Here is a 279,101-nt window from a genome sequence, read left to right on the forward strand (position 1 = left end):
CGCCCTTTGGGGCTCCCAATCACGGCTGGTTGATGCCTCTAGAACTGAGATGCAGTGCCTTAGACCACTGTGCCACTTGGAAGCCCAGACAATACAGTGTAAACAACTTAGATTTTATGAAGATGATTTAAGAGACATTGGATTGTGTTGACTGAGCAGACTGCTTTTAAACGGTGAGTCATCTCCAGTGAATGCAGAAAACACTGAAGTCTTGTATCTACTGAGTCCCCAATTGGTTCTTGGTAATAGGACCCAGGGGAACTGAGTCCCCCACCAAGAAACACATAACTGCAACAAGTGTTGCATAAGGGACCTGCACTGTATGGACTGTCACTTGTGACAGTCAGTGTGACAGTGTTTTGTTTCTGTTTTTCATGCCATGACGCAGGTTGGTCTTTCAATATGGCTCAGGCTGTATATACAATACATACAGGGCAAAATAATCAACGGTTTATGCCAATTCTTTCATTCTATTATAGGCTGTAAAGACTATATGCATCTTCATAGAAATTGCCTGTCTGTTCAACAGCAGATGCCTGAATATCTTCAATCTGTCAAACAGAATGTCAGAAGCAGAAGCACTTCAGAAGAGATATCCAAATAAATATGTGTGAGGAAGCGGGTAGGGGTGGGAGTGTGCGCACTGCCAAGTGTTCCCACAGGATGTCTCTAATTGGCCCACTAGCATCACAGAGTATCAGACATATGTGACAGTGCAGGTTGGACAGCTGCCTTCCTGAGTTGTAATACTAATAGACCTAGGATCCCGTTCACAGGCAGGCAGTCGTACAGGAATGGATCATCTCCTCAACCCTATTACTCAGAAATGAAATGTGTGCCACCACCATGCAGCTGAACATGCTGCATAGACGGCTCTCAACTCTCAGTCAATTCTGAGTGGCTCTGAGACATTGACATGTGATTGAGGTGGAGAGGAGCCCAAACGTCACTGTAGGATATAAGCAAGACAATAAGAACCTGTCAGGAGAAACTCCTGATTAAAAATCCACCTCTTACCAAATATGCACTATTTATTCAACTCTACCTCTTGACTCCGAAGTAACACTTTTTTGATAAATGTTTCTTACAGTGAACTGAATTGAAAAAGCTGGGGAGAGCGCAGAGGCACGTGTCAGGCACTTGGACATCTCTGCAGAGACGTGATTACTGTAATCACACTAATTACCATGCCTCACTAACCACCAATTACACCCAATCAGCATTCAACAGGACTCTCATTGTTCAGTGGGAAGAGTCAAAAAAATCTTTGAAAGTCCACTCACACAACAACAAGGCATACCATCAGTGTACTGCATGTGCCTAACAAATGTATTTCTGGACTTATCATTGCCCTCCTCAGGAGGAAGCTGTACACAAAGCACAAAGTTATCCGACCACAGTCAGGAAGATGTGAATTATGCAAGAAACATTGTTCTAGAAATCCCTTCCAGGTGTGAGAGATTCAAGATTCCCTCGATTGTATTATTCAAGTTGTAAATGTCACAGGCAAATTAAAACAAAAAGCAGATGACATTGATGCCTCGTTTGGGGACTGGGGAAAAAATATCAAACGTCTCCCCTAATCAATGCAGCACATCTGGTGAAATCTGTCTCCATTCTTCCTCATTGATCTGAGACATAATTAAGATGTTTCATGGTCCTTTCTGGGCTAAAAGGAGGATTGGATATCAAGGCCCCTTCTGCTTCATTCTACTGGAATGCCAGCAGCTCCATCAAAGCTAAAATAGACTATGAAAAACAATTCAATTGAGAAGTCAATGCCCACATCCTAAGATGCAACGGTTTCCCCGAACAGTTCAGAAAGTAGGTGTAGTAAATGGATCAGAAAGACAGTGTAATTTTGCTATTCTCTCTGTAGTATTGCCATTTATGCCCTCAAGGAGTCTGAATGGGACTAAATTGCTGCATTAGTCAGTAAGAGATGTGCTCCAAACACAATGTGTACAGATGACCCATGTCTCTGCTTCCTCGCTGTAAAGTGTGTGTGTGTATGCCAGATACCGATAACATCACAGTTCATGGCATTTCAAACGTGTTTCCTTCAGCTGCAATTGCAAACATCACTACTTCGATAGGACTACAAACGAGAATGTTCAGATTGAGCTGCAAGCTGTCACTGGATGTGCTACTTGAGCGCAACCTGCCAAATATCATGTCTTCTCATTAGTGCTAATTACACTGCTAGTCTGTGGGTCTGTATTAAAGACTTACATGCTTCCCTGTGCCAGTCAGAATACAATACATAATTGATTAATTGATTGGAGTCATGATGTAGCAGCTTTAATTGAGTCAAACTCCACCCCACAACATAGAGGCGTACTCTGGGGATCATGTCTACAGCTGCTAGGGAACGAGACTCTGAAGACTGTCAGTGAAACAGCAGCATAAGCCAGTAGTCGCGATGAGCACAAGTTTGATCTAGAAGATGCAATATGAATCACACCTTTCGTCACATACTGTGCAGCCTACAGTCTTCAAAGGAAAGATCTCATCAGCATAAAATGAAAACAGAGCTGTATGGGGCAGGGTGGGAGGTGTTTTGTGGTGCGTGTTCCTTCAACCACTGGTGGTGAGTTAAGTGAGAAATTACCAGCACCTTCCTTTTCCCTAGGAAAAACAATTGAATAACTGGCTCCTTGGTTAGATAGTAAGGTAAATTGGGGGGAGAGAACATTTAGCATATTCTGACAGGCTGTACCGCCGCACTGTGCATTTATTGTCATGAAATATTTATTTTGAGGAACCAATCAGATGCAAAAGTAGATAATGGGAATTGATGGGAAATGATGTACAATATATCACTAGCCACTTTAAACAATGCTACCTAATATGTTTACATACCCTACATTATTCATCTCATATGTATATACTGTACTCTATCTACTGCATCATTATGTAATACATGTATCACTAGCCACTTTAACTATGCCACTTTGTTTACATACTCATCTCTTATGTATATACTGCACTCAATACCAACTACTGTATCTTGCCTATGCCGCTCTGTACCATCACTCATTCATATCTTTATGTACATATTCTTTATCCCCTTACACTTGTCTATAAGGTAGTAGTTTTGGAATTGTTAGCTAGATTACTTTGTTGGTTATTACTGCATTGTCGAAACTAGAAGCACAAGCATTTCGCTACACTCGCATTAACATCTGCTAACCATGTGTATGTGACAAATAAGATTTGATTTAGATGTTTAATAAAGAAGCCACAGTAGCACTGTGACTTCCACTGGCCTGGTTAGGTCCTACAACTTCACAGCATTCCTTTCAGAGCTATGTACACGCATCAATTATACAGTTACCACCTTACAAATACTAGAATAACATTTACCAAGTGTAAATTATGACCTACTTAACACATAATTCCCCTCACCTCTACTAAGCAGACAGTATCCAATAACCACCTCTACATGTTAACATCAGTTCAAACAATGACAGGCTAACTGAATGAACAACAAAGACAAAATGAAAGTATGAACGTTTATTAAAATAGTTTGGGAAGGGGCGATGATCCTCCGAGCCAGATGCTATGAGGTTCCGATGACAGGCCTTCAGCTGCTTTGCGGTGGGGAGGGTCGGCGGTGTATCTTTTGCTGCGAGTCAAGTGGGGGGGAAAGAGTAAACCTTCATTTAAATGCAGTACATCACAAGATGTATTCCCATTACCGAGAAGAGAGCAAGATGATTATTGCCTAGGTGAGCCCATAGGTTGTTTAGCAAACGTGATAAAGGTGTATTATTTAGCTGTGCCCATTGGCCATAATAGGTGACTGGCATTCTGCACAAGGTTAATTGGTAGTAAAGGAAGGGCGACATATTTTTCTGTTGATGAGAACATATCAGATATAAATTCCATCTGCGCCCATAGAGAGGAAACTACGTGAATATGATATGCTTACGGGATGAAGTTAAAAGAGCAAGCCATTCAGACCACCTCGCTGATTGAACGCATGTTATCAACTACATTTTGTGATGAATGGAAATTGATTCCATCTCCTGGGAGTCCCTGGGATACCTGACACCAAATGCAATGGGATGATGTTAACATCAAAGGATCGAACAGAGAAACGTAATGTCTCTACTGCGGGCCTTGACACTTTTCATCCCTTGTTTGACTCCGTTTGTGTATAAATCTGCCAGGAACATAAAATATGTATCTTTGAAAATAGTGCAGATAGAAGTCTCTTTACTGGGGGGTATTGCAGTTGAGTTAGGCCACAACGTTCTAGACTCAGCCAAACCCAACAGTGACTGTAGACAAAAGCAGCTCTTGTTTTTCTTAACATGGTTTTGTCACGGTAACAGGGCGACTTCTGTAAACACTGAGTAGTTTTACAGCACATCGTGGCCCTTCCTGCACAAGCAGTAGTTTATTGGGTTTCCCGACACTACTTACCTCATGGATAAGCAGTAGGAAGGTGTGGCGCGCGGAGGTCCTCTGTAATTGTTTCTGGTACCCAAGTGGGTGGTGATTGCGCATCATGCATTGTTTTTCTTATTATTGAGAAAACAAAAAGGAAAAGCTATAATCTGAACCTCCTGTATGAAGATGAGTTTAAAACACCAGATATTATGAAACAAAGCCTGGACACAGACGGTAAGGGTTTGTTATGTTGCATTATCTGAGCACCTTCACAATGGTTTGAAACACAAATAAACCAACAGGTTTGTTACTTTCAAACCTTTACAAAAACAGATTTTATTTCCCAGACATGATATCCATGCTTCTACATCTGCATTGCTTGGAGTTTTAGGCTGGGTTTCCGTATAAGCACTTTGTGGCATCTGCTGATTTTAAAATGGCTTTATAAATACATTTGATTGATATACTGCCCAGTGTGAAATCAATGGCATTAGATTCCCATAATACTTCTACACTGAATATTAATGTGGATTTAAATCTTTGACTTATTTTCCTTCTACATGCATTACAGCAGAAGACATAGATTAGCTGAGAAGTGAGAACTAAGGGATGAATGGGATTATAATAGGCTACATACATTACTCATGGAGATCCTATAGTATGATATAGATACACTGGGCCAGTAATGCTTAGCAAAGAGAGGGAGGGCTGAGTGACGGCTTGACAGAAACACAGAAAGCTCAAACAGAACATCAGAAAAAGGTTAGCTCTTACTTACACCTTGTTGTTTATAGGCAGAAATGTCCTCCCCCTTGTCTTGGAAGGTGAGTGAATCCTTGGAAATATAACTCTCAGGGAAAACCCTCAACATATCTGTGTCTGAGCTCTGTCTACCTCTCTCTGCCACTTGGGCTGAACAGGCTCTGAGTGACACCTGGCATACCTGAGTCTGTGTAAAGTAGGGACTCCCCCTCCTGGTGAAGACACACCACCGCAGGTCTGTGCTGATGTTGCCTGATTTAAACTCATCTATAGTTGTAGGAAACAAAGGCAGAGTTCCAAAAGTCAACAATGAGATACAATCACCAGTTAAACAACCGCAGGAATGGATGTTTGAAGTAAACAATATAATGCTTTTAGTCTACTCCGTTTTTATTCATTTATGAGGGTGTTGCCCTACAGCCTGCAGAAGAAGGCATTGATGCATGCATCTGATGAGCAAGACAGAGTAATAATGAGCTGGGTGTGTAGAAAGAGGGGCAAATCAGTGATCTGAATTATCAGCACTATAATTAATTATGACAATGCCCTCAGTGTGTCACAGCCTCACCCCAGTTCAGGCCAAGTGTGCACTCAAGGGTTGAGAAGTGGAAACGACTTCCAGTAATTGCTTTGACAAAATAAGAAAAAGGTGGCAGTCTATAAAGGCCCATTGCAGTTAGAACGTGATTTTACTGTGTTATTTATGTGTTTTATGTTTCCACACTGTTGGAATAATTCTGTGAAATTGTGAAAATGATAATGCCCTTTAAGTGTAAGAGCTTTTTGAAAAGACCGTCTGAAATTTCTGCCTGTTTTGGGGGGATGGAGTTTTGGACCGCCTGGTGACATCACCAGGAGTTCCAAACCTCTGCCAATAACAGCCTCCCCACTCAGACCACTCCCAGACAGTCCAAGCTAAATTCTTGCTTGAGGAATTGGTCTTTGTAAGAATCAAGTTTTGTTCATTTTTGACAATTTTAATTGAAAACAATCACAATAAGGTACTTTACTTATTTACCAGAAATGATTTGATATTGAAATAAAAATGGCTGCATTGGACCGGATGTGTGCCCATTGGGTGATGGTAATGAGATAAAGCGTTGTCACCCTTCCTTTCCTAATTGGCCTGCTACTGTTTCCCAGGGCATTACCTTGTGCCCAAACATGGGAGCAGGGCTTTGACAATGCACTGTCCCTGGTTATTAAGCCAAAACAGTTCTCTCCGTCTACAGCTGCCAAATCCTACTAGAATCCATCTAATTCCAGGCAGATTAAGCCAAGAGAATCCAGTTCCCATGTTGAACATTGTTAGGAACAGTCAAAATGACAGGGAGTAGAAAAACAAGAGCCACACTTAGAGCAGATCACAATCACAGCGTCAGCAGCGCCGCTTGGCCCTTTCAAACAGAGCAGTCAGAACTAGGGACTAAGACTTTAAAAAAAAGGTGAGCTCTGCCTCGATAGCGGTGGAAAAGATAAACACTGCCAGACACACAGTAGAAATACCCTAAATAGAATCTAACCGAAATAAAGCTAAACCAATCAGACTGCCTAAAAAACTCCCCAGAAAAATTGCCATTGACAATAGAGAAAGGTTGCTCCTATATAATAATTAGTTATTCTCATTTTCATACAGAACACTGGACAGATAATCTCTTACCTGTAGATGAAAACACCACACATGCATTTTCCTTTGGGATGATCTTGGCAGAAAACCTAAAAAGTAAAGCTCCATTGTCCTCGTAAAACTTTGCCTACCAGCTATCTACAACAAAACATTCAGTGGTTACCCAAGGACAATACACTAGTGACTAGTCTGAGTGTGATGGTGTGTGCGCGCCAGGTCAACATTACACCCACCTTCCACACTCTCACACAGGTCAGATCACATTACACCTTAAATGACCAATTTAAGACCTAGTTAAGTGTTTTGATATCTTTGGTGCAGAAATCTACATTATTCACTGATATTGTAACAGGGCTGAATAAAAGCTCACAAATGACATATCAGATGCAATCAACTACATAGTGACTCAATGGCTGCTATGGGGTCCATCAGATGTGAAGTCTTGCTGCCCTCCTGTGGCACTCCAAGATAGATTTACATTTGTGGTCAGGTAAAATGATCTTTACTTGAAAATGGAAAAACAAAATTCATATGTTCTGCTAATTGTTGTTGAACAAGTCAATTAAACACAAACAATAAGCAAACTCTTCTAATCGATCATTCGTCATATCAAAGGATATCGAGACGCTCTTCGTGGACTGCAGGCCGCTTCACAGCTGTCGCTTGACTATCCAAGCGACAACAACAAGCAGAATCAATTAGTCATGAAATGCACAGCACCATTTCAGAGTAGCTCAGCAACAATCAAAAACACAAGACCCCTTCATTCATCCTTTCACCTCTCCATCAAACACAGGCACAAAACAAACAGCAGCCTATGGTCTGAAAATAAGGCAATCCAGCATCTGGGCTTTATCACAAAACAGGTTTAATTTAATATCTCTTTATTTTTTAAAATAATTAAACATTTGTATTTCTCCAACCCTTTTTTTTCTTCATTTTAATCATATATCTTGGCCATCCTAAAGCACACGTTAATTCTGTCAACAATGGGGTCAACAATGCTGAACTTACTGTAAATTTGAACAGGATATCAACTGCTCCATGCCTTCCCTCTCTCTGCCCTGCCCTCACACTCACTCCACAACTAAAAAATAAGATCTGATGGTCAAAGAAGCTTAATCAAAAAATCCAAAATGAGAGCTAAAAACCAAGAAGGAAACAAAAAGAGAAAAAAGAAAGAGGGGAAAACACTATCATAAATACCAGTAAGTCTTACCTCTTATAATACCTCTTATATACTGGATACTCCTCGACTGTTCCGAAGCAAAAATATATGCTAAATTACTACAAGATACAAGATATCAGTGTACTGCATATAATAACAATATACAATTTTGTAATACTGTGAAGAGTACACCCGGGACGGATGCTCCTTTTCACAATAGGAGAGTTTGGCGCTTCTCTACAGCTCGCAATCGTTTTACATTTTTCGTATTTGCTGTGTGGCTGGAGGGTACCAGTGCCAGACTGATACCAGGCTGCCTGGTACTGCAGCGTCAAAGTCCACAAACCCAAAGAGAGACAACTGAACTGACAGATACCAATCAATCATTGGGGAGCCAGATGCACACAGATAAGTGAACAGAAACAAAATGTGGAAGTGGGGAGAAAATGGTGCGAGAGGGTGGATGTAAGTGTGTGTATGAAGACCTTCCCTTTACCGTTTCTTTTAACTCCCTGTACATACAGGCCCTTAACATGTTTGTCTCTTGGAGGAAGGGTCGAGAAAGACGGGGGGGTTCAATTCATTTCCTCATGGCTAATGGGTCCATAATACTAGCTTAGCTTGAGCATGGAGAGAGGCAGGTCAGGAGGGGTCAGAGGCTGGTCCTTACGGAGGGAAGGGGTGTCCTCTTGGTCAGGGCGGAGCCTCCCAAGTATCTCACTCAGTCAGGACGTCCCACACAGGGAGAGGTACAGAAGCACCACAGGAGACAGAGTGGAAGAGAGAAAGAGCATGGGTTTGTAGAGATGGAAAACGGGTTTGTATTCAGGGAAGTGGGGTTCTCAAAGGGCAAGGTTAAAACAATCTTTTCTTTCGCTGTAGATTTTTTTCCAAGAAGAGTTCATTTCAAGTCCTACTGTCCAATGTCTTTTTTCCCCACACAAGTTCTTTTTCTTGTTTTTTCTTCCTTTTTTTTTTAATAATTTTTTTCGCAGTAATATCAGTTTAAGGGAAAAAGAAAAAGTTATTTACAGTGATGTTGAAATAATGAAACAGACGTGTGAATCTACCGTAAAGTAAGTCGCACAATACAGAAAAGGAGAAAAAAATGAAAAAACACGGTTGCTCCATGTCGTTCCAGAGGGCGCGGCTCTGGTGGACATGGATGGGAGGGGAGTGTGGCGCTTCGTTAAGTGGGAATGATCCCGTCGCTCCTAAGGCCCCTCTTCAGCTCCAGGTCCCCCAGCTTCTTCCAAAGCTCCTCCCTCTCCTTCTCTTTCTTCTTCTCACTGCAGACAGTACAGATCACACAGGGGGGGGGAGGGGGGACTAGCTGCAGATTACTGAGAGATTACTACTGGGTTTACCACCACAACAACAACTCTTGGCCAAGTACCACCCAATCAAAATGTCTTATGATGCCAGAGTTAAGAATCACAATATTACACACACACAGTATATGAGAGAAAGTGAGATTCTGTATATAAATAACTGTAAATGTTTGGTATGAACCTGTGTAGTGAGCATGGCCTATACGAGTGAGTGGGTGTTAAAAAAAAAAAACTACAACAGTGCTCTGACCACACCACATACGATCCTTTAGTGATGCTGCATATCTTACCGCTGGCGGTCTGACTTGTACGTAGCTGTGAGTTCATCAAACAAGGTACTGTTCATCTCCATGAAGGCTTTTAGTACGTTGTACACCAACGCCACTATCGCCCTGCAAGAAAAATGTAAAACATGCCAACATGAACTCTTTTACACTTTATTTTTTCTATATTGAGCCAAGAGTCTAAACAAATACAATAGAATATACAACCAAATACAAGAAGATAAATCAAGTTTTCTGATTGGATAAATCTGTGTGAGGGGTGTGCTGAGGTGGACTCACGGGTTCCAGTGCTCTTTGGAGATCCTGTAGAGGCTGGCGAACATGATGGGCAGGATGACGCTGGAGTTCTCCTCGATCAGACTCATTATGTACTCATTGTTCCAGTAGTACAGGGCCCTCTCCGCCACCTGCCAGGGACAGAAACACACACAGAGATCGAATACAAACAGCCATTGAAAGATGGTTGCAATTTCAGTTTAATCCATCAGAAAAGACAGATCAAATAATACAAACAAATATTGTGGTTCAACTCAAATATACTAAATGATAAACATTATATAAAATTTATTTAAAAAAACATATTTTCAAAGTATAATATTTGTAAATGATCTCATGAATAGGACTGGTGGGGTTGTCACATATGCAGCTAAAGACCAAAATTGGTTAAAGAAACTTGGGATAAATAAAAAAGTATACCAGTTACCAAAAAACGTACCTGTGCATTATAGATTGAAAAATAGTTGGGAAGAGATTTGAGATGTACCATGGCACATGGTTTATGAACTGATATGCAAAACAACGCTGGATTCAACAATGGAATTTTTCCATTTAAATTATACCTTTGTGTCTGGATATCAATCCAGACAATACCGCATAATGACAATGCAAAAACTGTTTTTTAGAAATATTTGTACATTCATCATTTAAAAAAGACAAATCATTTATTTATATAGGTATTCAGACCCTTTTCTATAAAAGCTCAGGTGCATCCTGTCTCCATCGATCATCCTTGAGATATTTCTACAACTTGATTGTAGTCCAACTGTGGTAAATTCAAATTGATTGGACATGATTTGGAAAGGCACACACCTGTCTATATAAGGTCCCACAGTTGATAGTGCATGTCAGAGCAAAAAACAAGCCATGAGGTCGAAGGAATTGTCCGTAGAGCTCCGAGACATGGTTGTGTCAAGGCACAGATCTGGGGATGGGTAACAAAACATTTCTGCAGCATTGAAGGTCCCCAAGAACACTGTGGCCTCCATCATTCTTAAATGGAAGAAGTTTAAAACGAACAAGACTCTTCCTAAAGCTGGCCGCCCAGCCAAACTGAGCAATCGGGGGAGAAGGGCCTTGGTTAGAGGTGACCAAGAACCCAATGGTCACTCTCACAGAGCTCTAGAGATGGGAAAACCTTCCAGAAGGACAACCATCTCTGCAGCACTCCACCAATTAGGCCCTTATGTTAGAGTGGTCAGACGGAAGCCCCTCAGTAAAAGGCACAGGACCGCCCTCTTTGAGTTTGCCAAAAGTCACCTAAAGGACTCTGACCATGAAAAACAAGACTCCCTGGTCTGATGACACCAAGATTGGCCTGAAAGCCAAGTGTCACATCTGGAGGAAACCTGGCATCATCCCTACGGTGAAGGATAATGGTGGTAGCATCATGTTGTAGGGATGTTTTTCAGCGGCAGGGACTGGGAGACTAGACAGGATCGGGGGAAAGATGAACGGTGCAAAGTATAGAGATCCTTGATGAAAACCTGCTCAGGACCTCAGACTGGGTTGAAGGTTCGCCTTCCTATATATAGGACAATGACCCTAAGCACACAGCCAAGACAACGCGGGAGTGGCTTGGGGACACGTCTCTGAATGTCCTTGAGTGCCAGAGCCCGGACTTGAACCCGATCTAACATCTCTGGAGAGACCTGAAAATAGCTGTGCAGCATGGCTCCCAATCCAACCTGACAGGCTGTAATCGCTGCCAAAGGTGCTTCAAAAAAGTACTGAGTAAAGGGCCTGAATACCTATGTAAATGTGATCGTTTTTTCATTTTTAAAGAATTTGGTAAAAATGTTTCTAAATGTGTTTTTGCTTTGTCATTGTGGGGTATTGTGTGTAGATTTAGGTGGAAAAAACTACTTAATACATTTTAGAATAAGTCTAATGTAACAAAATGTGGAAAAGGGAAGGGGTCTGAATATTTCCCAATGCACTGTATATGGGGGATACAACCATCCCAGCTCTGCAGATTTTGCTGCGAAGAGACAGAATCATTATATCATTTGTTTTGGTACTGTCCATATGTAGCTTATTTTTGGTCACAGTTCCAGGAATGGCTGAAGAATTACAACATGTACCTCGAGCAAACTCTGCAGATAGCGCTACTAATGCAGCAGACATTTTTTGGTACCCTTCCCCAGATCTGTGCCTCGACACAATTCTGCCTCGGAACTCTACGAACAACTCCTTTGACCTCATGACTTGGTTTTTGCTCTGACATGCACTGTCAAGTGTGGGACCTTATATAGACAGGTGTGTGCCTTTCCAAATCATGTCCAATCAATTGAATTTACCACAGGTGGACTAATATCGAAGTTGTAGAAACATATCAAGGATGATCGATGGAAACACGATGCACCGGAGATACATTTTGAGTCTCATAGCAAAGGGTATGAATACTTAGTCAAGTACATAAGTATTTGGACAGTGACACAATATGCAGCATTTTGGCTCTGTACGCCACCACAATGGATTTGAAAGGAAACAATCAAGATGTGCTTTAAGCGTCGACTTTGATCTTTAATTTATGGGTTTTGTCAATTATTATATGAACCGTGTAGAAATTAAAACCATTTTTATACATAGCCCCCCAATTTAAGGGGTTCAAAAGTAATTGGACAAACTAACATATTCCTAAATTAAAATGGTGAGTTTTAATACTTGGCTGCAAATCCTTTGCAGTCAATGACTGTCTGAAGTCTGGAACCCATAGACATCACCAGATGCTGCGTTTCTTCCCTGGTGATGCTCTGCCAGGCCTTTACTGCAGCTGTCTTCAATTCCTGCTTGTTCATGGGGCATTTTGCCTTCAGCAAGTGAAATGCATGCTTAACTGGATTCAGGTCAGGTGACTGACTTGACCATTACAGAACATTCCACTCCTTTGCCTTAAAAGTATTGGGTTGCTTTCGCAGTACGCTTCGGGTCATTGTTCATCTGCATTGTGAAGCGCCATCCATTGAGTTTTGAAGCATTTGGCTGAGTCGGAGCAGAAAATATAGCTATAAAAACACTTCAGAATTCATCCTGCTGCTTTTGTCAGCAGTCACGTCATCAATAAATACAAGGGAATCAGTTCCACTGGCAGCCATACATTCCCACTCTTCACAGGTGAGGTGGTATGCTTCGGATCATGATCATAGGATGTTGTTCTAGAACTGTACAGGCTTTTTTAGATGTTATTTGGAACCTCTAATCTGGTCTTCCTGTTTTTGAGGCATACCAATGGTTTACATCTGGCCAACTGTTGTGAAGGGGTTTTTCTTCACCAGGGAAAGAATACTGTCCACGACAGTTGTTTTCCGTGGTCTTCTGGGCCTTGTGGTGTTCCTGGCTCACCAGTGTGTTTTTTCTTTTTAAGAATGTACCAAATAGTTGATTTGGCCACACCAAATGTTTTTGCTATCTCTGATGGGTTTTGTTTGGATTTTTCAGCCTAATGATCGCTTGCTTCACTGGCAGATCTTTGGACTTCATATTGAGGGTTAACAGCAACAGATTCCAAATGCAAATGCTGCACTTGAAATCAACTCTAGACCTTGTATCTGCCTAATTGTAAATTAACTAATGAGGGAATAACACACCTGGCCATGGAACAGCTGAGTAGCCAATTGTCCAATTACTTTTGGTCCCTTAAAAATAGGGGGACCACAAATAAAAAATGTAATTCCTACACCGTTCACCCGATTTGGATGTAAATACCCTCAAATTAAAGCTGTAAGTCTGCACTTCCAGCTCATATTCATTATTTCATTTCAAGTCCAATATGCTGTGGTAGACAGCTAAAATAATAATAACTTGGTCAATGTCCAAATATTTATGGACCTGACTATGGTAAAGGTAAAAAAAATATTTATGCATTTGCAAAAATGTCTAAAAATCTGTTTTATGGGGCATTGTGTGTAGATTGATGGGGAAAGAAGTCAACTCTTCACTGTTGACTTTGAGATTGGTGTTTTGCGGGTACTATTAAATGAAGCTGCCAGTTGAGGACTTTTGAGGCGTCTTTCTCAAACTAGACATTCTAAGGTACTCGTCGTCTTGCTCAGTTGTGCACCGGGGCCTCCCATTCCTCTTTCTATTCTGGTTAGAGCCAGTTTGCGCTGTTCTGTGAAGGGAGTAGTACACAGCGTTGTACGAGATCTTCAGTTTCTTGGCGATTTCTCGCATGGAATAGCCTTCATTTCTTAGAACAGAAATAGACTGATGAATTATAGAAGAAAGTTCTTTGTTTCCGGCCATTTTGCGAATCCACAAATGTTGATGCTCCAGATGCACAGCTAGTCTAAAGGCCAGTTGTATTGCTTATTTAAATCAGGACAACAGTTTACAGCTGTGCTAACATAATTGCAAAAGTGTTTTCTTATGATCAATTAGCCTTTTGAAATTATAAACTTGGGTGTGTGTGTGTGTGTGTGTACAGTATCCGTCATTAGTTTGGACACACCTACTCATTCCAAGTTTTATTTTTAGTATTGTCTGAATTGTAGAATAATAGTGAAGACATCAACACTATGAAATTACATATGGAATCATGTAATAAACAAAAAACATATTATACACTGCTCAAAAAAATAAAGCCCTGTGCTCTTCACAGATGAAAGCAGGTTCACACTGAGCACGTGACAGACGTGACAGAGTCTGGAGATGCCGTGGAGAACGTTCTGCTGCCTGCAACATCCTCCAGCATGAACGGTTTGGCGGTGGGTCAGTCATGGTGTGGGGTGGCATTTCTTTGGGGGCCGCACAGCCCTCCATGTGCTCGCCAGAGGTAGCCTGACTGCCATTAGGTACAGAGATGAGATCCTCAGACCCCTTGTGAGACCATATGCTGGTGCGGTTGGCCCTGGGTTCCTCCTAATGCAAGACAATGCTAGACCTCATGTGGCTGGAGTGTGTCAGCAGTTCCTGCAAGAGGAAGGCATTGTTGCTATGGACTTGCCCCCCCCCCCCCCGTTCCCCAGACCTGAATCCAATTGAGCACATCTGGGACATCATGTCTCGCTCCTTCCACCAACGCCACGTTGTACCACAGACTGTCCAGGAGTTGGCGGATGCTTTAGTCCAGGTCTGGGAGGAGATCCCTCAGGAGACCATCTGACACCTCATCAGGAGCATGCCCAGGCGTTGTAGGGAGGTCGTGGAGGCCACACACACTACTGAGCCTCATTTTGACTTGTTTTAAGGACATTACATCAAAGTTGGATCAGCCTGTAATGTGGTTTTCCACTTTAATTTTGAGTGTGACTCCAAATCCAGACCTCCATGGGTTGATAAATTTGATTTCCATTGATAATTGTTGTGTGATTTTGTTGTCAGCACATTCAACTATGTAAAGAAAAAAGTATTTAATAAGAATATTTCATTCATTCAGATCTAGGATGTGTTATTTTAGTGTTCCCTTTATTTTTTTGAGCAGTGTATTATAAATATATTACATATATTTTATATTCTTCAAAGTAGCCACCGTTTGCTTTGATGACAGCTTTGCACACACTTGGCATTCTCTCAACCAGCTTCATGATGTAGTCCCCTCGTATGCATTTCAATTAACAGATGTGCCTTCTCAAAAGTTAATTTGTGGAATTTCTTTCCTTCTTAATGCATTTGAGCCAATCAGTTGTGCGGTAACAAGGTAGGGGTGGTATACAGAAGATAGCCCTATTTGGTAAAAGACCAAGTCCATATTATGGCAAGAACAGCTAAAATAAGCAAAGAAAAACAACAGTCCATCATTACTTTAAGACATGAAGGTCAGTCAATAGGGAACATTTCAAGAACTTTTGAAGTTTCTTCAAGTGCAGTCGCAAAAGCCATCAAGCGCTATGATGAAACTGGCTCTCATGAGGACCGCCACAGGAATGGAAGACCCAGAGATACCTCTGCTGCAGAGGATAAGTTCATTAGAGTTAACTGCACCTCCGATTAAAGCCCAAATAAAATGGGCCAAGAAACACGAGCAATGGACATTAGACCGGTGGAAATCTGCCCTTTGGTCTGATGAGTCCAAATTTGAGGTTTTTGGTTCCAACCGCCGTGTTTTTGTGAGACGCAGAGTAGGTGAACAGATAATCTCTGCATGTGTGGTTCCCACCGTATAGCATGGAGGTGGTGTGTGATGCTGTGGGGGTGCTTTGCTGGTGACACTGTCAGTGATTTATTTAGAATTCAAGGCACACTTAACCAGCAAGGCTACCACAGCATTCTGCAAATATACGCCATCCCATCTGGTTTGAGCTTAGTGGGACTATCATTTTTTTTCAACAGGACAATGACCCAAAACACACCTACAGACTGTGTAAGGGCTATTTGACAAAGAAGGAGAGTGATGGAGTGCTGCATCAGATGACCTGGCCTCCAAAATCACCCGACCTTCAACCCAATTGAGATGGACCGCAGAGTGAAGGAAAAGCAGCCAATAAGTGCTCAGCATATGTGGGAACTCCTTCAAGACGGTTGGAAAAGCATTCCTCATGAAGCTTGTTGAGAGAATGCCAAGTGTGAAAAGCTGTCATCAAGGCAACGGGTGGCTACTTTGAAGAATCTGAATATATTTAGATGTTTTAAACACTTTTTTGGTTACTACAAGATTCCATATGTGTTATTTAATCGTTTTGATGTCTTCACCATAATCAGTGTTGTGCTGTAGAGCAAACTCCTGGTCATTGTCATGACAAGATAACGATCATAGGAGTAGACTACACAGCAAACAGTCATAGATATACTGAGATTAACCCTAAAAAACTGACAAGGTGTGTTCTTCTGTGTAGACTGACTGACCTGGAAGTGTGGGCTGGACACACATCTGGATATCTGTTTGAAGAGCGGCTCCTGGATCTTGACGAACTGTGTCGGCTCGATCACGTCTAGGATCTCCTCTAGCTCCCCCAGGTACATCACCTGAGAACATACCCAGTTACAAACACACCCTAACCCAGGTACATCACCTGAGAACATACCCTAACCCAGGTACATCACCTGAGAACATACCCAGTTACAAACACACCCTAACCCAGGTACATCACCTGAGAACATACCCAGTTACAAACACACCCTAACCCAGGTACATCACCTGAGAACATACCCAGTTACAAACACACCCTAACCCAGGTACATCACCTGAGAACACACCCTAACCCAGGTACATCACCTGAGAACATACCCAGTTACAAACACACCCTAACCCAGGTACATCACCTGAGAACATACCCAGTTACATACACACATGAGTAGGACAACACACACACACACACATCCTTAATATCCAGGTACCACATCTAAACTCCCATTAACACTTCCAGCAGCAGCAGGTCACTGCTCCAGCCCCAGTTAGGGCAACGGCCAGGGCTCTTACCTCTTTTTGACTGCAGGTTTTTGGCCAGAACTTCAGTAATCCCCTGATGACCTGTGATGAGAGCGAGAGATGGGGGAAGTAGATGAATGAATGGAGACCGTGAGAAATCCTGATAATTCAAAGTTCCTTCTGATTAGAGGGTTGGTGTTACCATGGGGGGGCACTTACTGGTTCTGTTAACGCTGGGTCTTTCTCTAGAAACTGTACAATGCAATACGCCAACTGGAAATAGGTCACAATAAAGAAAAGAATGTAAACACATTGTCAATGTTATGGTTGGAAAATACTAATACTAATTGGGATCAACTCACTGGACAGAGAAGTACAGTATTTGGGAGACAGACTCAATCATGTAGAACATTACCAACACAATCATGATTTCACACCTGGACACACACACACACAAACACACACACACTACCTGTGCGTGGAAGAGGGACAGACTCCTGACAGTGTGGAGGGGGATCAACACCTTGACCAGGAACTGTTTATGCTCTGCTTTGAGCGGCAGGGCAAAACCATTGATTATGCTGCAAGAGAGAGAGGAGAAAGGCAGAGCTAAGCCAGTAGGGCAAATTATACATGTCCATACAAAGAGGCCAGAATATACTATTGAGTCGACTGGAGAATCAAATGTTAACAAGACAGAGGACAACATATATTAACGATCAATCGCTTTACATGGGCCAACAAATTACACAGGTACTGTAGCTACTTTATGCAAGGTAACCAACACGCCTTAGGCTTGACTACAGTACTACAGTGCCCAGGGAGGATGAAGAAGTAAAACATGTTTTACTCCATTAAGACAGCGCCAGAGAACAAAGGCGTCAGAACTAACCACAGGTCAAACCAGTGTCACATACCTTCCCAAGATCTCCAGCAACTCAGCAACCCCGTTGAAATGCTCAGTCTCATAAACAAAACTTTACGAGAGAGAGAGCGAGAGAATAAACCTTAGTGAAACATCCGTGAAAGTATCCTGTCAATATGAATATAGTGAGAATGAGGAGCGCCGGTCTTACCGTAGAAAAATATTATTGATCTGTTTTCGTATAAAAGCCCTCAGCCCCAGGAATTTCCCATAGATTCTGTGTAAGACTGTTTTCAGGTAGTCTCTCTCCCGAGGGTCCTCACTGTCAAAGAGTTCCAAGAGCTACAGAGAGCAAGAGAGAACGAGAGATTAAACAACTACAAACTACTCAAACTTGTACAACACTAGTCTACATTTTTGAAGTGCATCTCTACAGCATGTCCAATGTAAAAAATTTAAAAAAACATCACTCACCTGTAGAACGAATTTCTGGTCTATGTACTTTTTGGCAATGCTGGGCTGGAATTCCTGACTCTCCAAGAATCGTATGAAGAACTCATACACCAGCTATGACACAGAGAAAGCGAGAGAGCGGTGGAAGAGGTTAAGGGATGGAGTCTTCATAGTGCAAAGGTAAGGCTATGGAGAGACTGGAGCAGGACAGACTGGGAGGTCAAAGGTCAGAGGCACACCTTGGATAGGGTCCTTATTACCTTTAGTGGTAACCAGGGTTACAAGATGGCCAGGGGGAGGATGGCTTATGTTTGGGAGGGTTAATATATATATATATATATTTTTTAATTGGTCAAATTAATTTGGCTGTTTTTGGAAATGTTATAAACGATAAATACAATTAAAATGTTTTACCAGGAAGAATCATCTTGAGATCTAATTTCTAAAGGAGTCCTGGGAGGCACAGCAGCAGGTACACAGACAAGGGGGTGAGAGACAGAGCACCTGACACTAGACCTGTAGCCATACTAGGGACTGTCAGAGCCAGGACTTAAATGGGAACTCAACTCAAAAACTATATATTTTTTTATGTTTTATTAGTCCACTGTTGATACAGTCCCAAAATGTTATGGCATGTCAGCAGTCAAGTTATCAAGATATTGGACTTTCAAGAAGCAAAGTGTCACCGGCCACATCATCATGCATTAAAGATAAACATCAAGATACCAAGGATTCCAGGTAGGTTTTTACAGAGGGGAACGACACTCAGTCTCCAATAGAAGGCAGTACACACACACACCAATCAATTGTAGCCTCAGTGTTACCTGTAAGTGTGGCCATGAGGCCTCCAGTGTGGGTTCATCCTCCTCTGGGTCAAACTCATTACTGTCACTGGGTGGAAGGGTCCGGAATATGTTGTAAGACACCTGGGAGACAGGACAGAGAACAATACACAATCAACTGACTTCCCTGGAGATTAAGGCAGTGGACATGTGAGTGGGGTGAGTAATATGAAAATCAGTTTTATAGGCAACTCAGGCACTTCAACATGGATGTGAAACAGAAACGTTGATTGAGGTTCATTGTATTTATCATTTTTAATCGGCTGGAAGCAAGTATATTTATGGCATGAGTGCGTGTTCTGTTTAGTGTGTTGTAGCCTCACCATTTTGACCACCTCCGGGTAAGCCTGTTCTGTCAGGTAGCCCCTGCTGACGGTGACATAGTCCACCAGCTCGTTGAGCGTGGAGCGCTTGTACTCCTTCATCTTCAGGTCAGACAGCGTGTCCATGAAATCAAACACAGTACAGCACTGCTGCAGCTTCTTCAGGAACAGCTCCGGCTGCTCCGGTGCCGGCACGTCTACACGCAGGGAGAGAAAGAGATGTCAGGAGTGAGAGGCCTACTAGTATAGGGAGAGTTCTAGCAGAGAGGAAGAGGACAACATGGCAGAAACAGAGCAATCACATGAGAGGATATCTGAACAGAGCCCTGAAACCAATAATAAAAGAAAGCTGGAGGAGAGATGTCCTTTAACGAAGCATGTGACAAATAACATTTGATCATCTCTGTGCCCACACGCATGCACACACCACTTGACCCTACAGGTCACTCATCACTGCAGAATGTGGCTGTAGTCAACAAGTATGCGAGTAGCATCCACAGAAAACAGTGTAGCACAGGTAGAAGAACAAAGACCATACAGACCAGAGGAATGGGCATCTGTCCCAGAGATTGGGAAACTGATCAATAAAAATGTAATCATGTAAAGAGGTTTCCATCAGGGACCAGTTTGCCCAAGAGCTTCAACCGAGGCTATATGTACTAGTACTTATATCTAGGTAGTCTAGTCTTCTGAGTCTCCTACATAGTGCATTAGTATGTTCCTGTAGTTCAAACAGGCGGTATAAAACACACAGACAGTACTGTTAAAAGTGACCTTATCATGGACCATCGCTAAGACACCAACTATCTACCCGGTATTCCTCAGCCAAGCATCTGTCAACATGACATTACACAGGGCAATATCTCAGCCAGACAAAGAGGCATGGGTTAGACAGAGCACAGGAGAGGCCAGGGTTACAGAACAAGTCTACCAGGCCTGTAAAAGAATAGTAGCCTTGTAATCCTTCAGTGTGTTTACTGGATTTATATTTGGGATATCGTTTCCAACAGTAAAAGTAAAATTGCTGGAGGACATCTTTAAATTCCCAGTGGAGTCCAAATTCAGTTTTTGTGTTTTGTATCATATTGTACAACAGCTGATGAAACCAACACTGTAAAAGTGTGACTTACATTTTTTTTTGTTATTTCCTGATAGCTGATGGTTGAAAATATAAAATCTACACAGGACCTTCTAAAACAAATCAGCAGTTTTGCATGGGTGGGAGTGTCGGCTTTCAACGGTGACATAACCATACAGTAAAATGGTTAATAGACCAATAACAAAATAGTTCCAAACTGCTCTGCCAATAACAGCTAGTTTTCAGTTCTCTTACCACTCCCTTGACAGCCCGAGCAAAATCCTTGCTTGAGAAATAATTGTGGTAAAAAGCTAGTTTTGCCCATTTGAATGGAAATTTATTAAGGTACTTAACTGTTACCCAGATATTATTTGACATTGATATAAAAATGGCTGCATTGAACATTTGTAACCTTTATTTAACTAGGCAAGTCAGTTAAGAACAATTCTTATTTACAATGACGGCTTACTCCGGCAAACCTGGACGACGCTGGGCCAAACGTGCGCCGCTCTGTGACTCCCAATCTCGGTAGGATGTGATACAGCCTGGATTCGAACCAGGTACTATAGTGACGCCTCTTGCACTGAGATGCAGTGCCTTAGACCGCTGTTCTACTAAGGAGTCCATTTAAAAGGACAAAAAAAAAACTATGCACATTAATGTTATAAACTTATCGTTAGGGCATCAATTCAGGCAATTGATCTGGAAATGGATATTTGTCCATATCGCCCAGCGTTACATATCCAAACAGGTGTCTGACTTGGACTCTAGTCTCTCTTGACAGACAGGTTGCCTCTGACAATGTACCAATGCACCAGCTTACATGTCTGTAGAAGTTCCGGTGTCAGTTGGGATAGAGTACAAGTGGAAAATGGGACGCGTGTCACCGGTGACGTTACTGCCATATACGCTTGTTGCCCGAGCTAAACATGAGCAGAATGTCTGCCTGTATGCCTGCCTACCCAAAATCTGGATTTGCTGGGAAAGTTGGTCTGAAGGCGACCCTCCCTGGAACAATATTTTGTCCTCTTTCAAAATTTCCAAGAGAATCCGACATTACCCCCTGGCCTAATACTCTTGTTCCTATACCTATCCAAGTTTAAATCACAGATAGCTAGGACCATCAGGGTGAGTGCGTGGTTAATCAAGCACAATGTCTCTCCTGTTAGGCCTGCCCCACCGTGTGTGTGTGTGTGTGTCAGGGTCTGTGTAAGGGTCTGTGGCTGCTGCTGGTGCCTGTCCCGTTCCTGGTTGGTTCATATAATTAGTGCACCAGTACAGTCAGTGATGGTCTTCCATCCAACCCCTGGGTATATAGGAGAGGAGTAGCATGTGATTGGCCTTAAAAGGAAGCTATTAATAGAGCAGAGAGTCACACAGGAGAGAGAAATCCCTCCAGGGAGAAGGAGCGCCCGGCTGGGCCCAGCACACAAACGCTCGTGATGCCATTATTCCAGGTGTTGTTCATCAGTTGATGTGAGAAAGTCTCCTGGAAGAGCGATTTTGCAACTATTAACTTTGATATAAAAATCAGCAAAATGTATAGGATCTTGAAACTATGGAGAGTAAAAACCTGTCCATCTACAAGAAATGTACCCTGATTAAATATGTCAACTGCGATATTTCTAAATAATTATTCATTGCTCTACCAAATCCAGGAGAATCCTTTTTGAAATGCGAGAAAATAATATTTGGAATGGCAAACCAGATAAAGCTATGGGCACATTTAGATGCAATTGGAGAATACTCAGAACCCTTCCCTTTATCCACATTTTGTAACATTACATCCTGATTCTAAAATGGATCAAATGTTTTTTTTCATCATCCATGTACACACAATAACCCATAACGACAAAGTGAAAATACGTTTTTAGAATTTTTGCAAATGTATTAAAAATAACAGAAATACCTTATTTACCTAAATACCCGGTGCTTTCTGTTTCCATTGATCATCCTTGGTATATCCACCTGTGGTAAATTCAATTGATTGGACATAATTTGGAAAGGCACAGACCTGTCTATATAAAGGTCCCACAGTTGACAGTGCATGTCAGAGCAAAAACCAAGCCATGAGGTCGAAGGAGTTGTCCGTTGAGCTCGGAGACAGGATTGTGTCGAGGCACAGATCTTGGGAAGGGTGCCAAAAAATGTCTGCAGCATTGAAGGTCCCCAAGAACACTGTGGCCTCCATCATTCTTAAATGGAAGAAGTTTGGAACCACCAAGACTCTTTATAGAGCTGGCCGCCTGCCAAACGGAGCAATCGGTGGAGAAGGGCCATGGTCAGGAAGTTGACCAAGAACCCTTTGTCACTCTGACAGAACTCCAGAGTTCCTCTGAGAAGATGGAAGAACATTCCAGAAGGACAACCATCTCTGCAGCACTCCACCAATCAGTCCTTTATGGTAGAGTGGCTAGATGGAAGCCACTCCTCAGTAAAAGGCATATGACGACCCGCTTGGTGTGTGCCAAACGGCATCAAAAAGGACTCTCAGACCATGAGAAACCAGATTCTCTGGTATTATGAAACAAATATTGTACTCTTTGGCCTGAATGCCAAGCGTCACGTCTGGAGGAAACCTTGCACCATCCCTACGGTGAAACATGGTGCTGGCAGCATCATGCTGTGGGGATATTTTTCAGCAGCAGGGACTGGGAGACTAGTCAGGATCGAAGAGAAGATGAACGGAGCAAAGTACAGAGACATCCTTGATGAAAACCTGCTCCAGAGCACTCAGGACCTCAGACTGGGGGCAAAGGTTCACCTTCCAACAGGACAACAAAGCAAAGCACACAGTCAAGACAACGCAGGACTGGCTTCGGGTCGAGTGTCCTTGAGTGGCCCAGCCAGAGCACGGACTTGAACCCGATCTAGCATCTCTGGAGAGACCTGAAAATAGCTGTGCAGCGACTCCCCATCCAACCTGACAGAGCTTGAGAGGATATGCAGAGAATGGGAAAAACTATTAAAATACAGGTGTTCCAAGTTTGTGGCATTATACCCGAGAAGACTCAAGGCTGTAATCGCTGCCAAAGGTGCTTCAACAGAGTAAAGGGTCTGAATACTTATGTAAATGTCATTAGTCAGTTGTTTTCCCCCCAGAAATGTCTAAAACCCTGTTTTTACTTTGTCAGTATAGGCCATTGTGTGTAGATTGATGAGGGGCAAAAATGTTTTAATCCATTTTAGAATAAAGCTGAAATGTAACAAAATGTGGAAAAAGTCAAGGGGTCTGAATACTTTGCAGATGCACTGTATATAACAAAAATGGGTTTGGAGGGTTAGAACTTAAATATTAAGGCATTAAACCAACATTATATCCTAATCCAAACTAGTTTTCCAGCAGCCTACTACGAGAGGCCCATCCTGTTTAAGATTGTCAATCTTCAAAAAGGCAAAGAGCCCAAGGATCCCTGTTTGAAGTATCCTCCTTTTAAATGAAGCCATACAGAGTTGGCTACAATTTAAATTTCATCCTCCAGAAAAGGCAGATCAAATATTACAGCAAATAATATGGCTAAACTCCAATTTACTGAAAACATTTAAGGGTATAATATTCATGAAGGACATTGTAAACAAGTAACATTTTCAAAAAAGCAACTAAGAGGCAATTAATTCAAGAAGAAATTAAAGAATGAGTCTGTCTACTACACATTACCACTCGTTAAAAAACAGAAATGGCTTATACTTATTAGTATAAATCGAAGTCAAAAGGTTTGACCGCAGTGCCGCATAAAGTTCAAGTCCGTTGAGAAACAGGCCTCTGATGTACCAATACCTTGGCATCGGGTCTATGAACTGACATGTAAAACAACAATTGACATCAATCCGTTCATTTAAATTTAAGCTATTAGATAAACTTGCCACAAAAAAGCAATGCTCAACATATGGGGAATTAAACAGTCAGCCTTGTGCAGATTCTGCTATGAAGAAACAGACTCACTAGAGCATCTTTTCTGGTACTCAGTTTGAACCCTGATATGACATAAAACCACTATTCCTGGAACTGACTGCAAAAGCGAGCCACCGATGGACAGTAGCGGAAAAGATGCTCTAGTGAGTGTTTCTTCGTGGCAGAGTCTGCACAAAGCTGACTGTTCAATTCCCCATATGTTGAGCATTATTTTTGTAGCAACATTTTTATCTAATAGCTCGCTTTTGCAGTCAGGTCCAGGAATGGTTTTTATGTCATAATATTACGGTTTAGATGGACCTGCAAACTGTATTGTTTGGGGATCTGCAAAACCACGATCAGTCAATGGGAAATATCAATATGCTCCTGGGGTAAAGTACTTATCTTTGGGGCAATATCAGTAGAAATGTTACAAATAGGAAGGTTCAGGACCCTCGTAAGACATCACAGTAAAATGGAGGGATGTATTGTGAAAGGAAATAGCAAAATGGTAGTGTACTGGGAAAGATGAACCGGTCTGTGGACATCTGAGGGTTGCGGTTAAGATCAAAATAAATGGTGGATTGGCCAGTCGGTGAAAATCGAATTATTTAGTGTTGTTGTCAGTTTACTCCAATCAGGGAAGGGGTGAAAGGGGTGAAAATAATAATAATCCTAATAAATATTTTTTTCTGTTTAAAACAGTAGTGAACACGACAGCCCTATCCATAACAATACAGCATACAGTAACCAACCAGGAGTGAGCACACGGCTCAGTTGACCACAACAGACCATGACAGGGAGCATGTCCTAGAACGGCATGGAGCACCCAGTCTTGGACAACACAATTGAGATACCAGTTCATCACAATACCGAGTACATTTCTCTGCCCAGCCCCTGGCACACACCAACACAGTAAAGTCCACAATTCCAATGTGCAATAAAGTATGTATAGTTTAGAAAATAGGTGAGAGTCCAACCCATCCCTGTCAGACTACCCTAGCACAACCCTGGGCTGCTGGGTCCAGACTCACACCATTGAAGAAGCATTCAGCAGGTCTCAATCCCAATTGTCCCAAATAAACAACATAGGAAAGATCAGCATTCAGCACCATGTCATCTAGCCTGATTCACTAACAGTTACCTTAAAATCTAAAATAATGACATCTAAAATTCAGATGCTAAGCCCATACCAGCAGAACTGAGCACAGCAAACCACATCACCCTTCCCAGCCCCAGACTAGGTCAGCACTCTGCACAGAATAGTTCAGTCTAGCACACTCTGACAAGCCTCAGCTCAGGGATGGGAGCATCATCATAGCTCCCCTGGCAGACTAAATAAAGACTGCTGCTTAATTAATGTGGAGAAAGCTGAGCTTCTCAGAGAGAGAGAGAGAGAGAGAGAGAGTGTAGTTTAATGGCTCACCACAGGAAATGTTCAAAGTAAATTTCATAATCACTTAAAGCTGTTGAGCAGGGTGCAAGCAAGCCTCTCGTCATATCCACATAACCAGGGTCCTCTCATAGGACATCTACTGATGAGAGACTGGAGCCTCAGGAACATCACGTACTCTAAAAGCTCGCACACATTTCACCCAATGTGGATCCAGCGGTCGTCTGCCGATCGTTCAGCACACTGTATTTTAAGGACCACCCGAGGAAGACGTCTGACTGCCGACATTTTCCCACGATTCTAAATGTAAAATCGGTGCGCACTCGATTCACAAATGACATCCAGATGTGCCAAGTACTCTCGACCAGCAAACGCTGCTGGTGTCTCTGAGCCCTATGTGGAGACTTGGACTTGCTGTGCAATGCTGCTCTACCGCATGGTAATATGACATCAGTCATGATTGACACACCCACCTCAGCCCAATGTGTCGCAGTCCCCTTGTCCTGCCCAACAGTCACCTTTTTCACCTGACTGAAAAAGATGGGTTAAACAACGACACCTGCAGGCAGAGAAAATCCAATAGCAACGGCAGTAGCAAAATTTCTAAGTACCGTGCAGCGCACACGGCGGTACTGTAACCGTGCAGCGCACACGGCGGTACTGTAACCGTGCAGCGCACACGGCGGTACTGTAACCGTGCAGCGCACACGGCGGTACTGTAACCGTGCAGCGCACACGGCGGTACTGTAACCGTGCAGCGCACACGGCGGTACAGTAACCGTGCAGCGCACACGGCGGTACTGTAACCGTGCAGCGCACACGGCGGTACTGTAACCGTGCAGAGCACACGGCGGTACTGTAACCGTGCAGAGCACACGGAAGGACTAACCGTACAGAGCACACGGTAGTACTGTAACCGTACAGAGCACACGGTAGGACTGTAACCGTACAGAGCACACGGTAGGACTGTAACCGTACAGAGCACACGGTAGGACTGTAACCGTACAGAGCACACGGTAGGACTGTAACCGTACAGAGCACACGGTAATACTGTAACCGTACAGAGCACACGGCGGTACGGTAACCGTGCAGCGCACGCGGCGGTACTGTAACCGTGCAGCGCACGCGGCGGTACTGTAACCGTGCAGAGCACGCGGTAGTACTGTAACCGTACAGAGCACACGGTAATACTGTAACCGTACAGAGCACACGGCGGTACGGTAACCGTGCAGCGCACACGGCGGTACTGTAACCGTGCAGAGCACACGGTGGTACTGTAACCGTGCAGCGCACACGGTAGTACTGTAACCGTACAGAGCACACGGTAGTACTGTAACCGTACAGAGCACACGGTAGGACTGTAACCGTACAGAGCACACGGTAGGACTGTATCCGTAACCGGTAGGACAGTAACCGTACAGAGCACACGGTAGGACTGTAACCGTACAGAGCACACGGTAGGACTGTAACCGTACAGAGCACACGGTAGGACTGTAACCGTACAGAGCACACGGTAGGGCTGTAACCGTACAGAGCACACGGTAGGGCTATAACCGTACAGAGCACACGGTAGGACTGTAACCGTACAGAGCACACGGTAGGACAGTAACCGTACAGAGCACACGGTAGGACAGTAACCGTACAGAGCACACGGTAGGACTGTAACCGTACAGAGCACACGGCAGTACTGTAACCGTACAGAGCACACGGCGGTACTGTAACCGTGCAGCGCACACGGCGGTACTGTAACCGTGCAGAGCACACGGCGGTACTGTAACCGTGCAGAGCACACGGAAGGACTAACCGTACAGAGCACACGGTAGTACTGTAACCGTACAGAGCACACGGTAGGACTGTAACCGTACAGAGCACACGGTAGGACTGTAACCGTACAGAGCACACGGTAGGACTGTAACCGTACAGAGCACACGGTAGGACTGTAACCGTACAGAGCACACGGTAATACTGTAACCGTACAGAGCACACGGCGGTACGGTAACCGTGCAGCGCACGCGGCGGTACTGTAACCGTGCAGCGCACGCGGCGGTACTGTAACCGTGCAGAGCACGCGGTAGTACTGTAACCGTACAGAGCACACGGTAATACTGTAACCGTACAGAGCACACGGTAAGTACACGGCGGTACTGTAACCGTGCAGAGCACACGGTGGTACTGTAACCGTGCAGCGCACACGGTAGTACTGTAACCGTACAGAGCACACGGTAGTACTGTAACCGTACAGAGCACACGGTAGGACTGTAACCGTACAGAGCACACGGTAGGACTGTATCCGTACAGAGCACACGGTAGGACAGTAACCGTACAGAGCACACGGTAGGACTGTAACCGTACAGAGCACACGGTAGGACTGTAACCGTACAGAGCACACGGTAGGACTGTAACCGTACAGAGCACACGGTAGGGCTGTAACCGTACAGAGCACACGGTAGGGCTATAACCGTACAGAGCACACGGTAGGACTGTAACCGTACAGAGCACACGGTAGGACAGTAACCGTACAGAGCACACGGTAGGACAGTAACCGTACAGAGCACACGGTAGGACTGTAACCGTACAGAGCACACGGCAGTACTGTAACCGTACAGAGCACACGGCGGTACTGTAACCGTACAGAGCACACGGCGGTACTGTAACCGTACAGAGCACACGGCGGTACTGTAACCGTACAGAGCACACTGTAGGACTGTAACCGTACAGAGCACACGGTAGGACTGTAACCGTACAGAGCACACGGTAGTACTGTAACCGTACAAAGCACACGGTAGTACTGTAACCGTACAGAGCAGACGGTAGTACTGTAACCGTACAGAGCAGACGGTAGTACTGTAACCGTACAGAGCACACGGTAGTACTGTAACCGTACAGAGCACACGGTAGGACTGTAACCGTACAGAGCACACTGTAGGACTGTAACCGTACAGAGCAGACGGTAGTACTGTAACCGTACAGAGCACACGGTAGGACTGTAACCGTACAGAGCACACGGTAGGACTGTAACCGTACAGAGCACACGGTAATACTGTAACCGTACAGAGCACACGGTAAGGCTGTAACCGTACAGAGCACACGGTAGGGCTGTAACCGTACAGAGCACACGGTAGGACTGTAACCGTACAGAGCACACGGTAGGACTGTAACCGTACAGAGCACACGGTAGTACTGTAACCGTGCAGAGCACACGGTAGGACTGTAACCGTACAGAGCACACGGTAGTACTGTAACCGTGCAGAGCACACGGTAGGACTGTAACCGTACAGAGCACACGGTAGTACTGTAACCGTGCAGAGCACACGGTAGTACTGTAACCGTGCAGCGCACACAGTAGTACTGTAACCGTACAGAGCACACGGTAATACTGTACAAAGTACTCCGTAGTACTGTAACTGGGAGGCCTTCCCTGTAAATGAACGACCAGCAGTGTTAGTCATGTGATGCTAAAGCTAACGGACACTATGAGTTGAAATTCACATGGAAGTAACGCAAATGGACACTTTGCCAGGTCTTAAGACTCAAGTACTTTGCTTCAGGACTTAATAAAAACCCATCATCCATGGAGTTTACTCAGAACGTAGAAGGCTATTCTTAGTGGTCCCCGTTTTTAGATGGAAACACAAATCCAGGAAGTGAGTGTAGGTATAGAGTAACAATTACGTCCCTCAGAGCAGCCGACACACACACACACAGAAAGTCTGCCTGCTTGCTTGTCTAAGGGGAAAACCCCGGCCACACTATACACTCTGGCGGGCTTGGGTTACGGTTGCAGGAGAGAGTGAGCGGTTCCAACAGATGGGCTCAGCAGGTGACCGGGCCAACACTGTCAGAGACTGAAGGTCAATATGTATGATATGTACTGTATGTATACACGGGGAGGCAGACCATCACATCAACACTGTGTCAGAGATGGAGAACCACACACACACCGTTTGCATCGTCTCTGAGCTGAAGATTAGACAACAAACCAGGTAATGGTTGGTCGGAGTATGGTCTGGCAGAAACGCAACCAACTCTGGACCATAGGGATTCAATTCCCACCTGAGCCCTTCCTGTTTGTGTGCCCATCTTTGTATCCATCTCATCATTCAGACATTTCTATAATGAAAACATTATTTTCTGTTCTCTATGTGTTCTCATATGGCAGCATCAAGAAGCCTCATTATGAACTACACTGCCATGTACTGTCAATGATTGACGGATGTAATCACACTGTGCTAACTTTGCTCTCCACTATAGTAACAAGGCAGACGGAGTTCATACAAGTCATTTTAACTTTGAACATCGAAAGCCTCCTAGGCATTGTACAGCTACGGTCACCTCTTGGTAGCAGAGAACAGAGTCTCTCTCTGTGTGCCTCCTTTCAAAGGCAGTGTGGGTAATCTGGGGCTGTCAACACAAAGGCACTCTTCACACACAAGGTCAGGTGAGAGGGCCAGCAGCAGTGTGCGCAGGTGAATCACATAGCAAGCATTCCACCAGCCATAGCCACCACACCCTTAACAAGCATAACTCTGAAAACCCCTGCAATCAGTGGCACTGACCATGACAACACAGTCAATATGCTACCTGCTGTAACACCTACCTGGCTACCACAACATCCTCTGGCAGACAGAAAGCCAACAGAACGAAGGCTGCTGTATGGCGAAGCTACTGCACTGCTCATCCACAGTACTACACAGCAGCACTCCTTAGAGATGATTGCTGCACAGGCCACTCCACCCTTATCCTACATCTGACTTCAAAAGCTCAGTCATACCCTCTTTCCATGTCCCCCTGCCATTACCACTCCATTTATATACTCTCCACTCAGCCCCACAGACAGACATACCAACACAGCCTGCCAAGCCTTCGAGAGGGCCCTTAGTAGGTTAACTAGAACACTCCTCCACCCCCAGCAGAATCACGGACACTCACTCTCAGGTTTCCGTTCCTCTGTAGAGTCCACCAGCCCAAAATATTATCTGTTGGGGCAAAATTATTCAAATACTGATGGTGTGAAAAATAGTAGTTTGTTGTAGTGGGCACACACTCCCCCCTATGCTGCTTGTTAGGAGCGAGTGGGACTGGAAATCTATAACGAGACAACTGGTGGATCAGGTTACCCCTGAGGGGAGGGCGTAGGGGGGAGAGGGACCAAACAGAGACCAGGAACCACCAGACAGAGGGGCTGGCGGAAGCTCTACGGCCAGTGCTGTTCCCCTAACTCCCCTTTCACCGTCTTCATTCTATTTCTACTCCCCTTATTTTTTTTTAAATTTGGCTCACGAGGTCAGAGAGAGCGATCTGTTTTCCGTACTACACAGAGAGGTGGTCCTAAAAAACAAGCATCTCGCCAGCGCACATCCTTAACGTAGGCATCACTCCACCTCGAAGATTCTGGTAAACAGAGGAAGTCTCCACTCCACCTAGTAGATGTGGAAGGAGGGGAAAGGGTTTGCCATGACCTGGCCAAGCATTGGAAAATCCTCTTCGTCCTCCTCTTCCTCCATCCCTCTGCCATGAAGCATTAGGACATTAATTCTTTCTTCAGGCTCCACGCCAGACTCATCACCACTCCCTCGTTCTCTCGGTCACTCTCACCATCCCTCTAACTTCCTGTGAAGGCTCTTAAAGAGCTACCACAACAACTCTTGACTTGCACACTGAGGGAGACATCCACGCAGGCCTGGAACAACTACCCGATACAACATTTAGGAATAAAAAGTATCCCTTGTTGAGACCATGGGCTCTGCAGCCTAGCAAAATATGAATGCTTATTTCTACTGTCTTTGTTGACATGGGGTGAAAATCTGTCCCCTTTCCACCTTCAAGAAATAGCAAAAGAATTTAAACAAACTGAATCAACATAGGAGGCTCAGATCTAGTTACAGGAAAACCATTTTTCCCTGGCTGTGACTAGCAGGTAAAGTCTGAAAGGCCACCCTCACAGTCTCTTCACTCTCACTGACTGCGTACATAGAGTGCTCCTCCTTAGAGGTCAAAGGTCAGTCAGTCGATGATAGATGAGGGCGTGTGTTGGTGCCGCACGGAGGGTTGAGGCATCGCCAGTCGCCACCACATGGTTGGATAGAATAAGTGCAGCTCACCTAACACCAGGCAACTACACACACCTCAGTCAGCCAACAGCTACTTCCTCCTGTTGTCTACATGGTCCCAGACCCGACTACAATCGTTTGAAAATGCATCCTTCCTCTACTCCTTGTAAGTATTCCCAAGTGTGCAAAGATCCAACACAAATTGAGAGGTGAAATCAGAGGGTTTCACAAAGCTTTCATCAATCCAGTCATGTCAGATCTGTGATCACGTCACAGGATGGTAGATACCATTTCAATGTATTAAGGTTCTGCGTTTCACTGTGGTGATGTGCTCGTTAGAGCAATGAACCCGGGCATGAATTTAAGCCCGAACACCTACCCATGTCCACAATGTTCAGGCCTGATTGCTTCTGCCAAATTTAAGGCCCCGCCCTGCTCGAAACCAGAAATAACTTCCTCTGTTAGTAAATCTATTTGCTGTTGCTCCTCGGTCACTCGCTCCCTGTGTTCTGCTCATGGCGGTTCTGAGTATCCATAGCAACGGCTCCGCTTGGGCTGCTCTGCTCAATGAAAAGACATGAGAGAGCAGTTAGCTGTTAGCTACTTTTCGTCACGCTAGACTCTGACAAAACTCAAGGAGCATTCTTATTTTTTTGTGAAATAATCTCTCTGGTCGTGAGGTTGAATCACTTCTGACGCCATGTTATGATCTTAAACAGATATGACTGTACTGCGCAGCACATCACACGCTAATGGCTGAGCTTCAAAATGTTAGTGTACCCGTGCCCTGCCCGTACTGTTGTTATTGATGAAAGAAAACAGGCCCTGCCTGGCCCTAGCATGATGTCGGGGTCCGTCGGGCTCAGGGAGGGGAGCAGAGCTCTAGTGCTCGTCCCCTGAATTAAAGAGGAGATTACAGGGAACAAGCTATCACGAAAATGGAATCACATTTTAAACAGGCACTTACAAAGACAACAATTACTTAGGTTTAACCATTTAAAATGGTGTCCAATATGATGAGGAAATCATAGTATGTCAGATCAGATTTGCACCTGTTATTATGCAGGTGCAGAGCAACTACTGCACCCTACTCACCCAGAGCTCTGCTGTGTTCTGCTCTGCAGAGGCACTGGCTGGTAATGGTGAAAGTGTGACTCACTCACGGCCAGGCAAACAAACTAAAGAGTGGCCCTGAGTGGAGAAGAGAGAGGACAGTGAAGTGATGCCACCCACGCCCAATAGGTCACTGGCGTGGCAGACAGACCTCCAGGAGGGAGGGACACACCCTGGCTGAGACTCTGGTTCCTGTCAGGCTGCATTCCGTCCGTCACTCTAGTCTCAACCTCTCTGTATAGAGCCAGGCAGGCAGGAGAGGACTGACCCCACCTGTGAATCAGCAGCAGGCTGCCTCCCCGTCTGGGCATGCAGTTCACGTACCAGCAGCAGAATGCACACACACTGGGGTATACGACACACGAGCATGGAGCAGAGGTGCAAACTGGTGACGGTCCAAAAAGGCTTCTTTTTTTTGCATACAATTTGCATATTCTCAGAGAGTATCAAGTGCATAATACATAGTGGAATACTGTCAATACTCCTAACCTGTCAAACCACAATAGACAGAGAAAATAGTGTCCTGGGGTAGAAAAGGGGGTTGGGTTCTTTGGTCTTGGTTTATGGGTTATCATGTCATGATAAATCTCAGTCTCCCCAGACAGAGTGAGGATTTGATTATTTTCTTGGGGACATACATTTTCCAGTGGGTTTAATGAAGCACTACAAGGTGAAGGTCGAGGACTAGACCCATCTGCTAAATTAATTCTTAGCCAACATTAAGCACAACTCAGTCTCCTCTTTGTAGAATTTGACCTGTCAGTATAACTCACACACACAACTCATTTTTAAGAAGATTATTTTATTTTGAAGCTCAAAATAAACAGTAACAGGTTATCACTCACATCTAGCCTACACCCACCTACAATCCACATTTTGGCTTCCTTCCTTTTAGCTTCGACTAAAAATGATTTGGCTATTTTTCTTTGTTTAGCTGTGTCCTCAGTCTGGCCTGCTTCTCCTCCTCCACTGCAGTCTTCCTGGTCTGCTGGGCACTGGATGTTGGCTGGCAACCATATCCCTCCCTCTTCATCAGGTTCTCCTGTCTCTGAGCTTTATCCTTCCTTCCTGCAGTGCGGATGTACTTAGAGTCCCTTGCTCAACTTGACATCATGTCTCTGGAACATCTGTAAGGCAGTCAGACTCCTGGACCTGTGGATATATTTGGTGGTCTGAATTTCATTGAATGTAGCCATGTTCATGCTCTTTTGAGCTGTGATGTCTCCCATCACATTAAACGAAGACTCCACAATAGGACCATGGAAGATTGAGGGAGACACTAGTAAAATCTGGTTCAGGCCCCACCACTTGACCATGTTGTCCTCACCATCCTTGTAAGGGGGAAGGGTAGAATCCACATTAAACTTCACAACTTTCAGTGGAAGCTGATATTCGGGTGGAACTGGGTGGTCCATCATCCTAGCAAGCCGCTTCAACAGGATGCCAGTCTGTGAATGGCCTCTCACCACTGGGTCGCGTGCAGAGAGCAATTGCAGGGTCATGCTGTCCAGGGGCATTTTCTTCTGCATGTAGGCTGCAGTTGTCATGTATGCAGTCTTCACCACGTTAAGAAACTTTTGCACAATCTGGAAAACATTGACAAAATAGATTGTAAATGAAAACATCTTACCCAGCAAAAAAAGTGTTTTAAGTTTAATTTCTCATTATTATTATTATTTACTAACAGGGTGTCCTGGATGTTCTGCCTTAGGTTTCTCAGACACTGATCCATCATACAATTCTCTGGAAGGCAGCATCTTGTCAATGAAGTTCATCTCCATGAGCTTCTTGGGTGTGGTGATGCTCAGCCTTGAGAAAGCATGCCATGAAAGTGGTGATCACTTCAAGCTGCTTGTGGACAATTGGCTGCCCTGTGAATTAATTATGGCATGTTAAAGGAAAATTGTACTATTTTATGACCACACAGAGAGATGGTTTGCAGTTAAGGGCAAATACTCTGCTTATATGTCCATCCAACTGATGAGACCCAGAGAGTAGGCATAGTATATCATTTTTCTTATCCAATAAGAATTTAAAATTCACTTAAAATGTGAAGATACGCACCTGGGAAACCATAACGTACTCCTTCAACATGGGAAGCAGAGAGCAGTGCCGCTCTCCAACCAGATCTTCACCACGTTGCAATGAAACATGTGCCTACAAAACCACGTAAGCCCACTTACAGAGCGTTGGACCTGGTAGCCTGTCAACCTGTGATCCACCAAGTTTCTCAAAAACAACATGATACAGTACCTTTGCTGATATGTAAACTTAGGACCATGGGACAATCACCTGATTGTGCCCGGCTCACCAGCATTATGCCATTAGTCAACACTAACCTTACATGGCCTTTCAATAGATAAATCAAAACGCACTAGCAAAATCCTGACTTCCCCTACACTCCATACTATCTACCTCCATACTAGCACTGCTGCAGTGTGTCATCTCCTTCTTCCCACACACCAAAGTGACAGCTATCCCTGGCAGTGCATTAGTTTAGTGGGGCACATTGCGCACCACAAAATAAAATACAGACATACCAGTGGCATAGATACAGAAGTAAACACAGACACCCCACCACCCTCTTCAAACACACACCTGGCAGTTATTTGGGTTTTTGGGGATTAAGGTCAATATAAGGTCAGTAGCATACAGTGTACCCCCTCCCACACACAATCATACAAGCGCACATAACAGTTAAGAACAAATTCTTATTTTCAATGACGGCCTGGCTGGAATAATTCTTGCCATATTAAATTATTTTATATATGCTATTTTCCAGTGGATGTTCAGGGGCAGAATGACAGATTTGTACCTTGTCAGCTCGGGGATTTGAACTTGCAGCCTTTCCGTTACTAGTCCAACGCTCTAACCACTAGGCTACGCTGCCGCCCACAAATAGATTGAGTTGTTTTTAATCACCACCAGTCTGATGTAAAAGGGATGAGTAATTCCCCCAATTTGATGTGTTCAGAACATGAGCATGTGTAATGTAGTAACACACATCAAGGAAAATAGCATATATAAAATAGTTTAATGTGGCAAAAATGATTCCATATTTTAATTCAGGATGATTGTAAATTATGCACTCGCAAACTTTTACAATAATCACATATTTCTCACTACATTAGCATTTAAACTGCAAACATGTTCGTGTTTTGAAATGATGTATTTTGTGTATTTTGATGATCACATTATTGACATTTAGTTTAAATGGATTAGATTAGCCTGTGTTTTTCTTAATTTATTATTATCGTATAGCGTTCATTGTTTGTCGCGTCACCTAACACCCTACTGTTATGCACAATTTAACCAGGTGCTCTAGAAAGAGTTCCCATTGTGACAACGCAGCAGCCCGTGAATTATCCCTCCCTAAAAAAGAGCGGAACAGGCGGGAGCTTGAAAGCCCGCCGTTCCGCTCTGTGGACAACGAATCCCATTGTTAAGGGCGGAGACACAAGCATCCCATCACTATATCCAGTATCTCTGGTGGTGATCACACAGGGAGAAGATCAGTTCGCGCCTCTCTTTTGTAGTTCAGCCACCACAAAAGTTATTTTTATGGATCTACACGATTCACGTGGATTACCTATTTTGAGCTCAAAACGGCAAATATCGTCAAAAGTGACGAGTTTGCATCCCTGACACAGGGACTGTGATAAACATACACTCGCTCACATTGGCTCATGAAAAGAGTTGCAGAGAGAAGGGATGAAACAAGAATCGATGACATCTCTCTGCTCTCTTCCGACCATGCTGGTATCAGCATTCACTACTAAACACACTCCCACATCACACCACTCACAAGTTAGCATGAAGGTTAGTTGGAGGGTTATGGAAAGAGACTATGTGGGAAGATTTGAGGTATTCGAAATTAAACACTTACCCTTGAGCAGAGGCAGGGGCGTGAGCTCGATGGGTTTGCCCTGAGACCGGAATTGGGACGAACTCTGCGACCGCTTTTGCTTGGCCTTCCTGACAGACTTCCGTGAAAATCCGTCCACTTTGTCCACAGATGGAGGTGTGGTGGCTGCCGAGGACATAGCCCTGCTGTAGGAGGGGAGATAACAAGTTGTAAGTCTCTGCTTAACATGTAGCAACACATAAAAAACAAGACAGTGTTCATGTGCAAATACACTACCAAAAGTATGTGGACACATGCTCGTCAAACATCTCATTCCAAAATCATGGGCATTAATATGGAGTTGGTCCCCCCCTTTACTGCTGTAACAGCATCCAATCTTCTGGGAAGGCTTTCCACTAGATGTTGGAACATTTCTGCGGGGACTTGCTTCCATTCAGCCACAAGAGCATTAGTGAAGACGGGCACTGATGTTGGGCGATTATGCCTGGCTCGCAGTCGGCCTTCCAATTCACCCCAAAGGTGTTTGGGGTTGAGGTCAGGGCTCCGTGCAGGCCAGTCAAGTTCTTCCACACAGATTTCAACAAACCATTTCTGTATGGACCTCGCTTTGTGCACGGGAGCATTGTCATGCTGAAACAGGAATACACAGAATTGTCTAGAATGTCACTGTATGCTATAGCGTAAAGATTTCGCTTCACTGGAACTAAGGGGCCTAGCCTGAACCATGAAAAACAGCCCAGACCATTATTCCTCCTCCACCTAACTTTACAGTTGGCACTTTGCATTGGAGCAGGTCATGTTCTCCTGGCATCCACCAAACCCAGATTAATATGTAAGACTGCCAGATGGTGAAGCGTGATTCATCACTCCAGAGAATGCATTTCCACTGCTCCAGAGTCCAATGGAGGCAAACTTTACACGACTCCAACTGACGCTTGGTATTGCGCATGGTGATCTTAGGCTTGTGTGCGGCTGCTTGGCCACGGAAACCCATTTTATGAAGCTCCCGACAAACAGTTATTGTGCTGACGTTGCATCCAGAGGCAGTTTGGAACTCGGTAGTGAGTGTTTGTTTTTGTATTTATTATGGATCCCCATTAGCTGCTGACTTTTCCTGGGGGACAACAAAATTAAGGCAACTGAGGACAGACGATTTATACACACTACGTGCTTCAGCACTCAGCAGTCCTGTTCTGTGAGCTTGTTTGGCCTACCACTTCACAGCTGAGCCGCTGTTGCTCCTAGACGTTTCCACTTCACAATAACATCACTTCCAGTTGACCGGGTCATCTCTAGCAGGGCAGAAATTTGACAAACTGACTTGTTGGAAAGGTGGCATCCTATGACGGTGCCATGTTGAAAGTCACTGAGCTCTTCAGTAAGGCCATTCTACTGCCAATGCAACAATGCTGCTAGTGAGGTTGAAAGCTGTCATTTGAGTGCAGACACTCTTGTGCTGAGAGGAAGCTAAGGAAATGTCCAGTGTTGTGTGTGTTGCTGATTATGCCTCATAGCCATTGATTAGGAGCACCAGGAGGGGAAGCCAGAAAGACACTGTACACAACCACAACCAACAGCCTTTACTGCACTACAACAATTTGTTTTATTATTTAACCTTTATTTAACTAGGCAAGTCAGTTAAGAACAAATTCTTATTTACAATGACGGACTACACCAGCCAACCCCGGACGACGCTGGGCCAAACTGTGCGCCCGCCTATGAGACTCCCAATCACGGCCGATTGTGATACAGCCTAAACCAAAATGGCGCATATGCGCCGCCTTTAATCCACCAATTTAGGCAATTTATAATTGGATTACTACGGGTCTCAGACTCTGTGTGTGTAATAAGAAGAAACCCACAGCGTAGCGGAGTAAGGGACAGCATTGACAGAGACGGGGTGCAGCAGGGTTAACAAGAATCCATCCATCGGGTCAAATTCATCCAACGTCTAACACATTACCGGTCAAGGGACAGGCAGGGAGACAGAGAATAGCAAGCAAACTAAAGACACTCAGCCCTGAAACTAGACACACAATCATGTCATGTAGCCTGCCCTGAGAATATGGGTGGCATTGTTAGCTATGGCTTTATTAGCCTGTTTACTGACCCAAGGGTGAAATAGTTAATCAGATGGTTGTAACTCTCGTTCCTACTGCTTACCTGCATAGCCACGCAGGTCTGTTACCACAGAAAAACAAATCTAGAAAGCACAAACAAGTCCTTTTCCGCAGAAAAATATTGTGATAGTTTGCCATTGAAAACTGGACAGGCCTATTCAAATATTATACAAAGTGAGTCCCTGGAGCCAGAGAACATGCCACAAAAGCCTACAAAAAGCCATGCAAACACCACCTGCCACCATGCAGTGGAGACTTGGGCTACAGAAAATGTAAACCCAAGCACACAGCGGTGCATGCTATTCCACATTACAATCACCTGTGCACAGTGGCAATAGAGTCCACACATATCACCATCAGTCCTTAGTGCTCACTCACTGACCAAACAACAAGCCCTAATGGTTGAGGCATGGGTGCCGCTGCTGCTTCACAGCACAAAGCCCCCCCCCCATGCTTCTTACATAAGTGACCAGATGACATCCACACAGGCTGGGGGGGATTAAAGACAGAGGGAGAACACACAGAGAGCAACAGAGGGAGAGGGAGCAGGGAGAATGGGGAAGAAGAGCAACACTACAGGAAGTTAACAAATATCAGCAGGCCCAAGAAAGCTCCTCTTATTACCAGCCAGGGAGCTGCAGAAGAACAAATCACAAACACAGAAAAGAAACCGAAGGAGCTAAACACTTAACACACAGGAGCGAACGGATGGACAGAATTGATGAGGGGATCAAGCAGATGTGCCATACTGCAAAATCCCTATTAACCTCCTCCCCAGCATAGCTTCAGGTTTTATTTGTCACATGCACAAGTACAGTGCCAGCCCTTCTCAACAGTGCAGTATTCAAAAACAAAATAGTATAACAAAAACACAAGAAATAACACACAAGCAGAAGAAAAAAATGGGGAATGTGAGCAATATATAGGGTCAGTGGCAGTACCACATTTACAATGTACAGGGAATCTGATACTGGAGTAGTTGAGGTAAATATGTACATGTAGGCAGGGATTGGGAGAAAGTGATTGGTTGCAGGATAAAAAAATAAACAGTATGGCAGCAACATAAGTGGTGGGTGGTGCATGTATGTGAGTGTGTGTTCAAGTGTGTGTGCAAAAGTGTCAGTGTGATAGGTGGATATATATTGAACAGAAATATAAACACAACATGGTCTCATGATTCATGAGCTGAAATAAAATATCCCAGACATTTTCCAGAAGCACAAAAAGAAAAGCTTATTTCTCTCAAATGTGGTGCACAAATTTGATTACATCCGTTAGTGAGCATTTCTCCTTTTCTAAGAAAATCGATCCACCTGACAAACATGGCATATCAAGAACCTGATTAAACAGCACGATCACAATAAAAGGCCACTCTAAAGTGTGCAGTTTTGTCACAACAATGCCACAATGTCTCACGCTTTGAGGGAGCGTGCAATTGGCATGCTGACTGCAGGAATGTTCACCAGAGCTGTTGCCAGAGAATTTAATGTTAATTTCTCTACCATAAGCCACCTCCAATGTCATTTTATAGAATTTGGCAGTATGTCAAACCGGCCTCACACCCGCAGACCGTGTGTAACCATACCAAGCCTAGGAACTCCACATCCGGCTGCTTCACCTGCGGAATTGTATGAGACCAGCCACCGGGACAGCTGATGAAACTGAGGAATATTTCTGTCTGTAATAAAGCCCTTTTGTGGGGAAAAACTCATTCTGATTGGCTGGGCCTGGCTCCCCAGTGGGCCTATGCCCAGTCATGTGCAATCCATAGATTAGGGCCTAATGAGTTTATTTCAATTGACTGATTTCCTTATATGAACTGTAACTCAGTAAAATCTTTGAAATTGTTGCATGATGCATTTACATTTTTGTTCAGTGTACATGTAATCCGGTGCGCAAAGGACCTGAAAATAGGACCTGCTTACTATGGCTAAATAAAACTAAAATCTAGAAAGTTTCTGGGAAAGGGAAGTGGTATCATAATCACAATAGTTTAATCCTAATTCTGCATTTAAACTGAGGATAGGCGTTAGACAGTAGTCCGGACTTTTCCTAGTAACGAATGTATACTGAATCATGAGAACCGACAGCTGACATAAAATTATGACCCGGTCAGTTCCTGATAGTCTATAATGATTGCACAGAGCTCAGGCACATCATAAAACAAGGCAATCCCATAATGCACCAAGCCCACACTGACAGGCGCCCAGAGAAGGCTGATAAGGTGGGGGAACAATGACTAAGACTTGGGCTATATTACAGTCAGGCACATGGCATAGGCACTTACTCCCATCATAAATACAGGGGACTTTGGATGCTAAGTTATTTTGGCTGGGACATGATGTTTACCTTCCTCAATGTGACATTCAAAACCCTTCAGAATGACCCGGTGGGACACACGAAAATTGTGTGTACACACGCACGCTTACTCAAACACACACGAGACACAAACACTGGCACACACCTGTGGATGCTTAAATCACAATCATGTACACCTACAGTGTGAATAAATTGTTCAACATGATTCACTGGGTTTAAGCATTTTCTAAGAAAAACATGGTTTGCAGAAATAACAAAAAAAACACCCTTCAAATGAAATCTCAATTAAGCCACCCTTATCTGTATGCTTTCATAAACAAAATAAAGACCACACCAAATATGCCACTGGAGAACATCTGTCCAAGGACTCTAATAGTACAGACTGGTTGTCAAAATCTTCATTCCAAACGGCAAGGCTCAGAAATGTGACAGTATTCCTCAACCAAACAGGGACAATGTATGTATGATGATTACATTTCCTCTGAACCTGACCTTCTGGGCAAGCCTCCACAAGAACAAATGGATTAATGTTAACATTATGCACATCTAGGAAACCCTTGGTTAGTTAGCCTACAAACTTCTATTAAAACCGGGTTAACCACGATTGTTGATTCAAATGCACCGATAAATATTAAAATACGCAGAGGTAAAATTAAACGAACTATCTATAAAACAAATACATATTAAAAACCAATCTAGTTAAGAACATTTATTTGTTCACATGGACCAGCCAATTGCCCCATGCTTTCTTTGGTGGAACATGGTATGATAACAAATTCGATGAAGCACACCCTGACCACAACATAATGACTGCATTCGCCTGTCAGCTGGAAACCGAGTGTAAATTCTCTATCTCTAGTGAGAGCGTGAAAACATATGCTAATCCATATCCATCTCAAATATACCTAGCTAACGACCTTTGTTGAGACATTCCGTCAACACCAATGTAACGTAACGCAATGCAAGTGTTGACGGTTGTATTGCTATAATAATAACTAGTGGATAGCATAGGCTCAGCATCAACTCTACTTATCTTGAACAAACACGTATAGTAGCTAGCGAAGTCAAGATCACAGTAATTGGTGCTAACGTTAGCTAGTTAGCAACCTAGCCACCCGACATTTCCACCAAAAACAAGCGTCTTCTTCAGTGTTTTGTCGTTAGCTAGGTGTACTTACAATATACTGTTTTGGTCTTAACACAATATAATTTAATACTGGTAATATTGGTAGTAATATGAGCAAAATATAACATTATCGTTATTTAATGACTAGTAACGACAGAAAGTTAGCTAACGGTTAGCCAGCTGTGATGTTGGGTCGTTCGCTAGCTAACGTTACCTATCTAGCTAGCTAAATTCGTCAGCCAGTCATAGCTAGGTAGCTAACTAATGTTAGCGAGTTACATGAACGTTGTAGGAATGAGTACTGTGTGTGTTACATAACGTTGTATAGCTATCTAGCATTATTAAAACGATTTAATTTAACAAAAATATGTATTCTAATATGTGTCCTACTGACATCAAATTGTGAAAACGAGCTGAACATTAATCCCACACATCTCTCGATATGGAAACTAGCTAGCTTCTAATATGCTAACTAGAACCACACGTACCCGAAACAAGATAGCTGCAGACGAACGAGAATGAGTCGTATCGTACATTACCTTGATCCTCTGAGGCTCTGTGGTTCGAAACGAAGACGGTGGCAAGTAGTTATCCTGTATTAGACGATATTAAACTAAAATGCTTCCAATCCCGTACAAGTAGCCTCTCGCAAGTAGCGGAAAAAAACACCAGAAAAGGCTATCTTGGCCTTTATTAGACAGCCAAACCCACGAGCACCTTTTACCTTCTAACGAAATAATCCTCCGAGTCCCATTAATAACAAAATACGGATGTATAAAATATTAAGCTGAGTCAATCACATTCCCTAGTTATGAAGGAAATCACTTGTTTACACCACACCTCTGTACTTTAGGTTAATTTTCTTTAAACAGTGTTTTATTTGGGGTAATCTCTTTTCACCCTATTGTCAATATTACTGGGCTGAGTCCATGGCACACAAAACAGAGATACAACTAACCGTGATGCTCGGTTTGGATCTAAAGACGATGGTGATTGGTCGGTTTGAAAGACGTAATGGATGGGGTTGGATGTTCGACAACGTCCATCATTGCGCGAGTTGAGACGCTCATAGAGATGAATAAAAACAGGTAGGTTGAAGAGCATGGGACTAGGAAAGAGATTGGGCAGAAAACGAGATGGGAATCTCGAATCCTCCCCATATGGAATGAAGTTAAACCTGTCCAAGGCCCAACCAACCCTGATTTACCGTATCATCCGCACTGAAGGATGGTTTTGAACAGGCGAACACTAGCTACTTCTCTCAAATCAAATACAATTGTATTGGTCACATACACATATTTAGCAGATGTTATTTCGAGTGTAGCGAAATGCTTGCGTTCCTAGATCCAACAGTGCAGTGGTATCTAACTATTTACAACAATACACACAAATAGAAACGTAAAAGAATGGAATTAAGAAATACGTAAATATTAGGACGAGCAATGTCGGAGTGGCATTGACTAAAACACAGTAGAATAGAAAGCAGTATATTAAATGGGTAAAGCAGTATGTTAAAGTGACTTAACGTTCCATTATTAAAGTGACCAGTGATTCCATGTCTATGTAAATTCAGCAAAAAAATAAACGTCCCCTAACTGTCAACTGTGTTAATTTTCAGCAAACTTAACATGTGTAAATATTTGTGTGAACATAACAAGATTTAACAACTGAGACATATAATGAACAAGTTCCAGACACATGTGACTAACAGAAATGGAATAATGTGTCCCTGAACAAAGAGGGGGTCTAAATGTAACAGTCAGTATCTGGTGTGGCCACCAGCTGCATTAAGTACTGCAGTGCATCTCCTCCTCATGGACTGCACCAGATTTGACAGTTCTTGCTGTGAGGTGTTACCCCACTCTTCCACCAAGGCACCTGCACGTTCCTGGACATTTCTGGGGGGAATGGCCCTAGCCCTCACCCTCCGATCCAACAGGTCCCAGACATGCTCAATGGGATTGAGATCCGGGCTCTTCGTTGGCCATGGCAGAACACTGACATTCCTGTCTTGCAGGAAATCATGCACAGAACGAGCAGTATGGCTGGTGGCATTGTCATGCTAGAGGGTCATGTCAGGATGAGCCTGCAGGAAGGGTACCACATGAGGGAGGAAGATGTCTTCCCTGTAATGCACAGCGTTGAGATTGCCTGTGTCACCGATGGGAAATGGCTAGCTAGTTAGCGGTGGTGCGCGCTAATAGCGTTTCAATCAGTGACGTCACTCGCTCTGAGACCTTGAAGTACTGGTTCCCCTTGCTCTGCAAGGTCCACGGCTTTTGTGGAGCGATGGGTAACGATGCTTCGTGGGTGTTAGTTGTTGATGTGTGCAGAGGGTCCCTGGTTCGAGCCCAGGTCGGGGAGAGGGGATGGATGAAAGTTATATTGTTACACCTGCAATGACAACAAGATCAGTCCGATGATGCTATGACACACTGCCCCAGACCATGACAGACCCTCCACCTCCAAATCAATCCCGCTCCAGAGTACAGGCCTCGGTGTAACGCTAATTTCTTCGACAATAAACGCAAATCTGATCATCACCCCTGGTGAGACAAAACCGCGGCCCGTCAGTGAAGAGCACTTTTTGCCAGCTCTGTCTGGTCCAGTGACAGTTGGTTTGTGCCCATAGGCGACGTTGTTGCCGGTGATGTCTGGTGAGGACCTGCCTTACAATAGGCCTACAAGCACTCAGTCCAGTACTACTGTTGTGTCATCTGTAAACTTGATGATTGGGTTGGAGGCGTGCGTGGCCACGCAGTCATTGGTGAACAGGGAGTACAGGAGTGGGCTGAGCACGCAGTGTGCAGTGCGATGGCGATTGTATCATCTGTGGATCTATTGGGGCGGTATGCAAATTGAAGTGGGTCTAGAGTGTCAGTTAAGGTAGAGGTGATATGATCCTTAACTAGCCTCTCAAAGCACTTCATGATGACAGATGTGAGTGTTACGGGGCATTCATTTAGTTCAGTTACCTTTGCTTTCTTGAGTACAGGAACAATTGTGGACATCTTGAAGCGAGTGGGGACAGCAGACTGGGATAGGGAGAGATTGAATATGTCCGTAAACACTCCTTTCGGTTTCCCATTAATTATATTATTTAAATAGCACACACACACATTACGGATAGAAGGTGAGGATTTACAATAACAGTTTGCTCTATTTATCCACTGAGATTAAATTATATTTTTTCAGGAAATGCACCACCTCAACTGTTACATAATAAATACAGAAATAGTACTGATAAGAATAATACCTGAAAAACAGAATGGCAATTTGTGAAAATATTTTTAAGAATTACAACTCTGAAATGTAAAATATACAAGCATTTGTTATCGGGGTTGATTTTCAACAGTGACAATGTGCAGTAGCTATGGTATTTCATTAAACTATATACAGTGCATTCAGAAGGTCTTCAGGCCACTTCCCTTTTTCCACATTTTGTTACGTTACACCCTTATTCTAAAATTGATTCGATTTTTTTAAAATCCTCATCTACACATAATAATACCCCATAATGACAAAGCAAAAACAGGTTTAAATCTTTTTGTGCAAATGTATTAAAAATAAAAAACAGAAATACCTTATTTACATAAGTATTCAGACCTTTTGTTATGAGACTCGAAATTAAGATAAGATGCATCCTGTTTCCATTGATCATCCTTGAGATGTTTTTACAACTTGATTGGAGTCCCCCTGTGGTAAATTCAATTGATTGGACATGATTTGGAAAGGCACAGACCTGTCTATATAAGGTCCCATAGTTGACAGTGCATGTCAGAGCAAAAACCAAGCCATGAGGTTGAAGGAATTGTCCGTAGAGCTCCGAAACAGGATTGTGTCAAGGCACAGCTCTGGGGATGGGTACCAAAAAATGTCTGCAGCATTGAAAGTCCCCAAGAACACAGTGGCCTCCAAGGGTCTTTTCACAGTCCCCAGGTCCAGAACAAATTCAAAGAAACGTACAGTATTTTACAGAGCCATGAGTGCGTGGAACTCCCTTCCATCTTTTATAGTGTAAGTGAACAGAAAAACCTGGTTTAAAAAAACAAATGAAGCAACACCTTATGGCATAACGTCTCTCCCCCAAATGACCTACTTCTTGTGTGTATGTACTGACATGTCTGTGTAACTGATAGATGGACACACCCACACACACTACATGTTAATGTTTTTCAATGTACAGTATGTAAATTGTAAAGTATTTTGTCTGTAATGTCTTTTTCGTTGTGTGAGATCCCAGTTAGACTAGCTTTCGCCACTGGTGTTGGATTATGGGGATCCTAATAAAACGAATACATAAATAAATCCAGAGATCCTTACCTTTGCCTCGATTCGGCAGTTTCGTCCAGAACACAATGGTTTGTAGTTCTTTATGATAGCCACATTAGCAGCTATATAGCATTTCATTTTCTGCGGGTAAATACAGGCAAATATATTGATATGTTACCTTGTCCTAGAGATATTTACACAGTTATCAAATCGTCAAAGCGTACACGACACTCAATCTTTATTTTAAGAGTTTCTAAAGTTAATGGTAGAAAAACGATTGGAACAAACTCCCTGTTTGACTGCTATGTTTTATGGGTATTATGACTCATGGTATTCTAATGGGAATATTTTTTTTTTAAAGTGCATATTGTTAGACCAGAAGTTGCACCATTTTTTTCTTTCAGCTTTGGTCATCTTGAAACTATTCAGCCCCAAAATGATTTTTTTTTATAGTGAAATAATCAATATAGACAAGATCCAGCATAATTTAATCGTTGTTAAATAAAGTGTGTGTGTGTGTGTGTGTGTGTGTGTGTTGGGGGGGGGGGGGGGTGTCAGGTCGATCATAGTTGACTGCTAATCTAATTAAAATAGGATGCTTATGATGAAACTGATATTAGCTGACTGACTGATAAATACAATGCTACAAATATATTAGCATATAACAAAAAAAAATGTATTACCTTGATTTTCCAACTCATGTACAATGTACAAATAATGAAAAAGAGACATTTGCACACCACAGGAAGCAGCAGGCACAGTAAACCTAATGAATGGAAAGCTCATCTCTGCCTTGAAGACTTTGAAATTAAACCCACTAAACACTCAACTTGTCTCAGGACTGCATGTGAGGGAACATACAGTACATACACAGCAGAGTCCCTGCACAGCAACTGCCATGTTATTCCACTTTGTGCCATATGAGTGGAATGAAAACTACTCCTCTGAATATGAAGAAGTACCGAGTGCTTCTTCATGGTTCTGGTTCTGAACCCTGGCCTTTGTGACCACGGAGTATGTTAATTAGGTGACAGGAAGGTATGCTTTAGATCAGCGAGTATTAGTATTCTATATCTAAGAAATACCAGTTGGTTTTAGCTAAACAAATTACAAAACAAGTTGGGAGAAACACAGTAAAAAAATGTATATGGCGATTCAATCTCATTTTTAGACCAAGCGGTTAAAAATATGATGAATCCGTTCCTGGGATAATTATAATATTACTTTCTGCCCAACAAGCAAGAAAGTCCTATGTTTGACACAATGTTTTTTTTAAACTCTGTTTATTTGATTACATGAATCCAAACGAGTTCTCTTTTAGTGCAAGAGGAATATTGATGGAAGGAATTCAGACTGCAGTCCTGACTTTGATGACCCTTTATTGCGGCCGACTCACACTGAAGGGTGTGAAGGGCTCGTCTGCATCCAGCTGACCCATTTCCCACAGATGGAGGCCCTTTTCAAAGTCCTTTCCTGCCCCGCATATTGGACTGGCTGAGGAGCCCCAGTTACAGGTGGCTAGCTGGGCGTACTCCTCTGCAACCATGCTCAGGTAAAACACATTCACCAGGCCATCAGAGGAGCCAGGTGGTCCACATTCCGTCGGTGAAAGTGCACCTATGTGATGGCATCACTGTGGGACTCAGAGTACATTCCAAGATCCCCTCTTTCCTTCTCTTTGGCCATGCAGGTGTCCCAGAAAACCCAAGAAGCTGTCCTCTTCGTCCAGCTGCTCAATGCCTGCACACAGGACCACAGAGCTGCAGCTCACATCAAAGATGCAGAAGTGCTGGGAGGCGTCACTTTTCAACACCTGTGTTGCCTCTGACCCAGGGATAATGTTAGCGCAAAGATATGCTAGCTGTTCCCATAGATTTCCAGTCGTTGAGCCACCGACTATGCATTTAAAATCACATCTCGGAAGAAATATACTTTAAAAAATGTCCCACCTAAAAATGGACATAATATTCTTTGCAGCGGTGGCAAGTTAATATGAGAAACACTGGTCTGATGATGGTGAAATTAACACAATAAGGAGCCACAGGACATTACTGTTTCCATAGAGTTCACTGTAATTCGTGAGGCTTGTTGCACATACTCTGTGTACAAAAAAATACCCCAAAAATAACAAAGCCTAAGCTACAGTATTAGACAACTTACACCCATAGCGATGATAGCTATAGTATCTCTAAAGTTAGTAGCTTGCCACCCTGTGAAGGAAGCTGTTGATTAATTATATTTTGACAGCTGTTTTTATGCTTGTGAGTGTTTGAGCTCACTTGCTCACCAATGTTACCTGTTACCTTATGGTTAAAACACTAGCTAACTAACTGTGGCAATACTATCCATTATATGAGTAACCCATTCATAGAAGCTAACTACCTTTAGATATGAAAGTAGAGGGCTGCAATTGAAAATCAATTCACATTTAGATTTAGTATTTGTCAATTTGCCTCTGAACAGAACATGTACGATTCTTGTACTACAAGGGTGTTTTCACACTAGGTCCCTTTCAGACAATTTTTGTGAACTCAGTTCAGTTAAAAGGAAATCAGACCCCTCAAAAAAGCCCCAGAAGCGTACCGAACTGAGACCATCTGGAGAGATGGTCTTCGTTCGGTTAGTTTGAATTCCTAGGTCCGGTTCTCTTTTTAAGGGCATTGTGAAAACAAAGCTCCCCAGGTTCTCTTGTCATTATTCCCACACAACACACTAGAATACTGCAATACTGTTTCCCCTGCCATAACCCCTCACATTGGTGCTAGAAAGTAGAGAAGATGATGATGTGCAGGTTCTGCTGTGTTTGGATTTGATTAGATTTGAGTTTTTAGTCCAGATTATTTGTTAGCAATATGTGGTCTATAAAGATAACTTTATACACTTGTTTTATTAGCTTGTGGGGTTTGAATAGTTTGAGAAGACAACATATTTGGTGAAAATCACAACATAGGGTACAAAATCAATTATATCTCTGAAAGGGGCCGTAGCCTACATTGGGTACACCATTTTCACCAAATACCATTTATTTAATTGTAGTTATTCTTCTGCTATTTATTCTGTTAGCAATAATATTTATATGTTCATCTTCTGATTGCAATTATTATGTCTCATATTTTAACTAAATGCAATCTATTAGCTTCCAAAATGTAAGTGGGTACTGTATATACACAGTACCAGTAAAACACTTGGACACACCTACTCATTCCAGGGTTTTTCTTTATTTTTACTATTTTCTACATTCTACATTTTCTACATTGTAGTAGTGAAGACATAGTGAAGACATCAAAACTATGAAATAACACATATGGAACCATGTAGTAACCAAAAATGTGTTAAACAAATCAAAATGTAGTTTATATTTGAGATTCTTCAAAGTAGCCACCCTTTGCCTTGATGACAGATTTGAACACTTTAGGCATTCTCTCAACCAGCTTCATGAGGTAGTCACCTGGAATGCATTTCAATTAACAGGTATGCCTTGTTAACAGTTAATTTGTGGAATTTATTTCCTTCTTAATGTGTTTGAGCCAATCAGTTGTGCTGTAACAAGGTAAGGAAGATACAGAAGATAGCCCTATTTGGTAAAAGACCAAGTCCATATTATGGCAAGAACAGCTCAAATAAGCAAAGAGAAACAACAGTCCATCATTACTTGAAAACATGAAGGTCAGTCAATCCAAAACATTTCAAGAATTTTGAAAGTTTCTTCAAGTGCAGCCCCAAAACAATCAAGCGCTATGACGAAACTATCTCTCAGCACAGGAAAGGAAGACCCAGCGTTACCTCTGCTGCAGAGGATAAGTTCATTAGAGTTAACTGCGCCTCAGATTGCAGCCCAAGTAAATGCTTCACAGAGTTCAAGACACCTCTCAACATTAACTGTTCAGAGGAGACTGCGTGAATCAGGCCTTCATGGTCGAATTGCTGAAAAGAAACCAATGGGCCAAGAAACACGAGCAATGGACATTAGACCAGTGGAAATCTGTCCTTTGGTCTGATGAGTCCAAATTAGAAATGTTTGCTTCCAACCGTCTTTGTGAGATGCAGAGTAGGTGAACAGGTGATCTCCGCATGTGTGGTTCCTACTGTGAAGCATGGAGGAGGAGGTGTGATGCTGTGGGGGTGCTTTGCTGGTGACACTGTCTGTGATTTATTTAGAGTTCAAGGCACACTTAACCAGCATGGCTACCACAGCATTTTGAAGCGATATGCAATCCCATCTGGTTTGCATATAGTGGGACTGTCATTTGTTTTTCAACAGGACAATGACCCAACACACCTCCAGGCTGTGAAAGGACTATTTGACCAAGAAGGAAAGTGATGGAGTACTGCATCAGATGACCTGTCCTCCACAATCACCCTACCTCAACCCATTTGAGATGGTTTGGGATGAGTTGGACTGCCGAGTGAAGGAAAAGCAGCCAACAATTTCTCAGCAATGGCTTAAACTGTGGCTTTAAGCAATGGCTTAAACTGACGGAGAGCACATATTACACTGGTTTTAAGGTCTCTGTATTGGCTGCCTGTGAGTTTTACAATTAATTTAAAGATTCTTCTATTGGTTTTAAATCAATCCACGATTGTGCACCCCAATACATGTCAGACATGCTTTTAAGTTTTGTACCCTGTAAGTCTCTCAGGTCCTCTGGCACTGGCCTTTTAACAATCCCAAAGCCTAGGACCAAGAGGCATGGAGATGCAGCCTTTAGTTACTATGCCCCCAGCCTCTGGAATAGCCTGCCAGAGAACCTGAGGGGGCCGAAACTGTGGACATATTTAAAAGAGATCTTAAAACACAACTTCTTAGCTTTGATTTTACTTAGGGTGCTTTTTAGTCATTCATTTTATATTGTAATTCTTTTTATCCTCTTATGTTTGTTGTTTAGTAAATATTTCAGTTTCTATTTTCATCGTTTTATTAGTTTTTCCCTGTGAAACACATTGTCTGAAATGTGCTGTATAAATAAAGATTTATTTGATTTGTCCTGCACTTTGTAAAAACCCAGAGTGCATTTGGGTGGCAGGTAGCCTAGTGGTTAGAGCATTGGGTCAGTTACCAAAAGGATGCTGGATTGAATCCCCGAGCAAACAAGGTAAAAATCAGTCCTTCTGCCCCTGAACAAGGCAGTTAACCCACTACTCCCTGGATGGGGGAAAATAATTTGTAATTCTATATATTGGAATTTCTATACAAACCATAAAATGCCCATAATATATCAGTTCCAAGATGGTAAAAATACTTGTTTACTGTATATTACAGTGAACGTTTAGGAAAGCTAATTGGATTTTAGCACAGTAAAAATGAATGGTAAACATTTTGTCACATGTGCCACTAGTACATGTGCCACTAATTATGTTTGTTATGGCAAGCCTAAATAAGTTCAGGAGTAAAAATGTGCTTGACAAGTCACATAGCAAGTTGCATGGGCTCACTCTGTGTGCAGTAACAGTGTTTAACAGGATTTTTTTAAAATAACTACCTCATCTCTGTACCCCACACATGCAATTATATGTAAGGTCCCTCAGTTGAGCAGTGAAGTTCAAACACAGATTCAAACGGGGAGGTTTTTCCCAATGCCTCGCAAAGAAGGGCACCTATGGGTAAAAATATTGACATTGAATATTCCTTTGAGCATGAATATTCCTTTGAGCAAGTTATTAATTACACATTGAATGGTGTATCAATACACCCAGTCACTACAAAGATACAAGTGTCCTTCCTAACTTAGTTGCCGGAGAGTTACGAAACTGCTTAGGGATTTCACCATGAGGCTAATGGTGACTCTAAAAAAGTTAGAGTTTAATAGCTGTGATAGCAGAAAACAGTATGGATCAACAACATTGTAGTTACTCCACAATACTAACCTGACAGAGTGAAAAGAATAATAAAATATTTGAATAAAAATATTCAAAATCATGCATCCTGTTTGCAATAAGGTACTAAAGTAAAACTGCAAAAAATGTGGCAAAGAAATTAACTGTCTAGCAATGGGTGTCTAGCAATGATCAACAACCAACTTGACACAGCCTGAATAATTTAAAAAAAGAATAATATGCAAATATTGTACAATCCAGGTGTGCAAAGCTCTTAGAGACTTACCTAGAAAGACTCACAGTTTTAAGTAAAAATACTTTAAAGTACTACTTTAAAGTACTTAAGTCGTTTTTTGGGGGTATCTGTACTTTACTTTATTATTTATATTTTTGATTACTTTCATTTTTACTTCACTACATTCCTTAAGAAAGTAATGTACTTTTTAATCCATACATTTTTCCTGACACCCAAAAGTACTCATTATATTTGGAATCCTGAGCAGGACAGGAAAATGGTCCAATTCACACACTCATCAAGAGAACAACCCTGGTCATCCCTACTGCCTCTGATCTGGCCAACTCACTAAACACAAATGCTTTGTTTTTAAATTATGTCTGTGTTGGAATGTGCCCCTGGCTGTGCCCCTGGTTCACTTACTATAAGTCATTTGAAATGATTTCTACTTTTACTTTTGATACTTCAGTATATTTTTTCAATGACATTCACTTTTGATACTTAAGTAAATTTAAAACCAAATACTTTTAGACTTTTACTCAAGTAGTATTTTAATGGGTGACTTTCCCTTTTACTTCAGTCATTTTCTATTAAGGTATATTTACTTTTACTCAAGTATGACAATTGAGTACTTTTCCCTCCACCAGTACAACCCATAGGAATCCACACCCTGTTGACTACTTTGACTACTTTAAAGGCCGGGAAATTTCAGGATTTTGTCAATGAAGTCCTTTATCTACTTACCCAGCATCAGATGAACTTGTGGATACCATTTTGGTGTCTGTTTGCAGTTTGAAGGAAGTCACTAACTAGCATTAGCGCAATTGCTAACTAGTGTTAGCACAATGACTGGAAACTATGTAAACTGCTAGCATGTTAATAGATACCATAGAAAAAAGGGGGAAAAAAGTAGATACCATAGACTTCCAGTCATTGTGTTAATGCCCCGGTTGGTGTTTTTAAATCACTGATGAAGGATTTTGAGGCTGATTCCCTGACCTGTCAATGTTTTTAATTTGCTGTTTTATACTCTTGTTGTTTTATACTCCAGAGCTGGAGACTATATCCTCAGGCACCCCGTAGTGCCAGAAGACGTGTGTAAACAGGGCCTCCGCAGTTTGTATGGCCGTAGGGAGACCGGGCAGAGGGAGGAGACGACAGGACTTAGAGAAACGATCCACAACGACCAGGATCATGGTGTTTCCCTGTGAGGGAGGAAGATCCGTTGGAAAATCCACCGACAGGTGTGACCAAGGTCGTTGTGGAAAGGGCAAGGGATGTAGCTTACCTCTGGGCAGGTGTCTAGAAGCCTTACACTGGGCGCACACCGAGCAGGAGGAAACGTAAACCCTCACGTCCTTGGCCAAGGTAGGCCACCAGTACTTCCCAATCAGACAGCGCACCATCCGACCGATCCCTGGATGACCAGAGGAGGGTGACGTATGGGCCCAATAGATCAACTGGTCACGGACAGCAGACGGAACTTACATACGCCCGACGGGACACTGGGCACGGGCTCCCCCTGCTCAATGTCCGAGTCCAGCTCCCACACAACTGGCGCTACAAGGCAGGAGGCCGGGAGTATGGGAGTCTGATCCATGCACCGCTCCTCTGTCATACAGCTGGAACAGTGCGTCTGCCTTCACATTTTGGGAACCTGGTTTGTATGACAGGGTCAACACAAAACGGGTAAAAACATGGCCCACCTTGCCTGATGAGGGTTCAGTCTCCTCGCTGCCCGGATGTACTCCAGGTTGCGGTGGTCAGTCCAGATGAAGAAAGGGTGTTTAGCCCCCTCAAGCCAATGTCTCCACGCCTTCAAGGCCTTAACCACAGCAACAGTTCCCGGTCCACCACATCATAGTTCCGCTCCACTCACGCTTCGGTGGCGTGCCCGAGCGCTGAGAGAGCACGGCTCCTATCCCAGCCTCGGACGTGTCCACCTCCACTATGAACGACAAAGAGGGATCCAGATGGGCCCGCACGGGAGCCGAGGTAAACAGAGCTCTTAGCTGCCCAAAAGCCCTGTCCGCCTCAGCCGACCACTGCAACCGTAGAGGACCCCCTTCAGCAGTGAGGTAATGGGAGCAGCCACCTGGCCAAAACCCCGAATAAATCTCCGGTAGTAATTGGCAAACCCTAAAAACCGCTGCACCTCCTTTACCATGGTGGGAGTCGGCCAATTACTCACAGCTGAAACACGGTCACTCTCCATCTCCACCCCTGATATGGAAATGCGATACCCTACAGGTCATGCTCCAACAGTCATCCAAGTTCCCTGCGCACCAGGGACACACTCTCGGCGCGTGTAGCGGAGTATTTCAGAATGTCATCGATATACACCACTACACCCTGCCCGTGTAGGTCCCTGAAAATCTCATCTACAAAGGATTGGAAGACTGATGGAGCATTCATCAACCCGTACGGCATGACGAGGTACTTATAATGGCCTGAGGTAGTACTAAACGCCATCTTCCACTCATCTCCCTCCCGGATACGCACCAGGTTGTACGCACTCTTGCAACCACCCCTTGAGAGTCCTCTGTTGCCATGAAATGGTGGGGTTATGACGGGCCAACCAGGGAATGCCTAGTACTACGGGAAACGCAGGAGAATCAATGAGAAAGAGACTGATTCTCTCCTCGTGACCCCCCTGCGTCACCATAGCCAGGGAGATGGTGGCTTCCCTGATTAGCTAGGACCCTAATGGTCGACTATCCAGAGCGTGTACCGGGAAAGGTCTAACCACAGGAATAATGGGTATCCCTAAACTAAAGGCGAACGCACTGTCTATAAAATTCCCCGCTGCGCCTGAATCGATGAGCGCCTTATGCTGGGAATGCGGGGAAACTCGGGAAAACAAACATGTACAAACAAGTGAACAACAGAGGGCTCTGGATGAGAGTGGTGCAAACTCACCTGGGGTGACGCCAGAGTGCCCTGCCTGCTGCCTCGACTCCCAGAGGAACCAACCCGGCACCGACCTGCAGTGTGCCCTCTGCGGCCACAGATGGTGCACCTGAAGTCCCCTCCTCCAGCCTCCCTACGCGCAGCCCCTCCCAGCTCCATGGGTACCAGAGCGGGGGGGTTGGAAGATGGAACTGACAGAGCCCCTCTGGACGTCCGCGGGTGACCAACAAGTTATACAACCGAATGGACAGGTTCACCATTTGTTCGAAGGTAATGGTGGCATCCCTGCAGGCCAACTCAATAGATTAGGGCCTAATGAATTTATTTAAATTGACTGATTTCCTTATATGAACTATTACTCAGTAAAATCGTAGAAATTGTTGCATATTGCGTTTATATCTTTATACAGTATAGTTTTGAGTATAATTTAACATAATAAACGACTCCCTATTCACCGGATGTGTACCAAACTCACTAAAAGTGGCAGTAGTAAAGTCTCTCTTCAAAAATCCGAACCGTGACCCAGAAAATATAAAAAACTATTCAGCCTATGTCGAATCTCCCATTTTAGAAAAAGCTGTTGCTCAGCAACTCACTGCCTTCATGAAGACAAACAATGTATACGAAACGCTTCAGTCTGGTTTTAGACCCCATCATAGCACTGAGACTGCACTTGTGAAGGTGGTAAATGACCTTTTAATGGCGTCAGACCAAGGCTCTGCATCTGTCCTCGTGCTCGTAGACCTTAGTGCTGCTTTTGATACCATCGATCACCACATTCTTTTAGGGAGATTGGAAACCCAAATTGGTCTGCATTGACAAGTTCTAGCCTGGTTTAGATCTTATCTGTGGAAAAGATATCAGTTTGTCCTCTGACAAATCAACTGTAAATGTTGGTGTTCCTCAAGGCTTCGTTTTAGGACCACTTTTGTTTTCACTATATATTTTTCCTCTTGGTGATGTAATTCGGAAACATAATGTTAACTTTCACTGCTATATGGATGACACACAGCTGTACATTTTGACAAAACATGGTGAAGCCCCAAAATTGCCTTCCCTGGAAGCCTGTGTTTCAGACATAAGGAAGTGGATGGCAAAACAGAGATGCTAGTTCTAGGTCCAAGAAACAAAGAGATATTCTGTTGAGTCTTGATGGTTGCACAGTCGTCTCAAAAAAAAACTGAAGGACCTCAGCGTTACTCTGGACCCTGATCTCTTTTTTGACGAACATATCAAGACTGTTTCAAGGACAGCTTTTTTCCATCTATGTCACATTGCAAATATCAGAAACATTCTGCCCAAAAAAGATGCAGAAAAACTGATCCATGCTTTTGTCACTTCTAGATTAAATTACTCCAATGCTCTACTTTCCGGCTACCCGGAGTGCTAAACACTGCTGCTATCATCTTGACTAGAACCCCAAAATTTGATCATATTACTCCAGTGCTAGCCTCTCTACATTGGCTTCCTATTAAGGCTAGGGTTGATTTCAAGGTTTTACTGCTAACCTATAAAGTATTACATGGGCTTGCTCCTACCTATCTTTCTGATTTGTTCCTGCCGTACATACCTACACGTACCCTACGGTATACGTACCCCAAGACGCATGCCTCCTTACTGTCCCTATAATTTCTAAGCAAACAGCTGGAGGCAGGGCTTTCTCCTATAGAGCTCCATTTTTATGGAATGGTCTGCCTACCCATGAGAGAGACGCAGACTCGGTCTCAACCTTTTAAGTCTTTATTGAAGACTCATCTCTTCAGTAGGTCCTATGAATGAGTGTAGTCTGGCCCAGGAGTGTGAAGGTGAACGGAAAGGCACTGGAGCAACGAACCGCCCTTGCTGTCTCTGCCTGGCCGGTTCCCCTCTCTCCACTGGGATTCTCTGCCTCAAACCTTATTATGGCTGAGTCACTGGCTTACTGGTCCTCTTGTGGGTGGGGTTATATCCTGCCTGTTTGGCCCTGTCTTGGGGTATCGTCGGACGGGGCCACAGAGTCTCCCAACCCCTCCTGCCTTAGCCTCCAGTATTTATGCTGCAATAGTTTATGTGTCGGGGGCTAGGGTCTGTCTGTTATATCTGGAGTATTTCTCCCGTCTTATCCGGTGTCATGTGTGAATTTAAGTATGCTCTCTCTAATTCCCTCTCTCTCTTTCTCTTGCTCTCTTTCTCTCTCTTTCTCTCGGAGGACCTGAGCCCTAGGACCATGCCTCAGGACTACCTGGCCTGGAAGTTGGAAGTTGGTGGCACCTTAATTGGGGAAGGCGGGCACGTGGTAATGGCTGGAGCTGAATAGGTGGAAAGGTATCAACAACATCAAATACATGGTTTCCATGTAGCTTCATATAGGGGAGAGCTTTGAGCCTGGACCTTGATACATGTTTAGGCGGGAGTGTCAACCCCGAAGCACGATGGGTCGGAGGGTCGGAGCCAAGGTAAGTATAACTTTCTCTCAAAGCATCCGAAGCCGATACCGAAGCATACACTGAAATATTTTTTTGTTACCTTTTCTTGGAACATACTCTCTTATGTGAAAATCCATTATTTGCACACAAATGCACACATCAACCAAGAGGGTGGTCAGAGGTCAATGGCACTGCACCAGGAAGCAAGGAGCTACTGCTTTGGAAACAGACACCATACATCCCTCAGAGCAATACACCTGTCGGGGGTGGAGTATCAGGCAGCAGATCTCTCCAGAGGAGGCTCCACAGTAGTGGAGATGATCTGGGCGTGATTCGGAAGGGCCATTGCTGATCTGTTCGCATCGCAAGACAACCCATTTTCCTATGTGGTTCTCCATAAAGCGACACGCAGGCCCACTCAGGGTCAATGCCCTATCACACAGATGGCCAAGGGGGCTGCTGTGTGCATTGCCACCAATTCCCTTGCTGCTTCAGGACTTGAGGAAGATAACTCCCATGAGTGTGTCAGTTTCACTTGCTTCTCCACATTTGCCACAGCATGACTGGTTTTCAGACCTTGTACAGCTAACAACCTACCCAGCAATGGTCAATTCTCTGTTTGAGAGTATCGGAGATCACAGGCGAACGACAAGCTTTGGCACCCTAAGCCCAGTGTTATGACTGTCCTGATCAGGTCAGGTTACAGGAGACCACAACCCTACAGATTATCTCTCAACCCCAACAGAGGAGGAGAGATCTAGGGGTCTGAAGATGTGTTTTTTTTATGGCCCCTCACGCCCCTGGTAAATCTCAGGCCACAGACAAATTTCTTTGTCCTGTTACTATGGAGAACCAGCCTCAGAACATTAAACATGAACTAAAGGGACTTTGGAACAATGGTTTTCGTCAGCCACAATGGTGGTCATGACGATAGATGGAATGTGAAAATGTATGTCATTTTTGTTCTGTTATTAAAGGTTAATAGATGACGTTATTACAAAAACTGTGAAGGCTTTTTCGAGTATATGTTTGATGTTTATATATTGTACGTTGTATGGAAAATATCCAAATCAAAGAGAATGTTTTGGGGAAGATTAAATGTTAAGTTAGTTGTCTAAAATTGGATTTGAGTCAAATCTGGACCTTGCCTCATTAACTTGGTACGCCCAGGGAATTGCCCTAAAGGCCGCTACGCCCACTTCTGACCCAAGGGTATAAAACCTGTGAGTATAGAATTTACAGAAGGACTACATGACCCTAGCTGCAGCAAGGTCTAAAAAAGTAAACGAACCCAGAACGCAACTCAAGTTTGAAGACAAAGAAATCCTTTTCTACCCAAGCTACGGATGAGTAGTTGTGTCTAAGCGGGTGAATTCAAGTCGAACCACCTAGCCTCCATCTCCCATCATTTACATTACATTTAAGTCATTTAGCAGACGCTCTTATCCAGAGCGACTTACAAATTGGTGCGTTCACCTTAAGACATCCAGTGGAACAGCCACTTTACAATAGTGCATCTAAATCTTTTAAGGGGGTGAGAAGGATTACTTTATCCTATCCTAGGTATTCCTGAAAGAGGTGGGGTTTCAGGTGTCTCCGGAAGGTGGTGATTGACTCCGCTGTCCTGGCGTCGTGAGGGAGTTTGTTCCACCATTGGGGGGCCAGAGCAGCGAACAGTTTTGACTGGGCTGCGCGGGAACTGTACTTCCTCAGTGGTAGGGAGGCGAGCAGGCCAGAGGTGGATGAACGCAGTGCCCTTGTTTGGGTGTAGGGCCTGATCAGAGCCTGGAGGTACTGAGGTGCCGTTCCCCTCACAGCTCCGTAGGCAAGCACCATGGTCTTGTAGCGGATGCGAGCTTCAACTGGAAGCCAGTGGAGAGAGCGGAGGAGCGGGGTGACGTGAGAGAACTTGGGAAGGTTGAACACCAGACGGGCTGCGGCGTTCTGGATGAGTTGTAGGGGTTTAATGGCACAGGCAGGGAGCCCAGCCAACAGCAAGTTGCAGTAATCCAGACGGGAGATGACAAGTGCCTGGATTAGGACCTGCGCCGCTTCCTGTGTGAGGCAGGGTCGTACTCTGCGGATGTTGTAGAGCATGAACCTACAGGAACGGGCCACCGCCTTGATGTTAGTTGAGAACGACAGGGTGTTGTCCAGGATCACGCCAAGGTTCTTAGCGCTCTGGGAGGAGGACACAATGGAGTTGTCAACCGTGATGGCGAGATCATGGAACGGGCAGTCCTTCCCGGGAGGAAGAGCAGCTCCGTCTTGCCGAGGTTCAGCTTGAGGTGGTGATCCGTCATCCACACTGATATGTCTGCCAGACATGCAGAGATGCGATTCGCCACCTGGTCATCAGAAGAGGGAAAGGAGAAGATTAATTGTGTGTCGTCTGCATAGCAATGATAGGAGAGACCATGTGAGGTTATGACAGAGCCAAGTGACTTGGTGTATAGCGAGAATAGGAGAGGGCCTAGAACAGAGCCCTGGGGACGCCAGTGGTGAGAGCACGTGGTGAGGAGACAGATTCTCGCCACGCCACCTGGTAGGAGCGACCTGTCAGGTAGGACGCAATCCAAGCGTGGGCCGCGCCGGAGATGCCCAACTCGGAGAGGGTGGAGAGGAGGATCTGATGGTTCACAGTATCGAAGGCAGCCGATAGGTCTAGAAGGATGAGAGCAGAGGAGAGAGAGTTAGCTTTAGCAGTGCGGAGCGCCTCCGTGATACAGAGAAGAGCAGTCTCAGTTGAATGACTAGTCTTGAAACCTGACTGATTTGGATCAAGAAGGTCATTCTGAGAGAGATAGCGGGAGAGCTGGCCAAGGACGGCACGTTCAAGAGTTTTGGAGAGAAAAGAAAGAAGGGATACTGGTCTGTAGTTGTTGACATCGGAGGGATCGAGTGTAGGTTTTTTTCAGAAGGGGTGCAACTCTCGCTCTCTTGAAGACGGAAGGGACGTAGCCAGCGGTCAGGGATGAGTTGATGAGCGAGGTGAGGTAAGGGAGAAGGTCTCCGGAAATGGTCTGGAGAAGAGAGGAGGGGATAGGGTCAAGCGGGCAGGTTGTTGGGCGGCCGGCCGTCACAAGACGCGAGATTTCATCTGGAGAGAGAAGGGAGAAAGAGGTCAGAGCACAGGGTAGGGCAGTGTGAGCAGAACCAGCGGTGTCGTTTGACTTAGCAAACGAGGATCGGATGTCGTCGACCTTCTTTTCAAAATGGTTGACAAAGTCATCTGCAGAGAGGAGGAGGGGGGATTCAGGAGGGAGGAGAAGGTGGCAAAGAGCTTCCTAAGGTTAGAGGCAGATGCTTGGAATTTAGAGTGGTAGAAAGTGGCTTTAGCAGCAGAGACAGAAGAGGAAAATGTAGAGAGGAGGGAGTGAAAGGATGCCAGGTCCGCAGGGAGGCGAGTTTTCCTCCATTTCCGCTCGGCTGCCCGGAGCCCTGTTCTGTGAGCTCGCAATGAGTCGTCGAGCCACGGAGCGGGAGGGGAGGACCGAGCCGGCCTGGAGGATAGGGGACATAGAGAGTCAAAGGATGCAGAAAGGGAGGAGAGGAGGGTTGAGGAGGCAGAATCAGGAGATAGGTTGGAGAAGGTTTGAGCAGAGGGAAGAGATGATAGGATGGAAGAGGAGAGAGTAGCGGGGGGAGAGAGAGCGAAGGTTGGGACGGCGCGATACCATCCGAGTAGGGGCAGTGTGGGAAGTGTTGGATGAGAGCGAGAGGGAAAAGGATACAAGGTAGTGGTCGGAGACTTGGAGGGGAGTTGCAGTGAGGTTAGTGGAAGAACAGCATCTAGTAAAGATGAGGTCGAGCGTATTGCCTGCCTTGTGAGTAGGGGGAAGGTGAGAGGGTGAGGTCAAAAGAGGAGAGGAGTGGAAAGAAGGAGGCAGAGAGGAATGAGTCAAAGGTAGACGTGGGGAGGTTAAAGTCGCCCAGAACTGTGAGAGGTGAGCCGTCCTCAGGAAAGGAGCTTATCAAGGCATCAAGCTCATTGATGAACTCTCCGAGGGAACCTGGAGGGCGATAAATGATAAGGATGTTAAGCTTGAAAGGGCTGGTAACTGTGACAGCATGGAATTCAAAGGAGGCGATAGACAGATGGGTAAGGGGAGAAAAGAGAATGACCACTTGGGAGAGATGAGGATCCCGGTGCCACCACCCGCTGACCAGAAGCTCTCGGGGTGTGCGAGAACACGTGGGCGGACGAAGAGAGAGCAGTAGGAGTAGCAGTGTTATCTGTGGTGATCCATGTTTCCGTCAGTGCCAAGAAGTCGAGGGACTGGAGGGAGGCATAGGCTGAGATGAACTCTGCCTTGTTGGCCGCAGATCGGCAGTTCCAGAGGCTACCGGAGACCTGGAACTCCACGTGGGTCGTGCGCGCTGGGACCACCAGATTAGGGTGGCCGCGGCCACGCGGTGTGGAGCGTTTGTATGGTCTGTGCAGAGAGGAGAGAACAGGGATAGACAGACACATAGTTGACAGGCTACAGAAGAGGCTACGCTAATGCAAAGGAGATTGGAATGACAAGTGGACTACACGTCTCGAATGTTCAGAAAGTTAAGCTTACGTAGCAAGAATCTTATTGACTAAAGTGATTAAAATGATACAGTACTGCTGAAGTAGGCTAGCTGGCAGTGGCTGCGTTGTTGACTTTGTAGGCTAGCTGTCAGTGGCTGCGTTGTTGGCACTACACTAATCAAGTCGTTCCGTTGAGTGTGATAGTTTCAACAGTGCTGCTATTCGGGGCTAGCTGGCTAGCTAGCAGTGTTGATTACGTTACGTTGCGTTAAAGAACGACAATAGCTGGCTAGCTAACCTAGAAAATCGCTCTAGACTACACAATTATCTTTGATACAAAGACGGCTATGTAGCTAGCTATGTAGCTAGCTACGATCAAACAAATCAAACCGTTGTACTGTAATGAAATGAAATGAAAATGTGATACTACCTGTGGAGCGAATGCGACCGGGTTGTTGAGTGAGGAAGTTCTATTCGGTAGACGTTGGCTAGCTGTTGGCTAGCTAGCAGTGTCTCCTACGTTAAGGACGACAAATAGCTGGCTAGCTAACCTCGGTAAATTAAGATAATCACTCTAAGACTACACACTCTAAACTACACAATTATCTCGGATACGAAGACAGCAAAGACAACTATGTAGCTAGCTAACACTACACTAATCAAGTCGTTCAGTTGAGTGTAATAGTTTTTTACAGTGCTGGTATTCGGAAGACGGTGGACGTTTGCTAGCTGGCTAGCTGGCTAGCTGCTGGGCAGATAGCAGTGTAGACTACGTTAGGACGACGAAATACGATAATTACGCAATTATCTTTGATACAAAGACGGCTATGTAGCTAGCTAAGAAGAAATTGCTAAGATTAGACAAATCAAACCGTTGTACTATAATGAAATGTAATGAAATGTAATGAAAAGTTATACTACCTGCAGACCGAAGCGCTCGGATGCGACCGCTCGCTCCAACCCGGAAGTGGTATCTAAAGGGTTTCATTCCTATGCTGTGAGCTCTGAGCTACAGAGCTGTCTGTCCTCAGAAGACCCCTTCCAGAGAAAAGGGTGAGGGAACAGACTCCTACGCCAAAAAGGACACTGACATCGGGAGGACGAGCAGGGAGGTGCGCAGGAGAAGTGCGTCATCGAACAGCGGAACGGTCCACGCAGAGAATCCTCGGAGATCATCCCCACGTAATTACATCATTATATTCTGACCCATGAGAGCGGCAGTTTGGGGCAAGGCTAGGGTTAGAATAGCGTAGCTGACAAATTCACCCAACTGTATATTTATCGTGTACTTTCTTTTTCTCTCTCTTTTGAAATCCCCATTGTGGGTAACACACGCCATAATGTGTTGGCCCGTTATACTAAGTTCTAATCAATAGCCTATGTATTTTGTCTATGTGTATCTTTTATCATAATTCTAGCAAATAAATATTCAACTAAGATTGGTGTGGTACGAATTCATTAGTGAGACCCAGGTCCGTGCAGATTCACAGGCTATACGACGTTCAGAACGAGATTGGTAGAGGCAACTGGTTAATTAGCGGCTGTTGTAAAATCGATATTCTGATATTCTTTGAGTTAATTTGGGAAATAGAAACTCAATACAAACTAGTTTTCCCATGGTGCTCCAGGTTAACGAGTTAATAATTGCTTGATTCAGTTAATCACGTAATTAGAAACTTGTAATCATTCGATGAGCAACAGTCGTCACATTAACTAATACAACGTCACGACACCAGCATGCTGAAGTTGTGACGTGTTAAATTTGGACCCAGGTGCAGAGAAGACACCAGACGAGGAATCAGTGGTTTAGAATAAACATAATACTTTACTGAGAAACGGTAGCCACAGGATCACAGTACACTTGATAAAACAAACACTAAGTCACTCAGGAAACGACTGCACACGGTAAACAATTCAAGCTTCTGCAAAGGACCACAGAAAACACACCTCTTTTAACAGGGACACAATCGTGAAATAATAAGACACACCTGAGTCCAATAAAAGTCTCTAGTGCGGTCTCTGCCACCCTCTGGTGCCAGGAGGAACCTTGACAAAAGTTGTGGGTGTGGCCCCTGAACGTGACCGCCTTGTAGCTGCAGGGTTGCCCTCCTTGGTAATTGATACAATTCAGGCAGCAAGGGCATCCAATATGCAAAACCTATGTTCCTACAAGTGGAATGTGTTCAGGAAGTGGTGTGTCAAACATGCAGAATCGCCATCTTCCTGCCCAATTTCTGTCATTTTGACTTTCCAGGAGCTTATGGCTGCAGGGAAGTCCCCATCTACATTGAAAGTGTATATGGTAGCCATCTCTATGGGTCATGACCAGATTGCGGGTGCATCATCAGGGGCCCACCCTCTAGTATTCATGAAAAGTGCCTTCAGGCTACGGTCCCGCAAGGCTCCTTTAGTAAATGTTATCCTACGATCACTTATGAGTTCACCGTTTGATCCCGCCTTCACTTGAGCTATGTGAACACTCAGTCAAGACTGTCTTTCTATTGGCTATTGTTTCAGCCAAGTGTTTTGAAGAATTACATGCGCTTTCTACACATCCTTCATGCCTCACTTTAGCAGAAGATGGAACTAAGGCATTGCTTTCATAATCACATGCTAACCAGCCCTTAATCATAGTGGCATTTCACCCACCACCTCACTCCTCACAGGAAGTCATGAGTTGCAAACATTTTGCTTATCTTGCTGCAACAAGAACTGTTCATCAAACAGAACAGCTTTTTGTGTGTTATGGGGAGAACACCAAAGGCCGCGTTGCCATAAAGCAGAGACTGGCACATTGGAATACCAATGCAGTGTCAAAATCATATGCTGCAGCAGGTGGACCAACTCCAGACACCAAGGTATGGCCACTTCATGGGCGCTGTTCAGAGGGGCCCCCCTGGACTCTATCTGTGCTGCTGCAAGTTGGGCATCACCCATGATTTTCATAAGGTACTACAGACTCAATGTTATGTCTACACCATCAGTGGGGTTTGTGGTTCTGGACACGGCACACTGTCTCAATCGAGATAAGTGAGCATACCGTGAACCTTGTAAATACTTACACATCAACCATTAGTGAGATGGATGTTCTATACAGAGGCCTTCCACTCTTAGCGCTGTTGCACCTAATTGAAGCCTCATGTTATAAGTTCTAGCATTCAGCTTGCTTGTGTATACAGTTGTATACCACAGTTGAAACTCTGTGTCACCCTTCTGGGTAGATATATTCTGTTGCATCCTGTCAAGACGTGGCCCTTTCTGGGTATAGATAGTGGCTTCCCCTTCTCTCTCACTCTGTCCTACACCCAGGTTCTGTTATCTCAGGCCATACATTCCTGGCGGAGAATCTCTCCCCGTGGCCATGCAGAAAGGGAGACACAGAGAGAACAATGGATTTCACATGGCGAACAAAATGTCCACTTGTGATTTTTTGTTGTTGTGATTTTGTTGATTTTCTTTATTTGGATCTCTTTTAGTCCCCATTTGGACTAATCTTCCAAGAGTCCTTAAACATTCAAATACAATTTATAATACAAACACACTTTCACATATAACACACTATTACAAACATACATAATATACTAGCATAACGACCCAATAAATACCCAATCTAAAAAATATTGATTCTTCATCTACTATAGTCCCACAACATTTTCTATATACTAAATTTAAATTGTTTTAAAATAATGTTTAAATGTATATATTGAAAGGTTTCTAGTTTGCTCAGTTAATTTATTCCATTTCTTTATTGCTCTAAATCGAAATGTTCTTTTGCCTCTTTCTCCTTTCTGTCTGGATAACACATAGATGGTGGACAATCTATTCCTAGTATTCCTAGTATTTTCCATGTACTCCCACATTTGTCTACTCACAATACCCTCCAATATCTTACTGAGTGTAGGGAGTAGACTAATTGGTCGACTATTGGCAGGAGTAATGAGTTCTTTGCTGTCTTTCGGAATAGGACATAGTTTTGCATGCTTCCATACATTTGCAAACATCCCCTTTTCCAGTGACCAATTAAATATGTATCTCAGTGGAACTGCAATCTGGGGAGCAGCACAGCGAAGCAAAAAATTGTCCATAAGACCATAACCTGTAGATTTACCATCAGGTAATGACTTCAATAGGTTTAACACCTCCTCCACTGACACCGTTTGTAGACTAAAAGAGCAGATCTTATTGCTCATAATATGATCATCAATCCATTGGACAATAGCTTGTTTGGAAGAATGTATGTCTACATTGTTGCTCAGTAATTTAATTTTCTGTGTAAAAAAATCTGCTACATGATTGGCAACATCAACTGGTTTTGTTATTATTCTCCCGTCAAACTCCACACTAGATGGGCATGATGAGATAGATGTACCAAGTAAGCCCTTAACTGTGTTCCATACCTTTTTACAATCATTTTTACAATCAATAAAAGCATTGTTGTAAAATAACTTTTTTTTCTTTCGATTCAATTTAACTGCATAATTACGTAATGTTCTATAATTCTGTTCATCAATTTCTAAATTTGACTTGGCTGCTAAGACATATTTCTTTGAAGAAAATGCCTCACCCAGTTCATCATCAATACATGGAGATGGGCGGGCACCAACTGTACTCTTTCTTATAGGGGCATGATGGTCCATTACCTCCATGAGCAAATCAATAAAACATTCTGTAGCGTGATTTAAATCATCCTCTAGATAAACCAGCTCCCAGGGTACAGCAGCCAAATCATTTAGAAATAACTCATGATTAAATGTTTTTAAATGTATTTTGACCACAATCCTAGGGCTGTTTCTTTGGAACCTTGGTGTTTATGGTTATGGTCACAATATTATGGTCTGTCCAGCCCACTGGCATTGATCTGGCTTTTAAGCATTGCAATGGTATATTACAGAAAATCAGATCAATGCATGTGTCTGAATCATGACCCAACTTAATTGAAGATCTAGTAGTATCATTAACCATTTGTTTCAAACCACAGTTCTTAGCATATCTCTTCAATTTAGTCCTATTCGAATTATTGTGACCCTCCAATTTATATTAAAATCACCCAAGATAAATACATCTCTGTTGCTATCTGTGGCCTGGTCAAACCCAGTACATAAGTCATCCAGATAGGACACCGTAGAGCTAGGAGGTCTATACACACATATGGGTGCCTGGTGAGGCAGATGTACTTGAGCACATAGTGCCTCTATTTGACCTACATTAAGGTCATCCCTCCTCTTAAAAGGTATATGATTCTGAATGTACAGAGCTACACCCCCACCATTCCTGTTCCAGTCCCTTCTCAGTAGACTATATCCTTGAATGTTCATTTGCCCATCATTTACAGATGCATCTAAATGCGTTTTGGTCAAAGCCAAAATATGAATATTATTTATGTTGACCAAGTTAAAAACCTCATGTATTTTGTTAGGAAGGCTACATACATTAACCTGAGCTATATGCAGCCCTTTCCTTATAAAGTGGAGATCAATAGAGCATGTATTCGTTATAGTTGAAGTTGTCATGATACAGTACAACACACAAACTCAGTTTTAAACATTCAATTAAAATAACCAGGGAGTTACTCTAGAGTCCTGATACAATTGCCCGTTGACATAAAGTTTATCCATCACCACGGAGACTCGTTGATTCAGGCAACGCTTTTCCTTCATGATGGGATATATTCTCCTTTCATTGATCTCGGTGGGGAAGTGATCATTCATTCCAAAATCAGTGTTTCTGAGTTCTCTTCCCAAGTTCTTCGTCATTTCCTTTTGCTTAAATTTATCAAAACATGCAATAATTGTCACACCCTGACCATAGTTTGCTTTGTATGTTTCTATATTTTGGTTGGTCAGGGTGTGATCTGAGTGGGCACTCTATGTTACATGTCTAGTTTGTCTAGTTCTATGTTTGGCCTGATATGGTTCTCAATCAGAGGCAGGTGTTAGTCATTGTCTCTGATTGGGAACCATATTTAGGTAGCCTGGGTTTCACTGTGTGTTTGTGGGTGATTGTTCCTGTCTCTGTGTTTTGCACCAGATAGGACTGTTTTAGGTTTTCGCACGTTTGTTGTTTTGTTAGTTTATTCGTGTACAGTTTCGTTATTAAAGTACAATGAATAACAACCACGCTGCATTTTGGTCCGCCTCTACTTCACCTAAGGAAAACCCTTACAGAATCACCCACCACAACAGGACCAAGCGGCGTGGTAATGGGCAACAGCGGCGCAAAGAGGAATGGACATGGGACGATGTATTGGACGGCAAGGGTTGCTACACCTGGGAGGAGATCCTGGCGGGAAAGGATCGCCTTCCATGGGAACAGGTGGAGGCAGCTAGGAGAGCAGAGGCAGCCGGAGAGAGGAGCCGGCGATATGAGGGAACACGGCTGGCAAGGAAGCCCGAGAGGCAGCCCCAAAGATTTCTTGGGGGGGGCACACAGGAAGTGTGGCGAAGCCAGGTAGGAGACCTGCGCCAACTTCCTGTGCTTACCAGGGGGCTGGAGAGACCGGGCAGGCACCGTGTTATGCCGTGAAGCGCACGGTGTCCCCATTGTAGCCCGGTGCGGTACATTCCAGCTCCACGTATCGGCCGGGCTAGAGTGGGCATCGAGCCAAGTGCTATGAAGCCGGCTCTACGCATCTGGTCTCCAGTGCGTCTCCTTGCGCACGGTGTCCCCGGTTAGCCCGCACGGTCCGGTCTATCCGTCACCACCTCCACGCACCAGCCCTCCGGTGGCAGCCCCCAGCCTTCTTCCTCTCCAGCGCTGCCGGAGTCTCCCTTACAATAATAGCCCATGGCCTATTTCCAGAGGCCTTGCCTATTCTATGGACTCTGGAGAAAGTGGCATTACGCACATCGGAGGGCAGTTTTAGTTGAGTTGACATAAAGTCTCGGACTATGACCTCACAGCCTCTGCTGTTGTCATTCTCAGGTATCCCTGAGAATATTAGATTGTTCCGCATTGATCGACACTTTACATCAAGCAATGTTTCTTTATGTTGTTTGTTCTCCCTTTGCACCACCTCCACCTTGCTATGAATAGAGTCTACAGTACCTTTCAGCGCCGTGTTCTCTTTCCTTAGATCATCAACCCGATGTTGGGTGAATTCGAGACTAGCACATAATGCATTGATGTCCTCTCGTAATATATCCAAGATATCAAGTTTGGCAAGCCTTTCATTGAAGGATTTTAACAAGTCAACATCCATATCAGTAAACCTCTCCCCACTCAACACACACACCCTCTTACTAGGGGATGGTTTGGTTCCATCGTTGATACCTATTGGCCAACCTGGTTTTGTTTCGTTGATTTGGTTGGTTGTCCTTAACAATACTTGAATCCTCCGAAACCAGCGACATGTTTCTTTGAGTTCGTAAGTATCTCTCGCCAATGAATCGTTCAAGCTCTTCAATGGATTCTGAATCATCCAGCGTGTTTACAGACAGAGTTAAGCACACAAACAAACTGTTCAGCCGCAACAACGGCAGTGGCTATTATAAGTTAAAGTATATCACAGACCGATATCCTCGTCTCAGTTTGCAGGTACTGAAGAGGTTGACATTGTAAATGTCAGCAACACCTCCATCTTTGCGGGATGTGCAGGGGAAATGGTCACTGTGAGAAGGTGGGAATGGTCCGTGGACACTTAAGGGACGGGTATGACGATGTTTCATTTGGTGACCTCAGAGAGGACAGGAAACACACAACTAAACTCAGCAAAAAAAGAAACGTCCTCTCACAGTCAACTGCGTTTATTTTCAGCAAACTTAACATGTGTAAATATTTGTTTGAACATAAGATTCAACAACTGAGAAATAAACTGAACAAGTTCCACAGACATGTTACTAACAGAAATTGAATAATGTGTCCCTGAACAAAAGGGGGGGGGTCAAAATTACAAGTAACAGTCAGTGTCTGGTGCGGCCACCAGCTGCACTAAGTACTCCGGACATTTCTGGGGGGAATGGCCCTAGCCCTCACCCTCTGATCCAATACGTCCCAGACATGCTCAATGGGATTGACATCCGGGCTCTTCGCTGGCCATGGCAGAACACTGACATTCCTGTCTTGCAGGAAATCACGCACAGAACGAGCAGTATGGCTGGTGGAAATGTCATGCTGGAGAGTCATGTCAGGATGAGCCTGCAGGAAGGGTACCACATGAGGGAGAAGGATGTCTTCCCTGTAATGCACAGCATTGAGATTGCCTGCAATGACAACAAGCTCAGCCCTATGATGCTGTGACACACCGCCCCAGAACATGAAAGGACCCTCCACCTCCAAATCGTTCCCGCTCCAGAGTACAGGCCTCGGTGTAATGCTCATTCCTTCAACGATAAACGCAAATCCGACCATCACCTCTGGTGAGACCAAACAGCGACTCCTCAGTGAAGAGCACTTTTTGCCAGTTCTGTCTGGTCCAGCGACAGTGGGTTTGTGCCCATAGGCGACGTTGTTGCCGGTGATGTCTGGTGAGGACCTGCCTTACAATAGGCCTACAAGCCCTCAGTCCAGCCTCTGTCCGCAATAGGCTGAGAGTCTGAGCACTGATGGAGGGATTGTGCATTCCTGGTGTAACTCGGGCAGTTGTTGTTGCCACACACTGGGTGTAAATATATATTGATTTCAATTATTCCCGAATGGGTGAGCGTTCATGTGCAAAGGATACCATTTCAATTCATATAATTATCAACTGTGTAGTGATCCCTTTTTTCTTTCCCGCATGTTCTCAGTCCACACCCACTTACCTTTGTCCACCAAGCTGTCATATTGGCTTAGCCCACTAGGGAACCTCCCCTATCATTTCCATTTACCTTGTAACCATATCTACTGTTTGTTTATGTATTTCTGTGATTATTTAGTTAGTTAGTAAATAAATGATTAAGCCAATTGGTGTATGGATGATTCATAGTAAAGGTTGGGTTCGTGCAGATAACCAATAATTCACAACGTTTGGAATGAGACTGACGTGAGCTAAATAATAATTAGTTAATTTGAAGACTAATTGATCAGATATTAAAATATCTGAAGAGTTATATTAGGAAAATTATAACTTTGTAATCTGAAGATTTTCCTTGGTGTACCGACTTCCTAGTTAAATACATTTACATGATTAGTTTAATTATGTAATAATAATTACAGAGAATTGATTTGATAAAATAGCAGTCTTCACTTTTAATGATGCCAAAGACACGACAATCCTGTGGTGGATAAGAGGACGTCCCAGGGACTCATCTGGACTAAGTTAAAGGGGAATTTCACCATGGCTCTGCCACGGCATATACAATGTCATTAACAATGTTCCCACTACATGCACAGAAATATGAGCCCGTGCAGAGAACCATGAGATTGAACTTCAGTGAACTTTCTACAGTTTCCCCCTTCAGTTAACACTATCAACATTTCTCACTACTGTGGGAATTGTGACCGAATCAATGCAACACTATCCACTTTCAATATAATATACCAAAAACAAAACAAACTATGCAACATTTATTAAGCAAAACGAAGGCAGAGTGCATTGGAATAGGATTCTATTGCATTGACAAACACACTCAGGCCCATACTCTACACAAACCGGTGTGCCATAACCAATCAGAGCTGCAGCAGGCCCATATGCAAATAACCATTGCCATATATGGATCTGTGCCATTCACTTTGAACTGAACTGTTTTAGGCTACAGTATGAGTGGTCATGAGTAGATGTGCTTGTTTTGAGATCAAAGTGAGAGCTGCATGTAGCCACGTGTGCACAATTGTTCATATTCTTTGCTAGTTAGTGAGTTATTAGCCCAGTTATAGCAACACTGGGGGAGTGGTTTCCTCCAACAAGAGCCCAAAATGTTTGCCTTTCTAGCCATCTTTGAGAAGCGAGTCAGGTAAAAGAGCTTATTTATGTCTTAAAGGGGAAGTGTATTTTGAGATGGTCTCGAATAAGCAATCAATAGGCATATAAGTAGCCAATAGGCAGAGCATAGCATAATTTGTCTGATTCTCTGTAATAATGGTATGGAAATAATAATACATTTTATTTTGTGTGGTTTTAAGTGGTTTCTTGCATTTAACACAACATTTTCAGTCACCTCCTTGCCTGGAGGACAAGTGGATAAACAGGTTAATATCAACCCCTGCATGTTTTTTTTTTTAAAGTCTCATGGAATCTTTTTCACTAATGGTCATCATCATGCCAGTGTGTTGTTCTGTGCCTGGCTGTGCTAATTACAAACAAGCATGAAAAAAAAGTTCTACGTACCAGAGAATCCCCTCGATTCTGCCAGTGCCTCATGGCTATCAAAAATTATGCAATGATCAAAGATTATCAGAGGGATTATTTTCAGACTGAACTGAAGGGGAATCCATTTCGACAACAGCTGAGCAGTGACCATCGATTTATTTATTTATTTTTTCCTTCACAACAGAAGGGAATATTCTCAATTATAGGTAACTTAACGTTAGCTAGCTTGCTAGCCTAGCTGGACAAACTGGGTAAGTTAGCTAACTAGCTAACATTACAGTCCTGTATTGAACTCTGAAGCCATCAGTTAAATCATATACCTATCTTTTGGTATACACACTGTCAATCAATTTTGCTTATGCCATGTTAGTCATTTCTAGACTGGTAGTTATATTCAGCAGAGCAAACATGTTTGTTTGATCTATCTTTGACTGATGTTACGGATACAGGTATCCTGTGTGTGTATCCTGTGTTCTTTTCTCTCCTTCTCCCCTCACAGGTGAAAATCATCACTCCCCAATCAGTCAACAATCAATCATCAATCAGAAGACACACCTCCTCCTGTTTCCTACCCAATCACAGTTCCTTTCCCTTGGTTTAAAAACCCCATCAGTTGTTTGCTCTAGAGCTCAATCTCTCTGTAAATGCCATGTCTGCAGGTCTCTGTGGTTCACTCTCTCGTTGTGTATTAACCTCTCTTTTGTTTGAGCACCTCTATAGCATTTGGTCATCACCTGTGAGTATTGTTTTTGGTTATGGTGTTTGTGTTTGTTTGCTTGTGGGAAAAGGGGAAACTAAGACAAGTCGCCCATGGGCATACACTACCCGTAGGTAAACTTTGTTAAATACACTAGTTAGAACTGGGCGGACCACCCACTGTATTTTTGGTTAGTTAGTTAGCTGTTGTTAAAGTAGGCTAGTCTAGCTTAGGGGTGTTTTTGAATACTTATTGTTTCTTTCCTTGGGTCCAGCTCAGCCCCTTTTCCTGCCCCCCCCATTACCGTGTGTTTTACAATAAACCCTGAGTTTGACGGTAGATTTCTCACTTTTACTTTGTCACAATTATAATTTGCATGAGTTATGTTACGGGTCTCACTACCATCCCCCCTAGACTGTCGGGCCAAAAGGGATTCGTAACAACTGACGTTAGCTAAAGTAAGCTAGCTAATGTTACTCTTATTTGGTAGCCATCTATTCCACCCTTGTTTGCAAAACACTCCATTACTAAATATTGAATTGTTGATCTAGCAAACTCACTCTGTGTTGGTAGCATTTATGAATGTGTATAAATTGTCTATGGTTGGTTACTGTTAGCTGGGTTTTCGTGCATCGGCAAGTCTATTTGTCAATATTCTAATATTAAGGAAGTCTCAAGGTTTTTGCTCGCCTGAGGTAGAATATCTCATGATAAGCTGTAGACCACACTATTTACCATCTATATTTTCGTAGCTGCCTATTTACCACCACAAATCGATGCTGGCACTAAAATGGCACTCAACGAGCTGTATAAGGCCATAAACAAATAAGAAAATGCTCATCCAGCGGTGGCGCTCCTAGTGGCTGGGGACTTTAATGCATGGAAACTTACATCCATTTGACCTCATTCTATGTGCAGCCAGAGGGAAGAAAAAAAACCTCGACCACCTTTACTCCACACACAAAGATGGGTACTAAGCTCGCCCTCTATTTGGCAAATCTGACCATAATTATATCCTCCTGATTCCTGCTGACAAGCAAAAACTAAAGCAGAAAGTACCATTGACTCGCTCAATACGGAAGTGGTCAGATGACTCCGATGCATCAGTCACCGTCTTCATCAATAAGTGCATCAATGGTGTCGTCCCTACATTGCCAATACGTACATACCCCAACCAGAAGCCATGGATTACAGGGAACATCTGCGCAGAGCTAAAGGGTAGAGCTGCCGCTTTCAAGGAGCGGGACTCTAACCCGGACACTTACAAGAAATCCTGCTATGCCCTCGGACGAACCATCAAACAGGCAACGCCTCAATACAGGACTAAGATTGAATCCTACTACACCGGCTCCGACACTCATTGGATGTGGCAGGGCTTGCAAACTATTACAGACTACAAAGGGAAACCCAGCCGTGAACTGCCCAGTGACACGATGAGCTAAATGACTTCTATACGCACTTCCAGGCAAGCAACACTGAAGCATCCATGAGAGCACCAGCTGTTCTGGACGACTCTGTGATCACACTCTCCGTAGCCAATGTGAGTAAGGCCTTTAAACAGGTCAACATTCACAAGGCTGCAGGGCCAGACATATTACCAGGACGTGTACATCGAGCATATGCTGACAACTGGCAAGTGTCTTCACTGACATTTTCAACCTGTCCCTGATGGAGTCTGTAATACCTACATGTTTAAAGCAGACCACCATAGTCCCTGTGCCTGAATACCAAGGTAACCTGCCTAAATGACCACCGACCCACAGCACTCGCGTCTGTAGCCATGAAATGCTTTGAAAGGCTTGTCATGGCTCACATCAACACCCTCATCCCAGAAACCCTAGACACACTCCAATTTGCATACCGCCCCAACAGATCCACAGATGATGCAACCTGTATTGCACTGCCATTTCCCACCTGGACAAAGGAAACACCTATGTGAGAGTGATGTTTATTGACTACAGCTCAGCGTTCAACACCATAGCGCCCTCAAAGCTCATCACTAAGCTAAGGACCCTGGAACTAAACACCTTCTTCTGCAACTGGATCCTGGACTTCCTGATGGGCTGCCCCCAGGTGGTAAGGTTAGGCAACAACACATCTTCCACGCTTATCCTCAACACGAGGGCCCCTCATGGGTGTGTGCTTAGTCATAGCCTATTCTCCCTCAGGACATTTGGCATAGGTCCTCAGATCCTCAAAACGTTCTACAGCTGCACCATCGAGAGCATCCTGACTGGTTGCATCACCGCCTGGTATGGCAACTGCTCGGCCTCCGACTGCAAGGCGCTACAGAGGGTAGTGCGTACGGCTCAGTAAATCACTGGTGCCAAGATTCCTGCCATCCAGGACCTCTATACCAGGTGGTGTCAGAGGAAGGCCCTAAATATTGCCAAAGACTCCAGTAACCCTAGTCATAGACTGTTCTCTCTACTACCGCACAGGAAGCGGTACCGGAGTGCCAAGTCTAGGTCCAAAAGGCTTTTTAACGGCTTCTACCCCCAAGCCATAAGACTGCTGAACAGCTAATCAAATGGCTACCCAAACTGTTTGCATTGATCCCCCATGTTTTGTTGACGTTGCTGCTACTCACTAGTTTATTTAGTAAATATTTTCTTAACTGCATTGTTGGTTAAGGGCTTGTAAGTAAGCATTTCACGGTAAGGTCTTGCCTGATGTATTCGGCGCATGTGACAAATACAATTTTATTTTATTTAGTTGGTTCTCAGGCAGTCTCAGCTGGCTAGCAATCTTGCTACAAATTTAGTGACACTAGTTAGCTAACAGCAAGCTGACCATATTGAAATATTCTTGTTAGGTATGCTTACCTAGCCAGTCTAAGATTAGTGGGGAGGGTAAGCGTTTACTGCTGCTCTTTAATGATATTTTAATTTGATTTTTTAAACTTATTTTTACTTACCACGTATTTTTCTTAAAACTGCATTGTTGGTTAAGGGCTTGTAACTAAGCATTTCACTGTAAGGGCTCCCGAGTGGCGCAGCGGTCTAAGGCACTGCATCTCAGTGCAAGAGGTGTCACTCCAATCCCTGGTTTGAATCCAGGCTGAATTACATCCGGCTGTAATTGGGAGTCCCATAGGGCGGCGCACAACTGGCCCAAGGCCGTTATTGCAAATAAATATGTCCCATTCAGTTGATACCTTGACCAACAAAGGTGTGTTGCTCTATGTCCCTTTCACAAAAAGTGTAAAATGCTAACACCACAAACATGTCTTTCCAGGAGATGTGCAGTACCAGCATATATTCTGCAAGAGGATCAAACAATTGGTGGTGAAGAAGCCCTACACCACTTTTGGCAGAGTCTTATCCAGCTGGCCATTCACCGCGACAGGACAGCCCATTGCCATAAGCACAAAGAGTCTCAGCTTCCCCAGTCCACCATGCCAAACACAATTGCCAGTGTACCGAAGCCGGATAAAGGGCTGTGGCTGCGGTGAATGGCAAGGTGGATAAGACTTTTCCGAAAGTAGTGTAGGGCTTCTTAACCATCAACTGTTTGGTCCTCTTGCACTAATTAGTCTTTTGACCAATCAGATCAGTTCTGAAAAAGATCTGATGTAATTAAGACCATTAAGACCAAAAATATCAGAATGCCTGTGTAAACGCAGCCAGTGTGGCTCAGCATAAGACCATGGTCTCCAACGCTGTTCCTAGAGAGCAACCCTCCTGTAGGTTCTACAGGATGGTAGCTCTACGGGGACAGGGTTGGAGAGCCCTGATGTAAATATTGATAGAAAATATCCATCTTAAACATTTGTCTGCCCTTATGGATTTACATAAGATATTCATATAAGCTGTACAGGGTTCTTTAGCATCAAAGAGATGCTAGACATGCAGATATCCAAAGAATGTTTGTTTATTTGTCATATTCTGAAATGCAGGGGAGTGTACACTATTTAATGCTAACTCAAGAGAACTGGGTATTCAACAAGAACGTTATATGGTAAAAGTAACATACAAAAAAAATTGTATGAACTGTGTAGTACAGTTCAGCGTGTCGGAGTGTGTCTAAGGTGTAGACTCAAGTGCAGAGAATTGTAGCTGCAGATTATTACACCAGACAATGCGATTTACCAAAGATTTTTGCAGGCATCTTGTCTATTTCATGACTTCTCTCATTGATCGAGGCAGTGCTGCATGTCATGTGGACAGAGACCTGTCTCAAATCAATGAGTGAGAAGACTTGAAATAAACATGATGGCGGCGCACAAAAAAAGTATTTATTTTAATAACGGAGCATTTTCTAAGTTCAAACTGACCCCCTGCAACTGGACATGGACATTTTATGAGACTCCTGTTTCCCCCGAACCGAGGACGAAGAAAGCATCACCAAGGTTGGTCGAAAATTCTCTGTGCTACACCAAACAGTACCTATCCTGTAACTCCCAGTAATGAATACCAAAAGTCTTTGGTTAAATCACATTATGTGGTGTAACATTCTGTAGCTAAGAGAACTGGTGATCAGCAGATGGGAGGAGTGTTTTCACAATCAAACTGCCATTCAGCTCCTTGTGAGTCATCTGCTTGAAATACAGCATAATGTCTAATCCCTTGAGAGGGATACAGTTTACAGGATGCAATTTTGCTACAATGACACGTGTAGGCAAAGGTTTCTATTTCTGCATCTAGAATCCACCCCAGGAAGAAGCCCAGGCACCACACGTTATTGTCAGAAAGACAAACTAAACAAATTATAATATTGTACCGTTTGAACAGTTGAACCATGCCAGCATAATATCAACATTAGGGTAGACTAGTTGAACATGCATACATGTGCACAGACCCAGATTACATTTACAAAAATGTGTAGCCTAATAGAAGGAAATATGGCATAACTCTCAACCTTTGCAGTGACCAGATGAGTGCAAATGAGCCTAGGTAGGTAGGCAGACAGTATCAACATACATACATGTTGATCAGGCATGCTTAGGCAAATATTTGTATAGTTAAACCAGCTTCAGTTTTCGAGGTTAACAGTAAATTGTTGTATTATTGTTTCTCCTCCCTGATTGCTAGTAAACTTAGCTTGCTGGATATGGAATACTTAGGATTCCAAACAGATGTAAATAATATCTTGCATCATGCCTATTGTTTTTGTGGGATTAAAATGCATCCACAGTCATAATCATAACCAATGTCAACCCTCGTCAATTATGTTACATAGCTAGCTAGTAAACGTATTTGCAGTTGCTGATGTTACACGTTTGCTAACAAGTTACAAATGTAAGGCATGGAGCATGTTATGTACGCCTCTAGGAAGAAGGGACGCAACACCCTGCTACAATTCAGCTCCCCGTGGCGTGAAAAAGGTATGGGATTGTAGGTGCGAGTAAGGATGACAAAGGCAGAGAATTGACTGTTTACTGGGAATTTATTCCTTCACATGGTAAATTTGGGGAAAAGGGGCTGAAATGAACCAAAGTAAATGTCAAAGCCCCCTCTCCTACCTTACCTGCCTACCCACTATTTACCTAACTTAGCACCACCTGGCGAGCCAAAATACAGGGGGTGGTCCGCCCAGGTCTTACCTAGTGTGTATAGACAGTAAATACTACAGGTTATGTATTCCCACAGGCCTCTTGCCTAAGCACTCCCTAGGTGCCTTCCCCTTCCCCCGGGGAACAAATGAAACAGAATATTACAAACAATTTCACAAAAAAACTCAGAAACAACACAGGACATCAAATAAGCTCTATCTGACTGAGCAACAAACTAACACAGAACATAACCATCAGCTCTCTCAGCAACAACTAACATAGTACATACAAAATCTCTTTCTGAGAAACAACCAACATATGATATAACCCTCAGCTCTTCTCTCTGCAGCAACCAACATAGGACATACTAATAATTTCCCTCTCAGCAACAGAACACTGTTTTATATAGCTGGAGAAGGAGTCTAATGGGATACAGCTGTATCCTCTGACGAGAGGGCGGGGTCAGCTCCAATTAGCAATGGGGCTGACCAATCAGCTGCTTGGGGGAATTTCAGGAAGCCATCCTGAAACACACACATACAAACAAAATCACAACACAGAAACTGGGGAACAGTCCATAACAACTTAGCAGGCGCCAGGCTAACTAGTCAACTCCAGTCATGTGCTAACGTTTGCTGGTAAAGCTAGCTTTAGGTGGCATGTTATAACATTGTAGCTTGCTGTTTAGTAGCTAGCCATATCTATGACTAAACGAGAAATGTCAAAAAAAAATCTGTCTCCTGAGGGGGAATAGGTTTTGTCGTGCACTCTTCACGACTGTCTTGGTGTGCTTGGACCATGTTAGTTTGTTGTTGATGTGGACGCCAAGGAACTTGAAGCTCTCAACCTGCTCCACTACAGCCCCGTCGATGAGAATGGAGGCATGCTAGGTCCTCTTTTTCCTGTACTCCACAATTATCTTCTTTGTCTTGATCATGTTGAGGGAGAGGTTGTTGTCCTTGCACCACATGGTCAGGTCCCTGACCTCCTCCCTATAGGCTGTCTCATCATTGTCAGTGATCAGGCCTACCACTGTTGTGTCATCAGCAAACGTAATGATGGTGTTGGAGTTGTGCCTGGCCGTTCAGTCATGAGTGAACAGGGAGTACAGGAGGGGACTGAGCACACACCCCTGAGGGGCCCCCGTGTTGAGGATCAGCGTTGCGGATGTGTTGTTACCTACCCTTACCACCTGGGGCAGCCCGTCAGGAAGTCTAGGATCCAGTTGCAGAGGGAGCTGTTTAGTGATGAGTTTTGGAGGCACTATGGTGTTGAATTCTGAGCTGTAGTCAATGAATAGCATTCTCAAATACAGTTGAAGTTGGAAGTTTACATACACTTAGGTTGGAGTCATTAAAACTCATTTTTCAACCACTCCACAAATGTATTGTTAACAAACTATAGTTTTGGCAAGTCGGTTAGGACATCTACTTTGTGCATGACACAAGTTATTTTTACAATAATTGTTTACAGACAGTTTATTTCATTTATAATTCACTGTATCACAATTCCAGTGTGTCAGAAATGTACATACACAAAGTTGACTGTGCTTTTAAACAGCTTGGAAAATTCCATAAAATGATGTCATGGCTTTAGAAGCTTCTGATAGGCTAATTGACATACTTTGAGTCAATTGGAGGTGTACCTGTGGATGTATTTCAAGGCCTACCTTCAAACTAAGTGCCTCTATGCTTGACATCATGGCAAAATCAAAAGAAATCAGCCAAGACCTCAGAAGAAAAATTGTAGACCTCCACAAGTCTGGTTCATCCTTGGGAGCAATTTCCAAATACCTGCAGGTACCACGCTCATCTGTACAAACAATAGTACGCAAGTATAAACACCATGGGACCACGCAGCCGTCATACCGCACAGGAAGGAGACGCGTTCTGTCTCCTAGAGATGAACATACTTTGGTGTGAAAAGTGCAAATCAATTCCAGAACAACAGCAAAGGACCTTGTGAAGATGCTGGAGGAAACAGGTACAAAAGTATCTATATCCACAGCAAAAACATGTCCTATATCGACATAACCTGAAAGGCCGCTCAGCAAGGAAAAAGCCACTGCTCCTAAACCGCCATAAAAAAGCCAGACTGCGGTTTGTAACTGCACATGCGGACAAAGATCATACTTTTTGGAGAAATGTCCTCTGGTCTGATGAAACAAAAATAGAACTGTTTGGCCATAATGACCATCGTTATGTTTGGAGGAAAAAGGGGGAGTCTTGCAAGCTGAAGAACACCATCCCAACCGTGAAGCACGGGGGTGGCAGCATCATGTTCTGGGGGTGCTTTGCTGCAGGAAGGACTGGTGCACTTCACAAAATAGATGGCATCATGAGGGGAGAAAATTGTGGATATATTGAAGCAACATCTCAAGACATCAGTCAGGAAGTTAAAGCTTGGTCGCAAATGGGTCTTTCAAATGGACAATGACCCCAAGCATACTTCCAAAGTTGTGGCAAAATGGCTTAAGGACAACAAAGTCAATGTGTTGGAGTGGCCATCACAAAGCCCTGACCTCAATCCCATAGAAAATCTGTGGGCAGAACTGAAAAAGTGTGTGTGAGCAAGGAGGCCTACAAACCTGACTCAGTTACACCAGCTCTGTCAGGAGGAATGGGCCAAAATTCACCCAACTTATTAGGGGAAGCTGGTGAAGGCTACCTGAAACGTTTGACCCAAATACTAGTTCAGTATATGTAAACATCTGACCCACTGGGAATGTGATGAAAGAAAAAAAACTGAAATAAATAATTCTCTGTACTATTATTCTGACATTTCACATTTGTTAAAATAAAGTGGTGATCCTAACTGACCTAAGACAGGGAATTTGTACTAGGATTAAAAAACAGAATTTAAATGTATTTAGCTAAGGTGTATGTAAACTTCCGCCTTCAACTGTAGGTGTTCCTTTTATCCAGGAGGGAAAGGGCAGTGTGCAGTGCAATAGTGATGGCATCATCTGTGGATCTGTTGGTGCGGTATGCAATTTGGAGTGGGTCTAGGGTTACTGGGATAATAGTGTTGATGTGAAGCCATGACCAGCCTTTCAACGCATTTCATGGCTACAGACGTGAGTGCTATGGGTCGGTAGTCATTTAGGCAGGTTACCTTAGTGTTCTTAGGCACAGGGACTATGGTGGTCTGCTTGAAACATGTTGGTATTAAAGACTCAGACAGGGAGAGGTTGAAAATGTCAGTGAAGACACTTGCCAGTTGTCAGCGCATGCTCTGAGTACACGTCCTGGTAATCCGTCTGGCCCAGCGGCCTTGTGAATGTTGACCTGTTTAAAGGTCTTACTCACATCAACTGCGGAGAGTGTGATCACACAGTCATCCGGAACAGTTGATGCTCTCATGCATGTTTCAGTGTTACTTGCCTCAAAGCGAGCATAGAAGTTATTTGGCTCGTCTGGTAGGCTCGTGTCACTGGGCAGCTCTCGGCCGTGCTTCTCTTTGTAGTCTGTAATAGTTTGCAAGCCCTGCTACATCCGACGAGCGTTAGAGTCGGTGTAGTACGATTTGATCTTAGTCCTGAATTGACACTTTGCCTGTTTGATGGTTCGTCGAAGATTGGAGAGGGATCATTGCAGAGATATAAATTGGAGAGAGATCATTGCTGGGAGGTCATTGCAGAGAGATTGATTGTATATCCTGAGATGATTGCTGAGAGATGAGGCTGATGGCTGTGGGTTATTTACTGTGTTAGTTGTTGCTGGGAGCAGCTTTGGTATGTTCTATGTTAGTTTGTTGCTCAGTCAGACAGAGCCTATTTGATGTCCTGTGTTTCCCAGTGTGTTTGCAAAATTGTTAATAATATTCTGTTTCCTTTGTTCCCAGGGGGTAAGGGGAAGGCACCTAGGGAGTGCTTAGGCAAGAATGAGGCCCGCGGGCATACATCTACCCGTAGTATATTCACGGTCTAGGCACACTAGGTAAGACCTGGGTGGACCACCCCCTGTATTTTGGTTCGGGCACTAGGTGGTGCTAAATTAGGTAAGTAGTGATTAGGCAGGTAAGATAGGAGAGGGGGCTTTGATATTTACTTTCTTTGCTTTGGTTCCATCCAGCCCCTTTTCCCCATATTACCATGTGAAGGAATAAATTCCTAGTAAACGGTAAATTCTCTGCCTTTTGTCATCCTTCGCACCTACAGTGCATACCTCTTTCACTTCATGGAGAGTTGAGTTGTAGCAGGGTTTTGCGTTCCCTCTTCATAGAGGCATGCTTAACAATAGCGGAATTTCTTATAAGCTTCCGGGTTAGAGTCCCACTCCTTGAAAGCGGCAGCTCTACCCTTTAGCTCAGTGCGAACGTTGCCTGTAATCCATGGCTTCTGGTTGGGGTATGTACCTACGGTCACAGTGAGGACGACGTCCTCAATGAACTTATTGATAAAGCCAGTGAGTGATGTGGTGTACTCCTTAATGTGATCGGAAGAATCCCGGAACATGTTCCAGTCTGTGATAGCAAAACAGTCCTGTAGTTTAGCATCTGCTTCATCTGATCACTTTTTATAGACTGAGTCACTGGTGCTTCCTGCTTTAATTTTCGCTTGTAAGCAGGAATCAGGATAGAGTTATGGTTAAAAATGTAAATTAAATCTATAATCGGCTTCCTATTTCACAACAAAGCATGCTTCTTTCATGCTGCCAAACATACCCTCGTAAAACTGACCATCCTACCGATCCTCGACTTCAGCGATGTCATTTACAAAATAGCCTCCAACACTCTACTCAACAAACTGGATGCACTTTCACAGTGCCATCCGTTTTGTCATCAAAGCCCCATATGCTACCCACCACTGCGACCTGTACGCTCTCGTTGGCTGGCCCTCGCTTCATACTCACCGCCAAACCCACTGGCTCCAGGTAATCTACAAGTCTCTGCTAGGTAAAGTCCCGCCTTATCTCAGCTCACTGGTCACCATAGCAGTACCCACCCGTAGCATGCGCGCCAGCAGGTATATCTCACTGGTCACCCCCAAAGCCAATTCTTACTTTGGCCGCCTTTCCTTCCAGTTCTCTGCTGCCAATGACTGGAACGAACTGCAAAAATCACTGAAGCTGGAGACTCATATCTACCTCACTAGCTTTAAGCACCAGCTATCAGAGCAGCTCACAGATCACTGCACCTGTACATAGCCCATCTGTAAATTGCCCATCCAACTACCTCATCCTCATACTGTATTTATTTATTGATCTTGCTCCTTTGCACCCCATTATCTCTACTTGCACATTCATCTTCTGCACATCTACCATTCCAGTGTTTAATTGCTATATTACTTTGCCACCATGGCCTATTTATTGCCTTACCTCCTTATCCTACCTCATTTGCACACACGGTATATAGACTTTTTCTACTGTACTATTGACTGTATGTTTGTTTATTCCATGTGTAACACTGTGTTGTTGTATGTGTCGAACTGCTTTGCTTTATCTTGGCAAGGTCACAGTTGTAAATGAGAACTTGTTCTCAACTTGCCTACCTGGTTAAATAAAGGTGAAAAAAAAAATGTTAAAAAAATTGTCAGATTTGCCAAATGGAGGGCGAGGGAGAGCTTTGTACACATCTCTGTCTGTGGAGTAGAGGCGGTCTAGAATATTTTTTACCTCTAGTTGCACATTTAACATGTTGATAGAAATGAGGTAAAACTGATTTGAGTTTCCCTGCATTAAAGTCACTGGACACTAGGAACACCGCCACTGGAAGAGCGTCTTCCTGTTTGCTTATGGCAGAATACAGCTCATTTAGTGCGGTTTTAGTTCCACCCTTGCTCTCTGGTGGTAGATAGACAGCTTTGAAAAAAACTGATAAACTCTCTGGGTAAATAGTGAGGTCTGCAGCTTATCATAAGGCGAGCAAAACTTTGAGACTTCCTTAGATATCGTGCACCAACTGTTGTTTAAGTAAATGCTTTGCCCCCCATGTCTTACCAGAGGCTGCTGTTCTGTCTTGCCGATAGAGTATATAACACACCAGCTATATGTTCTTAATATCGTCGTTCATTCAGAAAACTAAAGAGAACGTTGGGTTACGGATGTAACCGTGGTTCTCAGAGTAGAGTAAAGGGTCCCCAAGCTTTCATGTTGCTCCTCCGCCTTCGTGGGGTTCAAGTAAAGTAATAGCCAGTATGTCACGCCACACCGCCTTTCATAGTGACAGGTCATGTGGGAACAGTAAGAGTGTGACGTGATTGTAAACATCTTTGATATTAAGCATCTCAATCACATCACATGAAGGGGAAGGAGTTCCCATAGGTCATTTGGAGAACCGTTACTTTACTCAGAGAACCATGTTTACATCCGTAACCCAATGTTAACGTTAGCTAGCTTGCAAGTGGAAAGTTGTTGAAGGGTTCACTCAGACAGTACAAATTATGTGGTTCACTTCTTGAAAGACCAAAATAAGTTCTTACATTTTATTTAACCATTATTTAACTAAGAAAGTCAGTTAAGAACAAATTCGTATTTACAATGACGACCTACCCCGGCCAAGCCCTCCCCCTAACCTGGACAACGCTGGGCCAATTGTGAGCTGCCCTATGGGACTCCCGATGACGGCCGGTGTGATCAAACCAGGATCTGTATTTACTCCTCTAGCACTGCCTTAGACCGCTGCGCCATTCTGGAGTAACATTTTAATTCAATGCCCAGTATGAACCACAAATACAAAAACCGGAAAATAATTTCTGTAACATCTGCACTCTTGTGGACGTCACAGGACACATACCCGGGGAAATCGGCTGGTTCTGATTTTCATGAGCACATTGTGACACGGTTTCGCCACAGATAGATATTTCACCGGATTTATAAATGTGAAGCATCCGGTTAGCTTTTTCAGTCCCTGAGAGGAGGGGAAACCCAGCGGCTGGCAGTGGGAGACGATGGTGTGAGATTTTATCAGACATTCTGCAAATTGTCTCATCGATTGAACATTTGATCTCCATACAGTTTTCTGTTTATAAAACTAGAATCTGTAACAAACAGAGTGGACGGCGTTTTGTAGACTTTACCCTTTGCCAAGTTTCAAAATATGGTGTTGTTTAGGAGCGCAAGGGCACATTTTGTTATTACACACGCGCACCTCACAGAGTAGCGAAAATATGCAAATAAATGCTAGAACACGCAAATAGGATCTCACTAGCTCGTGCTTGGCTCTGCCCTTCTCGTTATTTGGTCTGCACATTATGATTAATTTGCTGCCATTGGAAACGACAGGCTCTGGTCTATCTTGGTTTAGTTATAAAAATATGTTAGGGAACGCCTACTGTGTGAAGTGCGCGTGTCCAATAACTAAATTCGATATTGCACTCCATCTAAACAATGTGGTTTTTTACCATTTTGGCGAAAGGTAAAGTCTACAAAACGCAGTCCATTCGCTCCATCTTCTCCCACTGACATTTCTGGTGTGGCGATCTAGTGACAGGCTTAGGTGTGATCTTCATGGACTTGGCCACCAGGTGGGAGTAGACCCCTGCAATTTGGTTGCCTCTGCTGTTTACCAGTTTTGATGCAATCAACTCAACCAATGAATACTATTTCTGCTATACATCTTATTTGTACACGTTTATATACATTTAACAATACTTTTAAACTGTTCACAGACCTCCCCCCCCAACAAATGTTACAAAAATCTAGACAGGAAAAATGGATGGCTGAATGAATTAAGAGCTGCCACATGGGTGGAGTGCCCTACGAATCTTTAAGGGACAAGCAAGTGTGAGAGTCATACAGTGAGTCATACAGGCACACATAAACACACACAACACAATTGTAAGAGGTCATTTGGTGAGTAAGTTAATGTTTGTGTGTGGGAGAGAAAATTAGAGCCTTTTATCTGCATGGTTGTTCTTTGAGAGCCCTCATCTCTCCCACAGAGACAACATTATTGTATGGGATGCCCAGATGGTAGAAAGAGGCTGTGGATAGTGACATGGCTGTTATTGTCTTTTTCCTATTTAGGAAAATGTACATCCTTCGTCCTCTCTCCTCTGTGACTCGGAAACAGATAAGTGGTCGAGGAGTGTCCATTTGTGAGTAGGCAAACAGAAGAGTGGAATCCCCTTCTCGATAGCCACCTTTCATTGAGGATAGTCAGGTGTATCCTACCAGAGTCCTTTGCAGAAGAGTTTCGATAGGTGAGAGGGGCAGAGGAGAGGATGCAGCAGTTGAGCAAACCAAATAAGAAAAAAGGCCATTGTGAGGCACTTTTAGTGTCATTCCTCTAGCTGCCTGGTGAAATACAAACAGACGTGGTGTGTGTCAGTGGTGGATGGTGTCACTTTATAGTAATGGTTGGAAGATAATTAATGGATTGGTCTCAAACACATTAAACACCTGATTGTCCATGTGTTTGATACCATTCCATTCATTATGAGCCATCCTCCCCTCACTACAAGTCTAAGTAATGTGCAGTTCTGGATATCAGATGAGTGTTTCCCAATGTGGGGGACAAATTATATAACCTAGGTGCTATCCTAATGTCAATCTGTTTTGTGACCCCTGCCCTCCCTCCCTTGGTTGCGTGATCGCATACTGCTGGTGAACTGTGGACTGCAGTGAGGCTGTCTAGTAGCAGGTGGCCTAGCTGGCTGCTAGTGCAGTTTGAGTGTGTAAGCACTGCAGGCAAGGTACAGCAAGTGTTCCAAAACATTCAGCAAGGTTGACCAATGCTTCGCTTGCATCAACATGCCTCACTGCAGAAGAAAATATATTTTATCTTGGGCCAGTGGTTGCATGTTTTCACTGTTCCTGACAACCTTGGCAGCACAGATTGGAAACTTTGCTGAATGTCTTCAGTGCTTAGAAAAACACACCTCACCACGTCTACATAATATACAGAACCAACAGGGCTGAGGTAATGCAGAGAAAGGACACAAAAGAAAGTCCCTTCAACATGGTAAAAACTAGAGCCATTTCAAAGTGAAACCACACAGACACTAAGTGACCAAAAATTACATCTCTTTATTGAAATTGTTAAAAATGGACTGGAGTGGACAGTCAATTTGATTGTTTTAATTAGCTCACTAGATTCTTTTGATTAATTCACTCATACAGATCCGAGCCTCATAGAATGAACATCCTCATCATAGAATGAACATCCTCATCATAGATTGAACCCAACCATTAAAATGGACATACATTTTTTGGGGTTGTAAAAAAATTACCTACCATGTCAAAACTGCATAAAAATGGTCATTTCAAACAAATAACTGAATCAAGAGATTTTCAGGTGGACACAAAGAAATCTCAGTTTCACAAACATTTCTAATATTAAATACAGTTCAATATAAATATTTATTTGGTCTATAAAAAGATGATTCTGTAAAACAAGCAATTTGACATGGACATTTGTTGTAGCCATGTCAAAAATCATCACAAATACTGCATCTGTAAGATTTGTTCATGCAAATATATCTTATAAAATGCAGTTTGACAAATTAAGAACTAAGGACCAAATGCTTCAAATTAAAATGAGAAGCAAAAGGGAAACAAGTAACAGTGAAAACATGGATAACTGTTTCAAACATCTTCTGTTTGAACAAAGTACTAAAGTATTAATGACAATCAACCTAATCTGCAGTTACAAGTGCAAAGGCAAACGCACAGTTTTTAATATAATTAAAATGGAATTGAAATAGGTTGAACCCAACAACACTTTTACATGTCTCTCACCACTCTCCAATTCAATGGCTACAACAAACATGAAAGGTTACAACTCCTTCCTGAAACACAGTAAAGGCACTAGGGTAGTAAGAACAGAGTTCTACTTAAGCCACAGTACAGCTACATTACTGAACCCGTTTCATTTGGTAGAAAAGTTGAAAAGAAACAATGATCACATCACCATTTGAATGGAAAGTCATTAGGAATATCTTGGAAAACGTCACATCTTCATCTTGAAACTAAATGCTTTGAAATAAGACATAGATAACACAACCCAACAATTAACCATAGAATTTCTTACATTTATTTAAAATAGTTTCTGATTATTAAGATTCACTTCAGAATTCTGAGGCCTTCAGTATAGAAATAACTACTGTAATCAGCATCAGGAAGATGCCCCCCCCCAATACACACGTAAATATTGGACTATAAATGATGCCTTCCTATAGGATACTTATGCTAAAAAAAATAGACATACTCTACTGCTGTTAACTTTATGTTCGTAATCTTATATTTTCTTATTGTTGTTGCATTGTCGAGAAGGAACACACATGCAAGTAAGCATTTTGTTAGACGACGAATACCATGCGTATCCCGCACATACAACTAATAACACTTGAAACTTGAGTTATCTGCATCGATCTAATGAACTTATCATTCCTCAATCTGCAGGGAGGCTTCCTGGCCAAGACAAAACGGTAGTGCTAAATTAACTGACTGTCTAGGTCCAACCACACTGTTTATTAGAGGATCAGAATGATGTGCTCTATTTTAGTCCAAGTTTATTATCATATCAGAGCCCTGTACTGTCTTTTCACAATAACCACAAAAATGACCTTCCTTCTCACTGAAATGGAAGGAGACAAGCACAAATAAAACACAAACTCTCACACGCAAGACAAGGCCACAACACAGCTGTCTCCTGAGCGCTTCCGGTCAACAGTGGCCAGTAAAAGACAGACAGACCAGCAAATGGACAGGGCAACAACAACAGTGCATTGTGGAAACAGTGCATTCCCAGCTAGCTCATAAAATTCTGAGAACCCCTACGTTTCTTAGAGTTTGGTGAGAGCGTGGTTGTCCTATGATTATTTTGCATACAACCTTCCCACAACTTTCTGAGAATGGTGCTTCATAGTTGCTTGGCTTAGGAACATTCACATCACATTTAAATAAGTTGACAAAAAAAGTAATTCTCTTGGTATTTCATTACTTTAACAGAACGTTTCCTAAGAGTTCAAACATGGTTACATTTCAATTGAATGTTTATAATGTTCTAGGAATGTTCTCCAACTGGTTTGACATGGGGAATGTTCTGAAATAGTTCAGAGAACATTAAGAAACAACGTTCTTCAGTGGGAATTTCAGTACTTCAGCATAACCTTTTCTACAAGTTTCCTCATGGTTCTATTTAAAGTCACGTTCTCAAATTGTTCCGAGAACATTAAGAAAACTTTACATAAAAACCACAAGAAAACATTCAGAGAACGTTCTAAGAATGTTATTAAAAAAAACATACATTCCGTTTTCAGCATCAACAAAACTGCCTCTATCCTCCACCTTGTTAAGTTTGCTCAGGTGTGTTGGTCGCACCCACTAATTGGCCACACCTGATCTTAATGCTTGTTTCCTTTGAAATGGGGTCTGTTTGAATAGACTACAATTAATAGCTTTATATACAAAAGAAAAAGGCATACTAGCTCCATCCTGGTGGCGCAGTGGACTAAGTCCATGGATAGAGATCAGAATTTTATAGGTTTGAATCTCACTAATGTGGTCAAAATAAAACGTTTTTTACATGATTAATGCCTCAGGATATTCCTTTCCATGTGTCCTATCCATGCTTGGAGTTTAAAAAAAAGTTTACCCACTACAAGCTAGCATTGTTAAGGAAGTTATTAAAAAAACTCAAAATAGCATATCATTTCTGTTCTCAGAGCGTTAATGAAACCTCCCAGGAAAACATAAGGAACCAGAGTAAAATGTTTTCAGAACCTCCATGCAACCTAAAAATAAAAGTTCCCAGAACAGGCAAAACTTTCCCTTCTGTTCTCAGAATGTTTTTAAAAAAAAACTTCCGTTTTAACAGTCAGGAAACGCATAGCTTCGTTCCCAAAAACACACGTTCCCACCACTTACAAGGAACAAAATGTGCTAGCTGGGTTTCTATTAGAACAGTACTATAGACATCTATATATCATATTTATTCCATAATCACACTAGGATGTACAGTATAGCTTTCTTATCAAGCCTCTGCCCCTGTGGGCCAAGATACAGTTGTTATGACAGTTGGTCCAGGAACAATATTGTTTTTCCAATAATAGATATATCTACAGTATACCTATATCAGTGTGATCAGCACAGCAATGGGCTCCAGTCCTTTCAGTCTTTTCTCTGCTAGTGGGAAACTGCTGGCATTCTTCCGGTCAGTGCTATTCTTTTGTTAAAAACAATCAAAAACAAATCAATTAGCCAGACAAAATAACAATGCTATGATAGTATACCTATACTATATTATGTACCTCATTAAAGCAGTGAAAGCCTTGGTCACTTCTGGAAAGAGATATAGTAAGAACACTGAGGTAAGAGTAACTTTACACTCTTCAGTGCCTGTGGATCTAGTCCAGTCACTATGGACTTGGAACAAAGGAAGGATGCAAAGGAAGGTAGAGAGCGAGTACGGTTGGGGGGACACGACGAAGAGAGTGCTAGTCAAAGAAACAAGGGGATGAAACATACAGTGAGAGAAAAGAGTTGCCAGTGTTCATTAAAGTACAACTGGAAGATAAACTGTCTAGCTTAGTTACTGTTGAGGGGCTTTCCATGTGAAATCCCTCTGTGAATGCAAGTAATGTTTCTGAACGAAAGACGTCCAGAACCTGCATTTAAGCAGAATTTAGCTCCTATAGTTATTTACCCTTGGGGTTGGTGTTATCTCCTCTAATCCTCCCTTGGCCCCTCCAAACACGAGACCCGCAGGAAGTGATTCCGTGCAGTCAGGTGCATCCCCTCCTATAAAACAGGAAGTTCCTCACTGTGTGTCTGAGCCAAGTCCTCCTGACGCTCAAAACAATCCCACTTTTAACCCTCTGACTTATAGGGGCTAATGTCCTGTCCTCTATATATCCCACAGTGACACCACTGCATCATGTGCCTAGCCCCAGTCATGGCTTTTCTCTCATCAGTACAGAGTAAAAATCTATTTATTCAAACCTCAACAGATCATCTTCAATAATAATAGATAAAAAGAGCCCTTTAGAAAAATAGATAAGAGAACACAACGAGGACGCAGACTGAAATTATCGGATTAGAATTGAATCCTCATGTTCTCCCAAGTACAAAAAAGCAGGGAAAGTATTTTAAATAAATACTCAGGATAGACTATGTATATACGGTTGGGGAAGGGGTGACTAATAATAGAGAGAGAATTATTAGTCTAGTTGATCCATAACTTGCTCTGATGCCCAAAATCATTAGTGCGTTTTCTTTCAAATTGAGACCATAAAATGGGAAATTAAGATAAACAGAGGTCAAATTCTGATTGACAAAAAACAATTGAAGTAAGATAAAGCGAATAGGATTTAGTAATCAGTGCTGACATCCTGTCAAATCTGTCTATAGGAGTTCCCTGATAAGAGGTTTCTGTCATTAGAACTGGCAGGGACAAAGGTTAGTGGTATAGGAGGTGGATGTACAGGATATGTAAGGTGTGAATTTCCCATGTTCCTATGGGCTTGGTTTTAGATGAGCAGGGGTGAGGACAGGGGACTGGGGGATCCACAGGGCTCTCTCATCAGGACAGCTGCAGGTAGGTGAAGAGCTGGGGCACCAGGAAGAGGGTGCTGAAGCCCACCATGCTGTACACAATGTACCTGTAGGGCAGCTCCACCTCCATGTGCTGCCGGGCCTTTCTTACGTCTCCACTGGGGATGCCAAAGATACGGCAGGCCAGAGGGATGGTGATGGCCTTCATGAGGGCTCTGATGGCCAGCAGCACCAGGACGCCCAGACACATCCTCAGCATGGCTACGGCCAGCAGGGCAGCACTGAGAGCCGGGGGGGTTAGGGGCAGCTGGTCCAGCGGGGGGTCGGGCATCAGGCCAAGATAGTGGTTAAGGTGGGAGGCTAGGGCCACGCCAGCACCAGTGCCCAGGATTTGAGCGGTATCGCCCCGTGAGGTGCTCCAGGTGTCCAGGGTGAAGGAGAAGAGGCCCATGCCCAGGTGCAGGGAGATGATGATGAGGGGGGCGTAGCGGTATGTCAGGTTGAAGTTGTCAATCACGTCCAGTGCTGGCCGGAATACCACCAGGATCAGGAGGCTGTACAGGAAGCCAGCAATGACATCCTAGAAAAAAAACAACATGAAGAACTTAGCAAAGTATACACTATACAGACAGCACTCCTTAATAAATGCATATAATCTTAACAATGCTTTAAATCATGTGAGTAATGTATGACAGATTTTCAAGTCTTGCTTAACCTGAGTTTTTTTATTTGAAAATGACACAATAGAGGAAGACATGGGGTTGTCACAGCAACAAAGTCAGAAGGTCTGCTTATCCGACCAGATCAGTTGAGGGAGTGTGATGATGTCGGTTTGTGGGAAATGCCTCATTTTCTAAATGGCATATCTCGAGTTCAAGTTTGAGGACAAAATAACAATATAAATACATACAGGAACAAGAATTGCAAACGTCATTAAAATGTGCCACCAGAGACCCTGGGTTCGCGCCCAGGCTCTGTCGTAACCGGCTGCGACCGGGAGGTCCGTGGGGCGACGCACAATTGGCCTAGCATCGTCTGGGTTAGGGAGGGATTGGCCGGTAGGGATATACTTGTCTCATCGCGTACCAGCGACTCCTGTGGCGGGCCGGGAGCAGTGCGTGCTAATCAAGGTAGCCAGGTGCACGGTGTTTCCTCCGACACATTGGTGCGGCTGGCTTCCGGGTTGGATGCGCGCTGTGTTAAGAAGCAGTGCGGCTTGGTTGGGTTGTGTATCGGAGGACGCATGACCTTCAACCTTCGTCTCTCCCGAGCCCGTACGGGAGTTGTAGCGATGAGACAAGATAGTAGTTATTAAAACAATTGGATACCATGAAATTGGGGAGAAAAAGGGGTAAAATAAAAAAAATACAAATAAATAAACAAACCAAAAAAGTTAAGGAAGTTATTAAAAACCTCAAAATAACAATTTCTGTTTTCAGAGCATTAATAAAACCTCCCAGTAAAACTTCAGGAATCAGAGTAAAACATTCTCAGAAACTCCCTACAACCTAAAAATAAAACTTTTCAATTCCAAGATTTTTCGTCTTTTCACACCACTTCGAACCTAAATCCAATGACATGGCGACATTGTTGTTGTTGATTTCACATTTGCTGACAACTCAACCAAAATGAAATCAAAAATAGATGTCGAAATGTCGTCTGTGCCCACTGGGCATAGATCATCCTACCTCTACCCCGCTCTTCATGCTGTCAGTCATTAACCCACCCTGGCCTACACGTGTCGACCACAGTCATGTCAAAGTCATTCCACATTCACGTGTTGGCACTTGGCAGCCTCTCTGTGTGACCTCAAGTGGTAAAATCACTGCAAGGCCACATGTTACAATCAAAGGGACTTTCAGAGCTCCAGAGGCGAGATAGAGCTATTTCACTGTGTGCCTCTGGCCTAAGAAGCACTTTCAGACAAGCTTCTATTTCCACTACTGACAAGGTTTCTGTTAGGGAAATGTGGCAACGGACAACATGACTGGGAAGATTTTAATTTACCACCATTTGAGAAATTTACCAGACCCATATGCATTGGCTGCAAAACCCAGTAGGGTCCACCAGCGGTGCCCAAGAATTATAAATCACATTTAGAGAACGGTAATCCATCTTAACATCTAATGCGTCTTAATATAAAAATAAATTCCAACAATCTACTCTTCCATAATCACCAATCCTTGGTGTGAAAGAGCAATGGAAGTTATAGGCCTACTGCTGCATTGGCCTGTGGGCTATGAGTTCCATGCGCTCATTTCTTTAGCCGCCAATCATTAATTACCGTGTATCAATGTGTATATGGCAGATGCTGGTGATCTCTCATTATGTATCAATGTGTATATGGCAGATGCTGGTGATCTCTCATTATGTATCAATGTGTATATGGCAGATGCTGGTGATCTCTCATTATGTATCAATGTGTATATGGCAGATGCTGGTGATCTCTCATTATGTATCAATGTGTATATGGCAGATGCTGGTGATCTCTCATTATGTATCAATGTGTATATGGCAGATGCTGGTGATCTCTCATTATGTATCAATGTGTATATGGCAGATGCTGGTGATCTCTCATTATGTATCAATGTGTATATGGCAGATGCTGGTGATCTCTCATTATGTATCAATGTGTATATGGCAGATGCTGGTGATCTCTCATTATGTATCAATGTGTATATGGCAGATGCTGGTGATCTCTCATTATGTATCAATGTGTATATGGCAGATGCTGGTGATCTCTCATTATGTATCAATGTGTATATGGCAGATGCTGGTGATCTCTCATTATGTATCAATGTGTATATGGCAGATGCTGGTGATCTCTCATTATGTATCAATGTGTATATGGCAGATGCTGGTGATCTCTCATTATGTATCAATGTGTATATGGCAGATGCTGGTGATCTCTCATTATGTATCAATGTGTATATGGCAGATGCTGGTGATCTCTCATTATGTATCAATGTGTATATGGCAGATGCTGGTGATCTCTCATTATGTATCAATGTGTATATGGCAGATGCTGGTGATCTCTCATTAGTTGACATTTAGGTTATTATCATTTTCATTCAGATTTTTAGAGTAACCAGTTGACAATGATTTTGAGAAACAAAAGCGTTATTAATGAAGTTAAATTGTTCCACGAAAATGCGCATATGAAAATCATAACTGGCATGCAGAACATACTAATAGGTAGGATACATTGTTTGTTTCCCCAAACTTTAAACTCAAGTGCCGCCTATGAAGTCTTTATAAAATAATTGACTCCATGTTTCCATTGTGGGATTTTGCCTATAGGTTACTTTGAAGTGAGGTAAAACATGCCTCATAACATGAAATAGAACATTCAGGTTTCAAACCAGTAAGTAGCCTAAAAATGTATACTACCTCCAGCCTGCATTGTAAAGGAGTGGGTGATGTGCTAATAGCCTGTTGCCTACACTTGAATGGGAGATTACTTCAATTACATGTTGAGAAGGGGGAAAAATAGCTCTTTTTAATTGTGCACCAACCGTTTTTAACACACTATTACATTTAGAAGTGTTGTGCAATTAATGGTCTTATAAAAGCACATGTTTTACTCCAGCAGCAACCAGCTGAGGAGATGCAGGAGAATTCCAGCTCAAAATAGGCTCTGTATGTATGATAGTTGTGTTGGATAAATAAGAAACATGATGACTAATGAAAATACACACAGACCAATTTAATTCCACAAATTGCAAATGAACCTATAGTCCGATAAACATGACAGTGAAATTGATTTCCATTAATGAATAAAAAGCATTATTTTGGAATGGGATTTTTTTTCTTTCGGTCATTTTGGCCGGCAACGGTTTTATTTCTCGGCTTTTCTTTTGTTCGTTTTTTTGTCCCGGCAAACTGAAAACCTGTTACAGCCTCTCACAGTAACCTATGTACCCATAATTAGTATCAATACTTGTCCATAGAAGTTCAATATTTAATTTCAAATGCAGGGACTTAAAAAATAAATCACAATATCCTTCAATGTCGGCTTTACCAGGCATGCCTCATCAGTACCAGGAGAAAATGGTCTCTGGTCCAAAGTTTGACTGTTAACTGTGAAGTCCACGAAAAGAAAAGTAGCAGGAAATATTCCATAGATGGGGTCACTAGAGTTTATATCCTTATCAATGCCCTTGTAATGATTTATCACCTTCTGTCTTTTAATCATTAAGAATTAGTCTCTCATTGTGAATGCTATCACTAGTCTGTCCCAACCGTTGGTCTCCATTGGTCCAACTAGGCTAAACTCAGACACCCTGAAAATGTAGCTTGTGCTGACACTACACTAGCATTAATCTAGTGCTACTCAGTGCTCTCTCTAACTCCAGCCAAACCAGCACTCATAAAGCCTATAGAGAGAAATACCATGAACTGTGGCATACAACCCACAGAATCATTTATGACATAGGTCCTACATTGCCTACCATTACAGAAAGCCTGGGAGGAGGATAGAGAATAGACAACTCTTGGTCTCTTGTATTACCTCTTAGATCCTAAATGACTTAATAGGATCAGCTATCAAGCCTCATTAGTTCCAATGACCATATATTCCCAGCTTAATGAGAGACAGGCCTGGAGGACCAACCTTTGTTAGCCTCTCAGATGGTGGAGAAGATGCTGGCATATCTACAGTAATTCCTTTAGCTACATTTCAAACCATTCCTGTGTAGGAAAAGAGGGGGAAGCGTATTCATTGAGCGAGATAATATTTTAAGTTGATACAGAACCCATTAAGCAGTGAAGCCTGGCAGTGGTCAGAGACCACAAATGGATGTTCTACACTCCAGCAGACCCCAGAAAACAGTTTCTGATATAATGTCCCAACATTTAGCCCCATTAACAGCGTTAGCTCTGCCATTAAAGGCTTATATGAGCTGGAAACAAGCCCCCCCATGTCCTGTACAGAGAGACACAGATCAACAGTGTACATGAGGGGGTCAGTGAAGCTATAGAGAAGGAGGAGAGAGGCTACACAGGGTTACTGCCTTGGGCTGGGTAACTACTAACTCCCTTGCCTGTGCCTAGTTGACTGCACTGCATCAGTCCATCAGTCAACTCCCTGAGACATGATACAGGCATCACCAAAGCAACAGTTGCCCGTGCGACCGGCAGTCAAACGCAACATTGCAGCCAACCAGGTCAATGACATCATACCAGTAAGCGACGACAACATCACCCCTTGGGACTTAATTGGAGCTGTGGAAACAAACGCACACGTTTTGAAAAACACAGACACTGTCACACTCAAACAGCCAGCGAGTCAAACATGCACAGTTCTGTCTCTCTGGTGCTTAGATGTAGAAATGGAGGCCAACAGAGGCAGGTCCATATTAGGACAGACAGCATGCCTCATCGCTACTAGTCTCACTCTCCAGATGGGCCTTACTGCCTGCCTGCCACATCTGAGCTGTGTGTTCTATTACATAAGAGGAAAAAAAACATTTTGGGATAAAAAGGTTGGAGAAAATACTAAAAATGGCCTTTACTTTCTTCTTCAAAGAAAGTTTCAGGATAAATACTCATACCCTGATGACAGCATTGCCGCTTATAGGACAGATGGGTCTGCACTGTAGACCTTAAGGCACTACACAAAGGCAAATATAAATCTGTAATGTTCTCATTTCCCTAAAGCCCAGTGGCAGACTGAGACTAAACAGGTCTGCCAGGATGCCCATGGAGTTGTGTGGTAGACGACACAGAGTGGAGTAGTGTTTATAAACGGTGCCTGAATGCATCCCATAGTAAACCACTGTTTGAATCAAATGCATTTATTTTAGTATCTTTCTGTTGCTGGTACTAGTTATTTCTCCACTGGTTCCTGTTATGGGAGATTGGCGATAGTCCCTATGATCATAGAGGAGTAACCTAGAATTTGTTAAATTACCAACAAAAACCTCTCTCATGTTGTCCCAACTTCTAGCTGGAAGTAGTTGAGGGCCACCAGCACCAGCCTTTGTGGGTATGTGGTATAGAGAGACCACCTCCATAGACCAACATGTTGCCTGCCCTGTGGAGGTCAGAACCCCTCTTCCGGCTTACCAGACCACCAGCTTTGTATCTGATAAGCCCTCTCTTCCCTGAAATGCCTATAATCATTTGATCTACTGCAGAATCACTATGCTCTCCCGTCCCAAAGAAATCATCATTTTTTGCAGTGTTGTAAGTGTCCAATACAGGCCTCTACTGAGGTGTCTATAACCTACAGGCAGTCCGGGAGAAGACACTAGAGTAGAGCCAGCGCCTGACACAAAGCTCAGGACAAGGTGACTTTACAGTTTAGATACTGTTTCACATAGGTTAGGTATCAAATTCAAGTGCTTTCAAGACATGCCAGCAGTGAACAGTCCTGAATCAACTAGCTGAGTGGTTGACAGTAGAAGTCGACCGATTCTGATTTTTCAACGCCGATACTGATTATTGGATGACCAAAAAAAGCCGATACCGATGAAATCGGACCATTTTTTATATAGATATTTGTAATAATGACAATTACAACAATACTGAATAAACACTTATTGTAACTTAATATAATACATAAATAAAATGTATTTTGTCTGAATTAAATAATGAAACATGTTCAATTTGATTTAAATAATGCAAAAACACAGTGTAAAAAAGCTAACGTTTAAGTTCCTTGCTCAGAACATATGAAAACATATGGTGGTTCAATACTCCCAGTTCTTCAATATTCTCAGTTAAGAAGTTTTAGGTTGTAGTTATTATAGGAATTAAGACGCGTCGTCTATTTCTCTCTATACCATTTGTATTTCATATACCTTTGACTATTGGATGTTCTTATAGGCACTTTAGTATTGCCAGTCTAATCTCGGGAGTTGATAGGCTTGAAGTCATAGACAGCGCTGTGCTTCAAGCATTGCTAAGAGCTGCTGGCAAACGCAGTAAAGTGCTGTTTGAATGAATGTATACGAGCCTGGTGCTGCCTACCACCGCTCAGTCAGACTGCTCTATCAAATATCAAACCATAGACTTAATCATAATATAATAAACACAGAAATACGAGCCATTGGTCATTAATATGGTCAAATCCGGAAACTATAATTTTGAAAACAAAACGTTTATTCTTTGTGAAATTCGGAACCGTTACCTATTTTATCGAACGGGTCACAACCCTAAGTCTAAATATTGCTATTACATTGCACAACCTTCAATGTTTATGTCAAAATGATGTACAATTCTGGCAAATGAGTTCACAGTTCGCAACGAGCCAGGCGGCCCAAACTGTTGCATATACCCTGACTGTTTGCACTGAACGCAAGAGAAGTGACAATTTCCCTAGTTAATATCGCCTGCTAACATTAATTTCTTTTAACTAAATATGTAGGTTTAAAAAAATATACTTCTGTGTAACGATTTAAAAAAAGGCATTGATGTTTGTGGTTAGGTACATTTGTACAACGATTGTGCTTTTTTCGCGAATGCCCTTTTGTGAAATCATCACCCGTTTGGCGAAGTTGAAGTAGGCTGTGATTCAATGATAAATTAACAGGCAGCGCATTGATTATATGCAACGCAGGACAAGCTAGATAAACTAGTAATATCATCAACCATGTGTAGTTAACTAGTGATTATTTGAAGATTGATTGTTTTTTAATAAGATAAGTTTAATGCTAGCTAGCAACTTACAGCCACAAGGTCCTTTCGATACTGCACTCGCGTAACAGGTGGTCAGCCTGCTGCGCAGTTTCCTCGTGGATTGCAATGTAATCGGCCATAATCGGCATCCAAAAGGTCGATTACAGATTGTTATGAAAACTTAAAATCGGTCGACCTCTAGTTGACAGCCTGGTTGATATTAGTGTAAATGGCAGGTACCAGCACAAATATGTGAAGTAAGGTAGACTTACCAGGATGGAGTGCATACCCATGTAGATGCGGCTTATGCAGACCAGCACACACCAGCACATTGCCAGAGTGAACCCAAACATGAAGGGGTACTGTAGAGAGAGTAAGAGAGCGATGAGGATGGAGAAAGCATAGATGAAATTATACTTCAATAGAATACGTCAACCCCTGATCTATAGCAGGGGTGTCAAACGCATGGTTTTTGTTTTTCCCTTTGAATTAAAACCTAGACAACCAAGTGAGGGGAGTTCATTACTAATTAGTGAGTAAGTACAAGGGAGAAGCAAAAACCCATTCACTCAGCCCTCTGTGGAATGAGTTTAAAACGTGATATATAGGCATATATACACTTCTCAGCAATGCTCATTGAAATTGATTTGACAGACCTTTGGGATAGTACTCAAAAGAAGGGCGGCTAAACACACATCGTTTAGTCACACGAGGATTATGCATTTTTCTACACAGCATGCCACTTGAGTTATTTTCTTATCAGATGGAGTGCACTTGGTCCATAAAAAGAGAGAGATAAAGGGTGAGGACTGCTGAGGTTTGCACAGAATCCCTGTAACCTCCCCCGGTTGTCCTTACTCCCACTCATCTGGGACTGAAACCTTGAGGGGAAATCAAGATGACTTAATTAACCAGAGTGGAGCCTAAACTTGCTGCAACACACACATCATCATACTGGATTCACAGCACACTACTGGTTCCTCTGCAGAACTGAACACGCATATGGTTGGAGATTTCAGTGTCAAATGAAAAGTAATTAGTCCATCCAGTGAACAATGCCTCTCTGAAGGCTTTACACACAAGAGACTGAGAAACACTAGGGGAACAGAGAGCGAAAGAGGGAGAGAAAAAGCTAATTTGTGTGTGTAGTAGACACAAAGCCAGGCCACACACATAGCCTGCTGCCCTACTGCCTGCCCTCCTAAACTGTCCTGAGGACAGTGCGTGTGTGGGAGCAGAGAGCAGGGGGTTGATGAAATCACAAGCCTTGTGGCGGAAGACTGTCCAAACAGCCCTGTCAACACATTAACTATCTGTTGAGGGGCCCCACAGGGCCACATCCATGTTAACATGCTCATTTGGTTTGGAAGCCCACTGACAGACCTCTTATGCTCTGGTGTGTGGTCATACTGTAGCTAAGTCAGGCAAACATTTATGGAGGTGGTGTTTGTACAGCACTATGCTGTGTGCAGCTTGTGGTTCACTGGCCGCTTGTTATTGAGAAGGATCTCTGCTGAGCTTGTAGCTCTGTGATCACTTGGTGGTGGTGGATCCCTACATTACTCAGTTGAGATGCTGACAGAGACGGGACTGGATTTTCAGTGCAAAGTCTACAGCAGCTTTCTGTGTTATATCAACAGAGCCAAAATAAAAGGTCACATCTGTAAACATGGTTTGAATGGTTGTCCTCCCGACCAGGCCTGTAGCAGCCTATTGCCAGGGAAATGTTTTTCTCCATGTATTAGATCTGTCCCACAGAGGACCTTGGTTGCCTCTCCCTCTGGCTGTCCTCTTACTGCCAGCATCTTCATACAGAGAGACATCTGGCTCTAATTACTCGTGCAGGGCCGGAAAGACTGATGGGAGGGGGTCTGCAGCACATCCCAAATACTTGAACTGCTCAGGCAAGTCAGCGGCAGGCATTCCGCATGAAGACTACGGCATGCCAGAGCAAGTCAGAGAGAGAACTGTAAGGGCGATACAAAAACAGCCTAATGAAAGAGCATGATAGGCCTATCATGTTGAGAGGACTGTCTTTTTGAGTCAAATCTGAAACAACACAATGGCTGGGCCCGTGGCATAACTCTAGTGCTGAGGCAAAAGATGTGAATGGCTTATCTGATGACCTACAGGAGGCTTGGTTCCTCTCTTATCTCCAGGCAAACATATAGTGAGCAGTGCACATACATCAATCCCTCCCCTGCACTCATGGTATGATTCAAACAGCATCATCGTCGCCTCTGAAATGATTCTCCAGCAGAGCTCTTTAGAACTCGGCTGCCAGAAGGAGTAGGTCAAACTCGGCAACTCTTTTCCCAACGTTGCTGTAAGTAAGAGTTCTCTATCAGCTAACCTGGTAAATTAAAAGTTAATGAGTAATAATAAGAGTAGAGACCATATGGCCAGGTGTATATGTAGACCTTACAGACTATTATGTCAACATTTGCATACTGTACGAGGAAACAGGGAATGTATGGGAGGGATGTAGCCTACAGGCAGCGTAGGGGAAGAAGGCAGTGCACTGTCAAGGTAATGACAGTGGAGCCATGAAGCACTCCTTTCTTTCCTTTGGCTCTTTCATGCTTCGTGATGATTTGGTATGAGACAACGAGTAATAAGGCCAGGGGCTAACAAAAGACTATAAAAATGAGCACTGACTGTGGGAGTAATGCAATATCTTCTGCTACTGCACACTGAAAGGAATCATGTCTGAGACACTGTAGAACTCTCTGTTATAATTGTATAATTAACCCTTAGTCTAGCTAGGCTGCTTGGGGGAGATTGAAGTTCAATGTTTTGTCCCCCCCAAAAATTACACTTCACAAGTGACAATAACATCAATAAATAAATCCATAGAACAAGGGCTTCATATTTGCATGACTGTCAGCTGAAGCAGCCTTGAGGACATTTGACCCTTACAACTGTAACAAGTTGATGACGCCACTTACAGTGGGGTTACTAAGAGGAACTTGATGTTGAAACTTGATGTTTTCCTCAATAGCTGCCAGTTCCATGAAAACACTGCCAAGTGGGGAAGCAATTTGATCAAACTGTGCATTGATACTTCCTCCTAACTGAAAACAACACAGCAAAACTTTACCTCCCAACGGCCATAGGTCAGCAGTAACAGTGAGAAGGGAATGGCCGTGCCTGACATGGCGTGTGTAGAGGGCATACTGTACTCAGAGTTGTAGAACATCTCCACCTTGACCACGGGCGGTGAGGCTGGCCTGGACGATCGAATGACATCCTTAGTGCTCTGGCCAAGGTACATGACCCAAACCCAGATGGCGATCAGACGCCGGCTTACATAAGCGTCCACGTTCCATATGATAAACGGGAAGAAGGTGATGTAAAACAGCTCGTTGCCCAGCTCAGTTCCTAAGGTGAACAGGTAGTACAAAAACTTGTTCTCGATTAAAAACTCCTGGCCCACATCGCCTGTCAAGGAATTTTTGCGCAGCGGCTTGACAGTAGTCTTAGGACCGGGGTCCTCACTAAGCCGTTCATCAGGTGTCTCAGAGGTGCATTCCACCCTGGACCCGTTGACACCACTTGAGCCGTTTTCTTTGGGGTCCCGTACCCCGACATCACTGGATCTTGCGAGGCGGCAACCGCTCCCGATGTGCCCGGTCGTTTTCCCCGCAGGAGTTACCACTGACCCGTTCTGAGAAACATTGGCTACTCCTTCCTGTTTCAAACTGTTCCCCGGCGAGGTGACTTTTCTCTGCCGGAGACTCTTGGTTTTCTCCCCTTCTCCTCCGTTGACAGTACATTTCTCATTTTCACCCTGGAGATCGCTAATGCTGTTGTTGTGCAAGCGAGCTCGTTCCACTTCTTTGGTCTCTGCTGGGTTCCTTGAAAACGTCCCGCTCACACCGCAAATCTGCTGAAACCGTGCTACATGAATCGGGTCTTGGAGATAATTACAGAGTTGTCCAATTTGCGTTATAATATTGTGTGCCATGTTGATTCAATATAGAGCACTGTGTATTTACTATAAATGAACCGTTCCTATCTAGCTAACGTTAGCCATATAGCAAGCTTCCTATGCTTTCAAGCAGCAGCTCGTGCATCATGAGTTATTGCTCATTCCATATAGCTTATTCCCATAAAATAAACACGTGTATCACGTTTTCCTGTCGAAGGAAGCAACAAGGCCGGTTAAAAGATCAGGTGATACTTTAAAATGTTCGGCAAACACGTTTTAGATGACAGAGCCTTTTTCTCGTAGCTAGTCGTCCTGGAACCTCCGCTATCTGAAGTAGTATCCGGTTAATGATAGATCTATGAAGTGCTCGCGAACGCGCACGCATGGGTGACGCACTCACGATTTCAACGGGACTGTGCTTGTATTCAGGTTAGTGCTTATCGATTCCTTTGGACGTCCCTACTCTAAACCCTAACACGAATCCCTACCCATAACGCGTACGTAACCATAACCCATACAGTAACCATTTAAAACGTAAACTTCAATGCGGTTAGGGACGTCCCTAAGATAGTGAATTCCAAGGACTCTTCTGTTCGCGATTTCGCGGTGATGTGGACGCGCTTCACATTTTAAATAGGGCAAATCATGGGTATTGACCCAAGCTTTTAACTAATCGTTTTAGCTTGTCCCTTTAAATACATTTGCTTCCATAGAGTAGAAGATATACCTATGGATGAATGAAACATCATTATATCCCTGAATTGTCAGAGTCTCTCTTCTATCATAGTCTGACCAGTGGATGCTCTGTAGCTCATCAGAGTAACGTTACAAATAATCACTCCAACACGTAATGGCAGTGTCATCTTAAACACTTTATTTTATAGCATTAGCAATCACCTGAAAAAAGAAAGATTCATGGTGCTACTTAAGTCTTTTGGCAAAATAGCTTATCTTTAATAAGGAATAGGCCTATGTAAATTGTCTTCCAAATATACATTTCATACAGTAAAATATTGTGTTGAAAAGTAGCATTTAAAATTCTATTTTAGTCTGTAGTTTGTAAGATGTTTAACAATAATGGAAAAACAATCCTTACACTGAACACACTCAACTACCGATACTCAATTACAGAAAAAAATGGACAATAGCAAACGATATTCACATTGTTGCACAAATTTTAAAATAAAATAAAAACAAGATAATGAACAGTCAATCTATTCATAAATATGTTATTTACCTTAACATTGTTTGCCTGACACATAAAACTGAGAAATCTGCAGAAAAATATCAAAATTAGCTAGAAAATACAGGGAATTGTTTGACATCAAAGAAAGCAATGTGCCAATGTGCTCTTGCTGAATCAAGTTAGTGTATTCTTGGAGCATGAGTAACAAGCACTAAACAAGGTTATGTCTCTTTGAGAATGAAAATTATTTAATACATTAAAACTGGCACATTCAAGACGAGGCTGTGAAACGGCCTACTGTTCTGCTTTATTTTTCTTGGCCTGAATAGATTCCACCTCAAAACGGGATGCTTGAGCTACAGAGAGCTAATTTAAACAGACAAGAAAATATAAATATTGATGTCAGAATGATGCACAGTACTGAATAGCCAGCCCCAAAATTCACACACTCAACTTGACCACTGGAGGGCAGCAAAATGTTGTAGGAAAGAACACAGGAGGGGGAATTACATGCATCACTATTACACAGAAATGTGTAACAATTGATTCCTCCAGAGAGTTGACTTACACCAAAACCTCTATATCAAATGCATAATGCTTAATTTTTCAACAAATATGCCATCACGAGTTTCATTTGAATGAGTTTTTCCCATATGCATTTCAATCATCTTTTGCAAGCTTCTGATAAGTAGTCTATCATTTAACATTAGGGATATGTTTAGTGAAATGTAATATTTTTCAAATACACAACAGAGTAGTTTGATTGTGGTCACACAAGCATACTAGCAGACATCCAAACCTCCAAACACAAACCTTGTCTGTTTCTCTACACTCTTAGAAAAAAGGGTTCCAAAAGGGTTCTTCGGCTGTCCCCATAGGATAACCCTTTCTGGTTCCAGGTAGAACCCTCAGGTTTTACCTGGAACCGAAAAGTGTTCTACTTGGAATCCCCAAAAATATTTCAAAGGGTTCTCCTATGGGGACAGCTGAAGAACCATTTAAGGTTCTAGATAGCAACTTTTTTCCTTAGAGCGTAATGTAGTGGCAGGGTGCATGACTTGTTCTATATGTATCCCTTAAGGTTCACATGTGCAAAGACCATTAAAACAAATTCCTGCAAGGAATCTCCGTCTCTCACATCAGTTTGTAAAGGCAGTGACGCTGTAACAAAGATGTCCTTAGAAGACAGACCCTGATGTGGACTCTTGCTCTGTTGACCTAGTCAAAAATCACACAGGAGAAGCCGTAGCCTCCCTTTTGGATGTAGATAACGTCAGACTGCAGGATACAGAATGCAGCTCTGAGTGAATAGGGCGTTCTGTCACCGAACCACTCCCTGCCAATTACTTCGATGTGCATGGTCCATATCAAATTTCTTCCCGTACTTTGGCAGCAAGTCACAGTCACCCGTTATCATCCAGTTTGTAGAGCAGGACTTGAGCCCCGTGGCCAGGGGAGATGCTGGGACATGTGCCCAGGCCATAGAGGCATGTGGGGGAGGGGTAGGGAACCAGGTGGTAGTGGGGTATCTCCTCCAACCCAAAGGACTGAGAGCAGCAGTCTGCCACCACCACCTTCACACGTTTCCTGTCTGGGTAGAGCAGCCGCTGCCCGCCTGAGCCCCTGTCACAGGTCCCCTGCCTCTCCTCTTCCTCCTCCACCTCCCCCTCCACCTCCTTCTCCTCATGGTGGATCTTCCTCAGCAGGTTGTTGATGAGCACAGAGCGTCGCAGGTAGGCTTCAGGGTCCTCCAGGAATCTCAGCTTCTCCAAGGAGAGCTTGAGGATGCAGCTGCGGTCCTCCTGACGTATCAGGTGCTGAAGAAAAAGAGGTTGTGATTATGAGACAGACACATCTAAAGTGTCATGTCAGAGGACAACAGATTGATGTCTGAACATGTCAACACAAACAAAGCAGTTCGTACTTTTTGAAAATATCCATGTAGGTCTCCATGTAAATCCTCCTCTTCCGCATATTTCCTCTTGAAGTAGGCAACGTTCGACGTCGTTGAATGGTTTGATCTCTATTCAAGGGAATCGACTGCTTGGAGCACAATCAGGAAAAATGCAATTACAACCTTGATAAAGCTCTCCCTTTGAACACATTAGTGAGGAGAGATTATGTGGTTAGAGGAGTGACACAGATTTATATAACAGCCCCAGCAGTAGTGGAGTCATATCCACGCCACGGTACATTACCTGATGATGACAGCCCAGAGCCACAAATGAGTTGTCTGACTGGGGTCCTGATTGCTTGGGATGTTCTCTGAGCCTCACACATTGCCTTCAGGGGCCTATAGTGGAGGAGAATGAGATATAAAGAGAAAATAACAGATTGGAGAGACACCTGTTTTATTAAAGTTGTAAATCACACACAATATGTTTTCATCTGTATCTCAAAACAACCATTAAAAAATTATTCGGCACAATTTGAAAATGTGGGTTATGTTTTTCTCAGATGTCATCTCACTGCATAGGCTATTTACCATGGCCAGATTAAACAGATTACTTTTTAAATATCAAAGCAGATTTTGGTCTTCTTTCTGCAGCATGTGCTTTGTAGGCGAAGCTGAAATCTTTACAGCCATTGCCATTTCCCCACACAAGGCTATTTACAAAGAAATTGGGTTGAGTACATGCGTGGGTAGTCTGTGTGTATCTGTGTGTGTGTGTGTGCGTGCGTGCGTGCGTGCGTGCGTGTGTGACACAGAGAGAGAGCGAACAGAGAGAACAGAGAGACAGAGACTTTCTGATATTGCACTTATTAGTGAATTTTCAACAGAATGACACCTGCTATAACACATCGTTTCACTCCCACTGCAGTTAGGCACAGTGAAACTGTAATATTCCTATTCAAGGGATCAAACAAAATACCTGTAACACAAATAAGGCATTCACCTGCTTGGACAAAAAATATCATGCAGCTGATTGATCTTAATGATTATGTTGATGATGATGATACCATGCAATGATGATGTCTTAATATTACTTAGCTATCTCTATCAGTTTGGAATGTCACCTATTTGTAAGAATCACCCACACATTTGATCAAATATAATCACATCAAGAAGGAAAATTACCTTATGATGGCGATCTCCAACAGTTCATAAAGCACCTCAGCAAATCAGCAGTCCTTTTATATGTAGGCAGCCTTTGAAGGTAATGCGTTCTTCTGGATGTGTCTGTCCAATGTGTGACCGTCCGTTGCTGCGACATTTACCGTCTGTGCCAATTATCCCGCTCCAAGCTCTGCCTTAAGTTTGCGCTTCACACCCAGTCACCGTATCTTCGTTTTAATAATCCCTTCAGTGTACGAAACACTCCTAGAGTCTTAAAATATCCCTTTCTGTGCAACAAGCAACAACACCATTCTCTCTACAACCTCATTGGTCTTCGCCGAAGCAGATGTTTCCTGTTGCTAGGAGAGTCACTAGGCAATGATGACGCTTCATCATCAGGCTCCATTATTCTCACATCCTCTAAATGTGCTCCTTGGTTCCCCCCTCTCTATCTATACCTGGGTGTCTCTCGCTCTACTTGGGTGTATGGGCAACCTATTGACTGGATGAGTAATTATTTGATGTCTGATTTAAATGTAAACCTTTTTATTTTACAGCTGCTATGATAGCCCAGATATGACAAATAAACAATAGTGCCCTATTCAACTTGGTTTAGGTACAAAACATAGAGTTCTTGTTTCCCCCTCTTAAAACTGGAATTATTAACTAAATCAAGCATCTGCTGGATTTCATTTATCTCATCCAAAAACACTTAGAAACCACAAGATTGTATTCCTAATCTTTCATAATCCTGCCTATGAGCCTGATGATTTCCTTAGTGTTTTGGGCAAGGAGGTATTACAACTGAAAACCTTTCACACTATGGGACCAACTATGTCCTGCTGATGACCATCATTAAGACACAGCCATTCTGAGAATTAAGGCATCTTAACACGCTCAGAAGACTTAAAAACCAGATGGCAGCCAGTTTTACTACAACATGGATCTTTATTTTATTAGCAAGAACAAAACTAATACGACGAGTATGTGCAAAAGTACTATCTATGTCATTGTCATTCTTTGCATGCATGGTGCAGGCACTGTGTATATAGGCATGAGAACAAATCAACAGTCCGTGCATACAGCTGCATCTCACAGGAACATTAAACATGGTTGACTATACACTTATGCTCATTTTTATGCATGTATTTCTATTTTATGCATCTATCAATTTCACCCCATACAGGGCATCAACTCTTACCCTTACGATACAGGCACTTCATTAGAATCTCACTGTGTGGAAGCTGAAAGCTAGCATGCTGTAGTAGTAACATATACTTCAGAGGGCATCTTGAACATTTAAAATGTCAAAAAATATAGAGGGATCATGTACAGCAACTCTTGACATGCATACAATACATCATAATTGGTTCAGCCGGTACAGTAAATAACATCTTATCAATGTAATGGTCATTCTGGAATCATTGGTCAAATCATTAACCATACAAACCCGTGTTATAAACATGACATGAACTGCACCTACCAGTCATATCAGGTTAGGTTAGTTCATCCACAGAGCAGAGGAAAGTCTCTCCAACTGTGACATCCATAGTTTGTCCTCTTGTAATGAAAAGATCATTATCAAACGTAGTGCTATACTCTTCCCTGAATCAGTTACTTACTAAGTCAATGTTCTCGCTAAAAGTAAAAAAATAAAAATAAAAAGTGGTTTTAACCTTTGATACAAATGTAAACGTTTGACCAACCTGGGCAATTCTAAGACAGCCACTCAGTTCCAAGGAAGCTCAAATATATTTCTCCATCCATTCTTCTCGTTGGAAGAATTCCATATGTGATGTACGGGTGATTAGTTTGATTGGAGGAAATTGACATTTTCATATGTAGCACAGCTCTCTAATTGAGTCAAACCCTGGTGTTTTGACTAAGAGTATGATTCCCCTATGCAACCCAAGGGACCTAATTACATCTGTTGTCTATCCAGGAAAACAGAGTGGTTGTGAAGGTTGCAGGTTCAATGCTCCATAACACCCCACAGGTCATGGACCATGGATAATTAACTCAAATGGCAGAGAATAATACTGATTTACATTCCACCTCAGTACTTCATTGAACAATCAATGACTGCTTAGATAGAGTTAATCAGACAGGCCCCATAGGAGTCCACAAGCCAGATACTGACTGAACTGTAGGTACACTAAGGTTGAAGACCAGTGGACTAGAAGGCCAGTAAACTGCTGTCCAGAGGTGCTTTGCAAAATATGCTTAGTAGGAATACAGTTGCTCTAAAATATCCTCCTTGGTGTGAGAAGCCCTTGACCTAGGGTGTGTAATAAGTGTAATCACCCAAAAGCAGCTACATCATCACACTGTACGGTCCAAGGACTGAAACTACCAATGAGCAGAGACAAATAATACACTGCTTGGGAGGGTCATTCATGGCATGATATTATTAACAGATGCACTGGGATATTTAAAGCCTCTTTTCAGCTCAGCATGGATGGCAGTTGAAATTAACTTTACCCTGGGAAGTCACTAAGAAAGGGCCACTAAATGAAGAGATTGAATCTGTCAGACAGTGTGGACAGATGTTCTCATCAAATAGAGTAATATAAAGAGTAATAAAGAGTCCTTCAGTTGCTTGTCTGAGAGCAGGTCATGTCTTACAGTAGGAGAGGAGGAGTAAAAGTTGTAGATGAAGATACAAACATGTGTGATAAAGGACAGAAAGCATGCTCATTCAATGTGAAATTACCCTGAACTATACAGTTTCAAAACCTAGAAAAGTAGAAAGCAGGAAAAAATCTATCAAAACAGTTTTGAAATCCAAATGATTAAATGTATGTTTGGAATGATACAAAAGAACAAAGATTTCAGTCTCCCTTTCCCTCATAAAGGAAGAAATCATTCTAAAATATTTGTTTTCTTCACCTTGAAGTGTGGCTGAATAAAGTACGATAGTAATTCATCAAAAACCACTGTCCTTGGACAATCATAACAGTATACTCATTTTTGTATGATACAATGTTTGACATCTTCATAGCGGCTATACAGAGAAGACCAACCAAACTTCTAGCTGTCTGTGACAACACAATGTAACTATAGTTGAAACCAATACTCAATAACCTTTTCTGAATTTAAACTTATAAAAACCCATAGAATAAATGCAACAATTGATATTTTCTGTATATCCATATCGGCATAATTGAAGCACTTTTTTTTTTTTTTTTTGCTATGTGATATCCTTTTTTGCTCATCAATGGTGTAAACAGGTGTGTGGAGCTGTAGGTTGCAGATTGTAGTCATGATGGGGCCGCAGTAGTTGTGTTGAGGCTCTCCTGCCTACACAGAGCAGGTGTCTGTCTGGGGACTGGAGACAGGATAACTCCCTCCACTTACCAGGAACAACCAGTTTAGTAACTAGGGGCCCGATTCCAACCCGAGTGAAGAGTGTGTAAATGGAACGGAATTCCCTTTTTATGCACTTGTCTCTCTATGCGTATTCTGACCTTGAACTTAAGCATGAGAATAGCATGCTATTCACCTGCTATTCGTTCAGGGTGGAGATTGACTAAAGTAAGGTGTGGCTGAGGTGTGTCTACTGATACGCAATATTCTGTGTGTCTACTGATAAGCGATATTCTGACCTTGACTTAATTCCCTATAATAATTTAATCAATTTTGCGCGCAAGGAAACTATGTATAAGGGCTAGCGAACCTGCCGGTTCCAAGTGGAAAAAGCATCTACTTTAATTTTTTCCAAAATAAATAACACCATTTTCCATGCACTTTAATTTACAACTTGATAAGAGCTATTGATAAGAGCTAGGTATATGAGCAAACTGTTTGGATAAGGAAATTGTAAATATAAACTACACTTGTTTTAGATATATTCTACCTTATAGTCACTGGGGGACAAATGTGAAACCAGTCATATGGCAGCAAACTGAAGCATATCAACATGTCAACTTTTCCACTGTAAAGTTGATGAAATGCTGGGCCATTATGCAGACTTTTAATTGTACTGCCTTTTAACTTGCAGGGATGGGCACTCTCGAATGTCTTAATTATAGGCTACCTCAACTTTCTCTGTCTCGTATTTCTATCATGTTAAATATTAGACACCATCAGCATTGACTGTCAGTAATCCTAATAACACACATTCTCCTGCCAATTTGCTGTTAGTTCCCTCAATTGCTATAGCCTACATTATCATTCCATTTAAATACATTGTTTCGTTTACCTTCGTTTGCTTCCTCTGTAAACGCTGCCACGGCCATGTGGTTGTTGCTGAGGATCATTAGTAACAGTTGATAATATAAAAATATATATGTAGGCTAATTAAATCATTACGGAGCAGGGCGCAGACCAAGGCGTAAATCGCATGGCGCAATACCTGGACGTGTCATCACACAGTTCCATGGTTAGTGCAGGCAATAAACATGGGTATAGCCTACTATTGTACACTATTCTCCCTATTATAATTCTATGTACACTAATCTTCCAACATTACCACTGGTTAACAATTTTAAGAATGAATCAAACCACCGTTTTCTTTCTTTCGTGCATAAAGGCTCTCCAAACCTGTTTTTTATGATTCATAAATACTTTCCTAGCACTAAATAATCTACAAGATCAGAGTATTTTTAAATCTACCATTTGGTGCTGAAACAGAGACGAATATGCATATATTTAGATGGTGCATATTTAGATGGCTTTCTTTCATTGATCCCTAATATTCTGAAACCGTTCTCACTATATATTCTAGCGAGTCTGTGGACAAAATTCAAACTTAAAGGTTTGAAAGGATGGTATTTAAAAGGATGGTTCAAGATAAATGTACAGAAAACCCGATTGAATGAAAACTCCACAAGAAAATCTGTTGGCCAGGAAGTGCGTAGGTTTCAGTGGTTGAATTACATTCATTCAGCACGTGCAAGGGAACCACACCTGCAAATCCCTGTTCCCACCTTCATAAGGTACGTCTGAATACCAACTACTGAGAAGTGCGTAGGAAAGCGGTGAGTAAGAAAAAGGAATAAGAAGTCGGAATTGGGCCCTAAGTGATTGGGTAAGTGGTGGGGATTTGCTTCCCATCCTCTCCTCTCCATCCTGGCTTCTAGGCTTCCAGGAGGACGTGCCAGCGACAGACCTGCTGGCCTTTACACTCCTTCATGTCCAGCCAGTGCAGCTGCTCCTCCTCCCCGCTGCTGTTCTGGCCCAGGGCGAGCCAGCCCACCATCTCCTTACGCTTCATGCTGCGGCGGCTGTAGATAGACACCATGAGGGTGACGTCACACAGCTGGAACAGGGCAACCTGGAACACAAAGGTCTCCTTGTAGACGGGGTTGGGCTGCCCCCGCCGCACTGATGTCTTACACCTGGAGATCTCCTGGCCCACTGAGTTGAGCAGAGTCAGCTTCCCATAGGTGTCTGAGGGAGAGAGACAGAAAGAAAGGAGAGGCTAAGATAGAGGTAATGAAGTCAAGAGGGATAAACAACAACAGTATGATTGACTAAGTCATGATTGCATGGGGGTGCATTCTGTTTAAGAGCCATTTTGATGGGGTGTATGTCACAGGAGGTTGGTGGATCCTTCATTTGGGAGGACGGGCTTGTGGTAATGGCTGGAGCGGTATGAGTGGAATGGTATCAAATACAGCAAACAAATGGTTTGATGCCATTCCATTTGCTATGTTCCAGCCATTATTATGATCCGTCCTCCCCTCAGCAGCCTCCTCTGGTGTATGTTTGTATAGTTTTGTCTGTTTTGGACTGTCATTTCTCACCACTAGAGAGCAGTCTCACTGAGGTTATGGGTCATGTGGTGGGTCAGGTGTATAAGGTCACCGGTAACCAGGTAGTGGTCATGCATGGGTGAACAGGAGATTCAGCTGTTTCTTTTACCGCTATTCACAAGATTGCCTTTAACACAGATTACTGAACCACAAACCATCACGGTGAATCATCAAGTATAATGTGTCATCATACTCTTTTATTCATTACATCACCCAACAATATATCTACGTCTGGACATTACATCATTTAGTCCAAATAAAATAAAATCATTAGCGCCAGAGGAGGCTGGTGAGGGGAGCTATAGGAGGACGGGCTCCTTGTCATGGCTGGAATGGAGTAAATAGAATGGTATATGGAAACCATTTTTGACTCCATTCCATTAACTCCATTCCAGACATTACAATGAGCCCGTCCTCCTATAGCTCCTCCCACCAGTCTCTTCTGTTTAGGGCATCAGAAACATCACTCATGCATCAAGTGGCGAATTGGAACTTTGCAATAGCCCTTACAATCTGATAGTCTGTACGTATGATGGTAAACATGGGTGTGTGTGAGGGTGTTTGCTCACCGGGCGGCCTGTTAATGGCAAGGTTGCGGAAGTGGCTTCCCTTGATGAGCTCCACAGAGAGGCGCCCGGTGGTGGCGTTGTAGGACAGGCCCACCAGCAGCTCAGGGACGCCCCCGTGGGTTAGAGACTGGGTGGAGGACGCACTGTCACTCTGGGACACCCCAGCTAGACTGACCTGAGAGTCAACACTCTGGAGCACAGGAGAAAGTTACACACATACAGTATAAGTACACACATACAGTATAAGTTTGCATCGTATACAGTAACATGTTAGCAGTGTTTTGTTGTGTCTTTGGGTGATGTTAAGGGTCTATTCTCTCACCTTCATGTTGCTGCGGGGCTCCAGCACCAGCGTGGTGTCCATATCTCCCCCCTCTGGGCTCAGCCCCTCAAAGCGGACCACCTTCTCCCCCATCATGCGCTCGCGGGACATCCGGCCCCCCAGGGCGTAGAGCCGGAAGCGCAGGGCAGAGGTACCCAGCTCAGAAGGCTCCAGGTGTGAAAAGCGGAAGGTCTCGTTGAATTCGGGCACAGACCCCTTTTGGACGGAGGTCTTATGGCGCTGCTTCTTTGCCGGGAGCAGGACCACATGCACCTGCCACGAGTCCATCCCACTGCGCCCTTTGTCTGGGATGTCCCGCGCGGTCACAACGGTAACAAACAGCTTCTGAGAGGCGGCCTTGTAGTCCAGGGTGATCTCGAGGTCACCACATTTGGTGATAGGGGGGTGTGAGGAGGAGCTGGGGGGGCAAGGGAGGACCTCCTCTACAGGAAGATGCTCCTGCTGAGAGGAGGGGAAGCAGAAAACACAGACAGTTGCTGATATATGCTCCCTGCGAGAAGCCAACATATGAAATAGTCATCAATGTCATAATTCTAATCACATACTGTATTTTGCATCAGGCAAAGATAGAGGATGGTGTTAAAGAGAAAATTGACGCCAGCCAAGCAGCGCTTCATGCGGTCAGTAAACACAGCATCGATTGGGTCATCATGTTGACAGAGCAGGCGGAGTGTTGGTGTTGGCACGGCAACCACAGCTAAGATAATCATAGTGGCAGCTACAATATACTGCACAGATCAGGCGACATGCGCTTCTTCAAGCTATATCCCTCCCCAACACTCCCTTCATTTACTGACACGACAACCTGACGCTCAAGGTTAGCCACGACTCAAATGATTCAAAACAAACAATATACAATGATGCTAACAATTTGCTTTCATTCACGTGTATCTGTATGTGTTGTTCCATTCACATCCATATATATATATATATCCATATATATATATATATATATATATATATATATATATATATATATCTTTCAATACATGTCGAAGGTATCTATTAGCTACCATCTACATACCATGTTCTATTCTACAAAGTGAGTTGGATAAAAGGTGAAAAAAAGTTAGTGGGATACTCATGCACAGATTGCTCCCCATTTCACACACACACACAGCGACAAGCTGTCGCAAAAGCACGCCTGGGTCTGGGCAGACAGTGAAATGGAGGCCTGCAGTGCTAGCCAGCATCACTTGCCCACTCGCTCTCACCTCACTCCAACTGGGCGCCTAAATCAAACATGACACATTAGTGCTTTAGCACAGTAGCACACAAACACAACGCTTATGCAAGCATTAGCAATACTCAGTAACGCTTTACAGCAACAGGTTGTGCCACATTTCATCAATATTTATGAGGCATAAGGAAGGAGTTATGTACTGTTTCCAATGTGCCCCTGGGCCTCATGTCAGCCTTTTCTTGGTATGCCCAAAATTCATCTGACAGGAAAAGACTGTGGGACTAATACAAAACATCTTCTCCTTGTCAGGTTCCTCATCAGTGTGGCATGATGGACATAGCTGCCTCTTATTGCCAACCAACATTTCCCTTGAGAAAAAAACAATGTTTCTCTGTATAGCAAAGCTACTGTATGTTATTAGTAGGGCTAGGACTGTTTCCTGAACCCTGATCAGGAAACCTTGGTTCACCAGGCCCAAGGTGACAGCGAGGGCTCGTTGGCTGCAGTACCTCTGGGCTCCATGTGGAGGAGCTGTCTGTAGGGTCGTTGTTGTCGTCACCCTGGTTGTCCACGGCTGTCTCCATCTCAAGGCTCCCCTCGGTGGCCTGGCGACTCATGTTGGGGGCCGGGCTGCCCCCTGTGTCCAGCGAGCCCTCCCGTGGTGGGCCGTCCAGCACCTCAGCCATTTCCTGGGACCCCAGGAAGCCCCGCTTCTCATCCCCGTATGACAGGGGGTTCTGGTAACTCAGCCTGCTCAGGTCTCCGTCCACGTCTGGGGACGATCACAGCAGGGCTTCATAAAGACACAATATCACATGGAAACATACAGCACATTCACACTGAGATATGTTGTATGGTATGCAGTCTGAAATGGAACAGGCTTCCCTTAATAAACATATCAGACAGAACAGACTTCTGTCATTAAACATTGTCATGAAACATCCTTAGGATATGAAATACAAGCCAGCCCTGTGTGTATAACATAGTAATTGAATGCATTTTATAAACATAAGCAATATAAAGCCTCCTATTTGAACAGAAATTGCATAACTTTTCAGAAACCTGTTCCTTCAATTAGTGTGGCTGGTATGGGGCTGCACCATGAGCTGATCAATGGCAATTACCTCCAATTCCGTATCATTAAGGGCAGACCGACAGTTATATCAACGACTACAGAGAGTGATCACCATGGCAACAGGGCACAGTGTGATTCATCAGTGTGTGTTGTGTGTTCCCAGGGTCGATCAGACCACTAGTTATATCATAACACCATCAGTCACATGCTCGCTGGAGGAAGGAAATGTGGTAGTTATTATGAATCATAGGTAGTTATTATGAATCATAGGTAGTTATTATGAGTCACAGGTAGTTATTATGATTCACAGGTAGTTATTGTGAGTCACAGGTAGTTATTATGATTCACAGGTAGTTATTGTGAGTCACAGGTAGTTATTATGATTCACAGGTAGTTATTGTGAGTCACAGGTAGTTATTGTGAGTCACTGAGGCATGTTGAACCCCCATGACAGGATGTCAGTCATACAAACAAATGGATTCTTTGTTCATTAAAATAATTGAATAAATGAATTCAATGAAAAAATATTTAGGCAGTCAGGGAATTCATAATGCCAGGGGCCTCCAATGCATCTAACAGGGGCTTTGATGAACACTTAGACTTGAACTGTACTCTTTATGTACCAGTAACTAGTGGTGGAAGAGGGGGTTGGGTGGGTAAATCCCCCCTTATCATCCAGGGCCATGACATCTGTATAATGCCTGGGTCTGCTGTCACCACTTAAACTGATAATTATTATAGCCTGTCGTAGACAACAGCCACCATTTGAGTCCAAACAAGTCACTAATTAATCTAAAGACCCAGAGCGCTCTCTCACTATCTCTGTGTTGATCCCTCACAGAGTGGGCCAACCAAGCTCAGCCTGAGATCTTTACAGACAGCAGTCTGTGCTGAAATGTTATTTTGGGGCTCTGGAGCGGTGGGTTGATTCATTTACATCCCATTGGATCAGATTAGAGGACATGTTTTGAGTGTGTGTACAGATGTAGGATCTCATTTTGAGCCAGTTTGTTACAGCAGGAAGATAATCCTGCAGCTACAGGAAATGTGAATTATTATGTGGATGATAATTAATGGACATTTTTCTAGGGCTTGATACATTTCCGTAAGAGAAAATCAAGTCTGAAATGTGGAAATTACAAACTTCAGAAGCCTTTCTAAACCTCAAATACACTACACGTTTCAAATGTCCTACGTTGCAAGAAAGCTCTCCTGCAACACGGTGATCCAATTAAGATCCTCCAATTAATCTGTACTCTGTACTGTGTCAGAATGTGTGTCTCTGTGTGCGTTATGTATGTGTGCCTCTGTGTGCGTTATGTATGTGTGCCTCTGTGTGCGTTATGTATGCGTGTCTCTGTGTGCGTTATGTGTGTGTGCACGTTTACCTTCGCAGTCTGAGGGCTCTGTGCTGCCCTCCTCCTGGTCAGAGAGTAGGCGGGTGAACTTGTGGCGTTTTCCCGGTGCAGCCTGGGCCACAACCTCGGTGGTCCCTGTAGAGCGGAAGCTCTGAGAGCGAGACACTGAGATCTCAAACTGCTTCACTACCTCGTCCTCACTATCCGACGAGCTGGACTGATCCTCACCATCCCCGTAACTGTTCACTGGGTGGACCAGAGATCACACAAACACACACACGGAATGCAGAGTTCACAAAGAGAAGGAGAGAAGGTGCAGGCAGGAGAGCTACTATAGAACCTAATGATTATCGTCGGATTATAGTAGGAGAGGAGTGGATAAGAGAGGAGAGGAGGAAACACATCAATAATGACAATGTGAATATGATCACATCAATACGTGTGCTTGTTAAAACTACTGCTGAAGGCAAGACAAACACAGGAATGAATTCAAAGACCATTTGATAAAACGATCACAAGCACAACCCGCATATCCAAATTGGATTGTGCCTGGCAGATGAGTGTTGGATCACTGGGACTTTAGTGTCAACCAGTGATATAACATGCTATGAAACCAGAACAAGGAGAGCAGGAGAGAAGTGCCAGCTGTACATCCCCAAAGCATTACAAAACAAATGAGCTGTTACCTGTTATCCTTTCATATTCTCTCTCTCTCTCTCTCTCTCTCTCTCTCTCTCTCTCTCTCTCTCTCTCTCTACAAAGCATTTAATCTGAACACCATTAGTTCCACCAGTGATGGACAGAAAGACAGTGAGTAACTTGGTTATATAAGTGTCTGTTGACATATTGATTGAGGCTGTAATGGAGATGTATCACATGTCTCTGGCCCTGTCTCCCTCGTCAGTGTAGGTCACTCAGTACAATACCACCCTCTTTACCTGAACCATACATCACCATGGTAACCCTTGGATGGCTCTAGTGAGTGGGCGAGAGGCTGCTGATTGATTTGCTGTGGCCCTGCCCACCTCGTGTTCAATGCGTCTCCTGGGCTGCAGTACCGAGAGCCATCTAACCCTTAGCTTTAATATCATCACACAGTAGGGTTGAATGGCGGAAACCCGGTTACCGGGATTTACCGGGATTTACCGGCCAAAACCACAGACAGGTCTACATGCATTGTGAACTGCGTTATCATCTATCTCATCATGGTAACTTTTTGTTACACTTGCTGCAGCGTAGCCTATGCTACAATAATATGAAGACCGAATGTGCATCTAATTTACCCATCTCCATCTGGCTTTCGGGAGTCACCTTGGTTTTTTAATTGTAAAGATTGTTTAAATGTTTTCTTATTGCAGCTGCAGAGTTTTAAAATAGCCTATCACTCGAATATCGTTGCTTTAAATCAGTGTACACGCGAGCACTCTCTCGCAGCCTTTCTCTCTCTCCATCAACTCTATTCAAATTGCATCCAAAATAGATAATCCTGTTCTAGATTGATATATATAGCCCTCTATATATAGATTTCCTAGCCTACCTCTTCCAAGTAACAAATTCAATGCAGTTTTAGCCTAATTTCTTAGCTAACTAATGATGGATTATGCATAACAAGCTTATAATTTATAGCCGCTGTCTCTTGCGCAATACACAAACACTTGTGCTCCTCTGGCCTCTCCTTAAAAACTGCTCCTTAGCTCTTGGAGTCCCATGCAGGAAAAGCTAGACTAGAATAGCTTGCTGGACATGATTTCTTTGCATTTCTTATACCAATAGACTATTCTAAGAGGGATGCAAGCTCTTGTTTGCTGAATGTTAAATACAGCAGCCAATAGAACTCACAGGGAGTTTAAAAGAAGAGCGAACGCACAATGGCGGTAGGCTATGGCATTTATTTATTCAGACCCATAACCATTCAATCTTCATGGAGAGAAGTGAAAGCCGTCTGCATCTAATTCTAGTACTATATATTATGTTAAGCATGTCATTAAAATTATGAAGATGAGGACAAACTTATTTCATTTAACTGTTGTAAGCGAGGAAGGAATGAAGAAACAATAGAGAGAAAGAGGGGGTAGGCTACATATAACAACATTAGGGGAAATATTATAAAAGGTAGATATGAGTCAGCCTACTTTTATTTTATTTTTTTATTTCACCTTTATTTAACCAGGTAGGCTAGTTGAGAACAAGTTCTCATTTGCAACTGCGACCTGGCCAAGATAAAGCATAGCAGTGTGAACAGACAACACAGAGTTACACATGGAGTAAACAATTAACAAGTCAATAACACAGTAGAAAAAAAACACTAATTATACAAATTGGCCCTATTATATTTAACATTTAAAATCTAATTAGCTAGCCTACACCGCAAGTGCTGCACCCGAATCACATGTTCTCTTCTGCTTTATCCTGGTTTGAACGATGTGAGTAGGCCTAATTCCAGTCCATATAATATAGTATAATACAATACAGCACAGTAATACAGTTCACACTAAAAAAGATTAGCCTACTGGAGCTAGTTTCATTTATTTACCCAAGAGAGCATATAGCGAGCTACATCTATCTGTCACATCCTGATCTGTTTCACCTGTCCTCGTTATTGTCTCCACCACCTCCAGGTGTCACTTGTTTTCCCAGTGTGTCCCAGAACTGTCTCTTTGTGCCAGTTCGTCTTGTATGTCCAAGCCTACGAGCGTTTTTTTCCCGTTTTCCTGCTTTGCCTTTTCTCCTTTTTCTAGTCCTCCCGGTTTTGACCCTTTCCTGTTTCTGGACTCTGTACCCGCTTGCCTGACCATTCTGCCTGCCTGTCCATTCTGCCTGCCCTGACCCCGAGCTTGCCTGACCATTCTGCCTGCCCTGACCCCGAGCCTGCCTGTCCATTCTGCCTGCCCTGACCCCGAGCCTGCCTGACCATTCTGCCTGCCCTGACCCCGAGCCTGCCTGACCATTCTGCCTGCCCTGACCCCGAGCCTGCCTGCCACTCTGTACCTCCTGGACTCTGATCTGATTATGACCCTTGCCTGTTTCTGGACTCTGTACCAGCTTGCCTGACCATTCTGCCTGCCCTGACCCTGAGCCTGCCTGCCACTCTGTACCTCCTGGACTCTGACCTGATTATGACCTTTTGCCTGTCCACGACCATTCTCTTTCCTATTCCCTGTGGATTTATGAAACATCTTAAACTCCAACCATCTGCCTCCTGTGTCTGCATTTGGGTCTCGCCTAGTGTCATGATACTATCGGCATTTATATTTTTCTGTTGTGTGTAATGTGCAGTATCCTATATCGTATTATGTATTGGATAATTGCACAATAATTCGGGCTTGGGCTCATAAAATGTATTTAATGTACGGCTCATAAAATGTATTTAATGTATGCCTCAACAGACTCGTGTAGCATCAGGTTTGAATTTTCATGCTGATCAAAGCTCTTATCCGCAGCAGGGTGGCCTAGTGGTTAGAGCGGTGAACTAGCAACCGGAAGGTTGCAAGTTCAAACCCCTGAGCTGACAAGGTACAAATCTGTCGTTCTGCCCCTGAACAGGCAGTTAACCCACTGTTCCTAGGCTGTCATTGAAAATAATAATTTGTTCTTAACTGACTTGCCTAGTTAAATAAAGGAAAAAATTAAATTTTAAAATCTAATGCTTTTGAATGACACTTCCGGTTTTGCTGGGAAATACCGGGTTACCAGGGAGAAAAGTGATTTATTCTCTGGATGGAACGTCTGTAAAATAGCGGAAAAATATTCAACCCTATCACACAGTCATCACTACTGGAACATACTGACCGCAGCTCCCTGCCACTCCAACCTCAGTACTCCACCATTACATCAATCACGCCAAGGCTTATCATTCCTGCGCCCAGGACCTTCACCACATCCTAATAGTTATTCTTGCAGAGCCCCTATCACTTCACTAAAGCCTAGTGAGTGCACAGAAGAATCCTCAAAGCAGGTTTCCATTTTTTTTTTAAACATTTGAATCATGCTCATTTGACCGCACTAAAAGATGATCGAGAAAATAAAGTGAGAAGGTTCATCTGCACAATGCTGAGAAGACCTGTAGGTGCAGGCACAGAGAGCTGTAGGTGCAGGCACAGAGAGCTGCACAAACACATCCATCAAGGTGTGCAAATTAATATGGCGGAGGGCCACTCCTGAAGTGAATGACCTTGAGAGTATTTGTCAGTCCTCTCAGTCTCCATGTGACAGCCGTAGCACATGTTGGAGAGCTCACTCTCAGAGCCCACATCTAAAAGTAGGCAACTCTCAAGTGCCTACAGTATAGCAGAGATCCATACAACTCTCACTCAACAGTGTGTGTGTGTGTGTGTGTGTGTGTGTGTGCATCCCTCAGAGGTCTGTGTATCTGTCACCCACGCACTTACACACGTATTCTAACCACCCTTCCTGTAAAACACACATCAGTACAGTACAGTGAGGATTCACATAAGAGTCTCTCTATTCACAATCTTCAAGGTGATGTCTGACATCTCAGTATGTCACAGTATAACAGACTGAATCTACTTCTGATATTGACCCACCCAGTGTGATGAAAGATAAACGCTTTACCTGCTGTGCCAGCCTTACTGGAGTACCGTGAGGCTGCCCAGCTCACCCTGCTCCCCACCACCTCACTCTCCTCGGGTATGATAGACAGACACTCTGCAGATGGGGCAGCCCCAGAACAGGAGCTGCTAGGCCTACTCATGCCCCATAGAGCCAGCTGAGCCTGCAGGGCCTGTAGCCTCTGCTGGGGGTCCATTGAGGACACAACAGCCCTGGAGGTCTGGGACCCTAAGTCCTCCTGGAGCTCTGAGGGATCAAACACCTCCTGGGTGTCTCCTGGTGAGGGTGTTGGCTCAGCAGACACTGTCTGAGACTCCCTAGCCTGGCCTTGTCCCTGGCCCGAGGGTAGGAGGGCCGCAGACAAAGACTCCGATACCTGGATGAACCATCCTTTCAAAGAAAGGATCTCCGATACAGGATCATCTCGCTTCATCTCGTAGCAGCGCACTGTAAACGACTGTTACTTCAGAGTGACATGACTGCAACTGTTGACTTGAGTACAGTATCAGCCGAAACTCTGCCTATCCAAGCAGGAGATGTTTGCTCAAGGGACTGAACGACCAGGAAATACCGGAGCCAAGAACACCGCCCTCTCCAACCACAGAGAGCCAAACGTTTACCTGGGGATTATGGGAAATGTTTGCAGTGTTTGACTAATGAAGAACAAAGCACAGCCTCCTCCCTGACTGAATGATTAGCATTAAAGGGTGCCATTGTTCTACTACCGTATGTTTCAAGATAAAGTGACAGCATTTCTACAATTTGTGAGAAGAAAGGAAGAGAGTGAATTACATGGATATAACATATTTTCCCCAGCCAGCCACTCTCTGGCCTCCTACCTGTCTCCCTGCATTAGGCCCGCTCCCTCCCCACTGACAGTCTCTCACCTCCAGTCTCCATCCCAGGGCCCACCCCTCCAACTGGTCACCCAATACCAGAAACCCTACCTCAGGACCCAGAGAGCAGACAGACCCCACCCCTCTGCCTCCCGTATTCCCCAGCCCCAGGCTCATAACCCCTAGGCCCCAGTCAGGCACCATGCCAGTCCACTCACCCAGCCCCTGGCGGACTCCGGGCCTGTTGCGGGAGCGTTTCCCGCGGCCGTGCTGCTCCAGACAGGGCAGACCCCCAACGCGGGAGAAACACAGCTTCTTATTGATGAAGAGGAAGAGGACGGCCAGAAACACCACAAAGACACCCACCGCAGACAGGAAGCCGATGGCCTCTGGGGTGACTGTGAAGGAGAGAGGACACACAAAGACACACTGATCAGACCACATAAACAGACAGCCTGAACACACACACACACACACATACAGTCATACACACAGGATACACACACAGACAGAATGGGCAACACTTTAGTAAGAGTTTCAGTTTAATTAAGCTAACAGGGCAGAAGTTACATATTCTGGGTGTGGTATCTGCCTATTGAATTTTAGAGCAAATATACATACAATTGTACATGTTTAAAATAATAATACATTTGTTTGCAATACATAAGCTTATGAAACTTTCTTGGGATTTAGCATTGCATATTGAACATTCTGATTCTGATTCAGGGTTGTAAGTGTTACGTAACTTGCCATGTATTACACAACTCTTTTGAAACCATTCTAATGAATAGTAAAACAGAAGGAGTAGATAAACATCCCCCTCTGCTTGAGCTCAAGTTCAGAATCCTGTCCTTCTATGGACATGTTTAGTGAGCTGTCTTGTGAAGGCCATGAGGAGGACTTGTGTACTAACAGCTCCTTTACACTACACTACTTTGACAACACAAAACCCGGTCCAGGAGAGATACCTGTGAAGTGTAAAGAGACAGATCTAGATTCAAATCTCTCGTTAAGAGATTTTTCCCACACTGCCTCCTTCTGAGTCACACATGAAGCAGGAATGTGGCTTTGGCCACACGACATCCAAGGCTAGTGTGAACAGAAAAGTTGCAAATCGGATGTTGAAGATAGGTAGATCTCAGTAGACATATTTTACTGATGTAAATGGACCCTAAGAGAAAGACAGAAAAATAGAGTACTCCACTTCACTCTCAATGACTCCTCCAACCAATGAATACAAGTACAGTACAAGAGAGAGCCATGTCTTTCTTTGTGGTTTCCACGACAACCTCCAAAGTGCAACGGAATCAATAAAAGGAGAAGTAGAGCTTTGCCATGACTCTATGCCCTGGTGAAACACCTTTTACAGATGGTATGAAGTCAACACTACTGGGAGGATTACTGTAGGTGTGCTTGGGTGAGTGTGTGTACAAGACGCTGAAGCATGTAATACAATTCCTTCATCCATTTCATTTCTCCATTATTCCATGATGCCTCTCGTTATTCTCTGTTCTGTTGTACTACTCTTCTCGCACTAAGCCTCTGGATCTGCTATTTCCCCAAGGTCTCTCACTGTGGTCTGTTACACATCCACATACAACAACCAGAGGAAATTTGTGGTGAGACCCAAAACAAGATAACTGGGGTTTCCTTCTCTGCTGCACACAAAGGGTCCACTATGTCTCTCTGAGAGCCCCCTGTGTCCCCATACAGATGGACAGGAAATGGACCAGGGTCAGGGGGTTGGGGCGACACCTGCTCCTCCCACAGAGCCCTCAGCAGGGCAATCTGCCTCTCTACCACACACACACACACACACACACACACACACACACACACACACATCAGAGCCAACACTACTGACAATATCATCTGAGTCTTGACTAGGAAAACAAACCAATACCAATTCAAACGCTGCATTTGAAACAGCAGGGAGATGAAGGATACGTAGAGTAGTGCCGAGCCAAGCAGGGATATGAAGGATACCTAGAGTAGTGCCGAGCCAAGCAGGGAGATGAAGAATACCTAGAGTAGTGCCGAGCCAAGCAGGGAGATGAAGAATACCTAGAGTAGTGCCGAGCCAAGCAGGGAGATGAAGGATACCTAGAGTAGTGCCGAGCCAAGCAGGGAGATGAAGGATACCTAGAGTAGTGCCGAGCCAAGCAGGGAGATGAAGGATACCTAGAGTAGTGCCGAGCCAAGCAGGGAGATGAAGGATACCTAGAGTAGTGCCGAGCCAAGCAGGGAGATGAAGGATACCTAGAGTAGTGCCGAGCCAAGCAGAGAGAAAACCTAATTATCCCTGTTTGACTTTACACCAGACTGAAAGAAAGTGTGAAGTCCCTTTGTTCAGCTCCACTATAAGGTCATCTAAACACCACTGTGATAATTCTCACACTAATAAGAAGCTCTATGGACTGATCTCATCATCATGTAGTTGAGGTGCAATTTTACCATGCTTTCAGTCATCCGTTGAATCTAACCCTGACTTCAAAGTGTTCTCTCCTCTCCCTGGTTTCATTTCAACGCTGGGTGGGAAAGTCAGCAGCATAATAATCAAGCTAATGTTTTAATATTCACGCAGAACCACATTGACACTCCAGCAGGCATGCTCTTACTGAATAATCAAACAGGATCATGCACAGACAGGCATTAACATTCAAACGCATCTCTCCACTCACATCAAAATAAATCTCACATACCCAGCTAGTTCACAGCCCTCCAGCAGAATGAACAGAATGAGCCAAAGCAACATCACTCAACTAGACGACTATAGTAGAATCAGATCGTCTCGCTACAAAGGAAAACTCTTGAAGATATGGATGTATTCTCTGCTAATGAACTTGTTTCAGGAGAGTGAGACTTGGAGTAGACAGGTGTGTAATAGAGAGAGGGGCAGGGCAGTGAACAAACACTGGTACTGTATGCTGTCTATTGGCTGTGTGATTGTGTGAGTGGTCCTATTGTTTGGGGTAGCAGCTGTAGTTGTGCCAAGGTACAGGACTGTGTGTGTGTGTCCAGTCTCCAAGCATGATCTTTATTATAAAATGTACTGCTGACTATGTAGATTGGCGCATTGATGTTGAGGTGAGGACACCAACATGTGTTTGTGGTACACACTGTGCCTGGGAGAGAGAGAATCCGTTTCTGGGCAGGGGGTTGAAGAACCCAACCCTTATATACCACATTATGTTTTCTTCATATCCACTATGTTGTTTTCTCCTTAGTTCAAACCCTATGACCACAACGCCTATCTCACAGCTCAGAAACACCTGAGCATCACAGCAGTAGTTGGTTTCCTTGGAAACAGCCCAATGGCTCTGTTGAGGATAATGCAATGAGTGTCTTTGCCCACACGTAGAGAAAGGACCCATGTTACCATGGCACTGCCAGTCAGTCTTGCCATGATTGGTCAGGAGGACAAGAGCTCTTCAGTGATGAGGTGAGTGTGTTTAGTAGGGATCAGAGACAAAGGGCAGGGCCCAGAGAGAGTGGGGACCAGGAAGCACAACAATAGTCAGGGGGTCGTGATTGATAACAATCATGAACATGTGGGCTATAGCTACTGTATTGTATGTGCTGGGGCATGTGTTCACCTGTCTAACCATGCATATGAGAAGAAGGTAATACCAACGTCAACGTAGAATAAGCTTGACGCAGGGAAAATAAGTAAGACTGAACATTCACATGAATGATCAAGGCCTTCAGTCCAGTTTCAATAACCAATATCGGAGCACTGTCACAATGTTGATGTGCAGATGCCCTCTGCTGGTTCCATGAGGTTGTGCATGAATATTCTGCAGACTGAGCAATTTCATGTGGCATATGCAACATCATGAAAGACAATACAATACAAAATGACACAGACCCACACACTGGAATGAGGTCACAATCTACGTGAATTCAAATAGAGGAAATATCTGTCTTCCCCAAACCTCTCTGTCTTTGATGATTTAGAAAGAACGTCCTAAACCCATGAGACTAAAGAGCATAGCGCCATCTGCTGGACATTTTAGTCGTGGCAGTCAATAGAACAACCCATTTATCAAATGACTCCCAGAGGTCTGCGGAAATTAACCTTCTACAACGGGAACCTTTCATTTTGTTACATTACTATCAACGTAAGAAAAATATCTGCTGTTTCCTCTTATACAAACTGTATAGAGGTCCAAAGAAAGTGTAAATGTCAAGTTCTCTCATCTTCAAACATTTAAAAATCAATCAAGATTTTTTCCCCTAATCAGCCGATATCATGTTCATACATCTACCTATCAGCCGGCACAAACTAGACTGAGGATATACTGATTAAATGAAAGCAGCTCAAATGTCCTGGCTGAGTGGAGTAGAGCAGGTTCTGTCCCTGTAGAGGGTAACTGTGAGTCTGTAGGTCCTCTCTCACCCTTCATGTCTCACACTGAGCTTCCAGTTAGAGTTAGAGCACTCCTGCCCCCAGTCTCAGTTGAGTTATGTAGCACTATATTGCATCACTCCAATATGGTATCCTTCCGCGTGGCAAGATAGGATTTCAGATTAGAGTTGTGTACCGGTTAGTGTTGATGCTACTGCTGAGCCCCTTAAACAGCTGCCGCCACACTACTTCCAGCTCTTCTTTTTCTTGGTTCATTCCAGAGAGGATTTGCTTGGTAAGAGCTCTACGTTAGCATGTATTAGCGCAGAAGTATACCCGCAGCTATTCAATAGCTTGGAGCAGCTAGCTAGCTAGCCTCTCCATCTGGGTGCTCTGCTGTCCCCCCACTCGGGTTGGCTTGTGCCATCTTGTTTGGTTTTGTCTTTGTTTTTATTACTTGTGACAGCGTACCAACCTAGTCGATACTCGGTTTGGTCGACCAGTATAGCGGCGCTGAGAGTTTGTCTTAGTTGTCTGTGTGACTTGTCCGTACACCGGAACCCTCACGGTTTTAGTATTGGGGTTCGGGGACCGCGCCTACCTCGCAAGATCAAGAGACTATGTATGTTTCTTGCAGGTCTCCCCTAAGAGTAAGCTAGTGTCCATAGACTCGACTCTCATGAGGACACCTCCCAAATGTGAGAGTAAAAAATCCTATACAACCTCAACCGCTTCTGTCTCGGACGAGCCCTGTCAGTGTTAGAGTGCTAACAGTTACTCAACCTACTGATGGTGGCTACCCTGTTGGTTCCATCAGGCCACTCCAGCAATGGTTCAACTCCCACGGCCGTTACCCAAAACAACACGGACACCATCAACTGCTGGTGATGAGTGCATGTTTGAGGACCCTATCGAAGTGGCTATCCTGCTCCTTCCTGTAAAAGAGGGTGGGCCTGATCAGAGTCCACCGCAGAGTGCTGGTGTGCGCTGACGCCTCTCTGATGTGTTGGGGAGCCGTGTTCAGTGGCATGGCAGCCAGTGGCCGCTGGAGCCCCCATGGTGCCTCAATGAGCTGGAGCTCAGGTTGGTTCGCCTAGCTCTCCAACAGTTCCAGCCTTGCCTGGTAGGACAGCATTTCCTGGTCCAGTGGCTCGGGAGCGCTTGCCATGGGCCCAAACCCGCTTAGCATCGCTGCAAGCAGAACATACAGTATCCCCTGGGTCCTGAAAAATGCAGGGGACATGCCCTCTCAGCCTGTCGGAGGGGGACTAGAGTCTACACCCTCAGGTGGTGCTACTGCTTTGGTACAGGTTCGTGAGAGCACAGGTGGACCTGTTTGCAGCTCAGGAGAACACTGATTTCCCCAGCTCTTTCTCGATGTCAGACCCTATAAGCCCTCTGGGTCTGGATGCCCTAGCTCACGATTGGCCGGCAACGACACTTTACGTGTTCCCAGCATTTCCCATATACTAGACAGGGTCATCTTGATGGGCCACCAGCTGCTCTTGATAGCTTCATGCTGGCCCGAGACCACCATGATTCAGCCTCCTGTTGTCCCTCCTCCCATGGACTCCATGAAAGCTGCCCCTGAGGCCCCACCCGCACCGTTTCCAGCTTCGGGCTTGGCCTCTGAGAGGCATTAGTGGACCAGTCTAGGCCTTCAGGACAATGTGGTGAACACTTTGCGGAGCGCCATGGCTTCTTCCACCAATGCATCATATCAAATGTGGCGGGGCATATTCTGCACCTGGTGAGAGAGTCATATGTGCAAGCGGTTTTACGTTTTTCACAGTCACAGCTTGATGCGGCATCCACATTGAGAGTGTCTCTAGCCGCAATATAGGCATGCCATTATGACGGCCAAGAGGTACTATCGAGTCAATGTTGCCCCCGCCAATGAGGTCAGGGCGGCTGTGCTGGAGGTTCCCTGAGTCTGACGGAGGAAGTCGGGACGGAGGAACACCGCGACTATGACTGCCCTGAGCTCAGTCCTACAGGACTTTGCTCTCTGCCTGGCCCTTACCTAGTTCGCCGATTAATCTGGTATTGTGATACCATAATGGAGTGATCCAATATAGTGCTACATAACAAAGGTTATGTATGTAACCATGGCTATGTGAGCTATTGGATCACTTCAATCCTCTTTGTCTGTGATCTACGGGACCTCGAAAAAGGACAAGGTGGAAGTAGAGCGGCAGGAAGCTGTTTAAGGGGGTCAGCCACAGCCTCAGCACTACATGATACACTGGACTAATCTGAATGTATCCTGCCACGAGGAAGGATACCATATTGGAATGAACTAATTATGTAGCTCACATAACTGTGGTTACATACGTAACCTTCGTTCTGTTCTCAACCTACTTCCGTCTCCCTCCCTGTGTTCTGTCTGACTCTACAAGAACTAGCTCCCTCAATCTCTCCTAATGTTCTTCCTGTCCAACTGGGCTAGGCCAAACACCCTTCCTGGATAATGCTCTCAGATGCAATAACATGGAGCGAGGTGATGACATCGATCAAAAAGTCTAGACTGCCTTTCCACTGGTGTAAGGTTCAAACACATCTAAGATAAAGTGTTGGCCCAAATTGTTTTTTGATGATTACCAAAATAATGAAACAAGTCGTGTCTGTGTGTGAACATCTGACGTTTCATGAAACTATATAGATTAATATGCTATATTCTGAACAGAGTTTACAGACTACAGTAAACAGGAAATACTGTACATGAATAACACATGCGCACACACACACACACACGGTCAGTTCCAGGCCAGCCCTGTCTGCCCAACATGGAGAGAAATGTATGAATTACGCATGGCCCTGTAACTAGGCCACCATTAGCAGCAGCAGCAGACACAACAGAGTGCTCTGTACTTATTCAACCATATTCTCCAGCTCAGAGGAGCTTCTGCACAACACAAAGCTCTGAAACATACAGAGATAAGAGATCAGAGAGCATCTCCTCAGTCTCTCCATTGTGGGAACTGAGAGAGGAGGTTGGTTACGGTTGAGTTAGTCTACAGTACAGTATGTCTAGGTTTTCCCCAGGCTTTGTTTTGCAGTTTGGTGAGATATGGTTCCAGACCAGTTGTTCAGGGATAGAATGTCCACTGGAGAGAGTGGCCACCTCTAGGGATATGACCCAGAAAAGGGATCTGAAAGTATGGATGCATGTACAGACTTTCTAGTCTCACAGTAAATCTGCATATTTACCTTAAAGGGTGTCTCGACTCCACCCACACCTTTCCATGAGTTTATATAAACACGATTAGGCATTCTTAATGAATATACTATGAGTGAAAAATCAGGCACACCCCTCATGAATGTCCATGCTGGCAACTAGAAATTACTATGTGTTTCTCAATGTCTATGTTTGGCAAGTGAGGGCGAGTCCAACTGCTGGTGAGTTACTCTCTGTTACTTTATCACTACAATGCAGGGCCATTCAGCTTTGGTACAACAGGCTATTGAAATAATGTGACAGAATAATAAAGATAGGTCAGTTGTTAGATAACTTTACACATTTAATAAGGCGCTTATAGTGTGTGTGTGTGTGTGTGTGTGTGGAGTCAGTTAGGGGATTCTACCATTCATTGAAGTCCATACAGGCTCCTGTCAGCTATTATTCAACCTCACAAGTGGTAGCCTATTTATGGCCTGATTTGTATAAACTAATGTTGTACCTTGTCAAATGTTGACCTAGATTAACCATTCCATTGGAGATGGCAGGCTATATCAAAAATATAACTTCTGTGTGCCATAGCCTACATAAAATGCAAGTACTCATCTGGGCGCAGGCCTATCCTTAATTCCAACACTGAATCGAGTTCTAATCATTTGCGTCATAATTTAACACATAGCCCTCAGGAAAGTCAATAATAATGACTGCAATGGCAGGTCGTCACATGAAATATGGCAAAGGGGAATTCTCACATATGCCAACATACAATTGCAGAGCACAACATGCGTGTTAAAGTCGTAGCTGAAATAACGGAATTATAGCCTATTATGTCAGCCGACGCAGCCAACACAATTATATATTGTATCACTGTATAAAGCAGTGTAAAATGGAAACATTGTAGCCAGACGCACCAAGAAAAAAGATAGCTTCAATCTCAACGGTATAGCATATGCAACAGCAGATCGTGGAATTAAATAATTGTACTAGCCTATCGCTTGCCTTTCCTCTACTATATAAAAAAAATACATTTGTTCATTTTCTCTATTGGGATACTTACTATCTGTGGCCATGGTTGAGTCTGTTAAAGGTCCGATTTAGATGTGAATAGTATTAACGTTGCAGTGGCATCCCCGGTGGCTCACATTGTCCATAGATTGCCGCACGGATAGCGGCGGGTAGGAGTATACTGGCTGCCGTGGGCCGTTTCCTCGCCTCCTTCCGCAGTTGCCCAGCTCTCTAGCCGCATTCACGGTTTAGACTCTTCCTTACCACCCTGACGTTTCGCCAACACACCGTCCCTCCTAGCCTCAAAACAATGACGTGCTCGCCCCCATACCTCTCCCTCCCGTCTCTCTCTCATTTTTTCACGAGTGACGTTATGTTCACCTACCTGGCTTTGACCAACAGAGCACAAATTATTTTCTTTCAAATTAAATAAACACTTTCGTGACACAGATGTACTTGGACCAGGTCGGTCTTGTTAAAGACACGTTGGCCAAGTGAGTGACCTAGATAGATTACAGGATAAATAAATGACTCGAAACAATTCACCATAATTCAAAAACGATAGGCTACTACTTACCGCGACTGGAAGTGAATATAGTAATGATCGAATTCTTTATTTAAGTGTACAAAACCCACAGTTACTGGCTGATACTCATGGTGTGTGCTTCCTGTCCTCTTCTCCCGCTTCTGCACCTCCAATGGCAGACTAGTTCTCCATCTTCAGTTAGCAATTTACTGCAAGACTAGTATGTTACAGCATCCTACAACCCAGTTAACTCCAATTGATGGAAATATTTGCATAATTGCAAATTTTAGTCAAACTTTATTTCCAATTCATCTGAAATAAATATTGGGATTGAAAATAAGCATGTAGTGAGTGTGTTTGGTAGGCTGCCCTGAGGTTGGTAGCACATTGGTTATCCAGGTCAGGCATTGTGGTGGTGACACGCATCAGCATGTAATGCAGAGATTGATAAAACAACTGAGTGTAAATCTGATCTGGGGATTAGTGAGGTCTGCACAACGCATCACCGGGGGCAAACTACCTGCCCTCCAGGACACCTACACCACCCGATGTTACAGGAAGGCCATAAAGATCATCAAGGACATCAACCACCCGAACCACTGCCTGTTCACCCCGCTATCATCCAGAAGGCGAGGTCAGTACAGGTGCATCAAAGCTGGGACCGAGAGACTGAAAAACAGCTTCTATCTCAAGGCCATCAGACTGTTAAACAGCAATCACTAACATTGAGTGGCTGCTGCCAACACACTGTCATTGACACTGACCCAACTCCAGCCACTTTAATAATGGGAATTGATGGGAAATGATGTAAATATATCACTAGCCACTTTAAACAATGCTACCTTATATAATGTTACTTACCCTACATTATTCATCTCATATGCATATGTATATACTGTACTCTAGATCATCGACTGCATTCTTATGTCACTAGCCACTTTAACTATGCCACTTTGTTTACTTTGTCTACATACTCATCTCATATGTATATACTGTACTCGATACCATCTACTGTATGCTGCTCTGTACCATCACTCATTCATATATCCTTATGTACATATTCCTTATCCCCTTACACTGTGTATAAGACAGTAGTTTTGGAATTGTTAGTTAGATTACTTGTTGGTTATCACTGCATTGTCGGAACTAGAAGCACAAGCATTTCGCTACACTCGCATTAACATCTGCTAACCATGTGTATGTGACAAATAAAATTTGATTTGATTTGATTAGTAGTTCGTATTCTCATTGTGACATAATATAGTACTAAAAACCACGCACACGCAGCCGCTTGACAGAGTCACCCATGAGTATAAGTTAATCATGTGCAAACACACTAACAGAGAGGAGAGCAGTCCATACGGACCTCAGAGGTCATATACAGCCAGTGCCATCCAGCTAAATTGCCTGGATGCCCATTCAATCAAAGATACACAAACACACCCGCGCACACAGAAACATACAAAATGCAAAGTAAGATGGTGGGTAAGACAATAAAGACTGGAATGCAGGAACCAGGACAGCATAAAAAGGAGAAACCACAAACATTCTGTAAAAATGAATTTTTATTTTTTTAAAGTGACGTCATGTAAACAGAGACCTCAGAACTCATACTGCTTGTACCTAGCCTTGTTACTGTTTCTTATTGTGTTACTATATCCTTATTTCAAATATTTGTCTTACTTTTTAATTGCAATGTTGGGAATGGGCTTGTAAGTAAGCATTTCACTGTAAAGTCCACACCTGTTGTATTCGGCACGTGAACAATACATTTTGATAAAGAGACATACATATTTGACAACATTATGTTCTCTGAACTCATAACTCCATAACAGTAATAACATTTGATGTTCCAACAACAGCATCAAAAACATCATAGGCATTTGAAAGGGAACTTGGTTTTCGACGTAATTTAACTTTTTTCTCAATATTTTCAAGAATCAAGTAGTCAATAAAATTGTCAGTGATGGAAACAAATTATCCATATCATTGACTGATACCAGCACAATACAATTAAAATGTTTAACTGCGACATGAACAACATCTTTGCATGTCTTCGAAGCCTTCATAAATGAAGGGTAACACCTTGAGACTAACTTCCTTATGTGCCAGACTTTAAAAGCATTGCATTTTGAGTGATTAAACAACACCTATGGTGAAACCAGATGTATGCTGGATAAAATCAGTTGTACCAAATATGATGATGATGGTGGTTGTACACAGGGATTGATGTCTGACTGACTCTAAACCAACCCAACTCGTCGGTAACTTTTTCCTCTTCTGTGATGTCACCATTTGAATTTCCTTTTCTTTTTCTTTTTCGTTGTTTCTAAAAATGGGACAAGCAGAGAGCAAAATTCATAGCATTACACTTCTATTTCTGGGCCAGTAATCGGGAATTGCTGGATGGAGTACCTGAGCTGACAAGGTAAAAATCTGTCATCCTGCCCCTGAACAAGGCAGTTAACCCACTGTTCCCCGGTAGGCAGTCATTGTAAACAAGAATTTGTTTTTAACTGACTTGCCTAGTTAAATAAAGGTTACATTTAAATAATAAATAAAATATTCCGAACTTCATTATTTTTCACAATATATCGTTTTGACAATATCACAATATTATTTTTGCACTAGTTGGCTGTACCTGCACCAAAACTCCAGTATTTTTCCTTCATAGCCTGTTCTCCATGTTATATTTAAATAGGGAGCCAATTTGTTTTCAGCACTTATTTCCATGACTGATCAAACTCGTTTTCTCATGGGTCTCTTGTCCCTCTGCAGAAGACAAGTGACCAATATGTTTTGAACATCGAATTTCAATACATATCGTATCGGAACCTACACTACCGGTCAAAAGTTTTAGAACACCTAATCATTCAAGGGTTTTCTTTATTTGTACTATTTTCTACATTGTATAATAATAGTGAAGACATCAAAACTCTCTGCTCAAAAATAAAATGCAAATTAATTACTTAATCATACAATATGATTTTCTGGATTTTTGTTTTAGATTCAGTCTCTCACAGTTGAAGTGTACCTATGATAAAAATTACAGACCTCTACATGCTTTGTAAGTAGGAAAACCTGCAAAATCAGCAGTGTATCAAATACTTGTTCTCCCCACTGTAAATGCTTCACAGAGTTCAAGTAGCAGACATCTCAACATCAACTGTTCACAGGAGACTGTGAATCAGGCCTTCGTGGTCGAATTGCTGCAAAGAAACCACTTCTAATGGACACCAATAGGAAGAGACTTGCTTGGGCCAAGAAACATGAGCAATGGACATTAGACTGGTGGAAATTTGTCCTTTGGTCTGGAGTCCAAATTGGAGATTTTTGGTTCCAACTGCGGTGTCTTTGTAAGACGCGGTGTCGGTGAACGGATGATCTACACATGTGTATTTCCCACCGTAAAGCATGGAGGTGGTGTTATGGTGCTTTGCTAGTGACCCTGTCTGTGATTTATTTAGAATTTAAGGCACACTTAACCAGCATGGCTACCATAGCATTCTGCAGCGATACACCATCCCATCTGGTTTGGGCTTAGTGGGACTATCATTTATTTTTCAACAGGACAATGACCCAACACACACCTCTAGGCTGTGGAAGCGCTATTTGACCAAGAAGTAGTGCTGCATCAGATGACCTGGCCTCCACAATCACCCGACTTCTACCCAATTGAGATGGTTTGGGATGAGTCTGACCACAGAGTGAAGGAAAAGCAGCCAACAAGTGCTCAGCATATGTGGGAACTTCTTCAAGACTGTTGGAAAAGCAAAGTGAAGCTGATTGAGAGAATGCCAAGAGTGTGCAAAGCTGTCATCAATGCAAAGGGTGGCTACTTTGAAGGATCTCAAATATATTTTGATTTGTTGAACACTTTTTTGGTTACTACATTATTCCATATGTGTTATTTCATAGTTTTGATGTCTTCACTATTATTCTACAATGTAGAAAATGGTAAAAATAAAGAAAAGTCCTTGAATGAGTCCTTCACCCCGTGTGCCACAGCCCTTACATACCTTGAGCTTCAAGTTGACTCATGCACCACAGGCTGGTGGTTTTCAGAGCTTCTTCCCTTGCAGCGCCTATTGGACATACAGATTGTTAGTTGGACACACAGACTGTCAGTTGATCAGGACCATTTTAAGGTGATGTGAGGAACAGGCCTACTGGCAGGCGGGTACATAGGGACTTGCCTTGGGTCAGATGACTGGTCCTTTGTTTGAGTGACTTGTGTCTCTTATGGTGCGACGTCTCCTTAGCAAGCACCACCTCATCCCTCTCAACCTGCCGGTGTCGCCGGGCCTTGGAGGCCTTTGGGGAGAAACGTCACCACCATTCCAGTCATTACAGAGATTATAATTAACCGGAACCAATTAACTTGAGATGAGACAAAAACTGGGTCCCACTTTATTTGAAGTGCATCTTATGAAGGCTTCATAAAGCATTCATATAGGCTTCATAAGCACTACATAAATGGGTCACTAATCATCTATAACTGTATATGCTCTATAAAGGATTAATAAATGTGAACAAATAAATGGATGGTTATGCCACATTATGAATCTTTATAGAGCATGATATACGGTTATAGATGATTTGTGAAGCATTTATGTAGTGTTTATGAAGCCTATATTAAGCCTTTATGACGCTTTCATAAGATGCACTTCAAATAAAGCGGGATCAAAAGCGGTATGTGTAAGTTTGAACATAAGAAAAACTTTACAAACCTCCACTATCTGACCATATGATTTAGACTTGATGGATGCAAGAAGCTGAGCTCGCTGGGAACTCTGGGAAGAGAATAAAAGAGAAGACATGTTGACCACAGGGCCAAAGTCATTACTGCAAGACGTGTATTGAGGGCAGTGGAGAAAATCTGTGGACACGACACAAATAATAAGCAGTCTTAATTCAACATAGGGGTGAATTTAGAACAAAGAAATCTTCTGATAGTTGTTTATTTTGGTATATTAAAACTCACCTCTTGCTTATTTGAAGTTCCCTCGCCGCTATCTCCATCTACACTATCTTCCGAACCCTAAACATAATTTAACATAAAGCACACAATCTTAGCATAACGGTAGGTGTATCACACACTTTCTCCCCCCCCCCCACACACACACACACACACGATGAACAGATCTCTAACCTGAGCCTTCTGCCAGTTGTAGAATCCCACGACAGTATTGTGTAGCCGTGGCACCAAGTTCTTGTGGATCAGATTGATGGATGGGTCTGGCTGGCCTGGCTTGGCTGAAATGGATGCCTTCACCTGCTCATAGTGCTCATGTACGTTCGCCAGCTCCTGTGTTGATCCATAGAATACACACAGTATCATGTAGGCCCTAGTACAGCATCGACACTAGTAATGCCTCTTAAACTACACGTACCCCGGTTTATAATCTCTGAGAAAGTAAAGACAAAAGTATCCTTCAGGCACTTGTCTACCATTCCAACCTGCTGCTTGTGTGCGTGTGTAGGAATACATGGCCATTCTACTAGCTCACCTCAAGCATGTCCATGCTGACCAGCTCCTGTGGCCGGGCCGCTCGCTCAAGGAAATCCTCACACACGGATCTTGAGTTCTTGTTGCTCTTCTTCACATTGAAAATCAGCTGAATCATGTAGATGGATTGTAGATGGATTCAAATAAATCAACAATAAATGTTCCTCACGGCCTTCATATAAAACAATGTTGTTGAGGCTGTAGCACAAACATTTGTTAGTATTTCTAACACATCTAACCCTTTACTCATGTGCAATCATTCAACTAAGGATGATTCTGTATTAACTCTACAGGGTCTATCCATTTGTTGATGTGGACAGCAAGCTAAAGAAGACTGGAGATCTTACTGGCGTGGGCATGACAGTGAAGTAGAAGGCTTTTTGTGAGATGAGCTGTCTGATGATGTAGACCACATCAAAGTGCTGGGCACTAACTGCATCCTGTTGGAACTTATTCACTTCCTCCCAGTCCTTCAGGGCTAGCCTTGTCTGTAGACAAGAGAAAAATAACAGCTTATGTTAAAAAGCCTGCATTATATGTGAATAATGAATGAACACAAATGCAAGTGTATACAGATTAATTTAATGCGTTTGTGTATGAATATGTGGTCCAAGACTGACTTTAATTGTATCTAAAACATTCAATGGTAGTTCTGCTATATAGTGGGTGGTGGAATCTGTATTTCAGTGAAACCAGAGTATCTAACCTTTTCCTTTGGTGTGGACAGTTGGCAGTGGTATAGCCCATAGAGCAGGTACAAGGCCCCAACTCTAATCTGAAAGGTGTATGGTGGCAGAAAGTATGTGTACGCTGTAGCCAGGGCTTCACGACTGAATAGCCTCTTTAGATTGTTTTCCATTTTTCCACTGTAAAAGACACAAGACAGACGCAAATATGAAACCGTTTACATGACAACGTTACACTCATCGCAGCACTCTGGATTGGAACACGTGATGCTAATGAAATTCACCGAGACAGACGATATACTATATTTTACAGGTGACAGAGCAGTAGATTTTAGTCTAACAAAAAAAGAGAATCTTACTAGAAAATACTTTGGAACTTCATCTCTTTCCATATGGTCAAGAATAGCTCGTATCGCACCGATTCTGTCTGCTGAAATCTCCTCAGCAACATCTCACAGTCTGCTTTAAGACGGTCTTTGCAGTAATCCATTATCAACAACTTTTCCGCAATGTGTTGGCTGCTTGGTTAAATAAAGCAAGGAAAATTGTCCCAACACATTGCAATTAACCAGCTAGTTCGACTCATCAACGACCACAGGCGCATTGCTGATGACGTCATGTGTTTAGCTACAGTGTGGGTGTCAGGACAAAATAGTCTGAGCGCAACCACGAAGCCGTATGAGCACAACGCATTGGAAGATATACTACATGACCAAAAGTATGTGGACACCTGCTTGTTGAACATCTAATTCCAAAATCATGGGCATTAATATGGAATTGGTCCTCCCTTTGCTGCGGCAGGGTAGCCTAGTGGTTAGAGCGTTGGAAGGTTGCACGTTCATATCCCCGAGCTGACAAGGTACAAATCTGTCATTCTGCCCAAGAACAGACAGTTAACCCACTGTTCCTAGGCCGTCATTGAAAATAAGAATTTGTTCTTAACTGACTTGCCTAGTTAAATAAAGGTAGAAAATTTAAATAACAGCCCCTACTCTTCTCGGGAAGGCTTTCCATGAGATGTTGTTACATTGCTGCAGGGACTTGCTTCCATTCAGCCACAAGAGTATTAGTGAGGTCGGGCGATTTGGCCTGGTGTTTGATGGGGTTGAGGTCAGGACTCTGTGCTGGCCAGTCCAGTTCTTCCACACCAATCTCAACAAACCATTTCTGTATGGACCTCGCTTTGTGCACAGTGGCATTGTCATGCTGAAACAATAAAGGGCCTTCCCCAAACTGTTGCCACAAAGTTGCAAGCACAGAATCGTCTAGCCCGAACCATGAAAAACAGCCCCAGACCATTATTCCTCCAACTTTATAGTTGGCACTATGCATCCGGGCCAGTAGCGTTCTCCTGGCATCTGCCAAAACCAGATTCATCCATCGGACTGCCAGATGGTGAAGCGTAATTCATCACTACAGAAAATGCCTTTCCACTGCTCCAGAGTCCAATGGTGGCAAGCTTTACACCACTCCAGCTGGGTTAGCATTGCACATAGGGATCTTAGGCTTGTGTGTGGCTGCTCAGCCATGGAAACCCATTTCATGAAGCACCCGACAAACAGTTATTGTGCTGATGTTGCTTCCAGAGGCAGTTTGGAACTCTGTAGTGAATACTGCAACCAAGGACAGATGATTTTTCCACTTCACAATAACAGCACTTACAGTTGACTGGGGGAGCTCAAGCTTGGCAGAAATTTGTCGAACTGACTTGTTGGAAAGGTGGCATCGTGACAGTGCTACGTTGAAAGTCACTGAGCTCTTCAAGTAAAGCCATTCTACTGCCAATGTTTGTCTATGGAGATTGCATGGTTGTCTGCTCGACTTTATACAACGGGTGTAGCTGAATCCACTCATTTGAAGGGGTATCCACATACTTTGTATATGGTAGCAGTCAAAAGTTTGGACACACCTACACATTCAAGGGTTTTTCTTTATTTTTTACTATTTTCTACATTGTAGAATAATAGTGAAGACATCAAAACTATGAAATAACACATATGGAATCATGTAGTAACCAAAAAAGTGTTAAGACATTCAGAGACACTCCCTCAAAACTTGAGACATCTGTGGCATTGAGACATCTGCACATTTTAAAGCATGCTTTTTAATCAGCTTCTTGATATGCCACGTGTCAGATCTGGGATCTTTTATTTCAGCTCATGAAACATGGCACTAACACTTTACATGTTGCATTTTTAAATTTGATTTAACTAGGCAAATTCTTATTTACAATAACGCCCACCCCGGCCAACGCTGGGCCAATTGTGCGCAGCCCAATGGGACTCCCAATCATGTCGAGATGATACAGCCTTGAATCGAACCAGGGACTGTAGTGACACCTCTTGCACTGAGATGCAGTGCCTTAGACCGCTGTGCCACTTGGCGCAGTTCAGTATATATTTCAAGTGTTTATCAGGGTGGCAGGTAGCCTAGCTGATAGGAGTGTTGGGGCAGGAAGGTTGCCGGTTCAAATCCCTGAGAAGACGAGGTGAAAAATCTGTTGATGTGCCTTTGAGGAAGACACTTAACCCTAATTGCTCTAGAGCTGCTGTCAATAATGGCTGATCCCTGGTTCTGACCCCACTTTGAGGGTGTCATTTCCAATTCACACTTACATGTGTGAAATAGGACAAATGTAAAGCACCTAATAAACTATTAAGAGGTTTGTTAGGCTCAGTATAATATATCTTTTTAATTGCTTGTGTAATACAATAATGACATCACAATATTCCATGTTCACATTAAAGAGTAGAAATATTTAAGAAGAAAAACAACCAAGGCTATAATTTTTTGGGAGTAATTTTATGTTAGACAGCAACAGGAAGCATGAAAGAAACCCAAAACTGCAGTATGTGGACCAATACCATAAAACAGACAACTGAGAAAACAGGTATGCAAGAGTAACACTTGCTACTAATAAATGAGAATTATACTGGTAAAATATGATCGTATGATGGTGCTAAAGAAGTACATGTTACTTCAATCTAAATAAACCATTTGGGTCTGACAACTAAAAATGTATTGATTACATGATCAAACTGAGGGGCCAATCCTCCAATCTTAAAAACAAACGGATTTAGATCTAATTATACCGCACACATGTATTTATTATTCATGACAAGGCATTTAAGCAATCTCTGAATGTTCCCCTGGTCTATGCACAGTAACAAACACACACATACAGTAGTAAAGTAATAAAGTGACAAGTACTGAATGACTACACATTTAATGCATTTGCCTAAAATACTGGTAACCAGTAATGGGGATATAACATTCAAAAATACCTTCTGGACCAAATAGTATTGTTATACACGACTTAAGAATGCAGAGGAAAAAGTAAAATAAAATGGTTGAAATTCCATTAAAACTACTTTTTAAAAGGCTTAATATAGATTGCTGGTAATCTTTTTTTCTTTTTAAGAAAATATAAATTGTGCGACTGAAGCTTACAATACACTGCTGGCAGTAGCACCGCCGGTTTTCATGGAGACCTGATACAACAGAGCCATCCATGGAGGTGCCATACGTTTGCTGTCAGAGACTCCCGAGAAAGAAACAATTAGGTGCCTCTACCTGCAAACACTACAACATCCCCAACACTAACTCTAACGCTGCAGATATCACTTGGTGGATGCAGACAGCAGCCAAACTATAAGATCACTGATACAGAGAGAGACAAATAAAGGGGCAGTGGGTGGGGACAGAGTGAATGAGGAGAAGTTGTAGTGTCTGGTCTGGTCCAGCAGGGGGCAGGCTAAGCGTTGACTCAGTTGACTTGGTCCAGGGCACTCAGGAGCTCCTCGCCCTGCAGCAGGATCTGGCGACCCCCCACGGGGGCGTTGACCTCACAATCATATCGGGTCAGCTGAGGAAGGGTGAAGGGTGAGCCGCTGCCCTCCGATGAGATGCCAAGCAGACGGCTTGCCAGGTCTAAGAGAATATGGGTCATTAGTGTCATTGTTTCATGTAAACGATGTGTAAAACATGCAGAGGCATAATACCAGGCCTCGGCTGTTTGGTGTTCGAGGACAAACTACCTGTAGGCAGGAGCAGTATGGTCCTGTTGGAGGGAGCATCAGCGTGGCTCAGCTCAGACACTTTGAGCTTTTTACCTGGACCAGGACGGTCCTGGAGCAATCCCCCCTGGGAAAAACAGATTCAGATAAGCACTCAATATGAGCCAAAATGTTTTTGAACACAATATCTCAACTAAAATGAAAAACATTTTACACATAATGAATTGATAAGAACTTTCCTACACACTTACTATTCCGACAGCCTGAGACAGAGACATCTTCCTCTTGCGCTGTGCATTCTGGGAGGCCAGTGACCTAAGGGAGATCTCCCTGTCCATCTGAGGCACCCTGGAGCACAACAAGTCAGTCACACACACCATGTCAGCACAGTGTTTTGTTTTGAGGAGAGGCTCAGTTTGAGGGAGTGTGTCTGTTTGTGTGTGTGTAGGGGGGCTTACGTCTTGGTGAGTAAGGAAGCAGGGCAAGAGCTATCTGCTGGCTCCGGGGCTGCCAGGGCTGGGGAAGCTGCCAGGCTGCCTGGGGCATTGAAGGGGGAGCCAGGGTAGCGGTGGACCTCCTGGGTGAGGTGCACAGAAGAGCACTCTAGGGGTTGGGCTGGGCCACAAGACAGAGGCTCCTCTGGAGACAGGGTGCGCAGCTGGAAGTCATCATCCATGGGGATGTACGGAGCCAACATCTCCAGGTCCAGGTCCTCCATGGCCTACAGGTGGAAACAAGCACATATCAGATCATCTCTTCCCTGATTCAAGTTATATCTCTTCCTCATACCAGCTGATTTACATTGACATTTTAGTCACTTAGCGGACGCTCTTATCCAGAGCGACTTACAGTTAGTGCATTCATCTTAAGATAACTAGGTGGGACCACATATCAGTCATACTAAGTAAGATGTTCCTCAATAAAGTAGCTATCAGCAAAGTCAGCACTAGTAGGGGGGCGAGAGGCCCAAGAGACCAGAGGTGGCAGAACAGAATGCTAGAATCCCAAACAGATATACAATTTGACTAAAACATGATCATTTCAATACATTTGTATACGATCACGTGTGTCTACTATGCGTGGGAATACTTGGGAATAGATTCTCAAAATGAAAAATCAATTGAAGCTGATTTCCAGGTGTTTTTAAAGTATTTAATGTCAGACAATGAAAATTTGAAAAAATTACATGTATTTTTGCTCAGAAAACTTCGGCCCACAGACTGCCAGTCAAGGAACCCTGGTGTAGGGTTTCAGCATAGCCTGAAGGTATGGAGAGATAGTTCCTCTTGCTGCTCCGTAGGCAAGTACCATGATCTTGTAGTGGATGCGAGCTTCGACTGGAGGAGTATGGGAGAACCTGGGAAGGTTGAACACCAGCCGGGCTGCAGCATTCTGGATAAGTTGCAGGGGTTTGACGGCACAAGCGGGGAGCTCAGCCAACAGTAAGATGCAGTTGTCCAGACTGGAGATAACAAGTAGCTGGATTTGGACACGCGCCACTTCCGGTGAGAGGTAGGGTCGTACTCCACGGATGTTATAGAGCATGAACCTGCAGGAGTGAGCCACTGCTTTGATGTTTGCTGAAAACGACAGGGTGTTGTCCAGAGTCACACGAACGTTCTTGCACTCTCAAAGGGGTACACCGTGGAGTTTTCAAACGCGATGGCGAGATCTTGGCCTTACCCGGGAGGAAAAGCAGCTCCGTCTTGTCGAGGTTGAGCTTGAGGTGGTAGGACCACATCCAAGCGGAGATATCTGCCTGACATGCAGAGATGCGTGTCGCCACCTGGGTGTCAGAAGGGGGGGAAAGAAAAAAGTAGTTGAAAGTCATTAGAATAGCAACGATAGGAGAGACCATGTGAGGATATGACAGAGCAGAGTGGCTTGGTGTATAGAGAGAAGAGGGCCAAGAACCAAGCCCTGGGGGACACCAGTAGTGAGAGTACGTGGAGCAGACACAGATCCTCTCCATGTCAGTGGTAGGAGTGGCCTGCCAGGTAGGATGCAATCCAAGAGTGTGCAGAGCCTGAGACGTCCAGCCCTGAGGGTGGAGAGGGGGATCTGATGGTTTATGGTGTCGAAGTCTGAGAATAGATTTAGGAGGATGAGAACAGAGGAGAGAGTCAGCTTTGGCAGTGAGGAGAGACTGACGCAGAGAAGAGCAGTCTTGGTTAGGGTCAAGAAGATTGTTCTGAGATAGCGAGAGAGTTGGTCAGAGACACCACGCTCTAGTGTTATGGAAATAAAAGAAAGGGACACCGGTCCATAGTTTGACGTCAGAAAGGTTTAGTGTTGGTTTCTTGAGGAGGGGAGTGACTCTGGCCATTTTGAAGTCAGAGGGGATGGATGAGTTGATGAGGGAACAGAAGTTCCCAGAGATGTTCTGGGGAAGGCAGGAGGGGCTGGGTTGAGCGGGCAGGTTGTTGGGCGGCTGGACCTCATTAGTCACATGACTTCATCTGGAGAGAGAGGGGAGAAAGGGGTCAAGGCGTAGGGTGGTTCTGAGTGAGTGGGACCAGTGGACTCATTAGGCTGAGTGAATGAGGAGCGGATGTCATCAACATTCTTTTCAAAGTGGCTGACAAAGTCCTCTGCAGAGAAGGAGGAAGAGGGTGGAGGATTAGGGAGGGAGGAGAAGGGTTAGAGGCAGAAGCTTGAAATGTACAGTCATAGAAAGTGGCTTTAGCAGCAGATACAGACCAAGAGCAGGTAGAGAGTAGGGAGTGACAGGATGATAGGTCCTCCGGAAGTTTAGTTTTCCTGCCCGCAGCCCTGTTCTGTAAGCTCGCAAAGAGTCACTCAGCCAGGGAGCAGGTGGGGAGGGCTGAGCCGGACGGGAGGAAAGGAGACAGTGTGAGTCACGGGCTGCGGAAAGGGAGAATAGTAGGGTCGAAGAGGCAGAATCAGGAGGGAGAATTATTTAGCAGAAGGGAGATGATAGGATAGAAGAGGAGAAAGTAGCGAAGATTTCAGCTGCGCATGACCATCTGGGTAGGGGCTGAGTGGTTAGGGTTGGAGGAGAGGGAGACAGAAAATGAAACAAAGTAGTGATCAGAGACCTGGAGGGGGGTTGCAGTGTAATTAGTAGGTGAACAGCCTCTAGTTAAGATGCAGGTAATACGCTTGACCTCCTTGTGAGTGGGAGGGGACTGGGAAAGGGTGAGATCAAGCGTATTACCTGCCTTGTGAGTGGGAGGGGGACTGGGAAAGTGGGAGGGGGACTGGGAAAGTGGGAAGGGGACTGGGAAAGTGGGAAGGGGACTGGGAAAGTGGGAAAGGGACTGGGAAAGGGTGAGGTCAAAAGAGGCAAGGTTGGAAATAAATTAAGGCAGATGTCGAGAGGTTGAAGTCGGTAAGTGTGAAGAGAGGTGAGCCATTGTCAGGAAATTAGTTTATTAAGGTGTCAAGCTCATTGAGGAACTCTAAGAGCACCTGGTGGGCAATAGATGACAATGTTAAGCTTGAGCGGACAAGTGAGTGACAGCATGGAATTCAAATGAGGAGATGGACAGGTGAGTAGAGAAATTTAGAAAATCTCCACTTCAGGAGAAATGAGTAGCCCTGTTCCACCACCACGACAACCAGATGCTCTCGGACTAGGAGAGAAAACGTAGTCAGATGGAGAGCGGCTGGAGTAAGTGTTCTCAGGGGTGATCCATGTCTCTGTCAGGGCCAAAAAGTCAAGGGACCAAAGGTCAGCAGAGGCCGAGATGAACTCTGCATTCTTGACCGCAGATCGGCAGTTCCAAACGCTGCCAGAGACTAGGAATTCACATGGGTTGTGACTAGGAATCCACATGGGTTGTGCCCACAGAGTAAACTAAATTAAAAGGGTTGTAGCCAAGGGGTGGGGAGTGTCTGTAAAGCCTACAGGGAGTGGCGTAAACTGGTATAGAAAACACACACACAGTTGACAAAGCTACAAAAGAGAAAAATTAAGTCTGAAAATAACTAGGTAAGATACTCAAGTGAGAGTGGTGTGATTGTGTTTCATTCGGGTCTACCATTGTACTGAGATGATGGTGAAGTCCATTATGGTCCATAAATGACCATATGCATACGATTGACCAAAGAATTCAAACTCACATTCAAGTCATACACTGAGTGTACAAGACATTAAGAACACCTTCCTTATACTGAGTTGACGACCCCCCCCCTCCCTTTATAGGCTCAATTCATCAGGGCATGGACTCCACAAGGTGTCGAAAGCATTCCACAGGGATGCTGGCCCATATTGACTCCAATGCTGAGTGTGTAACTCAAACTTGTGAAATGTTCCTGATCGTCACACATGGATATTGTAGCAAACTTACAAATAGTGAGGATTTTTTAAATGTATATTAATACAGCTAGTCTACCCACAATGTCTCACCATAGATTGGTACCGTACCTGTAAGGTGAAAGGAGTCTTTGGCTCTGGGTCGATGGCAAACAGTCTTTCCACCATGTCCAGTTTAAACTCAGCACTGATGTCAGACTCCATTGGGAAACAGAAGTCCAATGGGCTGTCAGGCTGCAGATGACATTACATTGGTTAAAGACTAGTATTTGAGAATTTTTGACATAAACTTTCCATTGATTTCCTGATAGGCAGTTTCAAAGGGTCTCTATCTGGATGTGATATCCCTGCTCACCTCAGTGAAGCTGTGGCTGCCTGGGGTGCTGGAGGAGTCTGGACCAGTGGACACCTCAGTGGTGTCCACTGAGGTGTTGGGGACCAGGTGCTGATCACTGGGGGGCAGCAGAGAGAGTGGCAGGGCCAGCTTGTCACTGGTGGAGGGCAGCATCACATCCTTGTAGAGAGGCACCTCCTTCTGCAGGATGTCAGAGTCTGCAGGGACAGGAAAGAGGGGGTCAAAGAGTCTGTGTTGGGACCAGTAAAGTGTGAGTCCTATCACTAATTATCTTGTTCATTTCTACTGACCGGGGCTGCTGAAGTCCAGGGAGATGATGGTGTCTCCAGCGGCCGGGGCCAGAAGGGTGAGGGCCTCTGGTTCCTCCTTCAGTCGGTCATACAGGCTGGACAGGGGCTGGGTCTCCACCGCCCGGGTGAACAGCTTGATCACATCCAGCTCTGGGCTCTTCTCCTCCTTCAGGAGCACAGGGGACACCTCTGGCTCAGACCTCTCCTCTTCCTCCAGCTCCTTCTTCACAGGCTTCATATCCTCCGTCTGCTCCAGAGACAGCATCATCTTCTCCTCCTCAATGCCACTGTAGCAGGAGCCAAAAACAGTTACATATCAATGCATTACTCCCCCTTACAAAGTGAACATCTGATTGTTTGAGTCAAAACCTAGTGGAGTCAGTCCCCTAGACAGTTTAAACCCCCCCTTCAAACTATCCTATTTAAAACACACTCTGGGGTCCATAACTATACCTGAGCACATAGTTGACACACACAACACACTGGGGCTGGGAGTTCTTGTTGTTGTAGATAACAGTGGCCTGAGTCTCCACCCACACAAAGCCTCCTCTCTTAGCCAGCATGCGGTACTGGCCTGTGCTCACCTGGCCCTTCGCAAACACTGGAGAGACGAAGAAAGAGGGTGAGAAAAAACTATGAGAAAAGAGACAGCAAGTAGCTTGAACATTGTATTATGTACCGAAGCCTATTGCGAACATTGGACATTTCCAGCCTGTCTGCTTTCCGGGGGAATATCTTTGCATGGTCATGTTTTGGTAGGGGTGCTTACAGTTGTGATGAGTCTTCATGAGGTGGTCTGAGTCCAGGGCGTGGTAGTACTCATACACAGAGCGATTTAACAGGTCCTCTGGATCATAGCCCATCAGCTCAGTGATCCTTGACAACACAGAGATAGGGGACAGGTTAATCCTACTGTTTATTGGACACCAGGTGGCTCTGTGGCACTACATTCAGGAGCTTCCTATTCTTTTCCTCAAATATTTGTGTGCGAATACAAGTCATTTTACTTTTCAGGGAAAACATTTTTATGCAACATATATTCTTACAGCAATAGCCCTGATATGGAATAAAGATTTGTGCAAGATTCAGTATTATTCTACTACATTACGTTGGTGCTGCAGTCAGTGGAGTGGTAGGTCTCAGTCTCACCTCTCATCACAGTAGGTGAACTTCATGTCCAGTGTGTGGCGGCTGAGGAAAGTCTTGGTGTCCAGCGGCGCCTCGATGTTGGAGGGGTGGGGGATGGGGTCACAGACCAGCACCAGGTAGGGGACGGACGGCTCCTTGTGCCCACCGGGGCTCTGCTCAGCTGGGGATTCATGGACCCGCACATGGCCTGAGCAGTGGAGAACCTTCCAGGTGGCTGATTTGACATTGACAGTGCGCCCCCTGTTGGTGAGGGTACATTTCATCCGCAAGAAGAAGCTGCGTTCTGTGTTTGGTTCCTTGGACTTTTTAGAGGTCCCTGAACAGACAGAGGAGAGAGAGATGAGACTGAGGTGAAGAAATAAAAAATTACATTTAGTGTTGGTGTGATGTGCAAAAAGGAATGTAGCAGTTTACCAGTGAAGCAGAGTGAATGCCATGGGAAGACTGTAGCCCACTAATCACTGACCTCAGGGATGGTGGGGGGAAATGACAACCGGTTCTGACTCGGTTTTGCTCTGAGCTGCTAAACTTCAGCGCTGCACTATTTGTTACTCTGATATCCCAGAGTGCTGTGTGTAACACAGTTGTTTCAGGAGAAACCTTAGTTTGTGTTTTCATAGGGGCGTCTCACCTGTTCTGTGTACCAGCATCTCCCTCAGCTCCTCATGGTCACAGGGGTGTGTGTACTCAAACACACTAAGTCCTGTCAGGTCAATCTGTCCATGGACAGAGAGGAAAGACATTTAGAAACAAACATGTTCAAGCAAAGGGAAGAATAGCAAAAAGATCTGCATTCTTTATCGGTCTGTCCTAGTCAGTGGTCTCTGACCTACCTGTGCCAGACCCAAGCACTTGTTGACATTCTCAGAGAGATAGATCATGTCCCCGTCCTCAGACAGCACCATGAGGAAGCCCTCTATAGCCTTCAGATAGGAGCCATTCAGCTGGGAGTCCATTTCACTCTCCTCCTCATCGTCTAGAGAGAAAGAATAAGGAGGTAGCAGAAGGGACCGCGTGGTGACTGGGATATATGATTACAAGCCAACGCACATGCTTGTGGGGCAAGGCACTAGGACATACACAGAAAGAGTGCACAGAGGCAGGAGGACAAAAGGATCTATATCCTCCTGTCTGCACGTTCATAGATCTCCCAGAGCTGCCCTGGCTAACAAAGGCTGCTCATCTCTTCACCATCTCTCTCTCGTACACCCACCACTTAACCTCCAAGGTACTTTGGACACTACAAACATATATATCCTCCCCCTCCTTCCCCTGGGGTACTGACCTTTGCTCAGCAGATTCCTCATGTGCAAGTAACTGATGGCCAGTCTCATGATGGAGGCCTTGTCCAGGTTGGAGGTGACACTGTGGGGCAGGGGCAGCTCCTGGGCCAGCTCGTAGAACACCTCAGATTCCTTCCCCCTCCTGCATCGCGCCGCATCCCGGGACTTCTCCTTCCTCCGGTCCGAGCTCACCCTGCTGTTGGAGACAGGACAATCAAGGCAAGTTAGAGTCTGGGTCCAGACCAAACACACACCACCAGGGCTTGCATTGTTGTGGTGTCTGCCTGCTCTTCTCTGTGAGCTGCTCACTCAGCCACTGGCCAGACACAGAGGTGAAGGATGCAGGGTCAGCAACAAGCTCTCAGTCCAGCCATCTCACCACAGCAGGCTCATTTACATACGCTGGCTCAGTCTGATTGGAAGCGCAGCGATAACCCATGGAGTGATTGCCAAGGAGACGGGGCTTGGTTGTGTGTGATGTGCAGTACTCCCTCCACTCTGCCTGCTTGGTGCACCGCCTATCATCCTAACATTTTCTGCCAACAGTCCCATCTTCCACTACTGAGACAGCAAGGAGGGACAGACAGAGCTCTTTTGGAACACATACACTTACAGAGGAAGCAGGTGGGAGGAGTTATAGGAGGACAGGCTCATTGTAAGGGCTGGAATGGAATCAATGGAACGGTAACAAACAAACACATGAAAACAAAAAAGTATTTGACTCTATTCCTTTAAAGTGTACACTGCATGCAACAATGACCATTGCAGGAACAAAGGAGCCTCTTCTGAAACGTGAAAAAAACCTAAGAATGCAGGCTAGACCTCGGATTCTCGAAGATCGGTCCCTCAGAGGTCCGAATACAAAACTAGGCCAGAGTGATTCTCCATTAAGGGAGGGGATGTTAAAACATATTGGCTGGTGTAATAGAGCTCAATTACAGGCTTCATACAGTGCATTCAAAAATATTCAGACCCCTTACACATTTTATTACAAAATAAAAAAATATCTACACACAATACCCCATAATGGAACGTTAGCTGCACCGCCCACAACCGCAGTGCTCCCAAGAGGGTGGAGGGGTCTGCACAACGCATCACCGGGGGCAAACTACCTGCTCTCCAGGACACCTACACTACCAGATGTCTCAGGAAGGCCATAAAGATCATCAAGGACAACAACCACCCGAGCCACTGCCTGTTCACCCCGCTATCATCCAGAAGGCGAGGTCAGTACAGGTGCAATCAAAGCAGGGACAGAGAGACTGAAAAACAGCTACTATCTCAAGGCCATCAGACTGTTAAACAGCCACCACTAGCACATACAAGCTGCTGCCAACATACAGACTTAAAATCATTGGCCATTTTAATAAATGGAACACTAGTCACTTTAATAACGCCACTAATAATGTTTACATATGTTGCATTACTCAACTCATATGTATATACTGTATTCTATATTATTGCATCTTAGCCTATGCCGCTCTGACATTGTTCATCCATATATTTATCTATATTCTTATTCCATTCCTTACTTAGACGTGTGTAGTAGGTACTTGTGGAATTGTTAGATATTACTGCACTGTCGTAACTAGAAGCACAAGCATTTCGCTACACTCACAAAAACATCTGCTAACCATGTGTATGTGACCAATACAATTTAATTTGAACGACAAAGCAAAAACAGGTTAGGAAATTTGAGCAAATTTATTAAAACAGAAATACCTTCACATAAGTATTCAGACCTTTTGATATAAGTCCACCTGTGGTAAATTCAATTGATTGGACATGATTTTGTAAAAAGCACACGCCTATCTATACAAGGTCCCACAGTTGACAGTGCACGTCAGAGCAAAAACAAAGCCATTACGTCAAAGGAATTGTCCGCAGAGCTCCGAGACAGGATTGTGTTGAGGCAGACATCTGGGGAAGGGTATCAAAAAATGTCTACAACATTGAAGGGCCCCAAGATCACAGTAGCCTCTAGCCTCCATCATTCGTAAATGGAAGAAGTTTGGAACCACCATGACTTTCTAAAGCTGGCCGCCCAGTTCAACTGAGCAACCGGGGCAGAAGGGCCATGGTCAAGGAGGTGACCAAGAACCTGATGGTTAGTCTGACAGAGCTCCAGAGTTCCTCTGTGGAGATGGAAGAACCTTCCAGAAGGACAACCATCTCTGCAGCACTCCACCAATCAGGCAGTAATGGTAGAGTGGCCAGACTGAAGCCAATCCTCAGTAAAAGGTATGAAGGCACACTTGGTGTGAGCCAAAAGGCACTTAAAGGACACTCAGACCACAAGAAACAAGATTCTCTGGTCTGATGAAGCCAAGATTGAACTCTTAGCCAGAAACCCAAGCTTCACACCTGGAGGAAACCTGGCACCATCCATACAGTGAAGCATGGTGGTGGCAGCATCATGCTGTGGGGGTGTTATTCAGCGGCAGGGACTGGGAAAATAGACAGGATCGAGGGAGAGATGAACAGATCCTTGATGAAAACCTGCTCCAGAGCGCTCAGCGAAACCTGAAAATAGCTGTGCAGCGACACTCCCCATCCAACTTGACATCTGCAGAGACGAATGGGAGAAACTCCCCAAATACAGGTGTGCCAAGCTCGTAGCGTCATTCCCAAGAAGACGAGGCTGTAATCACTGCCAAAGGTGCTTCAACTGAGTAAAGGTCTGAATACATATGTGAGTTAATTAATACATTTGCAAAAAAGTATAAAAACCTGTTTTTGCTTTGTCATTATGGGGTAGTGTGTAGAGTGATGAGGTGCTAAAAACTATAATAAATTTGAGAATAAGGCTGTAAAATAACAAAATGTGAAAAAAGTCAAGGGTCTGAATACTTTCTGTACGCACTGTACTTTAGAAAAGCTCAAAGGGAATTGAAAGGAGGTTTTATTGATGCTGAAAAAAGGCCCGCTGAAAACAAAGACAATAAAACATCTTTCAATCCCCTTCAGAGTTTGCATTTTTATCTCCCAAATGTGATCACATGCTTTGCTTATTGTCGGTCTGGTCCGGATGTATAGAGGCATGTAGAGATTGTAGACACCAATGCATACCAGGGGATTCTGCTGAGTTGGACTCATAACCCTACATTAAGGAGCGTAAATCAAACAAAGTGTGCAGCATTCCCCACAAAAATAAAGACGATATAAAAGCCCTCAGAAACTTGAAATGTAATTGATCTGTTACAAAGTTACAGTAACATAATTATGTTTAGAGGCTGTCTGAAAATGAAGAAAATGCATCAGATAATTGAATTGACATTGTTTTTATATAAAAATGCACTACTAGCCTGCACATTTCCCAACATTTTTAGAGTACAGAAACACATCCCTACTAAACAGTTGACAGAAGCTGATCCACCTGTATGTAGGTCTACATGTTGTCCTACATGAGTAGCCTAGATGAAGATCTGCTTTGTGACCAAAATATTTGGAATTCTTCAAGTTGAAAAATGTAGGAGCAATGAAAAAAAGTCAGCTATTAAAGCTAGATTCTTAAATTGAAAGTCTAGGTCACACAGCAAAATAGTTAGGCGCATATGTGAATATAATGGTTGCACTGTAGAGCCCTGTTCTCACTGAATGTCTGCAGGTTTTGCATAATGTGCATGATGAGACAAAGGACAATTTGACCAGCAGCATTTTAACAGACATATGAAGAATTTACCGAGTCCACCCACAGTGCTCAGAATGACAGAAATCACATTTACATTTAAGTCATTTAGCAGACGCTCTTATCCAGAGCGACTTACAAATTGGTGCGTTCACCTTAAGACATCCAGTGGAACAGCCACTTTACAATAGTGCATCTAAATCTTTTAAGGGGGGGTGAGAAGGATTACTTTATCCTATCCTAGGTATTCCTGAAAGAGGTGGGGTTTCAGGTGTCTCCGGAAGGTGGTGATTGACTCCGCTGTCCTGGCGTCGTGAGGGAGTTTGTTCCACCATTGGGGGGCCAGAGCAGCGAACAGTTTTGACTGGGCTGCGCGGGAACTGTACTTCCTCAGTGGTAGGGAGGCGAGCAGGCCAGAGGTGGATGAACGCAGTGCCCTTGTTTGGGTGTAGGGCCTGATCAGAGCCTGGAGGTACTGAGGTGCCGTTCCCCTCACAGCTCCGTAGGCAAGCACCATGGTCTTGTAGCGGATGCGAGCTTCAACTGGAAGCCAGTGGAGAGAGCGGAGGAGCGGGGTGACGTGAGAGAACTTGGGAAGGTTGAACACCAGACGGGCTGTGGCGTTCTGGATGAGTTGTAGGGGTTTAATGGCACAGGCAGGGAGCCCAGCCAACAGCGAGTTGCAGTAATCCACATTTAGATTATGCTAATTCATATAAAAAGGGAAGCAACAATGTGCGGTCCTTCTTAAATAATTCTGATGCGCAATTTGAAGATGTTAAACGGTCTACATTTACTTTTCAAGACGAGTAACGAATGGCAAAATCACTAGCTTATGTCCCATAGTAGAAAAGTTGACCTATTCTATTGGTCAGTTTGTCTAGGCTACAGAAAAATACAAAAAAGTAAAAAAATGTATGAGTGATGCCACAGAACACAATGTTAAGCTTAAAATGTTGCTAAACTATGATTTGTTCACATTATAAGAGCAGCAATGCGCACAGGGCAGTATGCTACACGTGAATGTTTGTTCTATAATGCAATTAGTAAGAAAACACTTATCAAAAGAGCACTGCACATGCAAGCAGTTTTACAGGGCAGATGAAAATATCTGTTTGAAATTTAGAAAGAAGGGAGATCTAATATGCAACAAACTAGCATGGGTTACTAATATGACTACGATTGTGCCATTTGGCTACTTACTGTAAAATGAAAATTAGTTGATCAAATAATAGCCTCCATGGATATGGTCCAATTTTGTCTAGGCTACTTTGAAGCAAGGTAAGACATGCCTCATAATATGTAAGAAAACATTCAAGTTTCAAACAATTAAGTATATGCCTTCAAAATGCATACTGCCTCCAGCTCATTGCAAAGTGGTGTGACGTGCTGACGAAGCCTGCCTGCCATTGCCTATGCATTGGCTGTTGAGATGCTATGGCAGCAGCTCTCACACTCCCTGACAGAGTCTCCACTCAAAGGCTCTGTATCGGTATGCTGCACAATGTGATAAGATACACAACGAATATACTGTACACACAAACCAATTTAATTCCACATAGTTAATTAACCTATAGACCGATAAGCATGACCAGTCAAATGCATTTCCCCTCGACTGATATTTCCATCAATGAATAAGCTAAAAAGCATTATTTCACAATGCCATTTTTTCCTTCTCCCAGACAATTGGTAGGCGCCAATTTAATATTAATTCATTAATAAATAGGACAAAAAGCTGGCTATTACTGGCTAATGGAAACCCTGGATGAGACTAACTCATGCATTCCCTCAGCCTGAAGTCAAACAGACAGGCTGGCAGTCAGTCAGTCTGTGCCTCAAGCTGACTGTGCAGGTCAGGAGCTCAGTCAGCGGAGGCCAAATATTTATACCAGGGATAAAATCAACAAGATTCAGCCGCTGGACGATTTTTTTGTTGAGCGAATGGTCAGGGGGCCGGAACATAATTACAAATAATTAGATGCTCAAACAGTTATAATGTTTGACTAAAACAATTTCAAACCTGTGCCTACATTTGTATACGATCAAGTGTCCCTCTTGTGTAAGAATACTTGCGAACATATTTCTTAAATTGAAATGATTTTTTACATTTCCAACAATTACAAATGTATATATTATTTTTTTGCTCAGAAAGCTTGGGGGGGACAAATAAAACCACCCATGGGCCCAATTCTTCCCGCAGGCCGCCAGTTGGGGAACTCGCCTACGTCAGCTCTGCCAGACTACATCAGGACCTGACTGTCTGCCTCTCTGGGGTCCGAGTTTGAAAGATGATCCGGTGTGTTACGCAACCAGTTCTGCATAGCATAAACACACTTCTCACCCTCCGGGCCCCTGTTACAGAGACCTGGCCACAGCCCAGAGCAATATCTTTCAACTAACCAACCACTGCTGCTAAGAGGCAGATCAAAATTTTAAAAATCTGAGTATCTAGGTCTTCACCTGTGGAAATCAGCCACATGAAAATCTAACCTAGCATTTAGAAAAATATCTCTGTGCTTAGTATTCGTAAGGATTATATTCAGATTTAACTGACAACTATGGCTTATGCAGAGACAGGAATTCCCTGGACAACTATTTGAAAAGGTGCTGGTTTAGGTTGGAGGTCAAATTCTACAAAGTGAACTCTGTGCAGTACAAACAAAGGCAAGTACAGCATACAGGAATCTTCTGCTGCAGTTTTAATTGTGCATTGCCCCATCCACAGTACAGATGGGAGGCTGTTTTTTCCTTTGTCTAAAAAGCAGGGAAAGCACTGCATTGATCCTCATCAGAATCACAAGTATAGGCTGAAAACAAAGGCTAAGAGAGGCCACCATTACAAAACATCTCTACGCACATGCATGGTCTCACAGATATATCATAGGCCTAACTATCACATCTGTTGTATAATGTTAGTCTTAATTGCCCTGTTTTATAATAACAACAAATATATTATATAAGACTTGAGGATAAAGCTCAGTCATGCAAACAGGTGGACATGGGTCAAAAGACAAGTCTCACATTCAGTGCTGTAGAAAGGCATCATCAATTTTATTGTAACCCCATTCCCTGACTGATTTAATAAAATGGACTGACCTGCTTTTACTTGGAACTGTTTGGGGTGATCTGTCACTAGCGTCCAGTGTGAAGGAAAACATAGCCTCGTCTGTTGTGTTACATAACCTCTTTCAGGCTGTAAAGTGCCCCAGAGGACAGTAGAGCACTGTGCAAAACACTGTTCACAAGCTGTTCTAACCTCTTTTCAATTGACCAGTGATAAATTACAAATGTCTGATTTCTACAAATTGTATTACAGCCTGCATGTATCTCACAAAACCAAATTGCTCAATCTCAGACACAATCGCTCCAGGCTATGGGTTGATGCTCTTGTATAAAATGAAGCTCATGATAGGTCCATCCTGTAGCTACAGGTTTAGTACAGAACAGGAAGTAGGCTAGCCCTATGCCTATGATAAATATATTTAAGACCACAGATCATGAAATACCGATAGGACTACTTGTGTGTGTATGTATGTATATATATATATATATATATATATATATATATAAAATATTAAAACAGATGGTATGTTCAGCGTAATGGCCTTTCCCTTCATTTGGCCAAGGTACACAGAAAGTTCCAATTAAATTCACCCAGTGAATTGTCACACACACTTCGTGCCAGGAACTCCCATTGACGTCAGGCTCTCAGTGATTAAGAAATCAGATCACAACAACCTGTGTAGACTGCCACACACAAAATCAGTGTACCATAACATTAAAATAACCTTGCTACTTTTTGCAATGGTTTTGCTTTCCATTTATATAAAACCTGTGGGCAAAGCAGTGTTGTGTAAGTAGAGCGGATGTTCCCGAATTCATTTTAGCAGTTCTAAGTAAAATAAGAACTACATGGTCAATAAAAAGGTAACACGTTTAGCCCCCTGTATGAGTCAAACCTCACAACATACATAAATATATTCCCTACATGTCTAAATTCTGCCCACCTACACCCAGAGAATGTTATACTCAACACAAACAAAACCATTTTCCAGCCTACCTCGGTTCACTCTAAGTGGGCCAATGGCAACTAAACCACTGAAATTATAGATGGGCCAAACAACAACTTCAAATTGAATTTGGAATATTTTAAAGAAAAATCACTAACAGCAGTATCTTCCAATAGATTAACCTCTTCACAATGACATTGTTCATATTATTTCAGACAAGATAACAGAGTTGAAATACCAAATATTAGTAGTCACGTGCTTACTTACGAGCCCCTAACCAACAATGCAGTTTAAAAATATATGAGTAAGAATAAGAAATAGAAGTAACAAGTAACTAAAGAGCAATAGTAAAATAACAATAGCAAGACTATACGGGGGGGGGGGGGGGGGGGGGGACCGGTTAGTTGAGGTAATATGTACATGCAGGTAGAGTTATTAAAGTGACTACGGATAGATGATAGAGTAGCAGCAGGGTAAAAGAGGGGGCAATGCAAATAGTCTGGGTAGCCATTTGATTGGATGTTCAGGAGTCTTATGACTTGGGGGTAGAAGCTGTTCAGAAGCCTCTTGGACCTAGAGACGTGGTGCTCTGGTACCGCATACCATGCAGTAGCAGAGAGAACAGTCTATGACTATGGTGGCTGGAGTCTGACCATTTTTAGGGTTTTCCTCTAACACCGCCTGGTATAGAGGTCCTGGATGGCAGGAAGCTTGGCCCTAGTGATGTACTGGTCCGTTCACACTACCCTCTGTAGTGTCTTGCGGTCGGAGGCCGAGCAGTTACCATACCAGGCAGTGATGCAACCAGTCAGGATGCTCTCGATTGTGCAGCTGTAGAACCTTTTGAGGATCTGAGGACGCATGACAAATCTTTTCAGTCTCCTGAGGGGGAATAGGTTTTGTGGTGCTCTCTTCACGATTGTCTTGGTGTGCTTGGACCACGTTAGTTTGTTGGCGAATTGGACAACAAGAAACTTGAAGCTCTCAACCTCCTCCACTACAGCCCCGTCGATGAGAATGGGGGCGTGCGCCGTTCCTTTTCCTGTAGTCCACAATCCTCTCCTTTGTCTTGATCAAATTGAGGGAGTGGTTGTTGTCCTGGCACCACACGGCCAGGTCTCTGACCTCCTCCCTATAGGCTGTCTCGTCATTGATCTGGCCTACCACTGTTGTGTCATCGGCAAATTTAATGATGGTGTTGGAGTCGTGCCTGGCCATGCAGTCCTGAGTGAACAGGGAGTACAGGAGAGAAGTGAGCACGCACCCCGAGGGGCTCCTGTGTTGAGGATCAGCGTGGCAGATGTGTTGTTACTTACCCTTACCACCTGGGGCAGCCCGTCAGGAAGTCTAGGATCCAGTTGCAGAAGGAGGTGTTCAGTCCCAGGTTCCTTAGCTGAGTGATGAGCTTGGAGGGTACTATAGTGTTGAACGCTGAGCTGTAGTCAATGAATAGCATTCTCACATAGGTGATCATTTTGTCCAGGTGGGAAAGGGCAGTGTGGAGTACAATAGAGATTGCATCATCTGTGGATCTGTTAGGGCAGTATGCAAATTGGAGTGAGTCTAGGGTTTCTGGGATGATGGTGTTGATGTGAGCCATGACCAGCCTTTCAAAGCACTTCATGGCTACAGACGTGAGTGCAACGGGTCGGTAGTCATTTAGGCAGGTTACCTTAGTGTTCTTGGGCAAAGGCACTATGTTGGTATTACAGACTCGGACAGGGAGAGGTTGAAAACGTCAGTGAAGACACTGTCCAGTTAGTCAGCGCATGCTCGCAGTACACGTCCTGGTAATGTGTCTGGCCCACCTAGTGAATGTTAACCTGTTTAAAAAGGTCTTACATCGGCTGCAGAGAGCGTGACCACAGTCTTCCGGAACAGCTGGTGCCCTTATGCATGTTTCAGTGTTATTTGCCTCAAGTGAGCATAGAAGTTATCTCGTCTGGTAGGCTCGTGTCACTGGGCAGCTCTCGGCTGTGCTTCCCTTTGTAGTCTGGAATGGTTTGCAAGCCCTGCTACATCCGACGAGCATCAGAGCTGGTGTAGTACGATTCGATCTTAGCCTTGTATTGATGCTTTGCCTGTTTAATGGTTCGTTGGAGGACATAGCGGGATTTCTTTTACGCTTCCAGGTTAGAGTCCCGGGGTATGTACGTACAGTCACTGTGGGGGGGACGTCCTCGATGCACTTATTGATAAAGTCAGTGACCGATGTGGTGTACTCCTCAATGCCATCGGAGAAATCACAAAACATATTCCAGTCTGGGCTAGCAAAACAGTCCTGTAGCGTAGCATCTGCTTCAGCTGACCACTTTTTTATATATTTTTTTATCTTGTCACTGGTGCTTCCTGCTTTAATTTTTGATTGTTAGCAGGAATCAGGAGGATACAATTATGGTCAGATTTGTCAAATGGAGGGCGAGGGAGTGCTTTGTATGCATCTCTGTGTGTGGAGTATAGGTGGCCCAGAGTTATTTTTCCTCTGGTTGCACATTTAAGGGCTGAGAGAAATTTGGTAAAACAAATTTAAGTTTCCCTGCATTAAAGTTCCCGGCTACTAGGAGCTCCACCTCTGGCTGAGCATTTTCTTGTTTGCTTATGGAGAAATACAGCTCATTAGTGCTGTCTTAGTGCCAGCCTCTGACTGTGGTGGTATGTTAACACCTACGAAGAATACAGATGAAAACTTTCTCTGTAGGTAGTGTGGTCTACAGCTTATCATGAGATACTCTACCTCAGGCTAGCAATAGCTCGAGACTTCCTTAGATATTGTGCATCAGCTGTTATTTAGGTCTGCCGCCCCATATCTTACCAGACGCCGCTGTTCTATCCTGCCGGTATATCGCATAACCAGCCAGCGTGTATGTTGATCTTGTTGTCGTTCAGCCACGACTCCGTGAAGCATAAGATGTTAGTTTTTAATGTCCAGTTGGTAGTTTAATCATCCGCGTAACTTGTAGATTTTATTCTCCAAGAATTGCACATTTGCTAGCAGAAAGGAGGGAAGTGGGTGTTTACTCTAGAGGTTGACCGATTATGATTTTTTTAACGCCGATACCGATTGGAGGACCAAAAAAAGTTGATACCGATTCAAATCAGCCAATTTTTTATATTTTTTATTTGTAATAATGACTATTACAACAATACTGAATTAACACTTATTTTAACTTAATATAATTTAGCCTCAAATAAATAATGAAACATGTTCAATTTGGTTTAAATAATGCAAAAACAAAGTGTTGGAGAAGTAAACGTGAAATATGTGTAAAAAAGCTAACGTTTAAAATTCCTTGCTCAGAACATGAGAACATATGAAAGCTGGTGCTTAAAGTTTCCAAAACTGTCAAAATATTGTCTGTGAGTATAACAGAACTGATATTGCAGGCGAAAGCCTGAGGATAATCCAATCAGGAAGTGTCTCTTATTTTGAAACCCTTCTGTTCCTATGCATGCCTATCCTCCATTTAAATGGATATCAACCACCTTCCCTAAGGTGTCAGTCTTTAGACAGATTCAGGCCTTTATTTTGAAAAAATGAGCATGAAAGATCACATTGCGTAAGTGGATAGGTGGGGGCCCTCAGAGTGAGTTTTTGCGCAACTGAGTAAAGCCGCCTTTGTTCCTCCCGCTGTTATGGAAAAAGCTACACACTCGGTTGATATATATTATAAAAACTACCTGAGAAATGATTATTAAAAAAACTTTTGACATGTTTGTGGACATTATGGAGACTATTTGGCATTTCCGTCTGCGTTGTCGCGATCACTCTTTCCTGTGGATTTCTGAACATAATGCGACAAACAAACGGAGGTATTTTGGGGTATAAAAATAATCTTTATGGAACAAAAGGAACAATTGTTGTGTAACTGGGAGTCTCGTGAGTGAAAACATCCGAAGATCAAAGGTAAATAGTTAATTTGATTGCTTTTCTGATTTTCGTGACCAAGCTTCCTGATGCTAAGTATACATAATGCTATGCTAGGCTATCGATAGACTCACACAAACGCTTGGATTGCTTTCGCTGTAAAGCATCATTTCAAAATGACGACAGGTGGATTAACAAAAGGCTAAGCTGTGTTTTGAAATATTGCACTTGTGATTTCATGAATATTTTTTTAATATTATTTGACTGTTGCGCTATGCTATTCAGCGGTTGCTGACGAAAATGATCCCACGACAGGGATGGGTAGCGTCAAGAAGGTAACTGACTTGCCTAGTTAAATAAAGGTTCAAATAAGGTTTTACATTTTTATTTTATTTTATTTGGCCAAATCGTTGTCCCAAAAACACTGATTTCCGATTGTTATGAAAACTTGAAATCGGCCCTAATTAATCGGCCATTCCGATTAATCGGTCGACCTCTAGTCTATTTGATCGCCTACGACCGCCCTCTGGCCCCTTGCTCTGCCTTCTCTTCACTCAAATGACGGGGATCTGGGCCTGTTCCCGAGAGAGCAGTATACGATTCACGTCGGGCACGTCAGACTTGTTAAAGGAAAAAAAGGATTCTGACAGTCAGTGGTGAGTAATAGCAGTTCTGATGCCCAAAATATATTTTTGGTCATAAGAGATGGTAGCAGCAACATTATGTACAAAGTAAGTATAAAAAAAATTACAAACAAAGAAACAAACAAAAAAACAATTGGTTAGGAATACGTAAAACGTCAGCCTTGTTCTCCGGCGCCATCTCGTCATTGTAGGACTACACCAAATTACACTGAACAAACATAAAACGCAACATGTAATGCGTTGGTCCCATGTTTCATGAGCTGAAATAAACCCCAGAAATGTTCCATACTCACAAAAAGCTTATTCCTCTCAACTGTTGAGAGCATTCCTCCTTTGCAAATATAATTCATCCACCTGATAGGTGTGGCATATCAACATTCCTGTGTATACCTTGGTCGAACATGTCACATTTGTCTTCTCAGGACCAAGAAGGTCAAGGTAGCCAACAGGGTAAGGGCTCGATTCAATCCGTATCGCTGAAGTTCAGCGCTATAGTGCGACAGAAATTTAAAGGCAATGTTGCCGCGTTCAGAGACTGCATTCACTGTAAACGCTGCATGCACTACATGGCAAAAAGTACTCGCATCCCATTCCAAAATCATGGAGTTGGTCCCTCCCTTTGCTGCTATAACAGCCTCCACTTTTCTCAGAAGGCTTTACACTAGATGTTGTTACACTGCTGCAGGGACTTGCTTCCATTCAGCGACAAGAGCATTAGTGAGGTCGGACACTGATGCTGGGCGATAAGGCCTGGCTCGCAGTCGGCGTTACAATTCATCCCAAACGTGTTCGATGGCGTTGAGGTCAGGGCTCTGTGCAGGCCAGTCTAGTTCTTCCACACCGATCTCAACAAAACATTTCTGTATGGACCTCGCTTTGTGCACGGGGGCATTGCCATGCTGAAACAGGAAAGGGCCTTCCCTAAACTATTGACACGAAGTTGGAAGAACAGAATTGTCTAGAATGTTATTGTATGCTGTAGTGTTACATTTTCCCTTCACTGGAACTAAGGGGCATAGCCCGAACCACAAAAAATAACCCCAGACCATTGTTCCTCCATCAAACTTTACAGTTGGCATGAAGCATTGGGTCAGGTAGCATTCTCCTGGCATCCGCCGAACCCTGATTGGTCCGTCGGGCTGCCAGATGGTGAAGCGTGATTCATCACTCCATATTACGTGTTTCCACAGCTCCAGAGTACACCACTCCAGCAGACGCTTGGCATTGCGAATGGTGATGTTAGGTTTGTGTGCGGCTGCTCGGCCATGGAAACCCATTTCACGAAGCTCCCGACAAAGTTATTGTACTGACGTTGCCTCCAGAGGCAGTTTGGAAATCGGTAGGGAGTGCTGCAATCGAGGACAGACAATTTTTATGCGCTCTGTGGTCCCATTTTGTGAGCTTGTGTAGCCTATGACCTTGCAGCTGAGCCGTTGTTGCTCTTAGACATTTCCGCTTCACAATAACCGCACAAACTGTTTAACAGGGTGGCTCTAGCAGGGCAGACATTTGACTTGTGGAAAGGTGGATTACAATGATAGTATGCCACGTTGAAATACTTCTGTACGGGCCATTCTACTGACAATGTTTGTCTATGGAGATTGCATGGCTGTGTGCTCGATTTTATGCAGCTTTCAACGGATGTGGCTGAAATAGCCGAATCCATTAATTTGAAGGAGTGTCCACATATACTACATGGACGACAGTATGTCAGCTCAAACAAAAATGACCTTGACGTTTTAATCGCGCTGTAACGCTGAACTTCAGCGATACAGATTGAATCACATACCCACATCTTGCGACCTCTTGGCTGTACACTATCCCTTACCGGAGAGAAGAACCTAGCAAGTTAACGATCGCTTATTAAAACATCATGAAGCTTAGTTAACTATCAGACAACTAACAAGCTAGCTGGTAGTTACTAGCTAACTAACGTTGTGTGTGCGTGTGTGTGTGTGTGTATGTATATATATATATATATATTTTTTTTTTAAGTATAGTTGTCTATCTAGCTAGTTGGCTAGTCTAGCTTTACCTTGTTATCTATATAGTTAGCTACTGTGGTAACGTTAGCTACGCAAATGCATCAAAATATAACGTTAAAAAAATATAACAGAAGCTAGCTATCTATTTATTTCGATTTTTTTTTTAAACATTGGCGAGCTAGTAAACTAGAGGTTAACGTACCTTTTCTTTTCGGGGACAACTCCTGTGTCCATTTCAGGATGAGGACAACCGACTTTCTGAGCACAAACTCGAACAATCAGTAGCTACTGTACTGTGACGTTAGCTAACGTTAGCTATCAAACTGTGTTTGTCGGGCCCGTACGGAAATGAGCGAAAAAAATCCACGTAGCTATTAAAACAATTAAATCCGTAACTTATGTTTTCCTTAAGTGTCGTTGATCAATGCAGTTCGGAGAGGTCAAGCCTCCATCGCGGAAAGTCAAAACATGAGTGCAGAAGAATGTGTTTTCATTCCTTCGAAATGGCATGAGGTGCCACGCTGGAGAGGTTGCTTGGAACAATGTTGTAGCTAGTTAGCATAGCAGCTAGCTGATCAGCTGCTTATCCCCTCCCACTTCTTCCTGGCCTTTTCGGGAGCGCGCGCTATCGCAACCCGCCCCTGCTATCCGGGGTCCTTGGGACGTCCCGATCAAATTGAAGTTTACATATAAAAATGGGTAGGGGTAAGGGTTTAGAGTGAACCTCTCTCTACCTGTGCTTGAGGAGACGATGAATATGATATCTTTGAAGCCCATGATCATTCAATTCAAAGTCCCATTAGTCTAGCTCTGCAAACGTTATGTAAAAATACGTTCAGTACTAGTCTATACATAATGAATCGCATACACAGATTTTAGATGTTATCGCAGCGAAATGCTTATGTTTCTATCTCCAACAGTGCAGTGATTTATAGTAATACAATAACAATAAACACATGATTCAAACGTGTAAAAAATAATAACAAGACATTAAGACAGAACGAGCAATGCCAGAGTCCGGGGTATAAATATATATAAATGGTGTGTATATTAATAGAACAGGTGTGTAGCCTGCAACAGTATGTATATTGGATATCTACCTGGACTATTGCATTGACGCTTTATTACACTGACTCTCTTATACCGACTCTGCACACTCACTGGACTCTACCCACACACTCACGCATACAGTGCATTCAGAAAGTTATCAGATACAGCCTTATTCTAAAATGGATTACATTTTTTCCCCTCATCAATCTACACACAATATCCCGCAATGACGACATGAAAACAGTTTTTTTTTTAAATGTCTGCACATTTATAAAAAATAAAAACAGAAATAACTTATTTAAGTATTCATACCCTTTGCTATGTGACTCGAAATTGAGCTCAGGTGCATCCTGTTTCCATTGATCATCCTTGAGATGTTTCTACAACTTGATTGAAGTCCACCTGTGGTAAATTCAATTGATTGGACATGATTTGGAAAGGCAATCGTGGGAGAAGTGCCTTGGTCATGGAGGTGACCAAGAACCCTATGGTCATTCTGACAGAGCTCCAGAGTTCCTCTGTGGAGATGGGAGAACCTTCCAGAAGGACAACCATCTCTGCAGCACTCCATCAATCAGGCCTTTATTGTAGAGTGGCCAGACGGAAGTCACTCAGTAAAAGGCACATGACAGCCCACTTGGACTCTCAGACCATGAGAAACAAAATTCTGTGATCTGATGAAACCAAGATTGAACTCTGGCCATCATGCGGGATGTTTTTTAACGGCAGGGACTGGGAGACTAGTCAGGATCAAGGGAAAGATGAACGGAGCAAAGTACAGACAGGTCCTTGATGGAAACCTGCTCCAGTGCACTCAGGACCTCAGACTGGGGCGAAGGTTCACCTTCCAACAGAACAATGACCCTAAGCACACAGCCAAGACAACGCAGGAACGGCTTTGGGACAAGTCTCTGAATGTCCTTGAGTGGCCCAGCCAGATCCCAGACTTGAACCCAATTGAGCATCTCTGCAGAGACCTGAAGATAGCTGTGCAGTTATGCTCCCCATCCAACCTGACAGAGAAACTCCCCAAGCTTGTAGCATCATAACCAAGAAGACTCAAGGCTGTAATTGCTGCCAAATGTGCTTCAACAAAGTACTGAGTAAATGTGATATTTCAGTTTAACTTTTTAATACATTTGCAAAATTGTCTAAACCTATTTTTGCTTTGCCATTATGGGGTATTGTGTGTAGATTGGGGGGGGGGCAATTTTTATGGAATGTGGAAAAAGTCAAGGGGTACTTTCCGAATGCACTGTACTTACACTGACACTCCAACACACACATACACACACCACTTTCACACTCTACATACTATACTGATTCCCTAGTCACCTTTACACCTACCTACATGTACATATTACCTCAACTACAAACATCGTACCCATGCACATTGACTAGTTATCGGTACTCCTTGTATGTAGCCTCAATATTATTTATTATTTGCAAATGTTCTTACTTTTTAACTCTGCATCATTGGGAAAGGGCTTTTAAGAAATTATTTCACAGTGAAGTCTACTGTTGTATTCAGAGCACGTGACAAATAACATCAGAGAAAGTTTAAGCTTTTGTGGCCCTGTCAATGTGGATGGGGGAGTGCTCTCTCTGCTGTCTCCTGTAGTCCACGATCAGCTCCTTTGTTTTGTTGACGGTGAGGGAGAGTTTTTTTTCCTGGCACCACTTCGCCAGGACTCTCACCTCCTTGTAGGCAAGTGCCAAACTCATTCCACGAGGGCAGAGTGTCTGCGGGTTTTCGCTCCTCCCTTGTAATTGATTGATGAATTCACCTGGTTGTCTAGGTCTTAATTGAAAGGAAAAAACTAAAACCTGTCGACGCTAGGCCCCCCATGGAATGAGTTTTGACACCCCTGCTGTAGGCTGTCAGTGCTCACCTGCTGGGGGGGAGGATGTGGGACCTGCCTGCAAAGCTGCAGATGTGTTTCCTGGAATACGTTGGCTCAACTGGGTGACGCAAGACCAGAATGACAGACAAGTCTGCTAGCAAGAGACATTCAGCAATACTGATGCTCAAATACTGTCAGTGGCTCCAAACATAAACATCGTCCTGTTTCAACCAAGTCATTTTCTGTGTGGGGTAGATGTCAAATTGAGGCTTGTGACATAATGCTTTTAGACAGTTTGAATAGTCCCCTCCAGGTCATCAATCAGCCAGGACAGAGGAGGTAAACTGAGATCCAATCAGCCACTGCAGAGTCACTGCCAGCAGCAACCAGAGCTGGTGTATAATGGCAGTTTGGACAGTATGTCTATCCACCCATAACAGGCCTCAGGAAAAGCTGCCAGACAGAGGTAAACAAATGGAGGCAAAGAGGCAAGTGGTTTAGCTCAATGCCCACACCAGTACTCACATTGCACAGGGGTTCAATCTTTGGCAAGGACTGAATAAAGCAGATGAGTAGGCTGCACTGGTGACTCCAGAGGTCAATGTATTTGAACTTAAACCTTGAGCTAAATTGATGCTCCAGTAAATCATAGAATAAAGAAGATAGAGGTGGGATTATGTGAGTTTAGTGCTGGCAGAGTTTTACTGAAATATTATGGGATAGAAAGTTTCATTCATACAAATCTTTCTGCAACTTTACATTTAGAGCCGTGCAAGGCATTCTTTTCCAACTAATGCCTATGTGTCTTCGTAGCACATGCAAGTGGAACAACAATGTACAAAATGTTCATTGTACCATCTTGTCCATTACTTCTCACTGGGCACAGACGTGATTTCAACATCTAGTTTTGATTTACATTTGGTTAGTTGTCAACTAACAAATTAAACCTGAAATCAACAAAAATGGTCACGTCATTGGAATTAGTTTTTTTTTAAATGGGGAAAAATACAACATTCCCTTTATCCCTTAAATTCATGACTTTTGCAAATCCAATCAGTTTTCCACATTGATTCAACAGCATCCCATATACTTTTATGTGGAAAGAACCTTGATTCTAACAGTTTTTGCCAAGTGAGCTATGCTCTGTTTAGGGGAGGGACATTCTCTGGCATTGTTTTCAGACAATGGTATTTTTTTTATACTTACTGTAATAATTTCTTCCAGCACAACACCCACAGGAAAGATCAGTGACTCCAGTAAGGAGTCTGAAGACTTTCTCAGTGCTAAAATGGCAGGAAGTTACCCATACTATCTGAACATAGGGTCAAAAACATCCAGATCTGAGCAGGTTCAACACAGCACATTGTTTCTACTGACTAATGTCATTTCCTTCAAGGCCAGAGAAGTGCTGTTTTCAAACCCATCTTCCATCTCCTGGACCAGCTGCTTATTAGCACAATGCTTGGCCAACATCGAAGTCTCTTTCAACGAACAGAAACCTCACCTTCCTGTAGCTATCAGATGTGACATTCGTGACACTCTGTGGTTTCCTGTTTATGCATTTATCGTCTGTGACGACAGTAAGAATGTAAGATATTCAGTACATGATGACTCAAACAGATGGATGTCTGTTATGGTTAGGGTTGCATTTTTGCTCTCCCTCTCTCAGGAGAGCCATGAAGCAACATAGGCAGTATAATCGGATAAAGTCGATATATTTGAATAGGTCATGTATAGTGTTAGCTCTAGGCAGGTGGTATTCACACCCTTTTACTTTTTCCACATTTTGTTGTGTTACAGCCTGAATTTAAAATTGATACAATTTTGATTTCTTGTGTGACTGGACTACACACAACACCCCATAATGTCAAAGTAGATTTATGTTTTTCAATTAAAAAACGATTTAATTACACATGACTTTCTTGAGTCAATAAATATTCAACCCCTTTGTTGTGGTAGACTAAAAAAGTTCAGGAGTAAAAGTTTGCTTAACAAGTCACATAATAAGTTGCATGGACTCACTCTGTATGCAATAATAGTGTTTAACATGAATGTTGAATGCCAACCTCATCTCTGTACCCCACACACAGATAATTGTTTAAAAGGTCCCTCAAAAGGTCCCTCAGTTGAGCATGGTGTAGAAGGTTTGAACGGCCCCTCAATGCCTCGCAAAGAAGGGCACTTATTGGTAGATGGGTAAAAATAAAAAAGCAGACATTGAATATCCCTTTCAGCATGGTGTAGTTATTAATTACACTCTGGATGGTGTATCAATACACCCTGTCACTACAAAGATACAGGCGTCATTTCTAACTCAGTGGCCGAAGAGGAAGGAAACCACTCAGGAATTTCACCATGAGGCCAAAGGGGACTTTAAAACAGTTACAGAGTTTAATGGCTGTGAAGAGAAAACTGAAGATGGGTCAGCAATATTGTAGTTACTCCACAATACTAACCTAATTGACAGAGTGAAAAGAAGGAAACCTGTACAGAATAAAAATATTCCAAAACATGCATCCTGTTTGCAACAACACACTAAAGTAATACTGCAAAAAAAATGCAGCAAAGCAATTCATTCTTAAATCCAATAAAACACATTACTGAGTACCTCTCTCCATATTTTCAAGCATAGTGGTGGCTGTATCATGTTATGGGTATGCTTGAGGACTGGGGAGGTTTTTGTATAAAAAATAAAATGGGAAGGAGCTAAGCAAAGGCAAAATCCTAGAGAAAAACCTGGTTCATTCTCATTTCCCCCAGACACTGTGTCACGACTTCTGCCGAAGTCTGTTCCTCTCCTTGTTCGGGCGGTGTTCGACGTCACCGGTCTTCTAGCCATCGCCAATCAATTTTTCATTTGTTTGGTCTGGTTTTCCCCACACACCTGGTTTTCATTCCCTCATTACGTGTTGTGTATTTAACCCTCTGTTCCCCCCATGTCTTTGTGTGGAATTGTTTGTTGTAAGTGCTTGTGCACATTGTTGTCTGGTGTGCAACGGGTTTTGTACCCATACGTTGTTATTCTGGATGCCGGTGGCTTTGTATATTAAACTGCTCCGGTTATTACCCAGTTCTGCTCTCCTGCGTCTGACTTCTCTGCCACCAGTTCCACACCCCTTACACACTGGATGATGAATTCACCTCTCAGCAGGATAATAACCTAAAACACAAGGTCAAATCTACACTGGAGTTACTTACCAAGAAGAAAGTGAATCTTCCTCAGTGGTCGAGTTACAGTTTTGACTTAAATTTACTTGAAAATCTATAGCAAGACTATAAAATGGTTGTCTAGCAATAATCAACAACAAATTTGTCAGAGCTTGAAGAAATGAGAAAATAATAAAAATGGGCAAATATTGCACAATCCAGGTGTGCAAAGCCCTTGGAGACTTACCCAGAAACACTCACAGCTGTAATCACTGCCAAAGGTTTCTACATAGTATTGACTTATGGGTGTGTATACTTACGTAAATTAGATATTTCTGTATTTCATTTTTTAAATTTTTTATTGCCACAACTTTGTCATTATGGCACATTGTGTGTAGATGGGTGAGGAAAAACATACATTTACACATTTTTCAATTCAGGCTAGAACACAAAAAAAGGGGTATGAATACTTTCTGAAGGCACTGTAAGTCAACGGACATTGGAGAAAATTTTCCATCACCTTCATGGTTTTACAGCCTTGAAAACAGCTTTCACTGTGCTGGCAGCCTGCAGCCTGTCTACCAGCATGTCTGCCCACAAACAAGGAATGTCTCATTGCAGATAAATTCTGTGAGTGTGTGAGAAAGGGTGGGTCTGGGGGGAAATGAATAAATTGTATTCATTTAACTGTTGAAGGACTGTGATCACATAGAACTGGATTAACATGGAAAGAAAGAATTGAGGTATTGGCAGTTATTAAAGCATACCTTAATCCATATAAACCTAAAAATATGCTTTTGTTTGGACCATTGGCATGTTCGTAATTGGTTTTCTTGATTGTCTGACATCTGCTATACCTTCTCAATTTGCCCAACTCTTCACCAGGTGCTGACATGTGCAGGCAGATGCACAGAGAAAAACTTTATGAAATTTCACAACAGCTCTGAATCACCAGTTCATTCAATTCAGATTAAATGTTGCATCATCTCGCACGGTTGACCAATGACAAAAGATTTCTTCAGAAAATTAGGTATAAAAACATTCTCATTAGAACATGCTTTCATAAACCCATCTTAAATGCAGAGAACAAAGCTTTAGCAATGTACCATTTTGACAGGGCACAGGGTGAGATGTATTCTTAAAAAGCAGAGACAAAACAAGTGGTAAGACAATGTCTCCCTCCCTCTTCTCTCTCCACATACCGCATCCCTGTGTTTGAGTTTAGGGGGAAAGTGTCTGACATGTATCTGCTCGAATGAGTGAGTGAGTGAGTGAGTGTGTGTGTTTGAGTGTGTGTTCTCCGTAAAGGACTTACGTCACTGAGAAACTATTTCACACAGCCCCCTCTGCAGTCCTTCCAGTATTAACGAGCAGCTCAGTTGTTCTGGGAAACCTTTCAGTGCTGATTACGTTACCCTTTACCCTGCCATCATTTGTGCTAGAGTCACAGGCAGTTTTGATGAATAATGATCCCAGCATTGAACAAAAGGTATGCCAAATTAATAAAAGACACACACACACACACACACACTTCCCATTAGTTCAAAAAGTGCTTGTATTCATCTTGAAGTACCTGTAGGCAAATTCATCTTTCCATATCAGGGGACAAATTGCCATTAAAATTGCTTTGCATTGCAGTCAGATACTGTAAGAGCATTACTACGCATTAATACACAAGGTTACAAGTCAAGACTGTCCCATGTTTTCCAAAGATGAAGGGAAGGATCGTGGAAAAACATCTGACTAAAATCTGGCCTCATTGAGTAACCTCTCTCTCTCTCTCCACAGAGAACCAGACAGTCATATACCACAGTGACGAGGGCTGAGTCTAAACTGCCTTTCAAAATTAGAGATACAGGCTAAGGCAGTGCCTAACAGTCAACTGTGCCAGTGAACTAGCCAGAGCTAGACACATTGTGATCCTGTATGGCTCCAGTCATCTGGAGGTGCAGGGGGGGGGGGGGGGCGGGGGGTTCACACAGGGCCTCCTAGTCGTCCAGCAGCTCAGGAGAGGTGAAAGAGAAGTTGTGGAACTCGTCCTGGTTGACAGAGGGAAGGAGATCCTCAATGGGCGTCAGGGTGGGCTCCTCCTGGGTGAAGTCTGGGTCAAAGTTGTTCACATCCTCTGCAGTTTTCTGGAGTGTTGGTTACACAGCATAGGGGGTAATGTTACAATAACACAAAAGATGGGTGAGAGGTTCTATAAAGAATTTGGGATAACTGCCAACAGATACCACTTTCATAACCCAGGTCACTACTTACCATAATACAATGAATAAGAGAGGAAACTGGGTGTGCATTGTAAATGGTACAATAAGACAGAAGGAGGTATTACAATTCAACAGTAGTGTCTACTGTAAACAGTTTGTATTGACATCATTGTGTAATTTGTCAGGTGCATCAGGTGTGTGTGTGTCTTACGATGCAGGGTTTGTGTATCAGGTGTGTGAGTGTCTTACGATGCGGGGTTTGAAGGGCGGCTCCTGCTCCCTGCAGTTCAGCTTGTCCCAGTTGATTCCAGTGAAGAAGACGTGGTTAGTCACAGCGTTCTCCCCACCCTCCGCCGCCACGCAGCCTAGACGCCGGGCAGGGTTCTTAGTCAGGAACTGAGGAGAGCACAGAAATATAACTGCATATGAGAAGTGAATAAAAGTACAATAAAATTATATAAATGTGTGTTAATGAAAGGGTGCAATATATAATTTGAGTGTGGCTTATAATTAGACTTTTGAGAATTGCATCAGCTCTGGTTTGAACTTGAATAACATCCCATCCACCTCCCTGACACACACATACACACAAAGGCCCAGTAGCACCTTCTTTTCCAGCTCATCTTAGCATCTGGCAAGACACAAATGTGTTTTGAAAATTCTATTCATCTTAAATGTGAGCCAACAAAACCAAGCAACCATTTCCTGGACTTAAGACGTGGACCTATCACATTCTTCTGTCCAACATCTGAAGTTGGAGTGTAAGAGCATTTGAGGGGAATTAACAGTAAAAGAAAACACAACAAACCAACATTAAAAACACATTTCCCAAAGGAGCGATTCCAGACGAACAAATGAATGTATATTGGCCAGCCTTGTGTTGGCGGAGGAGTCTGAACACACACCTTGGGGCTAGCAGTGGCATTCCCACTCAGCCAAAACTAATGAGCAGCCCTCTCTCTCCCCCAGGATGAATGAGACCAGATTCACCCCCATTCCACCTTAACATTAATAGGTCTTGTCACACCAGACCCAAACACAGTTAACGAACAGAGACTAGACCAGAATTAAAGCAATATCTAATCTAAGTAACAATCTTAATCACCCCAGTGCCATCTTGTTATTTTCCACCTGAACAAAGCAGCTCACAGTGAAAGAGGAGAAGAGAGAAGATGTAGAGAAAGGAGGAGACAAGCAGAGGCTAGGAGAGCATAGTAGAGGATCAAAAGAAATGGGTCAGTCAGTTCATGATGAGCCAGAGAGAATTGCACTATGTAATTCTGTCCTCCTCAACTGACCACAAAGTTGAAATTGGGCAATCCTATTTGAGTCTATCATATTTTCCACTAGCTCTACCGGGGCTGTGCGATCCATCCACTCTGCCAGGCCTAAGAACTAAACTCTGCAGAGAGACACCATGCAAAGTATGGCTTCACGGATCTACCCGAACCCGATATCTGACCCGACATTTTGTCTGGGCCGGATCCTGCTCAGTGGTCACGAACCTCAGATCTCTGTGAAAATATGTGAAATACTGACCCGGGATCGGAGGTCGGTATTATATTTGAAGAGTTCCTAACTTCCTAAACAACATTAACACAAATTTCACACATTGACATTTTATTCTCTCAAAGGACTACATCTTTCATCAAACCAAATGTGTCAATATTATTTTGCAACAAAATATCATTCACTTTATGAAAATGAGCCACTGTATGTCAGTGACGTGGGGTAAAATAGGCTACTTGTTGTAGGAGAGGAGGAGGACGACGCAGAGGGAAAGAGTGATAGCCCGTCGATATAAAGTGAGTTAATGAAACATTGAGACATTCTTTATTGATGTGAAGAAGAAAATGAATGAAAGAGTACAAGGAGGCAAAACCGACAGGGAAATCCTCTGTATGGGCCTCATTTATGCACATTGTGGATACGGAGGGGAAAAGACGGTCGCCCATATTTTCAAGACCTGAGCTATTTAATTTATTTATTCAATTTACTAGTTATTTAGGTTAGCTAAGTAATTTGTTTAGGCTATCTTGCTATTTTATTTGAGTATTGTCTTTGTTTAAAATAACAGTTTGTTAACTAATGTTGAATGACTCAAGTCAAGTGTGATATTTGTCAGCAAAGACGAGTGACTCATTCATGTGCTAGTTGTGGCTTTCATCTAAAATAAATAAGTTATTCTATAATACAAAGTATTGATACATTCTTTCTGATCGTCTTTAATAAAGAACATTTTTGACCAAGTTAATGGCGCCGGATAGGATGTCTGCCGTTTTAAGGGCTCCTAACCAACTGTGCTATTTTGTTAGTTTTTTTGCGTTGTTTGTAACATGTTATGAACATAAAGTTGCTGCTACCGTCTCTTATGACCAAAAAGAGCTTCTGGACATCTGAACAGCGATTACTCACCTCAAACTGGACAACGATTTTCTTTAATGAGTCCGACAAAGGATATACTGTTTTCCGGAGAACAGGTCCACATCCCTGTCATTTGCGTGAAGAAAAGGTGGAGATACCGAGGGATAAGGTCGGGGTGCCTTGTTAGGATTCGAAGGAGAGTGAGTAAATCGACATTACCATCGGTTCTATTAGCCAATGTGCAATCACTGGAAAACAAACTTGATGATCTACGGTCAAGACTATCCTACCAACGGGACCTACCAAAGGGACAAAAACGGTAATATCTTATGTTTCACAGAGTCGTGGCTGAATGACGACACGGATAATATAGAGCTGGCTGGTTTTTCTGTGTATCGCCAGGGCAGAGTAGCTACGTCTGGTAAGAGGGGTGGGGGTGTGTGTCTATTTGTCAATAACTGCTGGTGGGCGATGTCTAACGCTAAAGATTTATTGAGGTATTGCTCACCTGAGGTAGAATACCTCATGATAAACTGTAGACCACACTATCTACCAAGAGAGTTCTCAAGACCGCACTCAACGTGCTGTATAAGGCCATAAGCAAACATGAAAACGCACATCAAGAAGCGGTGCTCCTAGTGGCCAGGGACTTGAATGCAGGAAAACTTAAATCTGTTTCACCTCATTTCGACCAGCTTGTCACATGTGCAACCAGAGGGAAAAAAGTCAATCTAGACCCCCTTTACTCCACACTCAGAGAAGTATACAAAGCTCTCCCTCGCCCTCCATTTAGCAAATCTAACCATAACTCTATCCTCCTGATTCCTGCTTACAAGCAAAAACTAAAGCAGGAAGCACCAGTGACTCGCTCAATACGGAAGTGGTCCGATGATGTGGATGCTACAGGACCGTTTTTCTAGCACAGACTGTAATATGTTCCGTGATTCATCCAATAACATTGAGGATTATACCACCTCAGTCACCAGCAATAAGTGCATTGAGGACATCAGTGACCGTACGCACATATCCCAACATCGACGGGGCTGAAGTGGAGTGGGTCGAGAATTTCAAGTACCTTGGTGTTCACATCAACAACAAACTATCATGGTCAAAACACACCAATACAGTCATGAAGAGAGCACGACAACACCTTTTCCCCTTCAGAAGACTGAAACAACTTGGCATTGGTCCCCAGATCCTCAAAAGGTTCTACAAGCTGCACCATCGAGAGCATCCTGACCGGTTGCATCACCGCCTGGTATGGCAACTGCTTGGTATCTGACCGTTAGGCGATAGAGGGTAGTGCATACGATCCAATACATCACTAGGGCCAAGCTTCCTGCCATCCAGGACCTCTATACCAGACGGTGTCAGAGGAAGGCCCAAAAAATTGTCAAAGACTCCAGTCACCCGAGTCTCTCTGCTACCGTACGGCAAGCGGTGCTGGAGCTCCAAGTCTAGGTCCTTAACAGCTTCTACCCCAATGCTATAAGACTGCTGAACAATTCATCAAATGGACACCCGGACTATTTACATCGACACCCCCCACCCCACCTTTGTTTTTACACTGCTGCTACTCACTGTTGATCATCAATGAATAGTCACTTTACCCCTACCTACACGTACAAATTACATTGACAAACCTGTACCCCCCCCCATATTTACTCGGTACCGGTACCCCCTGTATATAGCGTCGTTATTGTTATGTAATTCTACTGTGTCACTTTTTATTTTTACTTTATTTAGTAAATATTTTATTAACTCTATTTCTTGAACTGCACTGTTGGTTAAAAGCTTGTAAGTAAGCATTTCACAGTAAGGTCTACACCTGTTGTATTCGGCGCATGTGATAAATAAAATTTGATTTGCTCATGTTGTGTGTGTGTGTGTGTGTGTGTGGTAGACTGATTGCCATAGGTTTATCTGCAGAAAACATAGTAGCCTAATACTGAAGGGCTGCCGATTTAATGATTGTGTATGGCATGGATAGGTATAAGAAATCAGGACAACTTGTCTATTCAATTATTAATATTTTATTAACTCTCCAGACGGTAGGACTACACAGCCGTAGCGTGGATGACTTTTCTATCAAACCCGCATCCAAACCAATCTCAGGCTAATTCTGTATGCCTAAAGGATATATCTACATTTCATTTAGAAAAAAAATATTAGGCTAATATATTGAGTTAGACTCGAGTTAAAGAAATAGCCGACTAAAATATGTCTTACCACACAGAACTCACAAGGCATCTCAAATAGGATTGCCCAATTTCAACTTTGTGGTCGGTTGAGGAGGACAGAATTACAGAGTGCAATTCTCTCTGGCTCATCATGAACTGACTGACCCATTTCCTTTGATCCTCTACTCTTCTCTCCAATCCAAAAATAGCGTTGTCATAGCGGGAATAGTAACCTAGACCTACAGATCCTAATTCTTGGAAATTACACGGGAATGCAGATGGGAGACTTCGTCCTTTCGTTGCTTATTCAAAATGTATTTTGAATTTGAAGCTTACTGGTCAAACAGGCCTAACTTTCATCTAAATCAATGTTGATCAAAAAAGTTAAATAGGCTAGATTGTAATGTTGCTCAGTAAAAGAATAGGCCTACAGAATATTAGGTTACAGGCAAAAGTGAACTCTTCGCTGCTTTGTCTGGCACGCAATGATCATCACATAAAAAATCATCCTTCTCAAATATTTGATCAACACCAATAAGGAAAACATTTCTGAAAACCTCAATGTTCTCCATCTAACTATAGGGATATAATTGTGAAAATACCAAACTGCAATTATTTTTAGATACAACTGAAAATGCACATTAAAGTACACTACCAGACATGTCAATTTTTTTGCTGGATTGCGCGGCAATAAAGGTGCATTTTTTTAACAGACGGGTGGATGCAATTCTCTCTCAGCTCGGACATGTTTTGGGTCAGATCTGGCCCACCTCGGATGCCAATTGGATTTTTTTTTCCCCTGTCGGGACGGGAAGGAATTTAACGGATCCAATTCGGTTCGGATCTCAATTTTGGGATCCAAGAAAACCTCTAATGAAAAGCAACAAGACACCAAAATACATTTACCCTGCTCTTATTTGAGAGTCAAATATGAGGTGGGACAATGTCCACCTCAGCATCTCAACTGTCAAACACCAAACAGTGTGCTCTCTGTTTGAGTCAGGGGGGGTATTTATAGCCAGAGCAGCAGCGGCGCAGCAGACTGTGCCTTAATATAGTTAGGTAAGAGGACAGGGCCAACACAACAGCTGGCTGAGTGAGGGAGCACTTATACACATAGCTACAGCGCTCCACTGACCAAAAACTATCCCCAAACCTCTGCCCTGTGTGATCGCTCTAACCTGAGGGTTTATCAGTGGTGGAAAAGGTAGCCAATTGTCATACTTGGGTAAAAGTATAGATACCTTAATAGATAGTTACTCATGTAAAAGTGAAAGTCACCCAGTAAAATACTACATGAGTAAAAGTCTAAAAGTATTTGGTTCTAAATATACTTCAGTATCAAAAGTAAATGTAATTGCTAAAATATACTTAAGTATCAAAAGTCAAAGTATAAATAATTTCAAATTCCTTTTTTAAGCAAAGCAGACGGCACCATTTTCTTGTTTTAAAAATGTACGGATAGTCAGGGGTACGCTCCAACATTCAGACATCATTTACAAACGATGCATGTGTGTTTAGTGAGTCGGCCAGATCAAAAGCAGCAGGGATGACCATGTGTTCTCTTGATAAGCAGCAGGGATGACCATGTGTTCTCTCTTGATAAGCAGCAGGGATGACCATGTGTTCTCTTGATAAGCAGCAGGGATGACCATGTGTTCTCTTGATAAGCAGCAGGGATGACCATGTGTTCTCTTGATAAGCAGCAGGGATGACCATGTGTTCTCTTGATAAGCAGCAGGGATGACCATGTGTTCTCTTGATAAGCAGCAGGGATGACACCAACATAAAGTGCCTTAATAGGATATTGATATTGATACTTTTGTACCTGTTTCCTCTAGCATCTTCACATGGTCCTTTGCTGTTTTTCTGTGATTGATTTGCACTTTTCGCACCAAAGCACGTTCATCTCTAGGAGACGGAATGCATCTCCTTCCTGAGCGGTATGACGGCTGCGTGGTCCCATGGTGTTTATAATTGTGTACTATTGTTTGTACAGATGAACGTGGTACCTTCAGGCATTTGGAAATTGCTTCCAAGGATGAACCAGACTTGTTGAGGTCTTGTTGTGGAAATAATCAGAATTTGTTGGTAACATAGGTAAGATGTTTTATATTCATCATATGTTTGTAAGTTACTTCTCATCAGAATGGTATTTTTGTATAATACTGTGGCGAGGTTGCAGTTATCTGTTCTATGTCAAGACTAAGTTGCATGGGCCGCAGAGAGGGGAGAGGTCAAAGTGTCATCATGTGTAAACATATCTTTTGCTCCACTGTGTCTGTGTGGAGTCACTCCCTACTTTTCCCAGCGGGGAAAGGAGGGTGGCAGTGTCTGGAATCATTCTATGCTCCCTCTAATGTTGTCCCTCTCTTAACCTATAGCAATCATTCTCCTCTCCGTGAGTTTGTCCAGGATTGGTTGTATTTAGAATTGGTTGTATCTAAATTACAATTTGATAACACCTGTTGATATGGAGGATTGGTTTATGGTTCTGGGGTTTGAGTAAGGAGACAAAGCTGAACGATTTATTATGTCTATGCTGTCTGACTATGTGTGTTCTTTGCTATTAAAGGATCGCAGTTGCAATGCAGAAGGGGCTCTCAGAGAATTCACTGAGAGACACTGAATTACCTGAGAGTCACAGGATTGTGATAGAGCTCATATAATTAAAGATGGACTTTGATAACTAACTGACTTGTGTGTGTGGTTTGCTCCCATGATTTGGTAAATAGAGGAAATTTCCACGACAGTCTACAATTTTTTTCTGGCATTTTGCCATGATGTCAAGCATAGAGGCACTGAGTTTGAAGGTAGGCCTTGAAACACATCCACAGGTACACCTCCAATTGACTCAAATTATGTCAATTAGCCTATCAGAAGATTCTAAAGCCATGACATCATTTTCTGGAATTTTCCAAGCTGTTTAAATGCACAGTCAACTTAGTGTATATAAACTTCTGACCACTAGAATTGTGATACAGTGAATTATAAGTGAAATAATCTCTGTAAACAATTGTTGGAAAAATTACTTATGTCATGCACAAAGTAGATGTCCTAACTGACTTGCCAAAACTATAGTTTGTTAACAAGAAAATAGTTTTAATGACTCCAACCTAAGTGTATGTAAACTTCCGACTTCAACTGGAGCTAATTAAATTAACTCAGAAAACCACAACTGTGTGGATGAAAGTACATGCTTTTAATATACTTTGTGTCCTTCACTTACTCAAGGGTTTCCTTTATTTTGGCAGTCACCTGTACATTCTCTGACATAAACACTATAAAGGCCTCTGTAACATGAACAACATTGACTCTTATTGACATTCAGGAAAGATTGATGAGCTCCGCATTGAGGATAGACTTACAGCTTTCAGGATATTGACTGCCTCAGCACTCAGCCAGGATGCATAGCTGATCTCCTCATTCAGGATGGACTCAAACAGGTCGTCCTCGTTCTCTGCCTCAAAGGGGGCGTGGCCAGACAGCATCTCATAGAGCAGCACGCCGAGAGACCACCAGTCCACAGACGGCCCGTACTGCATCTCCTGAAGGATCTGGGTACCCACAAAAACATCACATAAAACCACATTACACACCACAGCAAAGAACCTGTACTGTACTTCATCTCCTGAAGTTTTTGTACTGGAGTATTACAGAAGGTAACATCAGAAACCACTAAGCCAAGACCGGTTACTGGGTTTAGCTGCTCTTCATTTGGATACACTGAGGACTGAGTGTTGGGGATGGCAATGAAGCCCTTCATAAATCCAGACTTGTGCGCTTCAGTCATAAAAATTTAACTATATGCTTCCCCTACAAACCCATGCACACTCCAATACACACATTCATATTCATATTCACAAAGGACCCCTCTCTTGGTACATTTGGTGGTGGGGATTTTAAAAATGTTGGCAAACAGAGCCTGTGAGAGGCAGATGGGGCTTTCCTGACAGAACTGAAACGGTGGTAGGTGGCCAATCCAACACAGGTGTGTTACCTAACTACTAACCACCAGAGAGGCTGGACTAGAGGACCAGTGGTCACAGTGTTGGTATTCAGAGTGGTGGGGTGATGTAGTGGGGCTGGGACTTCGGATGGCTCCTATAAAGAATGTGAACTCTAATGACCTTAGACAGATTTATGGGAAACTGATGCTTCATGATTACCATTGGGGTAAAGAATGGTATCTTAGTTCAGAGGAAGGGGTGTATGAGTGGAGGGGGTAAACTGACCTCTGGGGCGATGTAGTCAGGAGTCCCGCAGAAGGTGCCTGTGGCCACACCTTCAAACATGCCCTCCTTGCACATGCCGAAATCAGCCAGCTTACAGTGTCCGTCCTTATCAAGGAGGACATTGTCCAGCTTCAGATCCCTGGAAAACACAACAGCACAAACATTCACACACAAATACCTCATTACAAACATCTCCTGACCTGTAGACGCCACAGCTAAACCCATAAATCTGTACTTTACATTTTTTTGGGGCAACTATTTCACTTCCAGTATGTTCCCCATTATCAGCGAGTCAGCAAATGCTGCTATATTACATGTGACTGCTAAACTGTCCCACGCCAACCCCGTTGAAAGTTGTTGCTAAAAATAAGTATTTGCGTTTAAAGAGTGTAGTGAGTATAGGCCACATGAGGACAGTGACCACATGTAGGACCAGGAGACATGGAGAATAGAGCTGAACAGAGAGCTACAGTACTGGCAGCAGAGAGAAGTCTGCCACATTCATGACAGAGCCTAATGGGGCTGGGGGTGTGTGCTGCAGTGTCAATATTGACCTGTCAAAATGGGAAATGAATGGAAATGAATGTGCTCGGCGCTCTAGTATCTTTGAAGGTTGTCTAGAGTCTTTGAATTAGCAATACTTATCATCAGGAGAAACTATAAGTTAGGAGCAGAGCAGAGCAATAAGTTGTTTCCTACATAATAAATCATCCCCAGTCACACTAAGTTGGCTCTGTCTATAATGCCCCCCCCCCATTGAGGCCTTTGGAGCCCTGGCAGTCTGAAAAACAGATTAACCAAGCCAATAGCATTAATCTAAGATCAGGTGACACAGCAGTGATGTCATGTCACCAAGGTGATCGACTGGCATAGCTGAGTGAGCAGGTAAAGGTGAGGTAATGATCTTACAAAACATTTAAGTGTGTGAGAGAGGGAGAGAAAGATAAAGACAGTGTGCCAGGTCAAGCCACGCACGCACACTCACACTACTGGAAGTGTGGTTGGTTTAAGCTGGTTTGTCCTGACTTACCGTAAACTCATTGTGTAATACTGATTTACTTCCTCATGGTGCCTCTGGCTTACGGCAAAACAAACAACACAGGCCAAGTGAGGGCAGCTCTCTTTTCAACCAAACACTAATGTCATGGGAATTCAACCCAGGAGTATACATTTCACTACATGTTATAGGGCAGGGGTAGGCAACTCTTACCCTACGAGGTCCGGAGCCTGCTGGTTTTCTGTTCTACCTGATAATGAATTGTACACACCTGGTGTCCGAGGTCTAAATCAGTCCCTGATTAGAGGGGAACAATGAAAAGATGCAATGGAACTGGCTTTGAGGTCCAGAGTTGAGTTTGAGGGTCATAGGGCATCATGAAGCTTCAGTACAACATCAACACCGACAAGCAGCCCCGCAAGAGTTCGTTTTCCATAGAAACAACAGATAGCTGTGAGGGAGCCAAGTGTTTTTTTTTAGGCTTGAGTCTAATGAAGCACTGTTCTACTCAGAGTGACCCTCTACTTAATCACAAACCTTGCCTGCTTCCTGTCCTCTGGTTTATCTCAGTGTTTTATCTCCAAGCCAACTGCAGTCTCTATCTCATCCACTCACTTCCTCTTCATCACTTCCTGTGAGAGGCATGGCTGGGTGGGTAGGGAATTAACATAGACAATATACATTAGACCTTTGTCTGTGAGATGTAGGTCATAGTGAAGGTGTGGTCATGACCCTGAGGACAAACAGTCATGCTGATTTTCTGAGAATCACATCTACAACTGGTGATTGGGAAACAGCTGCAGCCGAAGAGGAACAAAGTGCCTCACTAGAATACTGTAAGGGGGAAGTTTTAGGTGAGGGAGAAGTTAGTGATGTACACCCAGGCCGTTTTACATATTAATGGTTACCCAGCTAGCACATAATGTTCTGAGAACCATATGTTTCTTAGAGCGTGGTTTTCCTATGGTTATTCTATCTTCCCACAACTTTCTGGGAATGGAGCAGGACAGTTGATTGGCTTTGGAACATTCTCTGCACATTTAAGGAACTTGACAAAATAACGTAATTTTCTTGGTACTTCATTAAATTTCCTAAAAGTTCAAAACATGGTTACATTTAGTTACGGTTTTGGCAATGTTTTATGAATGTTCTCCAACTGATTTGATATGGTGAATGTTCTCAAATAGTTCAGAGAACGTTAAGAAACAACATTCTCCTGGGGGAATTTCAATACTTCAGCATAACAGAAGATCATAGGTTAGAATCTCACTGATGCCTTGCCACAATAACAAAATGTGTCTACATGATAATTGCCTAAGCTAATTAATTTCCATGTCCCTATGTGTGCTTGGAGTACAAAACAGTTAACCTGAGCTAGCAGTGTTATATAGTCCTATTGAAACATTCAGTGAAAGTTCATCTAGAATTTCCATTCTCAGGATGTTAATAAAACCTCCCAGGAAAACATTTAGGGAACCATAGTAAAACGTTCTCAGAATCTCCTGTATGTATGATCCCAGAACAAGCAACATTTTCACAGAAATTCTCAGAACGGTAAAACTGAACGTTTTTTAAACGGTCAGGAAACTTATGGCTTAGTTCCCAGAACCAAAAACTTACGTTCCCTCAACTTCCAAGGAACCAAATGTGTTTGCTGGGTAGTTAGTTTGTGTGCGGTTCTGGTCTTCAAACGTGAGAATGACTAACAGCACAGTCAGCAAACATAAAGAGATTACGATCTAATCATAATACATTCGAGACAAACACTAAAACTAATTTGTTCTCCAAATGGGTACACTGGTGGTCTTTAACATGTTGAAATTAGGTACTATTTGCTCTGGTCTTCGATTCAAGACTATATTAATGGACTAAAATTGAGGTTAAAGCACTTTTGCAAAAACAATTATTATTATTATTATTTTATTGCCCCTGATAGGCTGATAATATTAGCCCTTTACCTCAGGGTGAAAGAGCACAAGGAAGAGATAGTTGAGACACGATAAAGACATTACTTTACATAATACACTTGGGCTACATCTGGGGCCATGAGCTGAGAAGTCAGCACGAGGTCTTTAGTACTGTTATAGAGCAAGACCTGGAGTACTAGGGTTAGGCTATTTCCAGGAAAGGACATTAGCTCGTCACGTGAAGCTAGCAGTCTTGCTATGTGGCGCTGACACGGAGGGCTATCTAAATATAAACTCAACATTTAGCGTAGCCGCTCACATGATGCTGCCACCTTTATCAACATGAGGCTTGACAGAGACCTTTGTGTTGGCCATCACAGTAAGTTGACAACAGCCCCGTAAAAAGACTAGATGGATTAGAACCAGTCAAAGGCCACCCTGGCATCACTCCAACTAAATGTTAGCTGTCTCTATATAAGAGCATGTGATTGTGTGTCAGACCTGTAGACGATGCCCTTGCTGTGCAGGAACATAAGTGCAGAGGTGATCTCGGCGGTGTAGAAGCGAGCGCGGCACTCCTCAAACTTTCTGGACTTCTGGATGTGGAACATGAGGTCGCCCCCATTGACAAACTCCATCACAAAGAACAGGCGGTCCTGGAACACAGGGACAACGGCTCCTTTGTCAAATACACAACAATGAAACCCCACTACCTCCACAACAGCTCGAGGACATACCAATTCCTCGTGTCAAGGAGGTAATGGTGTCTAATACTCATACATTTCATGAGCCCATATAGCAGATTCATGCAGCCATCACTGCAGAGCCACAACTCCATGATACTAATGAGAAAATACACTGTGCAAATACATACATCCTTTTTTTCTCATTACAGGTTAGACACCCGCATGTTCCAGAACATGAGCAGGAAAAAACACTTCCCTGTGGAACATGAAGTGCAGTACTGTCTGGGTCATAAATGTCCCAGACATGACTAGCCAGCACATGGTAGAACAGACCCTGTGAACACTAGCTAGGTAGAGAGTCTATAGAGTTTCGATTGACCTTACTATGATCATCTCCTAAACATGTCTTACATTGACTTCATGTCATTGGTAAGATATTAACAAGTCGAATAAAAAACATAAGCTGGCGCACACCCAGAAAAAATGATTTTATCTAGAGGTGGTGACTAACAGCGAATAAACTATAAGCGACTCTCTTCATTTGTTATAGCTTAAAAGATATTAACTAGTAACACAACTGCATTAGAGTCATGGTTATGAATGGTGTGGAAAGGCTCTGTGAGAGTGCAGGTGCAATTAGACCTGAAGCAAGTCAATTTACCCCCTCTAAAAACAAAGGAAAAAGACAGCAAACTATTAAGTTAAGATAGATGGGGTCTAGGGGCAGTTAAGAATAAGAAAGCTGTGCATAGGAGCCAGGGCAAAATGAGATAATAGTGGGCTAATCAAACACAAGGGGTGTGATATGAAGTGGTAGCCTGAGGAACAGGGAGTAGGGGTATAGGAAGGAGTAAAGGTAGGTCACTTTTAGTAACAGAGGAAGGGAATGGGCTGTATCATGGATCCATCACTCAACGCTGCTCTATTCTGATCCAAAGTGAAGTAGGCCAGCAAGGGTTCAAACAGCTAAAGCAGATTAGGCTCCTGGGTGGGAGAATAGCTCTGTCATGCAGAGGGTCATTCACACTGTGCTGCATTCCCACTCAGATAACGTCAGGGCACTGCTGCCCTCAACAGGACACTCTAGGCATTACAGCTACAGACTTGCCAGTGCGTGTGCGTGGGTGTGTGTGTGACTCTTACCGGTGTCTGAAAGCAGCAGTAGAGCTGAGTGAGGTACGGGTGGGAGCTGGCCAGTGACAGCACTCTCTTCTCTGTCATGGTGCACTCAACATCATCGTCCTGCAGAATTATGTCCTTCTTCAGCACCTTCACTGCAAACACCCGCTCACCGCTGTTCAACCGAGCCAGCATCACCTGAAATAGGAACACAGCACACACATGTTAATTACCGGTACCAAACTCTAGACCATCACACAGTCCGTGGTGGTATTGCTCTATGGTGGATGTCTCACCTTGCCGAAGCTACCCTTCCCCAGCACCTGTAGGAAGGTGAAGTCAGAGATGCCCAGATGTCTGGTCTGCTGCTGAGGGGTTTCACTCTCTCTCCTCACACTGAGGGCCCGCTCCTGGCCCTGCACTCCAGTGGACTGGTGAACAACAGGATGAGCATTTAACTACTGAGTATGTTCATATTGGTATTTATGTATGTATGTATGTATGTACGTACAGTGGCTTCGAAAAGTATTCATACACCTTGACTTATTTTGTTGTGTTACAGCCTGAATTGAAAATTGATTAAATTGATCATTTTTTCTCACCAATCTACACACACTACCCCATAATGAAAAAGTGAAAACATGATTACCAAAATGTTTGCACATTTATTGAAAATGAAATACTGAAATATCTAATTGACATATGTATTCACACCCGAGTCAATACTGTGTAGAAGTACTTTTGGCAGCAATTACAGCTGTGAGTCTTTCTAGGTAAGTCTCTAAGAGCTTTCCACACCTGGATTGTGCAACATTTGCCCGTTGTTCTTTAAAAGAAAACAATCTTCAAGCTCTGTCAAATTGGTTGTTGATCATTGCTAGACCACCATTTCCAGGTATTGCCATAGATGTTCAGTATGCTTGAAAACATGGAGAGTGGTACTCAGTAATGTGTTGTATTGGATTTGCCCCAAACATATCACTTTGTATTCAGGACAAAAAGTGAATTACTTTGCCACATTTTTTGCAATATTACTTTACTGCCTTGTAGCAAACAGGATGCATGTTTTGGAATATTTGTATTCTATACAGGCAATCTTCTTTCCCATCTGTCAATTGGGTTAGTATTGTGGACTAACTACAATGTTGTTGATCAATCCTCAGTTTCCTTCTATCACTCCCACTAAACTCTGTAACTGTTTTAAAGTCACCATTGGCCTCGTGAAATCCTTAACTGGGTTTCCTTCCTCTCCAGTAACTGAGTTAGGAAGGACGCCTGTACCTTTCTAATGACTGGGTGTATTGATATTACCATCCAAAGCGTAATTAAAAACATTACCATTCTTTTTTTGTTGTTGTTGACCCATCGAACAATAAGTGCCGTTCTTTGTGAATCATTGGAAAACCTCCCTGGTCTTTGTGGTTGAATCTGTGTTTGAAATTCCCTGCTCGACTGAGGGACCTTACAGATAACTTATTACATTTTAAATTCAGGGTGTAACACAACAAAATGTAGAAAAGGTCAAGGGGTGTGAATACTTTCTGAAGGCCCTGTATGTATGTATGTATGTCTTAATCTCTCTCTCCTCTCTCTCCTACCAGCGAATTGCGTTTGGAGAACCCCCCGGCCTGCAGGCCCATCTCTGCCAACTTGTTGGCCAGCTCCACACTGTTGACCCCACAGCTGGGTGCTACGTTGCCCTTACAGCGGATGTGCACGTTCATCTTACAGCCTGCAGAGGACAGACACACAATACACAGGAAGTACAGGTTAATAAGCCGTGCAGATTTCTACCTGTCCATAAACATCAGAGAGAAAGAGAGAGTATGAGAAATGAAAGAATCTTACTCTTGCAGTGTAGACCCTGTCTGACAAGGCCCCACAGTAGAGAACCACAGTGGTCACAGAAGGTGGGAACCTTAAAGTTGTGGATGTTGAACTTGTGAGGGACGTTGATACTGAAGCCTTGGTTGGTGGTCTGTGAATGAGATTTCATCAGTATGTCACCTCATTGACCTAGGCTTGCTCAAACAAACCATCATATGGCATCATAATTCATCAGCAAGTAATTATGCTACTTCTCAAAACATAAATGTTTTTCTTCACATACCAGTATATTAATAAGTCAAGTGTCAATCTGTTTAGTTCCTATTTTTCGTCAGTGGTATGGTTTGTTCATATGTGTAGTAGACCGGGACATGAAACTTGAATGTTCAGCATACATTGAACCTCAGTTTGAGACAAGTTCCCTAAAATGTCTTTAGTGTACTTGCAGAATATGTGTGATAATATTCAGTAGCTTGATGTTGTTGGCCCACAGCTTTCTGCCTCACTGAACAGCTCAACACAAACAGCATCCTGGGCAGGGTCCCTGATCAACACACAGCTGCTGAATACATGTATGTTCATCATACGTCTAAGGTCTATCAGCTGTAACACAATGCACCTGTAGATCAGCCTATTTTGACTCTGGAATCCCCTGACATTTTTCACAGTGTATTTCAGGTAAAAAGACAACATTTTGTCTTTGCATTGTCAGAACACATTCCATTGATGAGGGGGTGTTTTTTTTTGGAGAATGCATGCAGGTGTGGGTGTCCTAGTGATGACATGACAGAGCTGTTACAGCATTACTGTAGTGGAATATGGATATGAAGGTAAAATGGCTGGTCTCTGTATGTTGTCTCACCGGCTCCTTGACAGGCTTCTTCATACGCGGACACACCGTGACAACCAACTGATGACATCGCTTGTGAACCACACACGTGCATACTGGGAAACAGACAGACAGAATGAAAACATGGAAACTAAACAGCAAACAATCAAACCATGTCTGTCACTGATCCTTTCATTTAGAGAAAGAAACTCTGACAAAGGCATCTTCCTGCTGAAACGTTGGTGATTCTAATCAATTGTTTGAGAGAAAGAGCACGATGCCAAATTATTTTCATGAAAGTGAACTTTAAACAGAGTGTTTGTGAGATGGAGGCCAGGCACCGTAAGTTGAGATGGAGATTGGGTTCAGCAACTCTATAATAAAAGAGGTGTGAGAGCTCAGTCTCTGTGGAGTAGCACTTACTTCCTGTCTGAGTGGGCGGTGGTCACAGAATGGTGTGAAGGAGAAAAGAGAGACAGAAAGCAGAAAGAAAGACCCAACAAAGAAAACAGTGTCAATTACCTTGGCATTGGTAGCCCTGCTTCCCAAACACACCCCTGTAACCAAAGACCTGACAATCAGAAATCATGCAAGGCATAATGTTTACATAATAAATAGATTGTAATGGGCTGTTTCTATTATACACAATTGACAATACAGTCACAGTTGGTGTACCACGTTAGATGAACTCTCTGAGGTAAGGGCAGTGGAGTGTGTGTGTGTGTGTGTGCCCTTACCAGATGAACTCTTTGCAGTGGAAGCAGAAGGTGGGCTGCCGTAGGAAGGTGGACATGAACTTGTGTCCGTTGACCTGATGGATCCTGCGTTTCACGGCCCGTTGCCTCTTCCTGTTGAACTGCTTGAACACCTTGGCCTTCCCCGTGGCGTCATCTGAGAACACAATGGGATGGAGGTCAGACAGACATGTTGAAATGAGTACACAACAAGCATATCACGGATGGTACGCGTTTGTGTATGTCTAGAGTCGTTTTTAAACAGACATTTTATTTGTGAGGTGCTGAAACCACAAGTATACAACAAAAACGTGCATGATGTGGAGTCCCAACACCTTAGAGAGAGTGAGAGATGGTGGTGTATTACAACGAGTACGGCATTCAACTGTCAGATATTGACTGCTTTTGGTTGATTTGCTCGCCACAGCAAAAAAAACCGAGTTATTTCTCTTTATTGAACTAGGATATAAGACAACATGTCACTTGGTGCACCCCTAAGTGACACCATCCAGTCAGCCACTATCGTGGACCATCATTAAAGCTGAGCAGACGTAATGCGAGGGGAGTTTCCAAAGGGATAATATAGATCAGTGAGTTATGGGCAGGTCTTGGTAGTTCCTGTATGAAGTCCCAGTTTGCCAACACTACTCATGGTCAAAAGCAGCCCTCCTACAGTGCTGAACCTTAACCCCTGCATTTCCTTCCACATCACAATAACCCCCATAACAGTGTTGTGGCAACGCTAAACACACAGCAGAATAGAACAACACAGAAGAGTTAGGGTATGAACAAACAAACACACACAGCAGCTAAACACAAACACACACTGTTTGTTCACTGGGAAAACATACACATTCTACATGCTTATTGGAGCAGAGTAGAATTTTGACACGCTTGAAAACCAGTCAGAAGTGACAGCAGATAAAAAGGGAACTTGAGGGTGAGAGTTTGCTCAACACCACAGTAATTCAATGGATGGACCTTCTCTAAAGCATTCACGACCTATCCCAACCGCACACGTATCAGGGATCTTTAAAACAGATGTTTATGAGTTATATGATGATAAAGTGAGAGAAATGTGCAGCGCTCAGTGCAGTTATGATTTATACAGTGTATCGGTCAGATGCAGTTTAGATAAGGTCTTGATGATTTTCAGTGGTGAATTAACTATAACAGTGTACTGTATAAACTGCTAGAGGGGTTGTTCCTACTCGAAAAACACAAGAAAGAGGACTGACACCCACCACTTCAGATTGTTCTGAAATCAATTATGTTGTTAGAAATAGATACGATTAGCATTCCTGCAACATAATTTTGTTGAAATATAATTTTATCTTTGAGAAATTAAGCTCATTAATTGCATCCAAATTGGCCATTTTAATTGATAGGATTCATATAATATTCTATAAATAAAGTACCTAACACCCGATTTGGACCAAACATTTTTTCCCTAACAAGGAGAAGGACCTGAGGAATCCAAAACAATGGCCAGTGACGGACTCTCCCCACCCCTCACCAATGCCATTCCAACAACCAGTATACAGCATCAATTTTCTATGTAGTATGGAGCTGCGGCTCAGAGTATTGTTTCTTCATCCTATGTAATATATTCTCAGTGAATTTGGCGAATTTTCTTTCCCCTTGTTCAGAGAAATTAGTCATTGAAGTCGTTAGGTTTATATCCCATCCTACATCCTGATATTACCAGGTTCTGACCACTAGATGGTGGTGTTCCATTTAAATGATTTAAATGATTTTCCAATCGTTTCGTTCTGAACAGAAACATCCTTTTTTTTCGTTCCGTTCCACTGTTCCGACCAGCAAAATAAAGTTCTGAACCAGTTCAAACCACAAAAAAATGAACAATTTACATAGTTCCTTTCTGTTCCTTTTTACATTTAGCTCAACATTAAATTGCTTCAATGGATAGAGAAGCTTGCTATGGAGCGGGCAAACTATGTACAGTTGAAGTCGGAAGTTTACATACACTTAGGTTGGAATCATTAAAACTAGTTTTTCTACCACTCCACAAATGTCTTGTTAACCAACTATAGTTTGGCAAGTCAGTTAGGACATCTACTTTGTGCATGACAAGTTATTTTTCCAACAATTTTTTTATTTTATTTTTTTATTTCACCTTTATTTAACCAGGTAGGCTAGTTGAGAACAAGTTCTCATTTGCAACTGCGACCTGGCCAAGATAAAGCATAGCAGTGTGAGCAGACAACACAGAGTTACACATAGAGTAAACAATTAACAAGTCAATAACACAAAAGGAAGAAAAAAGAGGGGAGTCTATATACATTGTGTGCAAAAGGCATGAGGTAGGCAAATAATTACAATTTTGCAGATTAACACTGGAGTGATAAATGATCAGATGGTCATGTACAGGTAGAGATATTTGTGTGCAAAAGAGCAGAAAAGTAAATAAATAAAAACAGTATGGGGATGAGGTAGGTAAAAATGGGTGGGCTATTTGCCGATAGACTATGTACAGCTGCAGCGATCGGTTAGCTGCTCAGATAGCAGATGTTTGAAGTTAGTGAGGGAGATAAAAGTCTCCAACTTCAGCGATTTTTGCAATTCGTTCCAGTCACAGGCAGCAGAGAACTGGAACGAAAGGCGGCCAAATGAGGTGTTGGCTTTAGGGATGATCAGTGAGATACACCTGCTGGAGCGCGTGCTACGGATGGGTGTTGCCATCGTGACCAGTGAACTGAGATAAGGCGGAGCTTTACCTAGCATGGACTTGTAGATGACCAGGAGCCAGTGGGTCTGGCGACGAATATGTAGCGAGAGCCAGCCGACTAGAGCGTACAAGTCCCTGTGGTGGGTGGTATAAGGTGCTTTAGTGACAAAACGGATGGCACTGTGATAAACTGCATCCAGTTTGCTGAGTAGAGTGTTGGAAGCAATTTTGTAGATGACATAGCCGAAGTCGAGGATCGGTAGGATAGTCAGTTTTACTAGGGTAAGTTTGGCGGCGTGAGTGAAGGAGGCTTTGTTGCGGAATAGAAAGCCGACTCTTGATTTGATTTTCGATTGGAGATGTTTGATATGAGTCTGGAAGGAGAGTTTACAGTCTAGCCAGACACCTAGGTACTTATAGATGTCCACATATTCAAGGTTGGAACCATCCAGGGTGGTGATGCTGGTCAGGCGTGCGGGTGCAGGCAGCGAACGGTTGAAAAGCATGCATTTGGTTTTACTAGCGTTTAAGAGCAGTTGGAGGCCACGGAAGGAGTGTTGTATGACATTGAAGCTCGTTTGGAGGTTAGATAGCACAGTGTCCAAGGACGGGCCGGAAGTATATAGAATGGTGTCGTCTGCTTAGAGGTGGATCAGGGAATCGCCCGCAGCAAGAGCAACATCATTGATATATACAGAAAAAAGAGTCGGCCCGAGGATTGAACCCTGTGGCACCCCCATAGAGACTTCCAGAGGACCGGACAGCATGCCCTCCGATTTGACACACTGAACTCTGTCTGCAAAGTAATTGGTGAACCAGGCAAGGCAGTCATCCGAAAAACCGAGGCTGCTGAGTCTGCCGATAAGAATATGGTGATTGACCGAGTCGAAAGCCTTGGCAAGGTCGATGAAGACGGCTGCACAGTACTGTCTTTTATCGATGGCGGTTATGATATTGTTTAGTACCTTGAGCGTGGCTGAGGTGCACCCGTGACCGGCTCGGAAACCAGATTGCACAGCGGAGAAGGTACGGTGGGATTCGAGATGGTCAGTGACCTGTTTGTTGACTTGGCTTTCGAAGACCTTAGATAGGCAGGGCAGGATGGATATAGGTCTGTAACAGTTTGGGTCCAGGGTGTCTCCCCCTTTGAAGAGGGGAATGACTGCGGCAGCTTTCCAGTCCTTGGGGATCTCAGACAATATGAAAGAGAGGTTGAACAGGCTGGTAATAGGGGTTGCGACAATGGCGGCGGATAGTTTCAGAAATAAAGGGTCCAGATTGTCAAGCCCAGCTGATTTGTACGGGTCCAGGTTTTGCAGCTCTTTCAGAACATCTGCTATCTGGATTTGGGTAAAGGAGAACCTGGAGAGGCTTGGGCGAGTAGCTGCGGGGGGGCGGAGCTGTTGGCCGAGGTTGGAGTAGCCAGGCGGAAGGCATGGCCAGCCGTTGAGAAATGCTTGTTGAAGTTTTCGATAATCATGGATTTATCGGTGGTGACCGTGTTACCTAGCCTCAGTGCAGTGGGCAGCTGGGAGGAGGTGCTCTTGTTCTCCATGGACTTCACAGTGTCCCAGAACTTTTTGGAGTTGGAGCTACAGGATGCAAACTTCTGCCTGTAGAAGCTGGCCTTAGCTTTCCTGACTGACTGCGTGTATTGGTTCCTGACTTCCCTGAACAGTTGCATATCGCGGGGACTGTTCGATGCTATTGCAGTCCGCCACAGGATGTTTTTGTGCTGGTCGAGGGCAGTCAGGTCTGGAGTGAACCAAGGGCTATATCTGTTCTTAGTTCTGCATTTTTTGAACGGAGCATGCTTATCTAAAATGGTGAGGGGGTCAGACGTTTACATACACTAAGTTGACTGTGCCATTAAACAGCTTGGAAAAACCCAGAAAATTATGCCATGGCTTTAGAAGCTTCTGATAGGCTCATTTGAGTCAATTGGATGTGTACCTGTGGATGTATTTCAAGGCCTACCTTCAAACCAGGTGCCTCTATGCTTGACATCATGGCAAAATCAAAATAAATCAGCCAAGACCTCAGAAAAAAAGTCTGGTTCATCCTTGTGAGAAACTTCCAAACGCCTGAAGGTACCACGTTCATCTGTACAAACAATAGTATGCATGTATATGGAGGACGTAGCAGTCATACCGCTCAGGAAGGAGACGCGTTCTGTCTCCTAGAAATGAACCTACTGTGGTGCGAAAAGTGCAAATCAATCCCAGAACAACAGCAAAGGACCTTGTGAAGATGCTGGAGGAAACAGGTACAAAAGATTCAATATCCACAGTAAAACGAGTCCTATATCAATATAACCTGAATGGCCGCTCAGCAAAGAAGAAGCCACTGCTCAAAAACCGCCATAAACAAAGCTAGACTACAGTTCGCAACTGCACATGGAGACAAAGATCATACTTTTTGGAGAAATGTCCTCTGGTCTGATGAAACAAAAATTGAACTGTTTGGCCATAATGACCATCGTTATGTTTGGAGGGAAAAGGGGGAGGCTTGCAAGCCGAAGAACACCATCCCAACCGTGAAACACGGGGGTAGCAGCATCGTGTTGTGGGGGTGCTTTGCTGCAGGAGGGACTGGTGCACTTCACAAAGTAGATGGCATCATGAGGTAGGAAAATGATGTGGATATATTGAAACAGCATCTCAGTCAGAAAGTTAAAGCTTGGTCGCAAATGGGTCTTCCAAATGGACAATGACCCCAAGCATATTTCCAAAGTTGTGGCAAAATGGCTTAAGGACAACAAAGTCAATGTATTAGAGTGGCCATCACAAAGCCCTGACCTCAATCCTATAAACAAATTGTGGGCAGAACTGAAAAAGCGTGTGTGAGCAAGGAGGCCTACAAACCTGACTCAGTTACACCAGCTCTGTCAGGAGGAATGGGACAAAAATTCACCCAACTTATTGTGGGAAGCTTGTGGAAGGCTACCCGAAACGTTTGACCCAAGTTAAACAATTGAAAGGCAATGCTACCAAAACTAATTGAGTGTATGTACACTTCTGACCCACTGGGAATATGATGAAATAAAAGCTGAAATAAATAATTCTCTACTATTATTCTGACATTTCACATTCTTAAAATAAAGTGGTGATCCTAACTGAGGGCAGGGAATTTTTTACTAGGATTAAATGTCAGGAATTGTGAAAAACTGAGTTTAAATGTATTTGGCTAAGGTGTATGTACACTTCCGACTTCAACTGTATATGCATTGGACAGACAAGTGTAGTGTAGGGTGCAACATGCGATTGACATTTTGTGGTGAGGAGGGAGCTGGGCATCTTGTTGCTATGACATGTATTATCTGAGTTAGGCCCACAGAATTATACCTACAGAGGAACGGCTTCTGTGAAGGAACGTCTTTGAACTTCAGAAAGTTGGCTTAACTAAAGCTGGACCAGAGCTAGCCCTTGATAATGACTCAGTTCAATTAAATTACACATAATGTTGCTTAGAGTTTGAGAGCTAGACCAGAGCTAGCTAACAAGCTAGCTAGCTAACAAGCTTGTGTGTACAGAGCGGCACCAGAATTAAAATAAAAACAAGTTTTACTTTTTTGTACTTAATAAATCCAATGTGAAATGTTATATTATACTTAACTAGCAATGAAAAAGTAAATCCATTGTTCTCAAATTAAAAATCTCTCTCCCTAATTTCTGAATCTCGCCTGTAACGTCAGTAGCTACAGTAGACTATGCATGCTTTGGAGGGAGGGCAGGGAACAGGTTGCCTACACACTCACACTCTGGCAAGATTTTCAGCTGGCAGGCTTTACATAGGCACTTTGTTGCGTTTTCTTGTGGGACTAGGGGAAAAAAGAACGTTATTAACCTGTTCCCATGCTTTTAATATAACGGCCCTGTTCCGGAACAGTTTAGATCACTTTCGTTCTTAGTTTTCGTTCTGTTCCTCAAAAAAAAAAAAGAATCTGATTTTCGGTTCCCTAAATCCAACCCCTGCCAATAAGCAGTCTATTGACAAGGTATGACAGCAACCCATGCTTTGGTTTTGTTGGCCACTGTTTCAAATGCTAACTTTGGGCTTTTTCCACCTTTTGTTGTGTTACAAAGTGGGATTAAATGCATTTAATTTGTTTTAAATTGCCAAAAATCTACACAAAATTCTGAAAAAGTGGAAGATTTTTTAAATATTTTAATAAATAAATAAGACAGTAATATATATTGATTAGATAAGTATTCCACCCCCTAAATCAATACGTTTGAATCACCTTTGGCAGTGATTACAGCTGTGAGTCTTTCTGGGTACTGTAAGTCTCAAAGAGCTTTCCACATCTGGATTGTGCAACATTTACCTATTATTCTTTTCATAATTCTTCAAGCTCTATCAAATTGGTTGTTGATCTTTGCTAGACAACCATTTTCAGGTCTTGTCATCGATTTTTAAGCAGATTTAAGTCAAAACTGTAACTCAGCCACTCACAACCATTCACGGTCTTCTTGGTAAGCAGTTTAGATTTGGCCTTGTGATGTAGGTTATTGTCCTGCTGAAAGGTGAATTCATCTCCCAGTGTCTGGTGGAAAGTACACTGAACCAGGTTTTCCTCTAGGATTTTGCCTGTACTTGACTCCATTCAATTATTTTTTTTATCCTGAAAAACTCCTCAGTCCTTAACGATTACAAGTATACCCATAGTTTTCTCCTATCACATTTATTAAACTCTGTAACTGTTTTAAAGGCACCATTGGCCTCATGGTGAAATCCCTGAGCGGTTTCCTTCCTCTCTGGGAACTGAGTTATCTTTGTGGTGACTGGGTGTATTGATACACCATCCAAAGTGTAATTAATAACTTCACCATGCTCAAAGGGATATTCAATTCAATGTTTTTTATGTACCTATCTACCAATATGTGCCCTTCTTTGCGAGGCATTGGAAACCTCCCTAGTATTTTAATCTGTGTTTGAAATTCACTGCTCGATTGAGGGACCTTACAGAAAATTGTTTATGTAGGGTACAGAGATGAGGTCATTCAAAAAAAATCCCCATTAAAACGAATCACCTAATAGTAGGAACAGCACCATCTAGTGGTCAAAACCAGGTAATATCAGAATGTAGGATGGGACATAAAGCTAACAACTTCAATAACCAATTTCTCTGAGCAGAAAAAAAAACATCAACAATTTCACGGAGAATGCATAAGATAAGATGAAGAAACAATACTCCGAGCAGCAGCCCAATACTACTTGTCATGCACAGAGAACTGATACTGTATACTCATTGTTGGGTTGGGATGGCCGTGGGATGGGGGGGTGCATGGATGGTTTTAGACAATTTATTTAGATTACTCGTGTCTACTACTGTTAGAAAAAACGTTTGGTCCAAATCGGATATTAGGTACTATATTTATTGAATATTATATGAATCCTACAAATGGCAACAACAAAAAATTATCAGAGGTCAAATTATATTTCAACAAAATAATATTGTAGGAATGCTAATCGTTTCTAACTACAGAAACATTTTCGGAAAAATCTGAGATGTCTTGCTGAAATTAAATGGAACGAGCCGGAGGGGAATATGTCTGTCAGACAGAGAACAGAGGATAAAATATGAATGATTAAAGTAACAATGTTCTATCGGAAAGGAAACAAAGAAGTCGATAAGATTCCCATCAGTCTAAGCGCCTGCAGTATGACTTACAGTAAGTCAGTCACACGACACGCATGCATGAACGCACACACAAACAGGTTTCTGTGATGCTGAATATCTGTGTCTGACAGCCTGTAAGTAATCAGCTGCATCAGGGGCTGTGTTAAAGCAGACAGACAATTCACTTTAGAGGGGGGAGGGACTTACTGTACATTATGTCGAACAGAACAAAGTGTTACTGAATATTTAAGGACTTGAAAGAATGTGTGCCATCTTAGTGTAAGAGAAATAAAAAGATACGAACAGAGAGGGAGGGAGATGGCAATACTATCTATGGATGAAATAGATAGATGGTTGGTGTGATATACACAATGAAAAATCCTTACCATCAATGAAGGAGCCATTGAGTGTTATGAGGATGAACACCTTGCCCTCTGGCTCCAGGTCCACCTACACACAAACACAGGAGACTAGACATTAGACGAGACTACTCAATGAGTAAAAGCTAACCATGTGACTCCCAACCAACCAGGTAACTCCCAAACAAACATATCTAATGCAATATAACCCATATTTATTGTAGGGGAGATAGGGGTAAGTTGAGCCAAAGGGGTAAGTTGAGACACTCTTTTTTCTAGGAAACCATACACAAATATTTAGGAAGAGACCATCATTTCACGGAGGACAAAAAACACATGGGAAAAGTGAGTTAGGTCCAAAAAAACAGCTTTTCACCAAGTCAAATTAATTTATTGTGTTAGAGGTTTCATGATGCTGGTATCTAAATCAAAGTAGATCATTTTAAGATTGTGTTATACATCAGTCTGGGTCTCAAAGCTTCAATATGAGGTCCTAAACCTAGCATGAAAGTGCATCCTTGAAGTTGTGTGGGTTAAATGTTTGCCTTGGGGTAAGTTGAGCCAATGGCAAGTTGAGCAAATAGATTTGTTTTTGTTTCTCAGGCGTAATGCAAGGCATTATCGCTGGGATATGAGGTAACAATAAAAGTGTACAAAAAAAGTACAAAGTGTTTGTTACAGTAGGTGTTAATAAGCCTAGTGACTGTGTTAAATTGTGTTTGGGAAATAAAGATAGACATGGTTTTAAAAAGATAGTGGAACTATTTCTTCAGTAGAGGAATTTGTAGGTGACTTAACTTACCCTGTCCGGCGCTCAATTGTGCCAAGATACCTCTCTTTTTGGACAAGCTTGTTGTCAAAACTGTACTGTTTACATTAATTGTGATTATTTCCAGGGATACACAACATCCTGAAATACAGTATGTGTAAATATCTTTGTCAGAAAGAACATTATGACGGAGTGACTCAATGTAAAACATGGCTCAATTTACCCCACTCTCCCCTATGCAAGGTGTAGGGGGAGCGTGTTATAGGTATGTAAATGTGTGTAGACATGATGTTAGATCCTTGTTTAACATACCGGTATGTAGCGTGTAGGTGCGTGTGTTGTGAATGGTTGAGTGTGTATGTAATGTGGGGAGAATGTGAGCAATGTGGAAGAGAGACTAGAGAGCCGGTCCAGCTTGTTTAGCTAGCTTCAGTAAATGACACCCTGCTTCACTCAAAATAACATCTATCTCACACAGACATAGGCATTAGCATAAAGAAGACATACAGCCAGAGGCAGACAATAGACATAAGACACAGTCAGAAACCTGAAAAGAGCTCCACTGCTGCAGAGGCCATGCACTAACCACTTCATTGAAACTGGGGTTACTTACAGCAAACTACAGACACTGTTCTAGTCAGACAGACCCCCCCCCCCAATGGAAAATCTTGACAACCCACGACAAAAGTGACATGACTGGGCTGATACTGCAAGATCATCTCCATCCTGATTCAGTCATCTCTACCAGCCTGTCTCTCCATTCATTATTCTTGGTCAGTTAAATCATTCTCTATTGCTATGAGGAGGGCATATCTCTAACACAACACATTCTACTGCTGAGGCTCAAACATAAGGACATGTAAAACCCCAGACTAAGTACACCATCAGATGTAAGATCATGATAATTCCACCTCTCTCCTTAACATGGCATCACCCTCCACGCATGTTTCCTTTGTGTACAGCTGAGCACACACACCCTCATAAACTATTAGCCTACTGTCACCCATTACTGTCCTGTTCTCTTTCTCTGAGAACGCTGGACCTGTGTCTTCAGGGAATCAACCGAGGCAAACAGAACTCCAGAGTCAGATGAAGACAGAAGAGTTCAGACTAAATCAGGCTTTGATGCTGACACGACCATAGTAAATTTAAAAAGCAGGAACTTTGTCTGACTGAGTACCACATGGCAGTAAGGGGAAGTCATTTTTTTCCGGGGGAGGAGCGATAGTTCCTGACAAACATTTACAGTTAAACTGAGTCTATTCCATCCACTTCTGCTTAAAAGCAGAGACAAGACTGTCAAGATGAACCTGCAGGATGGTTCAACACAGAACACTAATGAAGTCATCACAGGTGTAAAATTGTGGGTCTAGTGGAATCTTCCCTCCAGTGTTAAGGCTGTGAGTGGGGTGTGAGAGGAGTGGGTGGATGGCACATACTGTAAGGCTGAGCCGCAGGCCCATGAGACAACAGATATGACTGCATGCTTCTATTTTGAGCTGCTCTCTTGAGGTTAAAGCCTCATACTGCTACTTGTTTAGATAAAGAAACCTATCCACCCATGTGTATGTGTATGCGTGTGTGTGAGCCCTTAGATCAAAGACACTGAATTTTTGTGTTTAATATGCCACATTGTACTGATTAGAGAGGAACACCGATGAGAAAGTGCTGTCCTTGGCTCTGAACCAAGAGAAGCTATAAAACAAGGGAGATGAGATGAGATGGGAAAAGACTTGGGAGCCTTTGAGCATAAAGCAGACGGTGGGAAACCTTCAACAACAGTGGTGTGGGCGTGTGGAGGCCTGTGCCCTACTCTACACGTCATAGGTATAGGGCCCCAAGCACTTCATCTGAGAGTTAACGAAGCAAAACAAGTCTCAGTTCAGATCTTGAGCTGGAAGAAACGCACACCTGTTTAGGTTTTGGCTAGCGGAGTAGAACACTTGAAAAAGAAAAGGAGAGCTGCACGCTCTAGGAGCTCAGATGCAATAATTTACTAACCAACATTTCGACAGCCAAGCTGTCTTCAGCAGCGTATAATGACAAACACCGCGGGTCACGTCGCTATATCGGCAGTGAACACGTCACCCTGGTCTCACAGTTCAGATCTATCAGATGAGTATTTTCAAGGCTGCATCTCGTAAAAGAGTGAAGCCAGGCTATGCACACATTTCTGCCAAACCTCACAGACACACCCACTGTACTTGACTCTGGCCTTCATTGGTTGGTTCCTGGTGGAAGCTTTACAAAAAAATCTAGCTCAGATTCTACTTTTCAAGAGGAGTGAGCTGTCTGTTAACAGCTTTTGGGCACCATGACACAGATGAGTTTTTGAGTATGGCAGACCACTGTATTGCATGACCATGCGAGATAATAAGAAGGCCAGATAGCCACTGGAAGGCGCACATACGTTACCAGATCGACCTGTCCCAGACATGTACAAGTTCAGGTTACACACCAATCACATTTTTGTTTACTCCTCTAGGACCTGAAAGTAAACCAGATGAGTGAAACTGTTGCAGAGGGAAATTCTCTCTCCAGTGACAGACAAATTCCAAACCAGTAGTAGCCTACTATGGTATACAGAGGGTGTAACCTCGAAAGCAACACACATCAACAAAAGACAAACGTGGAGAGTAATAACAGCTCTTGATACCATCACATTAACATCTATATATGACATGCCCTAAGATAGGGTATTATCACACTTCAGCTTTTTTGGACATGCAAGTCACAGGAATTAGATTAGTTGTGGTTTCCAGCATACCTTACAATGCAATACTTCACATACTGCTACCGGGAGGCATAGTTAGCACGACAGAGGCATGTGTGGTTATTATTGTTATCTATCAACAATGACAAGCCACCGGGGTCTGACAACTTGGATGCAAAATTACTGAGGATAATAACGGACAATATTGCAACTCCTATTTGCCATATCTTTAATTTAAGGCCTACTAGAAAGTGTGTGCCCTCAGGCCTGGAGGGAAGCAAAGGTCATACTGCTACCTTAGAATAGTAAAGCCCCCTTTACTGGCTCTAACAGCCGACCAATCATCCTGTTTCCAACCCTTAGTAAAGTTTTTGAAAAAAATTGTGTTTGACCAGATACAATGCTATTTTACAGTAAACAAATTTACAACAGACTTTCAGCATGCTTATAGGGAAGGACATTCAACAAGTACAGAACTTACACAAATGACTGATGAATGGCTGAAAGAAATTGATGATAAACATATTGTGGGGACTGTTTGTTAGACTTCAGTGCGGCTTTTGACATTATCGATCATAGTCTGCTGCTGGAAAAACGTGTGTGTTATGGCTTTACACCCCCTGCTATAATGTGGATAAAGAGTTACCTGTCTAACAGAACACAGAGGGTGTTCTTTAATGGAAACCTCGCCAACATAATCAATTTAGAATCAGGATTTCCCCAGGGCAGCTGTCTAGGCCCCTTACTTTTTTCAATCTTTACTAACCACATGCCACTGGCTTTGAGACAGTGTCTATGTATGCAGATGACTCAACACTATACACGGCAGCTACTACAGCGACTGAAATGACTGCAACACGTAAGAGCTGCAATTAGTTTCAGAATGGGTGGCAAGGAATAAGTTAGTCCTAAATATTTCAAAAACTAAAAGCATTGTATTTAGGACAAATCATCCACGAAACCCTGTACTTCAACTAAAATCTTGTAATGAATAATGTGGAAATTTAGCAAGTTAAGGTGACTTAACTGCTTGGAGTAATCCTGAATTGTAAATTGTCATGGTCAAAACATATTGATACAACAGTAGCTAAGATGGGGAGAAGTCTGTCCATAATAAAGCGCTGCTCTGCCTTCTTAACAACACTATCAACAAAGCAGGCACGACAGGCCCTAGTTGTGTCACACCTGGACTACTGTTCAGTCGTGTCGTCATGTGCAATTGGCTCGGAACAGGGCAGCACGGATGACCCTTAAATGTAGACGGGGAGCTAACAACGATATGCATGTCAATCTCTTGACTTCATCACTAGTTGTTTTTGTAAGAAGCGTTGACAAGCTGAATGCACTGAGGTGTCCGATTAAACTACTAGCACACAGCTTGGACAGCCATGCATACCCCATAAGACATGCCACCAGAGGTCTCTTCACAATCCCCAAGTCAAGAACAGACTATGGGAGGTGCACTTTACAACATACAGCCATGACTGCATGGAACTCTATTACCACATCAGGTAACTCATGCAAGCAGTAGAATCAGATGTAAAAACAGACAAAAACATATTATGGAACAGCGGGGACTGAAGAGACACACACACAGGTACAGACACACACATACGCTAGAACACGCACTCTACACAAACGTACATTGTAATATTGTTCTATGGTGGTATTATACATGTTGTATTGTAGATATGTAGTGGTGTAATAACGTTATATGTTGTCCTGTTTTATCTTTTGTTTTATGTGTAATGTAAGTGACTTAATGTGTCTGGACCCCTAATAAATACAAATACCTCTTGATGATGTCACCTTTGACTCTCTAACAGGCTTAAGTTAAATACACAGAGGTATCCACCAAGATGCCACCTATAATGAGCTGCTGAAGATTGTTATGGGAAATGGAGACTATGGGATCTGCATGCCTTGGATATCACTTGCACTGTACAGAAAGGACTGGAAAAGGAATGGCAGAATGAGTGTAAACGATGCAGGTCGACAAGAAGAATCTTGTGTTCCATGGCTCCTGGCATCAGTTTATCAACATACAGTACATTATGGAATGTGTATGGGGTTTTTCTATAAACTAGGGTACCAGTGGAGGATTTCCTACACTGAACAACTTGTTACAACTGTTGATAAATCACTGATAATAATCTGCCAACCTTTTTCATGTAATTACATTAAGATATAAGGGGGATCATAGCCATGGTCAATAAAATTCACACGTTTTTTAACCCTTTATCGTGGTTGGTGTCTTGAAAAATCGTGTTTTGTGACATAAAACAGGACCTTTTCTGTCCTTGCATTCACGGCATGTAAATTGTTACATCATATTAAAGCATTAATCAGTTAAATAAGACATTCAACTTGAACCCCTAAGAATCCTGGATCTCCCTTTCAGACAGATCTTAGAAATGCAGTGCAACTCTGTTACATTTACATTTACTATTGGGTGCAAAGAGTTTACAGGCACACAAATCGAAAATAATGTAGGCTATACATTTCAAAATCGAATGCTTCTAACCAAAAGAGTCACCTTTCCTTAATACTTAAAACCTAAACTGATACTGTCATTGACGTGGTTCTTCAATAATTATGCAAAATACTTGTTGGATGAACATTTGGTGTGCAGCTGATTAGTTAAGCCATGATATTTGCACACATCATCATCTGATCCAGGAAGGAATTTTCCAATTGAGAGTCAAGTGATGAACAGCTGTTGTGATGGTTGCATGCGATAAAACAACAGCCCAAGTGCTGGAGAAAAAAAAGGTGTTTCTGAGGAATGTCCAGAATATGCTGCGGAAGACAGTTGTGCCTTATTCCACATTGGATCTAATATCCTTAGCAACTGACATTGATCCTCTGTTGTTGTCTGCTTGATTAACAGTAGTGTCTTCTTAGATTTAAAAGAAAAAGCATCAGGTTATACTTATGAGTTCATGTTTTTCAGTCAGCTTCATATGTTTTTGTGCCTCGGATTGGACACCAAGTCTACTGCTTGTACCCAATGCTATTCCTATTCATTATTCTGGATATAATGACAACAAATGACATAGTCTAGTGGGCTTCTTCACAACATGATATGGTAATGAAATAACATGACAAATACATTTTGGTTTCCATGTTACACCTGCAATATGCAAGGACCTTGAAGTAGCCTAAGCTACTGTACTTTAACTTGAATTTGGAGCTCAGAAATTCAAGTAGGCTACTGGAATAGGCCTACCTTGAAAATCAGACATTTCCTCAATATGGTGCTTGAAAAGTTATTGTAATTACTGGTCGCTTATATTAATCTGTGAATTCATTTTTTTTTTTACCGTTTATATGTGAGAAATGAGGCCACTCATTTGTTTCCCACCGGTTCATTTGAAGGGTGTTGCGCTACTCCGCTGTGGTAAAACCACGTGTGGTTATTATGACAACATCTAATGTTGGCTTCAAGTTGGCATTCCATATAAATAGGGGAACTGTTTTTTTGGAGAACTGGTATTGGGGCACTTTCTCATTATAAAACAGCGATGGTGAGGTTAAGGCTACCACTATCCATGGCCTGCGTCAGCCACATAGGCTACAGTCAGGCAATGTCCACATTATTCTCACATATTTTAGAATGTAATAATAATTTGAGTATCAATACATTGACAAATATAAATTTTCACAGTCTGCTGCCTCAGTTTGTATGATGGCAATTTGCATATACTCCAGAATGTTATGAAGAGTGATCAGATGAATTGCAATTAATTGCAAAGTCCCTCTTTGCCATGCAAATGAACTGAATCCCCCCCAAAATGTCCACTGCATTTCAGCCCTTCCACAAAAGGAACAGCTGACATCATGTCAGTGATTCTCTCGTTGACACAGGTGTGAGTGTTGACGAGGACAAGGCTGGAGATCACTCTGTCATGCTGATTGAGTTCGAATAACAGACTGGAAGCTTCAAAAGGAGGGTGGTGCTTGGAATCATTGTTCTTCCTCTGTCAACCATGGTTACCTGTACGGAAACACGTGCCATCATCATTGCATTGCACAAAAAGGGCTTCAAAGGCAAGGATATTGCTGCCAGTAGGATTGCACCTAAATCAACCATTTATCGGCTCATCAAGAACTTCAAGGAGATCGGTTCAATTGTTGTGAAGAAGGCTTCAGGGCGCCCAAGAAAGTCCAGCAAGCGCCAGGACCATCTCCTAAAGTTGATTCAGCTGTGGGATCGGGGCACCACCAGTACAGAGCTTGCTCAGGAATGGCAGCAGGCAGGTGTGATTGCATCTGAACGCACAGTGAGGCGAAGACTTTGAGGATGGCCTGGTGTCAAGAAGGGCAGCAAAGAAGCCACTTCTCTCCAGGAAAAACATCAGGGACAGACTGATATTCTGCAAAAGGTACAGGGATTGGACTGCTGAGGACTGGGGTAATGTCATTTTCTCTGATGAATCCCCTTTCCGATTGTTTGGGGCATTTGGAAAAAAGCATGTCCGGGGAAGACAAGGTGAGCGCTACCATCAGTCCTGTGTCATGCCAACAGTAAAGCATCCTGAGACCATTTATGTGTGGGGTTGCTTCTCAGCCAAGGGAGTGGGCTCACTCACAATTTTGCCTAAGAACGCAGCCATGAATAAAGAATGGTAGCAACACATCCTCCGAGAGCAACTTCTCCCAACCATCCAGGAACAGTTTTGTGCCTTTTTCAGCATGATGGAGCACCTTGCCATAAGGCAAAAGTGATTAACTAAGTGGCTCAGGGAACAAAACATAGATATTTTGGGTCCATGGCCAGGAAACTCCCCAGACCTTAATCCCATTGAGAACTTGTGGTCAATTCTCAAGAGGCGGGTGGACAAACAAAACCCCACAAATTCTGACAAACTCCAAGCATTGATTATGTAAGAATGGGCTGCCATCAGTCAGGATGTGGCCCAGAAGTTAATTGACAGCATGCCAGGGCGGATTGCAGAGGTCTTGAAAAAGAAGGGTCAACGCTGCAAATATTCACTCTTTGCATCAACTTCATGTAATTGTCAATAAAAGCCTTTGACACTTATGAAATGCTTGTAATTATACTTCAGTATTCCATAGTAACATCTGACAAAAATATCTAAAGATACCGAAAGCAGCAAATTTTGTGGAAATTAGCATTTATGTCATTCTCAAAACGTTTGGCCACAACTGTAGCACTAGGCCTATCTTGTTGTATAAGTGGAGTTACGGGCCAATTTGTATATATTTTTATTCCTCTAAGTACACATGTGGAACTGCATGAAAATCATTTTTATTTCAAACCATTTAGAAATGTTGTGACATGGGATCAATTATTTACAGGAATACCTGTATATGCAAAATCCCCAAAAGTTCCAAGGGAACTACTAAAGAGTAAAAAAAAGATCCGTGTATTTCGACTCCCTTTAATGACTGTATGCGTCTTACAGTCTGACTATATTAATTAAGCTTTTATCCCGAATTGCCAAGAGGATAAAAGTGTGTCAGTCAGGCAAGCATGTCAACCACATCCCTATCCATCCTCACAGTGCCAACTGCCCAGGACTTAGCTACTCACCCATCCTTCAAAAGTCTCTTCTGTGTTCAAGGTTTTCATCAGGTCCTCAAATTGAAATGTGCAGTTAGCAACAAAATCGTCATTCCCTATGGGCGCATCGTGAAATACAGCCAACTCTATATGCTTGCCGTCGTTGACATTGAGGCAGAACTCTTCGTTGTAAGTTGGCATGTTGGTTTTCTGCTTTGTATGCGTCTGTCCAATTTTGTACTCGTCCACCTTTATCACAATGTAAGGGTCCAAAGTGGGAGCTGTTTTGTTGAACATTGTAGAATGGCGAAGGGAAAAAGTAGTTGGTTTGAGGTCCAACGCCTCACCAATTCTAAGCTTTAGATACCCGTTGAACTTCATGATAGTGTTCCTCTAAAGAAAAAAAAACGTCTACAAACTCAAAGTAATAACAATATACTTAACTAAAATTAAAAATACGATATGGATTTAACATGCATGCAAAGCATTCTTAATGCTGATATAATTTCTAAAGAATATACATCAATATCGTTGACTGAATTGGAGTCCAATGTTGCGTCCTAAAGCGATTCGAACGCGTTGCTCTTGTCATTTGCCATCTTCAGGTGATGCGTTCTCACAGTGCTCTTGACCCTTGGTCCTGAGCACTTTCCTGGTCAAATGTGTGTCCTTGCCTTCCGAAACACCCCAGCTGAAGTGAACTAAAACAGAAAGCTCCGCACGTCCTGAAGAACGACCTTCTTCAAAGAAGCTCTTCAAATAAGTTCCGTAAAAAGGAAGTAGCCTACCAGAAGTAGCAACAATGATTTCCCTGTAAAGTTTCTTCTTTCTCAACGTGTTTACATTTTGTTCTGACAAATTTGATTGCTACCTGCATGCAACTGTAAAAGGTATTGCCAATATGTGTTAGAGATTGTAGTCTCCACGGTTACTGTCAAGGATTAATATAATACTGTTAGAAAGTACATTACGACTATAACTACCATGGTGCACCGCTGTGCTTAGGGTTGCCTCAAAGCATGCAGAATGACTCACCTGTCCTCAGTGCCTACAGAAAGTATTCATACTCATTGACTTATTCCACATTTTGTTGTTACATCCTGAATTCAACATTTATTAAATATATTATTTTTTCTCTCCCATCCATCTAGACACAATACCCCATAATAGGAAGTGAAAACATGTTTTTAGAAATGTTTGCAAATGTATTAAATTAGATATACAGTTTACATAAGTATTCACACCCCTGAGTCATGTTAGAATCATCGTTGGCAGCGAGTCTTTCTGGGTAACGTTAAATCCAAACATAACGCTTTGTATTCATGACATGAAGTTAATTTATTCGATTTTTTTTCCAGTTTTGCGTTAGTGCCGTATTGCAAACAGGATGTTTGTTTTGCAATATTTTTATTTTGTACAGGCTTCCTTCTTTTCACTCTGTCATTTAGGTTAGTAATTGTGGAGTAACTACGTTGTTGATCCATTTTCAGTTTTCTCTTATCACAGCCATTCAACGCTGTAGCTATTTTAAAGTCGCAATTGGCCTCATGGTGAAACGGATATTCAATTATCTGTTTATTTTTATTTTTACCCATCAACCAAAAACCTCCCTAGTCTTTGCGGTTGAATCTGTGTTTGAAATTCACTGCTTGACTGAGGGACCTTACAGAAATGGTATGTTTGGCGAACAGAGATGAGGTAGTCTTTCAAAACTCATGTTAAACACTCATTGCATACATTAGCTTTTAATTGAATTAATTTGTAATAATTTCGAAAAAAGCAATTCCACTTTGACATTATTGGGTATTGTCTGTAGGCCAGTGTCACAAAATCTCAATTTAATTCATTTTAAATTCAGTCTGTAACAATAAAATGTGGAATACTTTCTGAAGGCACTGTAAATAAATAATCAAATAGCACCCTCTTGTGAAGAACAGAGAGTGTGAATAACTCGAGCCACACATTCTTAATTGAACTTCACACTTAGCTTGCAGGCTCCATTCTGAGTATTTAGCTATCTAGTCTCAGTAGTTCATCCCTGAGGTCTTTTGTACAGTTCTTGTGTGAGACAAATCCTAGCTCACCTGGCACAGCTGTGAAGATCTAAACGCACATGGCCATGAGCTGCAAGACATAGGAGAAACAACGTGGCTTTTAACGTGAGTTAAAAGGATGGGAGATGTGGAGTTGATTTATGCTGAGTTCTAATAATGAAAAGGCATGAGAGTTTTCTTCTGAGAGGCTCAGAGGACCTATAACCTATAAAAGTCACCAGCAACCACAAATTATGACCTTGAAACTCATGTATTGGTCCTAACTCCCCTCCAGCCTTAACCCTACTTGCACCCTGTCTCTGAATATCTTCATCTGACACACTCACTCTCCCTCTGCCCTCATTTCCAAACTCCCTTGACCCCACTCTCTGTGAGTCTCCATTTTTTTCACATTCGGTGCAAACTGTCATTCTTTCCTCTCTCTTGTTCTCTCTATTTCTCTCCCCTCTGTCTATCTCTCTCTATGTGGTGTGCTTTAGGGGAGTTTAGTCCATCCATAAATGTCATGATCAAAGTCTGGTTGTTATTAGTGTTAGACATGACCTCTCACCCTTCTCTGCCAAATGTCAGCGCCCCACATCTCTCTCTTTCAGCTGCTTCAAATAAAGAGGCCACATCCCAGGGAAGAGAGGTGGTCGTAAAAGACAAAGCTTTTAACACGGCTCTTACACATCTCAGGGATAAAGGCTGTCATAAACAACAGTTTTTACCTGCCCTTATAAAAAGAGGAGAGTGATGAGATAAAAGTGACAGATAGGATAGTGTGGGTTCATCTGTTTCACAATGATCACCACAGAATGACTAACCTGAATACAGATGTCTTTGTATATTGTAGGTGTCAGTGTGTTCAGTCAGACATAAAAACATTACAGAGAGATATGTCTTCATTTTTTTATTTAACCAGGCAAGTCAGTTAAGAACATATTCTTATTTACAATGACGGCCTACACCAGCCAAACCCGGACAACACTGAGCCAATTGTGCGCCACCCTATAGAACTCCCAATCACGGTCGGTTGTGATACAGCCTGGATTCGAACTAGGGTGTCTGTAGTGAAGCCTTAAGCACTGAGATGCAGTGCCTTAGACCGCTGCGCCACTCAAGAGTTCATTGAAATGGCATTCAGGGACAAAAATGTGCTAATACATCATGGTGGTCTTTAACAATCCCTTGTGAAAATGTTCATTTCAGGTATTCACATTCAATTCATCCATTGTCTGTGAGTAACCATTCCTCACTTTCATTATTTCCATGAAATATTGGTTTTCATTGCATGGTTTGTGGAGCATTACACCTTACTGTCCAGCAGAGGGCAGGCTAAGACTGCTGTTGAACTCAAGTGTTGATTTGATAGCCATCTTCCTCTGTTTCACTGGTGCCATCCATGGCAGGCATTTTTACGATCATGGAGGATGATTTGTTTGGTCTCCCTGTTTTCCCAACTGTTGTTGTCTCTCTCTCTCCCCCCTACTTTTCATCCCTTTCTACACTCTCCTCTCTACAGCTGTTGCCTAGCCCAAATCAAGAGTTATCACACACTACAGACATGTGAACTCAAACGCATGTTCTGGTGTGTACTCCACAAACACACAAAAACGGCATGTTAACGTTCTTGTACACATTAACAGAGAAGCAGCTATCACAACTCAGCTGTATCACAGTGTAGGGTATTCATTGAAATGACTAAAGTAACTGCCACCTGTAGTGCTTCCACATTTCCCTTCACCGTCCACAGATTTCCACTTCTGTAACCCGGGACAGCTCTATTCTCTGGCTCCCTGCCCAGGTACACTCTATAGCTGCAGCTAATGAACCATAGCATTGGTGCTAAACAAGACAACAGGGAATATGGGTAATATGGGCCAGGTATGGTGAGCTCCATTCCCAGCCCTCTGTATGTGAGTGTTGACCCCGGTAAGGAAAGGCCCAAGGGGCTAGGATACAAACACCATGCCTCCCACATCAACCCCCTCAGCCCGAACCCAATTACCTCCATCACATATAGGGGCATTGCCTCAACACCATACCCCATCAGCCCCCTCATGTTTGATAAGACTAGAGAGAACTGAAGTCCTGAATACAGAATCAAATGTTATGTCACATGTTTTGTAAACAAGAGATGGAGACTAACAGTGAAATGCTGACGGATCATTTTCCAACAATGCAGAGTTTTTTTTACGTGTTTTTATTTAACCTTTATTTAATTAGGAAAGTCAGTTAAGAGTTAAGAGTTAAAGATAAAGTTTTTAAAAATATAATAGAAAGTGGTACGAGGAATAAGTACACAGTGAATAACAATAAGTCAAATTAACATGGCTATATACAGTACAGGGAGTACCGGTACCAAGTTGATGTGCAGGGGTACGAGGTAATTGAGGTAGCTATGTACATATAGGTAGGGGTAAAGGGACTAGGCGACAGGATAGATAATAGACTGAGCTGTAATAGCAGTGTATGTGGAGCAGTAGCTTATGTGGTGTGTGTGTTTGGCGTCAAATGTATGTGTGCGCATGTTATGTGTGTGTGGGCGTATGTAGTGTGTGTTTGTGTGTGTGAGAACCAGGCCAAATGAGCTGATATGTAATCCACCATCAGTGTCACTCTTTCCTATTCACTGTCCTCACAGGGCTATAAATAGAGATAAAGCTATATGATAAACCAGATTATAAACTGGGTGGTTTGAGTGCTGATTGTCTAAAAACCGTGGTCTATCAGACTGTATACCCTGGGTATGAATAAATATTTATTTTTACTGTTCAAATTGCGTTTGTAATCCATTTATAATAGCAATAAGGCACCTCAGGGTTTGTGGTATATGGCCATGAACTCCACGTTGTGTCGTGCATAAGAACAGCCTTTAGCCGTGGTATATTGGCCATATACCACACCCCCTCGTGCCTTATTGCTTAAGTAAACCCTATAAAAAGCTAATTTGGTTGAATGCAACTTGGGGTCAACATTGGACGACAGTAACATTTATTTTGGGGATAATTTGTTCTTGTGAGAACATACTTTGCAGAACTAAGTCAATGTATGTTTGCCCTCCTCTAGCTTTTGCACCTCTTAGTTTGCTTCTTCACCTGCAAAATAAAACAAGCAGTCCTTTAGATGAAATGAGGGGAGAACCAGCATGCCATAAATCAGTCGTAAAAGCTGATTTGGTGCTAAGTGTTCCTTTATTTACATGCGCATATTTCATACCAGCACTCTGCCACTGGGAAACGTGACACCTTCATATTTGCAGGTTTAGAATGGATGGAGAGAGACAGAGAAAGTTTGTCCCAATCAGGGTGCATTTGACTTCACTATCCTACTTTATCATTCCTTCCACCCTTTTTGGAGTAGGGTCAGAGAGCGAGTTCTGTGTTTCCTATTTCAGGTTTAATATGGGGAGACATGCAGACTGTGTGTGAATAGTACTATAGTAGATGTAATAACATAAGTTATGGGGGTGAGAGAAGACAGGATATGGAAATCTAGACTGGTAGACAGAGAGATGTAGAGGAAGGGAGGGAAGGAGAAAGCGAGAGTGAGAGAGAATGAGGTTGTGAAAAGCAGAGGAATGTGTGAATGTGAGACTGGGCCGTCCTGTGTGGGACAGCAGAGCGGAGCGGGGGAGTGGGGTTCTATGTCACAGCTCCTCCTGGGTAATTGGCTCCAGATGCGGGGTAGCGTGGCCTCTGCGCCAGCGAGGCGTCATTGCCGCATTAAGGGCTCAGCGTAGGGCTGAGGGGATCGGGGGGGAGAGGCGTGCACCCCCCCTTCCCAAAAACAGAGTCTGCTCAAATCCCCATACTGTGCTGCTGACCATTGCGCCCCCCTTCCTAGCCGATCTCCCCCACCTCCCCGTCTAAATCAGCTATGAGCTGTTGGAGGCCAACACTCTGCTCTAAATGTAGTAAACAAATCATTGTTCTCTCCTGCTCTAGTGTTTCTGTGGAGTTATATGGAATTATCTTGACCTCTTTCTTCTTAAACTATAGTACGCACTACACATTCCCTAGCAGGAGTTTGTGTGTTTGTCACTATGGAGACGGCATTGTTTGAATCAGTTTATCCTACGTTATTGTGCTGCTAATGTGTCAACCAAAACTGCAGTGAGAAAGAGAAAAGTGATCAACATGGAACTTAATTCTACTGCCAAGGCTTCAAAGACATGCTGTTGACATTTGTTTGGCGTTAAGCGGTGAACTCAGCATTGTCTATCTGTTTCAGTGATTGATAAAGCACTTGAAAGGACAAATAGGGGAAGTGCACTTTATCGAGCAGAGCCCTGAGATCTAGTGGTGAAGGCCCTGCTACATTCTAGTCAGTATAATAAGGATGAAGACCACTACACAGAGCCCTTCAACCACAACAGCCACAAAGAAAATGACAATTGCAGAAGATTGCTGTGTGATTGGTGTGTTTTCAAGCTCTTTACACAAGACACTGCCTGTTGCACTGTGAGAAAATAATGTTGGCTTCTTTCAGCTTTACCTTCTTCCATGTAGGCTTTTGTGATCAGCGTATGTCACTCACTTAACAAAGAGGTAGTTTTGAAAAGCTCTGTGGCCATGAATCTTCCATAAATTACACCGCAGGAGCCTGCTGCCAAACTCACATACACAGTTAACTGAAAGTGCTAATTCTTCACCCTATAGTGTGTGTGCGCGTATAGGTGTGTGTGTGTATACTGTATGTGTGTGAAGTGCACATGTGTGCGGGTGCATGTGTGAAGTGATTCATATGACTGGAGTGGTGTGAATGAGGGTACATCTGTGGTGTTAAGAGTCCTCAGAGTGAGGAATGTTCTTAGTGTGACGTGAAAAGCATGGCTAGTGATAGACCATGTAAATCGATTGGGGTTAAAGAAGTGGTCTGTGGGATGGAAAGGAGCAAGGAGTGGTTAGAGGGAGCAGGCTGACATAGTGACGATGAAAAAACCCTTCATATCTGTTGGCACTGTCACATAACATTACAGATCTATTATAGTATTTACAAGTGGATTCCGACTGCTCTCATGTCTGCACGACATTCCCCAACCATTCAAATGGTTCAAATAAAGAAAAACATCTCACATGGCCACTAGGAAAAAGTTTAATACTAAAACATATTACAAGACTCCCTCTCAGCGCTGACTTTGAATAGGTTGTTCAGGTTGTAATGGTAAACAGTAAGCAGATGTTTTACAGGCCTTGGGTCTGCTACAGTGCCAGATGGCGCCTGTACTGAGCCTATACTGATGGCTCCTCATCTGTTGCACAGGACCAGGAAGTGGGGCACTCAAGAAGAGGTTCTGCTCTCTCTCATGGCCACGCTCTCCGAGCCAACCACTGATCATCCTGGCTGCTACCACACACCCAGTTACACCAGGACCACCTGAGGAAACTTGGACTGTCTGTCCATTCATCTGTCTGGCCAGGACGGGTCTCTTCCTACTGGGAGGACTAGAGGCCATTATACTGTGTCCCTGTAGGCTTACCCTGTATCGTGACTCAGTTCTGGCAATAGGAATTCACTGAACGGGAGTACACAGAACAGTTCTGAATTCTGAGACTTGAGAATATATTTTAATAAGGTGTGTGCACACACACAAACAGAAGGGTCAATGTAGGGACATTGAATAAGAACTGGTGGTGGTACCCCGCGTCCTGATCAACAACAGAAAACAATTTAAGAATCCAACCGACACCTCTAAGAATAATATGAGAGCTGTGGCTGCCAGCGGGGGTTTAATTTAAGCCCAGAGTCCCCTCCCCACTCCATCTTTCCTCCCTGGGAGATGGTGTTGTCATTCTGCTGGACACAGGCCCAGGGTGGGAGCTAGTTTGGCAAAACAATAAAACACTCCCTCCCTCTGCTGAGGACACATGCCCCTGGTCTACATTAACATACAGCTCCAACTCAGGGAAAAGCAAGGAGAAAACTCCTGCATTTGGTTACATCTCTCTTCCGTAGTTTACGTAAACGAAGCACGCCATGTCAACAAGCAGTGGTAGAGATGTGGAGTTAAGTTGTCAAACACTAGATGGTGCAGTGATTGAGGAATATTGGTAGCTTACGGTATACTGGTTTCCTTGGGAACATAAGACACGGCCATCAGTGTAGTGATGTTCCTGATTATCACCATTTCAGTGGAAACCTGTGTGCTGACCAACCGACAACAGTGATGACAGATAGCTATAATCTATAACACTCCATATCTGTTACTGGTTAACAAACCTGTGTCTTTGCCGAAATGCTTTTCAGAAAAGCCTCTTTGCAACCTAAATCATCGGAGGGAAATCACACAAGCAGACAAATGATTACTTTTCTGTTTGGATGTCACACATCTGTGTAGTTATGGGCAAAATGAGAGCAGAGGTGTCATGTCCATAGGAGGCACGTGTCCCCTCAGATTTACCTGTTTTTAAAATGTTCAGATGTAATATGAATTACATATTTAAGCCCACGTTTTATCATAATTATATATAAAAAGATCTGTCAGCAGTATTTTGAGGGGGGGGGGCGCACACAGACTGGAGCAGGCAAAGAGTACCCCCTGGAGCAAAGATATGCTTGGCAGGACACTAGATACTCTAGTGTGTGCAGACAGTATCATCAGTGGAGGAGGCAAAGGAGTGTAGAGAGGCAGACGTACTGTAGCGTTTGATTTCATTTTAGCTGCCGGTGATGGGCAGGACTCACAGGAGGTACAGTTGAAGTCAGAAGTTTATATACACCTCAGCCAAATAGATTTAAACTCAGTTTTTCACAATTCCTGACATTTAATCCTAGTAAAAATTCCCTGTATTAGACCAGTTAGGATCACCACTGTATATTAAGAATGTGAAATGTCAGAATAATCATAGAGAGAATTATTTATTTCATCTTTCATCACATTCCCAGTGGGTCAGAAGTTTACATACACTCAATTAGTATTTGGTAGCATTGCCTTTAAAATTGTTTAAAACTTGGGTCAAATGTTTAGGGTAGCCTTCCACAAGCTTCCCACAATAAATTGGGTGAATTTTGGCCCATTCCTCCTGACAGAGCTGGTGTAACTGAGTCAAGTTTGTAGGCCTCCTTGCTCGCACACGCTTTTTCAGCTCTGCCCAAACATTTTCTATAGGATTGAGGTCAGGGAAGTACACTTGGAAGTACACTTGGGGTCATTGTCCATTTGGAAGACCCATTTGCGACCAAGCTTTAACTGATGTCTTGAGAGGTTGCTTCAATATATCCATATAATTTTCTCTCCTCATGATGCCATCTATATGGTGAAGTGCACCAGTCCCTCCTGGAGAAAAGCACCCCCACAACATGATGCTGCCACCCTGTGATTCAAGGTTGGGATGATGTTCTTCGGCTTGCAAGTCTCCCCCTTTTTCCTCCAAACATAACGATGGTCATTATGGCCAAACAGTTCTATTTTTTTTTCATCAGACCAGAGGACATTTCTCCAAAAAGTACGATCTTTGTCCCCATGTGCAGTTGCAAACCGTAGTCTGGCTTTTTTATGGCGGTTTTGGAGCCGTGGCTTCTTCCTTGCTGAGCGGCCTTTCAGGTTATGTTAATATAGGACTCGTTTTACTGTGGATATAGATACTTTTGTACCTGTTTCCTCCAGCATCTTCACAAGGTCCTTTGCTGTTGTTCTGGGATTGAGTTGCACTTTTCGCACCAAAGCACATTCATCTCTAGGAGACAGAACGAGTCTCCTTCTTGAGCAGTACGACAGCTGCGTGGTCCCATGGTTCCTATATCCCAAGGAACCAGACTTGTAGAGGTCTACAAAACAAATTCTGAGGTCTTGGCTGATTTATTTTTATTTTCCCATGATGTCAAGCAAAGAGGCACTGAGTTTGAAGGTAGGCCTTGAAATACATCCACAGGTACACCTCCAATTGACTCAAATGATGTCAATTATCTTATCAGAAGCTTCTAAAGCCATGACATAATTTTCTGGAATTTTCCAAGCTGTTTAAAGGCACAGTGAACTTATACTGTAAACCTCTGACCCATTGGAATTGTAATACAGTGAATTATAAGTAAAATAATCTGTCTGTAAACAATAGTTAGAAAAATTACTTAAGTCATGCACAAAGTAGATGTCCTAACCGACTTGCCAAAACTATAGTTTGTTAACAAGAAATTTGTGGTGGTTGAAAAACGAGTTTTAATAACTCCAACCTAAGTGTATGTAAACTTCCGACTTCAACTGTGTGTGTGTATATGTATATATATATATATATGTGTGTGTGTGTGTGTATATATACACACACACAACCATTCAAAACTTTGGGGTCACTTAGACATTTTTTGTCCATTAAAATAACATCAAATTGATCAGAAATACAGTGTAGACATTGTTAATGTTGTAAATGACTATTGTAGCTGGAAACGGCAGATTTTTTTATTGAACATCTACATAGGCGTACAGAGGCCCATTATCAGCAACCATCATTCCTGTGTTCCAATGGCACATTGTGTTAGCTAATTCAAGTTTATAATTTTAAAAGGCAAACTGATCATTAGAAAACATAATTGCAAAAGAGTTAGCACAGATGAAAACTGTTGTTCTGATTAAAGAAGCAATAAAACTGTCATTCTTTAGACTAGTTGAGTATCTGGAGCATCAGCATTTGTAAGTTCAATTACAGGCTCAAAATGGCCAGAAACAAAGCCCTGTCTTCTGAAACTCGTCAGTCTATTCTTGTTCTGAGAAAGGAAGGCTATTCCATGCGAGAAATTGCCAAGAAACTGAAGATCTCGTACAACGCTGTGTACTACTCCCTTCACAGAACAGCGCAAACTGGCTCTAACCAAAATAGAAAGGGGAGTGGGACAAGTACATTAGTGTGTCTAGTTTGAGAAACAGACACCTCACAAGTCCCCAACTGGCAGCTTCATTAAATAGTACCTCAAAACACAAGTCTTAACGTCAACAGTGAAAAGGCAACTCCAGGATGCTGTTCTTCTAGGCAGAGTTGCAAAGAAAAAGCCATATCTCAGACTGGCCAATAAAACTATAAAATTATGATGGGCAAAAGATCACAGACACTGACAGAGGAACTCTGCCTAGAAGGCCAGCATCCCGGAGTAGCCTCTTCACTGTTGACATTGAGACTGGTGTTTTGCGGGTACTATTTAATGAAGCTGCCAGTTGAGGACGTGAGGCATCTGTTTCTCAAACTAGACACTCTCATGTACTCTTATTGGATTTGAATTAACAGGTGTCTTGTTCTTTCCCTAATGCGTTTGAGTCAATCAGCTGTGTCCATATTATGTGAAGAACAGCTCAAATAAGCAAAGAGAAATGACAGTCCATCATTACTTTAAGACATGAAGGTCAGCCAATGCAGAAAATGAAAAACCTTTAAGATTTCTTCAAGTGCAGTCGCAAAAGCCATCAAGCGCTATGAAACTGGCTCTCATGTGGACCACCACAGGAAAGGAAGACCCAGAGTTAGCTCTGTTGCAGAGGATAAGTTCATTAGAGTTACCAGCCTCAGAAATTGCAGCCAAAGTAAATGCTTCAGAGTTCAGATAACAGATATTTCAACATCAACTGTACAGAGGAGACTGCGTGAATCAGGCCTTCATAGTCAAATTGCTGCAAAAAAAACACTACTACAGGACACCAATAAGAAGAAGAGACTTGCTTGGCCAAGAAACACAAGAACTGGACATTAGACCCGTGGGAATCTGTCCTTTGGTCTGAGTCCAAATTGGAGAGTTTTGGTTCCAACTGCTGTGTCTTTGTGAGATGCAGAGTAGGCGAACGGATGATCTCCGCATGTGTGGTTCCATCGTGAAGCATGGAGGTGTCTGTGTGCTTTGCTGGTGACACTGTCTGTGATGTATTTATAATTCAAGGCACACTTAATCCGCATGGTTACCACATCCTTCTGCAGAGATACACTATCCCATGTGGTTTGCGCTTAGTGGGACTAACATTTGTTTTTCAACAGGACAGTGACCCAATACACCTCCAGGCTGTGTAAGGGCTATTTGACTGAGAAGGAGAGTGATGGAGTAATGCATCAATCAAATTGATTTATAAAGCCCTTCTTACATCAGCTGATGTCACAAAGTGCTGTATAGAAACCCAGCCTAAAAACCCAAACAGCAAGCAATGCAGATGTAGAAGCACGGTGGCTAGGAAAAACAGTGGTTGTAGAGGGTGCAACAGGTCAGCACCTCAGGAGTAGATGTCAGTTGGCTTTTCAGAGCCGATCATTCAGAGTATCTGCTGTCTCTAGAGAGTTTAAAACAGCAGGGACAAGGTAGCACTTCCAGTGAATAGGCAGTGGTTCCATAGCCGCAGGCAGAACAGTTGAAACTGGAGCAGCAGCACGACCAGGTGGACTGGGGACAGCAAGGAGTCATCAGGCCAGGTTGTCCTGAGGCATGGTCCTAGGGCTCAGGTCCTCTGAGTGGGAGTGAAAATACTTAAATTCACACAGGACACCGGATAAGACAGGAGAAATACTCCAGATATAACAGACTGACCCTAGCCCCCCCGACACAAACTATTGCAGCATAGATACTGGAGGCTGAGACAGGAGGGGTCGAGACACACTGTGGCCCCGTCTGACGATACCCCCGGACAGGGCCAAACAGGCAGGATATAACCCCACCCACTTTGCCAAAGCACAGCCCCCACACCACTAGAGGGATATCTTCAACCACCAGCTTACCATCCTGAGACAAGGCCGAGTATAGCCCACAAAGATAACCCCCACGGCACGAACCCGGGGGGGCAACCTGGACAGCAAGATCACGTCAGTGACTCAACCCACTCAAGAGACGCACCCTTCCTCAGGACGGCATGGAAGAGCACCAGTAAGCACCAGTAAGCCCCTGTAATAGGGTTAGAGGCAGAAATTCCCAGTGGAGAGAGGGTTACCGGCCAGGCAAAGACAGCAAGGGCAGTTCGTTGCTCCAGTGCCTTTCCGTTCACCTTCACACTCCTGGGCCAGACTACACTCAATCATTGGACCTACTGAAGAGATGAGTCTTCAATAAAGACTTAAAGGTTGAGACCGAGTCTGCGTCTCTCACATGGGTAGGCAGACCATTTCATAAAAATTGAGCTCTATAGGAGAAAGCCCTGCCTCCAGCTGTTTGCTTAGAAATTCTAGGGACAGTAAGGATCTAAATCTTAATTTAATCCATTTTAAATTCAGGCTGTAACAACAAAATGTAGAAAACGTTGAGGGGTGTGGATACTATACAGCACTATACAGGCAGTGGGTTTTGGAGATATCATATGGCCTGCATCAGATGACCTGGCCTCCACAATCACCCAACCTCAAACCAATTGAGATGGTTTGGGATGAGTCTGACCAGAGTGAAGGAAAAGCAGCCAACAAGTGTTCAGCAAATGTTCAGCATGTGTGTTCAGCATATATCTCCTTCAAGACTGTTGGAAAAGCATTCCAGGTGAAGCTGGTCGAGAGAATGCCAAGAGTGTGCAAAGGCAAAGGGTGGCTACTTTGAAGAATCAAAAATATTTTGATTTGTTTAACACTTTTTTGGTTACTACATGATTCCAAATGTGTTATTTCACAGTTGTCGTCTTCAGTATTATTCTACAAGGTAGAAAATCGTAAAAATAAAGAAAAACCCTTGAATGAGTAGGTGTGTCCAAACTTTATTGTATACATCTATGCACACAGTGCATTCGGAAAGTATTCAGACCCCTTGACCTTTTCCACATTTTTGTTACAGCCTTATTCTAAAATTTATTAAATTGTTTTTTCCCCCTCAAAATCTATACACAATACCCAATAATGACAAAGCAAAAACAGGTTTGTATTTTTGTTTTGTTTCAAATGTGGCAGGCTGGGCGCAATGCACGCCGACACAGTGGCCAGGTGTAGTGTTTCCTCTGACACATTGGTGCAGCTGGCTTCCGGTTTAAGCGGAAATTGCGTCAAGCAGTGCGGCTTGGCTGGGTTGTTTCGGAGGATGCACAGCTCTCGACCTTCGCCTCTCCGAGTCCGTACGGGAGTTGCAGCGATGAGGCAAGACTGACCAATTGGATACCACAAAATTAGGGAGAAAAAGGGGTAAAAGTAATAAAATAAAAACTTTTTAAAAAGATGGAGACCACTGTGTTCTTGGGGACCTTCGATGCTGCAGAAATGTTTTGGTACCTTTCCCCAGATATGTGCCTTTCCAAATCCAATCAAGTTAGACTCCAATCAGGTTGTAGAAACATCAAGGATGATCAATGAAAACAGGATGCACCTGAGCCCAATTTCGAGTCTCATAGCAAAGGGTCTGAATACTTGTGTAAATAAGGTATTTCAGTTACATTAGCTAAAATTCCTAAACCTTTTTTTGCTTTCTAATTATGGGGTATTGTGTGTTGATTGCAGAGGAAACTGTTTTATTTAATCCATTTTAGTATAAGGCTGTAACGTCAAGGGGTCTGAATACTTTCCAAAGGCACTGTATATGAGAGCCAAACTAGCAAAGCTTTACCAGAATACTCCAGCAATGACTCACATCCCTGACGATAGCAGATCTCCCATGTTATTTTTCATAGCCAGCAGGCTGTCTGCCTGTTCTAGGAACGTCCTGCGGGGTATGGGGGAGACCAGGGAGATTTCCTGGATTAGGGAGCCTCCTAACCCCTGGTTGGGGGTGTGAGGAGAGGGCGGTCTCCTGCTCTGCTTTGGGAGGGAAATGGGGACCAGTCAGTGAGCCTAATTCCTCAGATTAGAAGCGGCAGTTCAGCGACCAGAGGTTCCAGAGGGTGCCGAGAGAATCTAAACAGCATCATGATTGGAAACGTACTGGGCATTTGGCTTTTATTAGCTACAGACAGGACCCCCAGCCCTACACTGCAGAGGTTGTCCCAACGTCAATAATATGGCTGTCAGTCAAACAAACACACACACACACACAACATGCTCGAGTGATTATCATTCCACAGTAAAAGAGATCACAACAGTCCTCAAAAGACCAAAGTCAATTATACAATATCACAATGTTTCCCTTTTATTTAACATTTTACAGTACAATAAATTGATCATATAATGAAATAGTTGATAAGCATTTGAATGACTTTTCTTCTATGGATACCGGAGGTGCAGTATAGAGGAAGGTATAGTATATTCACTCAATACATCAGCGCAACATTCAGTAATTGGGCAGTCTTATGCTTTCAGAGTCTGGATGCAGTGATCTTGTGGTCCTACCACTGGTCTGTTTGGTGGTTATAGCGTCCTGGTTTGCTGCCAAATATGATTTATCTGGCAGCATTTTCCCTTTAGGCTCCATGGAGCAGGTACATGGCTTGTCTGGTCATGTGGTCCTGTTCAGGGGTTCTCTGCCCAGGTGACCACGATGACACAGACTGAGCAGTCCCACAAACAGGCTGAAGATCAGCAGAAACAGAGCCTGGGGGCACAAGGAAATGACATCATCGTAGTGATACAGTGCAGTCACAGGTTAGTCATGATCATTACATTGCCAGCAGATATGAAAACATTGCCATTAAAAAAAAAGTAACATTTTCTTTTGTTTTTTTTGGGTCCTTGCAATCTTGTCTTTTCCATGATTTATGAGGCTAAACAACTCCAGTATGAGGATGAATTTGGGAAGTGTGCATTTACCACGACTCCAGAGACTTTGTACACACGGTACACCATGCTATACTTAACACCCAAAGCAAACTACAGATTAAAGAACCTAAACATGAGAACATTAACCAACCATTCAAAACCCATTTAGCTAATAAGGTCCTAACATTACCAGTAGATGCCAAGGGAACAATAAATACCCCCCAAAAGGAAACCCCATCAGTTAAACGACTTAACACCTACCCACAACCCCAAACACAGTCAGCAGCACAGCCAGCAGGATTGTCAAGACACTCAGACATTTTAGTTTTTAATTGAACATTTATTTTGACATGGAGTCAATGCTGAGACCATGGTTTCTTTTCCATCACCTACACATCACTCGGAAGGTTCACGTCGTAGCCTAGCAACAGCTCTGTGTCCATGTGGTCGGTCAGAGAGATAAAGCAAAGTGAAGGACTGGTCCAATATAACATTTTAGGAGGAGGTAGAGACACCATGGATTTAATAGAGCTTGTAGTGTCAACCAGCTCTCTCTCTGTGTGAGGTGTGTCACTGCCCATTTAATTTAGCATTTTTAAGCCAATTATACACATTTGTCCATGGAGCCAAGATACATTTTTGCAGTTTTAAAACCAATTTCCTGCAATTAAATTGATTTTTCCATGGCATATACTGTGTTCTTTTGCTCAAACATAACAAAACCAATACTGCTTAAATCATTATTTTGGGAATTTTCAATTCTCCCTGACTGTCTAGCTTTTATTTTGGTGATTGCTAGTTCTCAAAAATTACATTTAAAAATAATAGTACCATCATAATTTCAACATACTTTATATCTGGTATTAGTCATTGAAGTTTGAAGTGTTTTTCCATTCATGAAAATGAATAATAAATATATATTTTTTTTGTATCGTTATTTAAAAATAAAAGAATATTATTATAAAAAAATGTACACACACGGCCCAAGGATTACAATGGCAGAAAAATCACTGTTTAGAAGGATGTGTAAGGGCTGCGTCAGTCAGGCAGGCAGGGTACTGACTGGTCCAGCTCACAGTAGATGGGCACCACAGCAGTGTGGCAGAGGAAGGAGAAGGCCATGGTGGGGATGATGTAAGCACTCAAAACACACATCCATCATTCACTACACTGCCGTCATTAACACCGTAGAAACTTATACGGTTACCCAGGGAAAGTAGGGGGGAGGGGGGCAGTGTGTGTCTAGTAGTAATAGTTGTAGGAGTAATAATAATAGTAGTAGTCATTACCAGCAAAACTGCAGTGTGTGATATTGTAAAGTTGAGGTGAGAAGTTCTCTGATTTAGTATTTTAGACATATCTATAAATACATGCACACTGCACACAAATAAAACACACTTTTGCACTGCCTCCTCTGGCAGCAATATATCATGGTATCTGAATCGTATAACCATGTGTGCCATGTAATTCTGCACGCCCCCCCAGACACACACAGATTAATAGTACAGGCACATTCACACATGAGTGGCAGCTGCTGGTTGCACTCAGCTATGGAGCATATGCTATTCCATACACTACACAATCCTGCACTCTTAATGATTGGGAAATGTCACCACTTACAGTGACTAAGAACTATAGACAGACGGTGCCTTTTACTAAAGCTCCAGAAGATCCAGAAAACTGCTTCTGCAACTGTAATAATTGTACTGCACTATTAATAGCAATAAAGCGTATTACAGCTTACAAATATTATACAGTCTGTTTTACTGACTACATATCCAGGGTTGATGGAGACAAGTTGAGTCAATCCATCAGTGGAGGCTCCTCGGAAGAGGGAGAGGACCATCCTCATCAGTCAATTTCAGAAAATGTTAAATAGTGAAACATTGAAGTCATCCTTTTTTGAAAACTATATCACATTTATACACGTCACCAAATAATTTATTAAAACACTGTTTTGCAATGGTCTACAGTAGCCTCAACAGCACTCTGTAGGGTAGCACCATCGTGTAGCCGAGGTACAGCTAGCTTCCGCAATCCTCTGGGTTCACTGACTTCAACACAAAACCTAGGAGGCTCGTGGTTCTCACCCCCTTCCATAGAGTTACACAGTAATTATGACAACTTCCGGAGGACGTCCTCCAACCCATCCGAGCTCTTGCAGCATAAACTGACATGTTGTCCATCCAATCAAAGGATCAGAGAATAAATAAAGTACTGAAAGCATATGCTACAGCTAGCTAGCACTGCAGTGCATAAAATGTGGTGTGTAGTTGACTCAGAGAAAGACAATAGTTGAACAGTTTTGAACAAATTCATTTCTTAAAAAATGGTGAAGCAAGAGACATAGATGCAGCTAGCTAGTTTAGTCTACTCTAATACCTGGCTCAAGAGGGATGCTAGCTGGCTATGGCTATCCAACACTGGAACTCATCCAAGTCAAGGTAAGCTTTTGGTTGTATAACCACCAGTGCCCGCCGGTGTAACTGCTAAACTTCTCGCTGTGCACGGTCCTGTGTGATTGTAGCAGTTTAGTAACACATTAGTTCTAGTAGCTATGTTAATTATGATGTTAGCTAATATGGTGACAACGATGTAGGCTGTGTGTAGCTGTTAGCGGTTATGATATTAAGGTTTGGCTTGGAAGGGTTTTTTCACCTGTTTAATAAACAGACAGCTGATGTGTTGTGCACTGAAGTTCACAAGCGAAGGGAAAAGGTGAGAGGAGACTGCATAGATCCAATAAGGAATTATACAACAATCAAAGGGATCATTGCTGTTTGTATGTGGCTGCCATGAAAGTGAACTGTGTTTGCATGTGATCAAGGGCTTATGTTTCTTAAACGGAAGCAAACAGAACAAAACATGGATAAACATACTTGAATTTGTCCAATAGAAATTTGTTTGCAACTGCAGGACTAATGATTACACATTAGATCAGCTAGATGCAGACAAGTGTGCAAGGCGGTATTGAATGCGTCAATGTCTGTCACCTTGATTACTCAAATTTCTCTCTACCTGTGCACTTATGTTGTAAAGTTTCATTCATAAGCTAGGTAGTAGCAACCTCATGCTGGGTATAGGGAATATTTGAGTATCATGTAGTAGCCGAAACATATCGATGTTACATTCAGCGGCGTGAATGGAATATGAATGACAGTCATCCAATGTGCTGTAATAGAAATAAGGCCATGGGCATAATGTTTTTTTCTTCTATCGTCCTCACTCATCATAAAATGGCACCGATGCATACATACCTTACTGGGTGAGAGTTTGGGCGTACATTCCAATTTCGAAGGAATTCGATATCTGGAAAAATTTAATTAAATGAATAAATGCACCAATGTTAATTTTACTCTTGTTCATTTCTAATGTTTCAGAAATGAGAGGAGTTGTAAAGGGTGGTTGGAAATACAAGTGTCTTTGGGGTAGATTGAATTCCATAGTCTTGACTACGGAGGAAACTAAACAACAGCCATTTAAATGGACCCACAGCAATGACTGTATACAAGGAAGCAATAGTGCTGCTGTTATATCCAACAAGGTCAAAGTTCACTTCCTGGCACTGGCAGGGTCGTAAGTACTTCCTCCCCTTCAGGACTGGCACCAGTCACAGTGCAGCATTCTCTGGTATTCATCAATACATAACTGGCTCAGTCAGCCACCAAAGCCTCCCATTCAGAAACGCAATCTCCAGGATTCCTGCCTAATCCTACAACCAGGACTCGAGGGTAGGTGTTACCAGGGTGGGAAATTAACATTTTGGTCCACCAGTCACTGTGGCAGTTAGATACAAAAAATGTATGAAAGGGAAAACCTAGTTAGTTGCAGAACTGAATGCATTGAACTGAAATGTGTCTTCCCCATTTAACCCAATCCCTCTGAATCAGAGAGGTGCAGGGGGCTTCCTTAAAATCGACGTCCACGTCATCGGTGCCCTGGGAACAGTTTTTGTTGGGGGTTAACTGCCTTGCTCAGAAGCAGATTTTTCCATATTTTGGGAAATATAGTCAACCTTTAGAGGCATAAGATTTGTACTGAACTCACCACAACTAAGAAGATGAGCATGAAGAGGAGGCTGCTGGTGTAGCCCGGAATCCTGGAGGGTGGAAGGACAAAGATGGTGATACACATGTCTATCATATAGATTTAAGGACAAGTGTGCCAGATGAGACCAAACTGTGCCACTCTCCAATCTTGGGTCAGTAGAGCCAGAGGAACCTCACAAGTCATCAGAATCAGTAACATCCTGCCATCTTCATACCAGGCCACCCTACAGAGAGACAAACAGAGGATGAAGGGAAAGAGAATATTTACTATTTTTATGGATGAAAGTTGATACCTTTAGAAATGTTCCCTCTCCACAATTCTTATGATGAAGACAATGAGGAGTCTCCCGCTCTCCCTGGACCCCTCTTCTCTGCCTGGAAATGAGTCTCCATTTCGTGCTCAAATACAGCCTCATAATATGGTATAAATTAAGGGCTTTAGCTCTCGCAAACCATAACAATTATTTAATTCACGTTCTGTCGCTCTGTCAGATGGGGCAAGATTTCACTCATTGGCTTTTTTCTAATGGCAAATAATATTTTCCTTTGCTGAGGCAGCCTTGGCAGTTTATTCAGGAGGGAGGAGTTGGAGAGGGGGGGGACGAAATGGTGAGTGAAACATGTGGAAGGCATGCTGGCTCACTGGGATCAGGGTCGGTCGGGGTGAGGGGTGGCGGAAAGGAAGCGCTGGCTGCTGTGTTGGGAGGGGAGGAAGGGGACGCAGTGTGGGGTCATGGGGGACTGGCTCCAGGGCTGTTTATGGGGCTCACAGTATCAGCAGCACCTGCTCTGACCATATCAACACCAAATGACTCGTTTGGCAGTTTAACAGCTCCTGGGTTACCATAGTGGCCCAACGTCTCGTCTCTCTGTCTGCACTGGGTGGACAGTCCTTAACTGGATGTCATGTAGACAACCACTTTGATCCCATCTCTCACCCTAACGCCTGCCTCAACTTAAACCTCACCCTTCACTTAACCTAGGACAATCAGGCCAAACACAGCCTGTATTCTTGTGGGGACGATAGCCACCACAATATATTGGCATTGAGCTTCAATCAATGTTCAATTAAAATATCCCTACCATATCTAAGCCAATATTGGAGGTATGCAACACACGCTCTGCCTCTCATCATGAGCCGTGCCTCTGTTAACGAGAACCACATCATTAACATGAGGAAAAATATATATTTTGTTGCGCAGAACTAGCTCAAGATCTATGCGACGGACAACAAGACTATAGCGCCCATAGTGACCATTAGATTTGCCACCGTCGGACTGAATACGTTTGTAGGGTCAACAGTTCTGATTAAATTCAAATGTAACGCTCTCAAGAACCAACGATGTGCTGCTATCTTTCTGTAGCATTTCTGACAATGCTAACATCTTTAATGAATGTGGTTTTGTTTTGATCAGCTAGATAGCTAACATACATTTGCATGCTAGCTAGCTAATGTAAAGTTATACCAGCCATATGAGCAACGTTGGCCAGGTAGCTAAACAACAAGCAAGGGAAGCTAGCTATATTTTGCCAAGTAAGGTTTTTCCATATAAGACTGAAGTCATTATGTGTCAATTGCTGACCTAGACACTTGCATGTAAGCAGAGCACAAACAAATAAGCTAACGTCCTTGGCTGCCGTGATAGCCAGTTAACGTAAGACTAACGTTAGCTAACACGTATGACCAGTTCATGCACCACAATATACAGTATCATACTTGCTTACACAAAACATAGCTAGCTAGCTAGCCAACGTTAGTTATGTTAATTTTAAAACCACCAAACTTTGGGAAACTGCCATGCTGCTAACGTTATTTTGCATTGCTAGGTACAATAGATGAGATTCTTACTACCGGACTAGCTAGTTAGGTAGCCAATGCTACCCCAACAAGACTGTACCACAACTCAAATGTTAATATATCATAGCTACATTCTTCCACAAAACATAGCTAGCTAGCTAAATAACTTCCAAGTAGAGCCCAACCGATATGGGATTTTTTGGGACCGATACTGATTTTAGGGAGGCAAAAGTCAGCGATTACAGATAACGTTATGCCGATACATGTGGTTTTTTTATAGTTGAAAAAATATATATATACACTGCTCAAAAAATTAAAGGGAACACTAAAATAACACATCCTAGATCTGAATGAATGAAATATTATTAAATACTTTTCTTTACATAGTTGAATGTGCGGACAACAAAATCACACAAAAATTATCAGTGGAAATCAAATTTATCAACCCATGGAGGTCTGGATTTGGAGTCACACTCAAAATTAAATTGGAAAACCACACTACAGGCTGATCCAATGTTGATGTAATCTCCTTAAAACAAGTCAAAATGAAGCTCCGTATTGTGTGTGGCCTCCACGTGCCTGTATGACCTCCCTACAACGCCTGGGCATGCTCCTGATGAGGTGGCGGATGGTCTCCTGAGGGATCTCCTCCCAGACCTGGACTAAAGCATCCGCCAACTCCTGGACAGTCTGTGGTGCAACATGGGTGGTGCAACGTGGCGTTGGTGGATGGAGCAAGACATGATGTCCCAGATGTGCTCAATTGGATTCAGGTCAGGGGAACGGGCGGACCAGTCCATAGCGTCAATGCCTTCATCTTGCAGGAACTGCTGACACACTCCAGCCACAAGAGGTCTAGCATTGTCTGGCATTAGGAGGAACCCAGGGCCAACCGCCCCAGCATATGGTCTCACAAGGGGTCCGAGGAGCTCATCTCGGTACCTAATGGCAGTCAGGCTACCTCTGGCGAGCACATGGAGGGCTGTGCGGCCCCCCAAAGAAATGCCACCCCACACCATGGCTGACCCACCGCCAAACCGGTCATGCTGGAGGATGTTGCAGGCAGCAGAACGTTCTCCACGGCATCTCCAGACTCTGTCACAATGTGCTCAGTGTGAACCTGCTTTCATCTGTGAAGAGCACACTGCACCTGTGGCGAATTTGCCAATCTTGGTGTTCTCTGACAAATGCAAAAAAACGTCATGCACGGTGTTGGGTTGTAAGCACAACCCCCACCTGTGGACAACGGGCCCTCATACCACCATGGAGTCTGTTTCTGACCGTTTGCACATGCACATTTGTGGCCTGCTGGAGGTCATTTTGCAGGGCTCTGGCAGTGGTGCTCCTGCTCCTCCTTGCACAAAGGCGGAGGTAGTGGTCCTGCTGCTGGGTTGTTGCCCTCCTACGGCCTGATCCACGTCTCCTGATGTACTGGCCTGTCTCCTGGTAGCGCCTCCATGCTCTGGACACTACGCTGACAGACACAGCAAACCTTCTTGCCACAGCTTGTATTGATGTGCCATCCTGGATGAGCTGAACTACCTGAGCCACTTGTGTGGGTTGTAGACTCCGTCTCATGCTACCACTAGAGTGAAAGCACCGCCAGCATTCAAAAGTGACCAAAACATCAGCCAGGAAGCATAGGAACTGAGAAGTGGTATGTGGTCCCCACCTGCAGAACCACTCCTTTATTGGGGGTGTCTTGCTAATTGCCTATAATTTCCACCTGTTGTCTATTCCATTTGCACAACAGCATGTGACATTTATTGTCAATCAGTGTTGCTTCCTAAGTGGACAGTTTGATTTCACAGAAGTGTGATTGACTTGGAGTTACATTGTGTTGTTTAAGTGTTCCCTTTATTTTTTTGAGCAGTGTATAATAAGTCTCACAAATTGTGCGCCAAAGGACTAACAGATACTCTAAATTATGATTTCTTAATATACTTAATATTAAGATTTTATTTGTGGTTTACAACACCAACTATCTCCTCTACAAATTCAAAAGTAAATAAAAACACTTGTTCAGTTTACCTTCTTAGACAAATATTTAATAAGTTGTACCTATCTATGACAGTTGATCACAATGCAGAAGTGTTTGTTCTGAAGCAACACAAGCACACTAATAAACAAGGCCTGACCCAATTAAACTGTCTCAAAATAGCACTGTTTAGAAGTTCAAACTGTGCAGTGAAATGCAGTCATTTGTAATGTCATTGTATTGAGTAGATTCACTACAGTGCTTTACAAGAGTCAAGTCATGTAAAGAAACACTATGGCAACCGTGGAATGATGGCTTATTAGGACAAGCACACGCTAGCTGTTCATTACGTGGTGGAAAAAATCTGACTGAAACCATAATGTAAATTACACTCATTCGATACATTTTGTATTGGCTATATATTTCAACTTCTGCAGGACAAGGCTTGCCAAACTGGTTTTAGTCACACGTTCTAATTAACACCGAACAAAAATATAAAAACGCAACATTGAAAGTGTTCCATGAGCTGAAACAAAAGATCCCAGAAATGTTCCATACACAGAAAAATATTATTTCTCTCACATTGAGCACAAATTTGTTTGTTTAAATCCCTGTTAGGGAGCATTTCTCATTTGCCAAAATAATCCTTCCACCCAACAGGTGTGGTATATTAAGAAGCTGATTAAACAGCACAGGTATTGTGCTGGGGACAATACAAGGCCACTCTAAAATGTTCAGTTTTGTCACACAACATAATGCCACAGATGTCTCAAGTTGAGGGAGCATGCAATTGGCATACTGACTGCAGGAATGTCCATCAGAGCTGTTGCCAGAGAATTCAATGTTAATTTCTCTACCATAAAATTGTCTCCAACATTGTTTTAGGGAATTTGGGAGTGCGTCCAATCGGCCCCACAACCGCAGACCACGTGTAACCACGTCAGCCCAGGACCTCCACATCCACAGACCACGTGTAACCACGTCAGCCTAGGTCCTCCACATCCACAGACCACGTGTAACCACGTCAGCCCAGGACCTCCACATCCACAGACCACGTGTAACCACGTCAGCCCAGGACCTCCACAGACCACGCCCAGGTAACCAGGTGTAACCACGCCAGCCCAGGACCTCCACATCCACGTCCACATCCACAGACCACGTGTAACCACGTCAGCCCAGGTCCTCCACATCCACAGACCACGTGTAACCACGTCAGCCCAGGACCTCCACATCCACAGACCACGTGTAACCACGTCAGCCCAGGACCTCCACATCCACAGACCACGTGTAACCACGTCAGCCCAGGACCTCCACATCCGCTTAACCTCACCAGCCCAGGATCATCTGAGGCCAGACACCTGGACAGCTGATGAAACTGTGGGTTTACACAACCAAATCATTTCTGCACAAACTGTCAGAAACCGTCTCAGGGAAGCTCATCTGCATGCTCGTCTTCCTGACCAGAGCCTTGACCGGACTGCAGTTCAGTGTTGTAACAGACTTCAGTGGGAAAATGCTCACCTTCAATGGCACGCTGGAGAAGCGTGCTCTTCACGGATGAATCCCGGTTTCAACTGTACCAGCATGTCGTCATGTAGGCAAGTGGTTTGCTGATGTCAACATTGTAAACAGAGTGCCCCATGGAGGCGGTGATTATGGTCTGGGCAGGCATAAACTACGGACAACGAACACAATTGCGATTTGAATGCACAGAGATACCATGACGAGATCGAGGCCCATTGTCGTGCCATTAAATCGGCAGCCATCACCTCAGCATGATAATGCACGGCCCCATGTTGCAAGGATCTGTACACTATTCCTGGAAGCTCTTCCAAGGCCTGCATACTCACCAGACATGTCACCCATTGAGCAAGTTTGGGATGCTCTGGATCGACATGCACCACAGTGTTCCAGTTCCCGCCAAAATCCACCAACTTCGCACAGCCATTGAAGAGTGGGACAACATTCACCAGGCCACAATCAACAGCCTGATCAACTCTATGTGAAAGAGACGTGTTGCGCTGCATGAGGGGAATTGTAATCACACCAAATACTGACTGGTTCTGATCCCCGCCCCAAGTTTTTTTTGGCATCTGTGACTAACAGATGCATATATTTATTCCCAGTTATGTGAAATCCATAAATTATGGCCTAATTGACTGATTTCCTTATGAACTGTAACTCGTTAAAATTGTTGCATGACACGTTTATATTTTTGTTCAGTGTAGCCATCTAGCTAGCTAACTATCGTATCTCATCCATCATGAATGCAAACACATGGGCAGAAGACCTACACCAACTTTCTTGCTTTTTGTAGCTTGCATATTTCGGAAAACTAACTAAGCCCACTAACATAATAGGCCCAGACAGTGACAGTGTTATTTTTGTATAAAGGATGAGTCAGTTTTCACTTTGGCGCCAGTCCAATGTTCGCACATTAGTACAGACTGCTTGCCAGCTAACATTAACGAAAGTGAGCATGTGATGAGGACAGGGCTGCTTGCTGGTAAACGTGTAATTTTGATTAAATACGTTGTTGCTGGCTGTGGCAAGCTACTCACCGTCAAACCACCATGTCTATTCTCTCTCACGTCGTGATTTATGAATGATGTTCATAAGAGAATGATGAATGATGTTCAATGAGAAGTTTGAAAAATGCCCTCTTCAGCCAGCCATTGAAAATGTAAAAAAAAAAGTGTTTTAGTTGATACTATGTATATCATATCAGTGCTTTATCTGTGGAATAAAGAACAATGCAAATGTTTCTGTGAAAGGCTAATATCACCAATAATATTAGCAAATCGATTTATCATCTGGCTCTAGTTCGAAGCAGGATCAAAGCTAACGCCAAACTTTGGGAAACTGTCACACTTCTAGCTAGCTACATTGGGCATTGCAAAACTGACAAGGTAGCCAGATTTCAGACAGGACAAACATTGCCGTTAGCTAGGCTACAAACCCATAACCAAGAAAATGGATTGCTTTGATAGGAAACAGTAAGCTAGTTATGAAGCGCATATAATCAAAGGTTGAACCTCATGTAAACAGAGCCTAAGTTCAGTGCAAATACATGCTAGCATCAGACAACTTAGCAGACTCAACTGACAGCATCGCTGTTTCAAACATGTAGAATACATCCCGGCTCCTGCATATGCTCCATCTCCTGCCTTCTTGTCATTATTACTATCCACATTTGTGCTGACTGATTAACAGTGTCAAGTCACTTTTTGCCCGGCTGAAAGTTTATTGCATTCCCGGGTGTGAGCCAGGTGCCCCGCTCTGTCCAACAGCGAATTCGTCTCAAAACAACAACAAAAAAGTTATGTAATTGAGCGTGTGGTAATGAGTAAGATTCCCTGTTTTCACATGGAAAAAGTGATTGCTTTTGATAAAACCGCATTATGTGCCTTCCCTCCCTGCTTTCGACCGATAACGACACCTTAGCCCGGTGTACCCTGGGCCAGATTCGTCAAACCACCTCCCTGCTTGCCGTCATGCTGTGTGAATGAATGTACATTCAGTTGTACATGTTATATTAAGTGATAACTCACTTTTGTTTATAGGTAATGTAGTACTAGGCCTTTCTTCAGTAAACGTTATAAAGGTACATTTTTCAGGGCCTCCTGGGTGGCGCAGTGGTTAAGGGCGCTGTACTGCTGTGCCATCGTAACCGGCCGCGACCGGGAGGTCCGTGGGGCGACGCACAATTGCCCTAGCGTCGTCCGGGTTAAGGAGGGCTTGGCCGGTAGGGATGTCCTTGTCTCATCGCGCACCAGCGACTCCTGTGGCGGGCCGGCCGGGCGCAGTGCACGCTAACCAAGGTTGCCAGGTGTACGGTGTTTCCTCCGGCGCATTGGTGCGGCTGGCTTCCGGGTTGGATGCGCGCTGTGTTAAGAAGCAGTGCGGCTTGGTTGGGTTGTGTATCGGAGGACGCATGACTTTCAACCTTCGTCTCTCCCGAGCCCGTACGGGAGTTGTAGCGATGAGACAAGATAGTAGCTACTAAAAAAAACAATTAGATACCACGAAATTGGGGAGAAAAAGGGGTCAAATTAAAATTTTTAAAATACATTTTTTAAAAAAGGTACATTTTTCATGTAAATAGTTAAATAGTTAACATGTTGATTATTTGTGTTTCTTCTGGTTTAGTCCATACTGGCTAAAACAAGTTTTTGTTATTTTGTTTCAGCTGTTAATATTAAATAAATACTAACTACATTATTTCTGTTGCCATTTGTGATTGTTTACTTCTATTCAACTTTGACTCCGGTGTTATGCTGCATTATGTTGTATGATAATGAAGTGATAATGCCCTCGAAGCCGGTGTTTGGAGGATATATTGGCACGGTTGTCGTTAGGCACAAGAAGTGGAGACCCGGCAAACCATGCCAATATATCCTCCAAACACCGGCTTCGAGAGGCATTATCACTTTTATACAATGGTTTAACAACTTATTCAAATAATGATTGACATATTTTCACTAAAAACACTTTTTTCTATGGATTTATTCATACTATTTAATCCTTTCACAACATATAGTCTCAACACAAATCTAGGGTTGCTACCCAAGCCAGCTGGTCATTCGTTTTATCGGTTCGGTTGCCAGAAATGCGACCCAGTCAGTCTTTTTGTTCTGTATCTATTGCCAGTCGTTCATTTTAATGCCATACAGGCTGGCAACATTCTTATCCCTCACTTGCTAGCTAACCAACTACGGCTAACTTAAATCACGTCAAACAGTGCATCCAGAATAACAACAGTAACTGCATTTGCTTAAGCTGTTTTCTAGTGACATTTCTTTGGATATATCCATAAAAATTTGCTAATGAGGCTATATCATAGAAAATGTGCTGTCTCGTCAGGACACAATTGTTCAGAGAAGCTAGCCAACAACACAGCTTACACAACCACTTCAAAGTGAAGCTGGAAAGACTGCAAACTAGCTGCACTTTGTTTCATTTGACCTTTTTTCAAATTACGTTTCTTTGTATATACCAATAAAATGAGGCCAGCTGATTCATGATTTCGACTGGTTGAGAAACGCTGCCTGCATGACTGTTTCATCCTGATTCCCGACACGTTCATTACTATGGGACTGCTGGAGATCGAATTTGAATATTGAAACAATGTTGCAAATGTCAGAGAGACAGACAGCATGGTTTATACAAATCTCCGCTGTTGAAAACTAAATGTTAGTCTAAAAGAAATGTGAGAATGTTTAGATTATTTTTAAGTGGAGATCAAGTTTACAAATTGCCTGGCTGTGTTGATGAGACAGTGGACTGTGCAGTCAGATGGAACAGTAAATAGGCATTTTAGCATCATGTACAGTGGGACAAAAAAGTATTTAGTCAGCCACCAATTGTGCAAGTTCTCCCACTTCAAAAGATGAGAGAGGCCTGTAATTTTCATCATAGGTACACTTCAACTATGACAGACAAAATGAGGAAAAAAAAATCCAGAAAAATCACATTGTAGGATTTTTAATGAATTTATTTGCAAATTATGGTGGAAAATAAGTATTTGGTCAACTACAAACAAACAACATTTCTGGCTCTCACAGACCTGTAACTTCTTCTTTAAGAGGCTCCCCTGTCCTCCACTCGTTACCTGTAATAATGGCACCCAAATTACAGGCCTCTCATCTTTTTAAGTGGGAGAACTTGCACAATTAGTGGCTGACTAAATACTTTTTTGCCCCACTGTATTTAGCCAATGGTAACTTGTGAAATAGACACCGGCGGGAATGCGGTTTTAACCAATCAGTGTTAGACCCATCTGTTGTATAATGTTGCATAATCACCTTCCAGTGCAAAAACCATGGAAATTAAAAACAAAAAAAACTAAGTGAGAAGTAGGTATTGGTCTGAAGCTGAAAAAGGAAATTCATGAGCACCACAATGCCTATTCCACCCATGCTCTCCCAAGGTTTTCCTGTTTGAGAAGGTTTGAACCCTAAGCAATCTGCCTTAACATGGTTTGAAATACAATACCAACATAGCTATGGGGTGGCAGGTAGTCTGGCGGGTAGGAACGTTGGGCCAGTAACTGAAATGTTGCTGGATCGAATCCCTGAGCGGACCAAGTAAAAATCTGTCCTCCTGCCCCTGAGCAAGGGGAACCCACTGTTCCCCGGGCACCGATGATGTGGATGTAGATTAAGGCAGCCCGCACCGCTCTGATTCAGAAGAGTTGGGTTAAATGTGGAAGACATTTCAGTTGGATGCATTCAGTTGTACAACTGACTAGGTAGGTCAAAGCTGTATGCTGGAAAACCATGTGAATTTACTTTCTTTTTCAGCTTCAGACCAATGCCTACTTCTCACTTAAAAATGTAGCTTTCTGTTTTTATATACTTCTGTTCAGTTCAGAGCCAAACCTTTTCGCTGGTTCTACCAACACTACTGCTGACTGACAAAGGGATATCCAAATCGCCACTGGCCATTTTCAAGGATATGGATCCACCCTGGTTAGAATACTCAATGGAGAGGGAAAAGGATACTTGAAATACCCATGAAATGTGCCACATTTCATGGTATAACAAGCTGCAGGACGGGACTCCAAGTGTTGGGGATTAGAATAAATCTGGTCAATGCAGCGCAAATACATCCCAGCTGTCCATGACCCTGCCTGGCTCTCAGGGTTCTACATGTGCTGCTAAATTGAAAAAAGTAGGAGCACAGAGATTTAGGAGCAAAATTAAACATAAGAGTTATTAAATGCCCACACCAGTAGAAATCCACTTCTTTGAGCAGAAAGACCAGAGCTTACCCATGATGTTGCACAACGAGTTAAGTCAAATCATCGTTTTAGTCAAAGTATTATATACAGTATTTTGGATTGAAGTGACAAATCCGAACTGTGAATGCGGTGTCTTTTCCTATGATAGGACATACAAATTATTTTCAGCCTACATTTTGTTTCAGGGCTGGGTTTTATTTGAATGTTACCACCCACCAGCATTGCAGCTGTTTCTGATTAATTAACAATGCCAAGTTATTCCTCATTGTAACTGAGATGAGTTGTGTCCACTTGGCTGCCTGAGCCCCCCCCCCCCACCCCACCTCAATCTACACACAATACCCCATAATGACAAAGGAAAACAGTTTTAGAAATGTTTGCTAATTTATTTATTTTTAAAAATGAAATATTTAATTTACATAAGTATTCAAACCCTTTGCTCAGTACTTTGTTGAAGCACCTTTGGCAGCGATTACAGAATTTATTCTTCTTGGGTATGACACTACAAGCTTGGCATACCTGTATTTGGAGAGTTTCTCCCATTCTTCTCTGCAGATCCTCTCAAGCTCTGCCAGGTTGGATTAGGAGCAAAGTACAGAGAGATCCTTGATGAAAACCTGCTCCAGAGCACTCAGAACGGGGCGAAGGTTCACCTTCAAACAGGAAAACGAGACAACTCAGGAGTTTGTCTAACTATATCTATGGTGGATTTGCAGCTACAATTCATGGAAGATGCCAAAACCTTTGATATAACAATAGAAGTACAAGATAGGCATGTGGTTTCAGTCTTTGGCAAAGTTTTCCCTACATCAATGCGTATGACAAATCTAGCTCCAGAACCAGCCATAGAGCCAGCTGGCTAATTTTCTGAATATGGTGCAGTGAAAAAAAAATACAACAAAACACCAATAACAGATAACATTAGCTAGCTAGATAAGATTAGCATGCTAGCTAGCTACACTAACAGCTGTCAGTGCCCATTTGTTGATGTTAACCAACTCCATGTGGAAATTTCCATACCAAATTCGTGAAAAAATAAGTAATGTTAGCTTTCGTCATTCTTCGGAGGTGGAACCTGAGTGTGCATTTTCTCTCCAGGACAGGAAATTACGCCAAAATAGTGGCGGCAACTGCCTCTGGTGGGGGTCCTTTAATGATAAAAATTGCCAGCAATCACAAAATACAGGGTTAAGGAGCACCAGAAAATTGATTAAGATGTAGCCTTCATTGAGCCTATATGAATCCTAGCTACTTTTGAAGCTCATCTCCTGAAGAAGCTCTCCATTTTTCTGTGCCACCAAATGTTTGCACACTACTGGTAGAGTTACCACAAAGAATATGATAACGTTCATCTGTGGTTAGCAGGTAATTAGCTAGCTAGCTAATGCTGTAACATGACTGAACAAGGTTAGCGGCCCGCAACATGGTTTATGAATGTAAAATGCGTTTCCGCCGGTAATATGAGTCATAACATTTGAACAGTTTGGGCTAGAAACCAGCCATTTTTCCTGTAGTAATGATGCAGGCATGGCGGTCCCGAATATATGCTCAGTGTATTCTCTATGGCACCCAGAGGCAGCGGTACAGCAAAGTAACCATTACAACAATTATCGGGGTGTTTGTTTTCTTGTAGGGGCACTGGGGCTCTCAAATTAAAATTCCAGGCAGCATAGCAAAATATTTAGGAGACTACTGTAAAATGGTAGCACTGTAGAAACCTGGCTGTGTCAGTAGGCTTTAACAAGGACCCATTGACTTATTGTAGGCAGTAAATCACTACAGACATAATCCAAAGGCTCCAAAAGAGACCACAAAACTCTTTTACTCTGGGATAAAGATAAATGAGGCTGCAAAGAGAAAATGCTTTTTAATATAAATCAAATGTATTATTTAGCGTTTAATGTGCTTCAATAAGAGTGTGTTAACATCCCAAAGCCACTCATTATCAGCACTGTTTTGTTTCCCTCAGCGTGGGTCATAATTAGAATGGCAGAACTGATATCCCGTTGTATCGCTCTGATTCCGGGGAACATGTGCGAGAGATTTGGGGCGAGGGAGAGACTCTAATACAAAGCAGCTGTAAGGGGAAGAGTCAGATGTTGACGGATTGGGCCAGCCACAGCTCTCTGCTCAGCTCAGTGTGGCTGATAATAAAATGATAGAAGTAAAAAGTTTGGCCTTGGACTTCTCTGTGGGCTGTTTTCAGGGGGTAGGGAGAGTGGAAGGTACATTTACGCAGGCAGCTAGGCCCAAATGAAGGACAGGACACTGGGTGCTGATGGGGTCTGGTGAATGGTTCTCTCTCAGTCAGAGGTACATTTCCTCCACTGCTGCTCCACGTTATACAACACCACACAGGCTTTTCTCCAAGCCCTGCTAAACAGTGTAGCCGTGTATTTTGGTTTGGTGACATATTTCCTCCACATTCATGTGATCTTAGAGGAATCTCTGATGCCTGGCTAGGTATGGGTAGTCGATTCCAGGTTTTGTAGCCTTGTGGTTAGTATTCTCTTGAGCTTATGTCTGTTGTTTGATCCAAATCTGCTCTAATGGCATTTTGCCTGTCAGTCAGGTCATATGATTAACGCACCATAGGGAAAGAATGGCATGATTACTAGGATTTTATGTTTGTTTGAATAAAGGTCTTCATATTTGAATTGATAATGCTGGAAGCTTATGCGTACCGGCTTAGGAAGCTGGCGATGGCTGCAGGAAGCTCGGTTTTCAAGATGAACATGTATGACGACATGGCTGGGGAGGAATATCATCAGAGACGGTCATTAAAAAGAGTGAGTTATTGGAGTGCAAACACATTATTCAAACACAAAAGCAAATACAGTCAAATATGCTGTTCCAACCACAGGTCAGACAGACAGTCAGACACAGGTTTAGAATATTAGTCCTCGTCTCTAGCAAGCTGACAGAGGTGGGGCAGCAGACTCTGGGGATCCCCCCCAGCTAAGCCTGCTGTGCTGAGTTAGACACTATGCAGATGTTCCCACTGCAGAAGCCCCGTCAGGGCGGCCAGAATGGAAAGGGAAGGAATGCTAACCATAATGATCCCTGACGCTAATCCAGGTGTTTCGCCCCCTCACTCCCCCCAAACTCTTCTGACAGCCAATCAGAGGCCGGACTTTAGGTCACTTCCTGTGGGTCAGACTGCCACCCCGAATATGACAGAGCAGGAGAGAGAGGGGCAAAGGGACAGATGGAGCAAATGAAGTGAGGGGAGAAGTGTTTGGATCAGGGTAAGTGAGAGAGAGAGTTAGTCAGTGGCTATGGTAAAGGGAAACAGTGTTAGGGATTAGGTTGGGGAAAGAGGGAGGGCCTGGGCTAGCTGCCTGGGACCAGAACCAGACTGTCCTGGGGCTGGTCTTCCCATCTCCTTTAAACTAACCTAGACCCTAATCCCAACTGATCCACTAATTGTTTTCATTAGAAAATTATTCCAATAACACTACTTCCCACACAGACTGACACACCCACTAGGCCCCTATCATGGACTCACACAGATACACATGAAGTTGAAAGATAAAAGACTGCCTTTAACAGTGTCGTTTTTCTCACAGGATGTGTGAGGGAACCCCAGCATCACATGCCAACAAGTTGTTCAATGTAATTTCAGCAAGCTATGACACCTAGCATCTCAGATTGTTCTGAAATTGCTTCTGTAGTTAGAAACAGATAAGATAAGCATTCCTGAAACATTTTTTAAAATATAATTTCATTTGAGAAATTAAGATAATTGATTGCACCCAAATTGCCCATTTTAATTAATAGGATTCATATAATATTCAATAAATATAGTACACAACATCTGATTGGGATCAAACCTAACAATGATTAAGATGTAAGAAATCCAAATAAATAGTCAAAAGTCACTCATGGACCACCCAAATCCCACACCAAGCCAACCCAAACAGAATACAGTATCAGTTTTTTACATTTCATTCTTTACTTTTTACCCCTTTTTCATGGTATCCAATTGGTAGTTAGTCTTGTCTCATCGCTGCAACTCCCGTACGGACTCCGGAGGCGCGAAGGTCGAGAGCCGTGCATCCTCCGAAATACAACCCAGCCAAGCCACAACTGCTTCTTGACACAACGCCCGCTTAACCCGGAAGCCAGCCACACAAACCCTTTCGGAGGAAACACCGAACACATGGCGACCGTGTCAGCGTGCATTGCACCCAGCCCGCCACAGGAGTCGCTAGAGCACGATGGGACAAGAACATCCCTGCCAAACCCTCACCACGCTGGGCCAATTGTGCGCCGCCCCATGGGTCTTTCGACAATGTTAGACAATACTCCAAGCCGCAGTTTCATATTTTTGTCAGTTAAGAACAAATTCTTATTTACAATGACGGTCTACTCGGGAGCACTACTACTTACTTGGTCAAACATAAATAACTTATTTGTGTGCGATCAATTAGCTTAATTTCTCACTGATCAAATTATATTTCAACAAAATAATGGTTTTTGTCCTCTTCCCTGTGCTCATTTGAGGTGGAACGTCTACAGCTGTTGTCTCTGCCCTGGGCCTGGATTAACTGCAGTTACAGTTTTGGCCCGCTTTATTTTGAGCAGTTACTATTGGGGTGCCAGTAATCTCCCTTCCTGAGACATAATTGCCCAGTGGTATAGCTACAGTGTGATATTCCTGGCTCACACATTCTCTCAGAGCTCACAGACATTATGATAAATACAGAACATGACAACACTTAGCCTGGAGTTTAATCTGAAGTATGTCATGTGGAACACAAAGACCATATTGACAAAGCGTCTCAGAAAAGGTCTTAGGAATCCTGTTAAAACCTGTTTTAAGACAACAACAAAAAAAGCTCCCAGCGCAGAGTAGGTTTTTGGATGCCCAGACAAACTTCAGCCAGCAATAAATTAAATTCATAAAAGTTTCTTCGCTGGTAATCACGACAGACGGTTTGAGGTACTGCAATGGAAAGATGGTCATGAAGCTCATTGACATTGTTGCAAATGATGGGTATAACCAATCAAGATGAGGCATCGCCAGCTGTGAACTCAATAGCACGCTTCAGACAATGGTGAATGTGTCTATACATTAAATGTTGCAATGGTAAAATTAAGATTTTTTGGGCCTGACAGGATCACTTTGCCTACTCTTAAATTCTTGCCTAATACAGCGACAATTTTGTTGCTACTTTGGCTCTGTAATCCAGCATTTTGGATTTGAAATGATACAAGGGGGTATTTTAATCCATACCGGGTGTCCCGTTTAGAAACTACTGCACTTTTTTGTACATAGTCCCCCCATTTTAGGGAACCAAAATGATTGGAACAAATTTGGTTCCATATTCCTAGCACACAATGACTGCATCAAACGTGTGACTCTACAAACCTGTTGGATGCATTTGCTGTTTGTTTTGGTTGTTTCAGATTATTTTGCACCCAATATAAATAAATGGTAAATCATGTAGTGTCATTTTGGAGTCACTTTTATTGTAAATAAGAATATAATGTTTCTAAATTAATGTGGATGCTACCATGATTACGGATCATCCTAAATTAATCGTAAATGATGTTGAGTGAGAAAGTTGGAGGCAAAATGCTAACCTCCCCTGTTATTGTAACGGTGAGAGTTTAGAATGTCTTAGGAGTTATATACACTGCTCAAAAAAGGGAACACTTAAACAACACGATGTAACTCCAAGTCAATCACACTTCTGTGAAATCAAACTGTCCACTTAGGAAGCAACACTGATTGACAATAAATGTCACATGCTGTTGTGCAAATGGAATAAATAGACAGCAGGTGGAAATTATAGGCAATTAGCAAGACACCCCCAATAAAGGAGTGGTTCTGCAGGTGGGGACCACAGACCAGGGGCGGCAGATGGTCCTAGTGGTTAGAGCGTTGGTCTAGTAACCGGAAGGTTGCAAGTTCAAACCCCCGAGCTGACAAGGTACAAATCTGTCGTTCTGCCCCTGAACAGGCAGTTAACCCACTGTTCCTAGGCCGTCATTGAAAATAAGAATTTGTTCTTAACTGACTTGCCTGGTTAAATAAAGGTTAAAAAAAAAATATAAAAAAAAGACCGCTTCTCAGTTCCTATGCTTCCTGGCTGATGTTTTGGTCACTTTTGAATGCTGGCGGTGCTTTCACTCTAGTGGTAGCATGAGATGGAGTGGAGTCTATAACCCACACAAGTGGCTCAGGTAGTGCAGCTCATCCAGGATGGCACATCAATGCGAGCTGTGGCAAGAAGGTTTGCGGTGTCTGTCAGCGTAGTGTCCAGAGCATGGAGGCGCTACCAGGAGACAGGCCAGTACATCAGGAGACATGGAGCAGGCCGTAGGAGGGCAACAACCCAGCAGCAGGACCACTACCTCCACCTTTGTGCAAGGAGGAGCAGGAGGAGCACTGCCAGAGCCCTGCAAAATGACCTCCAGCAGGCCACAAATGTGCATGTGTTTGCTCAAACGGTCAGAAACAGACTCCATGAGGGTGGTATGAGGGCCTGACATCCACAGGTAGGGGTTGTGCTTACGTTTGGCATTTGCCAGAGAACACCAAGATTGGCAAATTCGCCACTGGCGCCCTGTGCTCTTCACACATGAAAGCAGGTTCACACTGAGCACATGTGACAGACGTGACAAAGTCTGGAGACGCCGTGGAGAACGTTCTGCTGCCTGCAACATCCTCCAGCATGACCGGTTTGGCGGTGGGTCAGTCATGGTGTGGGGTGGCATTTCTTTGGGGGGGCCGCACAGCCCTCCATGTGCTCGCCAGAGGTAGCCTGACTGCCATTAGGTGCTAAGATGAGATCCTCAGACACCTCTTGTAGCTGGAGTGTGTCAGCAGTTCCTGCAAGAGGAAGGCATTGATGCTATGGACTGGCCCGCCCGTTCCCCAGACCTGAATCCAATTGAGCACATCTGGGACATCATGTCTCGCTCCATCCACCAACGCCACGTTGCACCACAGACTGTCCAGGAGTTGGCGGATGCTTTAGTCCAGGTCTGGGAGGAGATCCCTCAGGAGACCATCCGCCACCTCATCAGGAGCATGCCCAGGCATTGTAGGGAGGTCATACAGGCACGTGGAGGTCACACACACTACGGAGCATCATTTTGACTTGTTTTAAGGACATTACATCAAAGTTGGATCAGCCTGTAGTGTGGTTTTCCACTTTAATTTTGAGTGTGACTCCAAATCCAGACCTCCATGGGTTGATAAATTTGATTTCCACTGATCATTTGTGTGTGATTTTGTTGTCAGCACATTCAACTATGTAAAGAAAAAAGTATTTAATAAGAATATTTCATTCATTCAGATCTAGGACGTGTTCTTTTAGTGTTCCCTTTATTTTTTTTGAGCAGTGTTTATTTGTTTTACCAATCCCGAGGGTCGTTAAAAATCTGAATTTTGATAATATTACAGTTATATCAACACACTCGTCACTACAGTTTAACGACTATCGCTTTGGCACGGTAGTCACTTGCCCATAATGTTGCATAAAACTTTCAATAATGTTCATTGAACACAATCAAATGCCTTTATTGCCCAATTCTTATATGCATTCCCAATGTAGGCTTTTTTAAACAATGTGATATAGGTTAATTAAATAATTGAAAGAACAATTTGATTATCTATTAGCCTTGTGGTTGTATTCATTTGAGATATCATGTGAAATAGGCCACATGTAAAATCATTGTCAAACGCGCAAGAGATACGGTTGCAGGTCTAGATTATTTATGGATTGATCATATAGAAATTTCAATACATTCTTTTAAAAAGCAATTGCGCAAGAATTTGGCACAGGAACCACTGACTCGCTGCCTTTTTCTATTATCAAGACATCTGCTGGTATCCCTTAACTGGTTAGAACAGCTCGAGGTCTCCTAAATATTTGTCGACTAGGTGGGACTCTGATGACTAAAGAGGCTCCATGCATAGCTTTTATTTGTACCCATAAGAGTAGAAGTAAAATATTCTCAGCACGCAAAACCAATTTTCTACTCAGACGCTTTGTGGATTACAAGCCCTGACGTGAGCCTACTTTTAGATCATGCCAAAAATAGATTCACATGTCCATACATACTTTGCCATGGGCCATATGATGAAACATGATGGAATCACTTTTACACAGGCAGCCCAATTCTGATATTTTGCCAAATTATGGGCAAGTGCTGATCTGACTGGGCAAAAAATCAATTAGTGGAAAAAGATCAGAATTGGGCTGCCATGCAGTCTTTTACTGTAAGTGTACAACATATTTCACAAGCACCACAATGCAGACACATTGGTAGTGGAGAATATACAAATCAAAACGTAAGGCCTTGTGCATAAAAATAAGATTTTAAAAAAATCAATCATATCAAAAGTTGTTGCAATAAGGACATTATCAACAAAAAAGGATAATTTGTGTACTGTATATTGTGTATGCGTGTACCCTGTGGACACAGTGGGAGGGTGTATTTAACACAGCCCAGAGGCACTTTCATCTCATCAAGAGAGGGGGCGGGGGTCTGTGAGAGCCCTAAGCCATGCAGTAATTAAGGTAAATTGGCCCATCAGCCTTTGGCAGGGTAGATAAGTGTTTACCCAGAGTGGGGCTAAATGCACCCCTTATAAAAAGGGGGCCAAGCGTGTGGACAGACGCAGGGGGGCATGGCAGTGCATAGGCCCTCACACACTGTTCCATGCTGGGACAACCACAAACATTCCACAGGGCATGGCAATAATAACCCACTCAGCCCTCCTGCTAATGAGTGAGCAAGAGAGATCATCTCGGCTCCCATCTGTGTGAGAAGTAGGGCTGAGGGAGGAAGGGAGGTAGGTAGGTAGGAGGGGGGCTCCCATTAGGTCTCTCATCATTGTGAAAGGTGGGACTGGGAGGGTCACCATCAGACCAATTAGTGTGTTCCAGCTCCATATGGAAAGAGCCAGAGGGGACAGTGGCTTGGCGTTAAAGGTTATCAGGGACTCAGGCCAATGGCCACACAGGGAAGTGGTAGTGGTGAAGGGCGCTTTGTTTTCCAGCAGGAGTCCCAGTTTGACTGCAGTAAACACTAGTCAAACTAGCAGTTACAGGAAATGTGCCCAGGCTTAGCCCCTCCCACTCCCCACCCGAGACCCATCTGATACTCAGTGATGTCACAGCCTCAGACTGTAAACGGAGCCACCCACATCCACCTCACAGTGATCTGAGACATGTTACTTTTTAATGGTGCTACTTCATTTCAAAATGTGACAGTGGAACTACATCCAAGGGTGCAACATTGAGAACAAAATGTACGAGCAAAGAAGCAAAGCTGACCTTCCCTCAAGTTTTGGATGTGAATTAACTCCAACAAGAATAAACATAATTGAAAGGGGGTTACTTGTATGATAGATTATTTCCAACGTAGATTCTAAATAGATTCCATAACAGTGTTCTGTGTAGTACTGTACTAGGCATACAAAACAGATTTTCACTAATATCAGAATCAATAAATCATAACATAGGGCTATTTCTTACCTGATTAAGGAGAATACTATAGATAATGTAAAAATGAACTTTTCTGATGTTGAATTATACCTTACACTGATTTCTTTGTATATCCCACAATTTTAGACAAAATTCAAGCTATATTAGATCAAATGGGGCGGCAGGGTAAGCCTAGTGGTTAGAGCGTTGGGCTAGTAACCGAAAGGTTGCAAGTTTGAATCCCCAAGCTGACAAGGTAAAAATCTGTCGTTCTGCCCCTGAACACAGCAGTTAACCCACTGTTCCTAGGCCATCATAGAAAATAAGAATTTGTTCTTAACTGACTTGCCTAGTTAAATAAAGCTGAAATAAAAAAATCCAGATAGGAACTATTATTTTAGCAGGTGACCTAATTCACACAAATGATTGACAGACACCTCTAAAGAGGCTGAAAAATGTAATCCCTACAAATAATTTACAGGACACCTAAAGATCACTATTCCCAACTACAAAAGTCTACTCCTTTTTTCTCCAAGTAAGAAAAACTATGAAGTGGAGCAAGATGATGGGAACCCAAAACTCGTCAGAAGCATCATTCACTCTGTTGGCTGTTTTATGAGTTTATGCTAAACAGTGTTATGTTAATGATCACTTTCAACACCAATATTGGCTAAGGAAGTGAGCACGGCAAATAAAATCTAATGAGTATTTATGTAAATCTGCCTCACCATTCCAAGTAAGAAAAGCTATTCAAGAATCAACTACATTTCTATTTCCAAAAATGCACTCATCAATTTACTAGTTTAAAACATTCATGATATAGGGATATCGGATCATTCTCTGGTGTCATGCTTAATTCTCAATTCTTAATTAATTCTTAATTCTTAATACTCGCTGTTGGCTGGGCTCCCTGCCTGTGCCATTAAACCCCTACAACTCATCCAGAACGCCGCAGCCCGTCTGGTGTTCAACCTTCCCAAGTTCTCTCACGTCACCCCGCTCCTCCGCTCTCTCCACTGGCTTCCAGTTGAAGCTCGCATCCGCTACAAGACCATGGTCTTGCCTACGGAGCTGTGCACCTCAGTACCTCCAGGCTCTGATCAGGCCCTACACCCAAACAAGGGCACTTCATCCACCTCTGGCCTGCTCGCCTCCCTACCACTGAGGAAAAGTTCCTGCGCAGCCCATCAAAACTGTTCGCTGCTCTGGCCCCCAATGGTGGAACAAACTACAGGACAAGTCAATTCCGGAGACACCTGAAACCCCACCTCTTTCAGGAATACCTAGGATAGGATAAAGTAATCCTTCTCACCCCCTTAAAATATTTAGATGCACTATTGTAAAGTGGCTGTTCCACTGGATGTCTTAAGGTGAACGCACCAATTTGTAAGTCGCTCTGGATAAGAGCGTCTGCTAAATGACTTAAATGTAAATGTAAATGTTAATTACACCAATAGAAAATACTCTTAGTTACAGAATTTGGAGAATGAACAGAGTGCATCTTCTGGACCCGAAATGTATTCAAATACATGGACTAAATAATAAATGACAAATGTAGACAGATGACAGAATAAAGCAGACCCCCAATATAATTAGGGATGCCTTTAAGGCGTACATTAGGGGAATGATAATCTCATACTCCGCAAAAGTTCAATCAAATTTAGAAACTTCCTTTTAAAACAGTTATTCAAGTTAAATTAAACCACGAAGCTTATAAGCAAAAGTCCTACCAAACTTGATACATACAGTGCATTCGGAAAGTATTCAGACCCATTGACTTTTTCCAACATTGTTACATTACAGCCTTGTTCTAAAATTGATTCAATTGTGATTTTTTTCTCATCAATCCACATACAATACCCCATAATGACAAAGCAAAACAGGTTTTTTTAGAGATGTTTGTAATAAAGAATATATTACATTTACATAAGTATTCAGACCCTTTACTCGGTGCTTTGTTGAAGCACCTTTGGCAGCAATTATAGCCTCGAGTCTTCTTGGGTATGACGCTACAAGCTTGGCACACCTGTATTTGGGGAATTTCTCCCATTATTTCCTGCAGATCCTCTCAAGCTCTGTCAGTTTGGATGGGGAGTGTCGCTTGCCAAATATTTCCAGGTCTCTCCAAAGATGTTCAATCGAGTTCAAGTCCGGGCCACTCAAGGACATTCAAAGACGGATTTGGGAAGTGGGCCCACTATGTCCATCGATATCCTCTCAAATGGCGTTTTGATTATGGGGAGTGGCACAAACAGACTTCTAAAAGCTGGTCGGGGAGCTGTTAACTGGCACTCAGCGCACTCTCCACAATGTCGAGCCACCGCAGCCTGAATTCCTGGCCAGTAAAACTTCCTTACAATCCGGTCTTGGGTTTTATCGACACTGAGGTGTCTACCCAGAATATGCCCATGAGCTAGGTCTACCCAGTATTACATCATATGGCATCTTTGGGACCACGCCGACCTCATAATCCAGCAGCCCGTCCTAGGTTTGTATGCTCATTAAGGCTGTGGGGTACGGGCAGGTATTCCCATGAATGCACGTAACACTGACATCGTGACTTGTATCCAGTTTATGAGTCGGCACAAGGTTTGCAACGACCAGTTAAAATACTGCCGGAATCAAAGGGCTGCAACCTCTTTCCCTTCAACCTTCACCATGCACATATGTTAGTTTCTTGGTCTTTCAAGTACAGTGGTTAACACAGGACACGCATACAATATCAGTTTCTTCTTTTTCACCGAGGTTACATTGCATTGGCTCTTCTTTAATAGGGCAGTATGCTACAATATGTCCCGATCAATTACAATTGAAACAGAAAACAGGGTCCCAAGTCCCAGTTTCCGGATTTTTCCCCGTAGTGTCTCGCCCCCAGTCTGATTCTTCCTCACGGCCCCACGCTGCTTTCTTCCCCCTCCCAATGCTGGAACAGTCTTACCCGTCCTCTGGTTCGCCCAGGTTAGGAGAATGGGGATCTTTCTTCCTGTAACTGCCATACAATACCGTTCAACCATGGTTGGCGGAAAGTACCTCGTTCTGGCCAACCCATCGTGGAAATTCTCGGGGTAGACTTCCCTAAAAACTAGTCGACTACGATGGTCTCGATGGATGAACGGGTCTCTGGTCGCAACCATTTCCGTGCCAGGTGAATCAACTTGAACAGCTTTGTTCGGGGGGGTGGGGGTCAGGTCTATTGGCCCACTGGTGGAAGCAATGTGCCCTCAGGGTATCGGTCACTCCCAGAATCTCTCCTTTTATCGTAATCCTGTGCATCTTTCAACTCCAGGTCGAAATACGCCTGTGCCTGCCCATTCTTGTTTTGGCCACTTCTCTCTCTCTGCTGTCCTTTCGATGGTGAGGTACGCTTCCACATAGTCCTGCTTTGTCATTTTTTGAAGAAAATGATAGGCCAGCCTCTGGGTATTTACAGCTGGTAACTGAGCCCCAATTTTGGCCGCTAGCCTCTTTAGATCTTCTCTTAACTTCCGGGTGTTTCTCTCTTGCTTTTCTCTGAGCAGCTGGTTGGTGCGGTGCTGGACCTGTAACGTGTCCTGATGCATTCGCATTGCATCCCGATGAGCTATTTGTTGAGCTCTAGTTGCCTCGTTGGGCTGCCGCTGCCTGTAACAGGGCCTGTATGGCTCCCTCCATATGCATTTTCCCTGAGCAAAATGTACGAACCAAACAAAGCCACAGAAAAACCTGACCCCGCTTTGGAGTAATAACTTGACAAAAAAAAATATCCCTACCTAACCAGCGGTACAGTTAGTCCTTTTATCCACTTCAGACCACACTTTGCCTGCATTCTCCACCACGTGTGACAAACCTCTTCAAGGTTAGGAGAGTTTGTCACAAATTAAGAGGGAGACCGTCACCAAAATCACACCAGAATGAGAGTTCTTTCAAACAGGTACTGACCTGTGTGTTGGTTTCTCCATCCTGGTCCACCCAGGCCGCAAGAATGGGTCAAAGATAGCAGGGTTCGGTACACGAATCGGGTTCTCGGTAGGTCCAAACGCCAACGGGTAAGTCCAAAACAGTCCAGGTCACACATGGCAAATCCAACACACACACATACATATATATATATATATATAGTCACTTTCTCTTTGATTCACATATCCCCCAGCCCCTTCCTCTACATCTTCCAGGTTTGTCTTGACCCCTTATCGGAGTGTTCCCCTTGCTTTGGGGAATTGTAGTTTTGGCGGTTGGCCATTTTGTGATCTGTAGTTCTGGTCGGGGTGGCCATTTTAATGTGATGCCCGGTTATTAGTTCTGCCCTCACATATCTGCCATTTATCACTCGGCCCCTTTTTTGCCACAGTGCCTTTTGGCAAACTCCAAGCGTTATTGGTGGAGTGCTGCAGAGATGGTTGTCCTTCTGGAAGGGTCTCTCATCTCCACAGAGGAACACTATCAGAGTAACCACCAGGTTCTTGGTCACCTCCCTGACCAAGGGCCTTCTCCCCCGATTGCTCAGTTTGGCCAGGCAGCCAGCTCTAGGAAGAGTCTAGGTGGTTCCAAACTTCTTCCATTTAAGAATCTAGGCCACTGTGTTCTTGGGCACTTTCAATGCTGCAGAAATGTTTTGGTACCCATCCCCAGATCTGTGTCTCGACACAATCCTGTCTCCGAGCTCTACAGACAATTCCTTCGACCTCATGGCTTGATTTTTGCTCTGGCATGCACTGTCAACTGTGGGACCTTTTTCTATAGTCAGGTGTGTGCCTTTCCAAATCATGTCCAATCAATTGAATTTACCACAAGTGTACTCCAATCAAGTTGTAGAAAGATCAAGGATGATAAATGGAAACACCATGTACCTCAGCACAATTTCAAGTCTCATAGCAAAGGGTCTGAACACTTATGTAATTATATATATATATATATATTATTATTATTATTATTTTATTAATTTCAAATCAAAGTTTTTGTAACGTGCGCCAAATACAACAGTTGTAGGTAGACCTTACAGTGAAATGCTGAATACAACAGTTGTAGGTAGACCTTACAGTGAAATGCTGAATACAACAGTTGTAGGTAGACCTTACAGTGAAATGCTTACTTACAGGCTCTAACCAACAGTGCAAAAAGAGGTATTAGGTGAACAATAGGTAGGTAAAGAAATAAAACAACAGTAAAAATACAGTGAAAAATAACAGTAGAGAGGCTAGAAAACAGTGAGGCTATATACAGTAGAGAGGCTAAAAACAGTAGTGAGGCTATATACAGTAGAGAGGCTAAAAACAGTGAGGCTATATACAGTAGAGAGGCTAAAAACAGTGAGGCTATATACAGGCACTGGTTAGTTGGGCTGATTGAGGTAGTATGTACATGTAGATATGGTTAAAGTGACTATGCATATGATAAACAGAGAGCAGCAGTAGCGTTAAAGAGGGGTTGGCGGGTGGTCGGTGGCGGGACACAATGCAGATAGCCAATGTGCGGGGGCACTGGTTGGTCAGGCCAATTGAGGTAGCATGTCCATGAATGTATAGTTAAAGTGACTATGTATATGTAACAGTATAACTTTAGACCGTCCCCTCGCCCATACCCGAGCGCGAACCAGGGACCCTCTGCACACATCAACAACAGTCACCCACGAAGCATTGTTACCCATCGCTCCACAAAAGCCGCGGCCCTTGCAGAGCAAGGGGAACCACTACATCAAGGTCTCAGAGCAAGTGACGTCACCGATTGAAACACTATTTAGCGTGCACCACCGCTAACTAAGCTAGCGTTTCACATCCGTTACATATATATGATGAACAGAGAATAGCAGCAGCGTAAAAGAGGGGTTGGAGGGAGGCACACAATGCAAATAGTCCAGGTAGCCATTTGATTACCTGTTCACGAGTCTTATGGCTTGGGGATAAAAACTGTTGAGAATACTTTTTGTCCTAGACTTGGCACTCCGGTACCGCTTGCCATGCAGTAGTAGAGAGAACAGCCTATGACTGGGGTGGCTGGGGGTCTTTGACAATTTTTTGGGGCCTTCCTCTGACACTGCCTGGTGTAGAGGTCCTGGATGGCAGGCAGCTTAGCCCCAGTGATGAACTGGGCCGTATGCACTACCCTCTGTAGTGCCTTGCGGTCGGAGGCCGAGCAATTGCCGTACCAGGCAGTGATGCAACCAGTCAGGATGCTCTCGATGTTTCAGCTGTAGAACGTTTTGAGGATCAGAGGACCCAATTTTAGAATAAGGCTGTAACGTAACAAAATGTGTAAGAAGTCAAGTGGTCTGAATACTTTCCGAATGCACAGTTTAATACAATACGCAAACAAACAAGACAGATTTATCAATAAATGGCTGTTCATGCTGAAAACTTTCAACCACCTTGAATGGACTTTTCTATTCAAAACTTTGGAAGCTTTCACCTTTCCAGCTGAAATACATTTTATGAAAATATTTTCATAATAATTTAAAACATCTGAGGATATAAAATAAAAAGGTGGAAAAAACTAAATAATGGCAATAGGAAAAATAATAACTGACGATCCCCAGCAATCCTTTAAGTTGACCACAAAAATATTGAATCCTTAGGATTCTTAATAAGTAACAAACAAATAAATATTCCATTACTCAACAATATGAAAGCAGATCTAATTCAATTCAAATCTTCCAGGTAGAATAAACCTCTGTAGAACGGCATGGCTGACAAGGTTTTTGCATTTATTTTCGGTATTACCAATTACCCCACCGAAGACATTCTTTTAAAAAAGTACACTCGGTCATATGACTGTAAATGGGCAAATAAAACATCTCTCACATCTTCCTAAGTCTGAGAGTTTAAACCTTCGACTTGGAATTGTTTCAACTCGCTAACAAAGGCTTTTATATATAGTTAAATGCACCAAATGGGAACAATGGGTACATACTGAAGATGCGCATCTCCAGAATCATTTTACGTGTTTATTTTCAGAGGATAAAGATAAAAACATTAACTTCATAGTTAAGAACACTATAACAATGAAACGTATTCTACAAGAACCAGTCCTAAAAACACAACCCTATGGAACAATCCTTGGATAGCTGGATAGCTTTTCAGAATTCAACAATAAATTGGTCCACAAGGAAAACTAAAGGCATATAAACTGTAAATGACTTGGTAACAGGAAATAAATGTATCTGGTTGATAAAATTAAAAAGTAATTTTGGGGTGACCAATGTAGATAGTTTCAAATACATGCAACTTATCACGAAATGTAGATTTGAAATCTTTTGGACATCAAAACAACCTTGAGGGAATCTTATTTCAGTCTGAAAAGTATGTTCATATGATAGGGAAGATATATGATAGGGAAGATATATGATAGGGAAGATATATGATAGGGAAGATATATGATAGGGAAGATATAGAAAACCTTGCAGAGAGCATATCCAACTGACAATCTCTAAGAAAAAAATATAAACTATTGGAACCCAGACGTAAAAATAACTGATTGGAGCATAACTAACGAAAATACAGTATAAACTGAAGTATAGAATGTATTATACAAGAGACAAAACTCACAAATTCTACAGCACAACGGCAGAGTCATGTACTAAGTGTAAAACTAATGACTCAATAATCCATGCTTTCTAGGGATGCTACAAATTCCGGAAGTTGTGGGCGGAGCGAGAAAGTTGGGTGACAGAAGTTTTACAATGTAAAGAACAAATATCCATCGGTCTGCATATTTCAAGACATGGCACATGGGGGTGTCATGAGATACCCAATAGTCTGGACGATTCGCTTCTCATCACTCATCTTGAAAAAACATGTACTAAACTTGAAAATCAAAGTGCCATTATTAACACAATGAAAACATCTAATGATTTTGTATTGAAATAATGAAATAGCATGGGCGACCGAGGAATACAAATGGTTACAATTTAAGGCCAAGTGGAAAACAATAATGTAGGCACTAGGGATGGGGGGTGAGCATGCAGGACTGGGCAGATGAGATGTAGTCATTGTTTGTGTGCATCTAAGTTGTTGTTCGTATATAGAGTGAATAAGAAATACAAATGAAAAAAATACTAAATAAAACTTTTTTAATTTTTTTTAAAGAGCTAAATGGACATTACACAGTGGCAGCCTAATGAAATTCAACTGATGTTTGAGTGGAGATCTGAATGCCAACTCACCTGTTAGATCACACAGCATCAGTAGGAGGTGTATAGAGTAAGCTGCCAGACTGGACACTAGCAGCAACTGCAGGGACCGAGTGGACAGGAGCCAATATTCACCACATTCACATTAAAGTGACACACTGATGTAAAATACTGACTCCTGTCCACTCGGTCCCTGCAGCTCAAATTACTACATCTAGAACAACCTACAGTTATCATTTCGCTACTAAAGGAGATAGGTGTAGAGGCGTGGAGCTTCTAGAGAAAGAGCTGAATAGTGAGCACAAAACGAAGGAGTTAGGGGGCAGCTCTATATTTTAACTTTAAAATATGCTTCTATCTGTTCTACTCACCCGAAGCTCACTATACCGGTGTTGGCCATTGCGTAGGCCAGGTCCAGGATGGCACTGCCCATGATGACCTTCATCAGATTGAAGACAGATGAAGGAGGCCCCTTTATCCCTTGCCTCCTCTGGAGAGATAATAGAGCAAGAGAGAGAGAGACAGAAGAGAAAGGGGGGGGGGGGGGGGGTAAACATACAGATAGCTCAGTCAAATCAATCAGCTCACTATAAAATAATGTACTATTACATGAAAGAACAATGTCAAATTCTAACATAATCCAGGAAGTGAATCAATTTAGAGGAAAGCTTTCTGAGACCCACTGTGCTACTGTGATGAGAACACTGCAGTGGAATGTAGTGTGGGATCAGTGAATGGAATAGGACATGAGGAGAGTGGATTTGAGCCCTAGCCTGCAGGACAGCTGCCAGAGCTGGGTGTATTGACGATGATGCCTGGTTCGGTTTGGCCTCTAATAGGGGATATCCTGGAGATCCAGCCACAACCCTGGTGTCAATGTCAAAGCAAACCAGAGTATGAGAGTCTGGATTAACCTAGGAGTTATTGGATCTGATATAGTCATGGTTCCAGCAGTGGTGGATAGGAAGTGCGCTATTATTACATCAGGAGGGATAAATATACAGCAGACTAATAATGCAGGGGAAGTTTGGGGTTATCAGAGTATGCAGTAATGGACCTGTAGTGCTCTCTAAGAGTGATCGGCATTTTGACATAGGCCTTCAAAACAGATCTTTATGACAGAGTTCCCTTAGCCTTAACTACAAGAGGGGATATGTGAACTAGCTAGAGGATAGGCTCCCTCTGTGCTGCACTGAAATATCTGAGGTGCTCCACTTCCCTTGTAGGCCTGTTTGTTGAGCTGTAATCAGTCATCATAACGAGTAACCGTCAGTCATTTTAAAGACTTGTGTTGCAATTCTTGACCTCATATTAGGGGTCATTATTTGTCTCGTCAATAACTCTAGGGGTCTCTTTAGCGTCACTTTACAGTGGGATGTGTGATAAATAAATCATGTTTATCAGGTCATTTCCCTGTAAAAAGGTCCCATGAGCAGCAACATGGGAAGTTCATAGGAACATATCAAATTGGGTGGCAAATGAAAGCTAAGAGCCTTTACATTTTGTGAAATTAAGGCATAGATACATTTTTCATCTTAAAAATTAGGCATAAGTAATGGCTTTGATTTCTGGTCAAACAGATTGAAAAGGAGTCTTAGAAAACAGCTACCACAAAAAGTCTTAGAAGTTAAAGATATGTTGGGTTCTGGTAAAGGAATTTCAATGCACAAGGATTTTTTTTTAAAGACATTTTCTAATTTCTCTACCGCATGAGGAGGGAGGATAAGGAAAGTTTACAGAAGTAACAAGTAAAGGTAGACCTACAAATGTATTATTGTTTTTCTGATATCCATTTTTGTTTATGAATTAAGTGATTAAAACTTGTAATTCTGTTACCAACTTGGTAACAGAATAACTGAAAAATCAGTAACGGAATTACTGTAATTACATTTGTTACAATGGGGAATCATAGTAGTCACAAACCACAGTTTGATCACCTGCTACGGTTCTCCCTTCCACTGGCATACTGTCATGTTCAGCTCATAACGGTTTTCTTTCCCTTTCTGTCGTGGTCAAAGCGAGTGTGAAAACAGTATGGACAACCCTCCCTCTCTCCAGTTAATGTTACCTCTCCCAGGTCTTACTGACTCCTACTCATGAGCCCCCTCTCTCTCCAGTTAATGTTACCTCTCCCAGGTCTCACTGACTCCTACCCATGAGCCCCCTCTCTCTTCCCATTTACTGTAACCAGCATCCGCACCCACCGACATTGGACGTCGAAAAGTATTTGAAATTTGGTCAGTCGACCCTGGCCTAGATTTCTACATCCACTGACATCGTTTTTTGGGCTTGTTCAAACCGGCCTTGATTTGGCCCAAATATAGACGTCTATGATTGGTGAATGGACCAAATCTGAACCAATCATGGACATCTATGTTTCACATGTTTGGGCACCACAGTACAGTAAAGAAAAGTAGAGTTCAGTACAGTAGAGCACACTAGAGTACAGTATAATATAATGTACTGTGATGTCCAAACTTGTGAAACATAGACATCTATGATTGGTTCAGATTTGGCCCGATCTGGACCAACCAAATTTGGTCTAGCTTGGTGGCGGACCTCAAACTAATAGCCAGTGTGTTGAATAATTCCCATGGAGCGGCCCATGGGGCAGCAGGGTAGCCTCAAATCCCCGAGCTGACAAGGTACAAAATCTGTCGTTCTGCCCCTGAACAGGCAGTTAACCCACTGTTCCTAGGCCGTCATTGAAAATAAGAATTTGTTCTTAACTGACTTGCCTAGTTAAATAAATTAAAAATTAAAATAAATGCAATATTGCATATTTCTACCTTTGTGTACCTATTTAGGACACATCACTATGAAGAGAATGATATTCATATCCATAATTATGCATTTATGTATAGTAAAGATCAGGGACCCAAGAGATAATTCTGTTACTCTAATTCTGTTACCGGGTGTAAATCCACTCCACTTACTGTAGTTTAATAACCTAAATAAATGTTTTCAAACTCAAGGAGTCATGTCTTAGCTTAGCCTATTTTAGAATCCGATTATTAAATACTTACACTTTCGTCTCTAACATACATGCTTAGCATTCCCGAACAGACCCATTACAAGTCAGAATGTTAAACAAAAGTAATTTCAATTTACTGACCTCAGAATTTGTCCCCATGTCTGACACAAAATAACCACTGGGAAGTGTTATCAACTTAACCGTCAGTACGCTGGTCTGTATATCGATTTGTATTTCTGGTTTTCTATTTTCAATACCGACGCAATTCACACGTGATAAACACTATATAGATGAGCCTAACCGAACATCGTCCCACACAATCAGCAGGCAAATTTCACAAACACTTCCAGCTGATTGTGAGGAAACGTGCTTCAGTCAACTACGTTCGGCTATTGTTTACTTATTGTGCATCAAGTGCAACATGTCAGGAGATTAAAAATACAAGCTACAGAACCCATTGGCGCCACATAATGTTGGGTAAACAACACTTTCCAGGGACACCCCACCTCCTACCATCAAAAATACCAACACCACAGAAAACCGGTAAAAAAGGAAATATCATTTTCCTCAAAATGCTGGCTTATAGAGACTCTTTTCAGGCAGACTTCTTTTAAACTGAATATCCATGGGGTAGCCTTGGTAACAGTCTAATGTGTAGGCAGTTCATTGCTGACACCCCATTATTTCTGCAGACATCTTTGAATCTTAATACAGAGGGAGATTTTGCTGTAATTCTGTTACCAAATTTAGCATCTGTACAGTTCTTCCATTAAGTGTTTTTGTAAGATTTTCTGTGTAAATTGTTCAAAGTAGTCCTAGTGCATAGAGTTATGGTTTGTTAAAACGTTGAAAGTTTCAGCCTAATTCCGTTAAAGTGGAATGGCCCCACATCGAAAACAGCAAGAAATACATAGCCTAACAGTCACCATCTGTTTACTCGAGAATAAATAAAAAAACATGAATTCTAGTGAGTTGTGTACTGTAACTCCCTGGGGCCAAACCACTGTAAAATGTGGACTTGCAATGACAAACATGAGATTAGAATGTGCATGATTTCCAAAGTGCTGAGAGAGACAATGCAAGTGGAACTAAAGTTGTCATGTGAAATAGAATTGAACAGATTGAGCATGTGATTCATGTCCACTACCTACCTGCCAGTCCTCCTTTCTGACTATTTTACAGCTGGAGATCGAATTTCAATATTTAAACAATGTTGCAAATGTCAGGCAGACCAAGTTTTATACAAATCTCCACTATTGAAAACCAATTTCTAGTCTAAAAGTAATGGGAGATAGTAAATAGGCATTAATAGCTTTAGCTGGTGGTCACACATAGAATAGACACCAGCTGGAATGCGGTTTTAACCAATCAGCAACCAGGATTAGACCCACCCGTTTATAATTAGGCAACAAGGCTTGAGGGGGTGCGTTATATGGCCAATATACCACGGCTAAGTGATGTTCTTAGTCATGACGCTGCGCAGAGAGCCTGGATACAGCCCTTAGCCGTGCTATATTGGCCACATATCCTGAGGTGCCTTATTGTTATTATAAACTAGTTACCAACATAATTAGAGTAGTAAAAATAAATGTTTTGTCATAGCCGTGGTATACGGTCTGATATACCACGGCTGTCAGCCAATCAGCATTCTGGGCTAGAACCACCCATTTTATAATAGGCTGCATAGCTACTAGAAATCAATTGTAGTGGGCTAGATGTAACCGTGGAACATACAAGGGATCCTACGCCTGTTGAAGAAAGAAACGTTAACGAAATCCTGGATGCCAATAAGTGAGTACACAATTATTAAACTGATGCCTCTTAATTCCTGGCTAGAGGCTGAATGCTCACTTACATTTCCCTGGAGAGGGGTGGTCTCGTTGCCATGATCAGTGTGAACGGTGGTGCCTTCTACATTGATAATCAGTGTCCGGGTGATTTGACCTCAAGCGAGAGGTTAGTAGTAAGTTACTTACAACAACCAATACAATAGCTACCTCATCTGTGCAGTTCGTGGTGCCTGGTGGATACAGCGTTTCCTTTAACCAACTAAATCGACTCCACTATGAGGACCCGTATATGCAACTTCTCACAGCTGATTTGAGGTGGTCATATGACATGAAAACGCTTCGGTTTTATTCGTCGCGGATTGGCTAGAAATGCACAGCAAGTCCACTAATGATGACGTCTAAACATGCGCGTGCTCTGCAGAAGCGATGTTGAGGTGGGGAATGCGTTTTAATGTTTATGGTTTTATTGAATAAAGTAATGATCTTTCCATGCAATAATATTAACAACAATTAAGCATTCAATGTTGTTTGCCAATCATTTGTCATATCTATTAGTTAGTCATTTTTCTAATGTTGATATTTAGGTCATATTTTAAGGAGACCTCTACGATTTGTCTTTGCAGGATTGTTCCTAGTATCTTCTCACTACTACAAACTCAAAACTGCGTGAAATCTCGCTATCGATACCGGACACTGTGTTCAGTGGTCCTGCAGCCGGACCGAGCATCAACTTGTTCTGAGAGTGTTTCGAAGCCGATGCTTGAGCAGCATCAACACAGCGGGATGGATCCCAGCCTATACACCGCTCCTCCTGAGGTCCGAGGTATGACCTGTTTGGATAAAGAAGTCTTCTCCCAGACAGTTATTGTCCCAGCCCTGCGTGTGCCAAAAGAAGTCCTCAATAAATTGGTTAAGAGCCTGAAAAAAGTAGCACTCCAGCGCCCGGGCATACGAAGAGTGGTTGAGGTTGAAGGCAGCGATGACGAGAGGCTCTTGTTGCTGGACCCTGCCAGTGTCTCCTCACCCAGCTCATTCAGCGATGCAGAAGCCGAGGCGTTGCAGTCATTTGGAGTACCTCAAGAGCTCCAGCGGTACGAGCTGCGGCTGACCTATGACAACCTGAAGAGTGAGGAGGTTCTGCGCGCTGTGCTGCCAGAAGGCCAAGACGTCACCTCGGGGTTTAGTCGAGTGGGTCACATTGCGCACATGAACCTGCGGGAGCACCAGCTGCCCTACAGAAACCTCATAGGTGAGTGTGCCACAAACATAATGTACTATTCTGCATCACAACAATCTGTCAGAAGACAGGCATGGGTAACAGTAATGCTATTGACAGGTTATGTATTTTATGCTCTTGAATCCCTGACCACGCTCCCAGGATTGTATTTCCTGAGTGGTCAATTAGCTACAGATGAAATACGTTAAGTGTGTGTGTGAGGAATACGATAGTGCCGATTCATTGTTTTACTGACATGATGCAGTCTTGCAAATCCATTACCAGGCCAAGTCATAATGGATAAGAACCCCGGGGTGACCTGTGTGGTCAATAAGACCAACACCATCGACTCCGCCTACCGCAACTTCAAGATGGAGGTGATGGCTGGAGAGGAAAATATGGTGGCTAAAGTAAGTCCTATGAGATTGTGCTTTTGATTAAACATATTTCATCATGAAATCAGAGGCGTGGGCATTGCATTCCTCCCTTACCCTCCCTCTCATTGTTGCAGGTGCGTGAGAACGGCGTGACATACGAGTTTGATTTCTCCCGTGTGTATTGGAACCCTCGTCTTAGCACCGAGCATGAGCGTGTGGTGGCTCTTCTGAAACGCGGTGACACTGTGCTGGATGTGTTTGCTGGAGTGGGTCCTTTTGCCATCCCCGCTGCCCGCCGTGGCTGCACTGTGCTGGCCAACGACCTCAACCCCGAGTCTCACCGCTGGTTGCAGCACAACTGCAAACTGAACAAGGTGGAGCGTAAGGTCACCACCTTTAACCTGGATGGCAGGGCCTTCATCCAGGGGCCACTGAAGCAGCAGCTGCCTGTCATGATGAAGGGGACAGTCAGTGTGCATGTGGTCATGAACCTTCCTGCCTTGGCCCTGGAGTTCCTGGATGCCTTCAGAGGCCTGCTGGACCAGGGACGTTCCTGTGATGTGAATCTGCCGCAGGTGCACTGCTATGGGTTCTCTAAGGAGGATGACCCCCAGAAAGACGTGGTGGAAAGGGCCTCAGCCAGCCTGGGGTTCTCCCTAGAGGGGCTGTGCTCTGTACATCTAGTGCGGAACGTGGCCCCCAACAAGGAGATGATGTGTGTGAGCTTCACCATCCCCAAAGAGGTTCTCTTCAGCAGAGAGAGCACACAGACAGGTGAGCTTTCATTCACACAGTACCAGGGTTGGGGTTAATTCCACCAATTCAGACTCCAGCTTCAGTCTTTGAATTCAGAGATTTAAATCTTCAATATTATCCAACAAATTCCAATTCCCTCAGGCTTATGTCACTGTTCTGACAGCCTAGCTGTATTGGAAATAGAAGTTGAAATTATTTCAAACAAATCCTGCAGTCAATTTGATACTAAGTGCATTAATTCCATTAACTGGGAAATGTACAAATAAGAAATTCCAAAGATTATATCAAACAGTCCAAATTCCAATGCAATAACTTGAAGAATGAATTCAAATATAATTAAAGATTTGAAATGTCACATTTAATTTGAATTGGCACCAACCCTAAATAGTATAACACACATGCACTCTCTGAAAGACTGTAGACTGAAAATACTAATACAATTTGTCCTCTCCTCAGAAGCCATAGAAGAACCAGCCCCAAAGAGACAAAAGTGTGCGGAGACAACAAATTGAATATATTTGACCAAGGAGCTCATTCTGAGACCTTGAATTGTACATTTTATTTTTGAACTCTGTTCATGTTATTTTATAATAGTGTCAATAAGGCTGACATGATCTAAATCATGGTTATGCCTTGACCTAAAAAGAACATACAAACAGGTATGTGTTGACTGTATTTGAAATACTGGTCCCACAAATAGGCATTGTTTCAATAGTTTTCTTATCCAACAACTGGCTTCATGTGTTTGTTTTTTTAAATAAAAAAATAAGATCATACAAAAATGGCAACATATACATCCTGATCTGACTTCAGACCACTGTCCACTGTCCATAGCTCCCTCCACAATGTAGAACAGAGGGGGTGTCATTTGAGTCCTATCATATTTCTGAGTTTCTGTGTCAGTTCCAGAGGGGGTCAGTCCAGTAACGGCATCCTGGATGGCTCGATGACACACAGGTCCTGGGGCCATGTCCTGGGGCTGGGCAATGCGCACGTGGTTCAGATACCTGCAAACGGAAAGAGAGAAGAAACGTCTCAGTTAAAAATATCATTTTGCAACATCCTAATGTAAGCACCTGTAGTCTATTATCCCCTCTCCTTCAACATCCCTACTACTGTATATGTGATGTAAAGATCACTCGACAGTGCATAGGTGGTGAGGCCTTTAAAAATGACCCCGGCTACACCCCCCCCAAAACCTCTTTCTCAACGCTAAGGGTCTGGATCACGTTCTGCGCATGTGTTATTTTACACACACACATTGGTTTTTCTAACGTAACTGCTGCCCACACTGCCCCACGTTTCACTTTTTAACTTACCCTCTTCTGAACCATGATGATGTAGCTTAAATTTGTATGAACATGTCAATGTATTTTGTGTAAAACATGTAAATAGCTGCTTGTAGCCTACTACCCTCCTGAAAAGAAAAAACATGAAATCACACTTATGTTTACTGAGGAATGGAATGCAATAGTTCATGCAGTTGTGTACAACATGACGTTTGTAGGAAATCGCGCTTATACTTAATAGCCTACTGAGGGAATGCAATAGTTTGAAAAGTTGTTTGTAGGCTACACCAGTGATCAGACAAAAGGCGACCAAGGAGGTGAGAGGCAGCGGAGCATTCAGCACAGCAGCTACGTAGGCAGCGGAGCACTCAGCACAGCAGCTACGTAGGCAGCGGAGCACTCAGCACAGCAGCTACGTAGGTAGCGGAGCACTCAGCACAGCAGCTACGGGCACTCAGCACAGCAGCGGAGCACTCAGCACAGCAGCTACGTAGGCAGCGGAGCACTCAGCACAGCAGCTACGCAGGCAGCGGAGCACTCAGCACAGCAGCTACGTAGGCAGCGGAGCACTCAGCACAGCAGCTACGTAGGCAGCGGAGCACTCAGCACAGCAGCTACGTAGGCAGCGGAGCACTCAGCACAGCAGCTACGTAGGCAGCGGAGCACTCAGCACAGCAGCTACGTAGGCAGCGGAGCACTCAGCACAGCAGCTACGTAGGCAGCGGAGCGGGCACATGGCAGAAATGTTTTTAGCCTGGACAAAGTGGGATATAGAAACTCTACCCGTAGCCACTCCATATAGCTTTCTGGGTTTATTTTATTTTTAAGTGTGTACAGATGTAGCCCTAGCCCACCAAGGACCCTATTTCATATTTTCAGAAGATGGCAAGTCACTGTTTATTTTCACTCTGAGCTGTAGATGGAAAAACAGCCGAGCTGTCGACTTAGACCCTAGTCCATGGTGACCAGTGCTCTTCCACTGGGGGGGGTGACCTGTAGCCCCACCCTCTCTAATCCTTCCTCCTCACACACACTCAGGTCCTGGGCTGTCAGTTAGCTCAGTGGGCACTAGGGGAACAACTCTCCTCCCTCCTCCTCTTGGCCTCCCTCAGTGGGTTCTACAGTCTCTGGCTACTAAGCTAACATAGTCCTCAAGCGACTGAGGTCCAAAGCAACAAAGACAGCACACACTCACCCCCCTCCTTTCCCACACTCACAGCCCCAGCAGAAAGTGCTAAAGCCCCCACACGAGTCAGGCTTTGTGCCCCCTGTCCCTGAGAGCCAGGGAAACTTCAAAGTGAAATAGGAAGCGAGAGCACAGACAGCCCTCTGATTTGTGCTCCGGTTCAGTCTGCTTTACAGAGTAACCCAACACCTGTGGGGAGGCTCAGAGTGAAACTGGGAGGGAGGAGGAGGTGGTGTGTGTGTGGAATACGTGTGTTGGAGTATGTGTTTATGGAGCATTTCTTTTTGGCAGTTTGCATGCGTGTCAGTGTGTATTTAACATAGTCTATTTTCCATATATTGTATATCATGGAAACTCACGAGGAAAAACTATCTAAAAACCAACTGCTAAGCATAATCTATACATGGTCATTAATATGGCATTTACTAATGTGCTATGCACTTACATTAACAGAAAATTAAGTCTAGTCATCAGTGGTTAAGTTCCAGACATACAAAGAGAGGGCAGATCGGGTTTTGTACATAAAGACCACTTCACCCACTAGAGAAACAACACAAGTCCAAAACAGGCATCGCAGTGATTATTAATAATAACTTCATTAAGCACGAGCTCCCTGTAGCCGGTCCTTCACGGCGCACTTGAGGGAGGCCTTCTCCGATGGCTTCCTGCTCCTCTCCCCACAGCAGATGAGTGCCGTCTATTGATTATATTGTACTAGGCCTTTTTAACAGTGAAAAAGTGGTCTATTTCCAGTCCGGCTAAGTCTGCTCTTCCTGCTAATCTAATCCCCAAGCTACACATGTGGTCATTCCTTCCAAGAAAGCTGAGAGCCCTGTAACTTTATACCAGTCTGCCCCTAAGGAAGGAGGAGAAGAGAGAGGAGAGAGAATAATGGGGGAGAAGGAGCAAGAGATGGAGAGAGAGCAGGAGGATGCAGAGTGAAATCACCTTTGGGTATCATCACCAGCCAGTCCTCTAGTCTACAGCCATTAAACCAACAGTCTGTCTTCTCCCCCTAACGCCACCCGTTAGTTCAGTACTGCTCCATTAACTCTGCTCCCCCTAACGCCACCCGTTAGTTCAGTACTGCTCCATTAACTCTGCTCCCCCTAACACCACCCGTTAGTTCAGTACTGCTCCATTAACTCTGCTCCCCCTAACACCACCCGTTAGTTCAGTACTGCTCCATTAACTCTGCTCCCCCTAACACCACCCGTTAGTTCAGTACTGCTCCATTAACTCTGCTCCCCCTAACACCACCCGTTAGTTCAGTACTGCTCCATTTACTCTGCTCCCCCTAACACCACCCGTTAGTTCAGTACTGCTCCATTAACTCTGCTCCCCCTAACACCACCCGTTAGTTCAGTACTGCTCCATTAACTCTGCTCCCCCTAACACCACCCGTTAGTTCAGTACTGCTCCATTAACTCTGCTCCTGTAAGTGCATCTCGTCCCAAAGCTCTACTTTATACACACACCAGCATAGACGCTTCCAACGAATGCGCACACACACACACTTCAGCAATCCATCACATCACCCTTCTCTTTAGTGGAAATAACACTGACTGTACTTGACACTGAATACACAGACAGAGGAAGACTACAGACACACAATGAATACAGACAAATATTTCACGGACTCCTGGTAGAACATTTGCAAACATACAATGAAGTTTGGTACACACCACGATAGACTGACTACTATACATACTGTGTGAATGAGACACTTAACAGTATACACGGTGCACTGAACCAGCTTTGACAAAGTTAGACTTACACCTTTCTCCCCCCTCCTTCCCTCCCTTACCCCTCGTTCTTTTTCTCCCAGAGGACTGGCTGCCTTTTGTTCACAGGCCTCTGAAACCCAAGCCGTTTCGGCCGGTAACATCTTTCACTCTCCGGGCCCCACTGGAGCATTAACTGCAACTCGATCTGGGCCTTTTCAAAGCCTCCTGTTATTGGGTAAATATGGGTCACTTTGGAATGGTCCATTATGTCGCTTAGGGGGGCGGGAATAGACTAATGCAGATGATAGAGATGACTGAATGACATTTGTGAGCATGGGTGATTTTAGTTGGTTCTTTAGTTCATACAAAAACCCATGATGACACACATGCCCCATGGATCCTATAGACTGCCAAGCTCTTTGTTATTCAACATTTATCTTTGTTATACTACATTGTCCTACACTTTTGAATAAACTAAATCAGATGAGGCGTGGCAACGGCAAACTGTAAGGAACCTAGTGTTAAATCTAAAAACATGAGTGTCTTGGATGAGTGAATTATCACAATGAACAATATTCTCACTGATGGAGTAATCAAAATATTATTCTAGAACCCCTGTTTCTCAGTATTCATGCTGCCATCCACCCTTTTCTGAGAGCCAAACGACTCCAAACTGCTGGAGCTAACAGCACATTTCCTCTCTGGTTTGGAACGGTGAATACCTGGGCAATTTCTCCTGCTAAAGCTAATAATAGTATTGGATTTCCCGCCTGGACCCCAAAAGTATTCCCTGCTCCCTTTGCCTGGAAAATTACACGCCGGCGGCCCATGCTAAAATGTTCCGGAAGATTCCGCGTGGATTCCAGCTGAGTGTAACTTCTCTTTGTGTTCAGTTTCAAGTTTTATTGTCACACATGAACAAGACAGGTTGTGTGTGTGGAAGGCAGGAAGGGTGTTAGACTTCTTCAGTAAAATAGCTGCAGGACTGAAGAGTGAAAACAGCCTAGATTGGAGCAGCTATATTATGTGAAGGACTGGCAGGCTGGCTGGATGGATCAGGGCTCCTGTCTAGACTCCATGTGTTGGCTGTGGGGAAACCCAGCCATGATGGAAAGAAGAGCTCAGATATAATGCTGCCACGCCTGCCTATAGATCATGACCATCACTTAGTGGTGCCCTCACAAACCACATACAGACATGACAAAGCATTAAATGTGGACCACTCTTACACATTGATTGAAACTATGGGGTTTGACAGGTTGCATTCCCATATAAAAAAATCTCTGTACACCTTAAGCAGGTCTGAGTGGGTTGTGCTCTTGTACACAATAGGGTATCAGTATAAATGATCTGCATTGAGTGAGAGAGTGCATAATAGAAGCTCTTTCCTATCAGAAAAGCCGTGAATCACTGAAGCATGGCGTCTAGTAGCGATGGCCAGCTGCTGTTACAGCATGTCTCCCTCCCTCTGCTCCTGCACTTTACTTTCACAAAGGTCTGGTCACTGACCCCAGACCAGGCTGCAGCTCAGCACCTGTCTGCTCCTAGACCACACTCTCTGATCCTGGGACTGCAGTAGTTTTTTTGCTGTACAAAGGATCAAAGAGATGCGTTTACTTCCCATGACTCATGTCAGAGGCTGAGCATCCTAACTCGTCACTAGCGCGCTATGGAACAAAACTTGGAGAATTCTACTCTGTGTATGGTGCGAAAAACAATGGCGAAACCCAATCAATCCATTTTCACCTATCGGAGACTCTATGGCCTCCTGGTTGAAGATGGCCGAGCTACTGATATTAGGGCTGAGAGTTAAGGTCAGTGGTTGGGAGGCCCTGGCTGGATCTCTCCACAGAGGCCTGTTTCATACTTCTGAAAGGCCAGTCATGAGCCTCTTGGACAGCAGGCCTCATGTCCGGAAGTCTTCCTTTAGCGCTCCGATCCAGCAGAGTTTGGGAATCCTGGCCTGGGAATAAGGGGGTGGTGGTGCAGAGCCACACACCTGTCGGATGATTTGTCATTATAGAGGGGTCAGCACTCAGCTGTCACCCCCTAATCACCCTCCTCACCCCGCCCCGCTTCTCCAAAAACACCCCCTGCATTCCTTAGCAAGCTCCAGTTACACACACACTCACAACTCTACTACCCCTCCCCATCCCCTGCTGCCCTAAGAACAGCGCTGTGCAGGACGAGCCAGAGACTCTGTGTGTGTGTGTGTGTGTATACATGCGTTACAGGGTACAGTGACCTGCGTATCTTTCCCAAAACCGTAATAACAATACACTTCCTCTGCAAAAACAATACAACAGAATTTCCTAAAAGGTATGCAAGCTAAAAACCCTGGAACACATCCAGCCGGGCCAGGAACAAAACCCCTGCAGTGGAGCCAAACATAGAACGCTCTCACAGGTATACTATATCTGTCAACAGCAGCCTTTCATCATCGGGGGCCAGAGGCCAGTCTCGTTTCCCTGGGATGGAGTTTCCTCCAGGACATGGTAGTGTGAGATTCTATCCTCCACGACCATTAGGATGATACGACACGGCCCAAAAACCCCCGTTGTACACAGGACACTCAGTCTGAGTGACAAGTCTACACACACTCAGTCACTACTAGGCCATCGACTCCTTTTCCATGATCATATATCTTATCACTAGCGGGTCAACCCCACTGACAGAGAGGGTGTGTCTGTGTCTCTCAGAGAGCCATACGGAGTATCACTAACACTTAGTTAAGAGGGGACCACTTTTAGGGTGTTAACACAATCATTGTAAGACACTTAACATTAACCCTTATAGAAACTCACTCATTTTGCAGTGATTGACAACTAGCAATCACAACTTGTAAGGACAGTTTATATGAAAACACAGCAAAGGGGAATGAATGACGCAGGTAGTTGTGTATCTGATATGAAGGCATTATAAAGAACAGAGGCTTACGCTGATGCCTAAATCCTGAGTTTCTTCACAAAGCGTCAACTGCCACTGCTCATCCAGGACTGTGTCACAGACCTGTACTTCACCTGTCTGGCCTGATGGGGGCGGTAGAGGCTGCCTGACAGGACATCAATGGCATGGAAACCCACCAAACTAGCCACTTGATACAGGAACCCACATTTCAAGGCAGTGAGATGCCTGGCAGGTACTGAGTATCCATCTATCTATCCCCTGGAGAGCAGGGAGAATACTGTGGGCTGGAGGCGGGGGGAAATTTGCAGTGTCCTCGTTAACCAAATGGGTCCGTAAACAATGGAAGGGCATATGCTCTTCACAGAATGGCTGTTAGCGCCAGACAGACCCACAAACACACACACGGGAGTATTGATTGTCATATGTAGCATATTGTAAATAGAACACCGGTATACTGTGGAAGAAAAGCCTTTTCCCAGGTGGGTTCCAAAACACTGGTATCAGTTTACACAGCACCTCGAGCTATAGGGAGAAGCAAGAGCATTTCAATTAGTGAAAGAGGGAGGGAGAGAGAAAGAAAAACACAAAGAGACAGAAAGGGGGGGTGGATTCATCCATCATACTGGAGAGGTACCTACAAGTCCCCACAGCGCAGCCCCATATGACGGGAGTTTGTTTTCTTTCCCTAGCTCTTAAGAGGGGAAAATGAGCCAGCTAATCCCACTGCACATCACAGAGCCCTGGGCCCTGGGGGAAAGGGGGGGACGACACAGGACTCTACTGTGCCAATATGGTGTGTGTGTGTATATAGCTAGGGTGAGAGTTGCCCCAGTCGGTTGACATCAAAGCCTACACCCCTGACTGACTGACAGTCCCAGTCCTGCCTACACCCCTGACTGACTGACAGTCCCAGTCCTGCCTACACCCCTGACTGACATTTACATTTACATTTGACAGTCCCAGCTTTCACCTTATGACATCCAGTGGAACAGCCACTTTACAATAGTGCATCTAGGTCTGACTGACTGACAGTCCCAGTCCTGCCTACACCCCTGACTGACTGACAGTCCCAGTCCTGCCTTACACACCTCTGCACATATTGGGTTAATGTATAAATAGTTAGGAGATATCGCCACTCGCTCTCTCTTTTGGGAGTTGACGCTACAGCCTCCAGCCAGCGCTACAAATAAACAAAGGGGGAGTAGGCAGGCAAATACCCACCCCTGGTTATCCCTGGCCTGCCCTGGTGGTTTCTCCTTCACTGGGGCTTGGCTGGTCTGTTCGTGTGCCTGTGTGGGAACACCACCCACCCGCCTGGGGAAGGGGCTGGCAAGGGGCCCTCATAAGAAAAACTAAAACAGCCGTCTCTTTCAGAACCCAGTGAAAGACTGGCACGGCCATGACGACCCATCTCTATCTGCTGTTTTTATGTTCAGACAAACCCATGAAGCTAAAGAGCTTTCTACTGTAAGAGACGTCTCCTCCTCCAATCCACTGGCCTAATGACTCACACTCAAGAATCAATCAATATTTGCACAGATCGCATTAAGAGACAACAGATCCAGTTCATACAGAGCTATACCGTTCTGCTCCCGTTTCCTACAACAGAGAACATTATGACTGCAGGTCAGGATAAGGAGTGGATACTGTACTATACAACATTCACACATCCCCCTGGTATTAGCCCAGCTACCCCTGTAACGGAGAGAAGAACCACCCATACACTACCCCCTATGTCCTGGTTTCCCCACAAGAGTAGTACAGTGTCTGGCCATGCAGGAGTAGCTATACTATAACATCAGAGATGAGAGCTGATCATGTGCTGAGAGTGATGCTGGGGAAAACACAGTTCATCCTGTGGGTTTGCAAGTCAAATAACCCTGCTTTAAAGATCTCTCTCCCACATTCTCACATAGCCAAAAGATGCTGCAGGAACTATGCAAATGTCAAAATCTGTGAGCTACAGCTGTCGTTCATGCTCTCTGCTCTGAGAGGGTGTGGATAGAGCATGCAGAGAGGCAGTACCTTGCAATGGTAGACTTCATCCAGCTAGCTGCTACACAACTAGGCCACTGCCCGAATCTGGCAACCTGAGCTTTTGAGAAACAGAAATATTTGTTACACACAATGATCTTATAGCATACATCTCTATGATTAATTACTGTTATGTTGGACATTTCGAAATCGCCTCAAATCTAGAAAAAAGTTTAGACAAATTATGTAATTGTAGTAAAACCAGATCAAAGCCTTGGGTTCATCTGAGGTCATACTATACAGCGCCTTTCTTACCTTCATCCAGCCCCATAACTCAACCATCAAAGCTACATAGTGTGTGCGAGCACACATTATTTGAGAGGCCTTCACTGTGAGGTTTCCATCACTCGGCTCCCTCTGTCCCAGGACAGCCCTCCAGGTCCCTGTGAAGACCTCTACCCCTCCGTCCCCCTGCCCTCCCAGGACCATCAAATTGACTTGATGCCAGCTGGGATCGTATGGAAAACCATTTTAGGCCATTTTGTGTAGAAAGAGCAAACAGTCCATCTGGAGTGGTCCTCATCAGCCCAGCACACGCCTGCTGCTCTCCACACACAGAGAGTGGGAGACGCACAGGAGCCACAGTGACTGAGATTTACTGTCTCCTACTACTAGAGGGAAGAAAGGAGAGGGAGGGAGTGAGTTGGACATGACTTAAACCTTGTTTAATGTAGGGGAGAGGTTGGGAAGCCAGAGGTGAGAGGTCATAGTGGGTAGTGAGCCAGGTTTAGTTGACCTTGGAACTCCTACATCCTGCAGAGCAGGGCCAGAGCCGGGAGAGAGAGATGGAGTCAGACCTGGAGTCAGGCCAGCCTGGGACTGAGATCTAGGAGGGACGCCTGCCAGAAAGTTATGATTGTCACAGCTCCTCAGCCAACACTGCCTCTCTCACACACACACACAAAACCAGGCCTCAAGTCAGTATACTTTCAACACACAGTGTGTGTGTATTATGACCAGGGAAAGACTACGAACGCCACTGTGGTAGCTTGACAACAAAGCTCCTTTCTCTCTATATGTCCCAATCAATCCCCTCCATCCATCCCTCCCTCCCTCAGAGAGAGCTTGAACCCTTCAGCCAGACTCCAGTGAGTCTGACGAGCCTGCATGTCTGAGGAGCACTACTTCCTGGTCTGCAGCTCAGGGTCCCCGGGAGAGGAGCTCCAGACTAAACACCCCACCCACCCTCCCATCGCTCAGCTGCTCCCCTTCACTCCGAGCAAGCGACGAGAGACGACCGCCTCATAACCAACAACCAACCACCCCCGACAGAAACCTCACTTTTTCCAACAATTAAGGAGAGCAGGGAGGGGAGGGGAGGAGAAGAGGATGAGGGGGTAAGACTTCAAAATATTATCCACATTGGCATTTAGCGTAGCACGTTGAGCAACCGCTGTCACAGTGATGGACTAATTTCAGGGTGACCTGCGCCAATACAAACAACTGCTCTTTCTAGCTTTCATTGTCAGCACTTGAGGTTTTAGTCGAAGTTTTGAGTATGGCGCTGCCAATGTCTCCTTCTCCCTCTTTCCTCACACAGGATTAGTCCTTGTCCAAGATTGACTCCCCCCTCCCTTCTCTCTGGAGCGGCAGAGAGCTTGGGTCTTTCATCGCCTACACAGTCAGAGCTTAGGAAGTGCACCAGAAAAAACACACACACACACACACACAGTAGACATGTGTAAGCACACAAAATGTACTCCATCTATTCCTCAAAGACTCACAACCGCATGTGCGCATGCTCACACACACGCAGCCGCACAGAGAAAAAAGGTTCTGACATCAAAGACAAGGACACATAAACAAGCTCCCTCTTTCCATTTCTCAAAGATACACACACTCAAGACCAAAACAAACCTTCTCTAACACACAAAATGGACATAACTTCCAAAACAGTAACACATGTTCATATACCATCATTCAGGATCTTTTATCTGCAGGCAGCAGAAGCACAGATACTAAAATAGTGTCCCTCTGCAGTTTGTGGCTGTTGTGTGGAATCAAGTGGGTAAAGTTTCAAGATGCAGGTCCCAGCCATGTCATTAGGAGTGAACCAGGCCTGAGCTGAGGTAGGGTTCGGTTCCAGAAGGGGACAGTAATTGACCCAGCCACACCTGTCCTAAACACACATGGACAGGTCACACTCAGGACTAGAGGTCGACCGATTAATCGGAATGGCCGATTAATTAGGGCAGACTTCAAGTTTTCATAACAAACGGAAATCGGTATTTTTGGACACCGTTTTGGACATTTTTTGTTTTCCCCTCTGTCATTGCCAACAAAGGGTATATAACAAAGTATTGAGATAAACTTTTGTTATTGACCAAATACTTATTTTCCACCATAATTTGTAAATAAATTCATTAAAAATCCTACAATGTGATTTTCTGGATTTATTTTTCTCATTTTGTCTGTCATAGTTGAAGTGTACCTATGATGAAAATTACAGGCCTCTCATCGTTTTAATTGGGAGAACTTGCACAATTGGTGGCTGACTAAATACTTTTTTGCCCCACTGTATATATTTTTAAACCTGCATATTTAATTAATATTGCCTGCTAACATGAATTTCTTTTAACTAGCTAAATTGTGTCACTTCTCTTCCAACAGAGTCAGGGTATATGCAGCAGTTTCTTCCAAACAAAGAAAGCCAACTTCACCAAACGGGGGATGATTTAACAAAAGCGCATTTGCGAAAAAAGCACAATCGTTGCATGACTGTACCTAACCATAAACACCAATGTCTTTCTTAAAATCAATACACAGATGTATATTTCTTTAACCTGCATATTTAGCTAAAATAAATCCAGGTTAGCAGGCAATATCAACCAGGTGAAATTGTGTCACTTCTCTTGCGTTCATTGCAAGCAGAGTCAGGGTATATGCAACAGTTTGGGCAGCCTGGCTCGTTGCCAACTAATTTGCCAGAATTTTACGTAATTATGACATAACATTGAAGGTTGTACAATGTAACAGCAATATTTAGACTTATGGATGCCACCCATTAGATAAAATACAGAACGGTTCCGTATTTCACTGAAAGAATAAACGTTTTGTTTTGGAAATTATAGTTTCCGATTTGACCATATTAATGACCAAAGGCTCGTATTTCTGTGTGTTATTATGTTATAATTAAGTTTATGATTTGATATTTGATAGAGCAGTCTGACTGAGCGGTGGCAGGCAGCAGCAGGCTCGTCAGCATTCATTCAAACAGCACTTTCGTGCATTTTGCCAGCAAGCAGCTCTTCGCGGTGCTTCAAGCATTGAGCTGTTTATGACTTCAAGCCTATCAACTCCAAAGATTAGGCTGGTGTAACCAATGTGAAATGGATAGCTAGTTAACGGGGTGCACGCTAATAGCGTTTCAAACGTCACTCGCTCTGAGACTTGGAGTAGTTGTTCCCCTTGCTCTGCAAGGGCCGCGGATTTTGTGGAGAGATTGGTAACAATGCTTCGAGGGTGGCTGTTGTCGATGTCTTCCTGGTTCGAGCCCAGGTAGGGGCGAGGAGAGGGACAGAAGCTATACTGTTGCACTGGCAATACTAAAGTGCCTAAGAAAATCCAATAGTCAAAGGTATATGAAATACAAATGGTATAGAGAGAAATAGTCCTATAAATACTATATTAACTACAACCTAAAACCTCTTATCTTGGAATATTGAAGACTCATGTTAAAAGGAACCACCAGCTTTCATATGTTCTCATGTTCTGAGCAAGGAACTTAATCGTTGCACTTTTACTTTCTTCTCCAACACTTTGTTTTTGCATTTATTTAAACCAAATTGAAAATGTTTCATTATTTATTTGAGGCTAAATAGATGTTTATTGATGTATTATATTAAGTTAAAATAAGTGTTCATTCAGTATTGTTGTAATTGTCATTATTACAAATAATGACAATAATCCGTATCGGCGTTGAAAAATCATAATCTGTCGACCACTACTCAGGACTACAGTAAGCTACCTGGTCAAACTTCACCTTCAGGGGTCAAGTTGACAGCTGAGGAAAAGGCCTCATCCTCTGGCCTATGACTATTCACATTCTATTATGTTAAGGTAAGGCACAGCAACAGGTATTTTCAGAGCATATCATGTTAATGCATGGACATGTGTATGTGCCAATCAATGAGACAGAATGAGTGACACTTCCTTTTCATAAAATGTCTTCACACTATAGAGGGCCTCCTCCGTTCTGTGGTTTCTCGCACACACACACAGACATGCACGTACACACATCAGGGGAAGTGTGTTTCTGAGATTTTACGTGTGTGTGTGTGGGGGGGTGTAAGCTGAATGGACACTTTCAAAGGTCCCCATTGCCTGAACATGCAGCCTTTTCTCTTTCCGCCAGTATTGAAGCAGCTGTCTTTAATAAGAGCACAGCCCATATTTATTCAGGTACAGCAGAGAGAGGGAAAGACAGCGAGAGAGAGAGGCGTGGCCCTTCTTTTTCCTGGCAGCCTCACAGCGCTCCTGCGGTTTTTTGGGGGGCAAAGGGACAAGGCGAAAGAGACGGAGAGAGAGGGAAACACACACACAGTGAGTGGGGGGAGGGAGGCCCTAGCATAAAAAGCAAGGCTCCGCTCGCATCCTGTGCAGAGCCGGGCCCCAGAGGCCCCAGGGCCACAGGGGGGTGTGTGCGGCTATGCGCTCAACTCTCCCGTCCCTCCAGACTCCCCTGTCCAAGACAAATCACCAGTGGTGCTGCTGTCACCATGGGCCCTGACCAAGACAAACAGCCCTGTTTAAAATAAGACCCTAGCCCCTCCGACAGCCCCTCCTTCCCTAACCATAACCCCTTCACTCACTCTCTCACACACACACCATAGGTCAGAAGAGACTCTGGCCCAACCCTGCACTGGAGAACTCCCTTTCAACCTCTCCACCCTCTCCATAACCTCCCTCTATTCTCCACATGCCGTTCAACTCTCACCACATCACAGCATTTCTGTTGTGGCCAAAAATGCAGAGTGGGACATGTGAATGTGTATGACCTGTGCACATTTTTGGTGTGTGCCTGAGACTGTATGTGTGTGTGTGTGTGTGTGTGTGTGTGTGTGTGCACCACCACCGCATGTGCATAAACTCTGAACTTAGCTGAATGACAAAACTGCCAACAATGCAGAAGTGTCAGCAGAATTCCAGCTTCTGCTAACAGAGCATACTGCATCATGGGAGTTGTTGTTTATTTGTCAGACTGGGCTACAGTAGTCGGTCGCTGCCTGCTCCAGAGGGACTAGTGTTCATCATTGAGGAGACTAATTTATCTCAGGTGGCAGAGCCCTTCCCCTCCAGCCCTAGTCCTGCAGGACCCCTGAACTGCTGACACCAGACCCCCTGTGTCCCCCCTCCTCTTCCCCCTTCCGTCCCCCTCTCATCAGTCAGCTCCAGCATGCGGCAAAACATTTTGAGATGTGTTTCATCTGCATATTGATCAGCCTAGCCAAAAGAACCAAAACCTCAGCATTACACTGCATACATAATGTAAAGGTAGAACCAGTTATTCTACTAAACTCTCCTGCATCCATTAAGAAGGAAGGCTTCACTTCAATTAGGTGGTTCAGGAGTTCATTATGGAAATCAAAAGGGCATTTTTTATTACATATTTAAAAAACTAAACTCAATGGAAACTCATTATCCCTCACAAGGGTTCGAAAATCTTCCTTGCAAATTGCAATATGATCAACTGGAAGCCACAGAAAATAAAATATCTGCTGAATGACAGTTACTATGAGGTGGAAATGACAACGGCTCATCTCTTTTCACCAATGAGAACACCCTTATTTGTCTGCATATGCCCCTCTAAGCCAATTGGAGCTCTCCTGGCCGGTGGGAAGGCCTTAGTGCCAGCCTGTCTCCATGCAGACAGACGGTTGGGCTGGGTGCGGTCTGATGGATGGGTTGTGTTGTGAGGAGTGGGCCGATGGCGTCGAGGAGCGATTGGCCCAGGGTCCCGGCTTTGGGGAAGGCACTTCCTGTGTGTGCTGAAGGACGATGAGGTCCAGGCAAGGCGGGGCTGGGTACAGGGGAACGCTGGCTGTTTGCCCCTTAGAACAAAACCTTCCCCCCACCGCTCCTCTCACAGCTAATCAAGGGGGACTCCAGAGAAAAGACCCAGACTTCCAGGCAAGCCTGTACCCTCTGTTCCCCTCTCATACCCCCCCTGTCCCCAACAAGTATACTGTGCCACCCAGACTGTCTGTACAATCATTTTAATTTTATGATATACACTACTGTGCTGTGCCTATGGATGCATCATATCACTGAGCATCTCTAGATCCTTCTCTCTGGATGTAGTCTACCACAGTGGATGTAGTCTTTCACAGTGCCATCCGTTTTATCACCAAAGCCCCATATACTACCCACCACTGCGACCTGTATGCTCTCATTGGCTGGCCCACACTACATATCTGTCACCAAACCCACTGGCTCCAGGTCATCTATAAGTCTTTGCTAGGTAAAGCCCCGCCTTTTCTCAGCTCACTGGTCACCATAGCAACACCCACCCATAGCATGCGCTCCAGCAGGTATATTGCACTGGTCACCCCCAAAGCCAGCACTTCCTTTGGCCGCCTTTCCTTCCAGGTCTCTGCTGCCAATGACTGGAACGAATTGCATAAATCTCTGAAGCTGGAGTCTTATATCTCCCTCTCTAACTTTAAGCATCAGCTATCAGAGCAGCTCTGTACCTGAACACAGCCAATCTGTAAATAGCACACCCAACTACCTCATTCCCATATTATTCCTTACCCTCTTGCACCCCGGTATCTCTACTTGCACATCATCACCTGCATATCGATCACTCCAGTGTTAATGCTAAATTATAATTATTTTCACCTCTAGGGCCTATTTATTGCCTACCTCCCTACTCTTCTACATTCTTACCCAATAAGTGTGTTCTTACCCAAGACGTCCCAGCAGCTTTAGCTCAGGCACGGGGGTTCTGTAAGTGTGGCTATTGATGGGCTGGTAGCAGTACAGAACCTCCTCTATACAGGACACTGTCTGACCCTGCAGCACAGGAAAGAGGACACATTACAGTCAAAAACAGAGACCCCCAGATAGCATATGAACACGTCATGTGTAGAATTGTAGGAAATTTGCTTTAAAACTGCAACCTTTTCTCAGCCTCATGGCAAAATGTGTAGAATAGCATGAGATTAGCTATGAAACTACATGGCCTGGAGGTAGGTGGCCCGGGGTCCCAGATTTGGTCATCTGGCCCTGGATGGCAAAACCCTTGCCCTTAACTGCACACATGGAACTAACAACATGCATGAAAGTCTCTGGTTTGAGGAGAAATTGATTTCTTCTCTTCTTAAGAAACATGTGTGTGTTAAAATGCCTAACCACTTGTACAATCTATTTGCTTACACTTTAAAAAACAGACATGCATACATACCCCACCACACATGCCACTATGGGTTTCTTCACCTTATCCAAACCAAAGCCAGATTTAATGCGTTGCTCAGATGATGTAAAG

At 43.4% G+C, this 279,101-nt stretch overlaps 8 protein-coding genes and 2 long non-coding RNA genes across 17 annotated transcripts in view; 1 reads left to right on the plus strand and 9 right to left on the minus strand.

The window, feature by feature from the left end:
* Nucleotides 1-7,638: 7,638 nt before the first annotated feature.
* Nucleotides 7,639-43,542, minus strand: ppp2r5eb (protein phosphatase 2, regulatory subunit B', epsilon isoform b). Of its 3 annotated transcripts, XM_029688041.2 has the most exons (14): nt 43,134-43,542; nt 37,051-37,214; nt 19,639-19,835; nt 19,298-19,399; nt 18,495-18,587; nt 18,232-18,362; nt 18,073-18,132; nt 17,628-17,736; nt 17,375-17,428; nt 17,207-17,257; nt 16,633-16,752; nt 9,850-9,977; nt 9,577-9,678; nt 7,639-9,244 (listed from the first exon to the last, which is right to left on the minus strand). In XM_029688041.2, exons 2-14 carry the CDS (start codon nt 37,205-37,207, stop codon nt 9,145-9,147), a joined length of 1,404 nt encoding a protein of 467 aa, XP_029543901.1. In that variant the 5' UTR covers nt 37,208-37,214; nt 43,134-43,542; the 3' UTR covers nt 7,639-9,144. The 3 variants fall into 3 exon arrangements, with proteins under 3 accessions (XP_029543901.1, XP_029543902.1, XP_029543903.1); XM_029688042.2 differs by lacking the exons at nt 37,051-37,214; nt 43,134-43,542 and adding an exon at nt 30,931-31,068; XM_029688043.2 differs by lacking the exons at nt 37,051-37,214; nt 43,134-43,542 and adding an exon at nt 30,599-30,696.
* A 44,572-nt stretch (nt 43,543-88,114) lies between these two features.
* Nucleotides 88,115-104,507, minus strand: LOC115146155 (sphingosine-1-phosphate phosphatase 1). The gene is made up of 3 exons (XM_029688044.2): nt 103,322-104,507; nt 100,494-100,583; nt 88,115-93,181 (listed from the first exon to the last, which is right to left on the minus strand). Exons 1-3 carry the CDS (start codon nt 104,186-104,188, stop codon nt 92,630-92,632), a joined length of 1,509 nt encoding a protein of 502 aa, XP_029543904.1. The 5' UTR covers nt 104,189-104,507; the 3' UTR covers nt 88,115-92,629.
* Nucleotides 104,508-105,003: 496 nt separating this feature from the next.
* LOC115146632 (uncharacterized) lies at nt 105,004-108,697 on the minus strand. Its single transcript, XR_003866187.2, has 4 exons — nt 108,418-108,697; nt 107,537-107,631; nt 107,263-107,378; nt 105,004-107,155 (listed from the first exon to the last, which is right to left on the minus strand). It is a non-coding gene; the product is annotated as an uncharacterized LOC115146632 (long non-coding RNA).
* Nucleotides 108,698-109,330: 633 nt separating this feature from the next.
* Nucleotides 109,331-132,909, minus strand: syt16 (synaptotagmin XVI). Of its 2 annotated transcripts, XM_029688047.2 has the most exons (7): nt 132,669-132,909; nt 124,304-124,483; nt 118,711-118,926; nt 116,757-117,019; nt 115,044-115,505; nt 114,722-114,911; nt 109,331-113,787 (listed from the first exon to the last, which is right to left on the minus strand). In XM_029688047.2, the coding sequence occupies exons 1-7, from the start codon at nt 132,679-132,681 to the stop codon at nt 113,474-113,476; spliced, it is 1,638 nt and encodes a 545-aa protein (XP_029543907.1). In that variant the 5' UTR covers nt 132,682-132,909; the 3' UTR covers nt 109,331-113,473. The 2 variants fall into 2 exon arrangements, with proteins under 2 accessions (XP_029543907.1, XP_029543905.2); XM_029688045.2 differs by lacking the exons at nt 124,304-124,483; nt 132,669-132,909 and adding an exon at nt 123,253-123,818.
* A 1,780-nt stretch (nt 132,910-134,689) lies between these two features.
* On the minus strand, nt 134,690-139,956 carry snapc1b (small nuclear RNA activating complex, polypeptide 1b). 2 transcript variants are annotated; one of them, XR_010459757.1, is made up of 11 exons: nt 139,697-139,956; nt 139,358-139,517; nt 138,999-139,139; nt 138,653-138,760; nt 138,295-138,450; nt 138,127-138,183; nt 137,873-137,935; nt 137,339-137,456; nt 137,162-137,227; nt 136,733-136,902; nt 134,690-135,471 (listed from the first exon to the last, which is right to left on the minus strand). XR_010459757.1 is itself a non-coding variant. In XM_029688699.1 (10 exons), the coding sequence occupies exons 1-10, from the start codon at nt 139,825-139,827 to the stop codon at nt 135,431-135,433; spliced, it is 1,041 nt and encodes a 346-aa protein (XP_029544559.1). In that variant the 5' UTR covers nt 139,828-139,956; the 3' UTR covers nt 134,690-135,430. The 2 variants fall into 2 exon arrangements, 1 of the variants encoding a protein (XP_029544559.1); XM_029688699.1 differs by lacking the exon at nt 136,733-136,902.
* Nucleotides 139,957-142,120: 2,164 nt separating this feature from the next.
* LOC115146158 (hypoxia-inducible factor 1-alpha) lies at nt 142,121-165,414 on the minus strand. Its single transcript, XM_029688048.2, has 14 exons — nt 165,044-165,414; nt 150,712-150,905; nt 150,260-150,402; nt 150,058-150,142; nt 149,427-149,742; nt 149,047-149,153; nt 148,731-148,878; nt 148,278-148,564; nt 147,988-148,184; nt 147,744-147,866; nt 143,812-144,074; nt 143,605-143,701; nt 143,375-143,480; nt 142,121-143,267 (listed from the first exon to the last, which is right to left on the minus strand). The coding sequence occupies exons 1-14, from the start codon at nt 165,073-165,075 to the stop codon at nt 143,104-143,106; spliced, it is 2,262 nt and encodes a 753-aa protein (XP_029543908.1). The 5' UTR covers nt 165,076-165,414; the 3' UTR covers nt 142,121-143,103.
* Nucleotides 165,415-172,419: 7,005 nt separating this feature from the next.
* LOC115146159 (protein kinase C eta type-like) lies at nt 172,420-208,618 on the minus strand. Of its 2 annotated transcripts, XM_029688049.2 has the most exons (14): nt 207,681-208,618; nt 198,669-198,732; nt 189,974-190,127; nt 189,759-189,793; nt 189,270-189,352; nt 188,429-188,558; nt 188,179-188,312; nt 186,877-187,011; nt 186,605-186,778; nt 185,277-185,431; nt 181,872-182,010; nt 181,005-181,193; nt 173,342-173,488; nt 172,420-173,017 (listed from the first exon to the last, which is right to left on the minus strand). In XM_029688049.2, exons 1-14 carry the CDS (start codon nt 208,029-208,031, stop codon nt 172,871-172,873), a joined length of 2,037 nt encoding a protein of 678 aa, XP_029543909.1. In that variant the 5' UTR covers nt 208,032-208,618; the 3' UTR covers nt 172,420-172,870. The 2 variants fall into 2 exon arrangements, with proteins under 2 accessions (XP_029543909.1, XP_029543911.1); XM_029688051.2 differs by lacking the exon at nt 198,669-198,732 and having other exon boundaries at nt 207,681-207,760.
* Nucleotides 208,619-222,663: 14,045 nt separating this feature from the next.
* LOC115146164 (uncharacterized) lies at nt 222,664-260,461 on the minus strand. 3 transcript variants are annotated; one of them, XR_010459759.1, is made up of 7 exons: nt 260,189-260,461; nt 255,731-255,849; nt 240,497-240,563; nt 238,332-238,465; nt 227,293-227,518; nt 226,503-226,554; nt 222,664-223,081 (listed from the first exon to the last, which is right to left on the minus strand). It is a non-coding gene; the product is annotated as an uncharacterized LOC115146164 (long non-coding RNA). The 3 variants fall into 3 exon arrangements; XR_003866100.2 differs by having other exon boundaries at nt 222,664-226,554; nt 260,189-260,460; XR_010459758.1 differs by lacking the exon at nt 226,503-226,554 and having other exon boundaries at nt 260,189-260,458.
* LOC115146162 (tRNA (guanine(37)-N1)-methyltransferase-like) lies at nt 260,455-263,256 on the plus strand. The gene is made up of 5 exons (XM_029688054.2): nt 260,455-260,557; nt 260,747-261,372; nt 261,625-261,749; nt 261,851-262,490; nt 262,929-263,256. The coding sequence occupies exons 1-5, from the start codon at nt 260,550-260,552 to the stop codon at nt 262,982-262,984; spliced, it is 1,455 nt and encodes a 484-aa protein (XP_029543914.1). The 5' UTR covers nt 260,455-260,549; the 3' UTR covers nt 262,985-263,256.
* Nucleotides 263,257-263,397: 141 nt separating this feature from the next.
* Nucleotides 263,398-279,101, minus strand: part of LOC115146163 (CDK-activating kinase assembly factor MAT1-like) — an 89,527-nt gene continuing 73,823 nt past the window's right edge. The window contains exons 4-5 of the mRNA XM_065004206.1: nt 278,504-278,629; nt 263,398-263,479 (exon numbers count right to left, since the gene is read on the minus strand). Coding sequence (XP_064860278.1) covers nt 278,519-278,629 — 111 coding nt within the window. The 3' untranslated portion in view covers nt 263,398-263,479; nt 278,504-278,518. The remainder of the gene's footprint in view (nt 263,480-278,503; nt 278,630-279,101) is intronic.

Source organism: Oncorhynchus nerka, linkage group LG18 (assembly GCF_034236695.1).
Source record: "Oncorhynchus nerka isolate Pitt River linkage group LG18, Oner_Uvic_2.0, whole genome shotgun sequence".
NCBI lineage: Eukaryota > Metazoa > Chordata > Actinopteri > Salmoniformes > Salmonidae > Oncorhynchus > Oncorhynchus nerka.

What these genes read in the sequence shown, in the direction of transcription:
- ppp2r5eb (XM_029688041.2), bottom strand. Translation starts at nt 37,207, where the DNA reads ATGTCCTCGGCAGCCACCACACCTCCATCTGTGGACAAAGTGGACGGA. An exon ending in TGTCCCTCTTCCACGCACAG is followed by an intron (nt 17,429 to 17,627) that starts GTAGTGTGTGTG and finishes ACCTATTTCCAG; the next exon opens with TTGGCGTATTGCATTGTACA. An exon ending in TGTCCAGCCCACACTTCCAG is followed by an intron (nt 9,978 to 16,632) that starts GTCAGTCAGTCT and finishes TGTCCCTGGCAG; the next exon opens with GTGGCGGAGAGGGCCCTGTA.
- LOC115146158 (XM_029688048.2), bottom strand. Translation starts at nt 165,075, where the DNA reads ATGGACACAGGAGTTGTCCCCGAAAAGAAAAG. An exon ending in GAGGAATCTGCTGAGCAAAG is followed by an intron (nt 150,403 to 150,711) that starts GTCAGTACCCCA and finishes CTTTCTCTCTAG; the next exon opens with ACGATGAGGAGGAGAGTGAA. An exon ending in TGTGTCAACTATGTGCTCAG is followed by an intron (nt 148,565 to 148,730) that starts GTATAGTTATGG and finishes CTCCTGCTACAG; the next exon opens with TGGCATTGAGGAGGAGAAGA.
- LOC115146159 (XM_029688049.2), bottom strand. Translation starts at nt 208,031, where the DNA reads ATGAAGTTCAACGGGTATCTAAAGCTTAGAATTGGTGAGGCGTTGGAC. An exon ending in ACAGGGTCTACACTGCAAGA is followed by an intron (nt 188,313 to 188,428) that starts GTAAGATTCTTT and finishes TGTCCTCTGCAG; the next exon opens with GCTGTAAGATGAACGTGCAC. An exon ending in ACTGCTGCTTTCAGACACCG is followed by an intron (nt 185,432 to 186,604) that starts GTAAGAGTCACA and finishes CCTGTGTTCCAG; the next exon opens with GACCGCCTGTTCTTTGTGAT.
- snapc1b (XM_029688699.1), bottom strand. Translation starts at nt 139,827, where the DNA reads ATGGATTACTGCAAAGACCGTCTTAAAGCAGACTGTGAGATGTTGCTG. An exon ending in TCACTGTCATGCCCACGCCA is followed by an intron (nt 138,761 to 138,998) that starts GTAAGATCTCCA and finishes TACATGATTCAG; the next exon opens with CTGATTTTCAATGTGAAGAA. An exon ending in ACAACTGGCAGAAGGCTCAG is followed by an intron (nt 138,184 to 138,294) that starts GTTAGAGATCTG and finishes AATTATGTTTAG; the next exon opens with GGTTCGGAAGATAGTGTAGA.
- LOC115146155 (XM_029688044.2), bottom strand. Translation starts at nt 104,188, where the DNA reads ATGGCACACAATATTATAACGCAAATTGGACAACTCTGTAATTATCTC. An exon ending in TGACCTATGGCCGTTGGGAG is followed by an intron (nt 100,584 to 103,321) that starts GTAAAGTTTTGC and finishes CTCTCTCTACAG; the next exon opens with TACCCCTTCATGTTTGGGTT. An exon ending in TGGGTATGCACTCCATCCTG is followed by an intron (nt 93,182 to 100,493) that starts GTAAGTCTACCT and finishes TTTTTTTTCTAG; the next exon opens with GATGTCATTGCTGGCTTCCT.
- LOC115146162 (XM_029688054.2), top strand. An exon ending in AGGAAAATATGGTGGCTAAA is followed by an intron (nt 261,750 to 261,850) that starts GTAAGTCCTATG and finishes TCATTGTTGCAG; the next exon opens with GTGCGTGAGAACGGCGTGAC. An exon ending in CAGAGAGAGCACACAGACAG is followed by an intron (nt 262,491 to 262,928) that starts GTGAGCTTTCAT and finishes TCCTCTCCTCAG; the next exon opens with AAGCCATAGAAGAACCAGCC.
- syt16 (XM_029688045.2), bottom strand. Translation starts at nt 123,682, where the DNA reads ATGAAGCGAGATGATCCTGTATCGGAGATCCTTTCTTTGAAAGGATGG. An exon ending in AGAGCCCTCAGACTGCGAAG is followed by an intron (nt 117,020 to 118,710) that starts GTAAACGTGCAC and finishes GATCGTCCCCAG; the next exon opens with ACGTGGACGGAGACCTGAGC. An exon ending in TGCCATTAACAGGCCGCCCG is followed by an intron (nt 113,788 to 114,721) that starts GTGAGCAAACAC and finishes TCTCTCCCTCAG; the next exon opens with ACACCTATGGGAAGCTGACT.